At 38.8% G+C, this 278,142-nt stretch overlaps 3 protein-coding genes across 19 annotated transcripts; 2 read left to right on the forward strand and 1 right to left on the reverse strand.

Annotated features, from left to right (window-relative positions):
- Nucleotides 1-5,595: 5,595 nt before the first annotated feature.
- Nucleotides 5,596-187,642, reverse strand: MSH3 (mutS homolog 3; the record flags this gene model as incomplete). Its single annotated transcript, XM_082724737.1, is given in 25 exon segments — nucleotides 5,596-6,242; nucleotides 6,244-6,334; nucleotides 9,152-9,320; nucleotides 15,982-16,111; nucleotides 20,338-20,524; nucleotides 42,822-42,979; nucleotides 58,863-58,974; nucleotides 66,090-66,197; nucleotides 71,067-71,183; nucleotides 73,578-73,642; nucleotides 78,832-79,000; nucleotides 79,757-79,944; nucleotides 93,982-94,114; nucleotides 111,293-111,402; nucleotides 113,999-114,083; nucleotides 129,188-129,302; nucleotides 131,962-132,074; nucleotides 169,641-169,807; nucleotides 171,374-171,519; nucleotides 173,906-174,023; nucleotides 174,409-174,525; nucleotides 176,363-176,578; nucleotides 180,339-180,559; nucleotides 185,381-185,501; nucleotides 187,436-187,642. Coding segments are annotated over 25 exon segments (3,423 nt in total). The 3' UTR covers nucleotides 5,596-6,182.
- On the forward strand, nucleotides 187,466-218,630 carry DHFR (dihydrofolate reductase). 3 transcript variants are annotated; one of them, XR_014310109.1, is made up of 7 exons: nucleotides 187,466-187,969; nucleotides 188,322-188,371; nucleotides 190,806-190,911; nucleotides 198,828-198,954; nucleotides 202,064-202,179; nucleotides 215,733-215,962; nucleotides 216,136-218,630. XR_014310109.1 is itself a non-coding variant. In XM_082724760.1 (7 exons), exons 1-6 carry the CDS (start codon nucleotides 187,884-187,886, stop codon nucleotides 215,809-215,811), a joined length of 564 nt encoding a protein of 187 aa, XP_082580886.1. In that variant the 5' UTR covers nucleotides 187,490-187,883; the 3' UTR covers nucleotides 215,812-215,839; nucleotides 218,539-218,630. The 3 variants fall into 3 exon arrangements, 2 of the variants coding, with proteins under 2 accessions (XP_082580886.1, XP_082580887.1); XM_082724760.1 differs by having other exon boundaries at nucleotides 187,490-187,969; nucleotides 215,733-215,839; nucleotides 218,539-218,630; XM_082724761.1 differs by having other exon boundaries at nucleotides 187,490-187,969; nucleotides 215,733-215,818; nucleotides 218,539-218,630.
- Nucleotides 218,631-255,301: 36,671 nt separating this feature from the next.
- Nucleotides 255,302-270,032, forward strand: ANKRD34B (ankyrin repeat domain 34B). 15 transcript variants are annotated; one of them, XM_082724748.1, is made up of 7 exons: nucleotides 255,303-255,916; nucleotides 256,897-257,038; nucleotides 258,819-258,905; nucleotides 259,963-260,037; nucleotides 261,842-261,930; nucleotides 264,655-264,811; nucleotides 266,790-270,032. In XM_082724748.1, the coding sequence occupies exon 7, from the start codon at nucleotides 266,812-266,814 to the stop codon at nucleotides 268,354-268,356; it is 1,545 nt and encodes a 514-aa protein (XP_082580874.1). In that variant the 5' UTR covers nucleotides 255,303-255,916; nucleotides 256,897-257,038; nucleotides 258,819-258,905; nucleotides 259,963-260,037; nucleotides 261,842-261,930; nucleotides 264,655-264,811; nucleotides 266,790-266,811; the 3' UTR covers nucleotides 268,357-270,032. The 15 variants fall into 15 exon arrangements, 14 of the variants coding, with proteins under 14 accessions (XP_082580874.1, XP_082580877.1, XP_082580870.1 ...); XR_014310095.1 differs by lacking the exons at nucleotides 264,655-264,811; nucleotides 266,790-270,032 and adding an exon at nucleotides 262,877-264,588 and having other exon boundaries at nucleotides 255,302-255,916; XM_082724751.1 differs by lacking the exon at nucleotides 261,842-261,930.
- Nucleotides 270,033-278,142: the final 8,110 nt, after the last annotated feature.

Here is a 278,142-nt window from a genome sequence, read left to right on the forward strand (position 1 = left end):
TAACACAAAAATGCAACTTTAAATGTTTGCTTTTGCCTGAGACTCTGTTAACAAAAACTGCTCTAAAAAATAAAGCCTATTTTAAAAAAGGAATCTAGATATAGACCTTACATCCTTCACAAAAAATAACTTAGGTGGTCATAAACCTAAATGTAAAATGCAAAACAATAAATCTCCCATAAGATAAGAAAAATCTAGATGATCTTGGTATGCCAATGACCTTTTAGATGTAACACCAAAGGCATTAACCATGAGAGAAATAGCTGATAAACTTGACTTCATTAAAATGAAAAACTTTTGCTCTGCAAGACACAATCAAGAGAATGAGAAGACAAGCTACAGACTAGAAGAGAATCTTTTCAAAAGATACATCTGATAAAAGGGCTATTATCCAAAATATGCAAAGAACTCTTAAAATGCAGTAAGAAAATAACCCAATTAAAAAAGGAGCAGAGGGTCTGAACAGACACCCCACCAAAGATATACATGTGGCAAATCGGCATTTGAAAAGGCGTGCAGCATCCTGTCAGCAGGAAAACTGCAAGCTCAACAAAGAGATTCTACTAAATGCCTATTAGAATGGCCCAAATCCAAAACACTGACAACACCAAATGCTGGCAAGGATAAGGAGGAAAAGGAACTCTTGCTGAATGCTGGGAGACATGCAAAATGGCACAACCACTTTTGAAAACAGTTTGGCAGTCTCGACTAAATATACTCTTACCATATGATCTAGCAATTGCACTTCGGTGTTTTCCCAAATGAACTGAAAACTATGTCCACACAAAAACCTGCATGTGGATATTCAGAGCAGCTTTATTCCTAATCGCCAAAATTTGGAGACAGTGACGATGTCTGTCCTTCAGCAGGTGAATGAATAAACTGTGGCACACCCACCCAGATAACGGGATATTATTTGGTGTTAAAAGGAAATGAGCTGTCAAGCTGGGAAAAACATGGAAGAAACGTAAATACATATTACTAAGTGAGAGAAGGCCATCTGTAAAGGCTGTACGATCTCAAGTGTGTAATGCTCTGGGAAAGGTAAAACTAGAGAGAGAGTAAACGGATCAGTGGTTGCTGTGGTTAGAGGAGAGGAAGGGTTAAACAGGAGGACCACAGAGGACTTTCTGGACAATGAAACTGTTCTGGATGATACTGCAATGGTAGTATTCTGCATTCTGTAGCTATAGATTTTCCTATTTTAGACGTTTCATATGAATGGAGTCATTACAGTATATGGTCTCTTGTATCTGGCTTCTTTCATTTAGCATTTTGTTTTCAAGGTTCATTCATGTGGTGGCAGGTAATGGTGCTTCATTCTTTTTTACTATTGCAAACTACTCTGCTTTATGTACTTCATTTTATTTATCAGTTCATGAGCTGATGCACATTTGGGTTGTTCCCATTTTTTGGCTTTTATGAGTAATTCTGCTGTGAATGTTTTATGTGGCAAGACACACGGTTGTTTTTTTTAAAGCTCCCCTAATAATTCTAACGTGCAGTCAGGTTGGTGAGCCACTATTCTCAATGACAACAAATGGCTAAGCTATTTCTCATTGGATTGACAATTATTTGCTCCATCTCTCCTCTGCTTTATCTGTCACATAGGAGAAAGTATGGCACACTAGAGACAGAAAAGAAAACCCAAACTCTTTCAGATTAAAAACTCAAGGAAAAGACCCTTCTTATAATCAAGATACCATTACTCTCGGGAGTCAAGATCCATACAAAATTATGATACATCTTAAAATATTAATAAATAAATAAATAAATAAATAAATCTTTAAAAAATCTATTATGACAGTTCATTCAAGTTTGAACCTGTTGTCATGGTTGGAGTGGTAATGGGCTGGTGAAACAATGCCCACTGAACAAATTCCAGAGTAAAGGATAGATTGAAACCCAGTGTAGTACACAAATTAATGTTGACCTTTACTGAGTTCCAAAATCAATATTAATTACTGCTGGGCTATGTAATTATAAAAGTGCTATTTGGTGCTCTCAACCAAGGATAAGGGGAGAGAGAGAAAGAAACTTGAATTAATGCCATCTGTGTTTTCTAACTTTATAATTAAGGTCAATTCCTCTTTGGACCATTGTAAGTTAGTATATATGATTATTGTTAGATTTATTATGTCCTGAGAACTATTACCATTAGGGAAATATCCTTTCTGGTTTAGTTGGGACAGTCTTGGTCTACACCAGTTTTCCTGGCATCGTTTTTTTGTGTGTGTTTTGATTTTTTTTTTTTTTAAGATCTTATTTATTTATTTGCCAGAGAGAGAGCACAAGCAGGGAGAGAAGTAGGACTCCCCACTGAGCAAGAAGTCTGACACGGGACTTAATCCCAGGACCCTGGGATCATGACCTAAGCCAAAGGCAGTTGCTTAACTATCTGAGCCACCCAGCCATCCCACCTGGAAGAGTTATTTAAAAAGTCTCTTTCACTCACAAATGTCCCATTTTAGATAATACATTATATGATTACCCAGTTATAGATTCTACTTCATAGGCAAACTTTACCCACTTGATAGATTTTAAATATCATCTTAAAAAATTCATTTTTTTCTTAGTCAGACATTGCATGAACTGATTTTTATATCAAAGACCCGCCAGTTGTTTTTTCTGTTTGCAATAAATGCTTTCTATTGTGGCCTTTAGAAAATATGACTCTCTGCTAATTGGCTTGTTACAGCTTTATTCCATAATCTATTTTAGAAAGAGAGAGAGGGTAAGCGGGCAGAGGGGCAGAGGGAGCGAGGGAGGGGAAGCAGACTCTCTGTGTGGAGCCCGAGGCAGAAATTTAACCAAGCGAGCCACCCAGGCACCCTCCCCCAATCTACTTTTGTGACTACATTCCTGAAGATTACTTGTCATCTGCCTTGTTTCAGTGCAATTGTGGTGAAGAATGTGCATCAACACAACTTCATAAGACACACAGCAAGGCTGTCTTCTTGCAGAAATAATTATTGAGCTTGGAAGGCAGAATCCTTTCTTGGGTTGTTTTGTCCTTTGCTCAAATCCTCCCTTCATTGCCTTTGACTATATCCTCTTTTTCTCTTTTTTCTTTTTCTTTCTTTCTTTTTTTTTTTTTTTTGACATTCAGAACAGTTTATTTCTACATCAGAAATAATGCACGCCATTTTTACCTCCTTTTTATTAAACCCTACTTCCCTGAATCTTCCTCACTGGGCTGGGCAGTTGCTTCCCTTCATCAGAACCACCTAAAGAGTTTTTCAAAGACGTATTTCCAGGCACCACTCTCACTGTACTGAACCGGAATCTTTAAGGTTGGGACATGCAAATGTCAGTGAGTGTTCATTTCTGTCCTCATCTCTTCTCCATTTTCTCTCCCCTTGACCTTTCTCACCACTCCCAGCATGTTAGTAATCTTGTCTCCAGAGCCATTTGCTAAAAATCATATTCCTTAGATCTTCACCCCTTTATGAAATTGTGTCTGACTCTGTAGTTCTGGCTTAGGGCCCAGGGAACTTTATTATTTGTAAACTAAACTTTATTTTTTAGAACAGTTTTAGGCTCACAGCAAAGTTGAGCAGAAGGTACAGAGACCCTCTCTAGTCTCTGCCCCACCCCCAAGCACTGCCTCCTCCATGGTCAGCATCCCTCGCCAGAGTCGTGTATTTGTTATAACTGATGACCCTACGCTGGCATTTCATTTTCACTTAAAGCGTCTCGTGTATACATTCGGGTTCATTCTTGGTGCTGTACACTCTGTGGGTTTGGACAGAAATCCCTAGTCCTAGACAGCCATTCTGTCTAGGACTAGGGATTTGGGGGAGGAATGAAGAGAGACTGCTAATGAGTGCACGTTTCTTTTTTAGAGTAATGATAATGTTCTAAAGCTGACTGTAATCATCAGGGAAATGCAAATCAAAACCACAATAAGATAGCACTTCACACTTGCTAGAATGGTTGTTATTGAAAAGCCAAGCAATAGGAGTGTTGGGGAGGACAGAGAGAACGCAAACTCTTGTGCACTACTGGTAGAGGAATATAGATTAGTACAGCCATTATGCAAAACAGTATGGAAGTTCCTCAAAAAGTTAAAAACAGGGGTGCGTGGGAGGCTCAATTGGTTAAGTGGCTGCCTTCAGCTCAGGTCATGATCTCAGGGTCCTGGGATCAAGTTCCACATCAGGCTCCCAGCTCCATGGGGAGTCTGTTTCTCCCTCTGATCTCCCCTCTCATGCTCTCTCACCCTGTCTCTCTCTCAAATAAATAAATTAAATTTAATAAAAATTTTAAAACAGAACTACCATGTGATCCAGCCATTCTACTTCTGGCTATCTATCAAAAGGAAATGAAATTTGTTATCTAGAAGATATTAGAATCGCACCCCTCAGTTTGGTTATCTGCAGTATGTACCCAACCAACTGCACTTTTCCTGCCAATCTTCATGGCCTTTGTGCCCTCTTCCTAACTGGGACTCTGCTCCAACGTTCCCTTCAACATCTCAGCTACCTGGCCAGGCAGGGGCCTTGCTTGGAAATGCAGTTCTGCACTGCCGGTCTTTTCCTAACCAGGCCTGACCTCTTGCACACTGGCTGGCTGATACCCTGCCTCAGGTTAAAGAATCTATCTTGTAATAGCCCACATTGTCACTTGCAGATACTGTGTATTGCCTGCTACTGCCTGGACACACTGCTCCTGGAGCCCATACCTGCTTAAATGTTGACGCTGGCCTGCCCAAGTCAGAAATGGCCCGAATGCGCACTTGGACATGACCTGTGACGGCTGGTCCCTGCAGCTCCCTCAGGCATGGGCTTGACATTCCTGGATGCATCTCCTTTTCCTGCTGGCCTGCATTAAAGTTACAGCACTACCTCCAAAATCTTGTTAGAAAGAATATAAAACATTTATAATCATACAAAGTATTAAAGCACTATTTAAAGGGTATTGTTCTTTTTAAAATTTAGATTGTACTTCCAATAGCAAACTCTTTTGAGACATTCTTGAGGATTTCCCTATGTTAATACTTCTGAAGGGACCGTGCAACCAGTCAAGTGGTATCATACTCTTAACTTCAAAAAGGCTAGGAGTCAAAGGGCTACAGTGTGAGTGATCAAAAGTACAGCAACCAACCACCCTTCAGCTTAGGGAAATTATATGGACTCCTGTGTCCAGGGGCCACTATTAGGACCACTGGAGGAAATAAACTAAAGAAAGAGTTTGAAATACGTCAATCAAATGTGGAGAAGACATTTAATGAACAGGGATAACAGCTGGGTGTGAAATAGGAGGGAGAGCCTTTGCCCAAGATCCCAGATTCACCACCATCACCACACAGCTGTGAGAAGCTGGGGTGTAAGTGCTGTTAAAATCTCAAGGACACAGATGAACGTGTGTCAACCTAAACACGCAGGAAGGGAGCACTGTTAACTATGAACAAAGCTACATACTTCGATATGAGATCATATGTCTTCTATACCGATTAACAGAAAGATCCAAAATAAATGAGCTCAGGACTCATTTGGTAGAAGCAGCAACCTCGGTTCCACGATTAAACCTAAAAAAGTAGCAACTGCCAGATAGAAGAAAAAATCCAAAATCCAACAAGAAAAAAAATCATTATTTATAGCAAGTACTCATTAAATGTTTATTACCTGAATGAATGACAAATAATTTCATCCCATAATTTTTAAATTGCGTTAAAACTGTGAGAGTATTTAACTTTTCAAATTTCATACGATCTTATTCCTTCTGTGCTCTACTTTCTAAAAGCTTGATAATCTTTTCCTATTTCTCATAAAAAATTCTTATGCTCACAGTAAATAAACTGGTGGCATAAAGTTACTTTAGTTCAAGCGAAAAGGTTTATTTCTGCTAGACATCTCACCCAGTTGCAAATTAATCTGAATTGGAACAAATAAAAATATGAATTAAATTTTCCTATCACTCTCTAAAGGTTCATGTTAGGCTTCATTTAGGTGATCGATTTTATGTGAAGTTTACTATTCATGAAGTTTTTAAATTATGTAACAGAAGTCTTAATATTCAAAACTGTTTATACTTTTCTAAGTCAGGATGACAAGAACCTGGAACAGAATTTCTACACAAAAGGCCTGTTTCCCATGGGAATATACCAGAGTTCTGATTTTATGCTCACATCACACAAAGATAGGCTGTTAGTGGAGAGTTGTTTTGTACAGATGGCATTTTTAATTCTCCATGTTTTGTCCAAAAATGTAGTCTTCATTTTCATCAAGAAGAGAAGTCTGGAATTTCTTCCATTTCAAACTCGTTTCTCCATTTTTGCAGGTCTTTTGCATCATTTATCATCCATAACTCTGCAAAATACTTTAGCCTTTTCCTGGAGAGAAAATAAAATATGATTTATTTTATAAATGGAATTATCGGGGTACAATACATTTCACTGACAGCTATAAAAGGTCTAAGACAGGTGTGCCTGGGTGGTGCAGGTGGTCAAGCATTTGACTCTTGGTTTTGACTTGGGTCATGATCCTCGGGGTTGTGAGATCGAGTCCCATGTTGGGCTCCATGCTAGGTACAGAGTCTGCTTGAGACATTCTCTCCCTCTGCTCCTCCTGTTTGCGTGCTCTCTCAAATAAATAAATCTTAAAAAAAAAAAAAAAAGGGTCTGTGACTTAGAGCACCAGACAGAGCTCTGTGGTTAGGAAGTTGTGTCAGCATCAGCTTTCTGATGACACTGTTATAATCAAGGACCGAGGCTGCTGATTGCCACTACTACCTCCAAGGAGGGGAGACCCCAGCTTCTTACCCTTCTAACTCGGACCAGAGGTTAAGAGCGCTCACAGGATGAAAAGTAAAGCTGATTTAATACAGCAAAGCTAGCTAATGAAAGAGAAGAATGCCAGCATAACATAGACCAACCAGTTAAATATTTAGGGTCTGGAGCCAGGGTGAATTCCAGTTATTGCTCCACCACTAACTAGGTATAGGACCCTGACTTCCTGGTCGATTTCCAACCCTTGCTTGGCCTCATTTTCCACAACTACAATATGGGGATCATGCCAGTACCTATACCTCACAAGGCTGTCATAGGGACTGAGGTAGTGCAGGTAAAGCAGTAATACTAGTAACTGGTGCCTGTCTGTCTGGGCTGCTGCAAATGACTGCGTAGACTTGTTTCTGTGCACAGTAAGCATTCGATAAATGCTAACTGTTATCATAAACCCACAGAAATGTACAAGATTCCCCTTGGTTTCTTTGATCTCGCCAATGGAACTGATATGATAAGCACTTTAAGTCAAAAGGTAAAAATAATGAATATAGTGTCTGAATAAATGATCAGTTTCTACCCCAATGCAACCTCTTTTGACAATTCTCTCTTGTCAAGATTATAGATTTCAAAATGTCACACAATAGTTGGAAGAGTTAAAACATTATAACCTGTGAATTTTATTGCTCTTGCTGTTCTACTGGCTATATAGCAGGAGTAAGTATAAACTATCATATTTTACTGCCATCTCATATATATATATGTCCCTTTGTAGTAAAGTTTTATTCTAGTTTCTCTAGGGAAGAAGAAAAATAGTAGTAAGATAACAAAAGAGTATTTAAGTTTGTCTATGGACTACTGCAGAGAAGTAAGGGCTTATCTTGGAACTCTCATAATAAATAACTACTTTCCTAACCTGGTATTGTGGAAAGGTTCCAAAAGAGAATGCCAACAGAGGAAGCCACACATCATGCCAGAGTCCAGCGCTTTGGATTTGGTCAACCATCATTTACCCCTGCACACTACAGAGTGGCAAGGCAGAACCACAAGAGGAAAGAAATGGAGAGGTTGTTTGCAGTACTGTACTTCAGTATACAAGTTGGTAATTGTTTAATTAATATTAGGTATTGCTATTTCAATATGTAAATTTGGTAATGATTTGCAGTACTAAAAATTTTTCCTGTAGTGTGGTCACCAGTCAAGATTTTCTATTTGACCAACAATCTGTTCCCTCGCAGTCATAAAATTATCAACCAGGGCAGTAATATCTTGCCCTAAGCATATCCCACTTTCCAGGTAGTACAGGTGTGGGGCAGGGGATGGATAAGGAAGTTATGTCCTTTTGTCATATAATCTTGTATTTGGGGGGAAAGGCTGTAACTTATTATTTTTTACTATGATTTTTTTTTGGAATATCTTTCTTCCAAAGCATACTTCTGATATAGATCAAGATCAGTTAATATACTGACTACCTACTGGCTGGATATCAAGGGTAAAAGATAGAATGCATTCACATAATACACATAAGCATTCTAAGTGACAAAAAGAAGGCAATTTAAAGATATATTTATTCAACTCAGAGAGAAAGAGGAGAGAGAGAGCCAGAGCGGGGGGGAGGGGCAGTAGGAGAGGGAAAGAGAATCTTTAGGCAGACTCTTCACTGAGTGCAGAGCCCCACACGGGGCTCAATCTCACAACTGTGAGATCATGACCTGAGCTGACACCAAGAGTTGGATGCTTAATTGACTGTGCCACACAGATGTCTGAATAAAGCTGGGTTTTTGTTTTCCGTTTTTTTAAAATATAGACTCCAGACCCAGTGTGGAGCTTAACATGGAGCTTGAACTGACAAACCTGAGATCAAGACCTGAGCTGAGATCAAGAGTCGGATGCCCAGTCAATTGATCTACCCAGGTGCCCTGCAGGTAGTTTAGAAAGAAAAATTTGTCATAAACAATCCACAAAAGAAGGGACATGGGGATACGGACTATAATTACATAGTTATATAATACTATTATTTTCATTCATACCCTGACAGAATTCTTACTTTCTGAATGCGGTATATGGACAAAGGAAGTACTCTAAAGGTTTTAAATGTCATGGTTTCTTTTAGTCATTTGTTGTATAATTGAATGCTTTAAGCAACCAATGTGTTGGCACACAGTAAGGAGTTAACTTAGTTCTTTAGAAAAATGACTTTAAAACCAATTTAGCAACTCAACAGATAAAGATCTGAGTAAAGAAGGCGGACTGAATTCACATGAGCTTTTCAAAGATCTGTTTTCATTTTATTTTAATTAAATGTTTCAGAATATTTGAAGAAATGCTTAAAGGTAAACCTAACATTCATTTATAGGACATTCCTCTTCATTGGACAACTTGGAAGTTTTCATTATAAGTAAAAAAATGCCACACAATCATTCTGACCTCTTCATATTTACTAATCTTTCTAACTCTTTTGACTTGCTAGCTGCTTTCTTTAAAATTTCTCCAGGAACATCTGCTAGTTTAGCCACATTTAGTCCGTAACTTCTTGCTGCAATTCCTCTGGTTATTTGATAAAGAAAAGTGACAAAATCAGGAACTTGCTCTTCACCTACAAAATAAAAAATTAAAAAATAAATAAAGAGGAGATAAAGGAAACCATCCCTGCAAGTTCAAAGCAGAAGATTAAATAAGACATAAATTCTTACAACTTCACTCAATTAAAATTTACAATCTGAAAAAGAAACCCATTGTTCCTAATCACTCTCAGCGCCATTTATCAATTATACATATCTAGGAAAAGGGGAAATACTATTTTGAAGATTCTCTTGCATTTAGGACCTTATAGCTCACCTAAAGGTGGGGTTTTTTTGTTTGTTTGTTTTTTTAAGTAAGATTCTGTTTTTAAGTAATCTCTACACCCAGCATGGGGTTCAAACTTACAACCCCGAGATCAAGAGTCACATGCTCCAATGACTGAGCCAGTCATGTACCAACCCCCCCCCCCGACCTACAAGTTTTTAAAAATGACTTGGTGTAAGGAAAAGATTTGTTTTATGCTTCTTCCCAAAAAATTTCAACTGAACTGCTATTATCAGAAAGGAAATGATTCTGATACACAGTACAATTTTTCCTGTAAAAACAGACCAAGAAAGTGTTATTTCAGTGAATGTACTCATTGAACAGTCTTGTATGCAACACACTCTGTAAAGTAACACATGTAAGAGATATTTCTAAGAATGCTAAAAACAAAACAACAGCAAAAAATGCATAAGGAAATACAACATGGTGCAGTTTAAATAACAAGACTGAGAAATTCTGGTTTACTAAATGAACTGGGTTAACTGAGAGTTATATATATTCAAGTGGACACTGTTCAGTTCCACCCAGCTCCCCCTGAGGACTAAAGGATTTATTGCCTCAGCTCTCAGGAAGGTTGTCAGTCCACAATCCACAGCTATATCCCCTCTTTGGGAGTCACCTCAGCTTAAAAAGAGAACTGCTTCATCTGAGGTCATGTCCTGTCTTGGGCAGCCTGCACCATGACTGGTTGCTATGGGAGTTGGTAGGCAGCTTCTAAGATGGCAACTAAAGATCCCTGCCTCCTGGTGTTCATGCCCTTGTATCATTCTCTGCCGCTGAGTGTGGCAGGGCCCACTGACTTGCTTCTAACAAATAAAATATGGCAAGAATGATGTGTTGTCACTTCTGAGATTAGATTGCAAAACACTGTGGCTTCTGTCCTGGGCATTCATTTTCTTGCTTACTTGTTCTGAGGGAAGCCAGTTGCCATATTGTGGGCTGCCTTATGAAGAAGCCCACATGGAAAGACACTGATGTCTCGGGGCACCTGGGTGGCTCAGTGGGTTAAAGCCTCTGCCTTCAGCTCAGGTCTATGATCCCAGGGTCCTGGGATCAAGCCCCACATCGGGCTCTCTGCTCAGCGGGGAGCCTGCTTCCTCCTCCCTCTCTGCCTGCCTCTCTGCCTACTTGTGATCTCTGTCTGTCAAATAAATAAATAAATAAATAAATAAATCTTTAAAAAAAAAAAAAAACCACTTAAAAAAAAAAGAAGAAACTGATGTCTCTGGCCAATGGCCACACGAGTGAACTTGGAACTTGGAACTCTAAAGCTTGCCAGCACCCATGTAAGAGGTCTGGGAAGTAAATTCCCCCAGTGAAACTGTGAAGTGATGACAGATCTAGACAAAGTTGACTGTAGCCTTGGGAGAAATCGTGAGGTAGATGTGGCCATCTAAGCTGCCCCTAGTTTCCTGATGCAGAGAAATAGTATGATGATCAATGTTTGCTGTTTTCAGCTATGTTTGGGAGTAATCTGCTATGCAACAATAGCTAACTAATAAAGGGTATTAAAGGCCAGGCCCCCTCACCTCAAACTGCATCAACTCTGAAAGACCAATCCCATCTCAGAGCTCTCAGTAGGACTGGCTAAAGCCTTATGACCACAACACAGCCCCATTGGACCAGGCCTGCCCTCAGGTGTTGATCATGAGAGCACTCCCAGCCAACACCTGCCACAAAAATCTCAGACTCTGCTATCATACAAATACATACACAGAAACTAAAAACTTCCAAAGAACTAGGATATAATGAAGCACAATAACAGAAAGACAAAGCTGCATACTGTTTAATCTTTGATAAATCTCAAGCATCTCAGGATTATGCAGCTTTTATTATGAAACTCAACCCAATTACATAGAATTGTAAAAATGCCCAAAATGAACCAGATTTTTAATAATTTCTGAGATCCTGGGGCACTGGGTGGTTCAATCATTAAGCATCTTCCTTCGGCTCAGGTCATGATCCCAGGGTCCTGGGATCGAGCCTGCATCGGGCTCCCTGCTTGGCAGGTAGCCTGCTTCTCCCTCTGCCTCTACCCTCTGCTTGTGTTCCCTCTCTCCCTGTGTCTGTCAAATAAATAAATAAAATCTTTATAAAAAAGAATTTCTGAGATCCCAATAAACATATTATAATTTTATCAAGAGCTTTTTCTCATATATTATGTCATTTCATAAATGTGTATGATAAATGGGTTTACTCTTTTATCAGCTAAAAACTAAAAAGCATAACCGAGAACAAGGATAATGGAATTTTCTTTAACCTCTTCTAAGAATTCAGCAGCAAATAACACCTTTCTAAGGCTGGGTGCTGGAAGTGGGAGGTGGAAAGAATGCTGGCACTCTCAGGAATACAGACTAAAACTCACATTACAAAGCACTAAGAATACCTTTTGCCTCCAAATAAAACTTGAAGAACATAAAGAACAGGTGAGGAAGTGGGTGGAAGGAGACTAGGAAAGAAACGTGGAGAAGCCAGTGCCTGCTACCCTGGGTAATTTTTTGTTACTCACTGATGCTCACATGACCAAAAGTGAAGTGAACAGCAGTAGGCAATCCAAAGGGTAAACTCTTCTCATCCTTAAGACAAAAAAACAGTCTTTATCACATCAACTAGCTTGGTTCTAACTGATGTACCTATGTCCGGCCTCTCCTCTCCTCTATAATCTAACCTCCATGCCGGTTTTCTTAAAAAAAAAAAAAAAAAAAAAAAAAATCATTCATCTGTCTGTCCATTTGTCATCCGTCCAGCCATCCACTCTTCTATCCTTTTCTGGAAGCCCACTAATGCCACACAAAACCCCCTTAGTTAAAATTTGCTTTGCTGATGGCTTTTTTTTTTTTTTTTTTTGCTTTATATATATAACATATAGTATGTATACATATACATAGCTATACAATGCTTTTTATGTAATATAGCTATAATAGTCCTGTATTTTATAGCTATATAATATAAAATACTATGTTGCTCCAAATAATTTAACATACCTCAGCACAAACAGCTGCTCAATTTCTCATCACATCCTAGTCTCCATTGTAGTACTAATTTTGGTAGTTCTCACACCATCAAGGTAAATAATGAGACTACTCTTCCATAATCACATTAGGGTTTGTTTTTGTTTTTTTTTTTTAAGATTTATTTATATATTTGAGAAAGAGAGAGTGTGAGCATGAGCATTAAGGGACTGAGGGAGAGAAAGAATCTCAAGCAGACTCACCACCGAGTGCAAAGCCTGACAGAGGGCTTGATCCCACCACCCATGAAATCGTGACCTGAGCCGAAACCAACAGTTGGACACTAAACTGACTGAGCCACCCAGGCGCCCCCTCACATTACAGAGTTTTAAGAGTTATGTTCTCCATCAGGACTGTCCATCACTCCTCTCAGAGGGGAGAAGGGGAGAGAGCGTGAGTGTGGGTGTGATGCAACTGTGGCAGCAGACAGCCAGCGAGGAGAGAAGAAGGTAAATAAAAGCTCTTGGTGAGGACTTCACTTATAAGCTATAACCGTTTCTAGATGGATATTACTGAAAAATTTATCTGATTCTGCTTAGAGTCAGAGAAAGCAATAATTCATGTTTCTGCTGGTTACAGGGGAACTTAGCAAAATTTGTTTGAAAGCCAAACTTCTGTGGGCAGTTATTAAAGAAATATGTGTGTTGATCAAATAGTGTCTGAAGTCACTTTTGGGACTGATTCATAACATTTTTAGAGGTGAACGAGGTGAGGTAACCTGTCCAAGATTTTATAGACTGGAATAGATTAAAGTACATGTTTCTTACTGCAGGTCTGCTGCTTTATCTACCTCGCCATGAGAAATAACAGCGTATCTTCAAAGCCACCCAAAAGGTCTTTGGGGTGCTTGAGCGATAACCTACACAGGGGCCTCTAATTCAGACAGCAGTGGAGCTAGGTTAGAGGTAATGGATGAAACACAGATGTAGCTAGAAAAACACTGGAGGTAAGCAGGCAATGCAACAATGCTTCAAAATTCTGAGTGAAAATTATTTTCAACCTAAAATTCCAGCCCTAGTGAAATTATAAATGAAGTATGAAGGTGTACTGGAGACTTTTCATTCCTGCAAAATCTCAAAACTTTTCACTCCTTTAGCTGATATTACTAGTAGCCTATCCAAAATCTTTTCCAATGCTAAGAAAACCCTGATTTTATATGGAAATAACTCACTGACCATTTAACTGAGGGGATAATGTCCTCATGCCAAGCTCCAAAAGTTGATCCTGATTAATCTAGACTGATCCAAGCTACCCCTGTCATTGTCGCTTTCTAGCCATTGGTTTAAGGGTGAGCATGTGATTCCACTCTGAAAAGGAGAGGCGACAATGATGAGATGTTAGTGAACATCTGAGGAGAGCTCCCCGGCTCCTAAGAAAGAGTCCCAAGAAATGCTGGTCCCTATTCTTTCTTTGGATATTTGTTGATTCTGGCTTTAAGGTACAAAAGAGCCTCGGCCACGCTGTCTGATGATGAAGCAAGCAAGGCTGGAACACGGAGCCTGGGGAACTGTAAAGAAGAAGAGCTGAAGCCCACTCTTCCTCTGAGGTCCCTGTAATGTGAGATTATTTCTACTCTTACTGTTGGAGCCTCTGTGAATTCCAGGATCCTGTTACCTGCAAGCAAATGCACAGAAGGCGGGATGAGAGAAGTCCTAGTGTGCTGGTGAACGCAGGTGTCAGGACAACAGCTGTGCAGCAGGCCTAGGGAGCAACCATCGCAGAGAAGCAGGACAAAGGGCTCCAGGGGGAATGACTCCGGCGAGGAGAAGTGGAACCAGCAGTTCAATCACATGGAAAAATGTCTGGAGAGGCATTTTATAAAGCTACTGGCAGGTACAGGAAGAGTCAGATATAGACTCAAATAGAAGAATGGAACAAAAACAAGGCAATTACTGCCTTCAAAAACACAAAAAGCAAAAATATTGCATAAGAACAAAAATGCACTTGTCCTCATACCTGGCTCATGATTAAGCAATACTTCCTGGCAATAACAGTGAAAACTCTGAAGAGGAATGAGGCAGAAAGAACCTGGAATGAGTACCCTGGGAGGTCAGAGCAGCAAAGGCTGAGGACTCCCAACCAGCACAATGAGAAGCCGAACAATAATGTGTCCAGATGATGAAGCAGGAGACGGGCAGATAAGCATATGATTTAGAGATTCGGAAAGAGCGATGAAGGAGGTGAAAGTGGCTGCCTTGGGACTGGACGGGGAGGGGGCATGGAGGGAAGGGACAGAGGCAGGGGTTTTCTGCCCCTTAGCGTGTGCCTTTCAGCATCATTTCATGTTTAAAATTAGGTTCATGAATATAAATTTCAATTAATAAAATAAAATGCCAGAACACTTACAGGTTGGTAGTCAGTTCACATAAAGGCTTATCACTGACCCTTCCCTGCTGGTGAACTCTTGTTTATCCCACTGGGTTTTAGCTTATAAGCTCCTCCTGTCACTTTGGATGCAGATTAATAGACATGAAACTGCTTCCATGTGAGAATTTATGATGTGTTTTTCAAGACTGCATGGTGGTGAAAGGCAAGGATTGCCTAACATTACATTTAGCTCAGGTCCAGGGCTTTGTTTTATTTGGGCCAGCTGCCTGATTTCTTTTTCAGGTCCATCTTTATTACTTTTCCAAAATAAAATTTGGACCCTGGAGTGTCTTGGGTAATGGATTTTCCATTGCAGCACACCAACTGTGTAAACCACTGCTGGCCCACAGGCTGGGAGCTTAAAAAAATTACTACTGAACAGGAAAATAAGATTATACTGAAACTGACGATATTACTTAGAGCACTTGAATTTATTTCTGTTGGCTAATGATGTTCTTTTTCATGAAACATCTCATTCCTGTGACAGTGGTCCAGGGTGGGAAGGCTAGGAAAAATAGTGTAGATCCCACATACCTCTTCTAGCAGAGCAGGAAAGAACCTGCAAGCAGATAGCAGATTCTAGGACTCTAGGCTTAGTTCAACCCCTACCCAGGTGGCCCACGTGGGCAAGCCACTTGACCTAACATTCAGTTCCCTTGTCAAGTTAAGATAAAACATATGTTCAGTATAGAATACTGGGGATGAGACATTTTTGAAGATGACTAATATACTTGACTGTTCGGGCAACTTTCCTGGGACCAATCTAAGAGTAAAACCTACACGGCACCTCTGACCCCATCTCCTTCTTATAGAAAAATGAGGTAGACAAAAACCAGAGAAGTGCTCAGAGATGGCAAAGATAAATGTAAATTCTACTTGACCCTAAGCTTGGAGAAAATGAACTTGGACAAATGTCATTTATAATCAACATTCACAGCTTTTATTTTTAATAAGCAGCAAGTTCACGTATTCATGAATCAAACACGAAAACCAACACATTCCTGTTGTACTTACTGCAAGTGTATTTCATACCTGAATCCTCTTTGCTTTCATCCTCAGTGATCAAGAATCCCATGTGATAATTTCCCACCTGTTGCAAGTAACTTTTTTCTAATTCACAAACTGGTGGATAATGGGTGACAAACAGGGTTAAGGATTTCACCTAAAGCAGTAAGACATGACAAACGTTATTTTATTTTTATATTTATTTATTTTTAAAGATTTTATTTATTTGTCAGAGACAGAGAGAGAGAACATTAGTAGGGAGAGCGACAGGCAGAGGGAAAAGTAGACTTCCCGCTGAGCAGGGAGCCCGATTCGGAACTAGATCCCAGGACCCTGCAGTCACGACCTGAGCTGAAGGCAGATGCTTAACCAACTAAGCCATCCAGGTGTCCCTGTTATTTTATTTTTAAATTTTACCTTAAACTTTTCTCCAATTTTGTTTTGAAAAAGTTCAAACCTTTATAAACATTGTAAGAAAAGTACAATGAACATTGCTATACTCTTTCCCTAGACAACAGTTTTTTGGTTCAATGTTATTTTATTTTTAAATTTTACCTTAAACTTTTCTCCAATTTTGTTTTGAAAAAGTTCAAACCTTTATAAACATTGTAAGAAAAGTACAATGAACATTGATATACTCTTTAACTAGACAACAGTTTTTTGGTTCAATTTTATACATATAATATATAAATATATATAAATATTTTATATTTGGTTTGCATTTTGCCATAACACACACACACACACACACACACACACACACACACACACACACACTTTTTTTCCTGAAACATTTGAGAATTGCAGACATGACACTTCATCCCTAAATACCTAAAATTCTATCTTTTAAGAACAAAAGCATTCTCATATTAACGAGATAAAAGTATTAAACTTGAGAAATTTAACACTGATATATTACTATTACCTAACATTAGTCCACAAATTTCCTTAACTGTCCCAGTAATACTCTATAAAGTTTCTCTATATTAAAAAAAAAATCAAGGATCATGCATGTCACACATTTAGTCATGTCTCTTTAGTCTCCATCAATCTAGAAGAGTTCCCAGCCTCCTTTTTACGTCTTTTATGACATTAATGTTCTTGAAATATCTAAGAGTTTCGTATCATGTTTTGTATAATGTCCCTCAATTTGGATTTGATTGATTTTTTTCTCCAAATAAGCTTAAACCTTACTGGCAGATATATTACATATTTATGGAGGTGCCATACTCTTTTCAGTACACCGTATCAAGAGCCACATGATATCAATTTGGCTTACTATTGGGGATGCTAAATTTGCTTATTTGGTTTAAGTGAGTGCCCAGAAGATTTCTCTACTATACCGACACCTTTCACCTTTGTAATTAATGACTTCTGGAGTAAAACTTTGAGATTGTGTGAATATCCTTTTTTCCATAACACACACACACACACACACACACACACACTTTTTGTGGCAAAACTCAAAGTTTTGCCATCTATGGATCATTGTTGCCTGATGATGCAGTGACTAGTAAATGCTGATTTAAAAAAATTCTCTCTGTATTTTTTAGTTGGCATTCTGTAAAGAAGAGCTTTCTTTTCTCCCTACCCTACCTCTGCCATTTTGAAATTTACTTTTGTTTTGTTAGTATTCATATGCATTTATGGATTCCTTAATAAGCATTATTTTAAAGTACACATTATTATGTATTTTTGAAATCCCTTATTTCTTAAATCTTAAAAGAAGCTAACACCAAATCTTGATCTAAAAATTGGCAGAAGAGGCGCCTGGGTGGCTCAGTCAGTTAAACAGCCAACTCTTGATTCTGGCTCAGGTCACGATGTCAGGGTTCTGGGATCAAGTCCCGCAATGAGCTCTGTGCTCATCGGGGAGTCTGCTTGGGAGTCTATCTCTGCCCCCACCCCACCGTTCACACATTCTCTCTCTCTTTCTCAAATAAATAAATAACCTTTTTAAAAAAAAGATAAAAATTGGCAGAAGGGGGTGATTAAATCAAAGAACTTCAGTTTTGATTCATCTGCCATTCACCTCATTAAAAGTGAGAACATGTGCCTTCTCTCTTATAACAATTACAATAAACCTATTAAGGCAAGATTTCTTTGATGAGCTGCTCTTAGAATCTGCCCCCAAAGTATCTGTGGACCAGCTGTCTCCATGATGCCCCTTCCCTGAGGTGACATGTATTTGCTGCCAGAAGACCTAAGGGTTTGGGTCATAACACTGCTCTCCTCAAGGCCATTTTCAGCTCGCAGCCGCCACACAGAGCTTCCCCATCCCTCCTCTCTGCTCTCTCTTCCCCATCCCAGCAATCAAAAGACACCAAGAAAATGCAGATTTTCATCCATAAAAAAGGGTAGAAACTCTGCTCCTGCAGAATCCTCTTCAGTGACTTACCTCTAACATAAATTTTATCTAAAAATAACACTTTCTTCACTAACATTTAAAACATCAAAAAGCTGCTATCGAAGCAATGAAAAGAGAAGTGACAAATTTAATTCTGTCATGATTTGTTCCTGAGGGTTCCTAAAGGGATCTTTAACATATCGCCAAACTGCTTTTGGTAGCCAGGCTCCAACAGGGCCTCCCAATGCTCGTGTTCTTGAGCAGTGAATTCCCACAGTGAATCAAGGTTTGGCCCTTGTGCTCAACAGAATGTGATGGTAGTGACAGTGTGTGGCTTGTGAAGCTAGGTCATAAAACGCATTTTGTCATAAATGCATAAAATACTCAGGCCACTTGGAATGGTTCTTCTGGGAGCTGCCAGAAGCCATATTCAAATGGCCCCATGGAGAGAGGTTCACAGAGAAAGGAAATGAGAGCCCTGGGCAACTGCCAGCACTAATTTGCCAGCAGCAAGCAAGCCACATTGGAAAGGGTCCTCCAGCCCCCGTCAGGCCTTCAGATGACTCCCTGACCACAACCTCAGGAGAGAGCCTGAACCAAAACCACCCAGCTAAGGTGCTCACAAATTCCTTACCTCCAGACCCCTGAGAGATCTAACAGATGATTATTGCTGTTTTAAGCCACTTGGTCTTGGGGTAATTTGTTATGTGTCACAGTAACTGATAAGCACTTGGAGCAATGAAATCAAGCTCAGAGGGGGCTGTCAAATTCAGTCTGTCATGATTCATTCCTGAAGGTTCTTAAATCAATGTTTAGAATGTGTTTGGGAGGCAGTGACAGGACTTTCCTGAACCTGTGATATGCAGTTTCTACGATAATTAAAGAGATGTTCCTGAGTTCTTCTTACAAATAAAGAATTTTTTTAAGAAAAATTAAAAGTATTTATTTTAAAGTTGAAAACATGCCACCGTTAACTATGTAAGCTAACTAAATGTTCAAACAAAAAACAGGCCCACAGAAGTTTAAAGAAAAGGGGAGTTATTTTTGCATCCTGTGCTGTGCAAAGGAATAGGAGTAAAAAAATATGCTTTTACTGGTTATGTAAGGAAGAGAAGGAGAAATGAAAAGGGGGGAAAGACCCATAGGAAAGAGTTTTAAAAGCAGAGAACAAAATACTAAGAGAAAAACCGAAGACCGACAAGGTTCCGGACAGGTGCCAAGAAGGAGAGGCAGAAGAGGAGAGACGAGCATGAAGAGAGAGAGAGCATTAATAAAGCGGGGAGCTTGATGGAGATGACAAGGATGGAGGATTTAACACAAAACTTCACACCAAGAGGCTCAGACCTGCCCTCTGGAAAAAACAGATATGCATTCAAAGAGTGAAAGAAAGGCACAAAGACATGAGATTAAATCTCTTCTACCAAGGCCCTGTAGGATATTGCTCAAAAAAGGATTTCCTAGGTTAAAATGGCTCTATCTCATTTTTGTCCTTTCCTTAAGGACTGGGTTGCAAGTTGGGATTGGGGGGGGGGGTGTCCCTGCTTTTAATTCAGAGTTTGCCAAGGATAATGAAAACAGTTCTGGGGGGAAATACTGCCAGAGAGGCCTTTACTCTGTTTCAGCAAAAGCAAAGAAGACACATCAAAGAATTACAGACAGGATTTAGGGCTAATCCATCTAAGTTCAATGTAGAGTGTTTTAATGGCCAATTGCAGGTATAGAGTCACTTATAATAAAGATAATTTTTTAAAAACAGACTTTAATTATTTATTTGACACAGAAAGAGACAGAGACAGTGATACAGGGAATACAAGCAGAGGAAGTGGGAGAGGGAGAAGCAGGCTTCCTGCTGAGCAGAGAGCCTGACTTGGGGCTCGATCCCAGGACCCTGGGATCATGACCTGAGCTGAAGGCAGTCGCGTAACAACTGAGCCACCCAGGCATCCCTGATCATTTTGAATATTTAGAAGCTGACCAGAAAAACAATTTATATGCTATGCACCATTCACATACAAAAAGCTGTGCAAGATACTCACATCTCTAATAAAATGCTCGAGTGTAGCATAAGCAATGGCGATTCCATCATGGGTGCTCGTCCCTCTTCCCAATTCATCCAAGATAACCAAGGACTGGGATGTTGCTTGTCTTATTATTTCTGCAGTGTCAGTCAGCTCTTCCATAAAGGTACTCTGTCCTTTATATATGTTATCTGCCGCTCCCATCCTACAAATAAGATGAAGACACCTTGATTTTTCCTCTGAATTTTATTATTAGGAAGCCAAGTATTACTTTATGAAAAATAAAGGATCCCTGAGGGTCTATATACTGTGTGCCAATAACAGCTGAAATCGTATTAAAAAAAGAAAACATGTGTTGGATATGAAGGAGTGCCTAACGTCAAAGTGCACCCTGTAGAAACATTGTGGATAGAGCCTGAGGTACAGGACAGAGCTCCCAAAAAGTAGGGAAACCTCTGACCCTACCTTCTGGGCAATCATCCCAAGCCAAAGTTTTGGTATTCCAAGGGAAAATAATGCTTTTCTGTGTTGTTGTGTTTAAAAATCCACGAGTCTAAAAATTACAGAATTAAAGGGTTTTTTCCCTAGTATTTCCTTAACAAGATTCCACAGTGTATTACAAATTACAGTACCACCTTGAAATAAAATTTATTTATATAAGCTAAAACTTTTTATTAGGATGAAAGATGTTTAGTAATCTCAGACACCTACAACAGGTTCCTAAAGTGGACTTCATGGAACACAGTTCTTAGAGATGTCAAGAAATGGGTGCAAAAGATGTAAGGGTTTCTTTCCTGTAAGATTTCCACCATCCTTTAATATTATACTGCACACTTTGGTGAGTGCTGTGAAGTGTCTAAACCTGGTGATTCACAGACCTGTACCCCTGGGGATAAAAATATATGTTTATAAAAAATAAAAAACTAAAAAAAATATTATACTGCACATTGTGTATTTTCTAGAGAAGAATCTACTATACAGCATTTCTCTAACTCATTTCACTGTGGACCCCTAAAACTCCCAGAGCACCTCATGGCAATAATGGTCTACAGAACATATTTGGGGAAATGTCTATTTAGTGTAAAAGGATTCTGGGAGGAAAAAAAAGTGTATGTGGGGGAGAATCATTAAGCAATACTCACTCAAGGTCATGCAGTTAATAGCAAAACTCAAAATTCAGGTTTTCGACCCGCTAACCAGCTTTGTGAGTTCTGGTTAACTATTTTCTTAGCAAAATACCTTCATCAATGTAGTTTTTCTCCAGTAGTTCACATGTGACCTAAAGCAGCATAATGTACCTTTTCTTTCTAGAGAATGTCATGGTGAAATCCAGCCTTAACCATCTCTGGGCTGGAGCCTTGTACTGGGCAGGGAAGATGGAGTACATTGTTTTTCCCACAGATTGGCAGACCCTTAGGAGAACTACTCCAGGAATAAGTGTCATTTAGAAACTGTATGTAACTCCATCTAGGATAACTCTACCATAGATGGGGTTATACGGAAATATATATATAGGGTGCCTGGGTGGCTCAGTTGGTTAAGCAACTGCCTTCAGCTCAGGTCATGATCCCGGAGTCCTGGGATCAAGTCCCGCATTGGCCTCTCAGCTCCATGGGGAGTCTGCTTCTTCCTCTGACCTTCTCCCCTCTCATGCTCTCTCTCAAATAAATAAATAAAATCTTAAAAAAAAAAAAGAAATATACGTATATATTTATATAACATATATGATATATATATATTTATCCATTTTAAAATGGATAAAATTAAAGCACTATATATGGATAAAATTAAAGCACTATAGTGCTTTAATTTTATCCATTTTAAAATCAGTAACAATAAAACAGAACTTTTGAAATGTTGCTAACTTACAAGCATTCTGGTTACTTTCTTAAAGTTCAAACACTGTTATTTATATCAATTTTCAATTTCACAAAAGTTAAACTTTTCTATCTCTGAAACCACTCAACTCTCCATAATTGTAATGTTCAACCCCATTTAACACAGTTGCTTTTTCTCCCTATATGTTGCCAGCTGACAAAAAGAATGAACCTTTGGCTGATAACAAAGTGCTCTGATAAGGCCAACATGGGGGGTGGGGGGGAAGGCCTTTGATTCTCAAGAATTAGAGTAACAAGCAAGCACTAAGATTTTCATACAATATTTTAAGTATTATACTTAAGTGTTTTCTAGAAAGAGTAGGGTAACAGAAGAGTCTGGCTAGAAGTTTCATGAACTGTAGGATGCTCTTGGGAAGTTATTTTTAGGCAGATACATACACACATAAAACATTTAGTATGTGACAAGGGAGAGATTTTTAATGAGGAAGGGAGGAAAGGATGAACGATCAATCTACAAAGAAACATGCCAGCTAGGTGGTTATTTTGAAAACAAAACAAAACAGATGTGCCCCTACTCAAACCATATTACAAAATAAATTTATATAAAAGAAGAAACCATAAACATACCAAGAGGTATAAATGAAATTTAATCTCTGGATAGGTAGATAGGTGGCTTTATAAACTTAGCACCAAAACATGTATACAGCAAAAAACACATAGGAAAAAGTTAAAGGCAAACCACAAACGGACACAAATATTTGTAACATGTATAAAAAAGGGTTAATATTCCTAAAACAAATACTCACATAAAGCAAAACAAAATGGTGAACATTTCAACAGAGGCAGGCAAAGGACAGGAAGAGTCAATTCACACACACAAAAACTCATGAAAATATTCACATATTATGCAAGTTCAAACAGGAATAAAATGCTGTTTTATATACATCAATTAGCAAAGAGTTGAAAAGGAATGATGATATCTACCACTATCGAGAGTATAGAGAAAAGGGTATTCTTATGTGAGACTGAGACTTGTTACAATCTCCCAAAACGCAATTTAGTGATGTCTGTCAGAAGTCTTTCACAACCCATAAATTTCACTCCAGGAATTAACACTATGGAAATTATTGCAGAGGTATGAAAAATGCATGTACAAATATATTCCTTAGTGTTATCCAGTGAAAACCTGGAAAAATCAAATGCCTAAAGAAAAAAAAAGAGAAGTAATAGTAGGATGGAAAACTCTGCAGCCAGTAGAAGTGGCATGTTTGAACTTAGGACATCGGAAAATGGTCACAACATATCTTATGTGAAAACACGAGGTCACCAGAAAGTGTCTAGAGTTAGTGGAGGGATCTGTGAGGGCAAGAGGCCTGTGAGGGAGCACAGGCCGGTGCTAAGAACATCTTTAGCAGTGTTCCATACAGACACAAGGACAGCACCCAAAATTAAAGAAAAATCAAGGAGAATTGAGGAAAACTGACAGGAGGATAGAGAAGGACTGACAACAACCAACAAAACAACTACCACAGAGGAAACGAATAAAAATATAATTCACTAAATAGAGTTAAAACAAACAAAACCTCTATTTGGTGTCCTCAGAGAGATTAAGAACACTGCAGCCTTAAAATAAAACAGGCTACCAAAAAAAGGAACAGCTGGAGAACAAAACATCTTGTAAATTAAAAATATGATGACTGAAAAAATTCACTGTATAGGCGGGATTAAAATTAGATACTGTGGAGGACCACGGTTTTAATCTGAAAGATAAATTCAAAGAATTCTCTGAGACCAGTAAACAGATCAAGAAATGAAAAATATACACAAATAATTTTAACATAAGTCAGTTTCTGAGAGTTTAAATCCCACCCAACAGGAAGTACAGAAGCCAGACACAAGAAAAGTAGTAATATCATAGAAGAAATAAGACACGCATCTTCAAATGGAAAGTTTCCACCAAATGCCAAATAAGATTAATAATAAGACAAGACTTATACCTAGAAACACACCGGTAAAATCTTAGAAATGACAGAAATTTTAAGAAAGATCCTAAACACTTCAGAGAGAGAAAAAAAAAATTCCTAAGGATGAGAATAAGGTGCCACCAAACTTCTTATCTATAATGAATGCCAAACTAGAAGATAAGGGAGCAATTCTTTTACATTTAGAATCTGGGAGTTTATATCCATTTAACCTTGCAAAACAGATATGAAGACAAAATAAAGCTTATCTTAGACTTTCAAGAACTCTGAGTTCTCATGAATAAACTGCTCAAAGAGAGATAGAGACCAAAAAGGGAAAAGAGCATTTGAGAGGAAAACACGAGATATAGGGAATAGGAGAAGTGCAAAAAGCTAGACAGAAATGAGAATTTTAGAGTGGGGTGCTTAGGAGGGGCCCCTCTGACAGTCAAATACCTTAAGGATTACATACTTTTTAAGCTGTCAAGCGAATGTGACTGTAACATATACGCAAATCCGAATAACATAAATGCTCATTATTGGCTCCTTCCATTTGTAAACTAGCCTGTAAAAAAGAACGAGGTAATTGCAGCAGGACAGATGTTGAGAGCTTTTGGAAAGGTATAAGTAAGAACAGTTTTAAAAATGAGAAGACTCATATAATGATAAATGATTTCTTTGTATTTGTAGACAGAAGTTCAACAGCTAGTGTTTAAAGCAAATAAATCTAAAATTAGAGTGAGGACTATTTAATAGACATTGTAAGGTTAACTACCAGCGGAACAAAGGTGGGATCCTTGAGAGCAACTGCTTTGAGTGCAGTGGTCTAGGGTTCAGTGCCAGAGGTGCTGGGAGTTTGAGGGGGGGAGCCTTTTAGTTTTCAGTTGTATGCTCCCTGTACCATTTGAGCTCCCTTCTATTGTGACCAGGCATTGCTCCTGTAATCATTGTTTTTAATAAAAATGTCATTTTTATTAAAAACTGCCTGTGCAGAAAAAAATATAGAAGGTTATCAACGTGGTTAGAGTTATTGTCTCAGGGTGGGAGAATTCCTGGTCATGTGGTGACCCCTTCTCTTCCTCCAAGCCCCTAGCAAAACATCTGGTACAAAGATGGAGAATGATAAAAGATATTAAATAATGCCTTCATTCCCAGTTCCAGGGATTAAGCAGGAAATACTGGCCTAACATGGCTGCTAACAAGATTCTATGCTTTTTAAGTGCTCCTTTCATTACTATCATTGAGGCGCCTTTAGAAATTAGTTCAAAATAAAATATAGAGTCAATAATTATAGATAAATGTATACAGGTAAGTCAGTAATTTAAATTTACATTTAAAGAAGCAAATCACATTTTATACAATAGAGATGTTCAAAAAGGCTGAATTTCAGTCAGCCTAATAAGTGAATTCTTATTTTAGGCCTTAGGCCTTGAAATTGAACTTTCTATACATCTATCATTTGGCATTAAAAAATCAGCTGTCACATTGAAAAAGGAAGTTCTGGCCTAGAAGATGGAGTGAAAACTTTTTAAAAAGTCATGCAATTTATAAATTATGTAATGTAGCCAAATATGGTAGAAAAGGTAACTTGAGGGAAGAGACCGGTGCTCTAGTCCTGGCTTGGCCACTAAGTACCGTATCATCTTAGCCAAGTTAGGTTACCTTCCTGTGTGGTCCTAAGCTTCGTCATCTGTGAAATGGGGAGACTGGAACAGCTAAACTCTATGGGCCCATCCTCTTCCCAAAGTCCCATGATTTTCAAGAATGTGTTCATTTATGCTCATACTAGTACAGCAAAAAGTCCATTAGATTAAATTTTCAAATCCTGAACATCAATATCAACTTATATAACTTGGGCAAATCCTTTAATTGAAACTTAACTTTTCAATTAGTTATTCTTCACAGTGGCTGAAGCCCAAATGTGATAATGCACGTGAGAAAGAATGAGCATTTTACTGTGTTCTGGGCATCCACCTGAGTGTTATACCTGCATTATTTCACTGATTCCTGACACACAGGAGATAGACCTTATCCTCATTTACAGAAGAGAAAACAGGTTTAGTGACCAAAAACCCAGTCATTCATGGAGTCAGGATTTGAACCCAGGTCCATCTGATTCCCGAATGTACACTCCGATCTCCTTACTGTACTTGCTGTCAAAGGCTGGATGTGTGGCAGACACACAATAAAGTGACCCCAATGAACTGCACATTCTGGTATTCACCCCTTGTACGATTCCACCTCCCCTGAGTGTAGGTGGGACCTGTGACTTGCTTTCAATTAATGGAATAGAGCCAAAGTGATGGGATTTTACTCCCTAGATCATATGATGTTATATGAAACTACATCTTGCTAGACCCACACTAGAGAGTTTCTCTAATGCTTTGAAGAAGCATGCTGCCACACTGTGAGAGGGCCATGGGAAAAGGATCTGTGAGTGGTCTCCAGGAGCTGAAAGCAGTCCCTAGCCAAAAGCCAACCAGAGGACTCAGTCCTATCATCTCAAGGTGATGGATTCTGCCAGCAACTTGAATGACCTTGTAAGTGGATCCATCCCCAGTTCAGCCTCCAGATGAGAACTCTGCACAGGACCCACCGAAACTACAGAAACCACAGAAACTCTGAAATAATATGCTGTTTCTTTTAGCTGCTGAGTTTGTGACAGTTTGTTACACAACACAGAAAACTAATTCAGTACCTTTACTCTGTAAGTATAAAAAATGAGAATTTGGTGTTCTCTTTGGATTCTTCTTGGTCTCTTAATCTACAGTATCCAGTCCTTAGTACTCTCCTTTCAATCCCACTGATGTTTCATTAGTTTATATTCATTGATCTGAGTTATTCCGATAACCTTTTCTATCTTCAATTTCTCTAACAGCTATTCTATTTTTCACCTTACCACCAGACTCCTATTTTAAAATCAACTGAGTCATGTTGGAAATAAGTATAATAAGTCAGCCACAAAAGGACAAATACTGACTCCACTTATGTGAGGTCTCTAAAATAAACAAACTTGGGGTGTGGGGGTGGCTCAGTTGGTTAAGCGGCTACCTTCGGTTCAGGTCATGATCCCAGGGTCCTGGGATCAAGTCCCACATTGGGCTCCCTGCTCAGCAGGGAGTCTGCTTTTCCCTGACTCTCCCCCTTCTCGAGCTCTCTCTCTCAAATAAATTTTTAAAAAATCTTAAAAAAAACAAAAATAAAACAAACGAACTCATAGAAACAGAGAAGTAGAATGTGTTTGCCAAGGGCTGGGGTGGGGGTGAGGAAAGAATGGGAGTTGCTAATCCACAGGCATATAGTTCTGATTTTCCAACATGAGTAGGTGCTAGAGATCTGCAGCACAACATTGTTCCTACACTCAACAAAAATGCATCGTACACTTAAAAACCTGCTAAGAGGGCAGATCTCATGTTAACTGGTCTTATCACAATCAAAGAATTTTGGGGGGATCTATGATAAAAGAAAAATAAGAGGGTGTCTCAAACTGGACAACAGCTTTTTCTGCAATGTTAGCGAAAAGTTGATGTTGCATGAATGCATTTAAAAGTTTACATGTACATTTTTCTAATCTTAATACTAATTACTGAGTTTAATCACTGACAACTGCAGCATACAGAGACAGACTGAACCCTATCTAAGTGGTAGCAGGACATAAAGGTTGAGTGAGTAGACAAGTTCCAGAGCACTGTGCTTCAGCTTCCCCATCTGTAAGCAGTGACAACAGTATTGCCTGCTTTTCTACTTCTTACGAAGGTTATGAGAAATAAATAAGTTAATTTCTTAATTTTTTATAAAACAAAACAAACATACAATGGTTTCTTAATGCCTGGAAAATAGAACCCTAAATTCCTAGCATGGTTTATAAGGCCTTCTGAGTCTCTGCCCTTAAACCTCTCTCCATTCTCTTCTCCTTCTACCCAACCCATGAGTCAAGAGCGAACAACGTGAGTGTCCAAACTTAAAGTTAACAAAGGACTGACTGATCATTTGTGGCAAGAGTTGCAAGGGATGAAAGGTTTTAAATTTATGTTCTCCTTTGTACTTCGGTATAAATTATAGTTATCCTTGTCTACTGTTGCTGAGTTTATTCTAAAATTATAACGTACAAATCTAAGGAACATAAGAGAAACTTAAGTTTTTACTGAATATAAAAATTAATGTTTAATATTTTCATGGAAAGCTTATTGAAATAACATGGTACCTGGTAATTAAAAAGTAGCATGCAATCTCAACAGTATTCACCTGCATTTTCCATTCAGTTTAAAGACACTGCATTGAAAAGAATAAGTCCAATTTTCACTTTTCACAATAACCTATTTAATGTAAAAGTGCTTTTCTATGACAAATTTTTAGTGGTAAAGTCAAATTCATACTGATGAAGAATAATTTTTAAAAATGCTATTTACTTTCTGCTTCTCCAAACTATCCTTGCTAACGTCTTCAAGGCCTTCCTGACAAGACGAACAGATCACCCATTCTCCATCCCGACCTTGTTAGATTTTGTCACTGATGGTGACCAGTTGTTCTCTAATGATCTTAGCATCAAAGCCTAGATAGACTCTCAGTCATCTCAGACCCCACGGTGAGCATGGAAGTCCCATGTGGGCTTGATCTAGGGACCATGAGATCATGACTTGAGCCGAAATCAGGAGTCAGACGCTTACCTGACTGAGCCACAACATGCTTCATGGTATTATTGGGTTTCTGCCCATAAGGACAGCAGACCAGATTTGAGGGCATCTTAGATGTACTTTTATTATGCAATGTTCCTAACTACCATTAGGCCACTGATTTTCAGTATCTTTTTTTTTTTTTTTAAAGATTTTATTTATTTATTTATTTGTGAGAGAGAGAGTGAGAGCGAGCACAGGCAGACAGAGTGGAAGGCAGAGTCAGAGGGAGAAGCAGGCTCCCTACGGAGTAAGGAGCCCGATATGGGACTCGATCCCAGGACGCCGGGATCATGACCCGAGCCGAAGGCAGCTGCTCAACCAACTGAGCCACCCAGGCGTCCCTGATTTTCAGTATCTTTTTAGCTGTTAAATCCCTTGCTCAAATGAAATTTCACAGAGAAACTCACTACAGATTAAAGGCATGCTGATTTGGTCCCGACATAGTCCTGTAAGGCCCCTTCTCTCATCCGGAAGGAGCTCTGGGGGGCTCTCAAGACCCTGTACAACAGTTTGAAAGCCATTGCCTCAGCAGGCAACACATTTTCTATTACAATTATATTTTTTCCACAGCACATGATGAGAAAGGAACAGTGGTGCCCGGCAGACACTGAAGACAGACCAGCTTGCTAACCAGTCACTGAGGAGACTAGGGAAGCGTGAGCTTCTGACTGTGGGAAATGTTTACAGATAAAATATTTTCTGCTAACTACCCTTAAGGAATATAGTTTATTTTTCCAATAAATTTCAGCAGTATAGTTAATTTGATGGACACAGAATTTTATAACTAAACACATTTTCCTTTTCGCCTTGGTTACTAAAAACTGAATGACACCTTATAATAACAAACAGCAAATCTCACTTTATTTTTCTTAACTCACTATCTTATGTTTCTCTCCTTACGTTCTCTTTATTCCATGGTCTTTAGATACCATTCTACTTTCCTATTATCTTGCTAACTTGTACATATCCCAGAAAAGCACCAAAAAAAGTTTTTGAAGACATTATAAATTAATATATTTTTTATAACATTTTATTACTTCAACAAGCACTTTACAAGACATAATACTGGACAATGATTCTTAAGTTTTTCAAAATGTTAAAATACGTTAGAAATTTAAGGCCTTCTAGAACACATGTCATTATTATTCTGTCTGTATTTATAGTCAAAAGTAGTAAAAAAATGCATTCTTTAGGTTTCGTCTTAGAGTTAGTTTGCTCTGAGTACACAGGTTACAGTTATGTGATTAAGAAAAAAAAATCAGTCTGATATTTTTAGGAGTGGCGGTTGACTAATCTTTCTAATCCCCTACTCCCTCCTCGCCTATAACCCTTAAATAGGTCAACAAAGCTTAATAAAGCACTAATGGAGAAAAGAAATTGATAGTTTCTAAAACCAGTTTCTAAAATAAAGAACAGCTACATGAAAATTTAAAAAAGAGTTTGTTTTTTTGAGATCTTGGTATTTTGAGGTAACATTCTGGATGTTTTTCAATTGTAGCTAACAGGGTGGGCCTCTGTCCCCTCAAATCACAATTTCCAGGTCTTACACAAGGAAAATGCTAGCATGAGGGAGAAGTGCTGTAATTAACAAAGAAAAAGTTTTTCTTATTGAACGATCAATACTGGAGCTCAAATATAAAAATCACTGAATAGAGGCAATAATTATATTATATTTGGATTTAGGGACATATTTACCAAAAATTGTGGTAAAAAATATATAAATAAAGTTTACTACTTACCATTTTTCAGGTACACAATTCAGTGGTATTAATAAGCACATTCAAATGTTGTGCAACCATCACCACCATCCATTACTAGATTTTTTTCATCATCCCAAAAAAGAAATTCTGTACTCATTATAAAAACAAACTTGCTATTCTCTCCTTCCCGCCAGCCCATGGTAAACTCTATTCTATTTTCTGTCCTTATGAATTTGCCTATTCTAGCTTCCTCATGTAAGTGGAATGCCTTATTTGTCCTTTAAGTGCTCTGTTATAGGAGGAGGACTTTTGTGTTGGCTTATTTTGCCTTCTTCTTGAAATTAAAGATGTTTTCCTATTTACTTTACTTTGCTACAAAGTTAACAGAATTCTGTAGAGTATACATGTCAAAGCTTCTTATTTTTTGAGTATTATATAAATGTACACAAGGAAAATAATCTCCTAAATAAATAAATCTCTAACTTTGGAGACGGATGGTATAAGAAAGAAAAATTTAAAAATTACAGTCCAAGAAAAGAAAAAGCCATAAAAGGATACCAATTACTACAAGATGTGTAGATACTGGATAGTACTTAAAAGGCATTAAAAAAAATATCTGTGTTGCACTTGATTAAAACATAAACATTAACCCAGAAATGGAATGCAGTCACCAATGATTTACCACTACATTGTATGAGGTTCAAAAAGAGCCCAAAAAGGCAAATACCTAAATAACAATTTCCAGGTGGTAGAATTGAAGGTGATTTAAATTTCCTCCTTTTTTTTGAGCTTTTCTATTTTTAAATCTTGCACAGTGAACAAGCATTCCAGTGTAATTAGAAAACATGTTATTTTTAAAAATCACAAATGATACATTTAAGAACACTTTATTGTATCATTACTTTAAGACAAAGGAAAAAGAAAGTAATTACCAGGTTAAAGAAGCAGCTTTCTTCTAGCCATATCGAAAACACTTGATTAGCAGCAATAAAATTATTACAAAAGACAAGAAAAGTTTTTCTTTCATATAATTGTTTCTACTAACAGTTGCAATCACATCACACTACAGTATTTAAAATTAATTTATAAAAGTTGTAACACTGAACTGCATATATATATAACCAAGCAAAAAATACTGTTAGCAATCTTTCAATTTCAATGGAAACGTTGCTGAGAATCAAGACAATAATCCAGAAAAATGCCAAACTTGTGTTCGCTCTCATGAATCCATGTTCCCTGGAAACATCTACAAACATAGGCAGGCCACTTATGAAGGACAGGGGCATTTTCCTATCAAAGGGAACCCAGGATATGCTGACTGGGCAAACTATTCTCTAACATATCTACTAGTCCGCTCTGTGGGAAAGTCCCAAGAATTTCAAAGGATAATAATGAAGAGAGCAAATGTTCTTTTCCAACCTTAACTGCATATGTTAAACCCACAGATAATGAAGGCCATCAAAAGAAAGACAAGATCAATCACTCATCAGGAATAAGATTAATCAGATTAATTAATTACTCAGATTCATTAATAGAGGGGAACCTGACACAACCAGAGGGATGCATCCTTATAATTACACACACATTATGAGCTGAGGCAGACAAAATCACAATCTCTCTGATTTTGTTGTTCTCTTTGCAAAATTTTGGGAGTGGAAATTGAACAATGGCTCCTAAATCTGAATATGTTTCAGGCTCACTTGCAGAGGTTCTTAAATACAGAGTCTAAGAGTCTCCTTCATCACACCAATTACAACACTATATCCAAGGGATCTGTGTTTAAGGGAACTGCCTGGGCTCTGCATTTCAAACCAAACCAACTCCTCAGGTGACTGAAGTATTAAATTCACACAACCACTTCTTATCAAAAGATGAAGTGAGGCATCTCCTGTTTGGCAAACACAGCTGTGGGAACTAAATAAACAACAGAGATATTAATAGGCAACACTTCTGATGCCAACAGAATTCATAACAGCCTACTCATTTTGTAAAGTATCACTTATCATGCGGTTTTTAGTGCTGGTATTTACTACCAACTGGAAAACATACACTGATTCAAGATGTTCTCTTTCTGCCCAAGGAGGATATATACATACATATATAAAATATATGAATATATATTAGAATATATACACATACAAGTATATATATAAATATATATCATATATATTTAATAGACTACAAATACTCCACAGTAGGTGGAGTATATACAACTCAATCAGTATTTGCTGAATTAAACCAGACTGGGCAAACAAATCAGTAATCATCCACACGGTCAAAAGCAAATATTCAAAATAAGTTAAGCATCTGAATGCCTATTATGCTCCAATTCTCTCTTAAAATAAGCACACTGTTGCCATTTTGAGTACACAGTTCCTGAAGTGAGGAGCTGAAACAGACTTTACTTGGGTAACATGGCAAGAAAATTATTAACCAAGGGCCATTTAATGTAAATACCACTTTCTACCAACATTTAATTGACATAAATTATGCTGACAGAAGCCAATTGTTTTGCTTTTTTCAAGCCACATTTAATTCACTGCTTTTCTAAAACTTAATTAGCAAGTCTAAAAAGGTAAATGAGGTTTAAGTTTGCATTTATCAGGTTAATAAACAAGAGACCTTATATTCTGGTGATGCACTCAAACATGTTAATGATCCTTGGAAATATGTGTCTAGAAATATTTCATTGATAAATACATATATCACAATATACTGATATAAATATACTAATTAGAGCACATGTATATGTTTGCCAAAATTCTACTATTAAAAATAATGTTCTTGTTCAGGAATAGGCTTATACAAGGTTACAACATTCAGTAAAAAATATTCCTAAAGCCTCTCTGTTCACAGCTTTTCACACATTCATTTATTCCTCTGACAGCACAGCACACGGCACAAAGTAGGCACTCAACTAGTATTTACAGAATGCATGAATTTAAAGCCGGTGTCATAAATGTCCAGTCAATAAAACAAAAATAACCAACTTAAAGGTAAAAAATTTGGAGCCAAGTGTTATGCATCTATCTCACTCTGCTAGATTTTCAGTACTTCTTCCACTGAGTCCAAACAGGATTTGCAATGATTTGAATAACAATAGACCTATTATGGAAGAATTACAAAGAATATGAAACTAAGATCATAAACCATACAGTAGATCTTCATATTTAAGACAGCACATTTTACACAAGTGTTGAAAATGCTAATTTTGGGTCTCAGCGATTCCAACTTAATAGGTCTCTGATCAGGGATTAGAAAGTTTTAAACATTTGAAACAAGTTTCTCTCTGATTCTGATGCAACTGTTATAAGAACCATATTAGAGAAATAGTCCCATGTATGATAAGGGGAAAACTAAACTAAATCTGTTTCTGCACCTGAGCCTTGAATTTAGCTCTTGCTTTCCTGGCAGCCAAGACAAAAAGGAATTAAAGAAAGTAACCATCAGCTGATGAGAGGAGGCCTGGCAGTTTGTCAGCGAAGGCCAATAAAGTGCTTCAGATCTTTCTGTAAACAGGCAAAGCATGCACACGGAGGGAAAATAATCCCCTAGCATTAACAAAAAATGACTTCTCAGATGGCACTTCATGCACAAGACTGTAAATTAAAAAAAAGAAAATTTACTTACGAGCAATTTGGAAGACTATATAGAAACATCATCAAATGGGTATGTCTAATTTTCTTTTATTTTCTGCATTTATTTCTGAGACAGAGAGAGCATGTATGCACAGGTGAATACATGCCTGCACACCTGTGCCAGTGGGGGAGGGGGACAGAAGGAGAGTGAGAGAGAGAACCCTAAGCAGGCTCATACCCAGTGCGGACGCAGACACCGGATGCAGGGCTCAATCTCACGACTGAGAGATCGTGACCTGAGCCAAAATCACAAGTCAGACTCTCAGCTACCCGAACCACCTAGATACCCCTAATTTAATGTTAAAGCACAAGTACAAACTTTTACATACTGCTGGCAGCCTCCCTGAAGAACAAGAAAGACACACATTCCTTACACTCCACAGTCCCACTTCTAGAAAGCAGCTGGGATTCAGAAAACTCATTCATGTGTACCAGAAGGATTCAAGACAAGTACCAGTACTACCTGCATTTGCAACAAATCTGAATCATGTTAAATATCAATCATGGAAAATGGATAAACTGTGGTAGGTGCAAGTACAATGGAATATCCATAATAACAGAAAAATGAGTAAACTGGAATTACATGTATCCATATGGATGAATTTCATAAATACAATATTGGGGGGAAAGCCACTTGCAGAAGAAAACACAGTGTGATAACATACATATAAAGGGTAAGAGCATACCCAATAACTCTGTATGTTCTCAAAAACATACCTATGTAGTAAAACTAGAGACAAATGCATGGGATGACAACTACAGTCAGAAGGGCAGGTCCTCTAGATGGGGTGGAAAGGAAAAGAATTAGGGAGAATTGTGGGCTCAATAGTATTGGCCATGTTTTATTTCTTTAGCAGAGTGGTAGTTACCTGGGGCATTGTTATATGTCTGAATTATTTTACAATAAATAAATGAAAATATGAAGGCATACTATCATACCACATTCCAGTAAGGATCTAAGATATAAATGAATGTGGTCCAGGAAGACTCCTTTCCAACTGTAAAGGAAGAGAGGGTGAGGACAGAAGAAAAGACAGGGAACAGGATCTTTATACTAAAGTAGTGCATCCCAGATACAGTCCTCTGAGGTTAGAGACCCAGGAATCTCTGCACAGCAGATACCTTGCAGCCATTAAAACATGTGAGATTAATTAGCATGAACTGGTAGGGAAACATGTCCCCTACATATCTGGAAATAAAAGCAAGCTGCATAGCAGTAATGCTTAGTATAATACCTTTTATATAAAAGAAGATTTACATATACTTGCACATTTGTGGAAAGTTATACAGAGAACCATTAATAGTTGTTGACCTGGGCAGAAGACAAAAGTTCCACTCTATACTCTTTATACTGTCAGGCTGTTTTCATAATAAGCATCTACAATTTTTAAATTAACTTTTATAATTAAACAACTGAGCTCTCCAGCAAGGGCTTGGAGAAATGCTTCTCAACCTCAGCTGCACTTCAAAACCATCTGGACGCTTACATAACTCAACTTCTAGACCCCAGTCCAACTTAAAACCTCTAGGGTCCATGTATCACTATTTTCTAAAAGCTCCATTACAAAAAAATCCAATGGGGGTACCTAGGTGCCTCAGTGGGTTAAATGTGACTTGTGATTTCAGCTCAGGTCATGATCTCAGGGTCTCATGACCCATGTCCCATCTGTCTCGGGCTCTGTGCTGGGCTTAGAGCCTGTTTTAAGAGTCTCTCTCCCCCTCTTCCTCTGCCCCTTACCACCCTTGTGTGCACACATGCACTTTCTCTCTCTCTCTCTCAAAAAAAGTCTAAGGTACATTAAGGGTTCAAACTCATTGTTTTAGATGTTACATGTGCAAATGACAACGTGAGTTATGAAAATTAAAGACACCATCTTGTATAATGACCCAGACAAGAAAACCATCAATGTCTACAGGAGGAAAAACCATAGGCTGGGTTAAACACTTTTTTGAAAAGTAAGCTCTGATACACTGAATCACCTGGGAAGGTTTACCCTCAGAACCCCAAATTCCATTCCACTGAGTAGGGAAGAGAAATCTGCCCTGGAAAAAAGTGTTCCCAGACAGTGACCACATAAGCATTTCACTGGATTCCTACAAAACATCTCATTTTGATTGATACTGCCCTTAATTTGAGGTTGTATCTTTGTTACGTATTTATTTCAGATGTTTAAAAATATTAATAAGCAGTAGGAAAGAACACTCACCATAATCCCATATCCCTTATGGTATTTTAGAATACAAGCCTTCTATTTCGATGATTTTCTCTGCATATATTTACATGTATAATTTCTCATACAAAAGTGGAATCATACTGAATGCCAGGCTTTGTAACCAGCTCTTTTTTTTATGTCTTATAACAAGGATATTCTTTCATGTAATATTTCCTCTGGATGGGCCCACCAGGACCAGGTAACTAACTGTAAAATGTATCCCCAAGTAGCTGAAAGAGCAGACACGTGTGAAGGCGTTAATTCGGAATGAAAACTACTCTGCTGAAATCATCAATTCAGTGTTTACAAGGTTTAAAGATTAGTTGGTGCAGTGACCAACGCAGTGACTGGTGATCAGTCCAGCTCCTTGAGGCTGCTCCTGGTTCAGGAGATGAAGGCACACCGTCACGCATGGAAGAGAAGAAGCTCACGTTCCATCCAAGCCCCTTCCAGGCCAGCCACTAGCTAGTCTTACTGTTACAAACCGTTTTCTAACACAATAAAAAGGTTTTTTTGAAGCTGTTTTCTTAAGTAATTTGTTTTTCTAGGCACTGTGAACTATTTTAACTGAATAAGCTTACCTTTGTGGAAACTCCACAACAGTGTTAGTCATTATGTGATAAATATTTTCAGATTCATTGCTGGCTCCATTTTAAGGCCTTGCCCTCATTTTTACTTACACTACTTGGAATCTTCTGCAAACCAACACTTAACTCTTTTCTGGAAGATGACACGATAAATACAAATAAATAGGCAAGCAAATGAAGACACAGACATAATCACTTCTCCAGCACTGCCAAGATCTCACCGCATTGTAATGCCTCAGGCCTCCGTCTCCCTCACCTGTTTCTGGAGGGCAGGTCAAAAGGTTTCATTTGGCTTGGTATCCCTAAATCCTAGCATCAAACCCTAGTACATGGTAATGTTTTAAGAAAAACATGTGTTCAGTACCCTAGAGTTCTGGGCCTTCTCATTGAGAGAATGCCCAATATCCCAAGAGCCTATAGTTTGTGCTCACGAACATAGAAAGTAATGGCTGTCTTATGATGAGGCCTCCATGCTGTGCTGCGTGTTACCAGTTAAGATCAATTCCGAAATCAGATCCTTCTCCTGAATTTCCCAGTGTTACTGACAAGCACCACCATTCACTCCTTTTGGTCACTAGGCTTGATGCCTCCTTGCCTCTAGTTCAACTATCTCTCTTCATCTACTGTAGCTACCAGAGCCTGTCAGTTTTAACCCTGCAAACATCTCTCCTCTGTCCCTCATCCATTCCCATGTCTATTAGTCTAATTAAAATGCTCAGGATCTCTCCAAGAATTAGATCATGACATCATGCCTTTATATAGTCTGTCTTTCACAGGGTGGCCAGATGAATCCTCCTGGAACCTCAACTGTAACTCTGATCACATCGCTTCCCTACTCCTACGTCTTCAAGGGTCCCCACTGCCTGTGGATTTAGCTTCCATGTGCTTGATCTTGAGTTAAAAGTCAATTCATTCAACAGCCCTGTTTTGTGTACGTACAAGTAGAGCAAGGTCCAGGTTCAGGGAAGGAAAAGAAAAATGTACAAAACATGAGACTCATCTTTCGGGAACAGATCACACAATAGCAGAGGCAGACCTGTACAGGAAGAGCTATAAAACTACAAGTGGTAAGAGCTTTTTAAAAAAGGCAAAATACATGGATGATGGAAGTACAGAGATGAGAAAGATTAATTCTGGCTAGGGGAATCAAGGAAGGCTTCATGAAGGAGGTGGAATTTAAACAAAAAAAAAAAATTAAAAGAAGTATTTCTGATGCAGGAAATAGTAAAAACTAAAAAAAAGACAAATGAGAAAGCACATAATAGCTTCCTGGAATTCAGAAGGAAGTGCTGGGTTAACACACTGGTAGGTGAGGGAAAGAAACAGAAAACAAGACTGAAAAGTTTGCAGTCATCTGGGGGTTCCGGACTGACATGCCCAGAGACCTGTATTCACCGTTCGAGGTTTAGCAGAATGACCTGGTCATAGCTGTGCTCTGAGAGGCACCTCACAGAGGTGTGAAAACTGACTGGAGAGGAAGAAAGGAAGACTGGGAGAGCAGGGGACCAGTTTCTGCAATAATATGTAATAAGAAGTGGGGGCTGGGATTAGACCTGAAGCAGGAAAAAATGCACCACTGGCCAGAGTACATCCAGCAATACCCGTAGGGGACAACGCCAACGACTCACACTTATTTTATCTGTTTCTTTCCTGCTGGACTGAGGAGCTTCTGGGTCCAGGTGACACAGTATGCATCTCAAGTTTCAGGGCCATTCCAGTTAGGCTGTGGTGTGTGGCACTGACAGCTTGTGGACCCACCACTACCCAAGCTTGGTGAGACTCGTCCCAGGTACCACCCTTGTCCTTCCATATATTCCTCAGTCAGAACACTGTGTGTCCTCCTCTGTGGCTCGTGTAGCCTCCAACATCAAGTCCATACTGCTCTCCACTTCCAGGTTTTCTCCAACTCTCTACCTCATCACCTCCTAAACCCAGACACTGGGCCCCTTGCCATACTGCCAAATGGCCGGCCAACTTGCCTGTGTCCCCAGTCTCTTCTCCCCATGGGCACTCCCTCCCTTCCTCTCCAGTCCCTCCCCTGCAACCCTCTCGGAAATCACCTATTCATTTCCTTGCTTCCTCTGATACGGCAAGGATTCTCCTGCTTACCATTCTTACTTCTAGACTCTACCTTCTTGTAATAACAACAGCTCCTTTGAGGTTATACCGTTTGACCATGACATCCTCCCTTTGTCCATGTTGTCAGCTATTTAACTTCAAATCCCCCCACCACCACTCATCAAAGTTGTTAACATTTGGTGTATATTCTCCCCTCTGCCCCAAGAAACCTGCCAATGCTTCTGGAAGCTAAACCAACCAACACCACCTAGATCAAGCCTAGATCTCCTCTTAGCCGCTCTCCTCCTCTACTCTATCTCAGCCATCCAGCACCAGGGGCACATGCTGGACTTCAGCAGAGACATGAACTGTTTCGCCTCAAAAGCTGCCCATTCTGGCTCATGCAGCACATCCACCACAACTGCTCTTCCAGCCCCGCAGGACTCCAGCCCACCTACCACTGTGCTTTCCCTTGGGCCCTCTTCTCTGTTGACGTTCTATGGTCCATTATTCCCAATGTACGCTTGCCGACCCTAATCTCTTTTTTTAGATTTAAATATTTTATTTCTTTATCTGCCAGAGAGAGAGAGAGAGAGAGAGAGAGAGAGAGAGAGAGAAAGCACAAGCAGGGGGAGCAGCAGAGGAAGAGGAAGAAGCAGGCTCTTCACAAAGAAGGGACTCGATCCTAGCCCCCTGGGATCATGACCTTAGCCCAAGGCAAATGCTTAACTGATGAAGACACCCAGGCTCCCACACTTGACAACTCTTATATACCCTCTACTTTTTCATTCACTTCTCTGGAAAAACTCCACCCTTGGAGGGGGTTGCAAAAAAGGGTGACACTCTAATTCTATCATTCCTTCTTCGCCTATTAGCTGGGGCGCTTCTATAATGAGAAACTTCCTCTCGTCACCTATGTGGAAAGACAGAATTGTCTTGATTCTCTCTTTATTTTTTTATTTTCATTCTCCAAAGTGATTAATGATTTTTGTTATTATAAATATCATTAACTTATTTTAATATCCTCCAAGGTAACTGAAGCATTTTTAAAATCATAAATTTATGGATATAACATATCCCCTTGGATATTCCACTGAATCATGTTCAAGTCTACCATTCACGAACAAAACAAGCCAAGTCCCTCACTGGATCTCTCACCTCCTCCTCCCAGCCAAGCTGCCTGGCCACACCTGTATAGTCTATTTCTTGACCTCTGGCTCACTCCTTTACCGTCTGCCACCACTCCACCAAAACAGCTCTTGCTGGGGAACCTCGGTGGCACAGGTGGTTGGGCATCGGACAGCTGGTTTTGGCTCATGTCATAATCTCAAGGTCATGAGACTGAGCCCTGCACTGGGCTCCATGCTCAGTGCAAAGTCTGTGTGAGATTCTCTCTCCCTCTGTCCCTGCCACTCATGCTTTTTCTCTCTCTCTCTACAATAAACAAATCTTTTAAACAAACAAACAAAACAGCTCTTGCTAATGACCACCATTTTGTCAAGATCAAAGTTGACTTTTCTGGCTTCATTTCATCTGATTCATCTGACCACTCTGAGCTGCTGGCCACTTCCTTTCTCCTTGGAGGAGTCTTCTCCTGACAACGTAACATCCTGGTTTTTGTCCTCCTGTTGGTTTTTCTAGCTTATCATCTGACTCATCTATGCCATGTTGGCAGTCTTAAGGCTCAGCCTTAAGGGCACTATTTTCTCCGCTATACTCTCTACTGAGAAGATCTCACCTATACCTAAGACTTTACTTATCGCTTATACAAAAATGTCTCATAGCAAATTTGTATCATTACCTTTCATCTCTCCCTCTGGACTCCATACACAACTGCCTAAACGACTGCTCTGTCTCTGCATATTTCTATTTACTACATATAAATGAAGTCGGGATCTATGGAAAAAAGAAAATCTCCCTCTTCCCGTAAATGCCAGAACAGAAACCATGGTTGTATCGTAGTCCCAATCATATACTCATTATGTCATATAGTCATATATGTCATACAGTAGATGCTAAGTTAGTATGCGTTGGATGAATGAATAAATGAAAATGAATAAATACCCCCAAATTCCTGAAATTAGTGTGGCTTGTCCTTTTTCAGTAGGCTTATACTTGCTATCACTGAATGTTACTTTATATAAAGTATTTAATATAAAGGGCACATGGCAGTCCCTATACACTGATAAGAAGTTTTAAAAACACACACATATATAATAAAGTTTAGCTGTTTTTATTATTATCATCACTGAATTCATTTTTTGTAGACAAAAACCATTTTCTGATTACCTCTGAATCCATTCCCAAACACTTGTCTAACTCCATGAGGAAAGCTGGTCAAAAGCAAATTCTTACTTTCGGTTTCCCTTGCAATTACGGCCAAGAGACATAGGTCTGGACAGTGAAATATAAGTGGAAGTTTTCTGAGAGGCTTCTGAAAAGGTACTGATTTTCTGGAAATAAATAAAAGGTGTTGGGGGGAACTGTGGTATTCTTCCTTTTTCCTCATGTGATGTGATGTCTGGAGTCACAGCAACTATCTTGCAACTATGAAAGAAAGGCCAACAAAACTGCAGAACCACTGAAGGAGCAGAAGCAGCAGTCTACCCCAAGTCTTCTCGTTATATGAGAAAAGTAAACTCTTCTTTTCTTTTCTATTACTTGTATCTAAAAACATCTGACATTCTGCTCACTAACAAGATTCTCTTTCAGACAAACCACCTTACTTTTTTAATCTTTTTCTTTGTGAATCTTCTAAAATCTTTTTGCTCTTTGTTAAATTTCTCTGTCCCTCTCCCTAATAGTGTAACTGAAATAAAATACCAAGTATATTTACATACACACAAACACATACTTTTTGTTTTTTTTACAAAATAGAAAATGACAATTTAAAAGTAAAGAAAGATTCCTTAAATTTCTTATACTGAGTTCATCTGCAAATATACAGAGATCAAAATAACATCTGCTTGGTGATATGCCATCAAAAAGAATTTAGGTCTCCTTGCTTTTCTCACTCAGACTAAAAACCAAACTCTAAGATAAAGTATTTTCATGTCTACTCAGGTGCATCAATATCAGCATGTGATATATTCTGATGTAATTCCAAAGTCAAGAATCATATAAATATGCAGCTAGACAAGAAATCAATTTATACACAAAGCTTAACTACACAATATAGACTATATTTAATTTTTCCAAAAAAGGAAATGCAAGAAGTATAATACTTAAGGAACTGATAAAGCTGAATAAATAGATTAAACTATGATTATCCTATTAGTAAGACCAGGATATTTCACCTGTATTCTTAATATGACATGCATTTAGATTTATAAAAGGTAAGACCCAGTTGGCTGTAGAGAATTTTCTTAGAGTAAAAAAAGAGAGAGAGAGAGAGAGAATATGAATTAAATTATCTTGGGCCACTGCCCTTTTCAGTCTGTTTTCAGTCCCCTACCTATAAAACAAGGAAAGTATGGACTGGTGTTCAGACTGTTCTCTGCACAGCCTATCCAGGCAAGTCTGCAAGCCTTCCACTCTGACTCAGGCAAAGCAGATCTGCTTTTATCTGTTTAAATATTCATCTTTTATATAAGATAAGATTTTTGTTAAAGAACTCAGGAACTAAAAATAACTTGAAAATTACTGGACAAAATGCTCTCCTTGGGCTCTTCTGATATTAATATTCATGATAAAATGATTTCTTTAAGCTCCAAAGCCTTAAATATTTTAAGAGCAAATCTATTCATCTAAATATGTACACAGAAAGTTCATGTGACAATGTGGGCTTGCTTTATTTTCAGAAATATATTCAAATAGAACTAATGTTTTTACCTCGTGAAAATGCCATCCACGATTCCAATTGTTGCTTCCTCTGCAGGAACGTAGGAGCCAATCTGAGCCATGATAGTAATCAATGCAACTTGTTTTATGTAGGAGCTCTTTCCACCCATGTTTGGTCCAGTGATTATCATTACTCTCTCTGAATCCCCCTAGAAAATTAAAAAGAAATTTTACTTGTTGTACCCAAAGGGCTTTTATGTAATATCTATAATTTATTCCATAAATGAGAATGCATTGGGCAAAAGATGGCTTTCTGGTATTTAAATACATTACTGATTAAGTATCACAAAGGGAAAGAGGACCTCTTTGTCTTCAACCTGAACCATGCTATTGCAGAAGAATTCTGAGCAATATACAGGATGGTTTCCACATATGAAAAAGGAAACCAGAAGCAACCTAAATGAGGTAACTACTACGGCTTTCTCATTAAACATTCATCAATCTGACTCTTTGTGTGTTTTTAATATTGCTTATATTTAAAATCTGTCAATTTCCATTTATCCATCCTAAAACTGCACACATTATATAGCTAATTGCTCAAGGCCCTAATTTGAGTTGGTAGCACAAGAATTTTTTCAGTTCTAGATGGACGACTACTGAAGAGGTTTATAATGCCAAATTCTAGGTATTAGCTTTATCAGCATTTTTCACTGGCATTTCACCAGAGCATGTAAAGGAGGCAGAAAAGCGGGGACACCTGGGTGGCTCAAAGGGTTCAGCCTCTGCCTTCGGCTCAGGTCTTGATCTCAGGGTCCTGGGATCAAGCCCCACATTGGGGTCTCGGTTCAGCAGGGAGCCTGCTTCCTCCTCTCTCTGCCTGCCTCTCTGCCTCCTTGTGATCTCTCTGTCAAATAAATAAATAAAATCTAAAAGAAAAAGTAGCAGAAAAGCTCAAACACTTACACTAATTTAACTTCTAGAACTTGCCTCTATTAACCAATTACAGTACTTGCCACATATAGACTTGTCCTAAGGGAAATTGTCCAGCAGGAGACCTCTGCAGCAAGTGAGCCCGAGGCATCCATGTGCTGTGCTCTGTGAACCCACCATGCTGGGCAATACCTGCTTGGTCAAGAGTGGCCACTGTGTAACTCACCAAGAGTCTTAGAGATGGCCTCACATAAAAGGGCTTCTGGAACTAATCAAATAATCTCTTGGGAGTTTAAACTGAGTACCACGCACTGATTCAATCTGGAGGAAGACGGAACAAGGCCACAAAGCACTGGAGATCATGAGTAAGAAGTTACGAGGAAACAAAAGGAATGAAGAAAAATTACACAGAGCAGGGAGTAAAGGGATAGTTAGCAATGAAAAGGAAGAAAAAGCAGAGGAGAGGGGTGCCTGGGTGGCTCAGTAGGTTGCGCCTCTGCCTTTGGCTCCGGTCATGATCTCAGGGACCTGGGATCAAGCCCTGCATTGGGCTCTCTGCTCAGCGGGGAGCCTGCTTCCCTCTCTCTCTGCCTCCTTATAAATAAATAAAATCTTAAAAAAAAAAAAAAAAAGCAGAGGAGAGCACAGAGTAGTTGAGAAATTTCATGCCAATAATGAGGGTCTCAAAGTTAAAATATCATGAACTCTTACTATTGAGGGGATAAAAAGAAAACCAGTTCCATCTCTAAAGTTGTCTTATATCCTAATTAACCAGACATTTCTAGACTCACTAAAGCCAAGCTGTACTAGAGATCTTGTTCTCCCTGTGATTCATTTCTCTTATGGTTACAGGTAGCTTTAAAATGAGGGTCACATGTCTCCATTACTTGAAGGAACTTGAATGAATCTATGTTTCTTGGAACAGAAAAAGCTTAGCACACTGAAAGCAAAGAGAGAAACTTTGCATGAGTAGAATGATGAAAATAATGATTAAAATAAAATTAATTATTCTACAGAGATTTAAAAATAATAAGCCTAGGGGCGCCTGGGTGGCTCAGTGGGTTAAGCCGCTGCCTTCGGCTCAGGTCATGATCTCAGGGTCCTGGGATCGAGTCCCACATCGGGCTCTCTGCTCAGCAGGGGGTCTGCTTCCCTTCCTCTCTCTCTGTGATCTCTTCCCTTCCTCTCTCCTACTGTGATCTCTCTCTGTCAAATAAATAAATAAAATCTTTAAAAAAAATAAAATAATAATAAGCCTATTATAAATAGTCAAACTTGGGACTTACCCAAATATTTCAAAAATTTAAATAAAATGAGCTTTTTTAAAATTGGCAAAAATGACACAAGAAATAGCTAATCTGAATAATCCTACATCTATTAAAGAAACTCATCTGTAATTAAAAGCCTTTCCACAAGAAAAACTCCAAACCCAGATAATTTCTCCACTGATTCTTACAAACATGTAAGAAATAGCACTTATCTTATAAAAACTCTTCTACAGAATAGAACAAGGGCAACTCTTACCAAAACACTTCAAAACTCCAACAGAATCTTGATAGCAAAAACCCAACAAGAACATTACAAAAAAAAAAAAAGAATTACAGTCCAATTTCATCCACAAAAATGTATGTAAAACTCCTTAGTATATCAATAAGCAAATCCAAAGCTATACAGACACTTAGAGTTTTTGAGGAGTATAGGGTTGGTTTAATATTCAAAGACCAATCAAAGTAATTTACCACATTAAAAGAATAAAGAAGACAAATCAGATGATGATTTTCAAGGACACAGAGAAAGCATTTGATAAAAGTCAGTATTTACTCATTAAAAAAAAAAGGCATGAAAAGGAAATAAAAGGTACAATATTTGGAAAAATAATACATCTGTCATTAATCCTACAGATCATGATTATGTTTCCAGAAAATTTAAAGAAACCTATAAAAATTATTATAATCAATGATTAAGCAAGATCTTTGGAAGTAAGGTCAGTATTCAAAAGTCAACTTTATTTCTAGACTTTAGCAATAAGTAGTTAAAAACAGAAAATTTACTGATAAAATTGACCACAGTATCAAAAAAACTCAAATACCTAGGAATAAATCTAACGAAATAAGCAAGATAGGGAAACACAAAAGACACAGCAAACTATAAAATATCTCTGAAAGAAATGAAAGAACACCTAAGTAAATGAAAGAATATACTATGTTCATGGACTGAAAAGCTCAATACTGTAATGTGACAATAAATAAATTCCTATGGTTCTGGCATAAAGACCCACAGTGGAATAAAGTAGAAACAGACTGGGGCACCTGGGCAGCTCAGCCAGTTGAGCATCTGATTTTTGACTTCAGCTCAGGTCATGATCTCGGGGTTGTGAGATTGAGCTCTGTGCACAGGGCTCCGCACTCAGCAGGGAGTCTGCTTGTCCCTCTCCCTCTGCTCCTCTCTCTGCTCGCACTCTCTCTCTCTCAATAAATAAAATTTTTAAGAAAAAAACACAAACAGATTGATGTGTATATAGTTACTTGATTTATGACAAAGGACACACTGCAGTACAGTACACAAAGGATGATCTTTTGATGATGGTGTTTGGTCAAAAGGATGTCCTTAAAGAAAAATAAGAAATCCTGACCCCTAACTTACATCATAAACAAAAATCAGTTTCAGGTACATTACAGCTTCAACAGACAACAAACAAACAAACAAACAAACAAACAAGATTATTAGACAATAATATATGATTTTGGGGTAGAGAAAGATTCTTTAAGAGATCACAAATCCTAATTAGCTATAAAGGAAGATTTAAAAATGGAAGTACATTGGGATTTTATTTATTTATTTATTTGATAGAAAGCACAAGCAGGGAGAGCAACAGGCAGAGAGAGAGGGAGAAGCAGGGTCCCCGCCAAGCAGGGAGCCCATTGTGGGACTCCATCCCGGAACTCCAGGATCATGACCTGAGCCAAAGGCAGTTGCTTAACCAACTGAGCACCCAGGTGCTCCCATTTGATTAAACACAAAATGAAAAGGCCTAAAATAAAGTAATACTCCTAGGCAGTAAAAACACCAAAACAATGGAAAAATGGGCAAAGGACATGAACAGGATATTTATAGAAAAAGAAACACTCAAGGCCAAAAACACAGTCTTAATCAGGAAAAGGAAAAGGAAATTGAAGGATTGTTCAAGGGACCTATAAGCTATCTCTAACATTCAAATGAAGAAAACTGAACATTTCTGAAGGAATAATTTTTAAAAGACACTTTCAGAAAATTCATCATATTATCAAAAGGCTTAAGAGTCTACTTATGCGGCATGTTGGAAGTATATGGAGGGCAATTTGGAAAGGCCTAGTAAAGTTAAAGATTCTGTATTACTGGTCTACATGACCCAGCAATTCCTCTTCTAGGAGTCTACCCTAGAAAAATAAGCAAGTACTCAGAAAGATATTTATATTCATTCTAGTACTGTTTGTATTCATAATAGGAAAAAAAAAGGCAATCTAACTGTCTATCATTAGGAAAATGAAAAGATGTACTTTGTACAATTACGAAAACAATCATTTACAAAATAGCATATGACAGGTTCAGTGTGCCATATTTGTGTACACTTTAAAAATACACAAAATTATATATTGTTAAAATATAAATAAATAAAAGAACAAAAATATGCATAAGGATAACAAGTAACATGAGGATAATGGTTACCAGTGAGATAAGGAAGTGAAGGGGGAGGTCTGTAACACTTTATTTACTTTAAATATATCTAAAGTTCATATCACAGAAGGTCATTCTCTATGATATCTGAGTGAAGGATAAATGGGTATCTGCTATACTGTTTTCTACACTTTTTTCACTTGTTTGAAATACCAGGTAGTTGAAAATTATTTAAATGAATTATTTTAAGATTTAATTATTTATTTCATAAATAATTGTCATGAACCATCAAATAACTCTTTACAAATCCCTTAACATATTTAGGAAAAATTTACACAGTTTCAAATGACATTTCTTTATTTGGATTTCCAGCATATTTACATAAAAATAGAACACCAGAAAAAAACTCTACATACTAGAAAGTAAAGAATGTAATACAAGGCAGAATAACCTACACAAGGGTTACAATGTGTCACGAGGGAGCCCTGAATGGTGAAGGTGTTGTTGGTGGAGCCGCCTCAAGTGGAATTACCAAACGCAGCAAGCAATGGGGGTGGGTGATGGAAGTGCAGACACAAAACAAATTTTTTAAAATAAGTAATTAGGAAAGCTACGAGGAAAAAAAGTATACCCTTTATCTTGTAGATACCTTATTTCTTCCAATCACTTGAAAGATAAAAGGATTTATACTTATGGCTCAATTAGGTATCTTCTTCAAATGGGAATCAAAAATGTGAGAGGGTACTAAAATGTTAAGAGAGCTCTGCAGGTCTCCGTTTCCTAAATTCTAATGTGAGGGGGTTGAATTAAATGATTTCTCATCCTCAAATTCTATGACCCTCTGAAAAATAACATGTCCAAATTCAGACATATGACAGTATGTGGCTCTAGGCTAAATCAAAGAGGGGAAGCTGTGGAATTCACTTGGAAAAATGGTACACAGTGACCCAGTCAGACATGTGGTCCCTTCTGTGGAAGTGGTCTTTCCAGGCCTATCCAGCATCTGAAGACTCCAGACAAGAACTCAGAAGATTTTAAGAAGTGAAACGCTTTCAACTCAACTATCTGTAGGTAATAAAGTGTTGCTTTGCTAATAATCACTAATACTTATACCTGCAGTGGGAAATAAATTATATACTGGGCACACTCTAGTAAATACTAATGGGGAAAAAAGAGACTGTGAAGATTCAGGAGGTATTCTGAGATGCATAAATACCTCTTATCTGCATCTCTACTGCCACCATCCTGGTGGGCCACAGCAGCAGGTCCTGACTAGTCTCTCTGCTTCTCTGCCCACAGATCGTTCTCTACATTGCAGTCAGAGTGACTGCCTTAAAAATTAAAACAGAATTTGCCTCCTGCTAAAAGCCCTCAAATAGCTCCCCAGTTTTCTAATACTAAAGCCCCAACTCCTCACCATGACCTAAAGACCATGCCCGCCTGTGTGGCCTAATCTCCTTCCCCACTCCACATGTTACCTCAGCACTAGCCTGACTGGATTTATGTTCTTCTTCCACCTGCTAAGCTCATTCCTGCCTTTGGGCCTTTCCATAGCTTGTTCCTTCCATCAGAGATGTTTTCCCTGAGATTAGATCCTTTCCATCATTCAAGTCCAAACTCAAACATCAGCTCCCAAGAGAGACCTTTTCTGACCACTCAATCTACCTTAAGCCCCTCTAACCTGTCATACACTATGCTGTTAGCCCATTTTTTTCTTTATACCTTTTATCCCTCTCTGTAATTTCCCTAATTTTCTTGTGTACTTAATACCAATGTCACTGCTAGAAAGTTAAGTTCTCGGGGCGCCTGGGTGGCTCAGTGGGTTAAAGCTTCTGCCTTTGGCTCAAGCCATTATCCCAGAGTCCTGGGATTGAGCCCCTATCCACCTCTCTGCTCAGCGGGGACCCTGCTTCCTCCTCTCTCTCTCTGCTTCTGTGCCTACTTGTGATCTCTATCTGTCAAATAAATAAATAAAATCTTTAAAAAGAAAAAAAAAAAAAAGGAAAGGAAGTTCCCATCTTACTTCCCATCCCCACTGACTACAAGGTCTGACAAAAAAATGGCACTTAATAAATACTGGTGAAAGGCACCACGACAGGGATATTCACCACCCTTACAGATGAAAAAATCATCTGCATTCTCTCTAGAATTAGTCAGGAATATGTGACTCCCTTTCCTCTATAGTCCCTAAGATGACATGGTAAGTGAGGAAATGATCAAGAATCTCACGTGTGCATCTACCTCCCAGCACAGGCTTATGTATCAGAGGCACCACACATCAGAAGGTCCCAGATGTGAAAAACCCATTAAATCTATCTGGAAAACCAGCGAGGATAAGTAAGCATTCCAACGGAGTAGCCAGAAGCCAAGAGCTGGCAAAAACCAAGTTTTAACCCATTCTGGAGCCTACTGAATTTCCCAGGGATGCATTCAACTAGACAGTTGAGACGGTGTCCACACCTGTGCAAGGCATGGAGCACAATGCTGCACACAGAGCAAGTTCTCAAGAAGACACAGAGGGGGCACTTGGGTGGCTCAGTTGGGTGGACATCTGGCTTTGGCTCAGGTCATGATCCCAGGGTTCTGGGATGGAGTCCCACACTGGGCTCCCTGGTTAGCAGGAGCCTGCTTCACCTTCTCTCTCTGTGCTCTCACTCCCAAATAAATAAATAAAATCTCAAAAAAAAAAAAAAAAGAAAAGAAAAGAAAAGAAAACACAGATCGATGGATGGGTGAATGACAATAAACCAACACTGAAGTATTGTACCAAGGGGACTATTTCTGGAGTGTACCTATGGTCTGGCCTGAGTAAACCTTTGAGGAAGCTAGAGATCAATCTTTAAAGTTTCTGCCTTAGTACTGCTGATGTCACCGGTGACAGCACTAGTCAATAAAATCTTAGTATTCTGTATCAAGAATCAAACATGGACTCTAAACCAGTAAGTTTTGAGATAAGTAATCAATTTCCACAAAGAACGCTGTCATCTGTGTAAAGAAAAGAGAAGTAGAGATGAAAACTAGAAGGCAATTGTTAAGGTATCATAAGAAAATCACAGTTAGCACGTGCCACGAGTAACTGTGCTAATGACTAGGTAGGCATCATCTCATTCTGTTCTCACAATGGCCTCACAGGGTCATACAAGTACTACTACATTCCCATGTTACAGGCGAGGAAACAGGCCTGGGTAGTCTAAGGACCTTGCCCAGTAATGTGGAGCTACCAAGTAGCTGAACAGGGATAGTAAGCAAAGATCATCCCCGTGACAGATGTCTCACAGGGCCTCCCTTCTCAATGACAGGCAGACACATTCACTGCCAGATACAAGGGCTGCTCTAGCGCAGGGCCAGCAACCCTGGTTCTATTGTTGGGTATACTGTGATGACGGTCAGTCAGAATGCCCCTGAAGTCAGGAGATGCACTGCAAAAATAAAATAAAATGAAAGGAAACAATAAAATTGTCACATGTTAATTTCAAAGACTTGGGCATCAGTTAATTTTCTACAAGAAAGATTTCCTTCCTTGACAGGTACAGATATTGACATCGATCTTCAAAAAAGACTCATGGCAGAACTATTTTTATAATAGTTGCAGACTGCTGAAAAAGTTTGGCAGTTTTAAAGTGTTTTATTCCCTGAACATGTCAATCAGTAACAGGTTACAGTGAGAAACTCCCTAGTGAAAGCCTCCTCCAGATAAGCTCTTAGCCAAATCCTTGCACTTTTAACCCAAGGGGATCTACAAACAGAAAGGGGGATAATGAAGTTGGAGAGGAGCACAGGCTGTATGCTGACATGCTAAGGAAAGGGTCCAGACCCTTGTGATGCCTGGATGCTGTCCAATTTATATTCCACAGAGAGTTAGTTGTTACTCAACCTAAACCCTCATTCTGTGGATGAAGAAACTGAAGAGTACAGTGGTCTATCCAAGATGATAATAAAATAACAGCTAACCAAGGTATGAATTTACACCTCTAATCAACTCCCCCACTACCTTTGTGTACCAACGAGTGATATGGGATGAGTTTTAAAAACAGAACAAAGAAAGTGCTAGGATAAAAAAGAGATTATTTTTGGCCAGAGTAATGGTGAAAGAACAGAGAAGGCAGTAATATCTTTTCGCTCATGAGGGATGAGTAGGAGTTCCATCAATGGAGATGGGTTATAGACAGGAAGATAGAAGAAGGAACATTCTGGGCAGAGGTAGCAATATAGGTCAGAACACTTTAAAAAATAAGCAGTTATCATACAAAATATCCTTTTTTTTTTTTTTTAGAATTTATTTATTTATTTGACAGAAAGAGATCACAAGTAGGCAGAGAGAGAGAGGAGGAAGCAGGCTCCCCGCCGAGCAGAGATCCCGATGCGGGACTCGATCCCAGGACCCTGGGATCACGACCCGAGCTGAAGGCAGTGGCCTAACCCACTGAGCCACCCAGGCGCCCCCAAAATATCCTTCTTTATCTCACTGTGTCAGAAGCAGGAAGAAATGGGCACCTGAAGTAAGAAAGAAGTAACAAAAAACAATGTTAAAATGCCATTGGTGGGGCACCTGGGTGGCTCAGTATGTTAAGCCTCTGCCTTTAGCTCAGGTCATGATCTCAGGGTCCTGGGATCAAGCCCTGCATCGCGCTCTCTGCTCAGCAGGGAGCCTGCTTCCTCCTCTCTCTCTGCCTGTCTCTCTGCCTACTTGTGATCTGTCAAATAAATAAATAAAATCTTTAAAAAAAATGCCACTGGTGTTTCCTCAGTTTTTTAACAATGTGATCCCATTATCATCCTATGTGAAAAATACATTTATAGCAAAATCTATGCAAATAATCCAGGCATAGAATTAAATTAAACCTAATACTCAGACATATTTTTATGGGATGCATTATTGTTAGTCTATTTGGTAATTAAGTACAAAGAGTCAACAGCTTATGAATACAAATACAAGGAGTCTTACTTTTATATAGCCAAACCAAGCATTTCTGGGGTAGCTAGAAGACTCTGTCAGGGAGAAGGGAGGAAATGGGAAGCTGGTGATCCTTGGTCCCCTCTTGTACTCCTTCATCTTTACCAGTTTCAAGCATCATTCATGTAACAAATGTGTGAGCACCTACTATGTGCCACACATGGCCAGACACTGAGGTGCTTAAAGCCCCTTCTTGATCTCAAAAGAAGGAACTGTGACCAGGGTTCCAGTGTCCACCCAGTCCCACTCCACAAGAGCTGGGCTGTGGACTTCCCTTGGGCCACAAAAATCTACCAGGTTCAAGTACTTCCTGGGAAACTTCTTGCTTTGCACATTCAACTCATTTTCTTCCCTTCCACAAATTGAGAAGCTACCAACCACAATTTTCCCACTCTCTCTTCCAATAAGGGGAATTTATATTATTTACATTAAAAACAAAAAACAGGGGTGCCTAGATGGCTTAGTCAGTTAAGCGTCTGACCTTCAGCTCAGGTCATGATCCCAAGCTCTTGGGATTGAGCCCCATATAAATAAATAAATAACATGTACTTATAAATAAATAAATAAATGATAGATAGATAGATAGATAAATAAATAAATAAATCTTTACCGACAAAAAACACAAAGTCAAACTCTAACTTTCGTCACTATCAGAGTCCTGAGATGGTAGCAGATTGCAGTGGTGTTTCCCAAGCAGGATGTCTTGGCACATTATGCCCTGGTCTGCCTCACGGGGTACAGGGATGCTAAGAAGCTGACGTCCTAATCTGTCCTAATCCTCAAGGTGGCAGGTGGGGCTGAGGCAGCCAGAGCCCTAGGCCAACCTCTTTGGCTCCAAGCAACCTTCTCCTTTTTCTTTCATTCCAGTGTATCATCAAACTCCTCCTATCATTTTCTTTTCTTTCTTTCTCTCTCTCTCTTTTTTACAGATTTTATTTATTTGGCAGAAAGAGAGCAAGTGAGCACAAGCAGGGGGAGCAGCAGAAGTGGGGGGAGAAGAGGTTCCCTGGCAGGGAGCCTGATGCAGGACTCAATCTCAGGACCCTGAGACCATGACCCGAGCAGATGCTTACCGACTGAGCTAGCCAGGTGCCCCAAATTCTCATCATTTTGAAGGTGTGCTACAAAGTGAAAACAACTGAAAAGCACTGGCTTGCCCTAGAATACTGTTTTGTTTTGGGAGAGCGCTCAAGATCACTTAACTTGGGTAACCTCTGGCATGTCAATTCTCTCTTTCTGAGCCTTGTTTCTTCATAAGTAAGAAGATATGGTTACACTAAATGACTCCTATTTTCCCTTCTAGTTCTACAATATAATTAGTCAGTAACCTGTGATATTCCCCCATATAACATTCTGGAACATAATATCTTGGTGGGAGGCAAAAGTTTAAAGTGAGATTTGAAGACTGTCCAAGGCTTGTGGCTATTTCTTGTTTATTTACCATATATGATCAGGTGCCTGCCAAGTATGAGAGAGCTGTGACTGACAGTGGGATCACAACTAACCCAGAGAAAGCCCATTCTGTTACTGTGAAGCTCACAGTGCACTGGGAACCACGAACAAAGGCAGTTATAATTTACTGGTTAAGTACTAAAATGGGGAGAAATATGAGTGTTATGGGTAAGTGATGGGGTACCCAAACCCAGCACTGGTTAGGAAAGGCTTGGTGCAGACAGTGACACCCAAGACAAGACTTCGAGAACAGCAGGAGCTAGAGGGTGGGGTGGGGTAGGCTGTGGGTGTGTGTGAGGCAGGAGTGGATGGTATGGAGAAAGATGACATTCTAGGCAGAGGGAATACCATCTGCCAAGTCCCAGAAGCACAGTAACTTGGGAACTATATGGCTGGAATTTTAAGCATGCTTTTAAATGGGAGAGTGTTAGGACAGGTTAGGAAAAGCCCTGTGGCTGCAGAATGCAGAAATGTGCTGGAGAGGGGCAAGATGGAGGTGGGAGATCCCACGCTGCTGAGTCTACAAACACTCAGATTATATAGTGAATCAGGGTAGGAAACAAAGAGAGGATTTAAAAGAGTATTGCTTTCAATTCTGCTTGGGGAAGTCAAACTGAGGTTTCCTAGAAGATGTAAAAGAGCCAGGTCCCACAGGATAGAAAGGAATATATAGTAACATCTGGTTACCAGTATCACAAGTGTGATCTTCAGATTAAACTATATCTCCAAATTCTGAAAATGAGGTAGGGTAAATATGTTTAAAAGTTTCTTAAAACGTTCAGGGTACCTGGGTGGCTCAGTCGGTAAAGCATCTGCCTTCAGTTCCAGTCATGATCTCAAGGTCCTGGGATTGTGGCCCCTTGTCAGGCTCCCTGCTCAGTGAAGAGCCTGCTTCTCCCTCTCCCTCTGCTGCAACCCCTGCTTGTGCTCTCTCTCACTCTTACTCTCTAATAAATATATAGCCTTAAAATTTTAAAAAAGTTTTCGTTTAAACCTACTTTCAGTGAAACTGAAATCAACCTTCAGTGTTAGTGCCTGAGAGGGCCTTTTTATCAGTCTTCTTTACATGTTCATGTAATTTCCCTGACAGATTCAGAATCAAAACTGCAGTACATATATCATGATCATTCTAAAATCTGTTAACTCCAGCTCAGACCCCTCACCTGGTCTTTTCATATCCATCAATCCATGTTCCCATTAGGTTCACTACCCAGTGTCCCCCAAACACCTCAAAGTTCATAGTTCCTCTCTATTTAATCCTTTGCCATATTCTTGCATTCTAGAAAAGCTAATATATAGCAGGTCAAGAAAATGTTAGTCTCTTAGGGACCATTTGGATATCCCTCTACTTTGAAATTCCTGCTCATTTAAAGCCAATTTTTCTACCATGTAATCTGTTAGCTCCTTCAGGGCCTTTTTAAATATTCTATTACTATTAATTTAATTGGGTATGTCTCCCACCAGATTAGGAAGGTATTCTATCTCTTTCTTCTGTGTAATTTGATCTCAAGCACAATACTGACAAAGTGTGTCAAAATCTCAAAGAACAAAATATTCATAAAATAATGCTAATAAAAATACAAAGTAAATGCCAGATTACGAAATGTGAGAAGAAGAGTATTCTTAAAACTGGGAGCAGAAAAGTAGGCAGAAAGTTGGCTTGTTCAGAAGGACTATAATAAGTTCACTTAACACAGAATCCAGAAAAGTACACTTATAATCACATGTACAAAAGACCATTTCTTAAAATTACATGATTATCAAAAGCAACAATGTCATTTGACTTTCAGGAAATTATTTTCAGGCTATATTTTATAATTAACACCTATAAAATATTTTAAATTGAGTTTTACATAGTAAGTTCTTTTTCAACACTATCCCTATATATAAATTTATACCCTGTAAAATAGAATGCACTTCACCATAGCAACAGTTCTATATCAACTCCTACTCAAGTTAGAAAAAGCATATGTAAAAGAAATGAATATTCTGGAATATTCTGAAGTGCCTACTGGGAAAAAAATCACTCCATTTATTTTGTAAAAATTTAAATATAAAAGTTTAATGTTTCCTTAAAACATTCTTATAATTAGGCAAAAGGCTAGTTTAGTTTCTCAAATCTTGCTTTATTAAATAGTGTAATACATTTTTAAAAGAAAGCAAAAGAGGGGAAAAATAATGAAAAAGCAAAGGAAAAAAAAAACCCAATGTCAAGAATAACATACTTGGGATTGAGTTGGTGGGCATGCTAGGGGATGGGAACAGTAACAGGAAATAATGTTCAAGTGATTTATAAGTAAAATATAAACCAAGGTATTAAATGTTGCAACTATATTACTTTCTCAAGAAAAGCTATACCCCACTGGCATTGTGAGAACTGAAAAAGAAATTCTTATGTTCACATAGCCTTCCTTTAAAAGTCAATAAAGCACCAAGAAGTGTTAACTTGGCTTGATAAATTAAGTCAATTACAAATTCCCTAATGAGAATGAACAACTTTATAGACTTTGGGGATCAGGTTATATACTACCAACAAATCTATGTGCTGCATCCAAATGTAATATTAAACTAAACGTAACTGAAAGCATTTCCTTTCACTCACCACAGCTGTAGCCAAATTCATCACATGCACACCTTTGTCGCCCTTGCTCACAGCCCAAGAGGGAGTACTCTGTCATGTTCTCAACTCCCTTGCTGTTTGTTCTGGGCTTCCTTTCTCTGACCTAATTTCTAGCTGCTGCACTACATCCCAATTCTCCCACTGACCCAAAGTCCCAACTCCTTCTATGTTTCTAACATCCTTGCTTACCATTTCTTTTAAACAGGCTTAAACAGAAACCTGGCTATTGTTCATTTGGAGGCTGAGCTTTCTGCCACTTCCTACCACACATATCCCATAGTTCAGAGGTTCCTTCTTACATGTTCTTATGTGTTTCTTTAGAACCTGACCACCCTCTCTGCTTGTCTTCAGTTCAGGTATTGACAAACTTCCAGGTCACCAGTCTCCATCCCTGACACCTAGAACACCGTCAACTTCCCCTCCAAATGCTGATGTTCTCTTAAATGATTTCAACATTTACGTGGGTGACTTTTTCCCAGACTCTGTTCCTTGATTTCTTCTCCAGTTCTGCTACTCATCTTCCATGGTCATACCTAGGACTTGCCGCCTCCAGAAGAGCACTACCTCTGAAATTCTAAAGTTGGACATTCATTCTCTGATACAACGACCTCTCCCCCTTAGCTCCTCCTTACATACTAATTCTCCGATCTCACCACCAGATTATTTCACTTGATGTTGACAAAGATGCTCTTACCTTAACCAAACTCTAGTCCTGAGCCCTCTTCTCCACTAGGCTTCAGTCTCGTCCTATAAAAACTCACACTTTCAACATAAATGATTTTGTTTACTCCTCCCACTAAGAATCCAGTCAACTAGCATCGTTTCTAATAGTTTGTGGCCATGTTCTTAGGATAATCCCAAACTCATTTTAAGTTCCTACCTAAAAAAGTACAAGACTGGCAGGAAAATTTACAACTTGTTCCAGACAAAACCTGACAAAAGGCACAAAGGCCCTTGAACTTCCTCTTAAAGCAATGACTTCAGAAAGCTTACAGTTATAAATCCTTTCTCTGCCCTGTGGAGGTGTAACTCTTCTGCAACCTAGAAGAGGTGAGCCATCTCTGAAATACAAACATTCTAGAAGATAACTCTCCCTTTCCTTTTACTCCCTGTGTGAGGGCATACGCTCCAGATGCCAGTCAGTAAACCCAGAGGGGTTTCACATTAACCAATACCCTTTCCTGCTTTTTATAATTTCGACTCCCTTGAATCTGCAAGATAACCCTCCATTCCCACCCATTCCTCCCCCCTAGTTCCCCATTCTCCCTTCAAAACACCCAGTCACCTCTGCACAAATTGAAGTTGAGTTCAGTTCACACTGGACTCTTTTCTCTACTGCAATTACATTATTGAATAAAATCTATGATTACACCACTTCAATTAGCATATGACTCTATCTTTGACAATGTAACTCTATGTAACACACACACACATACACACACAGACGCACAGGCAGGCGCACATACACACACACACTCCATCCCACAAGTTTGTTATTTTTCAGAGCTTCAAACATTCTGTTGCTGGTATTCTCATCCCCTTAGGGGAAAAAAAAATCAAAACTCCTTAATATGGCGATGAGCAAATTGGCCTCTTCCTTATATCTGAACCCTTCTTTAACACTCTGTGCTCCACATCACTCACCATCTTTCACTTCCCTGAATTCACCCTGCTCTGACTCACTCGCAGCCTCCGCCACACTGGTTCCTGGACTTGGTATACTGCTCTCCACTTCTCTGGCCTACACTGACTCCGTCTTCAATTAGTATTTTATCCCCAAGAAACCCTCCTTGATGCTCTCTCTACACTAAGTTAGGCTGACCTTGCTACATGCTCCCAGGACAACATGGTTTCCTATATCGTGTATTATAATAGCCTGGCTACCCTCTTGCTTGATCACAGCACCTTAAGACAGGGAATAGTTCTGTCTTGCTTACCACTCCCTGTCCTAATACTTGTTTCACTACCTGAAACTAAATAGGAATACAGTAAGTATATGTTAAATGAATAAATCTTTAGGATCATTAATGTTCTGTGAGAGAGAGAACATTAGCCTGTGTGACAAAGTTCTCATCAACAAAATCAGCTGAGGCATCTCCAATTCTTTTGCATAACATTTTAAAATACTGAAAGACAGGACAGACATATAGCATTAAACACTACTAGAAATTTGCAAAAACTCCAGTATGATTCCACCCTATTAGCATATTTGGACATTTATAAATGAAAACTATGTATAGGGGTTACCTAGGATAACTAATTAAGACTAACCCTCTAGTTAATAAATCTTTTCATTTAATCTCTCATTGGAAATGACACCAACTCCATACTTGCTGCTGAATATAAAACTACAGCCCAAGATTACTATATTTAACACCAAAGTTAAATCCTGAGTAAATTACAAAAATACTTATTTTGTATTTAAAAATTTGGATCACTGTTATCACCTTTGACTTGTTTACTGGCATCAGGTGGTACTTACTGATAAATTCGTACTGTTGGGAACATACTGATCCTGTTCTCCCAGCAACATGTCAATCACAGGGTGCCGACCATTTTTAATCACGATTTTCCTCCCCTCCTGCAGAGTTGGTCTGCCAAAAGAAGCATGTTTCAATTTACTAGGCATAAAAACTGCCTTTTAAAAAAATCTTTAAGTTCTAGCATAAGAAATAATGTTAGACTTTAAGTAAACACACACCCAAAATAAGGCTTTGAGTATAAAAGCTAAATTTTAACTATAAAATAAGAATTGGGAGGACAGTTATTATAATAATAGTGTTCAAAGCACAAACTTTAGCAGTCTTACAATAGCTCCACTGCTGAAGTCTACTTTACAAGATCTTGTTTTCTCTACTATTCTCTAAGATCAACAATTTCATTACTAGAAGTTACAGTTCAGATTATTGCCATTTAAATCATTTTTAGTAATAAGTATAATAAAGGAAATCACTGAAAATTATTTCCAGATTTAATTATTACATTAGTAGAAATTATGTTATGTGTTAGACTTGGAGACCTTAAATTTTCATATCCTGTTTAAGTGAAACAACTTTCTACAGTCTTTGGTATCTTTTGCCTTTTTTGATACAAAAAAAAATTTTTTTTTTTACCTTGCTGGTCTTCCTTTCTAAGCTTTTATATTTTTCTGTTTTTATCTATAGCTTTATTTATTTTTCAAAGCCCCTGTGAGCACTGCCCTCCTTTCATTCTCCTCCCTGGAAATCAGTGTGGTGTCTACCCTTCCCAACTTTCTTCTCTGCATTTAGGTTTTTACACACTCATTGCACTGATTTATGACTCTTAAAAACAAAAACAAAAAATACCCCAGCAAAACAGGGTGCCTGGGTGGCTTAGTGGGTTAAGCCTCTGCCTTCAGCTCAGGTCATGATCTCAGGGTCCTGGAATTGAGGCCAGGGTGGGCTCTCCCTCAGCCTATCTCCCCCTATCTCTCTCTGCCTGTCTCTATGCCTACTTGGGATCTCTCTCTGTCAAAAAATAAATAAAATCTTTAAAAAAACAGAAACAGCAAAACAAATCAGGATCACACTGTAATATATTATTCTATAACTACATTTTTTCCCCTTCACATTCAATACATACTTTTAAAAAATACGTTTCACCATTTACCAATGGACTCTTATTTTTTTTAATACTTTCAAGTCATTTTACAAATAATTTGCAGAAGTGGCAACAAAGAGGTAGTAAAAATAAAACAAAGCAAAAAAAACCCCAAGACAAATTTTAGTGAGAACTTAAACAGAGCAAATCTCAAATTTTTATTCCACATTTTCCTGGACTTAGAGGCAATATACTTGGAATGGGCAACATACTCTCCAAGTAATTAACTCAACTGTTGTGCATGCACCTAGACCACAGTCATTCATAGATACTGATTCTAGATTTCCATACATTCCTAAAATGTTCTAGCTTATCATAACTTTCGGTTCTTCTCCTACTTGCATGGACAAAAATGCAATACTTAGATTTTTAAAAATATTTAAAGCTTATCGTTTTGTTGAGGAGAGGACAGCCATCTTTTTTGCTCCACAAATGCAAAACATTTTCAGTTTTATATTTATAAATACCAAATCAGAGTAACCGATCTAATCAATACTTTTATTTTACAACATCTATCTTCTTTCAGGTGTACAGGCACACCTGTACACCTACAAACAGTATCAGGTAAACCTTAGGGCACAGACATCACAAAAGACAAAGGAACCACTACATGTCAGGATTGTTCAGGTTTTCGTCAGCAAATGTTATATGATGTGTGAAGCCTGTGGAGTAACTAACTGGAGAACACATTCCATTTTGTCCTTAGAAATACATTATTCACACACTGACTCTTAAGCTTGGGAAAATTCACCTAGGCCACTGTCACCTGAACACTTACGATCTGAGATTTTGTTTATACAAGAAATTTCATCATCATCGGTAGTATCTAGAGCACTGCTATCTTTCTCTTTTGCATTCATCTTTTGATTAATCTAATAATTGTGAAATGTCTTCTTACTTTTTTCGTCTTTTCTATTATGGGTGAAAAACTTAATTCGGAATTCTCAACTCTGTGCAATGAAAGTTAGAAGCAGCAGTTATAATATGTGAAAGTTAATTATTACATCAATAGAAATTAATTAATTATAACTGTAACAGTTATAATAACAGTTGTAGTTAGATTACAACAGTGCTATTTCTAGTCTTTTACAACTTCCTGAAGAACGATGCAGCACTTTGGGCAATACAATTAGAACAAGGAAGGATGGTGTGGTAGTGATTATTATCTTACCTTTGTATTGTCATTCTCTAGTTTTCTTACATTTAGACTTTTTAGTAGAACTAATTGATAAGGGACGCCTGGATGGCTCAGTTGGTTAAGCAGCTGCCTTCGGCTCAGGTCATGATCCCAGCGTCCTGGAATCGAGTCCCACATCAGGCTCCTTGCTCAAAGGGGAGCCTGCTTCTCCCTCTGCCTCTGCCTGCCACTCTGTCTGCCTGTGCTCGCTCTCTCTCCCTCTCTCTCTCTGACAAATAAATAAAATCTTAAAAAAAAAAAAAAAGAACTAATTGATAAATAATACAAAGTAATTCTTGAATGATGAAAGAGCAAGATGCTCCAGATACAGAAAAGATAAAAATCATTAAAGATCCCAAAGTACATGTCAGATTTATAAAAGGGTCTAATGGACCCATATGGTAAATGCAAAACAGGATTTTATTCTCCTTTAAAGAAAAATGTGAATTTTCTCTTTGTTCTTTAAAAGACCGTTAAGAAATTTAAAAAGTGAAATTAGGTCCAGTGGAACCTGATGGGATGCTATACTTAAGATTCAGGATCATTTCTTGTCAGATCTTCAGTGTTCTTTTGAAGCTGCTGCATAGATAATTCAGTTGTTCTCCACTGTCGAACACTGACACTGTGTCTAGATTTCCACTGTTATAAACAATACTGCAATCAATCTTACATTTATGTCCATTGGCACATGGACAAATGCTTCTCTAAGCCAGAGTAAATTCCTGAAGTGTATCTTCTAAGTCATAGGGTATGCATATTTTTTTATTTTAACATACAGAAATACTGTATCAATTTAACTTCCCACCAGTAGGATATGAAACTTGACTTGTTTTTTCATAACTTCACCTAAAGTAGTTGTTATCAAATTTTCTAATTTCCAACAATGTGTTGAGTGAACAGTGTTCTTGAACTTTGTTAACTAGCACTCATCTATTACTAAGTGCTTTGACTTAGAACTTTCATGTATAAGCACATTTCTGACCTTACTCATAACACTTATAAATATTATTTCCCTAAATACTTAAATGCTTTTCCTTAAATATATCTGGCTAACAAAACCCCAAGTATGTACACTCACATTTCTCAAAGAAAACAACTAAAGTACCTTCTGAGTAAATAATTTAAAATTATACATTGGAAAGAGACTTTTAAAATGATGGGAAAAGGGGTGTTTGGGTGGCTTAATGGGTTAAGCATCTGCCTTCAACTTGGGTCATGGTCTCAGGGTCCTGGGATCAAGCCCGGCATCGGGCTCTCTGTTGGGTCAGGAGCCTGCTTCCCCCGCTCCTCTCTGCCTACTTGTGATCTCTCTCTGTGTCAAATAAATAAATAAATAAAATCTTTAAAAAATAAATGATGGGAAAATAACATTTTTTGGATTTCAAAAAGTTTAATTCTAAAGATAGAATTTTTTATTTAGGTGCATTATAAATTTACTATAAAAAATGAAAGCATCTGCAAGTAATATCAGTTTTAAAATAAAATCTCAGGTGTTCTGCCAAGTGAAATCGATAGATCATTATTCATGACACTGATATGATTTCCCAGGAAGGTTTTCACTTTAGAATAAAATTTTGAGTGATTTGTTCTGCTTTAAAAATCTACACTGACTTACTCTGTTGCTATCAAAATTATATAATGACAAAACACTTCCTGGTGGGATAAGAAGCAAATCATAATCTGGGGAGATGAGAGGATGCACGAGAATCAGATAGTTACAGCAAGAAGGATACGAAAATCATGTTGATGATATGGCATTTAAGAAGAGCTGAGGAAATTTGGATGCTGCCTGGAAAGATTTGAAACCTTAAAGTTGAACAAATTTATTTTGTATTTTTTAAATTGCATCTTTCCCCTTTAAATGCCTCAAGGAAATAGAACATAATTAGTAAAACAATATAACATCCAGAATAAAAAACGGATAGAAAGACTTAGAATAAGAACTTTTTTTAAAAGATTTTTTAATTTATTTATTTGACAGACAGAGATCACAAGTAGGCAGAGAGGCAGACAGAGAGAAGAGGAAGCAGGCTCCCCACTGAGCAGAGAGCCTGATGTGGGGCTCAATCCCAGAACCTTGGGATCATGACCAGAGCTGAAGGCAGAAGCTTTAACCCACTGAGCCACCCAGGCACCCGTAGAATAAGATCTTCTGCTTCAAAGTTAGGCTATAGTGAATAAAAGGTCTGAAGAGCATTTAGGAAGAAAAGATTGCAATTACGAAGCCAAAGTATCAATTTGAACTAAGTGCAATAGCTCAAATGCACTAAAATCTTTAAACGAGCTGGAAATCTAAGGGGGGTTAAAAGATACAAATTTCAGATACTTATTCACTAGCTTAAAATGAATTTTAGTGAAAAGTTTCCTATTTTATGGCTATTTACACTCAATTTTATTTCTGCTGAAAAAAAAAAAGAGAAGTTGATTATATTCCTTGAACTTTATAGAATGATTTTTTTCATTTAAAAATATTCAGGTGGATTTTTCTTAATATATAGTACTCAAGTTGAAAAGTATTTTAGCATGTGAAGTATTTCCTGAAATTGTCTTCCTAAGAGAATACGTCATTTGAAAGGAAAATATATCCTCCTGAAGACAAATGGGAAAATTAGATAAAGTATAGAAAATAGTAACTCTGCAAATACAATGTTCATAATATAATCAAAACGACGAGGAATTCAAAAACATCTAAAAATCGAAGAGGAAGCCCCGAAATGAAAAATCTAGGACCAAACTTGTATTGTAGATACCCAAAATGCTTGTTAAATCTCTGATGAGTCTACAAATTAATCATAGTTTTATAGTATTTTCGCTCCTCAAAGATTTTGCCAAAACTACATCTCAATAAAGAATACCCACAACTGTAAGATTTATGCTGCTTACTAATTCATAACTTTAATTCTTACAAATTTTATATATGAATACTTGAGATTTAAACAAGACTACATGGCTAATTAGTGACAGAGGATGGGCTAGAACCAAACCTTCTGATATCAAAGCTAGATTCTGGTTATTATAATGCACTGCAAATTATGTATTACTTTAAATTACATATTATGTGTAATACATATATATGTTTAGGGTTACAAACAGATATATACACACATACAGATATGGAAACTTGAATCTACTGTAATATAAACCACATACCCATAGAAATGTTTCTTCTGTTCTCACTAGCTGCTCTAGCAGCAGCAGATGGCAAAAGGCCACTTGAAAGAGTTTAAGAAGAGATAAACCAAGCATAAGTATTTTTTAGTAGAAAGAGCTTTGCATGAAAACATACACCAAGCGTACAGATTGTAGCTGATCCTTTGCTTAATTCACAAACAGAATCCGTTAGGAAATGTTAGCTTCACAAACCTTGCGCACCAAGTAAGAAGTCCTACAAAGACCACAGTGCGTAAGGAAGAAATCAAGTCAGAGGAAGACAGACTCTCATTCTTCCAGAACTTGTTTCAACTAGAGTATATTTACAGATCTCATTTTTATGGATGATAAATTGCACAAAATTTTCAAAGCCCTCTGATGTGAAAAGAAACTGAATAATAATGAAGATGCAAAGAGCCTATTTTAAACAAAACTATTGTGCACGGCATGGTAGATCATCCCATACATAAATGGACAGCAAAACAAAATGAAACAGAACAGCAAACCAAGTACATTTTTGTCTAAAACTGGAGTAGCCAATTCCTGCAACCCTTCTCCCATAAATAAATAAATGCTTTACAATAAACAAACTATCTTTTAACATCCACTCTGGGTATTATGCTAGGTATAAAGAACATTTAAATGTTAAGAAAAAACAAAACTGTATTTGGCACAAACTAGAGAGAACATGAAAGAAGTATGAAGAGTAGAACATATCCTCTCAAACATAATGAACTCTGTATGCTAAAGTACTGCTAAGCAGAATCACTTCTATATTTTTTTAGAAAGCCAGTGAGTTAAATATTCCCTTAAATTTCCTTAAGTATATGAAAAAATAGACTCCATGTTTCAGAGTGAATGTCTGTGTCCTCCCCCAAATTCATATGAACCTAATGAGATGGGATCGTGAGTCAGGACTTTATAAGGTGATTAGTTCATAAGGGCAGAGCCCTTGTGAATGGGCTAGTGGTTTTATAAAAGAGCCCACAGAGAGCCAGACCCCAATAGCCAATGCTCTCCAGAACCACAGAGCCACCAGCACAAAATTCCAGGCTGGGAGAGCCACAGGAGGGAGCCCAGGCACAGAGCATAAGCAGCCATGGGACTACCACAAAGAACCACCTCATCAGCAGCAGGGTCAGGCACAGGACCACCAAAGGGGCAAAATGGCCTAGAGCTCTGGAGGCCCAACATTTGACCTGCAAAACTAAGGTAACAAGACTACTGCCCCAATGGCTCTGAAAGGTGGGAATCCCTAACCCAGTGGTCCTGGAAAGCAGAGCAATGAGCCAAAGATGTGGCTCAAGCTTAAGGTTTTAAACTTAAGAGCAATTTAATAGCAACAGAGACACTGTCTTGAAATGGATCACACACTGAGTCTCATCCATCTGATTTAGTTGGCATTTAAAGGAGACTTATAATTATAAAGTGAATCATACTACAAAGTGTTCAAGTCAAAGCTAACAAATGAAAGGATTACACCTTTAAAAAAATGTCACCCAGATAAGCTTAAACTTGAAATACGTAACATTCACCTCTAGATTACTGTGAACATCTGCTTTCATTGTGCTAAATGATAGAGCAAGCAAGAAAGGGATTTGTTAATTTTAAATCAAGCTATATGTGTATGACATCAGCTTTACCAAAGATCCAACATATTTGCATATATTAATATTTAATAATAAAAATACTAAAATTAACGGAATGATGCCATCTGATCTAAAGCACTGAAGAAGAGGGAGGAGTTAAAAAATATATTACCTGCAGTAATCTCCTTGCTTAGCGACCTTGGCCAGGGAGAAAATGCAGTCAACAGTTGCTAAGTGATGTACTGCTTTACACAAGGAGTGATAATGTTCGCTGAAATTCCTACAAAAGCGACAACAAAGAGGTGAACACACCAATTTCTTGGACCTGTATAAGCTGCTCAATATGGGATCACTTTATTAGCTAAGATGAGCATCAACAAAATAACCAAGGATGGTACCTTGGAAATTACTCTGGACGACTTCTCATTTTAATGTAGTAACTTGATTCCTGAGGCTTCTTTTGTTTCATTTGGATGGAAGTACATACCTTTACAACAGCTTCTATATAAAGATGCCTGCTTCTAATACGGTACTGCACATTTCATTTGACCATGGCATATCAACTAGATTCAATGAACACAAATGTCGTGGTCATTTTCACTCAGCTTAAATAACATGAACTACCCAGATGGGTCAGCTTGCCTTTGTGCTTCTCCTTCATAGCATCATCCAAACTAGGATTAACAGTTTCAGTATCTTTCTCACACCGAATGGGAAGGTTCTCGATGTTGGGGTCCACCTTTGTCTGATTTTCCTATCATTTAACTTTGGTATGCAGGAGACGCTGCAATAAGTTTCGTTAAAAGCAAGCAAATAAAGTACTTTTTTTCAGTGATCTTCACTTATCCTATTAATAATGCATACAAAAATTAAATTTTAGTTTTGAAAAAATAATGATTAGTGCCTCAAATCTTTGGCTAATTAAATAGGTTGTGATCTAAAGGCTTAAAAACTTTTATTGAAAGACTTATTTAGAAAAAATACAGGAATGTAGGCAAGTGCTTTCCCTTTTATTTTTTTTACTTAAAATTATTCCATTCTTTTTTCTATATTTTTTTAAAGATTTATTTACTCTGGAGAGCATGACAGCACAAGCAGGAGGGGCAGGTAGAGAGAGAAAGACTCTCAAGCATACTCTCCACTGAGCACAGAGCTGATGCAGGACTTAAGCTCAAGACCCTGAGATCATGACCCGAGCTGAAACCAAGAGTCAGATGTCCAACCAACTGTGCCACCCAGACACCCCAAATTATCCATTATTTCATACCACAGGTATCCCTTTCAAAGAAGATTCCCCCCAAAATAGATTATTAGGTTGAATTCTTCTGTTAAAAATGATTTCTCTGTTGTACTATGGGTTTCAGAAACTTTGAGATTTAATCTGCTTCCTTTTTTTTTTCTATTATTAATTTTTTATTTTTTATAAACATATATTTTTATCCCCAGGGGTACAGGTCTGTGAATCACCAGGTTTACACACTTCACAGCACTCACCCAAGCACATACCCTCCCCAATGTCCATAATCCCACCCCCTTCTCCCAAACCCCCTCCCCCTAGCAACCCTCAGTTTGTTTTGTGAGATTAAGAGTCACTTATGGTTTGTCTCCCTCCCAATCCCATCTTGTTTCATTGATTCTTCTCCTACCCACTTAAGCCTCCATGTTGCATCACCACTTCCTCATATCAGGGAGATCATATGATAGTTGTCTTTCTCTGCTTGACTTATTTCGCTAAGCATGATACGCTCTAGTTCCATCCATGTTGTCGCAAATGGCAAGATTTCATTTCTTTTGATGGCTGCATAGTATTCCATTGTGTATATATACCACATCTTCTTGATCCGTTCATCTGTTGATGGACATCTAGGTTCTTTCCATAGTTTGGCTATTGTGGACATTGCTGCTATAAACATTCAGGTGCACGTGCCCCTTTGGATCACTACGTTTGTATCTTTAGGGTAAATACCCAATAGTGCAATTGCTGGGTCATAGGGCAGTTCTATTTTCAACATTTTGAGGAACCTCCATGCTGTTTTCCAGAGTGGCTGCACCACTCTGTGGTTGCATTCCCACCAACAGTGGAGGAGGGTTCCCCTTTCTCCGCATCCTCGCCAGCATCTGTCATTTCCTGACTTGTTGATTTTAGCCATTCTGACTGGTGTGAGGTGATATCTCATTGTGGTTTTGATTTGTATTTCCCTGATGCCGAGTGATATGGAGCACTTTTTCATGTGTCTGTTGGCCATCTGGATGTCTTCTTTGCAGAAATGTCTGTTCATGTCCTCTGCCCATTTCTTGATTGGATTATTTGTTCTTTAGGTGTTGAGTTTGCTAAGTTCTTTATAGATTCTGGACACTACTGTCCAAAGGACTAATCTGCTTCTTAAATCCAGAAGTTTTAGAATGCTTCCTACCTTGAAGAGGATAACCAGGTTAATTTACTATGTGATCAGTTATTCCTATATTATCACTATATTGATTTTTTAGAATCTGTAATATGATTTTTCTAGTAATACTATAATAAGGTATTCTATGTAAATGACTTTTCCAGATAACAGAAACAACATTTTAAGTACCCAGTCATATTTTTGTGTTAACTTTATGAATTGAGAAATATATTTATAACATATTTTACATTTTTAAATCTGAATAGTTAGAACATAATAAATATAATTTACCTATTTCTCACTGAATTAAGGTTCATTTAAACAAGCAAGAATCCCACGAACAGTGTTAAGAGTCTGTGGAAAATCCCGAACACGAAGAAGACTTGTCCCGGCATCAAACAAGCAATGCTTAATTGCCACCTTAAAAATGAAGACGCCACATTTTGAAGACACCACATGCTACACGAACCTTACTTATACTTCTGAGTGACTGCCCAGTGATCATGCCTTGTCATTCCTGGGCTGACTTCAATTTTAGATCTGACCACTGGTTTATGTGTTGGACTGTGTTGTCTTCTGCCCCTGTTCTAGCCCTTCCTATCCTGGCACTCTGTTTTGCCAGAGAGCAGCCATATTTGATGTCTCTGCTCTTGCCTCTCTGGAATATGAGTATCAAAGTGTCTTTGGCACTAAATACCTGTCATTTTTTCCTTCACTATCACGCACTGCTTCTCAGCTCTTATCTGGCCACCAAGACCCTAATTAATTTGCTATTATCTAGGAGACTTAGGTTGAGGGTTACTGTCTTTCATGATATTCTAGTGTCCGAGACTGAGATGAATAACATAGCTCTCAGTGGGTTTCCATTTCAGTTAAAAAAAATCTGGGTGGCTCAGTGGGTTAAGCCGCTGCCTTCGGCTCAGGTCATGATCTCAGGGTCCTGGGATCGAGTCCCGCATCCGGCTCTCTGCTCAGCAGGGAGCCTGCTTCCTTCTCTCTCTCTCTGCCTGCCTCTCCATCTACTTGTGATTTCTCTCTGTCAAATAAATAAATAAAATCTTTTAAAAAAATAATGAAAAATAAGGCAGAGAGAGAAGGTAATTATTTTGATATAGACAATAATGTTCTTTCTCATATCAATTATATAAATAAGACATGTGAATAAAATGAAACACTATCATAAACCTTTAACATCATTATCAAAACCTAGAAAGTCTTGATTGACTTCTTGATCTTTGTCCATTTGCTACACTTTGCCAAACTTCAAAAAGATTACCTAGAAAGATAATGACTACCAAAGAGATTTCTGTTTAGAGTGATGCCTAAAGGTTCACCAAAGGCAAGCTCTACAGCCTGAATGGTAAAGGGCACAAGCTACCACCAGACACCCTGCATTGAATCTTGGCTCCAACCCAATGTAGGCAACTTACTTCTTTATTCATTTGTTAATTGGGGGTGATCTTGGGAGGAATAAGGGCCTAATATACCTGAAGTGTTTAGATGAGTGGCTCATAGCTAAGGACTCATGAAAGGCAACTGTACACCTCTCTTCCCAACTTCAGTCCAGCAGCAGCTTGAAATCAACCACAGTAGGAGTATTTACACTACAGAAGCCAGCAAACACCACAAACACTACTACTCTTCCAAAGAACTGGCTGTTAATCTTTTCTTTACCAGTACAACATTGACTTAAACCTGTCAATTTGAACACATAACTATTAATAAGTCCAAATATGAAACATTCCTGGAAGCAATGGCAAAGACACTTTAAAAAAAAATCTCATAAAAAAAACAAAAAAGGTGGAGCTCTTGGGTGACTCCGTTAGTTAAATGTCTGCGTTTGGCTCAATTCATGATCTGAAAGTCCTGGGATCGAGCCCCCCGTCAGGCTCCTGCTCAGTGTGAAGTCTGCTTCTCCCTCTGGCCTTTCCTCCAGCTCATGCTCTAATAAATAAATAAAATCTTAAAAAAAAAAAAAAAAAAAAGGTGGGGGACTATTCTAGATTCAATCATTCAAACACAAAAGAAACCTAATAACAAAATGTAACATGTGAAAGTTGAATAGAGCTTTCATTTAAAAATGGGGGGCTAGAATTAACTCAATATTCATTAAATTACTAATTTTTCTTAGATGTGATAATAGTTTTAAGATTATATAGTAGCATGTCCTTAGTTTTAGATGTATGCTTAATTAAGTATTTAGGGGTGAAGTGTTATAATGTCTAAATTGTACTTTAAATTGGTTCAGGGAAAAAGTGTATGAGAGAGCTAAATGTGGCAAATGTTAAAACTTGATAAACCTAGGTGAAGAGTATATAGGTATTTATTTCAAATTTCCCAGATTTAAAATTCTTTAAGATAAAAAGTTACAAAGAAAACATTGAGGATGTAAAAAAATTTTAAAAAAAAGTAAATGGTGATAATAAAAACAGAAGAACTAAATCATTCTTTTCCAACTATGAAAATGTTAAGTCTTTTTATAAGTAAAGGAAGTCCAAGGTGGCATTTCAAAAAGGGACTCTACCAAACATCCTCAGCAGCTAAATATTAGTACAGTAACAATAAAGTGTATTAGATCTCTCATTAAAGACAAAGATGAGCTTACATTTCAGTGGATTAAAAATAAAATCAGAGAACACATGTACTCAACTATTTTATGGCAGGTCACAAGCAGTAATCTCTACTTTTCTTTTTGATGGAAAGATTTTCCGGTCTATTTCTCATAGCAAAAAGTCAGATTATATTTTTCATTGTAAACTCACTCTAGAAAACCAAGCCATTCGGCACTGCAGTCAAGGACTAGCTGCTCCCGGAGCTGATTCAGATGTCTGTAATTTTCTACAATAAAAGGAGAGTGAAAACGGCTCACAGCTTTTGTGCTAGAAGAGGGGAAGAAACATAAATAGGAAATCAAGGTTACTAAGGAATCACTAATGCCATCACTTCAGAAAATTAAAGTAGTTATTTATTATTCTCTGATGAACCTTGAAAGTAAATAGCTGTAAACACAGAACATTCTTTAATTATGGTGCTGAACTCTATTGATTCCAAAGACCTCTGTTGTAAATAAAGTACTTGGAGTTCATAGGACTTTGTTCAGGAGCTCTGAAATGCATTTCAAATTACATCCATATGGCAAAGTCAAAGTTTAGAATTTCCATTTCATAAGCAGAAGGCTTTTTTCTTTAAATTACACTAAATGAAAATGCTTGCTTATTAAAAAAAAGATCAGAAGCAAGTAAGTCTTGACAAAGCTGGATACACAGATGAAAGTCCTACTATTCTTTATGTTTTATACTTTTCTGTAGAATTAATGTATTTCAGTGAAACAGAAAAATATAAAGAATTACAAAGAATAGTGATGCATTTATTCAAGAGGCAATCAAAGAATAGGAATGTTTCATGATCTAGCTGTAGATTCACAGTGGCCCCAGAGGGAAACAAATAGGATGTGCTCCTCTCATGGGCCTGTGCATTGTCTCTGCTCCTTCATCAAGAAAGTAGAGCACAACAGGGGATGCCACCGGTTTCCAGTTAAAAATATCTGGACCAAGGCTCTAACACTAACCACTTACTTGCTACTTGTGTGACCTTAGGCAAATATAAGTGACCTTTTCTAAACATCCCTTTCCTCATCTATAAAATGGGAATAATGATAGTATCTACCTCATAGGTACTGTTGAGAGAAGAAGACAGTGCTTAGCACAGTATCTATGTCCTATGTCCTTAGTCCCCAATGTTAAGAGTTGTTCTGTGGAGGTGGTGACTGCTACTGCTGTTGATGTTACTATTTTGATTGGACTTCTGAGAAGAGATCAGGGTTGAGCGATAGGCAGGTGATGAAAGAGGGTAATTACTGTTCTTTGTTTGTTCCCCAACTCCTGTCACAATTATGTTTAATTTGGCCAGTTATTGTACTAGGAATGAGACTTTCATATTCAAAATCTGACTAATATTCTAGCCTATCCTTGTCAAGTTTATGATAGTCAAATGACAAATAAAAATAATAATGAACCTCCCCCAAACCACCTTATTTATTCACTCAATTTACATCATTGAATGTTCAAAAGATGTTGATACTGATTTATCCTTTCTGTGTTGCTTCTGAAATGTCATCTAGATTTCTATGCAAACATATTCATCATAGCTTTCTCTTCTGACAAAATTCATTTAGTGAAACATTTCAGCTTCTTAGATTAATTAGATGTACAATTTTAAATAATTTCTTTTCATAACATACTTCGATTCATGAGCTGTAGGATAGGACAAAGTAAATAAAGGAAAGAAAAGAAAGCCTGTGAAGGAGAAAACAGCCTCTAAAATCAACAATATTAAAATCTCAGCTACAGCTTCCAGGAACACAGGAGAAAAAAGAAAAAAACAAAAACCAGAAAAACAATGGTAACAGAGCTAAAGAAACCCATGACTGTGCCTTTAGAATCCTTTAATAGTGGCAAATGTATACTCGTTTTTCCTTTTAATTATAATCATTTACACATGTTAAAATTTTCTTCCATCCTTAATAGAGTTCTTTCATATAAATACTAGCTACTATCTGCTTACTTGGGCAAATGTAATATTTTCATCTCAAGTTCATGCAAGCGTATAAGTAACAGTAGCAATAAATACTTCACAACGAATACTACTCACAGGAGTATATACTTTGCTAATACCACTTCTGAAATGAGTCCCCTTTGAGAGATTAATGTCTAATCAAGGAGAAAAGGAGTCTCAATGTGGTTCACTAATTCTGTTTTTGATTAAATTTGTTTTCATCAATTCATGATATAACTCACAAAAAAGAAGCCATAAAGAACTATTATAATTATGTGCCATGGAAAGCATCAAGAATAAACAAATGCAGAGCTCAGTGAGGTAGAAAATGAAATTTTAAATTCCTAAAAGAAATTTCAGGTACAGCACTCATCGGGAAGGAAATTCAAGCAATCGAATTAATCTTATAATTGAAGATTCCCCAATATTTTCTTTCATGTGTTTAAAGTGTACCCTGAGGTATAAGAATAAAATGATAATTTACAAAACAGGAAAACAAATCTATACAAACAAGATACTCTTGGGAAAAAGTATTTTTAATCCAATGATAAGAAGAATTTAAAATAATTATTATTTTGGTGAGAAGCTCCATAAGAAAACCAAAGGGATAGAAATACTTTTTATGTCAAGGAGGTGGTTATCTTCATTCCAGTAGTGTACAGGTATACAAATGTCATTATAATTTACATTTGTAAGAAAAAATGTAATTTGAAACCCACCTTCCAACCTTAACCCAATCAGCTGGTATACAAGATACAGCAGAATTCTTTATTTCAATCATAAACTAAAAGAAATACAAATAAAAGTTAGATATCTAAATGATTAACCATTATTAAAGCTTTCTCAAAACTGTGCTGTAAGTTTAGTAAATACTATTCTAAACATTCAAATAAATCCAGTATTGTTAATACGAAAGTTCATATATGTCCATACAAACAAATACCACTAATTAGGGTTGCAATACTTGGGATAAAGTACAATGTGTACTGAGCAAAAGTTTGTAATAAGCATGTAACTTGGCACTTTAACGTTTATAACATTTTATAACACTGTCATGGCTATTACCAGTGGTGATTTTTCTTTTTTTAACAGCCTCTTTCATTTATTAGTACCACTTAAGAATTCTATTACTCAGTAATAAGACTCAAATTCTACGTACATACAACTTTAAAATATCAATTATGATGTGCTATACCAGTTTCATATGTGGCCTATCCCCTATTCTGAACAAAAGAGGACTTATTGTCATAGTTTTTATCCACAGAACCCAAGGTCCCTAAGAGTATCCTCATGAAAAAGCACTGATTTCTTCAGCTATTAAGGGAAGAAGAGATTTCTTTCCATGAGAGTTTTCTTAAAGTTTTCACTTCTGTGAACCATATCTTTATAGAGCTGTGTTCTGCAAGCAAGCTTTTCTGAAATCAATCAGGAAGCAAGTGAAATCAACTCCGTCTATCATGCCTTTCCTTATGAGCATTAGTTGTATATCACCTCTTCTTCCTGCTCACTCTCCTATATCACTGTAATGAAATTCAGTGTTTTATTTAAATGAATAAAGACACACACACTTATTTTACAGAGGAGGAAACCCAGAAGCTCTGTGGCTACCACTAAATTTGAGATGGCCACAGGAACTTTTTTTTACATATACCAGTTTTCTAACATTTCTGGTATTTATAATATAAATATATATGCATTAATATAATAATATGCATATTATTAAAATATTGGCCTATATTTGAGTTTATTTTTCTATATAGTTTTTACACTAAATGTAAAACAGAAATTACTGGTTAAATTTAAGAATTTTCATCCTTAGAAAAAATTTTGGGACTCATGATGTTTTCTTGTACAGAGAGGGATTAATACAATTTCAAATATGCCCCACCCAGTTAAACAGTGAAGAGTCAAGACTTTAAAAGAGCTCCCTTTGATTACAAAAACTGAGGAAAAACCCACAAGATAAATATCATTGACAAAAAAGATAAAAGCACATTACGAACATGTTAAAAAATTCTGCTTAAACTTTATTTTTAAGTGTCCTACAACAAAGGCATATTGATCTTTTTATCAAATAATTCTGGGAAGAGCTAAGTCTGCAGCAAACAGCAAAATGCAGGGCCACAGTGGCTCATGAATACTTGGCAAGGACACATCTAGATCCACAAAAACGAACACAGAGCTCCACAGGAGTTACTACTATGTAGGGAAGACAGAAATTTGGAAAAGAAGCTAAAACTGCCTCAGTGGGATCACTGGGTGCCAGGTAGGCTGGCTTACTCCATCTGCCCTAACACTGCAGTACAGGGAACTGGATTAAAATCTGTGCCTGAGACACATCACAGATCGCTTCTAGTCACAGCACTTTAGAGCAGGCTGGGGAAAGTTTGGACCATAACGGTTCAATCTGTAAGGATCAAGGGTCTACTTTAAGGACAGCAGCTCCTCAAAGAGGCCATATGCAGAACCAATACTCGATGGAAAAGAGAGTAAGAGTTGGGAAAGTCCCCATGGATCTCCTGCTTGTTATACCCCTGGGGTTACTTCTTCAAGTTGGTGCTGGTCCTGTGTGTCCTTGTCTCAGCTGGGTTTCTCTTCAAAATTTCATCTACTACAGGTCTTTTTTTGTTTTTGTTTTGTTGTTGTTGTTTTTTCTCTTCTATACTGCCTAAGGAACAGGAAATTTTCTCTTTGCTTCTTTTTACAAACATTCTAGAATGAGTAGACAAGGCCTTTTAAAGCTTTTATTGCTACAGAAAAGGAAACTAAATTTGGAAATTAACGTGTATTTCAGAAATCTTAGAGAATTCTCATAGCACCCTTCCCTGCTTTATAGTTCCTGACTTTGTTTCTTAGGTGTTGATGCAAGAAGTACGCCTTGATTTGTTCAAGCAATTTCTCATTTACTGCTGGGATCCAATTCTATCCTGGTTAAAACATGTCAGGTTTGTTACTCAAACTGCAGCCTGTTGTATCACTGGGCTCGCATCATTGCTAAATTTGCTTAATTCACTTCAGAAACTGCTCTCTGTTTTCTCCAATACACACTTACCCCATTCCTACTCTCCCTCTTTTCCTTCTTCTCTCTCAAAAATTTTCCAAATATTTTTTCTTTGGAAGTAAGATTTAATAATGTTTTTCACATCTTAAACACACTAAGCAGAATTTGGATATTTTGCATGCTGTGCATTAATAAAAATTTTTTAAAAGATTTCCCCCCAATATTTCTTCCCTTTTCTTAAGAATACTACTACTTAACCAATACTGCCTCAAATCTAAATACCACTCCATATTTGATTCAAGGTTAAAAAATGAATCTCTCTCTATATACACAAAAGATGAGAAAAACCATCACAGAAGCAGTAAGCTAAGTTACTTCTTTCATTATTTTCTTAAAAATACTTTCAGAGTCAGTGATAGTAACACATCTTATAGTATTCTAATGAATACATAAAACTGGGAACTGGTGAAAAAGGAAAGTTGTCAAAAGTATCACTGGCTTGATAATCTACTTATTTTTACTAATAACAAAATCCATGTACTGCATAGGCCTGCTAAAACAGGTTTTCAAACAAATTATTACAAAGTTATCAAATTTCAGAACAGAAGGGTATAAAATAAGAAGCACATACAAGATAAGGGTATTTTTCCTGCCTTCCTCTCTCACTTCTCAGACGTAATCATATTTAACAGAGTCTGTTCTTGATCCTATAAGTCTCTTTAAATAATTTGTTGATACCATTAGTATAATTTTTAAGAGAAAATTTGACTATAACAATGCTGAATATCTAGAATTCATTTGTTGTTTGAATAGAATCACTAATTCTCAAAAATGTTATATAAGTGATTCTATATTGATATACTATTCAATTTCTATAGGTTTTTTTAAGAACCAGTAAGAATTCATCCCACAGTTAATAACTAAGAAATTTCTTGCCTCAAACTCATCACCTTGACCTAATAAAGGTTAAGTAAAGAATAAGATAATTTATTTCTCTAATTATTTATAATTCAATTTCATCTCCATTCTGTGCCTTTTCTTAAACTTCACTGCCACACTGATTTAAAAAAGGGAAAAAAAATCTAATCTACTATTCCATATGAATTCCTGATCAGTTTTCCCCATTTTTACTGTAAAACTACCAGATGGATCCAGGGCTATCTTCCCAAGACTTGAGCTTTATTTTAGTTTGTTCTAACCTGAGCTCTAAAACATTGGGTTTCATAAAATAAAAGCCAAATGTTGATAATCCTTGTGTTAATATTTGTTAGTAGCGTGAAATAAGGAACTGGTAGAAAAACTAGAGTCAGGCAGGACTGGGCTTCTGACTTATGTAACTTACCCAACTACTCCAACCCTCAGTTTTCTTCACTACAAAATGAGAATAACCCCTTTCTCTGTTATTACAAATGCTAAATAATATATATGCAGTGCTTAGAACCATTCTGATCAAGTGCTTGACAAATATATTAGTAGTTACCATATAAGAAGAACATTTACGTGGGATTAACCTATGATTAAAACTCAACTTTCATGTATTTTAACTCAGTTGGTCTTTGGAACAGTCTCACAACACAGGTGATTCGGCCTTGGTCACACAGCATGTACGTGGGGAAAGTGACATTTAGACACCCAGGTTTCCCTACTATAATACCAGTGATTACCAATTTTCCACTACATATCTTTTATTGTTATTAAGCAGTTTTGAGCATCTCATTTTCAATAAATAGCCTGGAATAGTGGGCTAAGGTCACTTGTTTGTTTTGCAAGATCCAGACTGCATAGTGAAACTAAGTGATGCAATTAACTATTTGGCTGCGGAGGGGAGCAACTAAGTATAAATACTGTCTAATCATTTTCCTGTTATATAGACTTCTATGTGGAATACACTGTGAAACATCTGCCTGAGTCCTAAAGATGTGAGTCCAAAAGACAGACTGACAATCTTATTAAGTTAGTCTTAATACTATGGTCTTAATACTATGGTCTATTAAATGGCACAAGATTGATAACTATTTTAATAAAGATTATATTCTGCTGTAGGGTTTCTTATTTCAAATAATTATACAAATCAGCAATCTTTTGACTAAATATATAAAGTAATGCAAATGTTTTAAGATCTTATTTGAAATTAAGCTCTTCCCCATGACAAAAATAAATCCCGAATAATAAGTTCATCCACCCAATGGAAATTATTCACAAATTGCCCAATTTGCGATTTTAATGAAGTAGAATTTCTCAAATTCCCTCAGTTAGGATCTCTATATTTTATTAAACATAAGATACATAAGTAGCATGCCTTAAGACTCAGAATAAGACCAAAGGATACAACAACCACATTCAAAAAGCATACTTCTTTCTGATTCTCACTCAGATATTAATAATAGCAAACTTTACACTGAAGTATGCATACCAAAAAACACGTTCTGAACAGCACTTATATCATCTGATGGAAGACTCACTAATTGTAGGTCTTCATTATAGTTCGATTTTTTGGTTTGTTTTTTTTCTTGCTATTTGTTCTCTAGCAGCTATACTACCAACTTTGGAAGGAAACCCTGAGTTTCAGTCACTGTGTGATCCAACCTACACAGGTGGTTCACTCCATATCATTTCATTCTCTGCAGGCCAGAGATCAAAGACTAACTTCATTTCTCCTGGATTTAGGTGAAATGAATCCTATAAGTAATTATTTACAAGAGTCATGTTTTCTATAATACAATTTCAACAAATAATACTAAAGCACATAAAACATCAAGTTGCATAATTTTACCAAGAAAGTAAACAAATACATAAAATACTGTTATTAAAATCATTCTTACCCACACAAAGTAGTACATCGTATTTCCAAGGAATAAAAGAGAAAATCTGAAAACAAACTTTCATCCTCTCCTCGGATTTTTGTTTACATTTTAAAATAGCTTTTCTATTTGAGATAAATGGATGCAAGATAAAAGTATGTTTGACATTACCTCTTGTCCTGACACTGTCACATATTGTATAGAAGAATTTTTTAGTATTTTTCGTATTTCTTGCAAATGTATTTGGATCTTGTCGGTAACTTCTTGAATTTCATCTTTCCTCTTTTTTATTAAAGGGAACTCAGTAAGGTCTTTGAATAATTCGGTTTTATTTCCAGTCCTAAAAAATGAAAAAAATGCAGAAACATATACTGAAGCATGCTACCTATACCAGTTATCAATTATTTTTCCCAGCATGAGAAAAGACCAAAGGGTTGGGAATCAGGAATACAAGGCTCTAATCCCAGCTCTGTCACTAAATATTTATGGGTTGGTTTCTTAATTTCTTTGAAGATAGACAAAATTATCCTAACATCATTTTCATTTTGCAAGTTCACGATTCCCATGGTGAAGATGAGAGATAAAATTAAATATCTGTTGTTCACCTATGAAGAAAATAAATATGAATGTCAATACTATCTTTTTTCCCCCTTTAATATAGAGGTCTTTGTGGAATGAACTGTAGAATGACTACCTTGTAAAGGTAACTTTGCTTCTGAGGTTTCTAAATATAAGGCAGACTACCGCTGGACATCTAGGCAATAAGGGTAAGATGCCATCTGACTCCCACTTTTGAATTAATAAACTGCTACTACTTGCTTTGCCTGGGCTTTACCTTTTCATCATCTGGTATTGTATCTGTCCTAGGTATTGTATTGTATTGTATTGGTCCTAGATAATGAACTGCCTACGTTTTGGATGGCGGAGGGTTACTTCCAGCTATCATGGACAGCCTTTAGCATCCCATCATATTTCTAATTTCAAGTGCAACTTCTACCAGTACCATGAGGGAAGCTTATGAATCCACATAACAAATGGCAAATCTCTTAGTTCTTCCTTTGCAGCAGTGACAGTAATCTAAGGGTCTACAACTTACTTGGCAGCTTGTTCATTAAGGATCCTTAAGTAACGCTCCACTGGACTAAGGAGTTCAGGAATTTCTAAAATAGATGTCTGCAGCAAGTCTGACCGAACGTGGGAATTAACAGCAGGTATTAATGCTTGAAATTCTGACTGCAGATGATACAGGGTTTTGACAATCAAGAAGAACTCTTGCGTAGAACACTGAAAAAGTAAGTTTTTTTGCTAAATAACAAGATATTTGAATATGAAGTTTAATTAGCAGTCTTTCAATTAGTGGCATTTCTTTTTTAGGTAATGGTCTTTTTAAAATTAGAATCAGAATTAAAGAAAATTTTAATTTATTCTATAAACTAGTTAGTTGAAATAAAGTATTGTTGATACCTACTAAAGTTAAACCAATAGTTCGAATACTTCATAACATTTTAAAACTCTAAAGAAAATAATTAAGACTGGGGAGAGTAAAGCCAATACTCAATAATTTTTCATTTTAAAATATATTGACCATATAGCAAAAATGCAGTAAGCAATGTCAAAATTATAAAGGACAATTCTGGGAAATAACTATAAGACATTTGAGGAATAAATGGCAAAATTCTTCCCATATAATTAGCTCTTCTTACAAATTGACCTGGAAAAGATAAATAACCCAAGAATAATGGCTAAGTGAACTGAATATGCAGCTCATTAAAAAAAAAATGTCCAATAAGCACAATTAACCTCCCACATAATTAGATCAAGCAAATTAAAATGATAAGATAGCATTTGTCATTTAACAGAATGCCAAAGATTTAAAAACCTGGTAATAGCCAAGTCACACAGGGTATTAAAAAAAACGCTTTTTTATACAATTAGTAGAGGCATAACCTATTTGAAGGTAAAGTGCATATGGCTTTTTGACTAAATAATTCCATCTTAAAAATTAAACAAAAGCTATAGCAAGTAGTAAAAAAGTATGTGTATCTGAATGTTTATAGTAGCACTACTGGTAATAATATTAAAAAGATGAATAGGAAACAAGTATCTTAACAACTGGGCTCTTATTAGGAAAAGCTCATACAATGTGATAGTATTAAACAACTAAAATTTAAGACATCTGTATATGTATATATATATATATATATATATATATAGATGTACAGATCACACAGAACTTCATAATTTCAACACATAATAAATACACATAGCATATGTTTATACTATATACCATATGTGTATTTATACAGTAAAATTTCATTTTTGCTTCTTCATATTAAATGCATTGTTCCACATAAATAAAAATATAAATAAAAAATATCTGGACGGGCACACATGTTAATTTTAGTTACCTCTGGGTGGTGTGTACTCTGGGGAAAAGTAGAGGAAAATGTTTTATTCTTTATTTCATACCTTTATACACAGGTTTGCAATTTTTAAACATGACCACAAATGATTTTTACTTTTGGAACATCTGATAAAGAGAATAAGCTGAACATGTACATCTAATTTCACACTATCTTGAAACTACAGTCCAAGATTGTTTAAAAAGGCATAAAACCTCAAGAATAACTAGAAGACAAGACAATAGTAACAACACCTTGGAAACTATAAAGTAAATGGATGAGGGGTAACTGAATTAGAAGATTCAAAATACTATTTTAAGCTGGCTATGAGGAAAACTAGGACCCAACCTGAGTTACACCAAGAATCCTACAAGACTCAAAAACTAGTGACAAAAATTATCTTTGGAAGTGGAAGCTGGGGGTGGGTGGGTTGGTAGAACAGACTGGTTACAAATGAATTAAGAAGCAATTATCCCTCAATATTCTATCCATGCCACTGAGCAGCCACTATTTTCCTATCCAACAAAAGACTAATTTTATCCTCTGGAGAAGGAAAAACACAGAGTACCCGAGCCATCTTCAGGCACACTGAAAAATGAGAATACCACCAAAAGCAAGGGATTAAAATAAGAGAAAACAGAGACTCCCAGTTGCCTCCATCTAGCTCCCAGAACATTGTTAGCCATCCAGGAGGCTAAAAGAGTCCTTGGGGAATCTCACAGGCCCAAGAGGAAAATTTTGAATATACTAAAGCAGGAATTCACCCCTAAAATGTATCAGCTAGTACACTGTACAATTCACCTCATATTTTGCAAGCCATATTCATCTAGAGACCTTCTTATCAGCATTTCAGCTTTCCACTCTTTAAAAATGATCAGACATCAGATGAAAAATTCTACCATGAAATTTTAAAAAAATCAATCAATAAATACTAGAGGGAATACAGACTATATATGTAGAAGAAAGGGTCTTTAAAAAAAACTCAATATTACTCTTGGTGGGAATGCAAGCTTGTGAAGCCACTCTGGAAAAACAGTATGAAGGTTCCTCAAGAAAGTTGAAAATAGGCCTACCCTATATCTAGCAATTGCACTACTCGGTCTTTACCCCAATGATACAAATGCAGTGAACGGACAGGGCACCTGCACCTCAATGTTTATAGCAGCAATGTTCACAATGGCCAAACTATGCAAGGAGTCCAGATGCCCATCAAAAGGTGAATGGATAAAGAAGATGTGGTATACAGATACAACGGAATACTATTCAGCCATCAAAGAAATGATATCTTGTCACTTGCAAGAATGTGGATCGAACTAGAAGGTATTATGCTAAGTGAAATAAGTCAATCACAGAAAAGACAATTATATAATCTCACTCTTATGTGGAATTTAAGAAATAAAATAGGACTACAAGGGAAGGGAGGGAAAAATTTAAAAAAAAGACAAAAATCAAAGAGGGAGACAAACCATAAGAGATTCTTAATCATAGGAAACTTAGGGTTCCTGGAGGGGAGGGGAGTGGGGTGATGGACTTTACGGAGGGCAAGTGATGTAATGAACACTGGGTATTGTGTAAGACTGATGAATCACTGAACTCTACTTCTGAAACTAAAAAAAATACATTATATGTTAATTAATTGAATTTAAATAAAAACATTAAAAATAAATATATAAACTTAAAAAAAACAATATCCTCAGTTAGAGAATAATGAAACCATGAAACAAGAACAGGATACCCTTTTTTTTTTTTTTTTAAGGAACACTCAGAGAACAGGATTCAATCAATTCGAATGAAAGAACTACAAAAAAGAAAGAACCAACACCTAACTCAGGAAAATTTCCCAGTAACTTGGTCGCTTCTGGGTGGCTCAGTTCAGTTAAACATCTGCCTTCAGCTCAGGTCATAACCCCAGGGTCCTGGGATCAAGCCCTGTGTTGGGGTCCCTGCTCAACTGAAGAGCTATGAAAAGCCTTCTTCCCCTCCCTGCTGATCATGCTCTCTTGCTCTATCTCATATAAAACATGTTAATCGACTATCATTAAACTTCAAGTCAGCAGCAGGGTATTAGTAGTTTTGGGTGAGTCAAAAGTTATACATAGATTTTCTACTGTATAAGGGTCAATGCCCCTAACTCCTGCACTGTTGAAGGGAGTTGAGGACAGCTGTACTTCTCAGGATACTTCTAGAAAATGCACTGTATTAGAATGAAGTAATAAACCAAAAGGAAAACACAGAATTCAGAAAGATTGAGGACAGCTGTACTTTCTCAGGATGCTTCTAGAAAATGCACTGTATTAGAATGAAGTAATAAACCAAAAGGAAAACACAGAATTCAGAAAGATTGAACCAAAGATTCAATTCAAGAGAAATAAATCAAAGAAAATAGCTATACAACTAGTATAGAGGGCAATCAGTTCAGGTTTGACCAAGTAAAATGAAATAGAATATTTGATGAAAATAAGTATTTTGAGTTAATGATAAGTAGACATAATAAATAGTATACAGGGGTGCCTGAGTGGCTCAGTGAATTGAAGCCTCTGCCTTTGGCTCAGGTCATGATCCCAGGGTCCTGGGATCAGGCCCCACGTCAGGCTCTCTGCTCGGCAGGGAGCCTGCTTCCCCCACCCCGCTGCCTGCCTCTCTGCCTACTTGTGATCTCTGTATGTTAAATAAATAAATAAAATCTTAAAAAAAAAAAAGTAGTATACAAAGGGGTACCTAGGTGCTCAGTCATTTAGGGGTACCTAGGTGGCCTCAGATCATGATCTTAGGATCACGGGATTGAATCCCACACCTGGCTCTCTGCTCAGTGGGTATTCTACTTCTCCCTCCATGCTCCCTCTCGCAAATAAATAAGTAAAATCTTTAAGAAAAAATAAAATAAAAAATAAATAGCATATATAAAATGAATTAATGCTAAGGACATATTTAGAAAGAGTTAACTAAAAAGAATGAAGTAAATTATGCAAAAAAAAGTAAGTTAGGTCCGACTGAATAAAAGTTGAATTTGAAGTGTTATCATAAAATATCTCTTCCCCAGAAAGGCCACTGTATGATAGGAAAGATACATATAGGAAGCTGGATTTTTGTATTGTGGAGCCCAGAAGTTTTTTGGCCAACTGTCAATAGTTAACTACTAAATACACACATTCTAATAGAAGTGAAGAAATAAGAGTAAACATTTCAATACGATTTTTGAATAATAATGTCTTATAATGAGAAACCAAAAAGGGTTTGATTTTTCACCCTCAGATACAAAATTTAAGTCAGCAACAGAAGCAAAATGAAAAACAAAGTGCTTTGTAATCAAGTTTTAAGTGCCCAAGGCAGGTTGCTTTCTAGTTTCTTAAACAAAAAAACTGAGTAGAGCTGCCAGAAAGCTAAAGAGAAGGATGAAGTAGTAGCTCCTGGAGTCACTCATTTTCAACCCCATTTCCAACAGCAAGCTTCTCTGGGGAAGAGCTGTAGAACACATTCGTAAGTGTGGAAACGGGTCATCATGGGACTGGAAGAACTCCAGCCTGGGTTCCATACTGAGAAGGTGGCTCTAGGCTTATGCCAGTCTGGCCAAGAAATTATTCTCGCCTACAAAATTCTGGAAACAGTCTCCTCTAACATTTACTAAGTGCTATAATCCTTTAAATGTACTCACCCATCTTAGCACTTATATATCATTTTCTTACAAAATAGTTGGGTTTCTAAGACTAACACTGTTCTCTCTAAGACTTGGATGTGAAGTTTTACTATAAGATACTAATTTTATATATATAAATATGCATGTATGTATCTATGTATACACATGTATTAGTAAAATACTTTTACTAATAAAGAAATGTTTGTTTTGTTTCAGAGTTGGGCTTCTTGGTATCTTCTATTATTATCGACATGAGAATACCTATTTGTGACTATTTCGCGGCACTTTCCACACAGCCATATGGCCTAGGCTTACCACTTCCACAACATCCAAACAGTGTTCTTAACCATTTTATGAATTTTACATAATTGGCACAGTCCATACCCAGGATATCACTCACCATTTGGTGCATACAGCAGAAGCTTATTTAGAGTAAATTAATGATAAAGAACAGACATGTGTTTGACGGTGTGTTCCAAGAGCCAACTAACTAATCTATAAAAATTTGGTTGAAAGCATTTAGACTTCCTCAAGTTGGTCTGTTACCAAGTCATTTCTAATCCTCACTTTTCAAATCAATCTTCAGGCATACTTGTATAAACATTAAAGCAGCAATAAGGAAAAACTTCTGTGTGAGTCATAAGTTCCTTCACTAAAGTACAATTTGAAACTCTAAAACAAAAGGCATTCTTAGTTACTTTTAAAATTGAATTCAATTCTATACCATATAATTTTAATTGTATGTAAAATCGAAAAAAAAAAAGTTTAAAAAAAAGACAAACCCATAGATGCAGAGAATAGATGTGTGGTTGCCAGAGATGGGCCAAGGAGGGCAAGTGGATGAAACGGTTGAAGATGATCAACAGATACAAACTTCCAATTATAAAATAAATAAGTCCCAGAGATTTAATGTATAGCATGGTAACCACGGTTAATAAAACTGCACCATTGTCTGGATACTGCTAACAGAGCAGATCTTAAAAGTTCTCATCATAAGAAAAGGAAGGCTTTATGTAGTGATGAATGTTAATTAGACCTATTGGGATTATTTCTCAGTGTATACATAGATCAAACCATTGATTATGTGGTATATCACAATACAGACATACATACATACAATGCTCTATGTCAATTATATCTCAATTTAAAAAAAGAATTAGATTCTGACTTTCACCAGTTTTTAAACCTTTGTAAATACACAACCTTATGGATTGAAAACACCAAAGCAGGGACGCCTGGGTGGCTCAGTGGGTTAAGCCGCTGCCTTCAGCTCAGGTCATGATTTCAGGGTCCTGGGATCGAGTCCCGCATCGGGCTCTCTGCTCGGCAGGGAGCCTGCTTCCCTCTCTTTCTCTCTCTCTCTCTCTCTGCCTGCCTCCCTGCCTACTTGTGATCTCTGTCAAATAAATAAATAAAATCTTTAAAAAAAAAAAAGAAAAGAAAACACCAAAGCAAATTTTAATGAAAGGAAGTAAAGCCCGATAGAAGTCATAGCGCCATGGAAAGATGCTTCTGTGGACGCCACGAGTACTTTGACTCAGCTCTTTTAGCAATTAATAATTTTCTCAGCTTTGTCCCTATTTTTTTCTTGAGAAAAACAAAAATCTTTAATAACTTTCAGTGAAAACTTTCAAGCAATGAAGACTGCTTGGAAACCTATTCCTTGATGAAGGGTAATAAGCACTGATTGTAAGGTCCTAGACCAATGATACCCTCTAATGAATGGTTTGACATCCATTTTGTAACCTCAGAAGTGTCAACCATAAAACTTTCAACTACATTAGTTCCCCCTTATCTATGGGGGATATGTCCCAAGACCCCTAATGGGTATCTGAAACCACAGATAGTACCTAACCCCACAGGTGCTTTTTCATATACACATACACCTATGACAGAGTTTAACTGATAAACTAGGCACAGTAAGAGGTGCACAATAACTAATAATCAAGGAGAACAATTATAATGATATACTGTAATAAAAGTTATATGAATGTAGTCTCTCTCCCTGTCAAAATACATTATACTGTACTCACCCTTCATATGATGATGTGCGATGATAAAATGCCTAGTGATGAGATGAAGTGAGGCAAATGTTGCTGGCACTGTGACAGAGAATTAGGCTATTACTGACCTTCTGACAGTATATCAGAAGATGACTAGCTGCTTCTAGATTGCTGTTGATGGCGGGTACGTGGGACCACAGGTAACAGGGTGGTATAGTATAAACACAAGTTCTGTTTCCGCCAGCAAAGCAACACCACAAGGGCACCAACTTGCAGTACAGAAGACTTCACTGACCCCATAACCAACTCATGCATTCTTCCCGAGGGATTAGTGTTTCCCAGTTCTGGCTTATTCTTTGTTTTCAAATTTAGCTGAAGCATATGGAGCAGTTACATAAGTCCTCTTGGGCACTGCAAGTATTCTCAGAAGCAGTACTTATCGTTCCAGTAAAACTTTGTGGGAGAAAGGACTAAAAAAGGTAAAGACTAATGAAAAATTGGTCACAACTAAAATGTGGGCACATAAAAATTGTTCTATAATAAAATTATGACATTGGCAAGGATTTACATTTGGGCAGAAAATAAAGATGGCTCATGTCAGGATAACCAGGAAAAAAATACAATGGTAGTCAAAACTACTACATCAAAAATGATCATGTCCAAAGTGTATCCATCCACTAAAAACCCAGTCAAGGACCCTGGTATAAATACCAATTCTGTCCCTGACTAACAAGCTACTATCTCTCTTCTCAGCATCATCATTTTATCCACGGTAATGCAAGCTGTGGTAGCATTACATAGAGAGATAGAGCCTTCCCTTAGTGAGAAGGTGAGAAACACAGTATCTCCTCAATTCCATAAAGTTTTTTTTACAAGGGCCAAAGTGTCTAACGTATGTGAATGACTCCCACACAACAGTAAAACACTATAGAAAGCTTATCAACAATATAAATATACCTAATTGATTTTGGTTAATTCTAAGCATATTTTGAAGATAAATTATTTCTGTAAGTGTGAAAAACCTCTTAGGTTTTTTTCACTTAATTGGCATTAACTTATTTACTTTTAATTAAGCTTTTATTTTAATGCCAATATACTTAACAGAAAGTGTTACATTAGTTTCAGGAATACAATATTGAGTTTAACAATTCCATATATCACCCAGTGCTCATCACGACAAGTATACTCCTGAATCCCAAGCATCTATTTCACCCTTCCCCCTACCCAATTCCCCTCTGGTAACCATCAGTTTGTTCTGTATAGTTAGGAGTCTGTTTCTTGATCTGTGTCTCTCTTATTTTTTCCCTTTGCTTATTTGTTTTGTTTCTTTTTTTTTTTTTAAGATTTTATTTATTTATTTGACAGACAGAGATCACAAGTAGGCAGAGAGAAAAGAGAGAAGAGGAAGCAGGCTCCCTGCTGAGCAGAGAGCCCGATGCGGGGCTCGGTCCCAGGACCCTGGGATCATGACCGGAGCCGAAGGCAGAGGCTTTTAACCCACTGAGCCACCCAGGTACCCCTGTTTTGTTTCTTAAATTCCACCTGAGTGAAATCATGGTATTTGTTTTCCTCACTTATTTCGCTTAGTATTATAATCTTTTGCTTCATCCATGTCATAGCAAATGATAAGATTTCATTATTTTTTATGGCTGAATTCCACTGTGTGTGTGTGTGTGTGTGTGTGTGTACATATGTATGTATATACATACACCACCTTTTCCTTATCCATTCATCAATCGACGGACACCTGGGCTGTTTCCATAATTTGGCTATCATAAATAATGCTGTAACAGACCAGACAAAGGGTCTATGTATCCCTTTGAATTAGCATTCTTGTATTCTTCGGGTACATACCCAGTAGTACAACTGCTGGATCACAGGGTGGTTTTAACTTTCTGAGGGATCCCCAAACTGTTTTTCACAATGGTTGTATCGCTTTGCATTTGCTTCAAAAGTGTAAGAGGGTTCCTTTTTCTCCACATCCTTGCTGACACCTGTTGTTTCTCATATTATTGATTTTATCCATTCTCACAGGTGTGAGGTAATATTTACTGTAGTTTTGATTTGCATGTCCCTGATAAGTGATAATGAGCATCTTTTCATGTGTCTGTTAGCCATCTGGATGTCTTCTTTGGAGAAATGTCTGTTGATGTCTTCTGCCTACTTTTTAATTGCATTATTTGGGTTTTAGGTGTTGAGCTATATAATTCTTTACATATTTTCAATATTAACCCTTTATCGGATATGTCATTTATCTTCTCCTATTCCAATGGTTGCCTTTTAGTTTTGTTGACTGTTTCCTGCACTGTGCAGAAGCTTTTTACTTTGATGTAGTCCCCATCATTTATTTTTGCTTTTATTTCCCTTGCCTCAGGAAACATTATCTAGAAAGACGTTGCTACAGCTGATGTCAAAAAAAGTTATTGCCCGTGTACTCTTCTAGGATTTTTATGTCTTCAGGTCTCATATTTAGGTCTTTAATCCGTTTTGAACTTATTTCTGTGTATGCTGTAAGAAAGTGGTCCAATTTCTTTCTTTTTTTTTTTTTTAAGATTTTTGTTTTTATTTCTAAGAGTGAGTGAGTGCATGTGGTGGGGAGGGGCAGAGGGAGAAGGACAGAATCTTAAGCAGACTCCCCACTGAGTGAAGAGCCTGACAACCATGGCTTGATCTCAGGACCCATGAGTTCATGACCTGAGGTGAAACCAAGACTTAGACACTTATCCAACTGTGCCACCCAGGCACTCCAATATTGTCTTTTTCCCATTGGATATTCTTTCCTGGTTTGTTGAAGGTCAGTGACCATTTAATTGTGGGTTTGTTTCGGTATTTTCTCTTCTGTTCCATTGATCTATGCATCTATTTTTATGCCAGTACCATACTATTTTGATTCTACAGCTTTGTAATAAAACTTAAAATTCAGAATTGTGATGCCTGCAGCTTTACTTTTCTTTTTTTAAAGATTGCTTTAGCTACTTCAGGTTTTCTGAGATTCCACACAGATTTTAGGGTTATTTGTTCTAGTTCTGTGAATAAAAACCTGTTGGTACTTTGATGGGATCCCATTAAATTTGTAGACTGCTCAGGGTAGTAAAGACATTTGAACAAGATTTGTTCTTTCAAATACTGAAGCATAGACTGTCTTTCCATTTCTTGGTGTTGTCTTCAATTACTGTCATCTGTGTTTTTGTTGTTGGAAGTTTTATTTTTTAATTTTAATTTTTATTTGAGTTGACACACATTGTTACATTAGTTTCAGGTGTATAACATAGCAATTTGACAACTCTCTACATCATGCTCACTCACCATAAGGGAAGCAACCATCTGTCACGATGTCATTACAATATTAGTTACTGTATTCCCTATGCAGTACATTTTATTCCCATAACAGGAAGCATGCACCTCTCACTCCCTTTTATCCATTTTGTCCATACCCCCACCTTCTTCCTTCCAGCAACCATCAGTTTGTTCTCTTTTCACATGTCTGATTCTGCTTTTTTTGTTTGTTCATTTGCTTTACTTTTCTCAGACTGACTTATTTCACATAGTATAATACACTTTTTAAAATTTCTTTTTTTTATTTTATTTTTTCACTGTTCCAAGATTCATTGTTTATGCACCACACCCAGAGTTCCATGCAATATGTGCCCTCCTTAATACCCCCCCACCCCACTCTCCTTCAAAACCCTCAGTTTGTTTCTCAGGGTGTACGATCTCTCATGGTTTGTCTCCCCCTCCAATTTCCCCCAATTTGCTTTTCCTTTCCTTCTCCTAATGTCCTCCATGTTATTCCTTATGCTCCACAAGTAAGTGAAACCATATGATAATTGACTCTTTCTGCTTGATTTATTTCACTCAGCATAATCTCCTTCAGTCCCATCCATGTTGATACAAAAGTTGGGTATTCATCCTTTCTGATGGAGGCATAATGTTCCATTGTATATATGGACCATATCTTCTTTATCCATTTGTCCGTTGAAGGGCATCTTGGCTCTTTCCATAGTGTGGTGACTGTGGCCACTGCTGCTATGAACATTGGTGTAGATGGCCCTTCTTTTCACTACATCTGTATCTTTGGGGTAAATACCCAGTAGTGCACTACCCTATGACCCTGCAATTGCATAATACACTTTGGGTCCACTGATGTCTTGCAAATGGCAAGATCTCATACTTTTTTATTTTTATAGCTGAATAATACTGTATATATACACCACACTTTCCTTATTGATTTGCTCCTATTTGTTTGTTGTATTCCATGTCTAAGTGGAATCATATAGTATGTCTTTCTCTGATTCATTCCACTGAGCATTATACCTTCTAGGTCTACTCATGTTGTCAAAAACGCCAAGATCTCTTTCTTTTCATGGCTCAGTAATACTCCATTTTGTAATATTCCAATATATCTCTCATTTTTTTTTTTTAAGCTTTCATTTAAACCCCAGCTTGTAAACATACAATGTACTACCAGCTTTGGGTACACAATTCAGTGACTCAATACCTATACACAATACCCAGTACTCATCACAAGTGTATTCCTTCATCTCTATCACCCATTCCCTCCACCCACCTTCTCTTTCATAAACAACAGTTTGCTCTCTATAATTAAGAGTCTCCCTGATGCACCTGCATGGCTCATTCACTTGAGTGTCTGCCTTCAACCCAGGTCATGAACTCAGGGTTCTGGGATCAAGTCCCACATCAAGCTCTGTGCTCAGCGGAGAGTCTGCCTCTTCCCTCTCCCTTTGCCCCTGGCAAACACTTGTGCTCGCTCTCTCTCAAATAAATAAATATATATATTTTTTAAAAAGTCTTTTGGGGCGCCTGGGTGGCTTAGTGGGTTAAGGCCTCTGCCTTCGGCTCAGGTCATGATTGGGATAGAGCCCCGCCTCAGCCTCTCTGCTCAGCAGGGAGCCTACTTCCTCCTCTCTCTCCGCCTGCCTCTCTGCCTACTTATGATCTCTTTCTGTCACATAAATAAATAAAATCTTTAAAAAAAAAAATCTTTCATGGTTCGCTCACTCTTTTGTTTTCCCCTATGTTCATTTGTTTTGCTTCCTAAATTCTACATGAGTGAAATCATCTGGTATTTGTCTTTTCTGACTTTACTCATTTAGCATAATATTCTCTAAAGCACCATCATCAACATAACAAATGACAAGATTTTGTTCATTTTTATGGCCGGCTAATATTCCACTGTCTCTTTCTCTCACATACACACACACACACACACCTCCATTTTGTGTGTGTGTGTGTGTGTGTGTGTATCACATCTTCTTTACCAATTCATCAGTCGATGGACATTTCATCAGTGTTTCTTAGTTTTCAGAGTATAGGTGTTTCACATCTTTGATTAGGTTTATTTCTTGGTGTCATATTATTTATTTTTGGTGCAATTGTAAATGGGATTGTTTTCTTAATTTCTCTTTCTTCTGCCTCATTATTGATATACACAAATGCAACAGATTTCTGTACACTGATTTTTTATCATGGGACTTGACTCAATTTATCAGTTCTAGAAGTTTTTTGGTAGAGTCTTTTGGGTTTTCCCTATGGAGTATCATGTCATCTGCAAATAGTTAAAGTTTTACTTCTTCCCTACCATTTTGGATGCATTTTATTTCTTTCCCTTGTCTGACTGTTGTCGCTAGGACGTCCAGTACTATGGTGAATAAATGTGATGAGAGTGGACATCCTTGTCTTATTCCTTATTTTATTCTTAGTTTTTCTTCATTAAGGGTGATATTAGCTGAGTCTCTTGCAGGCAGTGTATAGATGGGTCTTGTTTTTTTTTTTTTTTTTTTTATTCATTCTGTCACCCTATGTCTTTTGTTTATTTAGTCCATTTATATTCAAAATAATTACTGACAGATATGTATTTATTGCCATTTTATTACTTGTTTTGTGGTTGTTTCTGAAGACTTTCTCTGATCCTTTCTTGTCTTTCTCTCTTTCATGTTTTATTGATTTTCTTTGGTGATACATTTATTCTTTATAAGTCTTTCTCTTTATTCTTTACTCTACCAGTGATTTTTGATATATGGTTACCATTGGGTTTGTATATAACCTCTTCTGCATGTAGCAGTCTCTATTAAGTTGATGGTTGTTTAAGTTTGAACCCATTCTTTTCTCCTCTTCTCCCCATGTTTTAGGTATATGTTATTATAATTTATATCTTTTTTTGTGTGAATTCCTTGACTGATTTTTTACAGAAATATTCATTTTTACTGCTTTTGGATTTCCTACCTTTATACTTTATCTTTGGTCTCTTCTTTACACTCAACTTTCCCTTTAATATTTCTTACAATGCTGGTTTAGTGGCCATGAACTCCTTTTAGTTTTTGTTCGTCTGGGAAACTATCTCTCCTATTCTGAATGATAGCCTTGCTGGACAAAGTATTCTTGGCTGAGGATTTTTCCCATTATGCCCTTTGAGTATATTGTGCCACTCGTTTCTGATTTGCAAAGTTTCTGTATCTTTGCAGAAAGATCTTTGCAGAAAAAATCTCCTGCTAGCCTCATGGGAAAATCCTCTCTTGTTATTGTTATGACAAATTGCAAAGCTTAAGAGATAAAAATCAAAATAATGCTTTTTACTTAGCTTCCATACCCAAACTCATTTGCATATTGATTACCACCACAGATATATAAGCAGATTTTTCCTTTAGATAACTCAAATAAGAAGTTGTCCTGGGGTCAAAAGAAAGAAGGCATCTCTTTTTTAAAATGGCTAGTTTAGGGGTGCCTCAGTGGCACAGTTGATTAAGTGATGGATTCTTGGTTTCAGCTCAGGTTGTGACCTTAGGATCATGGGATCAAGTCCCACTTCCCACTCTGTGTTTAGCACAGAGTCTGCTTTGGATTCTCTCTCCCCTCCCTCCTCACCTCACACTCCCTGGGGAGGGGGTGCATGTGCAGGCCCGCACTCATTCTCTCTCTCAAATAATTAATCTTTCTTTAAAAAATGGCCAGTCTAAGAAATTTCCTATTTTGATGATGGTCCACATTTTGAGGATGAAATATGAGAATATCCTGCATTATAATAGAAGGACCTCTATGTGTTGCTGTAGTTAACAGAAATGCGCAAATTTTACTTTTTACAATGCAAAAATTGAAATAACTTTAATTTGTGCCATTAAATGTTCTAAGAATTCTCTCAGGTTATTCACAAGATTTCACAAAATAATAACAAGATAAATCTCTGAGATGTTTTCCTTTACCATCTGGTGTCCTCATGTTGAAGAACATTATCAGTTTTACTATATCTGATTTCTATCACACTTACTTTTTTGTGATAAATGCTACAGAGTCCTCTCTCTATATCAGGCAGTTTACGCAGATGATTTTCTATCTGACCAAACACATTGGATTCTGAATGGAGCACTTCAGATACAGCATCTAGTCGAGCATTTATCTCCCTGTGAGAACAGAGTAGTAACAATTATAAGATATGTTAGCAACTCGGAACACAGACATTTCCCACTTTTATGCCCAGCATCTGACAATAGCTACTTAGAAAAACAGTAAGGGACTCCTCCTCCATGCCTCTGGCCCTTCCTAATCCCAATCATTTGAATCAAAGAGCAGGTACCATACAAGGGAAGTCATTAGCTAGGTGCAGCAGAAACTGCCTCTTAGCTTTTCCATTCCCCCTGGGCAAACACACAGATGACATTTTCCAGTTTCCCTCTGCAATTAGGCAAGGTCCTGTACCCAAGTTGTAGACAATAAAATGTAACCAGGAACAATTAAGCCACTTCTGGCTCAGGCTCATAAAATCATCCTGTGTGATCTTTCACATTGCTCTTCCCTCAGCAGATGTTGGGCTCAGAACAATCTTGGAAGCCACATGGAAGACTATCTTAGCCTGGATCTGTTAGTGGAGCAGAAAATCCATCACTCCCATATTTGCTACCAGCTGGACTTTATATTAGCAAGAAATAAATTTTTGTTGTACTTAAGTCACTGAAACAGGATTTATTTGCTACAACTGCTTGTTTGACCTTGGCTAGTAGAATAGGTCCACAATGGGCAACTGAGTTTTCTAGTCTGACTGAAATGACTAATCATATCATTCAAAAACCAATTCATTCAGGGCGCCTGGGTGGCTCAGTGGGTTAAGCTGCTGCCTTGGCTCAGGTCATGATCTCAGGGTCTGGGGATCGGGTCCCGCATCGGGCTCTCTGCTCAGCAGCGAGCCTGCTTCCTCCTCTCTCTCTCTGCCTGCCTCTCTGCCTACTTGTAATCTCTCTGTCAAATAAATAAATAAATAAAAAATCTTAAAAAAAAAAAAAAAAAAAAAACCAATTCATTCAGCCAACCACTTTGACAGAAGATTTGGTGGTGGTGGCTGAACTGACCACCTGTTTGACTGAAATGGGATGAGGCATACCGAGCCTGAGCTAAGACTGGAAGCAGTAACAGAGAGTACAGAAGATAAGACCAGGAGACCAGGGCAGACCAGAGTTGCAGTATGGGCCACCTGGGAGAAAACGGTGAGGCTGTCAACTTAAAATGGAAACCTGATTGACTAAATGTGCCCTAAATGGGATGTGGCCCATCTAGCACCTATAAATGCCAAAGGTAGGTATGATGGCCATAATGTATTAAAGACTGAGATAAGTAAGCATACCTAGTAGGTGATGAGCACTCAGTAAATTTTTTTTAAATGAACAAATGAGCAAGCAAGCAAAAAATCAAAGAATGAACTGACACTTTGGGTCAAAGGGAAACATGACCTAATGAATACATGTTTGTCTAACAAAGTTCTGTTGGTGCCATACCATCAGTGTCCTCAGAATCCTGCCTAGATGACCATTAAATTGAGAGCTTCCTAATTAATTGAGAGCTTTTCTCTTTATTATCCTTCCAACTACTCTGTGAGGTTATGCCTGTTTACAACATGCATACTAACTTGGTTTCATTTCTAACCCATTTTTCTCTGGCTCATACTCTACTATGTAGAACAGGTATCTGGTTCAGCATGACACAGTAGAACACATCCGAGCTCTGTAGACAGACACACTGTTTCCTCCATTCTCGGTGGGGTGGCCTCTTAAATCAATCCATTTCTTTCCATCTCTACTATCGTTACACTAGTTTAAGTAAAAATTGTTTCTCACACAGACTACAAAGAGAGCTTCCTAACTTTTCCTCCATCCACTTCTATTCCAGTCTCCACACTGTAGCCTGAGTGGTTTTCCAACCATACCTCTGCTTTCACCAATCCAACGACTTGCCAATAATCTTACATGCAAATCCAGATTCCTTCATTGACCCAGAAGACAACTTGTTCCTGCTTACCTCTCAAGTCTCAATTCAGGCTGCTGCCACTCTCTTCCTCTCACTGTAACTTTCAGTTAAACTGAACCTGTTGCATGTTTTGGTCACTCCAAGTTCTCTGACATCAGGGCCTCCTCATTTGCTGCTTACTCTGCCTTGAAGACTCTCGTCCTCTTTTCTACTACCTACCAGCTCCACTTTGTTTGGCAAACTCCTACTTACCCTTCTTCTGAAAGGGCTTTTTAGATTCACCAGACCAGATTTAATCCTCGATCATCCTTTTCCACACAACCCTCTACTGTCTTTCCATAGTGGAAATAGTAATTGTATTTAGTTCTCTGTCTTTTCTGCTGGACTGTAAGCTCAATGAGAACAGGAATCATTTCTTTATTCCCACAGTTCTGGCATGACAATATATGTTCAATAAGTAGTTCTTGAATTCAATTCAGCTCAATTCCAAAGACTACATATAAAGTAAATCAAGATGAGGTGAAAAAAATAAAAAATTAAATTTTCTTCGCATAGGATTGTTGTGATAAAATAAATCAATGTTTTACCCTAACGTTTACCCAAAATGCTATACAAATATAAAGTTTTATTTTAATAACTCACTCCTGCATAAATGAAAGATAACACCAATTGGAACAGACTAGGTTGATGCTACAGATGGTATGAGGACAGATAAAATAATACCATCTGTGAATGTATAAGACAGCCTACAAAGATAGCTGCTCTCTCAAAAATTATAAAGGTTGTTGGAGATACGGAAAGATAAAAGCAAAAGAGGTTAATAAAAGCCCAAGTCATATTTATGAAATCTTCCAGAAGATTTTTTAAAAAATAGACATAAAACTATAAATTTCTTAGAAAGAGATGAAAAAGGTTGTGCTAAGTTGGTCTGCAATCTGGAAAGGTACTGGCTTTTTATTTTAGCCTAATGACAGTACAGACAAAAGCATATTTACTATGAATCATTTTGGTTTTAACCCGGCCTTCACTGGTTAGGGAGGTAATTGCTCAGAAGTTAAAAATCTGGGCAGCTGACCTCAGTTCAAATCCAGCCTCTACCATTTACCAGTTATTTAGTCTTGCTCTAGTTTCTCCATCTATAAAATGGGAATAATAATAATGGCCTCTAACTCAGAGCTGTACAAGAATGCAATGAAATAGTGTATGGTAAACAGTACAGTGCCTGGTACACAGTAACTACTTAGTCCAGATTAACTGTTAATGGTGATCTTTATTTGCTTATACAATCTGTTTGGTAGATACCACAAAGAACAGCAGGAGATGGATTAGAAGGCTGCACTGAGAATGACCAAACGCATTACCGCATTACCACTGTTTAAAACAGGCAGGAAGAGATTGAAAGGGTGTGCAGCACTGATTACTACAAACTTCTCACCACTGGGGGAGCTACAATTCTACTTTTATCCCCTATCTGCAGATCAGAATGCAAATTACTAAAATGACTTCTAATCAAGTTTTTTTTTGTTTTTAAGTTTGCATATCTTGGAACTGTTCTTTACTTGGCAGGAGTAACAAGACTTGCCAAATAACTCTAATAAAACAGTACATCAGATTACCAAAATAGAGAAAAAATGTTTTGGTGCAATCAATGAGAGATTTAGTGATCATGACAGTCAACAAAACAAGAAGTAGCATTGTCCAAAAAAAAAGCAGCACTGTCAACTAGAAGATGATAAAAGAATTTGTGTCAAGATGCCCTATAGTATTCTATACTTGATTTTACAGCATGACACATTCCAAACAAATGAAAGAAAGACACTTGAGTCATTTCATTCTATATGACAAAAAACAATGGACTTGAGGTCCTTTGATGACAAAGATTCTTCTTTACCACCAAAAGACCCAAGGACTAAAAGTGGGTGTCACTGGAGTCCTTCACATTTAAAGAACTGGGTGATGACGCCAGTATCTGTTGTGTGTGGCTGTCACTCAGAAACACAGCACGTAATCTATAGCTGTTGCATTGTAGGGACATGTGATGAAGTCTGAACCTCGTGGATGCTATTTGTGGAGATGCCTCTACAATCCTAACATAAGGTTACCTGGTGGGACAGGGGGCAGGAACCGATAAAATACAAACTACTGAGGGGAGGTGGTGTTTTGTTGTGTTTGTTCTGACTTTTCCCTGAAAAGTTTACTCTAAAGACAGGCGATATAAAATGAGTAAATTAAGTTCAGACATTACCATGCTGGCCATGAAATATGGCTCAACTAACTACTTACACAGCTCTCTAACAGAAAGATGAGAGTGCCTGTGACTACTTGGATCTCCCTAGCATCATACACATCATTCACTCATTCATCTGTCTCATATGAGAATACTGTGTCATTCATCTAATGATTAATAACAATTACCAAGTGCTTACAAAAGGACCAACTGTAGAAATAGCATAGGAAAATGAATGGGGAGATGGAGGCTGAAAGTGTGAGAGTGTGACAGCAGGAGCTAGGCAGCCAAGCAGCGAACGGTCATGAGAGGGATGTGGACCACACAGGAGCTGGGACTTTCTCCTGAGAATGGGACCCAATGGGTTACATTTCAAAGGACAGAGGACAGTGGAAGGAAGACTCCAGCGGAGGGATGTTGACAATCTGAACTTGGGTAAAGGACAGAGGGATGAAAAGGCACAGAATCTGAAGAGATATTAAGGAGATCAAGTTAACAAGAGTTGTGACAGATTAGATAAGGCAAGGAAGGAGGAGGAAGAAGGAATAGCTTGAGTAAGGAGATGCGCTATGAGTCATCCACAAATATCATTATTTTATTTATTTACAAAATACATTCTAAGGAGCTATTCTGAATATGTACCTTGTTGCTAATTATACATCACCCAACAAGCTTTTAAGGATTTTTATTACTCCTATTCTAGTGACACATCATTTTAGGAACAGACAACAATTCAACCTTTTTGGACTATTAAACAGAACAAATTTTCTGACAGCTACCCTCCATTACCAGTTTAGAACATCAACTTGAGTCTTTGAAAAGAGCGTAATATGATTTTTGCTTTTGGTAATGGTGAGAACCAGTACTTTCAGATTATCATTCTAATGAGATTAATTCTAATTCTAATTTCAGATTATTATTGTAATAATAATATTATTCTAATGAGGAGAATTTAAAAGCCAAATGAAATAGAAAAACATGTTCTTAAAAGTATCAAAGAACTAACAAAATGGTGAGGAATGAATATACCAAAATCTAAAAGACAACAAAAACCTAGAGGAGAAATTCAGCCGTCAAAGCCACTTCTACACTAAAGAGACCTGCTGAACAATGAGCTAGACTCACAGTAAAGATGAACTTGCAGCATGGGTTAGCCTCATTTGGATAACCTAAAACATACCAAATGCTGAACTTGAATTAAAATGAGTCCAGCATAGTCATGTCACCCAAGAACGTGGCAGAACCAAACTAGCAGAGAAGGCAACTTCATCCTAGCCCTCACATTATTCTTAAAATAAATCTCCAAAGAATATAACCAGTACGCAAAGATAATCAACCATAAAAATCAACTAGATGAGTAAGAATCAACAGAAACAAGAGACAACAGGAACAGACATACAAACTATGATGCTTTGGGCAGGGAAAGGAGGGGTTAAATGAAAAATAAAAAGAAAAAACAACTCAATAAATCCAAAAGAAATCACTGAAAGAAAGCAAACGAAGCAGAGAACAGGTGGGGAAATTAGAAACCAAATCAGTTATGTAATTTTTAGGGAATTACAGGGGTCTTCCTTTGCTCTCTGCTCTCTGTAATTTTTTTTATATCTGACTGTAGTGGCTGGCATACAGTTTCCATGTGATTTAGTGAAGTGTGGATTTCTCATGTGTTCTCAAGCTTTGAATCCACTGTGCTTCCTAAACCTAAGGATTCATATCATTCATGAAATATGAGAAATTCTCCTCCTAATAAAGGACTGTCAAAGAGCAATCTCTTTGAATACTATCTCTCTCCCTATTCTAATTTTCCTCTGGAAATCTGATGAGGATTATGCTAGACCACCTAATTCGTTTTTGTCTTTCAATTTCTTATATTCTTTATTGTACTGTCTCTCTGTGCTATACTCCAGAAATTTCCTCAGATATTACCCTGTATTACAGTTATTGCACCTATTCCTGTGTAACCCACCCAGTATTTCTAAAAGTTCTATGTGGTTCTTTTTAAAAAACAACCTACTCTCCTTTGATGGCATTTTTGTTTTATGCTCATATTTTTCATCTTTTCTGTATTTCTTTTAACTTTAACTTCCTCGAACTTTTTATATCTATCCTCATAATCTCATTATCTGAAGGTCTTGTGATTCTAATTCCGCTGTTTATAATTTCTGCTCATATTCATAGTTCCTTGTTTCCTTGTCTTTTGCAATTGTGGTCTGTGAGCTTATGGTAGAGCTCTCTCTTTGGGATTCCTAGGAGGCATGGACTGAGGGTATATTCCTTCAGGGAGGGTCTGCGTTTGCTTCTGCTAGGAACCCTGAGGCATGGGACCACTTAAAACAACTTTCACAAGTTGGAAATTGTCAGACCACACAGATAGTACAAATTGGAATAGCAAACCTGAGTGAGAGTGAGACTGGGGTTGAGAATTCTTGGCAAATTTCCCCTCCGTAAAGACTATATGCCAAAACAAACGTTATTTCCTTCTTCCCCCTCTTTAGTGACATTATGATCCTTTGAGGGTCTCACATTACTACAGGCTCCCTAACTTAGACACAAAGCCCTTACTCCAGTTCCCCACAAGGCTTTTAAAAACCCAATCTTTTTGATTACTGATGTCTGCAGAGGCCTAGGGGGGCAACAGCAGCAGCAAAATCAACTCCCATTACCAGAGGGTATTATGCTGAGCAAAATAAGTAAAAAATCAGAGAAAGACAATTATCATATGATCTCCCTGATATGAGGAATTTGAGATACAGAGTAGGGGGTTTGGGGGTAGGGAAGGAAAAAGTGAAACAAGATGGGATGGGGAGTGAGACAAACCTTAAGAGACTCTTAATCTCACAAAACAAACTGAGGGTTGCTGGAGGGAAGGGGGTAGGGAAAGGGTGGTTGGGTTATGGACATTGGGGAGGGTATGTGCTATGGTGAGTGCTGTGAAGTGTGTAAGCTTAATGATTCATAGACCTGTACCCCTGAAGCAAATAATACATTATATGTTTAAAAAAAAAAATTCCCATTTCCAGCTTCTTCTTTAATCTGTTCTCTCAGTTTTTCCCTTATCACTATTATTATTTATTAAGATTGGCTATGTCCGAAAATGATGTTTTATGCTTTATACAGCATATCTAGTTATTTCAGATAGGGAAGTATTTTTAATGACATGATAGCCACAGGAAATGAAGTCCGCCCACAGCATTTTGAGGCAATGTATTCTGAAAATTCCCACCGGTAAGGGCGCAAAGAGAGAAAAACAAAACTGAAGAGCTAAGAAGGAAAAGATCTCCAACTCTCCCTTCTCACTCTCTCCTGCATATCTTCTCCTCAGCACAAAGGAAAGCTGCCCTTTCCTGCTGGTCACTCGAACCAGTTTAGACTTCCCTGGAGGCCTGCTTACTACAGAACAAAGCAGAGGCCAGCGGCAGACTCCTGTATCTAAGCCAAGAGACACTGGCTCCTCCATAGGCACTAAGTCAGGGCAGACGCTTGGGTAAGGGATGCTTGGGGTCACTTTTTTCTTGGCAGCATCAGTTTCTGCTCATACATTCATGCGGCGAGAGGCAGGGGCAACACCAACCAATCTTGGTTCTCAGCTATGTACCACCTACCGCTCTTCATTCCTATCTGTGAGCAGGACTGTGTCTCACTGGGCTGAGGAAAACCACAGTCACCAAAGGTGAACACTGTGTTGGCAGGTTCATGGCACATGGCAAACCACAAAGAATAAAGAGGGCCTCCTGATGTAGTTCAGGGCAACAGGTTCTGGAGAGTTTAAAATGGTATTTAGTTCTGTTAATACAAATTAAATGGGACAGGGAAGAAATACATAACATTTTATTACTCTGTTATTTAGGCCAGAGTTATGAATTAGAAATAAATCATTAATACTCCAAACATATGAGTTTACCAAAATAAAAGTCATTTAATTATTCAAGAGAATGAACTATCACTAGAATGTACTTAGTGCTTTAGAAAAATTACACAAAAATGTAATCAATAGTCAGGGATCTATTTCCTAACACCAACAATTTTCAGTTTTGCTAATTTCAATGATTTATGTGATTTAAATACCAAGAATAACCTTAATTCTACTTTAATATGCTTAATACTATTTAAAGTTTTCTAAAAATTAATTTGAATTTAAAAAGTATTCTTCATTTGCTCTAATTGTGCTACTGAGCTATACAGCATGTAACGGGTAAGAATTTTATCTTAGGTACGAAAGCTTTCCCTATCTGCATCTCCTGCTCACTAGATTATACCTGGACCAAATTAGATTAGAAACTCCTTGACAGTAGGAATGCCTTGTCACTGAGATAGTAATACAAAATTTAATGTAACTATCTTAGACTATTAAGGGAAACAAGCAAAGAGTATTGTGTATATTATGCCCCATCCATGTAAAAAGGGATGGAGGACTATATATTCCTATTTATTGTTTATTTTTTAACACTGAAAGTTTTGGGGTGCCTGGGTGGCTGAGTCATTAAGCAGCTGCCTTCGGCTCAGGTCACGATCCCAGCTTCTGGGACTGAGGCCTGCATAGGGCTCTCTGCCCAGTAGGAAGTGTGCTTCTCCCTCTCCCAATCCTCTTGCTTGTGTTCCTCCTCTGGCAGTGTCTCTCTCTGCCAAATAAATAGATAAAATCTTAAAAAGTAAAAATAAAAAAGTAAAACAGAAAGTCTCTGGAAAGATACACAAGAAAATAATAACCATGATTATCTAATAGGAACTAAGCAGATGTGGGTCAGGGATGAGAGACAAACATTTCAATATATATCTTCTTGCTTTTTTTAAAGATTTTTTTATTTCTTTGAGAGGGCGGGAGAGAACACGAGCTGGGGGACGGGCAGAGGGAGAGGGAGAAGCAGATTCCCCACTCAGCAGGGATCCCCGAAGCAAGGCTCAGTCCTAGGATGCTGGGATCACCAGGACACCAGACACTGGGATCACAATTCCAGGACACTGGGATCATGACCTAAGCCAAAGCCAGATGCTTACCAGCTGAGCTACCCAGGCACCTCTCTTTTTCCATTTTTAAGCTCTGGAACTATGTAAAGGTGTTGCCTATTCAGAAATTTAAATAAATTCATCATTTAACTGTGTAAAAAAAAAAAAAAAAGTACAACACAGCTGAAACAACAATACAAAGTTAAAGGAAAAATAGTCCATCTCTGGCAATAGACTGCTAGGTATTCATTACATATGTCTTCTTCCTTGACAAACATTTGTCAACCTCCCCTGAAGTTAAGTGAGACCATCAGAATGAGTTCTAGTCAAGGACATAACATGAGGCTGGGTTTCCTAAGGCCCCAGGACGGAGTCAGGCTTAGAGCATTAAATAAATGAAAAAGGCTGTGATCCAAGCCCAAACACACAAAAGGACAGAGCTCATTTGCTAAAGGATGCGTCATTCTGAGAGGGGACTGACAAAGACACTACCTACTCACCAATGTTCCTTGCAAATTCTCCTCATAGTCCTGACTGCAGCTACAGGAGAAATATATAACACAAGTATGGACTAGACTCAGGAGACCTGACCAGACAGAGGCGGGCACCTGACAGTGGCCCCCAGCCTCCACCCAGTTAACACAGAAAGCCTCCAGCTGGGTCACTGACCCCTGTCTTTATTTTAACTGCTGTTAGCATATCCTAATGTAAGACTAGATAATGATTTATTTTTCTACTTCCCTATTAATAACTAGGTTGCTTCCAGTTTTGTTTTGTTTTTAAAGATTTGTATTTATTTATTTGACAGACAGAGATCACAAGTAGGCAGAGAGGCAGGCAGAGAGAGAGGAGGAAGCAGCTCCCCGCCAAGCAGAAAGCCCGACGTGGGGCTCGATCCCAGGACCCCGAGATCATGACCTGAGCTGAAGGCAGAGTCTTAACCCACTGAGGTGGGTGCCCAGGTGCCCCTGCTTCCAGTTTTTTGATGACAAATTATAATCAATTATAAAGACCACAGCTATTTTCCTGAACTACATAAGTGATGCTAGGAACCAGAGCAACTCTTTCTATATACTGTCTCATTTGGTCCTCACAACAACCCTGTGAACTAGGTATTAGAGCTCCCACTTTACAGGTAAAGAAATAGAGGGTGTAGCAAAATTCATAACTTGTACAAAGTGACACCTGGATGGGGAAGCAGAACCAGAGGTCAATGGGGCACTTGGGTGGCTCAGATGGTTAAGTGGCTGCCTTTGGCTCAGGTCATGACCCTGGGGTCCTGGGATAGAGCCCCACATCGGGCTCCCTGCTCAGTGGAAAGGCTGCTTCTCCCTCTCCCTCTGCCTGCTGCTCTGCCTACTTGTGCTCTCTCTGTGTCAAAACAAAACAAAACAACAAAAACTAGAGGTCAAGTCCTAATAACTCCCTAAGTATGCTTCTAGATGGGCTCTATGTGCTAGCTGGACTATCTTGGATAAATAACCTGGTCTCAATATTCCACACCTACAAAATGAAATAATAACTATCTTTGAGGATAGTTGGAAGAATTAATAGACATATCACAGACTCAAAAAATGCAACATGGACATCGGTTTTCTGTGCTGCCATTTTCTGTCCACTCCCACACACAGCCCACTTACAGAGTAACACATCTTACCTTGAAGCCCTCAGCCCTCTCCCTTCCCACCACGGCTACTTTTCTCTCCTCGACCTTTAGATCTGGACCTCTGCTCCTTTCTACCTAAAGATTTTCCTTACTCTTTCTTTCCCACATACAAATGTCTCTTTCTGATCCCTAAAATGAGCCTAACATTTTGTATAAATACATTCACCTGAACAGATACAGACCAGAGTGCTTTTCAAAAATAAGACCAATGATGATTTTTCAGAGTACTATACTTCAGGCACAAAATTACAGAATGTTTGCAACTTAAAAAATTCAGGGTTCTTTACAACATCACTTCAGATGTTGAATAAATGTGTAACACATTTAAATGATAATCAAAATACTTGTTTCCATCCAAGAGATGAATATATTCAATCTGTTTGCGCCAAAAAGGAAAAAAAGATGAAATTATTGAGCATACCTGTTATGGGTTGAATTGTATGAACAAAAAATACATGGTGAAGTCCTAAACCCCTGTGTCTCAGAATTTGACCTTAGTTGGAATCAGGGTAATTGTAAGATGTAATTAGTTAAGACAAGGTCATACTGGAATATGGGAGGCCCCCAATCCAATATGATTACAACCTTACTGAAAGACTGTCATGTGAATAGATATGCACACAGGAAGAACACCATGTGAATGTGAAAGCAGACAGAAGAGAGAAGCATCTAGCAGCCAAGTGATACCAAAGACTGCCAGCAAACCACCAAAAGCTAGGAGCAAGGCACAGAACAGCTTCTCCCTCTGAGAACTCAGAAAGAGCTGTGAGACAAATGTTTGTTGTTTAAGCTATCCAGTTTGTGATACTTTTTTTACTCCCAGCAAACTAATACACTATCTAATCTGCCCATTATGGAATTTAAATTATATAGGCATGGCCTTAAAGAGTCATAGGAAAATCACAGTGTATTTATAATTTTTCTAATTTTAATTTCTAATTGAATTCAATTTTTAATTTCAAATATTTCTAAGCAAAAACATTCCAGTTCAGATGTGTTCAGAGTTGTGAGAATGCCCCAAGGCATTCTTACCTCAATAAACAATAAATAAACTTCTACACAATACTTAAAACCAGCTATGGCTAAGGTGGCAAGATGGCCCCATCCCATCACTAAACCTGGCTTTAGTTAACTAAGTCATGTGACTTATGCCAAAGAACTTCTATTTACTACTAATTCCACTAAGAGTTGATGAGAATGCAAGACACAGCCAAACAATTTCTGCCACTGTTAAGTGTTAATGTTTTCATTCCTGACCAAGCAACTGTTCCACTAAAACAAGGGGTTTTTCTTAGAAAAATAAACTCTGACAGAGGAGTGCCTTTATTTTCAAAGCCCACTTAGAACCCTAAGATTGTCAAATGGATTCATTTATTCTTAATTTCTTGATCATCTATTATATTCAAAGCACTAGAAGCCCCCAATTCATTCTGTGTGGATTAGTGATGAAAGGATAAGGGGCTGAACAAAATTGAGGTGAGTTAATTTTCTATGAGGAAAAAAGGAGAAAAAGAACAACTTCTCAAAGGAGACAGCTGAGTCAGGTCCTGAATGACTCATTATTTTAATAATCCATTCAATAAATATTTATTGAGGGGTGCCTGGATGGCTCAGTCATTAAGCATCTGCCTTCGGCTCAGGTCATGATCCCGGGGTCCTAGGATCGAGCCCCACATCAGGCTCCCTGGTCAGCAGGAAGCCTGTTTCTCCCTCTCCCACTCCCCCTGCTTGTGTTCCTTCTCTATCAAATAAATAAATAAAATCTTTTAAAAAATAAATATTTATTGAATGCTACAAATGAAATACAATTTAGTGGGAGATAAATATCAAACAAAAACAAACAAAACAAAACAAAAAGATAACTCGTATATGCTAATGAAGAATGATACAAGGAACTTAACTAAGATTAGGCATTCAGAGAAAATCTCTCTGAAGAATGATACTTTAAAGGTGAGACTTTAAAGAGGAGTCAGCACATGAAGACTGAAGAGATAAAGAACACTCTAGGTAGAGAGCTACCAAATGCAAAGACCACAAGATGAGAAAAAGCTCTGGGTTGCTCAGGAACCAAAGAAAGGCCAGAGTGACCAGAAGACAATGAATGCATGAATGCAGGGGAGAGTAAGACAGAAGAGTCATGAGAGAGAATTTTAACTTTACGTGAAGTAGAAGCCTAATGGAGAGTTTAAGGGGAAAGGATGAGAGTCTCTATCTTGAAAAAGAAATGAGTTAGGAGGATACTGCACCTGTCCAAGTGAGGACTAATGTAGTTTAGATCAGGGTGGGGTGATGGTGGTGGAGATGGCAAGACACACACGGACTCTGGATATATCCTAGAGCTAAAGGCAACAGGACTTAGTATTAGATTGGACATGATTGTCAAATAGGAAATGTCCAGGATAACTTCCAGGTTTCTGGTCTAAGCAACTTGTTCGGTGAAGTGCTGGTTCCTGGAATGGGAAGACCAGAAGGAGGAACAGGAAGCTTGAGATGTCTATGATACACCTATTACATAAACACATACAATATGTGTTTATGAACCTAACCTGATAAGCCTGGGGAACAGGAGAGAGTAAAGACTAGAGATGCAAATCTGGGAGTCACTGACATTTAGTACTTACAGTCACGGGAACGGGTATGTTCATAGGGGTAGGGGCAGGAGACAGTGAGAAGAGGAGAGGCAGTGAGGGGAGGTTTAGGGAAGGAGGAAAGCTTGGCTCCTAAGGTTTAGTTCTTTGAAACACCCACATTAAAAGGATACGCAGAGGATGAGCAGATAGCCAAGAAAACTGTGAAGAAGCAGGCAGCACACGAGAATGGAAACAGAGAAGAGTACAAGTTTCCACTTTAGACAAAAGAAACAGACCATACAAAGGTCCAGAAATAAATGACACCTCAGCGTGTTGTGAGAACTGCAAACTGTAGGGAATAAGATAATCAGATAGACATTTTCTTTAAAGTAATCAACTGGTAGTGCAGACAAATAAACAAAAAAACCTTTCATGAAAAAGGCTTTCATCTGCCTTCCTTTCATAAAAAGTGATTTTACGAAAAGGCAAGATCATATAATACTACCTCTTGCCAGAAATCCAGTGTTTTCACTATTGAACCAAATAATCCATCCACTAGAAGGGAAGGGACTGACTTCTCAGATTCTGCCCTGTGGTTAATGATACCCTGCTCTGTATATGCGTACACATATACATGCACATGCGGGGACAGACGGGCACACACACACACACACACACACACATACACATACACATCTTCACTTCCAAGAAGTCACTGTCTCACTTAAGGACATGCTTTGTTTCCAATCTGTTTCATTCAGCATTCAAATGGAGTATTTTCTGAGGCAGAGATGTCCCAATAGATGTGAACATAGAGCTGCTGCAGATAATGTGACCAAGTCATCAGCACAGGATCTACAGAAATCATGACCCCAGGTGGGATCCTAAGTAGCGCAGAAAGTGAGAAGAGGTCCCAGGAGAGAGCCCTGGGGGGAACGTCCATATTTAAGATGCAGGCAGAAGAGGTACCCACAAAGTAAAGCCACAACTTATTTTTGTTTACTATTTTAAAACACAGAGTAGACCACCAACACTTGAATCTTTCTTCCAAGATGAACAAATCTTCCTTGGAAATTAATATTTTGCCTGAAATAATATTTTAGAGACTCATCCCATACTACCCAAAGTTTTCTTTTTCCCATTTCTTCCGGTATTAACAAAGAGAATTTGTATTATAAGGCTTTTAGACAAAACCAAAAAACTATGTATGGTATTTATATATAAAATTGACAAGATCATATCAACTCAAAGCAGCAGAAGGAATTCAGAGGCAAAACCTCAACAAATGAATTCAATGTAATTTAATTTTAAAAGGTCTTAGGACGAATTACTTCCCAATGTGACATTCATTTATAAGAGGAAGACAGAGAACTACAGTGAAAAATCTTCCCTAAACTTGGAGAACTGATAAAAAGCATAGGTCACAACACATGACCTATTTATAAAAAAAACAAACTCTTAAATATAGACAACAAACTGGTAGTTGCCAGAGGGGAGGTGGGTGGGAAGATAGGTAAAATAGTTTGTAAGGGGGATAAAGAGTACCCTTATCTTGATGGGCACTGAGTAATGTATAGAATTGCTGAATCATGACATTGTACATGTGAAACTAATATAACACTATATGTAAATGATACATGGCATATTTTCTTTCACCCTTCCTGGGAAAGTATGATCCCAAATGTTACATGATTCAGCTCCTACAAAGCATACAATATGGTCTACTGAATCTATCTCAAATTAATCCTAGTTAGAGAAAACAAATTTAACAGTAGAAATAAAAATTTTAATTTACATTAAAAAGTCTGCTACTGACTCTGTTTCTGCTGAATATTTTAACCAAGCAAATAAGAATATAAGAGGTGCTATAGTTGCTTAGGTAGACGTCTTTCCACACTTTCTGCAGAGAGCCATCTTGTCTGTTTTTACTCCCCAAGGCATTCTTTCAGTAGTGAACCAAGGAGACACAGTTGACCCTTGAACATTGTGGGTATTAGGGGCGCCGTTCCCCAGACCACATTCAAAAATTTGAGTATAACTTTTAACTCCCCCAAAACTTAATTACTAATACTAACACTAATTATTGCTGATCAGAAGCCTGATAACATAGCCAATGAACATGTATTTTATGTATTATATACATATATAACATATCGTAACAAAGTAAGCTACAGGAAAGGGTTATGCAAACCACAAGGAAAAACATTCACGATACTATTCTGTATCAGAAAAAATGCGCATACAAGTGGACTTGCACAGTTCAGACCTGGGTTGTTCAAAGGTCAAATGTACTTCCATTTCCAGAATGTCTTCTTTACCTAGTCAGTTTCCCCTTTTTGAAGGTCTTTACGGTCAAGATAGAAAAACTGGAGTGACCCGCTAAAATCCTGCAGGTCTGGAAATGATCATCATCACAAGAGTGTCTTAAGCTTCTTACTAGCACCAACAATATGTGCTGTCCTTTGCTGAAGACGACTATTCACGTGGCTCAGTGTAATATGCAGCCAAAAGGGAGGCTCTTGTGTATTTTAAAAGCTACAATGTATACAAGGCCCCCAGTACAGTGCTTGCCATGTAAAAAAGAGCTCTAAAGTGGTAGTTAGGGTTCCTGTCTCATCTTACCCCTGAGGGCAACCCTGTGAGGAGGCAGTTTACCATTTCAAAGATGAGAACATGGCATGGGGAGGCAGGCACACAGGACGGGACACAGGACGCAAAGACTTAGTGGTCTGACTCACTCAGCTGACAGAGCAGACACACAGCAGTTCTAACAGCACACCACGCTCTCTGGTCTAGTTCTTTAGGAAGTGGTTCAGAATGGTTAAGTGCCTGCTTGCCTCTGGAGTCAATGCTGTTTTTAAACCTGGACTCCACCAGCTGTGAAGCATTAAGCAAGTTACTGAAGCTCTGAATCTGTTTACTCATCTCAAGGACCTATCTCAGAAGCCACTTTTGAGTATTAAAGAGTGGTACAAGAGTAAGAATGCAATAAATAATGGCCTTCATTCATTCAGTAAACATTCATAGGGCTTCAATTAAGGGACAGGTCAGAGTCTCCAAATTTATCTGTGTATCAGAAACATCTGGGGAGCACTGAAAAACTCCAATTCCCAGCCCACACTGGAGAGTGATTAATCACACTCGCTAAGGGTTTAGACACAGGCATCAGCGTCTGCGAAGCGCCCTTGGGTCCACATCAGTCCCAAGGACTGCAAAGAGCAGACAAGCCCGGAAAAAGCTGCATTTTAGATTCAGCAAAACTAGGTGCTCCTAGTTTACTCATCTACCTTCCCAAATGTCTCATACCTGACCCCTCCTTCGGATCCCTATTATTCTGGCTTTAGCTCAGGTCCCTCAACCTCTTCATGAACTTACTAACTTGCTCCCCCTCACCACTTTGTTCCATCCCACGTACAAGCTCAGCTCTGATCCTAGCACTCCCATGCTCAGATTCCTTGGATTAACTTTGCCTGGCTACCAATTCAGGCTAGCCTTCAAAGCCCTACACGAAAGAAAGTGGCCCAGCTCTTGAACCCTCTCCTCCCTACTCTCTTATGCTGTGGATGACCCAAATTGACTGATAACTCACTTTCCCTGGACACACCCCATATCTTCCCATCTGCAAGCCGACTCATTCCTGGGGACAAAGGAAACAACCTCACAATACTAGATAGTGTATTGCTAGATACGAAATAAAATCTCCAATTTAAAATTCCTTTTTTCCCCTTTATTTATTTTTAGTAATCTCTACACCCAATGTGGAGCTCGAACTCATGACCCCGAGTCATGAGTCCCCACTCCTCTGAATCAGTCAGCCAGGTGCCATAAAATTCTGTTCTTTTAACTATGGTAACCTTGATTTTAAAGAAACTAACATATTTAATTTCACCACTTTATATAATTTCAGATTAAACACACAAAAAACAATTCCCTTTACCTTAGTTTAAGGAGTGGCTGGGTCACCCATTTCTTTAACTTCCGTCTCCCAAATGAAGTTTTAGTATGGTCTAAGACCCAAAGTAAACTTCCTTTGGTTTTCATGTCAGTCTAAGAAAAACCAGAAGAAAAGTTTTATTAACTGGACATTGCATTTGTACCAAAACTGCTAGTTGCTCACGTGCCTTAATTAGTCCATATATCCCAATTTTAAATGTTACTGACGCCTATCATTAACGTATGACTCATAAAAGGTATTCATTTAATGTTTGATGAACACCATGTGCACATGAACACACATACAAGATATAAAGTATTGATATTTGCATAGAAAAGGGACAGTTTTATGTGTGCTTTGGGTTAACTAAGAATATTCAGAAATCTTTTAAAATATATGTTTGTCCTAAGCATTTTAAAAGTACAGACTTTTCTGCCTTGGGAAATACAGTGAAGATAATTTAATTTCCTTTGGCAATTCAGTATCCTTCCCGGCCTCTGAGTTCTAAGGGCTGATGTTCCCATGAAAACAATGAACAAGTAAAAGGTACCAGAGATGGAACTAAAACTGAACTGCACTATAGGAAATTCACCCTGGAAAGATTTTATTTTAGTCTGCTTTATTAAATCCTCAGTAAAAAATTATCGATCTATGCTCTGCTACTTCCAAGTTGAATGACTAAAAAAACTTTAACTAGAGATGGCAGGTAATTTTAACCACGGTTTCACTGTATGACAAAAAGTCAATTAATAGGTTTAAATCTTATTTGGAACATAAAATTGCTTTCACCTAAGTTTTTTTCTTTATTTTAACTTTTTTGTTTTCCTTCAAGTCATCAAGCAGGTACTTCCAGAATACTCCAATGTACTCAGATGTAAAGGTATATTCAGACATGGTCCCTCCCTTATGGTACTTATATCCAAGTGTGGGAGAAATGACACATAATTAACACAAGATGTCACTTGGCAGAAATTAACTAAGGCAAGACAAAAGCTGCTAGGCCTTAGCAGTTTAAAGCAGAGCATACACAGAAGCCACAGGTCACAGAAGGCTCCCCTGAGGATGTGCTGACTGACGAGGGCAGTCCATATCAACAACAGCACCATTTCTTCAGAGTCAAGAGCCCCACTAGCCTCCGTACAGCAAAGGGTCCGAAGAAGAGGACAGTGGGTGGAAATAATTTTCCAATTAGTTCCTGCATCACTGAAGAACCAGGCTCAGACAAGGGAGGGAGGGGTGGGAGGTAGGAGGCAAACAGTTATTTCATTGCTCTCCCTGATACCCAGTCCCACCCTCATTACCCCTTCCACTGCTCCATGGTAACAGAGGCCAGTTCAATTCAAGTGCAAAGACAAGCCAAAGATGTGAATTCTTAGCTTCTGTTTCTATAATGGCCCAAGTCCTGACAATGAAAGAGCTTTTAAGGGTATGTTTGCCTTAGGAATTTATTTTCAGAGCTGACTCCACAGCAATAGGATTTGAATAGGAAAGAAGTGGCAGAATTAAGCTAGCTAGGAATGCCAGGACCTGTGTCTTCAGGGTCTGACTACTTGCTCTTCTTCATCCAAGAAATGTCCTTTTCATTCTACTACTCTTTTCCTATTGGGCAATGTATACAGAGTTGATGAGAAAGATCTGTGGGGAAAATTCTCAATTTCCTGATAATGTAACAACAAGATCAAAATGTTATGGAATTAAAGTAGAGTTGACTCTAATATACAAGGATAGCCTGGGAGAAGGAGAAACTAAATGAGAGAAAGCAGTTAGTAATATATAAATCTAGGAGTTAGGAAAATAAATTCAGCATTTACTTTAATTTACAACAGTAATAAATATTTCTGAAGAGATTTAAACCATTTAACTCAGATGGTTCAGCTTTTCAACTACTTAGTCAAATGATTTGGAACTGCTTTTTATTTCTATGGCTTTGTGTTATGAACATTATATAAAATCTTCTCTCTAAGTGATAATTTAATAAATGAAAGCAATCAATTTAATGTCTCCATTATCTTCCTAATTCATCAATAAAGGGCAAATAAATAATGATGGAAGTTTGTGAAATGAAATTTATGCATCTTAAAATCTAATTGAGTATCACAGTAACTTGTTTTATACGTTGGATAATAAGACTAAAGACATTTCAGTGAAAAGTTAAAGGTATGTAGAAAAAATATAACAAGGAGTGCCTGGGTGGCTCAGTGGGCAAAAGTGTCTGCCTTCGACCCCTTCCCAGGGTCCTGGGATCAAGCCCTGCATTGGGCTCTCTGCTCAGCAGGGAGCCTGCTTCCTCCTCTCTCTCTCTCTGCCTGCCTCTCTGCCTCCTTGTGATCTCTGTCAAATACATAAATAAAATATTAAAAAGAAAATAACAAAACAGACAAAAAATCTGCTTTATATTAATTTTGAAAGATGATGCCTTTCCAAACAAATATTTGTTACAGAAATTATCAGGATGGGAATGTCACTTCAATAATTAAGAAGGACAGTTCTATAGTTTCCAAAGTAACCCCCAGGAAAGTATTTGATATACTTCATTCTCAAAAAAAAATGGGTTCTGCAGTTATCAATTAATAAACAGATAATGGGCAGAGTCATCAGCTAAAGATAATATTCCTGTTCTCACCTTCACTCTTAAGAACAGACCGCCACCTTATTTCAAATTCTTTTTCAAAACCATTTTGAATCAATTAGGCTTTATGTTTATCTGACCTGATTCTGTAGGATTTCAAGGTTCCTTAATGCTGTTCCATTAATTGTCATAAATTCCACTTCACCCGACAACTGTTTAAAATTCCTGTAAAAGAATGAAATGTGAGCTGTAAGTACATAAAGAAAGTTTTAAAACCAATTTAGCCATGATATAAGTACATAAAGGAATGTTAAAAACTAAAACTAAATATTCCAGTACCATTATGACAAAAATGAGTTATCTGATGGAAAATCAAACCAAAAGGAGCAAAACAAGTATTCATTGGGATACTGTATTCCATTGATGATGGTGCCATTAAACAGACTGATGCTAAAAGATAGTTGTCTCACACCATAAACAAGCACAAGGAAGTAAATGGTACCAGTATCTCTTTTTTGCATTACCAAGAATAGAACCAAACACAGTCTTTTATTATCAGCATAGCATGTGGTGGTATCTTCTGGAAAAGCTATGCAATTAGCTAGAAAAATATGTCAAGATATTTTAAAACATCCTCCTTATTCTTCAGCATGAGATCATCTTGATAAACCCTCTAACAGCTTTTAATCAACATTCTGATATATACAACAAATGGTATTTACTCTATAATTAACAACACATATTATTGGAGCTAATGTTTTAGTGGAGTATACAACTAAAAAAGTAGCAAAAATATTTTCTTAAGCTCAAAGAATTGTCTCTCTGTCCCTAAAACTATCCTAAATGAGATTAAAGTTCAGTAAATTTCAGACTTGAGTATTGAGTTGCAATGATTAATAAGTGTACACACAATTCCAATTCTGTCCTTAGCAATCTTTCTGTTAAGAAGTACATTAATCAATGCATTACTAATACAGTAATCCAATTTCCTTTATGTTTCTATCAACAGTACTTACAGATTTTATAGCTTATTTTTAAAGGCAAGAAAAATAACGGCAAGTCACTAAACTATTTGGAGGAAAAGCATGAATGTTTGCATTATAAACTACTATACTTCTCACACGGCTGTGATAAGATCTAAATATAATCCACGTTCCCAAGCCAGTTATGGAAACAAAACTACATCCAGGAGTCCAGAGTCTAAAATCAGAGCCAGTGCTGACTGAGAGATGCCTTCACTTCTAGATGACTCCCCCAGCTGAAGCTCCAGAACCCTGGAAAAAAAAATACCTTGTTGCATATTAGGAATATTGCCAAGTAAGAACTGTCCTTTAGCAGCATGATTTCTCTGATAGATTTGATGTAGTTTCCATTGATAACTTGTTAATGATTTTTAGAGGGAGGCAACTCCAACACTGACTGACAGCAGGTGTGTGTATCTACCTTTCACTCCTTCTTAGGGAAGTTAACTTAATTTGTTTCGGATTAGAGCAATTTCATGTTCTTCTGCTATCCTCATTAACAGATCGAAGTCCCTTGAAGGCAAGAGTTATTTATGTCATGCATTTTGCAACTCTTGCTGAGCCCAGCAGCACACGCACACTCAACAAATGTCTGCCATCTTCCTACAGGGAAGCCAGTTAGGGCTGGTTGGCTGGTTTCCTTTGAGTCCTAAAACCCAGAGATCTCCATAAAACACCCAGGGACAAGAATAAAATGTAAAATGTTATTTTCAGGAGGGAACAATTAGGCAGTGATTTGCTGTGTAGCTGACAAGTGACCTTTATGGTCAAAGATCCAAAATGGAAGAGTTGAGAGCCTGGACTCGAGCTGATATCCAGCCAGTTCCCAAGCAGTGAGGCAGAAGTCCTCCCCTGTTCCTGACAGTTAGGCTGAATCTACACCCTAGCAATGATTAACAGAGGAGTACGTTCATCAACTATAGACTGTACAGGGATGCTCATTTGGTATGAGAAAAAGACTAATCAAGAACCCATAATCCACAGCCTTTTCTAAAAACATCTCAGCTGTCTTCATCTCCCATGAACAGCAGAGCTGTAACATAAATAAATGGCATTTAAGATCTGTGGACTATCCAGAAATACTGTTCAGTTGGCTTTACCCTCACAAGAACTTAGTAAACCCAACAGTCCATGGGTTTTAGGTCTAGGTTTCTGAAAGCATCCTTGATCCACCAATTAGTTCAGAGTTTTGTCACCTAACTCCAACTAAAAGTGCTTCTACTATGCCTCAAATGAACCTCAGAAGCAAGGTGCTGTCAGAACACTAAAAAAGAAAGATCTGGGATTTCATGGAGCTTACAGAAGACTTAATAGGACTGCTTTTGTGTCTGTTTGCTAAGAAGTGTATGTGTGGCAGAATTTGGTTTGGACTAACACACAACCTAGTAAAGACCACTGGGGGAGCAATCTTAGAGCCCTCACCTATACTTTTACTGGATACAATTCCTGAATATCCACAATACCAAAAAGAACCCAATAAATTGAACAACCAAATGGTCTTAAGTTAGCTAACAAAACTAGACCTTTAAAGGAAAAAGTACAGGTTCCTTTATTAATTAGCAGCATTAGTAAGTTGTGCATGTAATTTTTTGTTTTAGTTTCTTCCCTTACTGAACAAGTCCCCTAGGTCTCAAAGTAGACACAGTGAGAAGCACAGAGTTTATTGAAAACTGACATCTGCATTGATTTTAATAAAAGAGATCAACCACTGGGCAATATCAAATTGGAATGATTCCTACGGAACAATAATTAGCAAGCAACATAAGAACTAAATATGTTTTTTTAAAAAGATATTACTTATTAATTTGACACAGAGAGGAAGCAAGAGAGCACAAGCAGGGGGGAACAGCAGAGGGAGAGGGAGAAGCAGTCTCTACACTGAGCAGGGGGCCAATTCAGCGCTCCATCCCAGAACCCTGAGTTCATGACCTGAGTCAAAGGTAGATGCTTAACTGACGGAGTCACCCAGGTGCCCCAAGAACTAAATATGCTTTTGGGTTTCCCCTATGCTTGGTTGATAATGTATTCTGGAGTTTTGACTCTTCTTCACAAATACACAAGAAATTTCCTTCTGTCAGTGACTAATTTCCATTAAGAATTATGTGTTTTTTGGAACTCAGAGTTGTATCTGCCAGCATCCTTAGGAATTCAACAGTATATGATCAGTGATCTGAAATACTCAAGCAATTCTAAATTATTTATCCTTCTGGAAAAAGCCAAATTTTACATGCTTTGAAATGAACCTCATAAACAATGCCTGGCTAGAATTCATGCTGTGTGAACCTGGATGAAAATCCTACAAGTAACGTGGGAAAATACCTCATTAATATTTCAGACAAGAAAAGTACAAACAATTCTTTTTTGCCCCCCTCAAGTTTTGTAATGGGAGGAAAATGTCATTGCTGAAAACTTGCCAGTAAAATTTAAGATTCTATATCATTTTTTTTAAAAAATGAAAACCAATCTTTCTGATTTAGACACAGGCAGTTAAAGGTACAGATTTTACCCAAAAGACCAACCCTTTACAAAGACACTATTTAAAAACAATTTGAAAATTAAAAAAGACCAAAAAACACACAAAACTACAATGTTACATATGAAATCTATAGTAGAAAATAGTTCTCTATGTACAATTTTCAGAATTCAGACATTCACCATTTGTCGAATCTTTTCAGGGCTAATTTAACTTATGAGTTACAAATTACCTACCACAAAACTTGTTTTATTATAGATTCACTTCTAATTGATTTGTAACACAACAAAATGACCATCTTTACATTCCTAAAAGCTGTCAAGAAGCTTATTAGAGAGGAAAATAATAAGAAAGATATATATTGAGTCTCCAGCGATTCTCCAGGAGGATACACAGGACTCGGGAGTATAGCTGTACTTACAGCTATGATTTATTACAGTGAAAGACTACAAAGCAAAAGCAGAAAAGGAAAAAGATACAGAAGGCAAAGCCTGGGGGACCTCCAATCTTCCAAGAGTCCTCTCCTGGTGGAGTCACACAGGGTGTGCTTAATTTCCCAGGCTGTGAGTTGTGATGACACATGTGGAATGTCCACCAGAGAAGCACATTAGAGACTCAGCATTTAGGGTTTACACTGGAAACTAGTCACATGGGCATCTTCTCCTCTACATGTGCGAAAATTCCAGCTCCAGCAAGTAGTTAGCATAAACCATTTTCTTTGTGAAGTTTGGGGAGAATGAGCCATTCTTATCAGAAAATACTAAAAACTTTCTCAGATGCCAATTAAGTGTCAAGCTTGCAAGTAGTTCTTTCTAAAGATGGCTGTCTCATCAGGTCTGCTATGTTAATCATTATTTTTTTGCACATCTCTCTTTTCAAATTCTAGTTCTCTTCAAGTATATGTGCTATGTTTATTCACTTTAGTATTCCTTCCAGTTTATTCTTCACTCCTAAATTGATCTTATTCTTGAATACACAGTTCATTCTTCAATCCAACCATCTCATTTCAAAGCTTTCCTATTTCTCATTCTCATTTGTTCTTTCACCCCTGGTATCATTTTCTTAATGTCTTTGAGCTCATTTTGAAGTAGTAGGTTATAGTTTTCATTTCATCTGTGAGCATCTTTCCAGCACACATTCATTTTCTGTAAGGACATTATCTGACTCCTTATTGTGTTTTTTCTTATAATAATTTTGTATAAGATTTGAATTTGGTTCTTTTTGTTTTTAATTTTAAGTGAAATTAATTTTCTGGAAGCTTTAGAACACAGGCATTGTTCTGGCTAGCTGCTGTAACCTCACACATCTTCTGTGGTTTATATGTGAGGTTCAGTTATGGTACCTGACTTTTGCTTTCATTCATAAAAGATTAAATGCATGAGAACTGTCCTTTAACCATGAACTATTAGAAAACTAGACAAATTTATTTTTTTAAAAAAATTGGGCAGATATTAGACATCAGATAGCACAGAACTGTAATCCCTGAGAGAAGAAAAACAAGTGAGGTAAATTATGACTGATTCTTTGGAGAGACCAAGGAAACTAGAATTTGTGGAGAAAGCCAGACATGACAAAGCTGCACACAAAAGAGAGCTCCAAAAATCTGTGGAAGGATCCCCTCAAGGCTTTGGTCAGGTAGGTATTGATCCTTAAAGGTGTGGGGAACCTCCACAGGTCAGGGAAAGAACCCAAGAAAACACTAGGTCAATCCATCAGGATTTATCCGAGGGTTTGTACAGGGCTTAAAATAGTTGGCCCTCTGGGGTGCCTGGGTGGCTCAGTGGGTTAAGCCGCTGCCTTCGGCTCGGGTCATAATCTCAGGGTCCTGGCATCGAGTCCCACATCAGGCTCCTCAACAGGGAGCCTGCTTCCTCCTCTCTCTCTGCCTGCCTCTCTGCCTACTTGTGATCTCTCTCTGTCAAATAAATAAATAAAATCTTAAAAAAAAAAATAGTTGGCCCTCTGACCAACTAGAGTGGAAATGTCTCAAAATACATGAGGCACTTGCTTTAGAAGCAGGAGTAAAATAGAGACAAGGATTTCCCAATCTTGATATTAATAACATTTAAATATGTATGTGTATATATGTATATCTACTACATTAAGATATAGTTTGCATACCACACCATTTATTTGGAGTATGCAATTCAATGGTTTTTAGTATATTAACAAGATTGTGCAATCATCCGCATTATGTAATTTCAGGTATTTGCATTACCCACCCCAAAACCTCTCTACCCATTCAAAGTCACTCTCCACTTCCCTCCAGCCAAAACTGCTCTTAGAAACAATTGATTGGCTTTCTCTTTCTCATGGATTTGCCTACTGTGGATATAAGTATACTGTGATATAAGTGGAATCATACAGTTATGTGTGTGGTCTTTCGTGATGTCTTCTTTAACTTACTTAATATTTTCAAGGTTCATTCATGTTATAGCATCAGCCAATATTTCATTCCTTTTTATGGTTGAATTATATTCCATTTTATGCATATTCTGTATTTTATAGATCTATTCATCAATGGATAAACATGTGGATTGTTTCCACTTTTTGGCTACTGTGAATCATACTGCTATTAACAGTCACATACAAATTTTTGTGTGGACATATGTTTTCATCTGTGTTGAGGACATATCCAGGAGTAGAATAGCTGCATTATATGGTAAGTCCAAGTTAAACACTGTGAGGAACTACCACAGTGTTTTCCAAGGTGGTTATAACCATTTTACCTTCCCACATATGAGGGTTCTAATTTGCCCACATTCAGACCAATTTTTAAATTATTATTATCGCTATTCTAATGGATATGAAGTAGTATCTCACTGTGGCTTTGATTTGAATTTATCTGATGCCTAATGACGCTAAGCATTTTTTCATGTGCTTAGTGGTCATTTGTACATGTTCTTTGGAGAAATGCCTATTCAGATTCTTTGCCCATTTTTAATTGGGTTATCTGTCTTTTTTTAATATCTGTTTTAATATATGAAGAACTATAAGAGTGGACATAGGTCTCTATACAAAGTTTTTCTCCCATTCAGTGGGTTCTTTCATTCTCTTGACAGTGGGCTTTGAAAAGCAAGTTTCTTATTGTGAAGTCCAATATTTTCTATTTTTCTTTTGCCACTTATGCTTTTGGCATCACAGCTAAGAGACTATTGCCTAATCCAAGGTCATGAAAATTTTTACACCTATGTTTTCTTCTAAGAGCTTAATAGTTTCAGCTCTTACATATAAGTCTTTGGTCCACTTTGAGTTATTTTTTATTATAGCATGAGGGAAGGTAATACAAAACTCACTCTTTTGCATAGATAACCAGTTACCCTTGAGGTCAGGGAAAGAACCTCAAGAAAACACTAGGTCAAACAATAACCAGGGTTCACACAGGGCCTTTTATTGGGGAAAAACAAAAAACAAAAAACTATTCTTTCCTCCACTGAATGCTTTAACACCCTTGCTGGAAATCAATTGACAATATGTGTATACTTTACTTCTGGACTCTCAATTGTATTTCACTGATCTGTATGTCTGTCTTTATGGCAGTGCCACACTACCTTGGCTACTGTTGCCTTGCAACAAGTTTTCAAACAGAAATGTGAATCTTCTGATTTTGTTATTCTTTTTCAAAGTTATTACAGCTATTTTTTGGCCCTTGAATTTTCATAAAATTTTAGGATCAGTTTGTTGGTTTCTGCAAAAAAAAAAAAAATCTAGCTAGGGTTTTGGTACAATTACACTGAATCTGTACATCAATTTGGGGAATATTGCCATCTAAGTAAAATCAAGTCTGCTGATCCACAAACCTAGGATGCCTTTCCACTTATTCAGGTCTTCTTTTATTTTCTTTCAACAGTGTTCTATGACTTTCAGAATACAGGTTTTGTATTTCTTTTATTAAATTGCATTAAGTATTTTATTCTTTTTGATGCTACTGTAAATGAAATTATTTTCTTATTTTCATTTTTGGATTCTTCATTGCAAGGTTATAGATACACAGTCAATTTTCATTTTGGTATATTTATCTCATGTCTTGCAACCTCATAAACTCATTTTATACGCTTTAATCATTTTTTCCTGGATTCTTTAGGATTTTCTACACATAATTTCATGTTAACTGCAATAGCAAAATTTTACTTCTTCCTTTACAATATGGATGCCTTTCACTTCATTTTCTTGCCTAATTACCCTGACTAGACTTTCTAGGATAATATACAACAGAAGTGGGGAAACGCTGCTTCTTCTTGTTCCTGTTTTTAGAGGAGAAACATTCATTCTTTCCCCCATTAAGTATGATGTTAGCGTCTGAGATTTTCACTGATGGCCATTATTAGAATAAGGACATTCCTTTCTAGCTCTAGTTTGTTGGATGTTTTTATCACGAAAGGGAGCTTTGACTGTCTGTTAAGATGCTCCTGTAGTTTTTAATCTCTCATTCTACAGTATATTACACTAAATACTTAAAATTCATTAAAACAAACCTATGGTCCTAAAATAAATCCCCAAATCATGATTATACATCATGATTTATATTGTTGGACTCCATTTGCTTATATTTTTTGAGGATTCTTATGTCCATATTCACATTAGTCTGTAGTGTCTTCTCTTGTCATGTCTTTTTTTTTTTTTTTTTTAAAGATTTTATTTATTTATTTGACAGAGAGAAATCACAAGTAGGCAGAGAGGCAGGCAGAGAGAGAGAGAGGAGGAAGCAGGCTCCCTGCTGAGCAGAGAGCCCGATGCGGGACTCGATCCCAGGACCCTGAGATCATGACCTGAGCCGAAGGCAGCGGCTTAACCACTGAGCCACCCAGGCGCCCTCTTGTCATGTCTTTATGTGATTTTGGACCACTGAATTTGGGGCTAAATAATTATTTTTTGTAAAGGGATATTCTGTGAATTTTAGGATATTCAGCTGCATCTCTGGTCTCTACCCATTAGAGGTCATTAAAATAATTACAAAATTCACTTTCACTAATAAAAGTACACATCCTACGTTATCATTCTAATAAGTTCTCTAAGAAAAAGCTCTTGCAGTTCATCTTGGGTAGATTTTGTCATTCTTTCCTAAATTTCCAAAACCTATGTGAAGTTCTAACCACACCAATCTTAAAAAGTCCTCTAAAATGACAAAAGTGCTCATTTTCAACACTAACAAAAACACTAATTCCTTTAAAACTTCATAAATTTGGGAATCAGGCTCTTTCATGATGACTAATATCCCTCACATCCTTTATTCTATTATACTATTTTGCTCTGGAACAAACCTACTTAAACTCACAAGACAAACTTGGAACCTCAAAATCTAGGCCTAATAAAACCTCACTTAACCCATTTTTAAGAATACCTAACATACATATTTTCTCAAATAACCTGAAATTCTACCATAAAGGCACAAACACCGTTAAGTAAATGCATATCAAGACTTTTTATGAAATGTACAACAGTTTTTGTGAAAGCATTTGCCATACGACGCAACTCAATTTTTCCCCATTAACAGCTCTTAAAGTAAATCTAACTATACCTTATGCTGCTGAACTTTTAAGGTAATATAACTGAATTCTAAGTATACGAGAACATTCTTACTTTCCAAAGTTACCACTCAGAGCAGCAACATTCTTTTTCCAAAATGTAACTGTGGAATTACTCTTTTGGAATTATCTTCAAAGTCAAATCACATCCCATCCGTATAAAATCATCACTCACATTTTAAGCAAATAACTGTACCAGTCTGATCACCACCTTTATTCATTAATCTTGGCTCCCAAGGACATTTTGACAATTTCCATTCAAGTCCATGCTCACAGAATAAAAGAATTTCTTCCTTCTCTCCTTTTCTTCCATTAATCCTGTATTTACTGACTCCTGCTTGGTATTTGATACATGCTGGGTGATAGAAAATTTTTTAATTCAGTTTTATTTTAGCAGCATTTTTTTTTATTATTTTCAGCATAACAGTATTCATTATTTTTCCACCACACCCAGTGCTCCATGCAATCCGTGCCCTCTCTAATACCCACCACCTGGTTCCCCCAATCTCTCACCCCCCACCCCTTCACACCCCTCAGATTGTTTTCCAGAGTCCATAGTCTCTCATGGTTCACCTCCCCTTCCAATTTCCCTCAACTCCCTTCTCCTCTCTAACTCCCCTTGTCCTCCATGCTATTTGTTATGCTCCACAAATAAGTGAAACCATATGATAATTGACTCTCTCTGCTTGACTTATTTCACTCAGCATAATCTCCTCCAGTCCTGTCCATGTTGCTACAAAAGTTGGGAATTTATCCTTTCTGATGGAGGCATAATACTCCATAGTGTATATGGACCACATCTTCCTTACCCATGTGCGTTGAAGGGCATCTTGGTTCTTTCCACAGTTTGGCGACTGTGCCCATTGTTGCTATAAACATTGGGGTACAGAGGGCCCTTCTTTTCACTACATCTGTATCTTTGGGGTAAATACCCAGTAGTGCAATTGCAGGGTCATAGGGAAGCTCTATTTTTAATTTCTTGAGGAAACTCCACACTGTTCTCCAAAGTGGCTGTACCAACTTGCATTCCCACCAGCAGTGTAAGAGGGTTCCCCTTTCTCCACATCCCCTCCAACACATGTTGTTTCCTGTCTTGCTAATTTTGGCCATTCTAACTGGTGTAAGGTGATATCTCAATGTGGTTTTAATTTGAATCTCCCTGATGGCTAGTGATGATGAACATTTTTTCATGTGTCTGATAGCCATTTGTATGTCTTGATTAGAGAAGTGTCTGTTCATATCTTCTGCCCATTTTTTGATATGATTGCCTGTTCTGTGTGTGTTGAGTTTGAGGAGTTCACTGTAGATCCTGGATATCAACATTTTGTCTGTACTGTCATTTGCAAATATCTTCTCCCATTCCGTGGGTTGCCTCTTTGTTTTTTTGACTGTTTCCTTTGCTGTGCAGAAGCTTTTGATTTTGATGAAGTCCCAAAAGTTTATTTTCGCTTTTGTTTCCTTTGCCTTTGGAGACATATCTTGAAAGAAGTTGCTGTGGCTGATATCGAAGAGATTACTGCCTATGTTCTCCTCTAGGATTCTGATGAATTCCTGTCTCACGTTGAGGTCTTTTGTCCATTTTGAGTTTATCTTTGTGTATGGTGTAAGAGAATGGTCGAGTTTCATTCTTCTACCTATACCTGTCCAGTTTTCCCAGCACCATTTATTGAAGAGACTGTCTTTTTTCCACTGTATATTTTTTCCTGTTTTGTTGAAGATTATTTGCCCATAGAGTTGAGGGTCCATATCTGGGCTCTCTACTCTGTTCCACTGTTCTATGTGTCTGTTTTTATGCCCATACCATGCTGTCTTGGTGATCACAGCTTTGTAGTAAAGCTTGAAATCAGGTAACGTGATGCCCCCAGTTTTATTTTTGTTTTTCAACATTTCCTTAGCGATTCGGGGTCTCTTCTGATTCCATACACATTTTTGAATTATTTGCTCCAGCTCTTTGAAGAATACCAGTGGAATTTTGATCAGAATGGCATTAAAAGTATAGATTGCTCTAGGCAGTATAGACATTTGAACAATGTTTATTCTTCCGATCCAAGAGCATGGAATGGTCTTCCATCTTTTTGTGTCTTCTTCAATTTCTTTCATGAGTGTTCTATAGTTCCTCGAGTACAGATCCTTTACCTCTTTGGTTAGGTTTATTCCCAGGTATCCTATGGTTCTTGGTGCTATAGTAAATGGAATTGATTCTCTAATTTCCCTTTCTGTATTTTCATTATTAGTGTATAGGAAAGCCACTAATTTCTGTACATTGACTTTGTATCCTGCCACATTACTGAATTGCTGTATGAGTTCTAGTAGTTTGGGGGTAGAGTCTTTTGGGTTTTCCATATAAATAATCATGTCATCTGTGAAGAGAGAGAGTTTGACTTCTTCATTGCCAATTTGGATACCTTTTATTTCTCTTTGTTGTCTGATTGCTGTTGCTAGGACTTCTAATACTATGTTGAACAAGAGTGGTGAGAGTGGGCATCCTTGTCGTGTTCCTGATCTCAATGGGAAGGCTGCAAGCTTTTTCCTATTGAGGATGATATTTGCTGTGGGTCTTTCATAGATAGATTTTATGAAGTTCAGGAATGTTCCCTCTATCCCTATATGTTGAAGCATTTTAATCAGGAACCAATGAGAATGAAGACACTTCAGTCCAAAACCTATGGGATACAGCAAAGGCTGTATGTATTTCCTAAGGGGGAAATACATAGCCATCCACGCCTCCCTCAAAAAAATTGAAAAATCCAGAACACATCAGCTGTCTCTACACCTTAAAGAACTGGAGAATCAACAACAAATCAAACCAACTCCACACATAAGAAGGGAAATAATCAAGATTAGAGCTGAGATCAATGAGGTAGAAACCAGAGATACAGGAGAATGTATCAATGAAACTAGAAGCTGGTTTTTTGAAAGAATCAATAAGACTGATAAACCATTGGCCACACTAATCCAAAAGAAAAGAGAGAAAGCCCAAATTCATAAAATTATGAATGAAAAGGGAGAGATCACAACTAATACCAAGGAAGTAGAAACAATCATCAAAAGTTATTATCAACAGTCATATGTCAATAAGCTAAGCAACCTAGATGAAATGGATGCATTCCTGGAAAACTATAAACCCAAAATTGAACCAGGAAGAAATTGACAGTCTGAATAGACTGATATCTAATAATGAGATTGAAGCAATGATCAAAAACCTCCCAAAAAACAAGAGCCCTGGGGAATTCTACCAAATTTTCAAAGAAGAAATAACACCTATTCTCCTGAAGCTGTTTCAAAAAATTGAAGCAGAAGGAAAACTTCCAGACTCTTTCTATGAAGCCAGCATTACCCTGATCCCCAAACCAGGCAAAGACCCTTCCCAAAAAGGAGAATTTCAGACCAATATCACTGATGAATATGGATGCTAAGATTCTCAACAAGATCCTAACAAACAAGATTCAACAGCACATTAAAAAGATTATCCACCATGACCAGATGGGATTCATTCCTGGGCTACAAGGATGGTTCAACATTCGCAAATCAATCAATGTGATAGAACAAATTAATATGAGAAGAGAGAAGAACCACATGGTCCTCTCAATTGATGCAGAAAAAGCATTTGACAAAATCCAGCATCTGTTCCTGGATGATAGAAATTTATACCATTTGAGCACCTTTACTATGGATCTCCATCTTTGTCTTTGGTTCTATGGCAATGAGAACAGGGGATCACCTGACCAGCTGATTAGACACATACTAAGTCATCAATAGATTCAGTTCCCTGACTACTGCCCACCACCACCACCAAATACAAAATGATAAGAGTTCAGCTTCATGTAATTTATCAAGTTAGGTAATGTAAAAGTAAACTAGTTTAATTTCAGTATAAAAAACATGTTTTTCTATTCAGTATTATTTTTACTTTGAATATAAGGATACAATAACTTTTTCAGACCCAAATTCATCTATTTCTATATATATCAGGGCCTGACTTTTTTTTACAAAGTTTTTCTATTCCAAAATTAATACTTCATTCCTTGGTGAACAGAGACAAGTCTTAATGGGCAAGCTATTAGTCACCAATTCCATCTCATTCAGAGGGGCTCCTTATCATGAAGAAGTCAAACAGTAGGTAGTTTGCCATCCTTTCCTATGGGGATCCAACACAGTCAATCATATGGATCAATTTCTGCAAAAAGTATCCTATTATTGGAGCCTGAAGTGCAACTCAATGAAGTATAATACCAGCTGATACTCTTTTTAATAAAACATTTCAGTCATACTAAAATATATATAGACTAATATAGTACCCAGGATAAAAAAATAAAACATCACATCGTATCTTTCCTATATAGGCATGTATACTTAAGCAATGTTCCTAACCACTACTTAACTAGTGACTTTTTTACACGTTTCTAACTTCATATAATGGTGAGTACTGTGTGTTCTTCAGTTATTTGATTTCTGGCTCACTATAATGTAACATAATTTTTAAAATATTGATACATGTAACTCCAGTCCACTTATTTTGATTGCTGTTTAACCTTAGACTGCGTGAATATACCACAGTAAGTCCACTCTCTGGATGACAGACATTTAGACTAATTTTAAACAGGACAAAACTGCTTCCAGATAACTGATATTCTGTTCTATCCTAAATACTAGGCACACTAAAGAAGACATTACAAAAAGATTCCCAAGGGACGTGCCTTTCTTGCACCGCCCCCAACAACTCCATTCCAGTACCACCTCTTTGTACCCCAATTCATATTCAACCATTTTAGTGAGATAGTGCCTACCTGTCCACTCCCCTCTGCAGAACAGGAAGCAGCTTACTTATCAAAAATCAAAATGATAAAGGTTAATTCTTCAGAGCCAAAACCAAGGGGCTGAAGGTGAAATACAGAAAGGCAAAATTTTCCCCCTACCTTTTATTATTCCACTGGTTTTTAAACTAACATCTTCCTAGAACGGCAACTGTGAGTTTTAAATCTCTGAACTCCATAAAGTTAATCACTCTTTTAAAAAGCCATGGTAGGGGGTGCCTGGGTGGCTCAGTGGGTTAAGCCGCTGCCTTCGGCTCAGGTCATGATCTCAGAGTCCTGGGATCGAGTCCCGCATTGGGCTCTCTGCTCAGCAGGGAGCCTGCTTCTCTCTCTCTCTCTCTCTCTCTGCCTGCCTCTCCATCTACTTGTGATTTCTCTCTGTCAAATAAATAAAATCTTTAAAAAAAAAAAAAAAAAGCCATGGTAGTAGCTATCTTCTTCATCCCCAAATTTATGGTCTATGAAATAAGAACTGAAACCAGGAATAAGAAAGGCAGTGAAGTTTTATGACTGCTTTCTAATACCACTTCTTTTTTTTTTTTTTTTTAAGATTTTATTTATTTATGAGAGAGAGCGAGAGCAAGCACAGGCAGACAGAGTGGAAGGCAGAGTCAGAGGGAGAAGCAGGCTCCCCGCGGAGCAAGGAGCCCGATGTGGGACTCAATCCCAGGACGCTGGGATCATGACCTGAGCCGAAGGCAGCTGCCCAACCAACTGAGCCACCCAGGCATCCCTCTAATACCACTTCTTAATCCATTTAATACTACTTGTCAATTAACTCTTCTCTAGTATTTTGTATATTAAATAGCCATATGAATACAAATTGATAGAATTAAGGCTTCTATAAATATTTTTACATTAATATTTTTCACCAATAGCACCACGCAGTTCATTCTTGCTCCCAAAGAGAATATTCTATAGGGTCACATGGGTGGCTCAGTCAGGTTAAGTGGCTGACTCTTGATCTCAGCTCAGGACATAATCTCAGGATCCTGGAATCGAGCCCCATGTCCTACTCATCAGGAATCTGCTTGAGGATTTGCTATTTTCTCTCTCCTTCTCCCTCTGCCCCTTCCCACTGCTTGTGATCTCTCTCTCTAAAATAAATAAATCTTTAAAAAAAAAAAGGATTTTCTATCAATAGTAGGTGAACTTATCAGAGTACAGTACTTACCAAACTCAATTTAAGAAATGGTTTTATAGACTGAATTATGGAGAGAATGAATTACACTCTAAGGCTGGACATACTATATTCAGACTTATGGTTCAATGTTGACACACAGTAGAAACAGAAGATGACTTTTTATCCGCCAATAATCAAAGGAAAAGGTAGTAATGTCAAATTTCTCAGATGTTCTTATTTCTAAATGAATGCATGTGAACTTCAAGCCAAAAGAAAAACAAGAATTTTTTTTTAAAGGAAATGCTTTTAATATAACTCTACCCCTCCCCTTTTATTTATTTATTTATTTTTTTTTTTTGAGAAATCACTTACTTGGGCTTGGAAAGCACCTTTTCCAAGTTAAATTCTTTGAGGTATCTTATTATGGCAGCCAAAGAGCAAATCACAGGTTTCTCCAAATTAATGATGCCAGCAAAAGTTTGAGAAGCTAAAATACAGAATATATAGTGAAGTTATTGCTCACCATTATGAAAAACGAACTTTAAGTTAAATGAAGTTTAGTTTGTGGTTATTGAAATGATAATTTAGACAATACCTCCTAAAATTGCCTTTTGGGATAACATTGAAGATTACAGGTATCTAAGTCATGGGAAAATGGGTATTTTTCTGATGGTGAAATAAACATTTTCTGGAAAGCAAGAGAGCAATTTCTTCAAAATATAAAAGCCTATCCCCTCTTATCCAGAAATACTCTCAAATGCATGTCAGAGATGTGTGTACAAGGAACTGAGCCAAAACATCTCCTGTAATAGTAAAATCCAAAACCTAACTGAACATCAGGAGCGTAAGAGTTCAATAAATTTTGATAAGTCCAGATTACTATGCATCTACTAATAACAATGACTTAGAGCTATCTGTACAGGCACAGAAAAATATCTATAATACACTGCTGAGTGAGGGTGAAAAAAAGTTGTACAATCATTCTTATCTCTCAGCAGGAATATTGCTTACCATCTGCTCTCTCAGCTTCATCCCTGTGCGCTACAGGATATTCTCAACAGAGCAGCTGAAAGAATCCTTTTCAAAATGTACTCAAGACCATTAGACTACTTTGCTTATCAAAATACTCCAACATCCCCAACTCACTGACAGAAGCAGCTCACGTCCTGCCAGGGGTCTTATGGCCCTACAACCTGGCTTCCACCTCCCCTGTATCTCTTAGCTCACCTCCTCAGAGTCTCTGCCTTACTTTGTTCTAGCACCCAGGCTCCTTTCACTTCTTAAGCCTATCAGGCATGTAGATATGTTGTACTTACTGGTGTGTCTGCCTAAAACACTGTTCCTTCAACTGTGTATATGGCTTGACCCCTACACCCTTCAGTCTTTGTTCAAATCTCCGCTCAAGGGCCATTTTCACAGTGAGGGCTTACTTCACCACACTATTCAAAGATTCTCCCTCTTCCCTGCCTTATTTTCTTCCTAATACCACTTTCAAACACACTTAACTTATTTTATTGTATATATCTTCCCCTTAGAATGTGAACTCCAGAAGGGCAGGAATTTTTATCTTTTTTATTCTTTTATTCTTTTTTATTCTTTTATTCTTTATTGTATGTGTGATGCCTCACATAATAGGCAGTCAATAAAAATTAGTTGAAAGAATAAACCCAATTTATATGAAATATATAGAATTTTATATATATATACACACACTTATCCGAATGGATTTGTACCTATAAAAATTCTTAAAGATTTGGGGGGAGGGATTTTTTTTCCTTTATGCACAACTATGTTTGGACCTTTTTTTGCAATAGTCATTTATTACTTTAATAAAAGAAAAAATTACAAAATATCCTCTACAAATCAGTAATACCACATACATTAATTTCTATTGTGGCTTTTTATAAAACCAAGGTGTGAAGAAAGAATTAACAAAACTCTTCCCCCTTTTGAGAAGGGGGGAATCATTGTAACTTTTTAGCTCCATTCCCCAGGAAACCTGATAAAAATGAAGTACCACTGTATTATAACGTAACATTGTACATGGTAAGAATGACCTGAAACCAGTAAACCGCATCTAAACTAAGAAGCACTATAAACACCTGATTCTAGAAATGTTTACCTACTCTGTGTACAGGGAGTCTGAAGTTAGCGTGGCACGAGGCTTCTATGTCTGGGTAGACCCTGAAGAATATCTGCCTTTGCAGCTGAACTGTCACTTGTCAAGGGGCAGGGCTTGGGGATGGGCTCTCAATGGTTCTATGGGGCTGAAAACCCTGTGGAGGACTATTCCTATTAAGAGGAAAAAGGTAAGCTGGTTTCTTATCTCACAGACTTCTAAGTGAATGTGATGTCAAGAGTGGCTTATGGTAGTCTTGTTTCCTATCTCACAGACTTCTAAGTGAGATAGGCAAGCTGGTTTCCTATCTCACAGACTCCTAAGTGAATGTGATGTCAAGAGTGGCTTATGGTAGTCTTGTCCTTACCTGAGCATAAGACAACAATCCCTTGGTGACATTGAAGACTGTATCAGAATGGGTAAGCCTCTCTGACACTCAATTCAGTTTGACACCATGAGATTAAAAGGGATGGCAAGAGAATTGCTAACAAGACATTGGTGTCTGTGGCTCAGCCCAGGGGAGACTGATCCATCTACCATCTAATGGTAAAAGCCTTGCAGCATGGGATAAGAAATAAAAATGAACCTTAACAGAATAAGCTGGACTAGCAGGAAGGAGGGGCAGAGACCAAGTCAACAAATACTGGTTACTTAACATATTACTACTCTGTCATTAATGTTCTGGTATTTAAATTGTGGCAAGCCACCTAACGAAATACTAGCCTTTATCCAGGAAATTTATCCAAATACTCTACAAAATTCCAAGGAAAGTAACAGGCCATTTTTTTAAGAGAAGCAAAAAGGAGGGTTGACCAGTAACTCCTTACACTCCAATGAATATGTCAAAAAAGCTGCAGGGGTGTTTTTGATGAGTGCAAGAAAAGTGAACTCTTGCCTTTACTTGGGCCAGTTACTTATTGGTAACTGCCTCGTTTTCATTAAATTGAAAGTCAAACTTGTACCTTTATCCAAATCTCAACTCAGTTAAATTCGAGGACATGAAGGCTAACACATAGAAAATATTTACCTTGGAGGTCAAGTGCATCTTTTGCATAAAACTCTGTAACCGCCTGGAAAGCATGGCTGTATTCAAAATACACGTTATCCATCCTTTCTACTCGAATTCTATCATCCCGCACACTGAAAGAAAACAATGAAAATTTCAAAGATAATTATTCGAATCTTGAATTCTCTATATTTAGGCCTTGGCCTGACCAAAAAGATAAAGTCATCCTTTATTCTCCCCCAAGTTGAAAAAACAGAGAGAAAAGATCTAAAGTTTCCCTGTCAAAAAGCCCCTTTTCATAAAATGTAATTACAACTTTTACCACTGGTACTTTATACCAAGTAGTACACTGTGATTATCAAGAACTCACTGGAATTACAGCCGATTACTTTGATAAATACAAAAGGGAGAAAACTGGAAAAGCAACATTTTAATGTAATTGCATCATTTGTTTAAATACTCTACCAATAAAATACATCTTTCTCTAAAATGGCATCTTTTTGCTAAGTCCAGTTCTACCACAGTTCCCATTCAAACGCAGTAAATTCCCCGTAGGTCAACTCTCATTCTCTATTTAAAGCAGTTCTGTGGTGTCTTTAAAATGGCATACGTGAGTGTGTGGGTGTGTGTGGGTGTGGGTGCACGTGCGTGTTTGTGGTGAGATTATGTAAAGACATAAACAAACCATATCATCCATGCTGGGTAGTATGTTTTCTCTCTCATTTTCTGTTTCGCTTGGCTCCCCATTCCCGCTGCCCCTCTCTTTCCCTATCACCTAACTCCCAACCCATGTTAACGACCCAGAATTAATCCTTTTTTTATTCATGTTTGTATGTTCGTACATAATGTTTATACATGTTTGTATGTTCGTTCATATATATACATACTCATACTCATCCTTGTTTTATACAAATGGGATGACCTCACACAAATTTTTCTGCATCTTACCTTCTTCATAAGCAGTTAAGTCTTGGAAATTATTCCACACAAAGTGATCTATCTACAACTAATTGTTTTTAATGGCTGAAAAATATTTCATAGTATGTAAAAGCCATAGTTTATTCAACCATTTCTTTATTATTGGATATTCACCTGATGTTAACATCTGTGACATGTTGCCTTAGAACACTTTAATCTAAAAAAAACAGTAAAACACTACATTAAATAAATAATAAAACACTATATACATTCTTCCTCAGTCACATTCATCTCTCTACCACCTGAAAAAGTAAATACTATCTCTAATTTGGTGTATGTAATTACCACATATGTTTTTATACTTCACAATATAGTTTAGCACCTTTATACAACATGTTGTTTTATTTCATGTCTTAAATTTTACGTTAAGTGGTACTCTATTACACTTATCCTTCTATAACTTGCTTTTGCACTGAGTATTATAAGATTTATAAATGAAGACAGATAAACCTCTCTTAATTTTCAAGTACTACTAAGTATTCCATTCCTTCTTATATTTTCTGTGAATTTTTAAGATTTGTTTTTCAAATTAAAGGGGATGGTATGAAGTCAGAAATACAGTTTGATTTTTCATACGATTATCAATTAAAGATTAAAGCACCATTTATAGACCATTCCATCTTTTTCTACTACTTCATAATGCTGCCTCCAATACCTATCATGTTTCTATATATGTGTGAGACTGTTACTGGCTTCTTTATCCTGTTCCACTGACCTTTTCATACAGCTCTCTGTATTCGGACTAGAGTATCTTAACATCCATGGCTTGGCATCAGTATATGTATCCGAGCCCTATACCTTGCTTTTCAAGACTGTCTTAGCTCATCATGGGCCTTTGGATTTCTTTATAAATTTTGGGTTCATCTTGTCAAATTAATGAAAACCCAATACTATGGGGAACCTGGGTGGTTCAGTCGTTAAGCATCTGCCTTTGGCTCAAGTCAGGGTTCTGGGATTGAGCAGTGGGGAATCTGCTTCTCCCTCTCCCACTCTACTTGTGTTCCCTCTCTGTCTCTCTCTCTCTGTCAAATAAATAAAATCTTTTAAAAAGCCACCCTAATATTATCAGGATTTTGACGGGATAAACAATGAATTAATTTAGAGAAAAATATCTTAATAAATCAAGATACCCTATTGTTAAAGATAGTACAATCTTTCTATGTCTTTTCAATAATATTCTTTAATTTTCTCCATGTTGTATATTCTTTGGTTGTGCTCACTCTGAGATATATTACAAATTAATACTACTGTGAAGGGAAACATATTTACTAGAGGGTTATCATGGTGTACAGAACCCATTGATTTTTATATGCAGCAACTGTATGACTAATTTAATTTTTGTGCTGTATTGTCTATGTATGTGTTAATATCACCTGGGGGGAAAAAAAGATATTTTACCTCTCCCTTACAATCTATTTTTCTTTTCTTTTTCTTATCTCATTACACTACTGGCTAAGAATTCAGGCTATACGCAACAAAGGTAATGCTAATAGGCATCCTCTGTCTTCTTACTGACAATAATAGGGAGGCTTCTAAAGTTTCCCTCTTAGGTATGAGGCTTGTTATAGGTTTTGGAATAAATGACTTATTGGCCTAAGGTTTGGTAAGTTTCCCAGTTTGAGGGGAGAAAAGGCTTTAGTCATAAAGGATTATTAAAGCTTAATCTAATGTTCTTTCTACATGTGTTAAAATAATCGCATGGCTTATATCTCAATATCTTAATATATTATTCATATTTTCTTTCTTTCTTTCTTTTTTATTTTTTATTAACATATAATGTATTATTAGCCCCAGGGGTACAGGTCTGTGAATCATCAGGTTTACTAAACACTTCACAGCACTCACCATAACACATACCCTCCCCAGTGTCAATAGCCCAACCACCCTCTCCATAACCCCCCACCCCTGGCAACCCTCGGTTTGTATTATCACGTTTTCTGATGCTGAATAAATCATCCTTGCATTCCTGGGATATATCACATTTGTCATGATATACTGTGTGGCTTAAATAAAGTTATAAGCCTGATTTCATAGTGTTTTGTTTCCCCAGAAAATCTGTGCCAGCATACCTAGCTCCAAAGGCTTTTTCTGTTCTGCTACAAGACTAGGCAAGCATAAGCTGATTCAGGAAGAAATCTAAGAGGGAGGATTTTCTCCCATCTGCAGTGCTGAAGAAGGATTTTTTTCACCTTAATCCACCAGAGACAGAGTATCAGACTAACTACTGTAAATCTCTTATCAATTTTTATCTTTCTGTAGACCCCCTTAACACCTGGATTTTTAGAAGCCTGTAGCAAAGTTATTATTTAGCAACTCAAAAAGCAGTGAATGACCTTACATGAGCTCCACAGCAATTTTGTACAAATTCTTAGAGTGAACGCAAGAGGCAGCTGGTTACTCAATTACTGTTCTAATTAATGTTTTGTTTGATAAGCAGATAAGGATTTAGAAACCCATTAAATTTGATAAAAATGGACTTGTCAGTTATTCTTGAGGCTTTCACCGAAGCATTACAAGAGTGTTAAAACTCCTCGTTCCGCAATCTGTGTATTGAACATCTTCATGCAAACATTTTTTCCACAAACTGGTTGGAGCTATAAAATCTGTGTTTTGCCAGGTTTCTTAATTGAAGAAAGTTATGGTAAATTAAATCACTATTTTTGAAACAAATGTCTATTTGAAACACTGTCTACATAATGAGTAATATCCAACCAGAATTTTGTCAAACTAGATTTTAGTAAAACTTCTCCACTAAGCACAGAACTGTCAATCTCGATTTCCTTGAACAAATGTCATGGAAGACCTGCATCAGAGTCACCGGCAACACACGGGAAGAGCATAGATCCCACACACCAAATGTGTTAAATCTGAATTCACAGAAACTTGGGGAGAAGGGGTATTTTCATTTTCAATGGGGTTTTCAGAATGATTTAAGGAGAAACTAAAAACATAGTCGACAGGAATGATACAACAGTCACTGCAGGACAAGAGAACAAAGAGAAAATGGAAATCTCTAACAGTAGTCTATGTTTCAGCTGTGCTGTTAGAGGTGAACCCCAAAAAATCAAGGAAGTCTACTATGGTCGTGTAAATAACCTGAGTCTAAAAAATTATACTGGGGCACCTGGCTGGCTCAGTCAGTTAAGCGTCTGCCTTCCACTCAGGAAATGATCCCAGGTCCTGGGATTGAGCCTCACATTGGGCACCCTGCTCAGCAGACAGCCTGCTTCTCCCTCTCCCATTCACCTGCTTGTGTTCCCTCTCTCACACTCTCTCTCTCTCTGACAAATAAATAAAAATCTTTAAATAAAAAAAATAAAAATAAAAAATCATAAAAACGCCTTCCCCTTCCCACCTTCTACAGAGACTGTGGCCTGGGCTGAAGCCTCCTGAATGGAGAGGAAGCTGAACAAAGGCTGTGCCCCACCCTGGGCTCAGGGTGGTGACTACTCTTCTCTGCTGGACAGGAGGACAATGGTCAAGAAAGCAGTCTCAGTCATTACAAGGGGAAAGTGAAGCAGGACTGTTTAAAATTAGGACTTCTAATTTTTTAAAAAAAACCTTTTTATATGTAACATGCCTTTCTGTTGCCAAATATATTATTTTGAAAAAATTAAATGATGAGAAAACTCTCAACAAGTATGAAACCCACACTAAAATAAAGGAACTTCAGACCCAATAATATCTTTTAATGTCAACTTGAACACAAAACTGATGACTCTCTGGTGTTGAGTAACAGACCACCTACAAAGATCTTGATCTAACATTCAATTGTGACCAAACAAATGTCAGCTTACCAATTTTATGATCTATGCTAACTTTAGAAACTATAATTTTTATAGACAAAAAGAGCCTTGTAAAAGGCTGACAATCTGCTACAGGAAAACTCACAAAGCCTCTTCTGACAGCATTCTTACTGATAATAAAAATACTGATTGAGTTCTAAACTTCCTGGCTTAGTGATTAATTCTCTCCTCTGAGGATAGAATCCAATAGAGATCCAGAATGAATAAAACGGGCCATGTAATAGAGTTACAATGTCTCTATGTTAAAATTAGTATAATTTTATCACCGTGTATAGTAAGGAACTATAGGAAGACTAAGAGCATTATGTGAAAGTGAAATTATGAAGACAACCATTACCTGACAAATATCAGAATACCTAGCCACAAAAACAGCAAGGGAAAAGGCCACATAAAGATTCTTCACAAGAAATAAAACCAGAGAATAAAATGACATGGACAAACTAACATCATATATATCTGCCCAAACAACAAATGTAAATGGGGTAAATCTACTTACTAAAAGAGAGGTGACTTCAGATTGGATTACAGAGGGGAAAAAAACCCTCTGTGGTACAAACAGGAGTAAAACTTAAAAGAAAATAATACAGAAAGATTAAAAATAAAAGGATAGCTGAAAAAAGAACTTGACTAGACAGATATATTAGTCAAATAAAAGTGAAAGCACTAAATGAGATTCTATTATCAGGCAGACCAAAACTCAGGAGAAAAAGCATTAAAAAAAGACAAAATGAGGAGCTTCGCACTAGTAAAAAGAATGAGATAAAAGAAAGTCTTTTCCCTCCACATTCTTAAAATACTTTTACATTTTTGAACCACTAAAATATACTACCTCTTCAAAAAATAAAATTGTTTATTAGAAAAGAGCAAGAGAAAGAGAAGGAAAGAATGGATTACAAAATTGATGCAGGAAAGCTGGTGCAACCACTCTGGAAAACAGCATGGAGGTTCCTCAAAATGTTAAAAATAGAACTACCCTATGACCCAGCAATTGCACTACTGGGTATTTACCCTAAAGATACAAACATAGTGATCCAAAGGGGCACGTGCACCCGAATGTTTATAGCAGCAATGTCCACAATAGTCAAACTATGGAAAGAACCTAGATGTCCATCAATAGATGAATGGATAAAGAAGATGTGGTATATATACACAATGGAATACTATGCAGCCATCGAAAGAAATGAAATCTTGCCATTGCGACAACGTGGATGGAACTAGAGTGTATCATGCTTAGCGAAATAAGTCAAGCGGAGAAAGACAACTCTCATATGATCTCCCTGATATGAGGAAGTGGTGATGCAACATGGGGGCTTAAGTGGGTAGGAGAAGAATAAATGAAACAAGATGGGATTGGGAGGAAGACAAACCATAAGTGACTCTTAATCTCACAAAACAAACTGAGGGTTGCTGGGGGGAGGGGGGTTGGGAGAAGGAGGGTGGAGTTATGGACATTGGGGAGGGTATGTGCTTCGGTGAGTGCTGTGAAGTGTGTAAACCTCACAGACCTGTACCCCTGGGGATAAAAATATATGTTTATAAAAAATAAATTAAGGCGCGCCTGGGTGGCTCAGTGGATTAAGCCGCTGCCTTCGGCTTAGGTCATGATCTCAGGGTCCTGGGATCGAGTCCCGCATTGGGCTCTCTGCTCAGCAGGGAGCCTGCTTCCCTCTCTCTCTCTCTCTGGCTGCCTCTCTGTCTACTTGTGATTTCTCTCTGTCAAATAAATAAATCTTTAAAAAAAAAAAACAAATTAAAAATTTAAAAAAAAATTTTGATGCAGGAGCTCCCAGGAGACGTTCATCCATTTCCCAGGACTTGAACCTGGGAGTCTGGAAGTTCAGGGACCAAGTGGCTAAAGACATTCTGCCACCTTGTGGAATGTGAGAGGAAAGTGAACACAAGAAGGAGAGAACACAAGGAGGACAAGAGCTCCTAAGTCTAGCCAAGTTTGATTCTAGCCTACTTTCAAGCTTTTCACTTACATGAGATTCACTTATATGAATTTTAAAAATTCAGTAAGAACTCATCACAAAATGAGAGATTTTCAAAATGAAGAAGGAACCTTTCGCTGCCCAGAGAGGGAAATAGACATAACGACACAGACAGAATTTAAGAAAGTTGGCAACCTCTACCCAAGTCCACACAACCAACAGTGAACCAAGGTAAGAAGACCCAAAGTTTGACTTTAGCTGATAAGTCTGCATTAGATAAGGCAGGCAGAGTACAAGTCAGAGATTCTGGAGACCAGGAGGACCCTCCTTCTAGTCTTTCCCACCAAGCAGGGGTGATGAAATCTTAGACAAGTTGCCATGGGGACTGAACAGAAAAAGCAGATTTAGGGCCCCTGCAGAATTAGAGAGAGCAGAGGTAAAGAAACACACCAGGCCCAGCCACAGGGAATAGGCCTGTTGGGGAGTGAGAGGGAGGATTGAGAACTTCCTTATTTCCTGTGCAGGCTCCTTGAGTTCTCAGAACAGAGGCCCAAGGCCCAGGAACTAATCAAGGCCAATATTCAGGGCAGTTGTGCCCTTCAAAAGAAGAAAAGCATAAAGAGGTTTTACCTTAACATAAGAAGTTTGTACTGGGGGCGCCTGGGTGGCTCAGTGGGTTAAGCCGCTGCCTTCGGCTCAGGTCATGATCTCACCGTCCTGGGATCGAGTCCGCATCAGGCTCTCTGCTCAGCAGGGAGCCTGCTTCCTCCTCTCTCTCTCTGCCTGCCTCTCTGCCTACTTGTAATCTCTCTCTGTCAAATAAATAAATAAATAATCTTTTTTTTTTTTTTTTTAAAAAAAGAAGTTTGTACTGGGAAAATTTAGGGTCTTTCTAAAACTTTCTCTAGCTCTTCTTCAACGTTTGGTTTTACTTTTCTTCCTTTACAGTGAATGTGACTTTTTTTTCCTTTAAGATAATGTAACTTTTTTTTTCCTTAAGATAACGCATCAAAATGTCTCTAAACTGTCTTGGCCAACCTGACAGACAAGAGTCCTTCTTCCTGTGACAAGGTGAGGAAAACAAAGAGGATTACGAAATCAAAGGGAAATCAAAAGGAAAGGGAAAATGTGAGGGTGGGGGTGGATGGAGACAGAAGCCTAACGGCCTCGAGAAGCCATTCATTTCTCCCCAGAGTCATGACCTCTCTCTCAGCTCTTCTTCTCTGACCCTGGAAACTTTCTCAAGGTATGAATTCTCTTGAGCAACATTTTATAACCTCTATCCTTTCTTAAACTTTCACCTCATCAAAATCACGGGTCTTTTTACCACCCATCTCCACATAGCAAACCCCAGCCATTTACACACATTCTTATACAGAAGAGGGCCAAGACTCACCTCTTCTAAGATGCTTTCCCAGAAGAACCACCACATGCTAGGAAGGCCTGTGCTTTCTACCAGACACATGGGACTGTGGTGTGTAAAGTAAGAGCTTTAGAAATAAAGCTACTTTGTTTTAAGCACATATGCTTTTTGTTAGAAACTTCACTGCCAGAGATAGAAATACAAACTGTAATATGCATTGTAAAGGATGAAAATTTTATGAAATATTAACCAAAATAATATGTCAACTAGGCTATAAAACATGACTCTTAAGTCCAGAAACAGGGGTGAAGGAAGGGAATGGTTGCTTCCTTTTGTGTTTTTCCTGAGCAGCCATATAACATAGTGGTTGAAAGCATGTGCTTCAGAGCTAGGAAGTCTGGACCAAAGCCCAGTGGTAGAACCCTAGGCTTAACATCTCTCCACCTCAGCTTCCTCATCTATAAAATCTATATTAAAAGAACAGCAGCTCCCTCCCAGGGTTTTTGTGAAGACAAGGTCAGTCAGTAAATATGTCTAGGGGTACCTGGGTGGCTCAGTCGTTAAGTGTCTGGCTTTGACTCGGGCCATGAGCCCACGGTCCTGGGATTGAGCCCTGAATAGGGCTCCCTGCTCTGCGGGGAGCCTGTTTCTCCCTCTCCCACTCCCCCTGCTTGTTTTCCCTCTCTTGCTATCTCTCTCTGTCAAATAAATTAATAAAATCATTAAAAAAAAAAAATAGTGTCTAAAACACTGTTAGCTACTGCCACCATTATTACTACTATTACTGCTACTTAAGAAGGAGAGAAAGGAGTAGTGATGTACTCAAAGGAAAAAAAGGGATAAAAGGGAGAGAGCTTTAGAACAGATGTAATTGGACAGGACAAGCACAAAGTAAAAAACATGACAGCAAGAAGAAATATTCTCAGTAGCTACTGAGAGCACCTTTTTCACTCCAAGGGAACAGAGGTGAAGGGAGGGAAAAGCTCATGTGTGATTTCAGAAACCACTGCACCCTGACCCCATACCATCTCACCCATTTCTGATGCTTGAAAGGGTTTTAAATAGACACAAAGCATTTTTGTTTCACAAGAAGAAACAAGTTACTCAATGGTCACCTAAATGGCAGTCTTCGAAGACAAGAAAACAAAAAGATATAGAAAGTCTTACCTATACTCTGGTTATTTTTTAAACTTACACATAAGAAAAATTAACAACAGAAGTTACTAAGCTCTAAAAGTGATTACTTAAGACTGTACCAATTCTGCAACATTACTGATGGACTTTCCTGGATGTTCCAGAAGTGCTTTAGCTTAATTTTTCTCACACACACACAAACACATGTACACACACACACACACACACATACAGAGTCATCTATTTTATATTCATCTCTAATTGGGCCTATTAGGGTACTGTTGACACAGTGGGTTTCTGGAGCTCCCACCCCACCACTCTTACGTTTCTAAAATGTAAATAACTTCTGAGACCAAAAAACAAAACACCACACTTTTTAAAATGACATCCTAGAAAGTCAGTGTCTAAAACACCTACTATAAGAACACCTACTATAAGAACACCTACTATAAGAACATAAAAGAACATAAAAGTAACATAGGTTACTTTTTGAAGTTAAATTCAAAATAAAGCCTTTGGCAGCAACATAAATCAATGTGGATAGAACAGTCTTTTCAACCACTGATGTGAAAACAACTGGTAACTACATGGAAAAAAAGGAACTCCAATCCCTTTACTCATAACATGCCCCCAAATTAAATCAAAATACTTAACAGAAACAAAAGTAAAATTTAAACTATAAAACTTCTAGCAGAAAACATAAGAGAAAAATCTTCATGACCTTGAAAAAGGCAAAGATTTCTTAGGTCATGAAAAGCACTAACCATAAAAAGAGAAAATGACAAATGTGACTTACATGGGGAAAAAAAAAAACAACTTCTGGGACATCTGTACCCCAATATTTATAGCAGCAATGTCCATAATAGCCAAACAATGAAAAGAGCCCAGATGCCTATCAACAGACGAATGGATAAAGAAGATGTGATATATATATGTGTGTATATATATGTGTGATATATATATGTGTGTATATATATATCACATCTTCTTTATCCATTCATAGTATTCCATTATATGGAATCCATTCATAGTATTCCATTATATATTCCATATATACATATATGTATATAATGGAATACTACTCAGCCATCAAAAAAATGAAGTCTGGGCGCCTGGGTGGCTCAGTGGTTTAAGCCTCTGCCTTCAGCTCAGGTCATGATCTCAGGGTCGTGGGATCGAGCCCCACATCAGGCTCTCTGCTCACCAGGGAGCCTGCTTCCCCTGTCTCTCTGCCTGCCTCTCTGCCTACTTGTGATCTCTGTCTGTCAAATAAATAAATAAAATCTTTAAAAAAAAAATGATCTGTGATCTCTGTCAAATAAATAAATAAAATAAATAAATAAAATCTTTTTAAAAAAATGTAAACTGCCATTTACAAGAGGGTATTATGCGAAGCAAAATAAGTCAATCACATATACTGATATGTCAATATATGCTCTTACTCATATATGAAATTATGAGTAAGGGGAGGGGGATGGGGGAATGGGATAACTGGGTGATGGACACTGGGGAGGGTATGTGTTGTAATGAGCAGTGGGTATTATGTAGGACTGATGAATCATTGACCTCTACCTCTGAAACCAACAATACATTATATATTAATTAATTTAATTTAAATAAAAAGAAATTTTTTAAAAACCTGTTTTTATAAGGTCATCAAGAAAATTAAAAGGCAAGCCACAGACTGGGAGAAAATATTCATAATACATATACCTAAACAAAGGATTTTTATTCAGAATGCAGAAAGAATTCTAATTCTTACAGCTCAGTCAGAAAAGCAACCCAATTTCTTTAAATAGGCAAAAGAAAAAGATATATGAATAGCCATTAAGTCCATGAAAACATCGGTCACCCAAAATAAAAATTTTTTTTAAACCAAAGTGAGACACCACACGAACTATGATGGCTAAAATTTCAAAGATAGCAATACCAAGGGCTGGCAAAGACAGAGCAAATACAACTCTGGTGGGAGTATATAAATAGGGAACTACTTTGAAAATGAGTTTGGCTCTCTCTTACACAGTTAAATACATATTTACCCATACAGTTCAGCAATTCTACTCCCCTAGGTATTTACCCAAAATAAAAACATATGTCCATAAAAAAAGCTAGTACACAAATGTTCTTAGCAGCTTTGCTGAAAATAGCCCAAACCCCAAAGATTCAGCAAGTGAACGGATGAATACATTTTGGTATACTCATAAAAAGCAATGTTACTGAACAATTAAAAAAAAAACCCACTGATATACAGTAACATGGGTGAATTTCATAGGCATTATGCTAAAAGAAGCTGGACATAAAAACACATGATTTCCTTGATGTTAAATTCTGAAAGAGTCTAATCCAATCAGTATTCACTTAGACTCAGGAGGTGGGCAGCAAATAACTGCAAAGAGGCACAGGGAACTTTCTGGGAAGATGGAAATGCTCTGCATCTTAATGGGGGAGGAGGTGTTTATATTGATGCATATATTTGTCAAAGTTGACTTGACCCATACACTTAAAAATGTGTGAATTATATTGTATATAAATTATACTTGATTAAAGTTGAAAAATAAAGCTTTTATAATTTATAACTGAATATACAATTCATAACTGAAATTTTTCTATTAAAAAAACTGAACAATTATACTAACAAATTCCTGTGCAAATGTGTGGTTGTTTTTTTTTTTTTTTTAAAGATTTATTTATTTAAGAGAGAGACAGAGCATGTGAGCCTGGGGAGAGACATAGAAGAGAATCTCAAGCAGATTCCGTGCTGAGTACGAAGACCAAGGTGGGGTTGGAGAGGGAGATCTCGGGACCCTGAGATCACGACCTTAGCTGAAATCAAAAGCTGGACCAACTAAGCCACCCAGATACCCCTCAAATACATATTTCAAATACACCTCTGGAATAAGATTCCAGTACTTACTTAGCAAAAAGCAATTGTGTGGAGAATTCTCTCATTTTGAAAGAAAAATATTTAACTTCAAAACATACATCCAAATTTACATGCTTTGAGATGATCATAAACATTATCCACTATTTTGTATACAATCATCCTAACACTAGATTTTTAGAAAATAATTTATACTTCTTGTGCTTCAAAAAACATTTTTTTGGAGCGCCTGGGTGACTCAGTGGGTTAAGCCTCTGCCTTTGGCTCAGCTTATGATCTCGGGGTCCTGGGATGGAGCCCCACATCAGGCTCTCAGCTTGGCGGGGCGTCTGCTTCCCCGTCTCTCTCTGCCTGCCTCTCTGTCTACTTGTGATCTCTGTCAAATAAATAAAATCTTTAAAAATATATTTTTTTCAATCACAAATATCGCAAAATCATTATATGACATTATATTTGCCTTTGAGAAAAAAAAAAAAAAACCAACAACCACAACAAAAAACCCTACTTTCCTCAGAACTCTATGGTCTTACATAATCCTGAAGATGACTATCACAGCATTAAAACATTCTCAGATCAGTGGAAATTCATTTCATTTTTTCATGCATGAATAAAACCATTTTCTCAGCAACAGACAAAAATCAAGACTATTTCACTGAGATCATATGCCTTTTGAGTTCACGAACAAGCTCAAGCCTGCCTCAGAAACCTAAAATAACTAATCTTCTTAAACTAATGTTTTTTCTCTATAAATACTAACTCTGATATTATGCCCAGAAAAGAGTTGTTTCAAAAAAAAAAAAACAAAAAACAACAAACTATCTGAAAGTTATAATACAATGAATAAAAAATTATAGACAACACACCAGTTAACTGATGTTTCCTTTTTCATTCAAGTCAACAAATCTTCACTGTGTAAATACTACAGGAACAAACAGAGAAACAGAAAAAAGAAGTTCCCTGCCTGGTGTTATGGGTGGAATTGTGTCCCCCTAAAATCCAAATGTGGATGTCCTAACCACACCACCTTAGAATGTGACCTTATTTGGAAATAAGGTCCTTACAGAGATAATCAAGTTAAAGTGAGGTCTGCAGGGTGGACCTTAGTTAGGTAGGCCTAATGTCCTTATGAAAAAGGGACATATAAACATAGAGACACACAGAGAAGAAAAGACAATATAAAGAGACAGAAGAAGAAGTTAACTGTCTATAAGCCAAGGAACGAAACCTGGAAGATCCTTCCCTCACAGCCCTTGGAAGGAACCAATGCTGTTGACACCTTGCTTTAGGACTTCTGGCCTCCAGAACCCTGAAACAATACATTTCTGTTTTTTAAGCCATCCAGTCTTTGTTATGGCAGCCCTAGCAAACTAATTTACTCTAGTAAAAGGCTCAACACCTATTCAGAGAGGCTAATAAACAAATCACAGGAATACCAAACAGATTGAGAGAAATGCTGTGGTGGTATCTGCTAATTTCAAAAGTGTAAATATTCGCACCATGGCTGATTTTTAAATTGCCAGGGCTTTAACAACTGGACAGAAAATTTCCAGAAATAAAACAATTCCTCCTCAAAACTTCTACAAGTCAGCTCTAGCACAGACCAAAAACGCAGGCATCAGGAGCATCAGGATGTCTCAGTTAGTTAAGCGTCTGCCTTTGGTTCAGGTCATGATCCCAGGATCCTGGGTTCGAGCCCAGCATCAGACTCCCTGCTCAGCGAGAGTTTGCCTCTCCCTCTCCTTCTGCCACTTCCCTTGTTTGTGCTCTCTCACTCTCAAATAAATAAATAAATAAAATGCTTTTTAAAAATTCAGGCATCAGGGGCGCCTGGGTGGCTCAGTGGGTTAAAGCCTCTGCCTTCGGCTCAGGTCATGATCTCAGGGTCTTGAGATCGAGCCCCGCATCGGGCTCTCTGCTCGGCGGGGAGCCCGCTTCCCTCTCTCTCTCTGCCTGCCTCTCTGCCTACTTGTGATTGTCTCTGCCAAAGAAATAAATAAAATCTTAAAAAATAATAATAATAATAAAAATTCAGGCATCAGTATTTAATATCCTTAGGCAATTCCAATTACAGCCAAGGTTAGACCCAAAACTAAAACTTGTAGGGCAGCTTCATAAAAGCAGTAAGATGTTAGGATGTAGAAAATTTCAAGACAGATGTAAGAAAAACACATTGCACAACCTAAGAATAGTTTAAGAATAGTGGAAAAATAAATGATGAATGAGTAATAAGAGCTCATATTTACTGAATACTATGTTCTAAGGACTGTTTTAAGCCTGGTATATATATATATTAACTAACTTAACTCTCCCTATAATTTATGAGATACTTATATTATTATACACCTGTTTTTGAAAAAGGAAATCAAGCCACAAAAATGTTAAGATCCACAGCTAAAAAGGAAGCTAGGATTCAAAGGCACTGCCTGGTGCCAGACCCCCCCACTCTGTGCCATCAGCCATTGTACATGATATGCTGAGAATATGCCAATGGTCTGCTGTAGCTAAGGCCCAGAGACAGGGACAAGAGACCAGGTAAGAGAAAGTACGCCATTCTTCTGGCCTCAGGTAAAGGTCACCTTACACAAGTGATGGGTTTGCAAATCAAACACTTATTAAACAGATCAATTTAACCTTCATGCATGACTTTTATTTAAATGCATCAAATCAAATTAAAATTTGAAAATACCTCGAAGTCTGCAAGTAAAAATCTCTCTGTAAAACACAATCACCATCTCCTTATCTGCCTTGTGTCTAATTCCTGATCTTTATATACAAGGATTGCTTGGCAGGCAAAAAGGTACCTGTGATCACTCAGGAGCAATCGGCATGGCCTAGAGCCTCTGATGATAAAAGGAGGAAAATCATAAAGATTCCCTAAGCCATAAAGAGAATTCTAGGGGCGCCTGGGTGGCTCAGTCAGTTAAGCGTCTGCCTTCGGCTCGGGTCATGATCCCAGGGTCCTGGGATTGAGCCCCGTGTGTCAGGCTCCCTGCTCAGCCCAGGGAGTCCCTCTCCCTCTGCCCCTCCTCCCATTCATGCTCTCTAGCTAGCTCTTTCTCCCTCTCTCAAATAAGTAAATAAAATCATAGCAGAGAGAGAGAGAGAATTCTAGCATAGGAGGCTGCTCTCACTAAGCTCCCAAAGCACAGGCAAGCAGAGAAAGCATAGATTTTCCACTTCTGTAGTTAGAATAAAGACACCCGCAAACACTTCACATCACCATAGCCCCAGGGAAGTAATGAGTTCCACTGCTGTCTTACATTGAGCCTGCATTTAACTCTGGAATTATACTTAAAAAAAAAAAAAACCACTCTGTATCTATATGTTCAGAGCATTACAAAAAATCAGTACTCTTACAAAGGTAATATTTTAGTATATAGGATAAAAGACAGGAGTGAATAAAACACATATCCCTGAAGTAAAATCTTTGCATTGTTAGTACAGAAGGAAAGATAAAGTGGAAGGAGATATACAAGCAGAAAGCAAGATAGAAGCTCCTCTCCTTCTAAGAGCATATGCTTCAATGCACACAGGACCAAGGAACTAACCTAAGGAAGCCCTTTCCTCACAGAACGTAATCTCTGCCTCTCGGTAGCAGCAAGTAGGTGGGAAGGAGGCAGAATATGACAATCAACCTGCGGGCCAAGCTGTTCTCACTGTTCTCTGGAAGGCAGAAGAAGTAGGATTTTATTATGTATGGGTGGGCAATCTCTTGTCTTACTCAATTTAATCACCCACAGATAAACTTTGTGACATCTGGGGGCTGATAGTTAAGAGTTATATAAAAAACTGTAAAGTATACTTAACTATAAGGTAATTCATACATAAATGATAGCCTGACTTAGCAACTAGAAACTGCTCAGACTTACAAAGGGCAGTTATCACTTTATCCAGTACTTCCAAACTCCCAGTATTTCAGTCAGAACCACAGCTAGTATTTATATTCCTATTTGCAAGAAAGTTATATCTACTTAACAGTATTAGATATCTGTCATTTACCACTTACTCTAAAAAATGAGGAAGGAGAAACTGAGCATCCAAGAAAGACAGTGGTCTGACTTAACTCCTGCAAATAGCTGCCCATGAACAAAAGGTTAAGAAGAACATTTTATATCATTATCCAGAACCCGCACATAATGACAGTGTATTACTGTTCTTTGCTACTAAAACAAACTACCACAAACTTTGTGGCTTAAGACAACAGACATTTACTTAAGTGAGAATTCTAACACTGGTCTCACTGGGCAGGAGTATTTCCTTTCTGGACGTTCCTGGTGAGAATGTTCCTTGTCTTTTCTAGTTTCTAGAGGCAGGCTATGTTCCTTGGCTCATGGCATCTTTCTCTGTCTCAAAGCCAGGATTATGTATCAAATACCCACATCACCCATCACTCTAACCCCCCCTCTACTTCCCTATTGTACTTTTAAAGGACTCCTGTGAGTAACTGGGCCCATCTGGATAATGAAGGCAATCTCCCCCTCTCAAAGTTACTTGAGTAGCAACCTTAATTTCCCCTTACCATGTAACCTGACATATTCACAGGCTCCAGAAATTGGGATGTGGATATCTTTGGAGGGCCATCATCCTGCTTTCCACAGGTAGACAGATACTTACATACATATATACATATACACATACATGTTACTTGACCACTAATGCCTAATGCCTGCTTCCATGTTTATAAAAACTTGTAGTTTATACAATATATAGTTACTATATAATGGTAGTAACTACTTCAAAGAGCTATTGTGAAGATTACATGAGTTAGTAAGAGTAATGATCAGAGGAGTGCCTGAGTGGCTCAGTGGGTTAAGCCTCTGCCTTCGGCTCAGGTCATAATATCAGGGTCCTGGGATCAAACTCCGCATCAGGCTCTGCTTAGCAGGGAGCCTGCTTCTCTTCCTCTCTCTCTCTCTCTCTCTCTCCTGCCTGCCTCTCTGCCTACTTGTGATTTCTCTGTCAAATGAATAAATAAAATCTTTAAAAAAGAGAGTAATGATCAGAGAATATACCTCATATACAGTAAGAGTTTCACTGACACTATATATATATATATTTTTTTTTAAACAAATTCTTATTTCACCTTTGTTTACACTTTTCTCTCCCTGCAGAATGCTGTTCCCAGCACTGTCTAGTTAAGTGCTACCCATCGTTCTAGGCCCTCTCTTACATAAAGTTTCCCTATACTCTATACAACTGCATTGTCTAATAGAATAAGTATTCATCACATGCGACTGGCTACTGAGCCCCTGAAATGTAGCTAGTCAGAACTGAGATGTGCTGCTAAGTATAAAACACATATTAGATTTTGAAAATTTAGTGTGTAAAAAGGAATGTAAAGAATTAGTGTACAAAAAAGAATGCAAAAAAATTACACATTAAAATGATGCTTGGGGTATGCTGAATTACATAAATGTACTATCAAAATTAAATTCACTTGTCTCTCTATTTTTTCATGTGGCTACCAGAAAATTTAAAATTACATATATGTACTCAATGGTATTGCAGTAACAGTATTACATGGTGAGATGGTAGTTACACTTGGGGTCAGCATAGCATTATGTATAAACTCGTGAAATCACTACGTTGTCCACCTGAAACCAACGTAAGGTCCTGTTTTCAACCTGACTTCCCCCCTCCAAAAAAAAAAACCAAGTGAGTCACATTTGTGGATCGCATCATATATCTACTAAGTATCCTGCTCCATTCTCTCATGTATTCGTAGTTTTCAGTTTGCTTTCCTAACACATGCTGTATTGATCTACTTTGTACTAGAGCCATCTGTGTCTGTGCTGGCTCCTCAAAAAGATTGGTAGCCCTTACCAGGCAAAGGGAATGGATCTTCTAATCTCAATGAGATTCATGATAATTATACAATACACGTTTGTGAAGCCAAATGAAAAGGGAAACACTCAGTTAATGTCTATTTGTATACAATATTTTACTGTTAAATGACTGAAAGTCAGTATAGCACTCTTCAAAGCAACTTATTTTGGGGTTAAAGACAGGATTAGGATGTACAGTAAATGGAAGAAGTTTCATTGAACAATACTGAGCTTCTTACATACAGTGTATTCATCTATCTTCTACCCTACACTATCCTAATTCATTCTTTAAAGTGGTAATTGCAACCCATAAAATTGTTTTCATGATTCATTAATAACTGTGACCACAGTTCGAAATGCACTGCCATGATGGGTCAGGTACTGGCCTTCCTGGCTAGACACAAAGCACCCTAAAGACACCACCCTGATCTCAATGGCCCCACCAGGTAAGGACTAACCCTGTGGATGGTCATGGTCCAACATGGCCTTCAGAGAAGAAAGGCAGATCCACTCACGCATTTCCCTCTCTACCAGCCTTCCTATTAGGGTTAGGGGCAACCTAGCATAACTACGTTGCGTGCTGTGCGGTCACGTCCACTCCCATGAGATGCACAGTCCAGCTCAGCCTGACCAAGAAGAGTTGGTCAGCACTGAAGGTACAAAAATAGAGTTTAAGATAACATTGAGGGTAACAGTCCCCAGGACTTGTCTGAGTTTTCTAAATTGTTGGGGTATATAGGAGCTCCCAAGCAAACCTGGAGAAACATTATCAACCTCAGTATTATGTATATTAAGTCAAATTATATATTAAATCAAATACCTAACAGAAAACAGAAGGAGGGGTGAGAGAGAGAGGGAAGAAAAATGGTAGAGAGAAAAAACATAGCAGGACTTCACAGGCTTTTATTGCTCTAGAGATCAAAACTTCGGCTAGTGGTTAAAAAGAACCCACAAAATTAAAGATGAGAGTAAAAAGAAATTCCTGACATGAAAACAAGAGATAAGAGAATAATCTCAGAGTAATCAAGAAAAGTAATGGAAATTAGTATGAAATCTCTCTGTAGTGGGGCAGTTTGACAGGAAAAAATCACTAAAAAGACTAAGGGATAAGTCTAAGTCCACAAAGGCTTAGACATAAGCCCAGAGAAGCTGTGAACCAAGCTAGCCACAAGGTTTTTTTTTACTTAAAACAGATTATGAAAGGAAACTTTGCTGCAAGGAAAGAGTAAAAGGAATCTCTTTCTGAACTATGAAGAGGGAAAGGGAAGAAAGAAATAATTGATCCTGTGGACAGATGGCTACCTGTATTAGGAGTTCAATTATGGACATATTTGTGTTTTAGGTTGCCATTAGGTTGTACCTTAATGATAGCAGAAGCATCAAACAGGACTGGGGATCCCTTTGCCCCTTACTACCTCAGTGATCTTGTAACTTCAGAATAAAATGCTTTAATTAAAACACTTTATGCAATTAGTGTTTTAGTGTAGCAACCCCAAATGAATAAGTATACTTACCAAAGTCATATAGAAGTAGTAAAACAATCATGCCTATCTCACATAATGCTTTCAAACTTTCTGTTGAAGCAGTCTGGACCCAGCTTGGGGGTTCTCTGTATTAATCAGTTAAGTCATTCCTCCAGGCTCTTCAAATGCTGTTTCTTCCTATTCAACTACTACCAGTAAGCCTATTACATGTATGCTCCCATTATACTTTTCAAGCAAAGACATTCCTGTGGAGTTACACTCAATGAAAATGCACAAAGGCTTAGAATTTCGATAAACCCTATAGCAAACACTTCTGTTTCTAGAATTGCTGTTGTTCTTCTCTTCGATCTGCCGATGGATTTGGAGGTGTTTGCAATCTTTAGATAAGCTATCTAGCTGATCTCCTGCTAGCTGAAGTAGTCTCAGCCTGCTACTTCTCCGCCATCTTGACTCCCACCCCTAGCAAACACTTCTGTATGGTAACGTTGACCTATTCATTTACCATGTTTTAAAATCTGGATTTTCACATATAAGAACATACCCATTTCATATATATTAAGCATACCCATTAAAAGCACTGACTACATGTACTAAAAACTATCAATTGGGGATGTAATATACAGCATGGTGACTATAGTTAATGACAATGTATTATACACTGGAAGTTATTAAGAGAGTAGATCTTAAAAGTCCCCATCATAAAAAAAATTGTATAACTATACATGGTGATGGATGTTAACTGGCCTTATTGTGGTGGTCATTTCACTCTGTAAATAAATATCAAATCCTTATATTGTACATCTGAAACTAATATAATGTTTTGTGTCAATTAAACCTCAATAAAAACAAAATTAACAAGATAATATAAATCTTAAATACAAAAACAATTTTTTCTTATTAAGATCACAAGGAGGGCACCTGGGTGGCTCAGTGGGTTAAAGCCTCTGCCTTCAGCTCAGGTCATGATCCCAGGCTCCTGGGATCAAGCTCCGAATCGGGCTCTCTGCTCAGTACGGAGCCTGCTTCCTCCTCATTCTCTGCCTACTTGTGAACTCTGTCTGTCAAATAAATAAATAAAATCTTAAAAAAAAAAAATCACAAGGAAGAAATCTTATTAAAACTTATTTTGTATTTGTTTTGTTTTGTTTTTTAATTCATTTATTTATTTGACGGAGAGAGAGCACAAGCAGGCAGAGCTGCAGGCAGAAGGAGAGGGAGAAGCAGGCTCTCCACTGAGCAGGGAGCCCGATGCAGGGCTCATTCCCAGGACCTTGGGATCACGACCTGAGCTGAAGGCCGATGCTTAACGACTGAACCACCTAGGCACCCCTGTATTTGGTTTTTAAAAAGAAAAACAAGAAATACTTAAAATACAATGGCATTTCTAGCAGGAAAGGAATTAATATTTTTTTTAAAAAATCAATATAAAACAGATTATTATTATTAAGAAAACATCCTCTTTAAAAGCTTTCCTGGGGGCGCCTGGGTGGCTCAGTGGGTTAAAGCTTCTGCCTTCGGCTTAGGTCATGATCCCAGGGTCCTGGGATCGAGCCCCAATCGAGCAGAGAGCCTGCTTCCCTTCCTCTCTCTCTGCCTGCCTCTCTGCTTAATTGTGATCTCTGTCAAATAAATAAATAAAATCTTCAGAAAAAATAAATAAATAAATGCTTTCCTAAAGACATTTTCTTCTGGTGTATGAGATTTTTTTTTTCTGCTACTTCATCTACTACCATCTACAATTTCTTAATTCTGAATTTTCTAAATAGTGAAGTGAAATTATTAATAATAAATAATGAAATACAGTGACAAAGGAGTCAACTTTATCTCCTACTCTAGAATTAAGGAACGAGGAAGATGAAAAAGAATAGAAAAAAAAGAAAAAAAGGCTTCCTATGAGTACAACACAGAAAAGGTCTCAAGTGAGAAATGAGGTTGGGACCTTGCTATCATTAATATCAATCTTTAAAATATTATATAATTTCTTGTCCAGGAAAATTTAGCCAGGTAGATTCCATTAGTATCTTCTGTAAGGGAATGTCCATGGAAATGTCAAGAAGCCTAAATAAACTAATGTAAAGTGTTATTATTCTTTTTTTAATTTTAAAGACTAAAAATAATAGAAGAAAATGATAGGGAATTGGGGCGCCTGGGTGGCTCAGTGGTTAAGCCGCTGCCTTCAGCTCAGGTCATGATCTCAGGGTCCTGGGATCGAGTCCCGCATCGGGCTCTCTGCTCAGCAGGGAGCCTGCTTCCTCCTCTCTCTCTCTCTGTCTGCCTCTCTGCCTACTTGTGATTTCTCTCTGTCAAATAAATAAATAAAATCTAAAAAAAAAAAAGAAAATGATAGGGAATTAATACATAGTCTTTACAAAAGAAGTAAATGATTTGGCTACATCCATGCCACTTAAATATACATTTATCATCACATACATGTATGATTTCCCAGCTACTGTAACAATCCCTCCATATTTATAAAACTTAAATCGTTTTTCCTAAGAAAAACACATAGGAAATAACCATTTCTTTTTATTCCAAAAGTCACTTGTTTAATCATTCATTGATCATTTATTAAGTATCTACTATGTGCAAGCCACTAAGATAGGTTCTGGGGACACAAAAGATCATTATGATACAGTTTCTGCCACCAGCCATTTGTTCCAGTCTTCTTCACAGGAAATTCTTTATCTATTCCATCCTTGATATTACTTTCTCTCTTTGGTTCTTTTTCACTTTACACAACCTTTCTCCCCACACCCCATATCTGTCCTGTCTCGGGTTGCCATGTCCACCCTGGCTGACCAAACTCTTTTCTGTTCCCTATGAAAACCACACTGTTCCACACTTCCTTCTCCCTGGCTGTCATTTTTCAAGTCTCAATTGTGGCCCATTGTTCTGGGAAGCCTCGCCTAACTCCTGCAAAGCTTGATGTTCTCATGCTACCAGTCATTCTATCAGACCTTAACAATCAGTGCTTTCATTATAGTTATTTGTTTCCATGACTACCACCCTTCTTTAAGAATTGGAAAGGTAAGGATCTGATTCATTTTCAGATCTTCACTATCTAATAATGAACTTAGCATACAGCAAGCACCCAATAGATGGTCTTAAGAATGAATGAATGTATAATAATGTATAACTCAGAGGATGTATCAATAAATTGAGAATCTACTGGAAATATCTATCAATACAGATATTGATAAAATAATACATCTAAGAAAATAATAATCAATTAGAATTAACTGCTAGCTAAATTAGTAACAAAAACTTGAAGGCAGAAAAAAATATCTTAATTTAAAAGGTAAGCTACTGGAATGCCTGGGTGGCTCAGCCTGTCGGACTCTAAATTTTGTCTCAGGTCATGATCTCAAGGTCCTGGGACTGGGCCCTGTGCTGGGCGCCACACTCAGTGGGGGAATCTGCTTCTCTCCCTCTCCCTCTGCCCCTCACACCCCCTCACACCTGCACCTGCATGCTTTAATAAATAAATAAAGCTTTAAAAAAATTAAAAGGGCAGGCTATCATGAAAAATGGAGAGCAATCCATCTTCAGGGAGTTTAAGTGACTTTTCTAGGCCTTAAATTCATCTTCTGTATTTCCCTAAAACTCTGGTTTGAATCTTTATTTCATTCAAGCAATGGTCCCACTTATATTAGATTTAGCTCAAACACACATAATCTAAATGACAAGAAACATATAAATGTGGCATATACTGCCCTTATAACGTGTTCTAGCACATTTCCCTAACTTAAATCATATCCCCTCTACCTTCAAAAATATTATATCTATAAGCATCATCACTACAACCCAAGAGCTTCTGTTAAATCAACCCACATTTTTAATTCAAATATCAAGTTAGGAATCTGTCACCATAAAAATTTATAAAATCATTGGTTTGATTCACTAATTACATATTTTTAATATACCTCTTTCCATTATTTAGTTCTCCTTATTATCTTTAAATAAAGTTTTGAAATTTTCTTAAGGTCTTCTTGTTTTACTTTTGGTGAGCATAGTCCTCAATAATACTGCTTTTGTTGCTATTCCAAGTAGTATCTTCTTTTAAAAATTTTATTATTTTTTGCTGCCATATTATAATACTATCCATTTGCATATATGGATTATATTTAACACTTTTTTTTTAAAGATTTTATTTATTTATTTGACAGACAGAGATCACAAGTAGGCAGAGAGGCAGGCAGAGAGAGAGGCGGAAACAGGCTTCTTGCTGAGTAGAGAGCCCGATGCGGGGCTCGATCCCAGGACCCTGGGATCATGACCTGAGCCGAAGGCAGAGGCTTTAACCCACTGAGCCACCCAGGTGCCCCCTATATTTAACGCTCTTGATGAATCCTTATTACTTCTAATAATTTGTCACTTCTGCATTTTCTATGTAGGCAATATGTAGTCTGAGAGTCAAGTCAGCTTTAGAATTTTCAATCCAGTCTTTAAATGTTAATTACCTTTCATTTGTGCTATTTAAAAATATACTTCTGGGCAATATGTGATCAATTTTAGGTAGTAAGAATGTACATATAAGACAATCTAAGATAACATTTAATTAATATATCATATTGGGAGTTTAATTCCCTTCTTGGAAAATTATAAAACTAGATAAGGTTTTTAATGAGGATCAGAAGTCATACAGACAGACAAAGATTATGCAAAGACAGATAAAATTGAAAAAAAGAATTTCATAAAACACTTAACCTTTACCACATGTGAAGCATTCTGATAAACTCTAATTATTATTTTCATTGTTAGTTGCAACCTTCCAAACTGACTTCATGACCTTTGGTTTGAAAAACGCTAGATCAATTGGATTACCAGCTTTTAAAATGAATGCTGCCACAACTTCAGTTCCTGCATTTCTGTTTATCCTTAACATCACATTAGCAATAAGGAACACTTCAGGTGTTAAAGGTTTAATGAGGAAAAAAAAGGAAAAAGAGGCAGTCTTACAATGAAAGTGGTGGGCAAATCACTTAAGCTACACCGTGGTTCAAAGGGAAAAACAGCGGGAAACATACTGAGTCTTTACACAGCACATCACCGTATAGAAATATTGAACTGCCAAGAACCTGCTTCTCAGTGGGGGACACGTCCTTCTCAAATTGGGAGGAGCAGTTTATTTTCAGACAAAAACATCATCCTTTGTACCACAGTATTGTTCATTTATAGTTTATGATCTTAATACATTTGTTCGATTTTAATATCAAATTTTATTTTGACTTCTTTACTACAGAAAAGGTATAAAGCTAAAGCAAGAAAATGTAAGTTTATATAAAGTCACATTGTAATAAAAATACTTTAAATCAAATTGGGTGGGGAGGTTAGCAATAACATTTTCCCTTAAAACTGGTATTTTGCGGGGTGGAGGAGCTGGGTGGCTCAGTTGTGATCTCAAGGTCATGAGAGTGAGCCGGGCCCGGGCTCTGTGGTGGGAGTGAAGCCTGTTGGAGATTCTCTCTTTCCTCCACCCCTCCCCTGACTGACTGACTGACTAATTAACAAAATAGATAGATAAATAGATAAACAGATAGATAAATAAATAATATGAATTAAAAAGAAGAAAAAAGAATCTTAAAAAATAATAATCAAATAAAACAGGTATTTTGGGGACATCTGGCCAACTTGGTTGGTATAGTGTGGGACTCTTGATACTGAGGTCCTACTTCAAGCCCCATGCTCGATATAAAGATCATTAAAAAAAAAAAAACAGAACTTTAGGGGTGTCTGGGTGGCTCAGTGGGTTAAGCCTCTGACTTCAGCTCAGGTCATGATCCCAGGGTCCTGGGATCAAGCCCCACATCAGACTCTCTGCTCAGTGCGGAGCCTGCTTCCCTCTCTCTCTCTCTCTGCCTGCCTCTCTGCCTACTTGTGGTCTCTGTCTGTCAAATAAATAAAATCTTTAAAAAAACTTAAAAAAAAATAAATAAAATAGGGGTGCCTGGGTGGCTCAGTTGGTTAAATGAATGCCTTCCTCTCAGGTCATGATCCTGAAGTCCCAGGACTCAGTCCACATTGGGCTCCCTGCTCACTGGGGAGTTTGCCTCTCTCTCTGATCCACCCCCTTATCATGCTCGCTCACTTGCTCGCGCTCTCTCTCTCTCTCTCAAATAAATAAATAAAATCTTTAAAGATAAATAAAAAATAAAATAAAATCAGTATTTTTACTTTTATTAAAAAAAAGTACTACCTCTGTAATTTAACAAATTTAAAAGAAGAAAGTTGTAACACAAAATAATAAATGAAAGGAGTCAGAAGGCCAAAGTGGAGAAATATCAAAATAAAGCACAAATTCTTTCTGCCCACACCGAGCATCCTCCATAAAACAGCCGCAGTCTCCCTCCCCTCATTCTTAAACACGCTGCTATACAGCAAACACTCACTAAGCAGTTCTTAAGGGCTAGATTTTGTCCCAGGACACACTTTGGCCATATACACCAAACATTCCAATCAACTCCAGGTTCACAATCCCTTACACCATCCTGTGTTCACACTCCCTTCAATGCCCTCGCCCTACCCAGCCTCCCTTCCCACTACATACAGGGACTGTGTGGTTTGTACCTGCGTGCCAGCCAGTGTTTGATACATGCCGCATTTACTAGGATCTGAGTACCTCCAAATAAGAGTCACATGGAAATGATGCCATAAAAGCCCAAGAAACTGAGCTTATTAAACACTCAGAGAACAAACTGGAAAACTGCAATCACTAAATTCAGACCATCAGGTACTGGCCACTTAACATTTCTTTTGTGTGGAGCCCTTCCTCTTAACCAAGTTAATCAGTAATACCTGTCTACTTTTTTCTCTCCTCCTTTAAAAAAGATTTGATACTTTTTAACTAAGGCTAAATTCAACTAATAACAGAAAAAAGTTGGATCTTAGCCATAAAACAGATACTGTGCTTACATAACAATTCCTCTGATACTTATGTTTGTGTACATTCTCAGGAATAATTTCATTTTGATACTGAAACTACAAAACACTTTCCAATAAAAATTTGAAAATCAGGGGTGCCCGGGTGGCTCAGTCATTAAGCATCTGCCTTCAGCTCAGGTCACGATCCTGGGGTCCCAATATCATGCCCCACATCAGGCTCCTTGCTCGGCCAGGAGCCTGCTACTCCCTCTCTCACTCCCCCTGCTTGAATTCCCTCTCTCACTGTGTCTGTCAAATAAATAAATAAAAATTAAAACAAAAAACTTGAAAATTAAAGTACAAGAACACCAAGGTGGGAATCAATCTCTGACAAAAATTAATTCAATAAAAGAGAAACACAAAATTAAAATACTGCAAATGTATATAAATGACATTCAGATATCAATCTCCATTATAAACAATCACATCAGATAATGATTTTGGTTAAACCTTTGAAGATTTAAGGCCTTCTGTGGACACAAAGACATAATACTGTATTTCTTTTTCTCTCTCTCTTTTTTTAAAGATTTTATTTATTTACTTGTCAGACAGAAAGAGAAAGAGTGAGCGCAAGCAGGGTGAGCAGCAGGCAGAGGGAGAAGCAGGCTCCTCGCTGAGCAGGGAGCCAGATAGAGGACTCGATCCCAAGACCCTGGGATCATGACCTAAGCCAAAGGCAGATGCTTAACTGACTGAGCCACCAAGGTGTCCCTGTATTTCTTTCTAACACTGGAAGTATCCACAGTAAGGGTCATTCTTAACTCCCAACACCAAGATTTGAATGTTTTCTTCAATCTGCAATGTAAACATCTTTCAGTAAATGCTAATATGTTCAAGCCTTTATTTCATAAGTTAAATTTCTTCAATCATTGTAGTGCTGAGGAACATTCTTCTATAAGAAGAATAAATGATAAATGATATCAACTGGTTAGGATTAATTTATAACCAACTATCTTTCTGAATATCACGCAACTTCAGAAAATTTTAGGAGTCAATAAAATTAACACATACTGTTGGCTATATAATTTGCAACAAATAAATTATAACTACGTAGGCCTACTTTGCCCTGGCTCTCTACCTCGCTCTTTCTCCCCTTCCTTTCTGTTTCTTTCTATTTTTCCTCCTCCTACTCCTAAACTCTGATATCCATTAAACTCCCTAGTCTTATTCTTTTTCCCATTATGGGAATCACTTATTTTTTTGAAGTTCAATTCTCTGTCTCAGGTAGTAGACTCGCCTCTTTTCTTCTGCCATTCTTTTGCCCAGAAACCTTAGTTTCCATTAGGATTCCAGATGCCTTTCCTGGGTTTTAAGGTCCTTGACCCTTTCTTCCTCCATTCTCAACATTAAAGTTCACCTCCAATTAGAAAATCTCCCCTCTATCTTCACACCTCCTCTAATATTTCCAGCCTAAGTGCCTCAGGACTCATACTGTTTTTACACACACACACACACACACACACACACACACACACACACACACACACAGCACACCTTCCATCCTCCACTACCAATTCAAAGCCTCCCATCCTGGGAATGTTGCCTACACAGCCCACCTCTTTCACAAAGTCTTCCTTGGCTGTGCTAGGCCCAGGAAGCTCTCACTTCTTTGATCACAAAATAGAGCATCATCTGCTCTGTTCATCTGATCTGCCTCAAATACCAGTTTCTTTGACAATTAGTAAACATTGACTAATATTTGTTTATTATTTTCTATAGTTTTCCTCTCAACCAGTTTTATAAACATAATGTTCTCTAAGCTAAAGCAAGCTTAACTACAGCTAATAGAGTGCTTAAAATCATCCATTTCCTTTTATTTCTTTCTGTATATTCCTAACACAAATGGACAAGGTAACAAAATATAATAAAAATGATTTTCTAAGATTCAGACTGAAACTTTATATACATATTTTACATAAATAAAAATTACATAAATTCACCTAAGAAAAACTGTTTATCATTATTAAAAAGCAATTTTATCTAAGTACCATCTTTGAATACTATGTAGTTATCCATAATTACCATAAGAAACAAAGTCAGTCAGTCTACCCCACTATATAAAAATAAATGTGAAGGTTCCAATAGTCTTTAAATGACAATCCACAGAATAGAAAATCCTTTGGAGACCTCTTGTGGCCAAAAAATACAAAAAGCCTTAATACTTTAAAATGCATATTCCATAATTCCAAGCCATTCTCCTGCCTTTTCTCACACAACTTTATTATTTCTTTTTTGTCTTTTTTTTAGATTATTTATTTATTTATTTGACAGACAGAAGTCACAAGTAGGCAGAAAGGCAGGCAGAGAGAGAGGGGGAAGCAGGCTCCCCGCTGAGCAGAGAGCCCAATGCAGGGCTCGATCCCAGAACCCTGAGATCATGACCTGAGCCAAAGGCAGAGGCTTTAACCCACTGAGCCACCCAGGCGCCCCACAACTTTATTATTTCTTAAATATCAAACAGTAACTGACAAAAACTACTCTTTTTATCTTCAGATTTACAGCTGAAGAAAAGAGGAGTAAGTCTGAGACATGAAAGTCTACTTATCGTTGCTAAGAACAGACAAGAATCCATCAAAAATAAAACAACTTTTCTCCTTGAAATTTCCAGGCTAGAGAAATGCAACTGATTTCTGTGCATTGATTTTATATCCTGACACTTTACTGAATTCCTGTATAAGTTCTAGCAGTTTTGGAGTGGAGTCTTTTGGGTTTTCCACATATAGTATCATATCATCTGCGAAGAGTGATAATTTGACTTCTTTGCCGATTTGGATGCCTTTAATTTCCTTTTGTTGTCTGATTGCTGAGGCTAGGACCTCTAGTACTATGTTGAATAGCAGTGGTGATAATGGACATCCCTGCCGTGTTCCTGAACTTAGCGGAAAAGCTTTCAGTTTTTCTCCATTGAGAATGATATTTGCGGTGGGTTTTTCATAGATGGCTTTGATGATATTGAGGTATGTGCCCTCTATCCCTACACTTCGAAGAGTTTTGATCAGGAAGGGATGCTGTACTTTGTCAAATGCTTTTTCAGCATCTATTAAGAGTATCATATGGTTCTTGTTCTTTCTTTTATTGATGTGTTGTATCACATTGACTGATTTGCGGATGTTGAACCAACCTTGCAGCCCTGGAATAAATCCCACTTGGTCATGGTGAATAATCTTTTTAATGTCTCTACACCAACAGCAAGACAGAAGAAAGAGATATTAAGGAGTCAATCCCATTTACAATTGCATCCAAAACCATAAGATACCTAGGAATAAACCTAACCAAAGAGACACAGAATCTATACTCAGAAAACTATAAAGTACTCATGAAAGAAATTGAGGAAGACACAAAGAAATGGAAAAATGTTCCATGCTCCTGGATTGGAAGAATAAATATTGTGAAAATGTCTATGCTACCTAAAGCAATCTACACATTTAATGCAATTCCTATCAAAGTACCATCCATCTTTTTCAAAGAAATGGAACAAATAATGCTAAAATTTATATGGAACCAGAAAAGACCTCAAATAGCCAAAGGGATATTGAAAAAGAAAGCCAACGTTGGTGGCATCACAATTCCGGACTTCAAGCTCTATTACAAAGCTGTCATCATCAAGACAGCATGGTACTGGCACAAAAACAGACCCATAGATCAATGGAACAGAATAGAGAGCCCAGAAATAGACCCTCAAATCTATGGTCAACTAATCTTCGACAAAGCAGGAAAGAATGTCCAATGGAAAAAAGACAGCCTCTTCAATAAATGGTGCTGGGAAAATTGGACAGCCACATGCAGAAAAATGAAATTGGACCATTTCCTTACACCACACACAAAAATAGACTCAAAATGGATGAAGGACCTCAATGTGAGAAAGGAATCCATAAAAATCCTTGAGGAGAACACGGGCAGCAACCTCTTCGACCTCTGCCGCAGCAACATCTTCCTAGGAACAACGCAAAAGGCAAGGGAAGCAAGGGAAAAAATGAACTATTGGGATTTCATCAAGATCAAAAGCTTTTGCACAGCAAAGGAAACAGTTAACAAAATCAAAAGACAACTGACAGAATGGGAGAAGATATTTGCAAACGACATATCAGATAAAGGACTAGTGTCCAGAATCTATAAAGAACTTAGCAAACTCAACACCCAAAGAACAAATAATCCAATCAAGAAATGGGCAGAGGACATGAACAGACATTTCTGCAAAGAAGACATCCAGATGGCCAACAGACACATGAAAAAGTGCTCCATATCACTCGGCATCAGGGAAATACAAATCAAAACCACAATGAGATATCACCTCACACCAGTCAGAATGGCTAAAATCAACAAGTCAGGAAATGACAGATGCTGGCGAGGATGCGGAGAAAGGGGAACCCTCCTACACTGTTGGTGGGAATGCAAGCTGGTGCAGCCACTCTGGAAAACAGAGTGTTGAAAATAGAACTGCCCTATGGCCCAGCAATTGCACTATTGGGTATTTACCCTAAAGATACAAACGTAGTGATCCAAAGGGGCACGTGCACCCGAATGTTTATAGCAGCAATGTCCACAATAGCCAAACTATGGAAAGAACCTAGATGTCCATCAACAGATGAATGGATCAAGAAGATGTGGTATATATACACAATGGAATACTATGCAGCCATCAAAAGAAATGAAATCTTGCCATTTGCGACAACATGGATGGAACTAGAGCGTATCATGCTTAGCGAAATAAGTCAAGCAGAGAAAGACAACTATCATATGATCTCCCTGATATGAGGAAGTGGTGATGCAACATGGGGGCTTAAGTGGGTAGGAGAAGAATCAATGAAACAAGATGGGATTGGGAGGGAGACAAACCATAAGTGACTCTTAATCTCACAAAACAAACTGAGGGTTGCTGGGGGGAGGGGGTTTGGGAGAAGGGGGTGGGATTATGGACATTGGGGAGGGTATGTGCTTTGGTGAGTGCTGTGAAGTGTGTAAACCTGGTAATTCACAGACCTGTACCCCTGGGGATAAAAATATATGTTTATAAAAAATAAAAAAATTTAAAAAAAAGTAAAAAAAAAAAAAAAAAAATTTCCAGGCTACACGGTTTACTGGTAGTAAATACGGAACAAAATTTGGCAACACTATGTTGTTCATACCTAATTAAAAGCACTTTCTATCCTCATTGTTTTCTTTTTTTTTCTTTATATGCCTGTGATTTGTACCTCAGTTTGATGAAGGCTAAGTTTTATGAATGCTAAAATGCACAAACTAGCATTCATAGGGGAACTTAGGGTAGGAGACCTCACGCAATAAAAGTACAATAAAAAAAAAGTCCACACTTAAATGCTAAAAATTAGATAAAATTTTAAATAGAATTAAATTGAATAAAATACAGATGATGACTGAAGTAGCTTCAGAATGGGGAAACAACTAAGTACAAAAATAAAGAAACTACTGTGAGCATGGACAACTTGTTTGATCCAGACCATCTACTAAACACCCACAGAAATCGTGAATTAAAATACAATAAATAATGTTTCAGGACGCTTGGGTGGCTCAGTTGGTTAGGTGTCTCCCTTTGGCTCAGGTCATGATCCCAGAGGCCTGGGATCAAGCCCTGTGTTGAGCTCCCTGCTCAGCAGGGAGCCTTCTCCCTCTCCCTCTGCCTGCCACTCCCCCTGCTTGTGCTCTTTCTGTCAAATAAATAAGTAAAAATTTTTAAAAATGTCTCTTAAACAGAGTCAAACAACAACAATAAAAAGGGGAAATCCTCAAGGGCCAAAACCAAAAATACTAAGAGAGACATCTATTCCAGACAGCTGTAGGTGGGAGGTAACACCATAAAGTGCCATGCATAGGGAGCAGATAAGAAGAAATTCCGGAAGAGAACAGCCAGAGACGATATTCAAAAAGATAATGGCTTACAGGAACAATAATAAAGTAAGGATCAGAGAGAATTCTTTCCCCCTACAGAGAACTCTACAGTTGAGCAACAAAAGTCACTAAGGGGAAAAGCCAATCTTCTAACCCAAACCTCATGTCACAAGAGCCACAATGTTTGACAGCTTGACTTTTAAATCTCTAGCACTCCACTCTGTCCATAGATAAAGCTTAGCTTTAGACACTCACAGAAATGTAGATTAACTTTTGACTTTGCTTAGTCCAGTATGAAAATTTAAAAAAAAATTATACGTTCTCAATAAACATAGGAAAAAACGACATACTCTCAATGCTAAACTAAGCAAAGAAATATAAATTAAAACAAGACAAAGGCAGCCATCAAATTAGGAAAAATCCACATATGACACCCAAACTATCTTTAGTATGCCACATGGCTCTTGAATCTCATTTGATGAATAAACATTTAGGAATATCTACAGCCAAAGATGTTCGCCAGCAAAAAAAAAAAAAAAAAAAAAAGCCCTTCACTTTTGGCAATGTCTTTGTGGAATATTTTCCTATTTTATTTAATTTATGCCTTTATTATTTTGTTTTTTTAAAAAGTAGAAATAAGAAAGATGGGAGTATTGCTGTTTGAGTTAAGATGGCAGAACAGTAGCAGACCCCTGAACTTGCCTTGTCCCTTGAACACAGCTAGATCAACATAAAATCATTCAGAACAACTAGGAAATTGATCTGAGGATCAAGAAAACAATGTGCACAACTGGAAGGAGAGAACATGGCAGATGCAAGGTTCTGAGACTAAGGGAGGTTCTGAGACCAGGGGAGAGAAAAGCTACAGTGCTGCTAAATGGAGGGAACACTTTTCGCAGAGCGGAACTGGAGAGAGGGAGAGCAGGAGAGAAAGCCATACCCGGATTTCACACAAGATGCCACAGTGTGGGGATCCCCAGGGTCACACTGACAGAGAACGTTCCCCTTCTTAGAGTACATTAGGATGAGGGCATTTAGCTTCTCCAAGGACGAAAGACCCGCCAGGCACCCATGAGCAGCCATTCAATAGCAGGCCACAGAGACGCACGCAGAGGACACAGAACCTGGTCTCAGCTTTCCACCGTGCTTCACTGTAGACTCCAGGCAGCAACAAAGGCACGTAACTGCTTTTCTGGGATAGAACGGTGACAGGCACAATGCCGCAAGGCTCTGCTCCCAGTGGTAGGGGAGTGGGTCAGCGCTTAGCCAGGTCCTTTAAGATTTGGAGTTCTGATCCCAGCCATTGGTTGACCAGAGGTAAAACACAGGAGAATTGTGGGGTTGGGTGTGCGCACAGCAGAGCACAGACAGGTTGGGAGGAGTGATCTAAGGAAAGCCTGGGACACAGGATAGGGGATCATTTGCTTTCCTGGGAGGACCTCATAAAGAGCAGTGGCTGTGGGTTCCCTAGTTCCCTTCCTGGGGGCAAGAAGGAAGGGTGATGCCATCTTCCACTCTCCCTAGCCCCCACAACCAACACTGCAGAACCTGAGAGAAACACAGCGCTGCCAGTGGAAGCTGGAGTGGCTTACACCAAACCCTGCCCCGTTGCTCCAGGCAGGGACTTCTTTACTAGGTAGGTCTGGCCACAAGCCAATGCAGCAGGCCTCTCCCTGAGAAGACCAACACAGGCCCCCTGCATGTAAGCACATCTACTGAACACAGAGTGCTCCAAACAATCAGCTTCAGTTCTAGTGGAAACAGGACCAGGCTTTTATTCTTTTTTTAATTTTTTTTTCCCTTTGGAATGAGGCTTATTGTTTTTGTGTGTTACTTGGTTTGTTTCCTTTTCTTATTTTTTGGATCATGCTTTTTTCTTTCTTTCTTTCCTTATTTCTTTCTTACTTTTTCTTTAGAATCAGGCTTATAGTTTTTTGTTCATCTGTTTGCTTTAATGTTCCATTTCCTTTTCTCTTTTCTTGGATCATGATTTTTTTTTCTTTTTTTTTTTTAAATCAGACTTACCTTCACAAACAAATTAAAGTACATCTAGTTAAAGGTCCAAACACTCCCCACTGCAAGCAAAGAGGAACTCTGTAGAGGACTCATCTGTGGGAAAGAGCTACCAAAACACAACAGCAGAGTGCACACACATACACCAAAAACCCTTCCTGAAGTGCCAGGCCCTAGATTCTTAATGTAGTATTACTCTCAGGAGCAGGAAACACAAAAAACTTCCACAAAACACAAAAGACAGAAGCCCAGACATAATGACAAGACAGAAAAATTCTCCCCAAAAGAAAGATCAAGAAGAAATCATAGCCAGGGATTTTCTTAAAAGAGATAAAAGCATATAGCTCAACAAGAATTTAAAATAACACCTAAAAATTAGTCAGACTGAAATAAAAATGCTAAAACTGAGATGCAAAACTGACTGGAGGTAATCACAACGAGGATAAAAAAAGAAGTGGATAGAACAGGTGATGCAGAAGATAAAATCATGGAAAATAATGAAGCCAAAAAGAGGGAAAGAAAACTATTAGATCGCAAATACAGACTTAGGGAACTCGGCAGTTTCACAAAGCACAGTAATGTCCGTATCATAGGAGTCCTAGAAGAAGGGGGTGGGGGCAGAAGGTTTATTTGAACAAATTACAGCTGAGAATGTCAGTAATCTAGGGAAGGAAACAGGCATTCACGTCCAAGAGGCACAGAGATTTCCCCTCAAAATCAACAAAAACAGGTCAATACCAAGACCTATCATAGTGAAATTTGCAAAATACAAAGATAAAGAGAGAATTCTGTAAGCAGCTAGGGACAAAAGGTCCACAACCTACAAGGACAGACACATAAGGTTAGCAGCAGAGCTGTCCACAGGAACTTGGCAGGCCGGAAGAGAATTGCTGGATATATTCAACATGCTGAATGGAGAAAGTATACAGCCAAGAATACTTTATCCAGCAAGGCTGTCATTCAGAATAAATGGAGAAATAGAGTTTTCCAAAACAAGCAAAAAACAAAGGAGTTCATGAACACTAAATCAGCCCTGCAAGAAATATTTGACCCTTTGAGCAGGAAAAGGATTAAAACCAACAAAGAATAGAAAGGAATAGAGACAATCTAGAGGAACAGCAACTTTACAGGTAACACAATGGTACTAAATCCATATCTGTCAATAATTGCTCTTAGTAGAAATAGAATAAATCCTCCAATCAAAAAAGATACAGGGTATCAGAATGGATTAAAAACAAAAAAAAAAGGCATATCAATATGCTTCTTACAAAAGACTCATTCTAGACCCAGAGAAAAATGGAAGTGTTGATTCAACTGACTGACTTTAGTCTCAGTTATACCTCAGTCAATTGAATATTTATGCAGTTACAAAGAAAACTGAAAAAAAAAAGATACAAAATATTGGACACAGAAGACTAATTTTAGAAGACTTAATTTTTTTAGGTCTTCAAGAGCAGCACCGTTTATCAGTCTACTGCCTCACTTTCAATTATTCAAGTTGTTTTTTTTTTTTTTAAAGATTTTATTTATTTATTTGACGGGGCAGGTGGCAGAGCAGCAGGGAGAGGTAGAGGGAGAAGCAGGCTCCCCACCGAGCAGAGAGCCCAGGAACCTGGGATCATGACCGGAGTCGAAGGCAGACACTTAACCATCTGAGCCACCCAGGCACTTCAGTTATTCAAGTTTTAACTCACTGTCAGAAAAGGACAATAAAATAAGGGGATCTGATGCAGAATTTTTCATCTATCTAATCAGCAGAGATTCTTTAAATGCTCCAATGTTAACAAGGTTCAAGCAACTCTCCTATTTGGTAGGGGTAGAAGCATAAACTGATATTACTAATTCTAGCAAGCAACCAAGAGTTTTAATACTTATATCTTTGACCCAGTAATTCCACTCATAGGAATTTAGCTTAAGGAAATAATCAAAAATGCACACAAGTATTTCTATGCATGGATATTTATCACAGCAATATTTGAAAAACTGAAAAATGAATGCAGCATAACAAAAGGGAAATGGAAAAATTATCCATTTACATGACTGAATGATATGTAGTCACATTGTTTTCAATGACTACTCACTGACATATTAGTAGATGATATGATGCCCTCTAGAATTTGCTTCAAGTAAATCAAAGTGAGGGGGAGTAGGAATATGCAAGAAATGAAATTGGCTGAGTTGAGCAATGTTTAAGCTGATTGATGGATTCATGGGGGGTTCACTGCCATATTCTGTATAATTTTGTATGTCTGAAATTTACCATAATAAAATAAAATAAAATAAAATTTTCCACAAAAAAAGTATGAGGATTTTAAGGTAAAAAAAACAACACAAAACTGATCTTGCAACATGAATCCAAGTTTATAAAGGTGACATACATAGAAATAATACACCAAGACGTTTAAGAGTAATTATTTCTCTGTTATAGGATTTGACTTATTTTTAGCTCTTCCTTTTGTTTTTTTCTGGTAACTCCCAGTTTTTCCCAAATGACCATGGATTAGCAGAATCAAAAAAATACATTATGAAAGCTACCTAGAAAGAAGTTCAATTCAAATGAAAACAGAACACTCCTAACTCGAAAAAAAAAAAAAAAAATACATGGAACTTCACTTAATCAATTAGTTTGATTTTCTGACTGATCTGCCAACCTGACAGTCTTTAGGGGCTCTCCTGCCTCATCTAAAGTCCAAATTCCTCCATCTAGAATCCTCTCCACTGGACCCCCAGTCCACCTTTCCAGTGTCTTTTCTCCCCTGACACTCCTCCAGGTAGCGGTATGAAATGCTCTCAAAAAGGTATTTTCATGTTTGTAACTTAACACACCAAGCTTTGTGAACCCAGTTAGGTATGTACACATATGCCTCTCCTGCTGGATTATAAACTCTGCAAGATGCAGACCACAACCACACCCCCTTCTTCTGTATGCCAGTGCCTAGCGCACTGCCTCATAAGTGCGACCTTAAATCTAATTAGTAACATTCCTACAGAACCACAAATTAAAATTCGCAGCGCAGATAAAGCACTTACAAATTTACTTAACCTTTATAAGAAATGAACTCTAAATTACCTCCAGAAACTGAAGTTCATTACCAAATACTATTACACCCTTTTAAAAGACCTACATTAAGGTGATATTAAGGGTAATATTTTTTTCTTTTTTGACATTTCCAGGACTACTGTTAAAACATTTTTGTGGGGCGCCCTGGGTGGCTCAGTGGGTTAAAGCCTCTGCCTTCGGCTCAGGTGATGATCCCAGGGTTCTGGGATCGAGCCCCACATCGGGCTCTCTGCTCAGCGGGGAGCCTGCTTCCTCCTCTCTCTCTGCCTGCCTCTCTGCCTACTTGTGATCTCCCTCTGTCAAATAAATAAATAAAATCTTAAAAAAAAAAAAACATTTTTGTAAGTAAAAACTTTTTAACAACCTTAATAAATTTAGTAAGCACCAATTCAGGAATTAAATCTGATTTCAGATCAGATTTCAAACTCAGTGTTATTCTCCAGTGCGGTGCCGTCTTACCTGGCAGCTGTAGCTCTGTGCAGGAGCGTCTCTGTCTGCTCTGACAAGTGTGAGGGAAGCAGCAGCTCCACCGGCTGCAGGCACAGTATCCGCGTCTCCAGCTCTGAACGGGAAGCAGAGTCCTGGAAACTGTCAAACACCACCTCACCTGTGGCAGGCTGCACTCCCTGAAAGCAAAACACTATGTCACAGACAAAATATGTTGCCCAATTATAACCCTGACACATTATAAACATGGAAACAGTAAAGAGGATAAACTCTTTAGCAGGTAGTCCATTTCTAAAGCGTTTGAAAACCTGTGTACTTTCCAAGACTCTTACGTAGGAAGTCAGACTCACCAATATATAAGCTATGCTAGATGGGATTTTAGAGACACTCTGAGTTAAGTCTTAGATCCAACAAAACTGACAGAGTGACTCTGACAAGTCCCCAGGCCCTCAGTTTCCTCCTCTTGAGGTGGGAATAAACCAGCCTGCTCTAATCTTCAGATTACTGCAAGGGCCAAATTACAAAAGAATCATGAAAGCTTTACAAAGTATACAGTTCTGTACACTTAGCAGTTATCACAGAGCCTAGATGTCATCAGCCCAAAAGCAGTCACTGAGTTCAAGGATAGGACAACACAGAAGAGGCATTTCTCTCTCACATCCCAATTCATACACAATCATTAACACTGGCAGCAAGCACTAAGGAGGAAGTGTATACTATCTGCTCTGTTCTTTAGACTAAGTTGAGGATAAATATAAAATAGCACATTATACATATTAAAGCTTAAAAACAAATAACCTTACTGTTTGTAAATAGATCCAATTTTCCTGTGGCTAGATAAAAAGTACTTCTCAAGGGTAAGAAAAAAAAAATCATTTAGAGCCACCCAACAGTAATGCTAACTCCCTGAAACAAAGGTTTATTGGCTAAGCAAACGTCAAGTTATCAAAGAGTTATCCAACCAGAATAAGGTATTAAAAAGTACTTTGGAGACATCTGGGTTGTAAGAATTTTTGTTGATATTGCAGCTTACTCTAAAAGTTAGAAAAAACAAAGAGAATGAGTTACTACTTGGGCAAGGAGTCCTACTTTGTCTTCACCTACAACAGAACATGGGAGTAATAGTTCTGAAGGGCACTAAAAAGTTTAAGGTTCTGAGCAGAGTTCAGGTAGGTCTGTAAATGGGCAAATTTATTCACAAATTGCTAGAGGGAAAAAAAAATCAATAAAACTATGATTCACAAATTATATTTCTCTAGAAGAATGACAGTAAGTATTCTTAATGTTAATTAAACATAGAGTTTTGTATTCACCAAGAATCATTTCCCCGTAACTACTGCCTTTCCTCCAAATCGACATTCAACGATCCCATCATTATTTCAATTTTAAAACCCTAGAGGAAATTTATAAAACTCTTTACTACCATGCCATGTGTCGGCTTAGTGTTTTCTTCTGCTCTATCTTATCCACACCCATGCCCATCACTGTGTCCATCCTGAACCCAAACTCCTAGAGCACACAGACAGAAACTACCTGGATGTCTCCAGAGCGCAGAGTGCCAAGTAGCCACATAAGAAAATCTTAACTAGTGATTTAACATATAAAATTATAAGGAAAATGTCTTCCCAATACACTTACTTGAGGGCACATTTCATCAGACAGTCTCACTGTAAGCCATACATGAGTACTCACAGAGACACATATCAAGAACATCTATCATTCGTCCTTACCTACAAAGCACTTACCACAATTCCAATAAAAATGTTCCCCTTTTTTCTGTCCTTAACGTTTTCCTTATTTTCACAGATACACAGAAGAAAGCTAGTAGAAGTATCAGTGATTATCTCATCGACATTTACAGCATCATCCAGCTTGACTAACGGGTTCACATGTAATAATCATTAAAGAAAATTATATGCCACATTCCCATTATCTGCTTTCTCCTTTAAAATAATGGTTCACTTTCCCAGACATTTTTGCTCTGTGCACAATCTTCCATAAAGCCTTCATTCTTCTGATTTACTCTGATCATAGTTACAGGCCTTATCTTCTCTAAGATATGAGGCTTGTAAGGACAGACAACTACTGTCTTCTCACCTCCCAAAAGGCCTACGAGAGTACCCTCATGGAAGCTGAAATAGTAATCTGCTTTTTTACTTGGATAATGCTAAGACTTGAATCCTTAACAATCCCATAATGCTTAATTCCACAAGTCAAAGCATGAATACACTAAAATAGTGTAAATTACTTTCCTCCTTTAAAGTGCCTAAAGCTCTCAGAAAAAGCAAGAGAACTTTTAAAAGACATGACTAAAGAAAACCAAAGAAGAAAAGAGAAACATAATGCGTGTATGCATGAATGTATATGCATGAGTCCGTTAATTAACTTTTCAGGGATAAATGCTGATTTGGGTCATTTTCAGAAGTCAATCTGAAAACAACGAACTGTGACATCAGCAGGTACGAGCTGTAGCAACAGCAAAAGAGAAGCAGGGAGGTGTACCGTCTTAGCGGACTTCAATAAGACTCCAGTTGAGCAAAAGAAGCGATAAAATTACCAGGTTCTTACAGCCTGATCAGCTTAGAACCACACAGAACTGTTAACGGTTTGGGGGTCTACTCAGTAATAGCTCTTTCTATCCACGATATTAATGGAACAAAATAGTCTTTGTAATTTTGGTAGAAGCTAACCAAGTCTCTTAATAGGCAGGTTTGTAAAAAACCATAAAAGAAATACTGCTTTCACACAATAACTTCTAAGACTTTATCTCTATATTTTTATTGAGACCTGATCCCAGCACAAAGGAAACACATTTTAAAATGCATCTTTGTCCCATTTCATATACAGTTATTTGGTTTATTTTTATTTTTTATTTTTTTAGAGGTTTTGAGGGGCAGAAGCAAATGGAAAGAAAGAATCTGAAGCAGGCTCCACAGCCAGCAGTTGGCCTGATACAGGGCTGGATCTCACAACCCTGAGATCATAAGCCTAAATCAAGAGTGAAACACTTAAACGACTAAGCCACACAGGTGCCTCTGGTTTCTAAAAAATAGACAGAATTTTACATTTTGCCATTAGAATCATTTTGCTTCACATAATTCATTTGAATTTATGAATGACCATAAAATTGGGGGGGGGGGGCAATCACTGTGCACACTGAGGATTCTTACAAAGTGAGAAAGCTTCACCTACAATCTATTTTCAAAAATAACAAAATTTGGGGGGCACCTGGGTGGCACAGTCAGTTAAGCATCCAACTCTTGGTTAGTCATGATCCAGCTCACGTCATGATCTCAGGGTCAGGAGACCGAGCCCCACATTGGGCTCCCTGCTTAGCACGTAGTCTGCTTAAGATTCCCTCTCTCCTCTGCCATGCCCCCCAGCACTCCTTCTAAAAAAAAGTAAAAAATAGGGGCGCCTGGGTGGCTCAGTGGGTTAAGCCGCTGCCTTCGGCTCAGGTCATGATCTCAGGGTCCTGGGATCGAGTCCTGCATCGGGCTCTCTGCTCAGCAGGGAGCCTGCTTCCTCCTCTCTCTCTGCCTGCCTCTCTGCCTACTTGTAATCTCTCTCTGTCAAATAAATAAATAAAATCCTTAAAAAAAAAAAAAAGTAAAAAATAAATAAAATAAAACTTTTATGAAGCTAATAATTAGTGAGGATGGCCCATCTATTATCCTTTATAGGGAGTCAACTCTGTGCTAACTCTGTAGTATTCTTTTCACATTCTGAAGTTAATAAGCTGTCTTTTTAGGTCTTACCTCAGGAAGATTCAGAGGAGCCTATAGGCCCTAAGCACCTAACCAGGGAAGGGAAGTCTAGGGAAGGTGCAGCTCAAATTAGCTGCCAACCTGCTATCACCAGGCTCTCTTTTGTTCTTAAAGTATAACTCTCTTTTCACAACTGCATTTGAAAATGCTTGTTCCCAACCCCTACCAACCTTTCCCTGTTCACTAACACACTAATCAAATGGCAAGGTAACCAGAATGCCTCATCTCATCAGAAAGGTACCCATTTCAAGAACAGTTCAATAAAAATGTTATTTAAAACAAAGACTTTGGGGATGGCAGGCGGAGGGATGGCATGGCTAGATGATGGACACTGGGGAGGGTATGTGCTATGGTGAGTGCTGCGAAATGTGTAAACCTGATGAGTCACAGACCTGTACCCCTGAGGCAAATAATACATTATATGTTAATAAATAAAATAAATAAATAAATAAATAAATAAATAAAACAAAGACTCTAACAGTTACGAGAAAAACTACTCAAAAAGGATATCTTCTCCAATGAGTGTAGATTTCGTATAAAGAGCAGTCAGTTTCCGGGAAAACAGTGAACTTCTGTTGTCCCCGACCGCCTTTAATGCTGCAGTTTCCGTCTGCTTCACAACTCCCACCTTCAATAAAAATAAACACTGAATATCAAACCTGATGGAAATTGTTTTAAAGAAACATTTGTAGACTTCAAAAGATTAATTCTGAAACATGTAAAATAAACACATTTGTCCACAATGTCCAGATATAGGGCTTTAGTAATAACCACCACAAAGAGTTTGCAAGTGTGGATAAGTCACTAAGAAAGTCTCTATCACAGAGGTTTTTTAAATTTACCTTAAAATTCTAGTACACTAGAAACTGATGAAGATATACCACCATTAACTGTGACACAATTTCATTTCCCAAATCCCAAATTCCAATTACAACCTACCACCTTACAGAACATGTTTTCATTCTCTGGAAGGGATTCCAATCCCGTTTGTGCAAGCCAAAGCCAAAGCTGACCTTATATCCCTTTGCCACGAGGCGGCGTACATGAACAAACAGTCTGTGAGTAGGTATGCTTGCTGTCATAAAGTTGTGATCTAAATGACAATAAATATTGAGCTCCCGGGCTGCAATCTAAAAAATTTAAAAAGAGAGTTATCAGTAAATTTCTCTTTCAAGAGTCCCTGTGTGGTGTTTGCTCACTTTGCTAAAAAGCCATCAAGGTATACATCTATGATCCGCACACTTCTCTATCTGTGTGGTATACCAATAAAAAGTTTAGAAGACATTTCCCATATAGAAGCCTATGGTTTAATAGATTTTTGGCAGTTCTCAAAGCCTAACCTCAGGGCCAACATCTCTACCTATAGATGACAGGGAAAAACAGGACAGGTCTTCTATGTCCCTAGATCTAGCAAAACCTTAAAGTGCTGAGCTCTCCCTGCACAAGGACTAGTCAATTCACAGAGTGTGAAACTCTAAGAGAAAGAATTTGCAACAAAGCATCCAAACACTGAAAATGAGGACTTTACATAAATTCTGAAGCTACTTGGACAGACAGCATCTTTGAGGAAGTGAGAAGAGAACCACCTGGTCTGGTTAGCTAATGTACGATGCATAATAAAGGATAGGAATGCAGAACCAAGCACCACCACCTGACTCCCCACTACCTTCTAGAAAGCTCAGAGGCTCAGAAATTGACCACTGGAGTCATGGAACTCTCATTCCAACATTGTCACTCCCCTGCCCCACCCAACTCTGAACTGTATTAGTTCCTCCCTGCAAGGCCAGAAGACATTAGCCCTTACTGTGGTAAGGCTGAACTTACCACTTGACCTGGAAAGAAGGGCAGAGAATGACATTTTCTTTCACCCCTTTACTTATACGATGCCAACTATGTATCTGTCCCTGTTCTCAGTTAGACTCTGCTTCAAAGTCTAACTTCATAACAGCAAATGGCCACCTCAACTAAAGACCACGGCTTTCAGGCCCACAACAGGATTTTAAAAACTAGAAGAAAAGTTGGCTAAGTCTTCACTTCCTGTCCATGAGGTAGACGTTGGCTGTGACACCTCATTGCTCTCCGATAATGTCTGATATCTGATACAGATCTGAAGTTGTAGAATCATCACAACCATGCATGACTCCAACACACCATCAATAGCAATGCTTTCCTTAAACTTGCCCACAAAATGCTCAAATTCACTTCTAACCTTAACTTTGGCCTACTTCAAATCCTCAAAATTAAATACAGAATCAACTTGGACTAACAGAGTAAGATGACTGACCTAAAAAGAAACTATAAGACTTCAAACATCTTCTGCAGGTGTCGAGCACTTAATGTGCTCTTCCCCTGAGACATAACCATGTTCCAGGCTATCAAAATTTTTAAGAGTAAATGGGCCAGAAGCACCTGGGTGGCCCAGTGGGTTAAAGCCTTTGCCTTTGGCTCGGGTCATGATCCCAGGGTCCTGGGATCGAGCCCCGCATCGGGCTCTCTGTTTAGCTGGGAGCCTGCTTCTTCCTCTCTCTCTGCCTGCCTCTCTGCCTACTTGTGATCTCTGTCAAATAAATAAACAAAAATCTTTAAAAAAAAAAAAAAAAAGGAGTAAACGGGCCATCTCATCTCAAAATGTTTTCTTGCTTGAGTCTGCATCAGGAAACATTAAATACAGGACTGTGGTTCATTCACTATCTGATTCATCCAATCATTTCATAGTGGATGGAAGTTATTGGACAAGAACATGGAGAAAAGGCACAAAATTTCAAAAAGGGTCCCTTTGGTCCTCCCCTATGGGCCTAGAACCCCGCCAAGTTCACCTGTGTTTATTCTCAGTTTTGACTTTGACAGCATTTTAAAAGGCAACTGATCACTGGCTCTCTTACAAAGTCAGAAAATGAAACAAAAATATCAGAAAATATTTAAGGCTGGACAAGAAAACATGAAAGAGCATTTGAAAAAATAACTTACCTCTGCATCTTCCCCAAAGAATCTATATTTATATCCACATTCCACACACAAAATTGCATCTTTCTGCTGTTGTTTCAGTTCTATGTATTGTAATTCTAAAGGTGTGTAAATGCTTTTTGTCCGTTTGTTAGATGGCTTAGGATCAGAAGTTTTCTGTGAATTGTCATTACCCGTGTGTGATGATCCAAAAGGACTGAGATCAGAAAGTGTCGTACCCTGGCAATGGAAAGATTTTTACAGTTTAGAAAGTATTAACCATGGGGCACCTGGGTGGCTCAGTGGGTTAAGCCGCTGCCTTCGGCTCAGGTCATGATCTCAGGGTCCTGGGATCGAGTCCTGCATCGGGCTCTCTGCTCAGCAGGGAGCCTGCTTCCCTATCTCTCTCTCTCTGGCTGCCTCTCCGTCTACTTGTGATTTCTCTCTGTCAAATTAATAAATAAAATCTTAAAAAAATAAAAAAGAAAGTATTAACCATAATAACAGTTTTCAGAAAGACAGAGAATACAAATTTGGTAAAACCTAACAACTGGTCAATTTAAGTTAAAGTTTACAGAAGTGTGTAGTATATTCAGATAAACTTTTTCACAGGTTTGAAATTTTTTTTCAGAGTAAGAGACTTAAAAAAAAAAAAAAAAAAAGAACCAAACTAAACTACTGCATATTTAAGCAAATTTCAAAAACCTAAACATTTTAAAGTTTTATACACCTCTTTTTAAATTTTATTTCATTAAATCTATCGTAATTAACATTTTTCTTTTCCTTATTCCTAGATGTGTAAGGCACAAAAAGTGAGGAGGGATGAATGTCTCTCTCTCAACAGTCGGTAAAACCACCTTCAATAAGCATACCATCAGCTAAAGAATGTTTCAAATTTCCAAGCACAGGCCAAAAGACAGTACATTCCATAAATCTTGACCACAAGAAAGAAGCACAATTTTTTTTTTTTTTTGGTAAAGAGATATGACAGAGAGCTTTTGGGAAGTATAAAGCACGGTCACGTTTCAACATCAGTATTCCTGCTAGCCTTCCCTTCACGTGTGAAAACCATTAACTAACTCCAGTTTAGAGCTTAGGGCAAATTCCTTGCTTCTTATAAATAAATACAAAAGGTAAAATAAGACAAATTTGTAAGCTAAATCTGACTTCTAGCTGTCACTGTATCACTGCTATCACCTAAAAATTTATCAGCTACGCCTGGAATTAAAAACATGGCCTAAAAGGGGCACCTGGGTGGCTTAGTCAGAGTCCTGGGATAGAGCCCGAGTGGAGCTCCTTGATCCACAGGGAGTCTGCTTCTCCCTCTCTCTTTGCCTTACCCCCACCCATTTGTGCTCTCTGGCTTGCTCTGTCAAACAAAATATAAAATCTTAAAAAAAAAAAAAAAAAAAAAATATATATATATATATATATATATATATAGCATAAAAGACTAGCGTCTGGCTGGCTCAGTCAGAAAACTATGTAACTCTTGGTCTCATGATCATGGGTTTGAACACCACGTTGAGTGTAGAGATTACTAAAAAAATAAATAAATATTCTTTAAAAGACTAATTATCAAGGCACCTGGGTGGCTCTGTTGGTTAAGTGTCTGACTCTTCTTTTCGGCTCAGGTCATGATCTCAGGGTCCTAGGATGAAGCCCTGCCCAGAGCAGTAAGTCCACTTCAGATTCACTCTTCGCCTCTCCCTCTGCCCCTCCTCACTGACTCAAACAAATAAATCTTAAAAAAAAAAAAAAAAAAAAATATATATATATATATATATATATATATGTGTGTGTGTGTGTGTGTGTGTGTGTATATATATATATATATATATATATATATATATATATATATATATATATATATAAAAGACTGGTGATCAGCAGGGGAAGGGAAGAGAAAAAAAGAAATGTCCTATATGGCCAAGTGAGAGGACCTTGTTCCAAGAGAAAGTCCAGCAACATGTACTTTACAGCTACATTTAAAAATGTGGCTTAGCTGAAATAGGAGGCAGAGATGTAAATTATCTGAATAGTGCAGCCCAGCAAATCTCCAAATCTCAGCAGGGAGGTGGGGAAGTATGGGGAGGTGTAGCAACAGAAGAGTAGGTCAATGTATCAGATGAGAGAATGCATTTACTTTTAACTTTGATGGATTCTCTCATTTGTTACCATGCCTTTTACATAAAATCCAGGAATACTACATATTGTAACACCTAATCCATACTTGAAGAAAATACATTTCCTAGGAAAAAAATGTTCTTAACTTAATGCTTTATTCACATATGGAATGAGAATAGGCATGGAGAAAAAACCTTTTATACTAAGAAGTCAATCTGAATACTTGAGTATTAAGCCACTTTTTTTTTTTTTTTTAACCATTTGGGTGGAAATGCTTCCAGAATGTTAAAATAGGAATTTCAAAACCTAACAAGACTTACGGGGTTGTGGACTCCCACACTAATGGTTCTAGCCCCTAAACCCTGGCCATTTAACTTCACTTAGAAGCTTCTACCGCTCATCTGTGTCCTTCCATGCCATCAAACAGCTATGTCCTACAATGACATCCATGTACTACACTTCTAGTTGTCCCTTCTAACTGGTGACTGCTAATGTGCTATGAATCAGAAATACCAACGTGGTCATTTTACGTATAAGTAATGGTAAATAAGCTCTAATGAAGCCCTAGAGTAAATTCTCCAATTAATAAAATGAGCTTTAATAGACAAACATTTTGATATCTATATTTTTATGACCACTACACTCAGGTGAACTGCTTCTTAATATTGAAACAGATTAAAAATAAAACAAAAACATCTTTTTTCCTGATGACCAATGATAAGTCAGTGGATCTCAGCTTGGATGAAGAGGGAGTTCATGAACCCAGATGTAAGGAATATAAACTTCTGAAAATTACGTATAAAATTGTGTTGGTGTGAGTATTTTTGAGTAAAGAAGTCATTGCTTTCAGTCCATAACTTTTTAAGAATCTATAGCTTTTCATTTAAATGACTCAAAGGGAAAAAAAGGAACTATTTCTTTAATTCAATAGCTCTCAACCACCATGGCTACACATTAAAATGAGAGCTTTTAAGCAATATCCTACTCAGTTCTTAGCAAAGACCAGTATGATTCTGAAGAAAGGTTTTTGTTACCAAAATTTTTTTTTAAGTTCTCCAGGTGATTCTCATTTAAAGCTGGACTGCAAACCACTGCTCTGAATTGTGGATGTTAGTGACAGAGCAAAAGTTCAATTCTCTGATTTTGCAATGCTGCAAACATTGATATATCATTTAGCAGTGGAAGTGAAGAGCCATATATATTTGGTTTGCCTTTGAATTTACTTTATATCACCAAGTTTTCAGCTAAAAACCCCAAAACCCATGTATGTTGCCTAAGATTTTCCATCATGATAACTATAAGGAGGATTAGAAAACTTGTGCTTATACTCATTATTAAGAATTCCCCCCAAGCCAGGGTACCTGGGTGGCTCAGTGGGTTAAAGCCTCTGCCTTTAGCTCAGGTCATGATCCCAGGGTCCTGGGATCGAGTCCTGTATCGGGCTCTCTGCTCAGTGGGGAGCCTGCTTCCTCCTCTCTCTCTGCCTGCCTCTCCGCCTACTTGTGATCTCTCTCTCTCTGTGTCAAATAAATAAATAAAATCTTTAAAAAAAAATTAAAAAAAAAAAAAGAATCCTCCCAAGCCAAGGATTCCTAACCCAGGCTGTATATCAGAATCATCTTGAAGGCTTTTTTTTTGTGGGGGGGGGGGGGTTCTATTTTAATACAAACCAATTCTTCCCTCCTTAATACATAGTAAATCAGAATCTCCGAAGACTTAAAAAACAAATAAGCTATAATGCAAAAGCTCCCAAAGCTAATCTGGATGATTAGCCAAGTTTGGGAACCACTGGCTTATATTAACCCACAGAAACTTATGGCACTTTGGAACCTACTGATTTGAGTACCTGGATATTCATCTACAGAACACATACCTTTTGACTAATACAAGATTTGGAGTCTTCACAAGAAACTGCCTTCTTTGCACGTAGATGATTGATATCGTCAAAATCAGTACATTTTGGCAGAACTGCCAATCTCTCCTGAAGAGGTTCTGTCTGGACTCTATTTTGAGGAGGGGCGGAATCGCAGCAGAATTCTTTCAATTTTTCCAGAGACTTTAAAACATTCTTGGTCCTCAGACATTTCTTTGGCTCTTAGATGGCAAATCAGAAAAAAATATAACAATAGTATTTTGTTCTCATTATGTCAATTCATAACCAGGGTATGATGAAGGGGGAGTTCATGAACCCGCATTTTGTGGGAAGGAATGTACGCTTCTGAAAATTACATACAAAATTGTGTTGGTGTGAGTATTTTTCTGAGTAAAGAAGCCACTGCTTCTTTTTAGAGTAGTATTAAAACCTCTTTTTAAAGAGGGAGCTTCTCATTAAAGCAATGAATCTAACTAAAATGTGACAAGGAGATAAACATTTGGATTTAGGGTAAAGATAGCATACTGAAACATACATGTCATTTCACTTGGTCCTGAAACCCCATTACAAACTACAGTAGGGTTTTTTCTTTCTTTCTTTCTTTTTTTTTTTTAAGATATAAGCACATTAAGGACAGAGACTTTTCTCTCTGTGAAGTGACAGATACCAATAAAAAAAATCTGAAAAGAGAAGGAAAAATAGATGAATAATAACCAATTTAGCATACCTGAAAGCTAAATACTAAACCACTAGTGAAGGAAACCAAGAACCAATACCATTTGCTACACAAAATGCTTAAGGCTCAGGAATCAGGGCAGCAATACCATATGCACTAAAGGGAGATTCCAAAATAAGGAAGACTGGTTCAAAGCAAGTTGATCTCTTGACCTCTAGCCTACTCCAAGCTCAAGGGCAGCTGCGCTTCTCCACGTCAGCAGAGAACTAGAAGTTACTCTGGAAGAGGTAGAATAGGCACAGCTGAGATGGGACAACTGTGCCTGAGCCAGAGGAATAAGGGGAAATAGGGGCTTACTGTAGGCTAAGAAACCCAGCCTTTTCCTCATGAGCTCTAGAACACAGGCAGCCAGAGCTCCCCACTCCAGCCAAGAGCTGGGAAGACTCCAGACCAGGGAAATTGATCAACTTAATGGGAAAGACTTAGAGATACTGACCCCAGAGTTCTCCAAGGAAGGCTGATCATCACCATCACCCTGCCCTAACATGCCTACTATCCCACCTCCACAGCTTTACTCATGCTATGCTTTCTCCCTGAAGGCCCTTAACCCCAATTTTCACGTCAAAATCTTATCATCCATATCATCCCTCACAAAATTACTTTTCCATGAAACTCCTGCTAACTCCCTTAGCTTAAAATCATCTTTTGTCTGTGTTCCTATAATAAGATCACATTTCTCCATAGTACTTATCCCAGGCTGCCAACTGGCAGTTCTTCTTAAGCAAGCAATCCATAAAAGAAAGAAAACTATCATTTACTGTCTACTATCTACTATATGCCAGAATACATTATTTTTCCCTTTAGGGTAATACTATTAGGTAGCCACTTCTAAATATAATGAAAAAGGGACTGCATTTATAACCTCTTACCCTTCCTATTAAAGCAAAAAAACCAAAACAAACAAACAAACCAAAAAAAAAAAAAACCAACTCTGAGAGCAAGAATTGTGTTTGGTCTACTCCTATGAGTTTAAAACTTCTCATATTTATATTTAGCTTTATATGCTTATTTATATTTAAACCTCTTTTCACACATAAATTGTATCTTGTCTCCTAATAATCTTGTAGCTGGAATAATGTATATTTGAATCTCTTTCAAATTACTCTCCACTTTTCAAAATAAATACTTGAATCACTCTTCAGAAGTATACTGTAAGTGTGTATATTATACAAGGACTTCCCTCCTATGGATATTAAAAAACCTTCCTGGGATGGGGGTGGTTTTCCAGTCTTGGGGTTGTACTCATTAAAAGTCTGAATTTATTTATACTGCATTATGATTGTACTCACTTCAGTAGCACATATACTATAAGCATTAAGATAGTGAATATTTGTATTTATCAAAATACTTCTGAGATAGAATTCCATATTATGTTTATCTGTAATTCAAATAAGAATATTAATAACATAAAAAGTCAACTCTGCATTCTGACCCATGTAGATTTTATTTATTAAGGAGGGCCAAGTATATATACCCTGTCTCATCTGCTCTTCCTACAACGTGACGCTGATACTCCTGCGTTGAGAGGTGGAATCGAAGGTCACTTCCCTTGAATAAAGGCAGGCCTTCCTAACTAACTCAACCAACAGAGTAAGGCATGTTAACTTCTGAAGCTAGATCTTAAAAGTCAATACAACTTCTGTCTGACTCTCAGGGTGCTCATCCTTGGAGACTCAAGCTATAAGGAAACTCAAACTAGCTCACAAAGAAAGACCAGTGGTGTGCTTAATGAAGCCAGTTGATATTGGCTTACCAGAGGTAACTGTTAAACCTTCAAGAATTTTCTGAGGCAAGAGTCAAACACAGCCATGATTACAAATTACAAATTAGATTACAAATTAGATTATGTCAACTTACAATTAAATAAACAAAGGTATTAAAAACAAAGGTAATAAATAATCAAACCTCATCATTTTTTAAAACTGTTACTACATTTTACTATTACCTATGTTCTTTTTTTTAATTACCTATGTCCTAAAGGTTATTAATATCCATTTTTTAAATATGGTAGAAATACTATATAATATGTTACTGCTACTATGTATTCCTTCCCAACTCTAGAAAAATCAAACTTTAGGAACAGAACTATTCTAAGCCTTCTCTTCCAAAACTTAAAAACAATCCTTAAAAAGATCAAACTGATGCACAAAGAATTTAACTGCATGCCAGAATAAACTCCAACATTCTTTAAAGAAATCCCAAACCCAACACACGATAACACAGAATTCAAAATATCTGTGATCCAAACAATTACTTACTAAACATGAAAAAAAGCAGGAAATAATAATTAAGAGATACAGACCCAGAAATGACAGAGATGACAGAATTAACAGATATGAACATGAAAACATATTATAAATACATTCCACATAATCAAAAAGGTAAAGAAAAACATGAACATAAAGAGAAGTAAAATGAAAGATTTGGATTTTGGAGTTCTGTTTGGTTTTGGTAACAGCTTTTCACTATTTTTCACAGAGAGAAAAAGGTGATTTCTTTTAAAAGAACAAAACAGAACTTCTAAAGGTTAAATATACCTATCTGAGATTAATATTTTACTGAATGAGATGGATGGCAAATTAGACACCACAAAAGAAAAGATTATGGAATTTGAAAACATAGTAGAACTGTTCCAAAATGAAGCACAAGGAGACCTAAAACTGGAAAACAAATAAAAGAGCTGGACTCACAGATGCTCCTTTCCCTTTTTTTGAGCACCATTTTTAACAAGTCACAAAAAGTCTTGTTTCAAAACATTCTAAGTCAATTGCCTTGTTGACAACAGAAAAGATTTATCATTCTCTTTAAGTATACATCTCCATTTCTATAGTTATTTAATACTAACACTTTCATGTTGACCCTAAATTTCACCTTTTGGGGAAGGAAAGATATCTTACATTCTTGATTCACTGAACTGAGACTTTTCTTTTTACTTTCTTTTTATCTCATTCTCTGCCTAATTTTCTGGGGATAATGAAAAAAGAAGGATTTTCGGGACGCCTGGGTGGCTCAGTTGGTTAAGCAGCTGCCTTCGGCTCAGGTCATGATCCCAGCGTCCTGGGATCGAGTCCCACATCGGGCTCCTTGCTTGGCAGGGAGCCTGCTTCTCCCTCTGCCTCTGCCTGCCACTCTGTCTGCCTGTGCTTGCTCTCGCTTCTCTCTATGACAAATAAATAAAATAAAAAAATCTTTAAAAAAAAAAAAAAAAAAAAAAAAGAAGGATTTTCTGTTAGACTTTATAACAAATCCTCTGAGGCCAACAACTAAAGAAATAGTGCTCAATCATCTATAAATCCAACACCACCCCTAGAAGTCAACTATCTCAGAAATGGTGGTTTTATCCAAAGACTTTTAGCATACAGAACAAGCACTTCCATGCTAAAAAAAGGACAGGGTAGATTTACATAACCTGACATTGGAAACTGTTCAAAATGTTCTGTTAAGTGGAAAATGATAGCTGCAAATTAATACACATAGTATAATACAATTTACAAAATACAGTTGAACTTAAACAACATTGTTTAAACTACATAGGTTCACTTACTTGGGGATTTTTTTTTTCAATAAATACAGTACACTACTATAAATGTATTTTCTCTTCCTTATGATTTTCTTAACATTTTCTTTCCTTTAGCTTACTTCATTGTAAAAATATGGTATGCAATATATATTACATATAAAATATGTTTTAATCGACTGCTTATGTTATCAGTAGGATTTCCTATCAATGGTAGGCTATTAGTAGTTAAGTTCTGGGGAAGTCAAAAAGTTCTACATGGATTTTCAACTATGCAGGGCATCAGTGCCCCTCACCCCCATGTTGTTCAAGGGCCAAATGTATTATTACTAAGTAATTTGTGGGTCTTTGTGTATACATGTAGATGTGTATAAATAGCGAAACTTGGAAAAATATTCAGTAGCCCCCTAAAATTACCATAAGGTCTCACTAAAAGAGAAAGATGATTGGGTCTTTCATTGTCTACCCTTTACATATTTGTATTATTTGAAATTTTTATAACAAGAATGCTTTACTTTTATAATCAGGACAAAAATTAGCTAAGAGAAATAAAAGAGAAAATGGGGAGAACTATAGGCAAATTGCAGAACTCCAGCTCTACCACCACACCCCCAAAGCCCTACTCAAACCACCACTTATGGAAGGGCCACTCTACTCAACCACAATGGAGACCTTTGTCCATAAAGGAAAAAAATGGCACAACTCTCCAATAACATCCTCTGCTCTCTGGAGAATACAGTATCTGTGCCACAACTAGTGAGAACGAACAATCATGACCATAGGACTCACCAGCATTCCCAAACTTTATTGAATCACTTCCTCCTTCCTTTTCTTGGACTTTCTTTGCTTTCTTTTGAACAGGCCCATCACTCTCCAGTGGTCTCTTTTTACTGCTGCCAACTTCTGCAACCTATATTAGAAAATGATGTGTTATCTCTAATCTCAAAACTTGATGTATGTGAAATAATTTAAGCTTCACTTCTGAATAACAAGGTTCTCGCCATCCCACTACTTATGAAATCACATACCTTCAGACTTGGAAAGACCTATATATATAGATACTCTCCATACTGTTATGAAAGACAATGTGGAGACCAGAAGTCATGAGTCTCAGCACTTCAAGCCCTCCTAGAATTAATTAGAACCAGGGTTTATACCTTTCTTTACTCAATCAGCCTTCACCTATCTCAGATTATAAAACCTGAGTCACCCTACTTACCAATGTTAAATAAAATACCTTTTAAAAAAATATATCCATTTAGGAAAGGTGAAATTAGATACATAACAAAAGAACACTACCATTTTTGAAACGTCAGTGTTAATTGTAATTTAACTGTTTCATGTTCAAACTTGGCTTATGTTCACCACCAAAGATACCACAAGGCTATAAACTATGTACTGGCAGGAATCCTGTCAAAAATTAAGTCCTTCACAAAATACCCTCTACATAGTAGGTGTAAAATAAAATCTTGGTATAGTCATGAAATGTAAACTATCACCAAAAATCAAAAAATCCAGGGGCACCTGGATGGTTCAGTCGGTTAAGCGTGTGCCTTCAGCCCAGGTCATGATCCTCCCGCTCCACCCACAAGTCTTGGGATGGAGTCCCAAAATGGGCTCCCCGCTGGGTGAGGGAGTCTGCTTCTCCCTCTACCCCTCCCCCTGCTTGTGTGTTCTCTCCCCAAGTGCTCTCTGTCAAATAAATACAATCTTTAAACAAAAATCAAAAACAGGAGAGAACTCACTCTGTGAAAGAAATGTAAATGAAGACTTTGTAGCTAGGCTGTCATCCGTATTAGAACTTGGAGGGTGGCTAAAAGTCAGTCTGCAATCCCTTTCCACATCCTCAGCTGTTGTTATTGTTTGTTTTTTAAAATTTTATTTATTTATTTGTCAGCGAGAGAGGGCACAAGCAGGGGGAGCAGCAGACAGAGGGAGAAGCAGGCTCCAGCTCAGCAAGGAGCCCAATGCAGTACTGGATCCCAGGAGCCTGGGATCATGACCTGAGCTAAAAACAGATGCTTTACCGACTGAGCCACGCAGACGTCCCAACACATCCTCAACAAGTGTTGGGATCAGGAAGTTGCTGCATCAGGAAGCCTCGGTGAGGGCTCAACCTTGGACTTTCCCTGCTGGCAGTTTGGAAAAAACAAAACCAACTATTTTACTCAGGTGAACGGTGGTAAGCAACAGGAAGGATTCAATCACAACCATTCACATCTGCACCCCTTTAAACCTAATCCAGCCAAATTGTGTATCAAACTTTACAATCAGCCAAAAGAAGTGTAGTCGCTGAGGAACTGTACAATATGACTGCTTTTACCCTATTCGCTTGAAATATTGAGCACTGCTGTTGCATGCTTAAAAACTAGAGACTTAGCGTCCATTTATTCCAGTTACTTAGCCAAGTATACACAAATAAGGTAAATAAAGCTCCTCTTTTACCTTCAATCCAGATTTTTTTTTTTAAGGCTGGGGAGGTAAAATGGAGGTTAAAAGATGTATTCTTTGCCCACAAGCCCCTACCCTCATCAGAATGGAAGTCCGGAGACCTGAGCTCCTGTTTCGAGTCTGCCATTAAGTACCCGCGCGACCTTGGCCTCAAGTCTATTACTCCTAGTGGAAACTACAACGTGAACTGCGCGGAGAATGGAGGCCAGCCTGGCTTTTCCCGCCTTCTCCTTTCAGAGCCCTGCCCCTCTCTCTTCCGGCCGTCTCATCTCGCCGATTCTCGCGCACTATCCCCACCTCCTCCCGCTCCACCCACAAGTACGGTTCCCGCCCCCGCCCACCTTGCCCCGCCCCATCTCCTGCTGGCCCCGCCCTGTCCTAGACCAAACCCACCACGTGTGGCGGCAAGTGAGGCGGGAAAGTGGACGCTAGGGGCGCTGCGGAGTCAGAGTCAGGGTCGGCCTTGTCGGCTGCACCCGTGGGGGACGAGGAGGACTTCAGGCTTCCCGTAGACTGGAAGAATCTGCTCAAAACCGCTTGCCCTGCAGGGGCTGGGCCGGTGGTAGCGGCACGGCCAAAGGCAGGTTTCCGGCCCGACATCGCACGATACAGAGCAACACCGCCCAGGCAGGGCCGAGCCAGGAGCGCGAGCCCGCGGCCGCAGGTCCCCGGCGTCTGCGGGCGCGAGCACGTCACGACCCTGCGGAGCGCCGGGGCGGGGGGCGGAGTCTCGGCTGCACAAATGGGACTGAGGAGGCGGGGTGGCCGCAATTTCGCGCCAAGCGCGGCCGGTTGCCTCCCGTGGTGGCGAGCTAGCTAGGAGGTGTTTACAGCTGCTGTCATGGTTCGTACGCTAAACTGCATCGCCGCTGTTTCCCAGAACATGGGCATCGGCAAGAACGGGGACCTGCCCTGGCCCCCGCTCAGGTACTTGCCGGGCCGGGGCGGTCGATTGGGTTTGGAAGAGCTAGCGCGGGGTCGCGCAGACACTTGCGGCGGGAGGGAGGGGGACGGACTTGGCACCCGAGAGGACGCGAGCTGGACCTGGTCTTCCTTCCGCCATCTGGAGCCGGGAGGCCAAGTTATTGATTTCCGTCTGCCCCTGCTGCCCGGCGAGGACATGTTCCCCCGCGGCTCCCTGCATCAGAACAAAGTCCCTGTCCTAGAGATCCCTCCACTCCACTCGCTCCCCTCCCTGCCAGCGCAGCGCCTGTGGGTCGCGTTAGAGCTGGAGCCCGCGGGATAATATTCTGAGTAACGCTGTTTGTCTAACTTGTAGGAACGAATTCAAGTTTTTCCAAAGAATGACCACAACCTCCTCAGTAGAAGGTAATGTGGGATTTTTAGGAGATTGAGGTTTGGGAAACATCTTGCTGAGTAAGCTTACCAGTGCAGATTTTTACTTAAATGAAAAGTTATCCGTGTTAATCTGGGACTTTTTACCTTACCACTCATTTGTATGCAGTTCCCAAGGTTTGTCATACCACCACCCACCCCCACCCCCAAGAAAAAAGTTCATTCAAATTTTATATGGGCAGGCGTACAGTTGAGGTACTGGGCAGAATTAGCATCTAGCTGCAGGTTTCAGTGAAGATTAGAGAGCATGGAAAAGAAATCAGAGGAGACCTTTGCCATAGTCCCCTGCAGGATATGATAGGGTCTGAAGGAGGGCAGTGAAGAGGAGAGAAGTCCAAAAAACAGTTCCATGACACTCAGTATGGAGATAAGGAAGGTGAAGGGGATGCAGGAGGGATCCAGAATGAACTTTTAGATGCTAAATTTAATGACAGTTGAATAATCCTGGGTGAAGTGGAGAATAAAGGAGTGGACAACAGTGTGCAGTTGTTAATAGTGCTAATTTTGAGTTTGGGGATTGCAGATACAGGCAAGTAGATGAGTTGAGCTGCTGGAGAGAAGAGGATAACCAAGGAAAAGAATATGGTGGTGGGATACTCGTTTAAAACCTAAGAGACATGTATTTGGTCACAGGAGAAGGAATAGCAGAATAAAAGGGAAATGGTAAGTGAGCCAGAAGCACATGCAGCATAACTTTAACAGGACAGATACAGGTTCGTGGATCTGGGACTTAGGTCCGTGGTAGAGACAAGATAGCAAGAGTTTGAAGCTTAAGGAATTGATATGAACCACTCTCTAGAATCCGAAGTATGATCTAGTGATAGAAAGAGCATCCAATGTCTGGCTTGTTTGCTAGTGTTCAGTAAATACAGTACTTGTTGGATGAGTGGATGGAAGGGTATTGAAGGTATGTTGGCTTTTTTCCTTTTTTCTTTTCCTTTCTTCTTTTTCCCCCCAACGTCTTTGTATGCTCTTCACTTATGTCCACCTTAATTGTTAGGCCAGGTCTGTACCATTTCTCTCACCAGAATTCCTCACCTAATGGCTCTGTTATTTTTGATACTTGGTATCTCTTTACTAGCACCTAGAGCTCTGTCTTTGAAAATGCAGTGCAAATCACATAAGGGGCACCGTGAATAATTGGGGGTTTAATTCTTGGAGGAAAAAACTTTCCAAATACAGAAAAACACTTAGTCTTACTACTTGTATTTATAACTGTTAGTATTTTTAAATAAAATCATGCTAATGATAATTCTTTGAAACAGACACATGTACTTCTTTTGCTATCCTGTCAGAATATATCAAGAATTATAGAAATGTGTATATTCCTTTATCCAGATATCTGACTCCCAGGATTTTTTCCTAAGTAATTAAACCAAAAATGGAAGCTATGTGTATAAAGTTTCCATAAAGCATTATACTTGAAAGAAGCACAATTGAAAGTGTTACAGCTTTTTTTTTTTTTTTTAAAGATTTTATTTATTCATTTGAGAGAGAGACAGCATGAGTGAGGAGAAGGTCAGAGGAAGAAGCAGACTTCCCATGGAGCTGGGAGCCCGATGCGGGACTCGATCCCGGGACTCCGGGATCATGACCTGAGCCGAAGGCAGTCGTCCAACCAACTGAGCCACCCAGGCATCCCAAAAGTGTTATAGCTTTTTAATTGAGTGGAATATTAAGCACTTATCTTTAAAAGTATGATTGTTAGGGGTGCGTGCGTGGCTCAGTGGGTTAAGCCACTGCCTTCAACTCAAGTCATGATCTCAGGGTCCTGGGATCAAGCCCCACATCTGGCTCTCTGCTTAGTGGGAGAGCCTGAGTCCCCCTCTCTCTCTGCCTGCCTCTCTGCCTACTTGTGATCTCTCTCTCTATCTGTCAAATAAATAAGTAAATCTTTAATAAAATAAAATAAAATAAAAGTATGACTATTAATATGCCTACAAAGTATACAAATATGAATAATACTGTCATATCAAACAGTTAAACAAGTCTTCAATCCCCACAGTAACCCTAGAAGTAGGAACTACTGTTATCTCCATTTTATAAATAAGGAAAGTAAGACACAGAAGATTAACATGACTTGTTCAGTAGATGACTGAATACACTGAACTTGGGCACTTTGCCCCAGAATCTTGGCTCTTCACTATTATACATGATTGCAGTTGAGTAAATATTGGATATGAATTGGATAATACCAGAGGGGGAAAAGGTTACTATATTTAGGAAATGGGTGATAAATGTAAATTTTGGTAAGCCTGTTTTAAATTTTTATTTTCAGTACAAATCCACTAGATGTCACTATGACAATCATATCTGTGTGTGTGTGTGTGTATGTGTGTGTGTGTGTGTGTGTATGAATATATGGAACTATATACTCCCCAAATATTCTTTTTATGTGATTTTCTAGGTAAACAGAACTTGGTGATTATGGGTAGAAAGACATGGTTCTCTATTCCTGAGAAGAATCGACCTTTAAAGGATAGAATTAATTTAGTTCTCAGCAGAGACCTCAAGTAAGTGCTATAATAAATTCACCACAAAAAAATCATGTTTCATTTCTTAGGGTGGAGGTCAGTGTATGACAGTGTAAATACAGTTTATTGATCAAGCTGCCTAATATCATAAAGGTAATTTACAGAAAATGAATAAGCAGTTACATGACAGTAACTCACTCTGCTATTTAAGGGATTGATTTCACCACTGTAAAAAGTCACATTAAATCTCAAATGTGGTAACAGATTTGCCAGTTTCCTTAAACTGTTACTCTGTAGGCTCAAGTATCATTTATATAAAATAAATAGTAACTTTTTTCCTAGTTTCACATATGTTTTGGGATTTGCCAGGATTAAGTGTTTTATCCCTGTTCTGGACTCTGCCCTCAATATAATAAGATAGAAATTTTAGGATGGGCTAAAAATCAGTCATAATCTTATGTCCTATTCCTAGTTTACCACAACGCCCAAATAACATTTTATACTTGTATTCCTTACCCAGTGTCTACAGGTAAAAAATTTGAAAGTACTGAAGTCAACCTAAGGATCCTAGAGAGAAAGGACTGTCTCCATTTGGCCTGTGCTAGGAATTTTCCTGTCCTCCAGTCTAACACTGGAGTACATAGTTACTCCAGTGATGATGTGTTAATCCAGTGATGATTGCATTGATGCTTGGAAATGTCCGGAGGATTTCATTCCAAGGAATTAGTTTATACATTTTTGGGTGCCAGCTAGACAAGTCCAAAATTGTGGGGCCGGCCATAGGGAAGGGCATGCTGGAGCTTTACAGCAAGGGCTGAAGTTGCTGACTGTAGATGGAATTTCTTCCTCAAGGAAGCCTCAGATTTGCTCTGAAGGCTTAAAACCGATTTAATTCTGCCCATCCATACTGAAGTTATCGAATTATCAACTTTAATCACTTCCATAATATGCCTTCAAGCAACACCTAGATTAGTGTCTGAATAATCAAGGACTATAGCCCAACCAAGTGAACCCCTCAAAGACCATCACATCATGGGAAGGAAAAGACATTATACACCATTGGCTAAGGGGGATCAGGCTTATATAGATTTTCTACCAAGTCCTTTCTAGGATAGCATAGGTAAAAACGTGAAAGAAGATCTACCAGAATATTTGCACTGGTTACCTCTGGATCATGAGGAATATGTTGATGTGCATCTTGCCATCTGCTGCAGTCTTCGTACTGTTCTCTTCCTTTTGGTTGCTAGGATATTCTGGTTATCTCATCGCTTGGTAGAATTCAAATTCACAGACTGTATTGCCATTCCCAGAAACTCTTTAGTAGCATATTCTTGAATACTAGTCAAGTTTATTTATGGCTAGCTTGAGCTAAAACAAACATAAAGAAATCTCAGTGGGGAACATACTCAGTTGAGCCAGCAAATCTCCTCAAATGATGAGTCTAATTTCTTCTTTATGACCCCCACCTGTGGTGTACGTAATTGGGTTTGGTTGTTTTCTTATGTGTTTATATATAACATTTGTTGCTATATTTTGCTTGTTTTTTTTAGAGGCAGAAAATTTCAAAAGTCTTTATTATCAAGGAAAAAAGGTTATCAGTTATGAACACGTCTTACAGTTTATTTTTTGCCCTTTCTTCTAGTTCCCTACTTGAAGGTCAGTTATACACATAACCTGAGCACCTGCTGTGTGCCAGACAGTGCTAGATTTATTCTTGTAATCACTAGCTCATGCGGTCTTTTGGAAATACTCAATTTTTCATCACCACCCTCTAATGTAAGATGAAACTGAGTCCTCAAGGTAATCCCAGAATTTGGGGCCAAATACTAATTATTTTGGATAACTAGTTCCCTAAAGTATAGGGAGAGAGTGCTTTTCCAAAGCTATCTAGACAATCAAGTTGTGGCTTTAAAAGAAATATTATGTAGCCACATTTGGGACCCAGATTGACATTTTCTCAAAATGTTAAACATAGAGTTAAGAGTTATTGTATGACCCAGCAGTTCTACTTCTTGGTTTACAAAATGAAGAAAAAATAAAAACATATGACCACACAAGGTCAAATGTTCATAGCAGCATCATACATAATTGCCAAAATAGAAACATCCCAGATGTCCATCAGCTAATGAATGGATAAACAAAGTAGCTTATATCCATAGAATGGAATATTATTCCACAATAAAAGAAGAACCAATGTATGCTACAACATGGATAATGTTTGAAAACAGTATGCTGAGTGAAAAAAGCCAGAAGAAAAAGGCCACATAATTCCATCTATGTGAAATTCCTAGAATCAGATTCATAGACAAACTAGATTACTGGTTTTCTTGGAGAGGGTGGGCATGGGGAATGAATGCTAACAGATACAGGCTTTCTTTTTGTGGGGATAGAAATGTTCTAAAAGTAGGTAGTGGTGGAGCACCTGGGCGGCTCAGTGGGTTAAGCCTCTGCCTTTGGCTGGTATCATGATCTCAGGGTCCTGGAATCGGGCCCCACATTGGGCTCCCTGCTCAGTGAGGAGTCTGCTTCCCCCTCTCTCTCTGCCTGCTTCTCTGCCTACTTGTGATTTCTGTCTCTGTCAAATAAGTAAATGAAATCATTAAAAATAAATAAATAAAAGTAGGTAGTGGTGATGGTTTTACAACTCTGTGACTACACCAAAAATTTGCCAAGTTCTACACAAAAGGGTAGATTGTATGGTATATGATTTATATCTCAATAAAGTATTTTTTTAAGGCTTTGGAACCAAAAATTTATGTAAATTTTACCATAATGCTGTAACTTTGACAGCATCTTCGATAAATCCAAAATTCCTTCCATGATATAAGATGTTGTAAATTGTTTCCAGCCCATAAAAGTTACCTGACATTCCATAGTAGTATAATTTTTATGGTCTCACTATTATCATCCACAGTGATTAAAGCTTTCTGTCTTTTCTCACCACCACTCACACATTTAGTATAGCAAAGACTTAATCTGTCTTCTAATGTCTGCTCTGGTACCTACTAATTTTGTGGCTTCAAGTTTTATTAACTTTAAGCCTTGCCGAAACCCAGTTTCCTTATCTACTAAATGGGATTAATAATGAGAACTTCTTAGGGTGATTTTGAGGGTTAATTGAAATTTTGTATATTAAATTTCTGGCACACAGAGAGTACCCTATCAATATCAGCTCCTACTCTCAACCTTTGCTATTTGAGCAAAATTACCTTATTTTATATCTTACAGAAAATATTAATATTAATGGAAACACAGTGAACAGGCTTGTGTTCTTACTTTTACCCCAACATCTAACTTTGTTCTTCTTTCCCTCAGTTTTAAGGTTCATAATCAGAACCCTCCCCTTCCCCCCACCACTTTATTCTAGACTTCCATTTTCTCATGTCGTCAAGCCCTTGCTGTGTTGTCCCACCCTTTATTATTATTATTTTTAAAGATTTTATTTATTTATTTGACAGAACGGGATCACAGGAAGGCAGAGAGAGAGGGGGGAAATCAGGCTCCCTGCCAACCAGAGAGCCTGATTCGGGGCTCGATCCCAGGACCCTGAGATCATGACCTGAGCCGAAGGCAGAGGTTTAACCCACTGAGCCACCCACCACCCTTTATCATATTAAACCTCACCACAGATTACTTCTACTTTGAACTTTCTTGGAGCTTTTTGTTAAATAACTTTAGTGACTTCAGTCACTATCATCTATCGCTTTTGTGTTTTGAACATGTTTTTCTCTCTGAGATGCTCTGCTAAGGGATCTTTCTCCAAGGAGTATTCTCCCTCATCGCTGCACCCAGAAGATACATCCCCTCTGCTCCTCTGGCATCCTCCATGCGTCCCCATTGCGTGTCCTTCAATTTCTCTGCCTGCCAGTGGTACAGGGAGTGCTGTTCTTTTTCTTTTTGTCTCTATTCCCAGCATTTAGCATATCCCTTAGCAAAGCAGGGATTCAGAAATTTTCATAGAATAAATGACCAATAGGTGATTTATAAATCTAGGACCATCCTGTTTTCTAACCTGCCTTTTTTCCCCCCATTTGATATATGGAAAGATTAATTTCTGTAAATATTTGTAGTGGCTGCATAGTATTCAATTAAGAGGATAGAACCTACTTGAACCAATTTTCAATAGTCGGACATCCCATTTCAAAGACTGAGTTTGAAAGGCTTTAAATTGAACTTTTTTTTTAAAATTTTTGGTTATGATGTGATTCTAGCCTAGGGTTTTTTGTTTTGCAATAAGCTTTCCCAACAGTCTCTAGGGAAATTGAGGCAGAATTTCATCTGCCACATCATCCTCTTTCACATCAGGCACAGTGGAAAAGATAATGTTTATATGGTACCCTGCGGTAATCAAATGAGGCTGCTCGAGGCCAGAGGACACTGGTCTTAGGGATTGCCTAAATTAGACCACACTATCCTGAGGTCTGAGGGTTCTAGAATAGGACACCTTTGTAGTGTGTGACCATCAGCTGAGAATCTTGTCTGTGTGGGAAGTTGCAGCTCAAGACTCCAGCATCAGGCTGCTGGAGTTCAAATCCCAGGTCCACCATTTCCTAGCTCTCTAACCACTGGTTTCTTAATGTCTCAGCCTCAGTATCCTCTATAAACAGGAATAAAAGTACTTACAAAGGACTGCTGTTCACATTAAGTGGTATGATGCATGTAAAGCACTGCCTCATCCCACTATATGGGAGAACAAGGGGGCACTGCATAAATGTTAGATATTTTCTTTCTACTATAACTATCCATCAGGTAAAAAGCAGCCTCTTTTGAATAGGGCCTTTAAAGAGAAGGATGGAGAGGCACCTGGGTGACCCAGTTGGTTAAGTATCTGCCTTCGACTCAGGTCATGATCCCAGATTCCTGGGATCAAGCCCAGCATTGGGCTCCCTGCTCATCAGGGAAACCTGCTTGTCCCTATCCCTTTGTCCCTCCCTCTGCTCGTTCTTTCTCTCTCTATCTATCAAATAAATAAATAGAATCTTAAAAAAAAAAAAAAACAGGATGGAAATATCATTAGAGTGCCTATAATGTACATTACCTTTCTTTTAATCTTCATCCCAGCCCTCTGAGAGAATTCACTCTTAAGTTTGTAACAAGATATCAAGCATATTCTCTTGTTCCTTGACTGCATACAACCACATACCAATTATCTCTTGTCAGGGAATACAGTCTCTGTTAGCTTAGGATAAATATAGGAAGGAAATTTAGCAATGAAATAAGTCACAATATTGAGTGCTTGCTATATTCTGTTTACTTTGGTAGTTTCTAGGATTTGTGCTTTCACAGAATGAATACAGTGGGCTAATGAACTCAAACATTAGCTCAACTTCTTGCTAATTTTTTTCTACCTGTCTTGGATCAAGGGTTTTCTGTGAAACTTATTCCTAAACTGCTAAGTAGCAACATTTTGCAGAATCATTTCCTCTATGTCTCTATGATAACTAAAATCTGAAACAAATCCTTTGTTTTCCTTTTCCAGACTCACTAGGAAAGGGCAAAGAAGTAGTCTTCACGTGAAGCCCTTGCACCGCTTCAAGCCATTGTTCCACAATCTATACAAAATGTGTACCCCGTTAATTTAAAGTCCACACCAACTATTTATACCACCTTCTAAATTATTTTGCTATAACCCATCAACTTCTAGGATGCCCCTTCCAGTTCTTCTCATATGTCAGTTCCTAAGTCAGCATTTTCCATTCTACCCCGACTCCTATCATCATTCCTGATTTTATTATTTTTTTTAAAGATTTTATTTATTTATTTGAGAGAGAGACAGTGAGAGAGAGCATGAGCGAGGAGAAGGTCAGAGGGAGAAGCAGACTCCCCATGCAGCTGGGAGCCCGATGCGGAACTCGATCCTGGGACTCCGGGATCATGACCTGAGCCGAAGGCAGTCATCCAACCAACTGAGCCACCCAGGCGTCCCATCATTCCTGATTTTAGCATCCTCAAATATTAACACCACCTTAACTCTATTTCAGGCATTCTAGACTTTAACTAGACTATCTTCTCTCCAAGTTCAAATCTGTTTCTTACTAGTTCTTCCCCTAGCCTCATCCAACCTAGTTGCTGCAGCTGCCCTGACATCTTAGAGAATCTCTTGGCTCATTTAACCTCACACAGGCCTCCATATCTTTTCCAGCTTTTAGTCAAAATATACTCTTTGTGCTCTTAACTCCTTTAGAGATGACAAAGAGTGAAATAAGTAAAATGTCTGTCAAGAAGGTGAGGGAGGAGGCAGCCAAAAGAATGAATGTCTCCATTAGATCTTGATTAATCATTGTTATAACTACAAGTTCAAAGGCAGTTATATAATTTTTTAAAGCATCAGTCTGAGAACTTGACATTGAATTGTAATTTCTGTTCTCTAATTACAATGGAAGCCAAATTCTACATGTTTCAACATTTTTAAAGGGAATTACAGCCCTCCCCCAACTCCAACAACCAACCCCCCCAAAAAAGTTGTGGAGATAGGGAGAGATTAACCTGAAGATCTAACCCTGAAATTAATTAACTTTTCCTCCTTTGGACTTTTTTAAATTTTTAAAATTGGGGTTGGGCTATGGAGGGACAAAGGGAGAGAGACAATCCCAAGCAGGCTCCATGCCCAGCACAGAGCCCAACACAGGGCTTGATCCCACAACCCTGAGATCATGACCTGAGCTGAAATCAAGAGTCAGACATCCAGATGCTTAGCCAGCTAAGCCACCCAGGTGCCTTCTTTTGGATTTTTAATTACAGAACACAGCATGATAATTTATTAATACTTCATCCATCTCTACATGTTTGAAACATGAAAGATATTTTAAACTCATTCCCCATTCATCACATATTAAGAGTATGAAAATTATTCCAGGGCCTCCTGGGTGCCTTAGTCAGTTGAGCTTCTGACCCTCGATTTTGGCTCTGGTCATCATCTCAGGTGGTGAGATCAAGCCCCACATCAGGCTCTGAGCGGAGCTTTGAGCCTGCCTAAGATTCTCCCTCTCCCTCTGCCCTAACCACCCCCGCCCCCCGCCACACTCACGAGCATACTCTCCCTCAAAAAAAACAAGCAAACAGAAAAAACATTCCATACTACAGTCATTCAAACATACTAATCTCTAACATTTTATTATAAATCTTTCAAATGTACAGAAAAAACCTTACAGTAAATACCTGTATATTCACCACATACATTCTACCATTAATGTTCTTCTATGCTTGTTTTACCATTCATTCATACATTAATTGGTCTTTTTTTTTCATGCATTTCAGAGTAATTTGTAGACATTAGTATGTTTTCCCTTAAATACTTCAGCATACATATGAGTAACTAGAGTTCAGTATTGCATTAGCTTTATTCTTTTGAGATAAATATATAGTGAAAATATAAATAAATATATACAGTGAAATATACAAGTCTTAAATGTGTTTTGCTAAATTTTGACAAATGTATGCACCTTTATAATCCCATATCAAAAATAGAGAACATTAACATAACCCTTCAAAAGTTCCCTTATGCCTCTTCCCAGTCCATCTTAACCCCATCCCTCTGGAGACAACTATTCTTATACTATTTTTCCACCATAAATATCACAAGACACCAGAAGTGTTTCTGTTTCTTGATTCATTGTGAACCATACATACACAAATGTGGTTTCTTTAAAGGATTCATATTTATGATGATTTGGGTTTTATAATTAATTGCTTAATATGATTAGGTTTTTTTTTTTTTTAAGATTTTATTTATTTATTTGACAGAGAGAAAGATCACAAGTAGGCGGAGAGGCAGGCAGAGAGAGAGAGAGAGAAGCAGGCTCCCGCTGAGCAAAGAGCCCGATGTGGGGCTCGATCCCAGGACCCTGAGATCATGACCTGAGCCGAAGGCAGCGGCTTAATCCACTGAGCCACCCAGGTGCCCCAATATGATTAGGTTTTATAGAAATTATTTCTAATTCTTTTTTTAACCGCAGGGAACCTCCACAGGGAGCCCATTTTCTTGCCAAAAGTTTGGATGATGCCTTAAAACTTATTGAGCAACCAGAATTAGCAAATAAAGTGGACATGGTTTGGATAGTGGGAGGCAGTTCTGTTTATAAGGTAGGTAAAATTATAAAGAAATGTTCTACCCCACTTTCTTTCAGCTCCCCTGCCATCTGAACTTTAAAAAAATTAAGCCATGAGCAAAGGAAACATTATTCCCACTGTTAGCTAGACATATTGTCAATTTGAATTATTCATTTTAGATACTATCATGAAAACTAAATAAAAATATAAAAGTGAGTTTTTAAGCCTGTTGGAGTTTATTTTCAATTCAAAATAGTTGATGTTTCTAATTTAAAAACATTCCAAATCCTTCCCTTAGAATCATACTTGCATCGCACTGTTTTCTGCTCTCTGGATGTGCCTTGATATACGGAATTATTCCCCTTTTTTCCAAGGATATATATGTTCTCACTGATCAAGGGATGGGGCTCTCAGTTGCTGTATACTGACTGGATGTATATGAATTTGTGAAAAGCAGAAAACTTTCCCTTAACAATTTTTATATAATATGAGGACATGGGAAAAATACTATATGATTTCATAATACAAGGAAAAACAGGTAAAAGAGAAAATAGTCTGCACTTTTTTTTTGTACACTCATGCCATGAATTCATAGGGAATGGGTTCCAGCATCTCAGCCTCCTTCCCTGGGCACAGCAGGCTGGTGCTTCACTTGAACCCAAGTACCTTTCTCTATGCTTCCTTCTTTTCCTGACCATTTTCTTTCACACACTTCAGGAAGTTATCTCAGCTCTTGAGGGCTAAATATGATGAATATGCACATTAATTCTCTTGGCAAGAATCTTGTCCTTCAGTTGTTTTCAACAGTGCCAACGGAATGCTGTACCCTTGTAGACTCTTCTAGCTTTGCTGTAGACTCTTCTAGCTTTGCCATGTCAGCATTCGTGGAGTGTTCCTGTTTGAACAGTGCCCTTTCCCTTGATGTCCACAATATCACCTTTCTTGTAGATGCCCATGTATGTGGTCACAGGAACAACTCCATGTTTTCTAAAAGGCCAAGAGAACATATGGCAGATACCTCTCCTCTTTCCCTTGATTCTAGTCATTTTGGTAAATTACTGGAAGACGGAGACTCTGACCCAAAGCTTTTTTTTTTTTTTTTGTAAGATTTTATTTTTAAGTAATCCCTGTACCCAATGTGGGGTTCAAACCCACAACTGCAAGATCAAGAGTCACACACTCCACAGACAGAGCCAACCAGGTATCCCAAAATATTCCTTATTCTTGATACCAAATGACTTTCAGCTTTCAAAATTTTTGAGAATATTAAATAGAATTTTTTGACTCTTAAAACACTAATGAGAGATTAATATTTTGTGGGAAGGAAAAAAAACTAGCCCTACACTTTGGTGGCTTGTGGTAACATATATACCCAAAGATTTTTTTTTTTTTCTTAAAGATTTTATTTATTTGTTAGAGAACACAAGCACAGGCAGACAGAGTGGCGGGCTAGAGGCAGAGGGAAAAGCAGGCTCCCTGCCAAGCAAGGAGCCTGATGTGGGACTCAATCCCAGGATGCTGGGATCATGACTGAGCCAAAGGCAGCCGCTTAACCAACTGAGCCACCCAGGCATCCCCAGAGATGCCAGGATCCCAGACCTGTTTCTACAACCTTTGGTTTGCTTTATTTGTATTATGAGGAACTGGACATTTTCCTTTGATCTTGCAACCGAGGATGAATTTCTAAGAAAAACAAGTCGTTTTTTTATTTTGTTCAATATGCCTTTTGAATAAATTAATACCATATTGACTTCAAAATACATTCTTTATAAATATTCAGAATTAAATATAATTATATAACTTGGTATATCTATATCTATATAAGTCGTAAGGAAGTAGAACCTCTAGCTGATAATTTTGCTTTTTCCACCTGCCTCACATCACAATAGTTTGTAGAACATTTAGGCTTATCTTCCCTGGGGCCAGCCTGTTTTTGTAAACAAAGTTTCACTGTAACACAGCGATGCCCATTGGTTTAGTATTATCTATGGCTGCTCTTGCCCACAAAGATAAGAAAGAAACCATACAGTCCACAAAGCCTAAAATATTTAGCATCTGACCCTTTATAGAAAACCTTTACCATATAGCATTTACTTGGATACAGACCTTAAAATCCTTCTGTAGTTGGTCCCATTCAGCTTCTCTAATTTGATACAGTAAGAATTGGTAGAATTTTTTGACTGGGGCAAGGGAATTTATGATTTAATATGTGCTGTAATAAAAAGCCAAAAATAAAAAGTAATATTGGTTATATGCCCTTATTTGGAATTTCAAGGCTAACACACTTGAATTACCCGGTTTTTTTTTCCCTTCTACAAGCTATTTGAAAATCAAGGGTTATTGCTTTCTTGGAGATGCAGTTAGGACTCTTGACTTTTTATTAGAGTTTTAAGATACTTGTTTGAGGGCAGTTTTGTTTTGTTTTGTTTTTAAGTTTTATTTATTTATTTAATAGAGGAAGACACAGTGAGAGAAGGAACAGAAGCAGGGGGAGTGGGAGAGGGAGATTCAGGCTTCCCACTGAGCAGGGAGCCGGTTTTTTCTGTAGAAACTATCAACAGTACCATAGGCAGTAGTTAGAAAAGCCATTAACAATATAAGGCCAAATACAGTCATTAGCAACAAGGGGCTAAGAAAGTAAATTACCTACAGCATTATTACTATCTCCTAAGAAATGGAAGCATTATTAAGTTCTGTGTAAATGTACTAAGTATGCCCTTGGGGTTTTCAGTAATCAAAGGCTCTTGAAATTATACTATTTTGTCCATATATATGCAAATTTTTCTATGGAGAATAACTAAATAATTTATAGTTCTTAATTCTTAAACAACTACCAAAGAAAAAAGATAATACTGAATGCTTAAATGAAAATAAAAAAGAGTTCATGTCAGCAAACTAGAGGCCAGAATATATTTAAACTCACTAAGTTTAAATAACTAAGACGTACTTTTCAGGACCCCAAAATAAAGAATGGGATATTTAAATAGCATGCTTTGGAGGTAACAGTTATGTAGCATGTCTCTAATACCTAGTACAAAATTGACTGCGTAATTAAAACAAACAGAAATCTTAGAGTTTCTATTTCTTTTGACAGATAAATTAGGAAATTAATGCCTTTTTCTTTTTTTTTTCCCCCCCAAAGGAAGCCATGAACAAACCAGGCCATCTTAGACTATTTGTGACAAGGATTATGCAGGAATTTGAAAGTGACACATTTTTTCCAGAAATTGATTTGGAGAAATATAAACTTCTGCCAGAGTAAGTAAAATGTTATTAATTTGTCTAAAGCACTTTTGGAGGGGCGCCTGGGTGGTTCAGTGGGTTAAAGCCTCTGCCTTCGGCTCAGGTCATGATCCCAGGGTCCTGGGATCGAGCCCCACATTGGGGCGCTCTGCTCAGCAGGGAGCCTCCTTCCCCCTCCCCCTCTCTCTCTGCCTGCCTCTCTGCCTACTTGTGATCTCTATCTGTCAAATAAATAAAAACCTTTAAATAAATAAATAAATAAAGCACTTTTGGATTTCCTGCTTAAGAATTATAGAAAGAGTAATACTCTTCAGATTGAATTTGGAGTAGTTATGTTTTCTGTAGACAAATACATTGGGAATTTTTGGAAGTCTGCTTTAACAAATTTGGGAATGTTTAAGTTCTAATCATCTTGCTGAAATCTAGAGAGTAGTCATTAGTTCATTCCACGAAATCTGTGCTGAGCATCAGATGCTCTCTTAGGCACTGGAGAAACAGTGCTTACAAGACAGATGCTATTTCTGCTCTCTAAGATTAGATTCTTTGTAGTAGAGGAAGAGGATAGCAAATGAGAAACATAAGAAAGTTGCTATATGAATTGAAATACAGTGATGTGGTAAATACTGTATTGTCTGAATTGAAATACAGTGATGTGGTAAATACTGTATGTGTCTGTATTGTCTGAGAAGTCCTCTCTGAAGAGTGGTATCTACGCTGAGATCTAAAATGGCAAGAAGCCAGCCATACAAAGAGCAGAAAAGAGCATTCCAGAAACCAGAAATAGTGTAGACACCAGAGGGCAGGAACAATTATGGTGTGCTCCCTAACCCTGCAAGCCACCGTGAGCATTGTAAGCAAGCAGGAGGCCAGAAGGGGTCAGACCAGATGCAGGTTTAGAGGGTTTGAATAGAGAGCGAGTGATACTGTTCCAGCTGTTTGTGGAGAACTGACAGGAGGGAGCAAGAATCTGGGAGACCAGTTGGCTATGAGAGTTGAAGCAAAAGAGTAAAGGATTTGGATAGCAGTGGTGGAAATCAACAGAAGGGGTTACACTTGTTTTACTATGGAGTTGTGATTTTAACATGAAACTGCCTGATTTTGAAGACTCCTAGCATTTTAGTTTAAAGCACTTTCATACTTCAGTATATAAAAGAAAATTTAAAAAGCACTTTTCAGCTCTTGGCTATGGAGAGTAAAAGATTAATTGTATCCATACTTGCAGACTAGGTTTTAACACATTCTTTCAAATAGTCTCAGTTGAATCCAGTCATTATTTAAGTTTGAGTTTGTTTTAGGAAATACCTCCTCCTAAAAGAACATTCATAGTCAAGTCTGAATACGTGGATGGCCAGGCTTTAAAGTAACCATCCATAGAGTAATAGGTAATAGTCATGAATCTAATGAAATGTGTGACTGATTTCCTTGGGCTTTTAACTAGCTGTAAAAGAAAACTGAAAATTTTAAGAGCTTTATAAGTATTCTAAACAGCTGAAGTACAGCCTTTTGCTTGGTCTCCAAAGGTGACCACATAGAAAAATCACACTTAGTGATTTTGTATATATTTATGAAATCAGCTATATTTTTTTGTCACATCTTATATGTTTCTCTTATACTGCTTAGGTTGCTGATTCTCATATTACATGAATATTGATCTCTTCTGTCCCTCATTCCATCTTTGCTAACAAAAAGAAAAAATTACTATGTGAATTTACCTTTCCAAATCCTGTTGCTCTCCATCAGACCTCTTTTCAGAACCGACTCTGGGATCCTTGATAACTTAAAATATTTTACTACCATTCTGGCTCTCAGCCCTTAGAAATGAAGAATTTAACATCTTTACTGAGTGATGATTCACACATCACACCATTCACCCATTGAAAGTATATGTTCAGTGGTTTGAATATATTCAGATTTGTGCAACCGTTACTACAGGGATTCCCTTAAAGAATTTTGCTATCTAAGCAGTATTTATTTTTCTAAACCATGAATGTGTGACGTCTTTCTCCTTATTTAGATACTATTATAAATGGAGCTTTTTCATCATTTTATTTTCAAACTGTTCATTGGTAATAAAACCGATAGAATCAATTGTAATAGATATAAAATTGATTTTTGTTTATTGATCTTGTATCCTACAACCTTGCTGAACTCATTTATTCTAATGTTAGTGAATTCCTTAGGATTTTCTGTATGCAGGATATACATTTACAAATAGAGGTAGTTTTATTCTTCCTAATCTGCATTTTTAAAATTTCTTTTTCCTACCACTTGCTCTGGCTAGATCCTCCTGTGCAGTTATGAACAGAAATGGCAAGAGTAAGACATCCTTGTCTTGTTCCTCCTCTTAAGGGAAGGTATTCAGTCTTACCATTAAGTATATTACCTGTGGACTTGTCATACATGCCATTTATCTCATTGAGGAAGATTTGTTTTATTTCTACCTCATTGAATATTTTTATCATGAGGAAGTGTTGGATTTGTCAAATGCTTTTTCTGAGTCTATTGAGATAATCATGTGGTCTTTGTCTTTACAAGGTTATTAATACGGTGTATTACATTGATTTTCATATTAAACTATTCCTACATTTCCAGGATAAATCCATTTTTTAGTAATACACAGTCCTTTCTATATGTTCCTGAATTCACTTTGCTAATATTTTGTTAAGGATTTTTGCATTTATATTCATAATGGAATATTGGTCTATAATTTTCTTTTTCTGTAATGTCTTCACCTGGTTTTGATGTCAGAAGAATTACCAGCCTCACAGAACATGTTAGGAAACGGTTTCATTCCTCTTGTATTTTTTTGGAAGAGTTTGTGAAGGATTGGTATTGGTTCTTCTTTAAATGTTTTAGAAAGGGGCGCCTGGGTGGTTCAGGTCATGATCCCATGGGATCCAGCCAGTGTTGAGCTCTCTGCTCAGCAGGGAGCCTCTTTCCCCTCCCTCTCTGCCTGCCTCTGCCTATTTGTGATCTCTCTCTCTCTGTCAAATAAATAGATAAAATCTCTAAAAAATAAAAGAAATGTTTTAGGAAGCATTTTTAAGATGGGGGGGGGGGGAACAGAAGAAGAAGGAGAGAGAGAATCCCAAGTGAAGTCCATGCTACCATTGAGCCTGGCATGGGGCTCCATCTTATGACTCCGAGATCATGACCTGAGCCAAAATCAAGAGTTGGATGCCACTCAGACACCCCTAGAAAATTTTAATTGTGGGTAGATTCAGATAGGAAATTGCTAGCCAAAGCCAAAATCCAAGGAAATTGCTCTAAAATGGACATTCTAAACAAGGCTATGAAAGAGAATGAAAAGTCTTTTTTCATTGCATCATTTGATGGTTATCTTACCTTCAAGCCTGAACCAACATAATAATAGCCTCTTAATGGTGAAGTGGAAGGAATCCCCTAAGGGTAAATCTGGAGTAGGTCAATCTTTGATGAAGTAGAGAAAAAGGAAAACAAAGGGACTATACCTTGTTCCTGGAAGTTTGTAATGTTGCTCAATTCTTGAGCTGCTTTCTCTCCAAATCTCTATATACTGAGGAACTTAGAATTGCTCCCTACTGTCCAGAAATGAACTCTGATCATTCTCCCCTTCTTCTTTCCCCACAGCTACACTTCGTTTAGACCCATTATCCCTATTAGTGGGCCTCTTGTGGTTCCGTAAGTTTCAGTTCAAACACAGTTATCTTTTATTAACACCATACTTCCTGATAATAAAAGCACTAGTAAAAGGAAATAAAGATGAGAAGACTGTTGTAAAGTGCAAAGAGAATAAAATTAGAAGTTAGGTGAAACCACAAGCGGTAGAAACCTCAAAGCAGAAATTAGTCTTAACAAAGTAAGGTTTGACTTTGTGTCTGCCTTTTTCCCCCATGGGTCATTGTCTGTGCAATTCATTTTTTCCTTTTCCTTTTTTTTTTTTTTTTTAATGACAGCACCATGCCAGCCTGTCCTCTAAGGCTCTGCCCTCATTCTTCTTGTCTGGAAGAAATCTTTCTGCCTCAATTTCACACAAGGCTTCAACCAAACCAGCAGGCCCAAATATTTTCTATCAGCAGTTTTCTGCTTAATGAACCCCAAACAGGTTTTCCTTTTAGTTAACAAACTTCTGTATAAACCTTTCAGTCAAAGAGGATAAAGACCAGACGAGGTCTTTGAAATAGTAGTTGGCTCCAGAGCTGGTACAGATGTCCCTTATCAATGGACAACTCGAGAAGGGTTTTTGGCTGACGTTTCCTCTTCTGTTTCCACGACGTCCTAACAAGTCAACAGGATCCTTATTCATGTTATTTGTCTGTCTTTCTCCTGAGCCTGTGCTTGCTGTAGAGCTTTCATTTTATTTTAGTTGTGAGTTGTTTCTTATGGATAACTGCTTTAGGAACTCTGTTTACCTCTTAGACTTTACATTAAATCATCTCTGTAATAGTCTCATGATACTTTGTCATTTCAGATCTTAATATCTTTTCATATTCATTGGATTCCTTACTGCTTGAAGATTCTAGAGCTGGATTTCTTTCTGGGTGGTTCATATAGGAGGTATTTCCAAATCCTGTTAGGCTTAAACTCAGAGTTCATATGTGGCTCCTAGGCCATTGGGAAATATGATGGTGGGGTAATTATGGTCATTATTAAAATAGGCTGTATATGTGAATATTGTAGAAAGTAAAATTAAAGGTATATAGAAGTGAATTTCAGTTTCACAGAGCAGATTAACATTAAAACTGCAGCTAGTGACCATAGCCAGCCAATAGCATGGTATTTCTGTTACTATTATTCATGGTTTTATTTTTTTTTAACATTTTATTTATTTATTTGACAGAGATCACAAATAGGCAGAGAGGCAGGCAGAGAGAGGGGAGAAGCAAGCTCCCCGCTGGTGGAGAGCTGGATGTGGGGCTCAATGCCAGGACCCTGAGATCATGACCTGAGCTGAAAGCAGAGGCTTAACCCACTGAGCTACACAGGCGCCCCTTATTCATGATTTTAGAAATAATTTTGATGCTTTGCTTTTATTTTATTAACTGAGAATCTTCATACTCTTGAGAATTTTACACACAGACAAAAATGTAAATGTTGCTTTTGCTGACTCATTCCAAAGAAACTAAAGTCATGGTTAAACATTGGCCTCATAAAATCATTTCTTTAAAAATTAAGGAAAAATGCTTATTGCCATTACAACAGTGGAACAAGGCGCCTGGGTGGCTCAGTGGGTTAAGCTTCTGCCTTCGGCTCAGGTCATGATCCCAGAGTCCTGGGATCAAGCCCCACATTGAGCTCTCTGCTCAGCAGGGAGCCTGCTTCCACCTCTATCTCTCTCTGCCTGCCTCTCTGCCTACTTGTGATCTCTGTCTGTCAAATAAACCAATAAAATCTTTAAAAAGATGAAAATTAAAAAAAAATAAAACAGTGAAACAGAAACAGCTTAGAAAATGGTTAGTAATAGAAACATAGCTTCTCCCTCGGAAATATAAGTTTTTCAAGAAAAAACAGCTTTTTCATCTCCTTATACATCATTATGCTGTTACTTTATGTCTCTAATTATATTTTTTTATCACATGGCATCACCTCTCTTTAGTCAACAAAAAGTCAATACCTGTTATTACTCAGCATTGTACTGGATATCAAAACAGATTTAATTTTTTTCCTGTATTATTCTTGCTACATTGAGTTTAGAAAATATAGAGATGAAACCAAATGAAAATATTAAAAGGTAACATTTGTAGAGGACTTAATGTAAAATCATGAACTCAAAAAAAAAAAAGAAAAAATCATGAACTCAGTGCTAAATTATTCCTAAAGACGAAGACTGTGTTCATAACTAAGTATCACACAGTAGAACCAAAGTGAGACACGAATCTGAGTAAAACAGTGTTCCTCCTCACCACCTGGAGCATATGGGGGCGGGGGTGTAGCCCACAAATACTGATGAAGTACAAGATTTGGGTTGGAGATGGAGTGGTCAGTACAGCCTTCAAATGGAGAACCAGGGTTTTGGTTTTCTTTGCCCGTGGTGGTTATTTTTCAGTGTGGGGAAAAAAATTTATTGTGGTGAGAATAAACATGAAACCCACTCTCAAGAAAATTTTAATTATACAATACAGTGTTGTTAACTGTAGGCACACTGTTGCACAGCGCATCTCTAGAACTTAATCATCTTGCACAACAAGCTTTCTTCCCTTTGAACAGCAGTTCTGTCTTCCCTTCCCCCCAGCCTTGTCAACCACCATTCTACTCTCTGTTCTTATTAGTTTCACCATTGTAGATACTGCAGTATTTGTCCTTCTGTGACTAGCTTATTTCATGTAGCCCAGTGTCCTCCAGGCTCATCATGTTGCTGCATATGGCAGGATTTCCTTCTTTTTTGAGGAAGAATAATATTCTATTGTATGTATACAGCACATTTTCTTTATTCATCTGTTGATGGGCATTTAAGTAGCTATTGTTAATTAGGCTGCCGGGAACATGGGAGGGTGTATATCTCTTTGAGATCATGATTTGTTATCAAAAAAGCCCCCAAGAGATAACAAGTGTTGGTGAGGAGGTAGAAAAATTGAAACTCGGTTATACATGTTGGTGGGAATGTAAAATGGTGGAGCCACTGTGGAAAACAGTACAGAAGTTCCTCAAAAATTAAAAAAGAGAACTGCCTAAGATCCAGCAGTTCCACTTCTTGGTGTTCACCCAAAGGAGGGCCTGGGTTTTGAATTGGAAAGAGGAGGGAACACAGAGCTTACTGAGAGTTAGAAAATACCACATAAAGAGTGATGCCAGGAAAAGAATTGCAGTAAGCCATACAGTGGGAAACTGAGCATTGAGCGGCAGGGAGGACACAGAACTTCAGTTCTGCTCTAAGCAGCTGATGGTTGTATTTTGTTTTTCCTTTGCTCAGATGAGAAATTTGATACTAGGTGTGAGATTTGCAAAATGTTATTAAGCAATTTCATACTGGCTGATTGGTAGTGGAAAGAAAAGAGAAACTGCTGACAGTGGTTAGTTTTTGGACAAAAGAATTAGGGGTCAGAAGAAAGGAGAAATTGCCCTTTTTGTTTTCTAACTTTCTATATAGTTTGAAAGTTTTTCTTTCCATTCCTATATGTAGTGTACTTGCATAATACCCAGTTTCACAGTGGCTTACCATTGTGAATGATGAAGTCGCAGAACCTAAGTCAGGTTCGGTGGGGTGAGGAGGTTCGGAGCCGACGACTAAAGAAAGAATTCTTAAGACGTCATTGGTGCAAAATGGTGGTTTATTAAAGCACGGGGACAGGGCCCGTGGGCAGGCAGAGGTGCGGCTGCCGCCCCGGGTTGTGAGGGGTGGTTGGTTATGTACCCTGCTGTTGGGGGAAGGTGAGGGGAAGGGAGGGTTCAGTGGAGTTTTCATATGTTAAAGAGGGCCTACAAGGTGCCAGGATGTTCCGGGCCTGCCGGAGGCCTTGCCCTTGCTGCTGGATCAATGTTGTCTTTAGACCAGTCATTAACATTAAGATAGTTGGGAGACTTTTTGGTGGGGTGTCACAATCCTGCTATCAATCGTCTTTGTTAGTGAGATTTAGAACATTTGTAAGCCAAGGGAGACTCCTGTCTAGCAGGATTGTGAGTTCTGCAAGTTAACTATTTGCTTATTGTTCATGGCAGTCAGGGCTGCCTGAGGGATGTTACACATATGGAGGGGAGCGGATGAAGGGGGGGTGCAAGGCGCCAGCTTTTGCTTTGTCCTCAGCCAGCCTCCTGCTCCCTCATCATTCCCCCCTGAACAATTTTGATCCTTAAATCTTTAAGGTGGTTGAAGGTGGAAGGTCTCATCTTCTGTAACTTCTTCCTGCTGAATAGGGGCGTAGAGCTGTCCCTACCTACTGGGGTCAATATTGATCAGTGGAGGAATGTATAGGGGAGTTACGAAAGGCAGAGGCAGCCGAATCCAGCGCGGACAGTGAAGAGGTGTCCTCGCACGCGACAAGGATGTCTGTCGTGGTGTAGTCATTGTAGCAATGGAGTCTTGGCACCAAGTAGAGAAATATGGAACAAAGCAACATATTAAGGTTAATAAGGCGATAAGAATGAGAAGCCCAAAAAGGAGATTTGGCCATAGCCCTCCTCCAAGCCAGGAACTTAACCAATCACTAAAAGAGAGAGACCTTGTAGAGCCTTAATCTGGGCATTCATATCTTTTATTAGTCCTGTGATATTTTTGTGATAGTCTGGAATGTACACACAACATTCTGTCTTGATAATTGCACATGTGCCACCCTGGGCTGCTGTCAGGACATCTAAGGCCATCCTTAGTATAGCGATAAGGAGGGTTTTGGAACTTAGGCCCATATTTGATTGGGGAGTTATGGCTTGATAGCAATCCCCTTTCCTTCTAAATTGCTCCATGGGCATGTAGTACCAGGAAAGCACATTTGGAGTCAGTATAAATGTTAATTCTTAGGCTTTGGCAATTGCAAAGTGCTAGTGAGCACTATGGCACACCTAGCTTATCTTATTTTTTTCTATGAAAACTACTGTCATCAGAAAACCAACTGTCATTTGCATTTTTAACAGGGGCATCTTAAATCTGGACAAATAGAGTAAGCAAGATCAATAACCTCTGAACATTTTTGCTCTATAGAGAAAGGAGTACAGGTCAGGTTCAGGCATACAGATAACTAGGTTTAAAGTTTGACAAATTTTATGTATTATTTCTGGCATATCTGTAAGTATAGTCCAATAGTTAATTAGTTGGCCTACATCATCCATTGGTGGCCTTTGGCTTCTAAGACAAATCTGGACCTGATGTGACATCATTACAGTCAAGGACTATCCCATAGTGAGCTTTGAGGCTCTTTTTATGAGGAAGGCTGTTCTAAGTCTCGCTAAAGCATCTGTTTGCAATTGCACCTCAACAGAGGTGCCTTCTAAGATAAATATGACTAAGGGATAAAACCAATCCTGATTACAGAGGATCACTGGCAAGTGAGAAAACTTGTCAAGAGATAAGGGGAGTCCGCCATGCATCATCCAATCCACTCATAAATAAAGTAGGGTCATCCATTATCTCCACAAGTCCATAGTTAATCCTATGGAGTGTGGTATGGTGGCTTTAATAAGATTGACTAAAGAAGCTATTGTGCAACTTTTCTGAAGTTTACCTCAAATTGTTTAGCATAGGTAAACAAGCATTTAAAGACAATCAAATCTAGAATTTAACATCCCAAAGGTGTGTTACTAAAACAATTTTTCTCTCTAAAATAACCCTCATTTACAGAGATAGCCAAATCAGGACAAATTCACTTGTGAAACAAGTCCAGTTTTAACAAACTTGGCCTATTATTTACATAAGCTCAGCAAGAACAGTGAGTGTGATCAATAGATCTTTTAGAATCTGCTTTGCTGGGACTTTGTATAAGGAATCTCTAGGTTGAACTTTTAGTAGCCTCTCCGGGCCAGAAGCCAAGCCCTGTACTTGCCATCAGGCTTGCCTGCAATACCTTTGGGTGAATTCCTCTTCCTGAGACTGCACCTACCAAGGAGTGACATTCCTTACTCACCTGGTGAGGCTGCTGGGAACTCTGTAAGCAAGGTATCAGGCCAACAGTCCCAAGGGGCTTTATGGCTCCAGGTTTCATAAAGTTAACCTTAGTTCCTTAAAGCTGTCTGGTCATATCTGAGTCTTTTCAAATATGACATCCCAGTCAAAGCCTTGGTAAAATAACCAGTTTCCAATTTTTTCCTGTTACAAGGAGAACAGATTCTTATTGAACTTATGCAAATGACTGATTGCCATGAAGAAAGAATACTTACTGAGACCTTTTGGTTTCAGAGGGTTCAGATAGAGAGAAAAGGTGAATGCCTTGAGCATCTTTACAAATGAGCACTTTTACATCTCTGTAAAGTTACAGATAACTTAAGAAGTATCCCTAGTCTGGAAGAGCAAACATTAGAGAGAACCAGCAATGTTTAAAGTAAGACAAAACATTAAGAGACACAACACTATAATCTTTTAGTTCATTTAGTCCCATGTTACTAATTCTGGTGAATGTGGCTTTAGTCAGTTTTGGAAATTCTTACCCATTTCAGTTTTAGGATTTTCAAGTATATCAAATATCTATATTTGTCCTGAAAGTCCTTTACAGGAATCCCCTTGAAGATAATTTTACAAGAGAATTAAAACAATTATAAATGACAAAAACTCAGAATGGATATGGTTAGAGCTAAAGAGACACAGGAGTTTACAATTTAGCTGCAAGGAAATCAGGTTATTTCTGTGATACATAACATTTCCATAATTACAGTATCAAGTGATGATCTCTCAAAACGTTAAACTTTAGGAAGTGCGTAGAATCTCTAAAATAGTTACAGCATTTTCCCAAATGTAACCCAAGGTTTATCATTGGTTCAGTAGTACTTCATGAGCAACTTCACATACCAAGGAAAAGCCTGAGTTAAAGAGATTTACCATTTAAATCTTGTCAACATTTGCTAAAATCTTAAAAGTGTTGAAGCACATGCCTAAATATAATTAGAGATGTTAAACACCTGATAAAACAAAGCATAGAAACTGGTTTTTCTGGGCAGGCAAAGAGAAAACCATTTACATTTTCTTAACAGCAGATCAATTGATCTAAGAAAACATTGTCCTTTTGAACAGAGACAATTTCAGTCTTGTACCAATGTACCTTTAAAACCCATTCATTTCAATCTTAATCCATTCTTGACTATAGCTAAAATTCCTTTTCTGAAGATTTCCCTTCACAAACCTTCTACACTTTCCTTTGCATTCAGGTTTTGTCCCAAGTCAATTCCTTCCAAACAACCATCTCATTTAGGACAAAATTACCTTCCTTTACCTTCAACAAAATGTATTCCCATTCCTTAAGTCTTTCTTACATATCTCCTACTTTCCTACATACAGAGTTTCCCTTTATTTCCATCAGTCTTAGTTACACTAAGCAGAACTTTGTATTCTTAGAAACACCTTTAGTTATTAACCAATTGTGAACTGCTACAACAATTCTTTAGATGACAAATTTATGAAACCGTGCAAATTTATGAAAAGTGCAAAACACGTTTACCAACAGATTTAAATACTCTTTCGTTTCTTTGCAGTTAAGTCAAAAGCACAAACCTACATCCAGTAATTAACGACTTAGCATTGTATCCTGTTTGGTTAAGATATAGATGTCCACAATTCAATTCCATTTGTCATCCAAGCAAACTTTCAGGTTACCAAAGACTTTGAAAGTTACTTCAGCAATTACCCATTAGAACTTTGAGATAGACCTTTAACCACCAGTTTAGTCATTTCTTTGCTAACAAATTTTAATAACATAAGCTTATTTAACCTTCAGTAAACTTCCAAGTTTCACATTACTGCTGATAACTTAAAAGACACGTCTTTCTTAATTAAACCAACAAACTTAACTTAGTTCCAATAGCGATTTATGTTCCACCTGGGCCCACTCCACTTTGAATGTTTACCTGAGACATGCGTGGGAAGATCTGGAGTGGGGGTGTTAGGTCCAGGGGGGCTCTTCTCGCTCCTTGACAGTGAAGAGAGAAGGAGCCGTGGTGCATAATCTAGAAGCTAGTCATGCAGGCTGCACACACGTTGGTACAGAAACACGTAAGGGGGAAACAGAAGAAACAAAGTGCTGCCAGGAGGCAGAGAAAAGATTCCCGGTTTCGGAGCTCATAAGCCCCAACAGAGGAGCAGATGCCATGCTTTCCCACCAGCAAGGGGGAAGGGGTTAGGCAGTCCAAGTCAGGCCAGAGAACACAGGGAAACTTCCCCGAAACAAAGAGAGTTTCGGCAGCTGCTTGGGAATATTCCTTATAGTCTCTGTCTCGAGTTAGACCAACCCCAGTTGGCTCCAGTTATAGCCATTAACACGGGAAGTGAGTGAGGGAGAAGCCCCCATATCTATTAAGAGAAACAGAGAAATAAAGCCAGAGTCCCCTTTGCTAGGGATGGCCCAGCAACCTGGGTTTACTAGAAGGCGGCTTATTTACGTAATTACCATCCAATATGTCAGGAGAAAGTTTACTAGCTGACTCATTTGGGCAAACACATTCCACAGAAGCCCCTTAGTCCTTAGTCTGGGGTCCTGGTGTAGAGCAATGAAGGCCTAGGTATGAGCAGTAAAGGTATCCTAGGTCCATTTGCCCTGTTTCCTGCAGAGGAGATCTAACTGATAGATCCCACTGAGGCCATGCAGTGTTACAGGAGCTCAGTCCTTTCCTAAGTTTTGCAATCCAAATTATTTCCAGTGGGATAAAAGGCACCCCAAGGTAGAGTCCTTGGGAACTGAAGAAGCCTACTGAGGCCATGCTTCCAGAAAAGTAATGAAGGTCCATTACCAAATCCCCCCTGACTCCTGGGTAGCGTCCCACGCAGGATATGTCAGAGGTTCCTGTGTATCAAAAGCGACCGGAGGCGTCCCTCAACAAAAATCGCTATTGATCACCGTTTTGCCTTCCCTGGGAAGGCATTCCTGCCGTTAAAGGCCCTGGAAGGGGTGCCGGCGTCCCTCCGCTTCCCCATCGCATCCTAGGCTGCTGATGGGTGCCTGGTGAATGGACTAAAACGCTTGTGCCATGCTATCCTATGTCCTGAAGACTGCATACTGTTTTGCCATATTAACCCATGGAAGTACTAGAAAAGTTTGGCAAGGGGAAATTACCCAATTTCATAGCTTTAGGCGGTTTGCAGAGGACACTGACGAGAAACAGTAAAGATTGAAATCCATCATGGTCTATGCGACATTCCAACACATGTGGTCCTTACAGCCAACTTCCCTAGGAAACGGTCCCCGGTTGCGTTTCAATTCAATCGGGTACTGGTTTCGGCCGGCTCCCAGTGGAGGTCTCGCGGCCAGAAGTGGCTAGACCAGACATGTGGAGGGGATCACATTAGATCAATCAGGAGGAAACCTCACACGGGAGTCTTAAGATTGGCAGCCGTCCTGGTGACTTAGGTGGCTGTCCCGTGCCCAAGAGAGACAACTTTCTATAAGAACAGGAATAAAGAGAGGCCATCAAGTTTCTGGGTCTTATTGCCATTCCGGCCAGGGTACTAGCTTACAGCCAAAAAGCAGGCGCTCTCCTCCCCATAGAGTAGCCACGGGCTAGAGGATTACAGCCTGAGCAATTGACATGCAAGTGTTCCAATAAGACCATACTCCTTGAAAAAGCCCTGGAATGAGAGTACAGGAAAAGGAGAGAAAGTACTCAGCCAGCCTCCTGCTCCCTCATCAGTGAAGAAAAAAAGGAAAGGAAAACTTTTATTTACCTTATGCACTATTTATGCCTCTTGGCCGAGAGTCGGGGAATCTTTTTATTTTTATTTTTAATTTTTTTTAAGATTTATTTATTTGACAGAGAGAGATCACAAGTAGGCAGAGAGGCAGGTGGAGAGAGAGGCAGAAGCAGGCTTCCCACCAAGCAGGGAGCCCATTGTGGGGCCTGATCCCAGGACCCTGAGATCATGACCTGAGCCAAAGACAGAGGCTTAACCCACTGAGCCACCCAGGCACCCCACAAGGAAGCTTTTTAATTGACACATTATTATGCATGTTTTTCTTTTACAGATACCCAGGAGTTCTTTCTGATGTCCAGGAGGAAAAAGGCATTAAGTACAAATTTGAAGTATATGAGAAGAACGATTGATGTGAAGGTGTTTTCTGGTTTATTTCAAGTTAGTTGTTCCCCCTCCTCTCCAAACTATTATAGATTTTAATATTAGAAAAAAAGACTTTTGTTGACTTTAGGTCAGTGGATAATTACCTCTAAGCAATGAAATTTTATTAATCTTACTTAGGCTAGGGGGGTGGGATTATGGACATTGGGGAGGGTATGTGCTTTGGTGAGTGCTGTGAAGTGTGTAAACCTGGTGATTCACAGACCTGTACCCCTGGGGATAAAAATATATGTCTATAAAAAATAAAAAATTAATAAAAAAAAAAAAGAAGAAGAAAAAAAAATCTTACTTAGGCTATAGTTAAGACTAATCTTAACTAGACCATATCAGATACCATTTGTGAAACATTTCTGGCTATAACTGTATGTTGCCCATCAACAGCACCTTCCTAGGGTAGCATATCTACCAAGAACCTAAGTGAGACAATCCCCTGATAGCATACATTGAAACCAGGACTTAGAAAGATAGGACTAGACAGATTGTCCAAAGGTCAGAAATGGATTATAAATAGAAGAGCTAGAACTCAGATATTAAAAGAAAATTAGATCAAAATAGGAACTTTGAATTCTCTATGCATATGACACTTCTGAAAAAAAGTTCTTTTCATTCAGAGAATCTGTAAGGTGAGAACTCTAGTATATTCCATAGGCATAGTAAAGAGGCAGGTAGGATACTACCTTTCTAAAGGTTAAAAGAGAAGGTCTGAGACCTCTTAAAAACTCTGCAATCTTCAGTGAGATTCCCTGGCATGTTACAATGTTAGAAGAAGCTGGCCTATATAAAAAGAGATTTAGTAACAAGTACATGGCTAGAACTAGAAATTTAAAAGGTAATGAATTGAAAATGGATAAAGCTAGAAACCAAAATTACAAAGATGGAAACTAAATTAAACTTCACTGAATTAAAAAATGAAAATTAAAACACATTTTACCTGTCATGTTAGCAAAGATGTGGATTGTTATGTATCCAAAGAAATAGCATTTTATGCCTTGTAAATTAATCCAACCTTTTAGAGTTTAAGTAGCAATATCAATTAAAATTCAAAATATTCTGCGTTTGGGCCCAGAGCTTCCACTTCTAGAAGTTAATCCTGAATAAAGAGATGGACCCAAGAATATTTGTTGCACCACTTTTTTAAAACTTGGAAATAGCCCAAATGACAAGAAAGAAGTAACTAACCAGTATGGCTACAAAATTTAATATTGTCTGTAGCAGTTAAAAGCAATGAGGTACTAACAGGAAAATGCCAAAGACTACTAAATAAAAGAAGCACATTGTGTATAGTACCTAAAATTTTTAATAAGTGTATGTAGTATGCATTGGAAAATATGTGCTGTAAACTGTCGAGAGTATCAGAGTTGGGTGTGTTATTTGACGCATTAGGTCTGCCTATTGTGATTAGATTTTTTTTTTGGAAGCACTATGTGTTTGTTTTCATGCACAGTCACTTAATAATTGAGCCATTTATTTTCAAGGGTCACACAACATTCCAAAGACTGATTGCTAGGGAACCACAGGCTGTCTCTGGTTTGTTCATCTTTCAAGACAAAAAATCAAGTCTTACTTTTTCCAGGTTGATTTATGAAACAGCACTGTAAAGTGATGATAATTTGAGACCAAAATGTAAATGGTATCACATACACATGTGTTTTAAATATTTAGGTTAGCCCATTTTGTTGCTGTGAGGTTGAAATTATGTAACATAACCCACGTCCTAACAGACAGTGTTTCTCGAAATGTCATCCCCATTATACCTGTATGAGGAATGGGTCCCAGAATTTGCAGTACAGGGGCACCTGAGTGGCTCAGTCAGTTGAGCATCGGACTCCTGATTTCGGCACAGGTCATGATCTCAGGATCCTGAGATCAAGCCCCAGGTCTGGCTCCACTCAACATAGAGCCTGCTTAAAATTCTTTCGCTCTCCTTCTGCCCCTCCCACTCCACTAAAAAAAAAAAGAAGAAGAAGAAGAAGAAGAATCTGTAGCGCAAACCAGCACCCCATATGATTCTGAAAACTACCCAACAATGTAAATCAGCAGGTTATAGAGTGCTTCTGCCCTCTGAGGAAGAAAAAACCTGAACTGTTATTTCCTATACTAAGGCATCTAAGTAAAGCAAAATAGAAAAATGAGTGAATTGTAAGTCAACATGTATGGGATGGGAGAAAGTAAAATTGTAAAGATTAGACCTGTGCGTTGCTGATCTATTTTAAGAAGTAAAGATTTTCACTTAATTAAATATGTAATAAAAATACATATGAAAGTAATGTTAGCGACTCAAAAAGGTACATAGTAAACAAATGCAAGAACAGATGTCCTTTAACAAGATGCTTTTTTTATAGGTAGTAAACTAAAAACTGTACAGGAAATGACCTAATTAGGCACCATGACTTTGTGAGGGAAAAGTTGGCCAGCCAGCCACTGAAAAACATTCAGAAAAATGATTTCTGAAAGACTGAAACTTGTGATCAAGGATTTTCCAGTTGGGACAAAAAAGAAATATATAATTAAATGAGTCTGAGGATGGAATTAGAGATTCTAATGAAAAAGTATTGCTCACAAAAGGGATAGAGCCTCTGGCTAAACACAGAGGAAAAAAGACCTACAGTCTGTGTGATTGTGCTATTTCTGTGGCAAAGTGAGATTGTACTGCTGGCCATTTCTAATTATTTGCTCCTGACATTTCTGTTCCCCAGGAGACCTCAGATGGACCAAGAAGTTTTTCTGTCCATACACTGACATTTCCGTTGAATCTCTTTATTCTTGGAATAAAAAAAAGAACAAATCAGTTTGTGTGGTATTTCAAATAACTTTGCAGTCAGTAATCAAACTAGATGTGAAATTTACTATTGGATAACACATTTTAGGTGGTCTGTACTTCTTTGTCGCCAGGGCAATAGGACACACAAACCGTGAGGGAATAGAGGGTTAGTCTGCAAGAAGGAGAAGATTTAGTGATGCTGAAACTCAGGAAAAAGTGCAAAGAAGATTTCTACAGGACCTAAACAGCCAAAATCATTTGGGAAGGCATCCTGCATGAGACTGCCTTTTTCCAGCCCCTGGTCATAGCGCCCTACAAATGGCCAACATTTTGTCTGCAGGGTGGTTTTTGATTGCTAGTCCTCTTTGATAGGTGAATTATCAAATCCTAAACTCAGAAGTTTCCCCATAGCGTTTTATGACGAACTCTTTCAAGCACACAGAGAAGTTGAGAGAAATAAATAGACATTAAGCACCCATTTATCCATCACCTAGAGTCTATCATTATTAACACTCCTATCTCTGCTTTTCCACATACTTAGCCGGCCGGCCAGCAGCTTGCACATTGTCAGTGACCGTACAATCTTTGTTTACATGGGGGGTTATAAAATTTATACGTGGAAATGCAGATCTGAAGTGTAGCATTGTACAGATTTTAATAAACCCATGTGCCTATGTGACCTAAACCTCTGTCCGTCACCCCAGGAAACTCCTATATACCCCTTGACAGTCAGTCCCCTGCCCCCAAAAGCAAGTGTGTTACTCTGGGTTTTTTTCTTCATTGTAGATTACTTCTGCCTGTTTCTGAACTTCCTATGAATGGAAGCTTAGGGTGTGTGCTTGGGTCTGGCTCATTTCTCTCAGCATCATTTAATTGAGAGTCCCCCAAGTCACATGCGTCACAGGTTTGTTCTTTTTCATAACTGACAGGCCTTCCATTGTAGAGCCGCATTACCATTTGTTTTTCCATTCTCTTGATGAATATGTGGGCTCTTAAAGGGATTTGAGCTTCGTATTGAAGGATCTAGGGAGGTGGTGGGTACTGAGAGTCAGTGGGGAGGCAGATACATGCTCCAGGCAGAGGAAAAGTCGTGAAGAAACTTCATCTCTGGATTCCAAAACCCAGGACAGGGTCTTAACAAAGAAGAAAAAGTGTCATCAGGTCCATCAAGTGCTAAACACCTGCTTCTTGTTTGAGGCACCTCTCAATCTCTTGTCTTCTCTTTTCTTCCGTGTGTGTGTTTTTAAAGAGTGATTTATTGGAGAGAGCACTAGCAGGAGTGTCAGAAGGTGAAGAGAGAATCCCCAGCAAACTCTGAGCTGAGCGTGGAGCCAGACTGGATGCTCCATCTTATGACCCTCAGATCACGACCTGAGGTGAAACCAAAACCAGACTTTTAACCACCTGAGCCACACTCACTCCTGTTCTCTCCTTCTCATAACCACATCCAGTTTAGGTCTTTATTTTCTCTCACTTGGATTGCTGGGGTACCATAAATTGGTGGTTTTTTCATCTCTGACCTCCCTCCCAAATAAACTATCATAAGCATGGCCACCAAGACAATCTCTCTGAACTACGCTGCTGACTATGCCGTTCTCTCCTCCTCATGCTGACCCAGCTAAGACCAAACTCCACCTTGGCCTTTAGGACCCTCTACAGATGGCATTGATCCACCTTTTCAGACTTGTTATCTAAAATTTCTACTCCCTACATGTCATACACAAGCCATGGGAATAAAAGATACAGAGTAGGGAACATAGTCAATGACATTGTAATAGGTTTGTATGGTGACAGGGTAGCTACACTTGTGAGCACAGCATAATGTACACACTTGAATCACTATGTTGTACACATCGTGTACACACATTGTGTGTCAAGCATACTTCAAAAAATATACTATATATGTTTAATGATATATATTTTTATGTAATTTTATATATTATATATTTTAATACATTTTAAAATTATACTATGTATATTAATATTGTTAAATATATTTTTATAGCATATAAAATATACTAATGTAACATTGGGTGCAACTCTGCTTCAAGACTAGATCTTTCACAAAGGAAAAAAAAAGAAAAGAAACAGGAAAAAACAAAAACAAAAATTGGAGGAAGTGGAAGTCAAGTTTTAGTCTGTTATCTGTCTCTTTTGCCTTACACATGTGGCAGAGCCTAGCTAGCTGTTCACCAAACCTGTTTCCTCTTCCTTGATGATCCACAAACTAGACCACAGTTTCCAAGTTCCTAGCATCAGTGTGTAGTTATGTGACAAAGTGTGGGTCAGTGAAATGTGGTAAAAAGTGGTGTGTGCCCTTCCCAGCTTGCCCTCACCTCCAGACCTCCCCACTTGTGATCCTCCATGTTCTTTCTTTTTGGACAAGAACCTTGGAAATCCCTAGTTGAAGAGAGAAGCCCCAAGGTAGGAAGAGCCTGGATCTGGCTCACCCAGATTGAACGGTTCTGAATTTCCAGCTCAAAAACTTTTAGCTATTACTCAAGTGCATACATGTCATTGTATTGGTCAGGATTTTCCATAGAAAGAAAAACAATAAGAAATACATATTAAGAGATTAATTTTAAGGAATTGACTCATGCGGTTGTGCGGGCTGGCAAATCTGAAATCCATACAGCAGACCAGTAGGTTGGAAATTCAGCCAGGAGCTAATGTTGGAAACTTGAGACAATTTCCTTTCTGGAAAACTATTCTTGCTCTGGATTAGATTGGGCCAGTTGTCAAGGGTAATAGCCTTTACTTTAGGTCAACTGACTGGAAGTGTTAGCTGTATATACAAAATACCTATATCTTGTGATTAAATCACCAAGTAGTACAGTAGTACAGCGTAATTAAGTAAACCCAGAAAATGAACTATCACAGTAATGAAACTAATCAAAAAAATAACTATGCTATATGCCTCCTTGGAGTTACTTCCTTTTTGCATCAGAACATTTTTTGAAAAAAGGCAACAGTCTCTTAAGCACTAAATATCACATTTGTGGGTCTATCAGAATGCTTTTTCTTTTTTCTTTTTAAGATTTTATTTATTTAAAGAGAGAGAGAAAGATCACAAGTAGGCAGAGGCAGGCAGAGAGAGAGTGGAAGCAAGCTCCCAGCTGAGCAGAGAACCCCATGTGGGGCTCGATCCCAGGACCCTGAGACTGACCTGAGCCAAAGGCAGAGGCCCAATCCAGTGAGCCACCCAGGTACCCCAGAGAATGCTTTTTCTTAAAGAGTGTGTAGTTCAGTCTGAGCTGAATGTCAACCCCTGTAGAAGTTCTTTATTTATAATTGAATCTTAATTATCTCCTTCATAGTTCAGTGATTTTTCAAGATTAGATTAAAAATGAAAGTTGAAGTCTAACTTTTAAGATCGTCTCCCCTATGCTCCTGAAAATCCAGCTCCAATAGGACATCTCACTCTTGCTTTTTATCAGTGCCTCCAGATATCTGCAGTCTCAAAAAGCATTTCTTTGGCAAATCTAATCTGAAAGTCTTCAAAGTGCTGGCCTTCAGCTCTGCAAACTTTTGACAATAATGTACATTAAATGAGATTTGTCAGAATCTGTTTCTTTTCACAGCCCGAGGCTTGTGAGTGATTTCTGGGAAATCACTTATAAAATATACTCTTCTAAGCTTATAAGATAAAACTCTTTTCAGTCGGTTTCAAAAGGTGACCCCAGCTAGGTAACCGTCAAGGAGAGGCGTCTCTGCAGAGAAATGAAGAGGTGAGCCAGCCCCTCTGGGCCCACTGTTCTCTTCGCCCGGCGCCATGAACCTGCCCATTGAGCGCTTGAAAAGCAGTACCTGCCAGAACATTGGAGAGCCTGCTGCCCCCGCAAGCAGGTGTGTAGGTGCGACAAGGGTAGCCTCAACATTCTGTATGTTACCTTTTCAATACAATTTCTAAAGCTGGGGAAGAGGGCAGGAAAACATCCAGGCTTCATCACCAGTCAGCCCTCAGATCTGTCCTTGAGTCATTCTGCTAAGTGGTACTGGGTAATTGTCTCACTGGAGACCTGCAAAACAGTTCGTGGGAAAGAACGATTTGCACCTGGAATACATTCATTAGCTTGTGTGTCAAAAGACCACACATGGATAGAAACCAAGGTCTTGGCATTCTTCACACACAGCCTTGAGACTTGAAGGGCAGGAGCCCACATGCTCAAGTGGCCTCCTGTCCTCCTCTCAGGGCCCCACCTGCCCAGCAAGCCTGGTGGCAGGTGGAGGAGGTGGGAGGGGGCGGCCTGAACTCCTGGAGATTTGTGTTAGAAAAGAGCCGATAAAGCAGAGGCCTCGTACAAATAAGTACCCTGTTAAAGGCCTATTTTCAGTTTCTTGGGACTCTCCTACTGGTCTAGCTTAAATTGAGAGGGGATTTGGTTTGCCTCACTGGCTGTTTCCTCCCACTCATATTCACAATTACAGCTTTTCTCATTGTCATTAAAATACATTTAATATGTACCATTTTTGCATGGCCCTCTGCTAAAATATGCACAAAGACAATGTCCCTAAGCCCTGGAATAATAGGAAAGAGCACTGAGCTCAAAGAGAAGGCCTGGGTTTCAATCCAGGGTCCACCTAGGACCATTCATTAAAAACCTTAGGTGCAAGAAACAAACCCTCACTGGAATTACCTTGGGTGATTGTAAAGACACACTGAAACAAGAATGTGAAGGCCATTGGGAACGAGTGGGGCGGGGGGGCTCCACTGGCTGTCAGTAATGGTTTCTTTCCTGCTGTGTCTGATTTGCACCGTGTACCCCTTGTAACTCCAGCCCGCCATCTCTAAAGTCTTCTCGTGGGGATCCCACTACTCACTCATCTTCAGTTTCTTTTCTCATTTTTTTAAAATATTTTCTTTTTAAGTAATCTCTATACCTAACGTGGGGCTCAAGCTCACAACCCTGAGATCAAGAGTTGCATGCTCCTCTGACTAAGGTAGCCAGGCGCCCCTCTTCTCTGTTTCTTTTTTTTTTTTTTTAAGATTTTATTTATTTATTTGACAGAGATCACAAGTAAGCAGAGAGGCAGGCACAGAGAGAGAGGAGGAAGCAGGCTCCCACTGAGCAGAGAACCTGATGTGGGGCTCGATCCCAGGACCCTGAGATCATGACCTGAGTGGAAGGCAGAGGCTTTAACCCACTGAACCACCCAGGCACCCCCTCTTCTCTGTTTCTTAATTCAAATTCTCAACCAGTAATACGATGGTCCCACCTCATCTTTTTTTTTTTTTTTTAAGATTATTTATTTATTTATTTATTTATTTGAAAGAGATAGAAAGCACACAAGCAGGAGGCGTGGCAGACAGAGAGAGGGAGAAGGAGAAGCAGACCTCCCAGTGAGCAGGGAGTCCAATGCGGGGCTCGATCCCAGGACCCTGGGATTGTGACCTGAGCCGAAGGCAGACACCTAACGACTGAGTCACCCAGGCGCCCCCCACCTCATCTTTTAAAGTCAAGCCTTAAAATAACCCCGTAGGGACCAGCCCCTTGCGGAACAAAGGCCCTCCCCAGGTCAACCAAGTGCATTGAGCAGCCTACTTCTCTTCCTCTCTGAAAGGGGTGGCAGGTCAGGCACTCTGAGGCTTGCTTTGTCCAACACTTGCACAGGTTACTTAACCTCCCCAAGACCCCGGTTCTTCCACTACATTATGATGGTAGTACCCGTGCGAGCCCACAGTTACCATTCATGCATCCATTATTTATTGAGCTACCATGTACTTTCCAGGTACTGTACTCAGCAATGGGGATATAGGCGTGAGCAAAACTGTTGCATCAGCCCATATGGAGTTTACAGTCCAGGATCAAGCAAGATCCTATCTATGAAAACACAGCCACCCCCCCCGAAGTCCCACTGCAGACCCATTTTAAGATCCCTTCCTTCGTTCATTAAAACATTCTTGAGCGTCTTCGTAAGTCACACCAGCACTTGCCATCCAAAGATAAGACACGGTTTCTGATCTCAAGGAGCTCATGGTTCATCTGAGAAACAAACATGGAAGTAAACGGTGATGATGCAAAAGCACAAATTAGCATGTAGAGCAGGACAAGTGGGAAAGGAGACCTCAGCTTGGCTGAGGAGACTTCTCAGAGGAGGTGATAGCTGAGGTGAGATTTAAAGGATGGAAAGGAGTTTGTCAGGTGTTCAACCATGGGAGAGGGTGTAGGGTGAGGAAGGACTATGGATGTTCCAAGCAAAGAAAATAACATGCAAAGCAAAGAAGTTGTAAAGATTATGGAGAGTTCCAAAAAGTAGGAACATTCTAGAATTGCTAGAACATTAAGAAGTATGGCAAGAGGCCAGATTATCCCATAGAATCTTGGATGCCTTTCTATGTAGTTTAATTTTGCCTCGTGCCCTATGGGGAGTCATGAAAGAATTGGAGTAATGAATTAATCTTAGTAATTAATCTGAATCAGCTCAGATTTACTTTTTATAATGAGCATGATAGAAGACAGAGGAAGTCTGGACTAGAAAGGGGCGACCAGAGGCAGTGAGGCAGTAGACACAGATACGATGGTCTCAAGGAGGGAGGACAAGGACCTGAACTTAAGAGGCAAGAGTGGGTAGGAGAGTAGGTGAGCATCTCCAGAGAATTTTAAAAGGTAACTGGCAGAAGTTGGTGATTGTTTTGTCAAGCGATCAAGCAATAATCTTGGAAGATGGAAGAGAAAGGATGAGAAGATCACTCCCACGTTTCAAGCCTGAGACACTAGAGGGAGGGGTGCCGAAACCTAGAGAGAGAGAGGGGCTTCAGAAAGGAAGCCAACAGGGAGACATTAATTTGGGCAGGTGGAGTTTGAAGTGCCTCTAGACTGTGAAGAATGGTGAGTGGCCCTGCAGCTCCACTCCACACTGAAGGCTGGATGGACGTCTAGACATGGACACATCAAAATGTGGAAGCCTCTGAGATGATGGGCCCAGAGAAGGTGAAGTGTGAGAGTGAGAGGACCCATATGGGGACCATGGGCAGACACTTGTGTGCAGAGTGAGGACAGTAAAGGAAAACTCATTGTAATCCAAAGAAACCCCACCCTCCCTAAGAGAAGCTGCTCACTCCTGTCCTGCCACTTAGGAGTATAAAGGCAAAGACAGAATAAATCATTATTCCCTGACAAGGTTCAGTGGTAGCTTCCCTTAACTAAGAATCTGATCTGGCCCAGAGCAAGGATAAGTTGTAGTTTCAAAGTCTGTGGCACAGGGAAGGCACGCTAGGGGTGAGTATTCTCTGAAAGTCTCGGTAATGGGCTCCATGAGGCTAGCCCAATCCCCAACTCCTACTGCTCTGCCTAGTAAAATACTTGGCTATCCCCATTGTGGACACAAGCAACTGCACTGGGAAACATTTGTTCTGGAGAAGGATTAAGAGGGAGGAAAATACATACAGGCTAGCTGAAAGACGTCAATGAAGCAGAGACTGAAGACAAAAATGAGAAAGGTAAGCAATGGAGATGGAGAACACCCCTGAGGGCTCCACAGCAGAGAGGAAGGCGTGGGTCTTGAGAGGAGGTGCAAGAGGGAAGGAATCGGGAGGGTGGCCCACCTCACAGAGGAGGTGAAAGGAAAGGAAAGGAAGTCACAGGCGGAAACAAAGATGTTCACAGCTGAAGTAAATCCCTGTGAATATGGAGAGAAAGAGCAAGGCCTTCTGAGGACAGGGAACCCATGTTTACTCAACCTGGGTTCCCGAACAGGCAGCAATGTAGCATGGAGCAGGCCAGGGACCACAGAAACATGAAGAAAAACCCAACCATATTTACCATATTCACCGTGAAGTGTGTACAGTATCTGTCAAGGTTATATTTGGGGATGAAATATTTGGGGATGAAAGTGGACATCTCATGTATTCCAGCTTTTCAGTAGAAAAAGACCCAGAGAGAGTAATTTCTTTTTTTTTTTTTTTTAAGATTTTGTTTCTTTATTTGATAGACCGGGATCACAAGTAGGCAGAGAGGCAGGCAGAGAGAGAGGGGGAAGCAGGCTCCCCGCTAAGCAGAGAGCCCAATGCAGGGCTCGACCACAGGACCTGGGATCATGCCCTGAGCCGAAGGCAGAGGCTTTAACCCACTGAGCCACCCAGGCGCTCTGAGTGTCATTTCTCTTTTAATGAATTCAGAATGATTCATAGTGAGTACTCAGAGAAAATACAGGGATTGAAGTTTGGGCAAGCAAGTACGTTTTTAAAAAAAGTTTCCATCTCCACAATATATAAAAAGTACTGAGGAATAGAAAAGAAAATAGCTGATAGAAAAATGGACAAAAACCAACGTCATGGAAAAAGATGCAAATGGCCCTGCTTACATCATGAGAAGTAAGAGCTATGTCAGAAATGCACTGTAAAATGAATCGGATTTGGAACAAGCCTCCAGACATAAATTCCAATTTATTAGAAATATAGAGGATAAAGGAACAAGTCAAGTGGTAGCATCATAAAAGCAGAATGTTGGACAATTTTTAGGAAAACCAGACAGGACCCTAAAAACGATCAATGACATAAACTAGAAATGACCCAAATCCCCATCAACAGCAGCATGGATAAATGTTGGTACAGTCATACGTGGAATGTTATACAGCAAGAATAAATGAACTTCAACTACATATAACAGAGGAGACAAATTTCACAAATATGTTTAGTAAAATAAATAAACAACAGAATTAATACTCTAAAGTTTATCTTACATAAAATTCATAAACAGGCAAAACTAATCTGTGGTGTTGGAAATCATGATCATGGTTACACTTACGGGGACAGTGATGGGAAAAGAGCAGGGGCTGTTCAATTTGGGCAAATTTAGAGTTATAAACTTTGGGTTTGTTTATATTTATTTTCTTTTACAACTTTTTTATTGTGGGGTAAACACATATGGTGACATTCAAAAGGTGCAATAATCTTTCTTTTTTAAGATTTTATTTATTTAGGGGCACCTGGGTGGCTCGGTGGGTTAAGCCTCTGCCTTCAGCTCAGGTCATGGTCTCAGGGTCCTGGGATCAAACCCTGCATCAGGCTCTCTGCTCAAGCGGGGAGCCTGCTCCCCCCTCCCCCTCTGCCTGCCTTTCTACCCGCTTGTGATCTCTCTCTCTCTGTGTCAAGTAAATACTTATTTCACAGAGAGAGCCACAGTGAGAGAGGGAACTCAAGCAGGGGGAGTGGGAGAGAGACAAACAGGCGTCCCACTGAGCTGGGAGCCTGATGTGGGGCTCGATCAGGTCCCTGGGATCATGACCTGAGCCCAAGGCAGACACTTAATGACTGAGCCACCCAGGCACCCCATAAAGTACAATAATCTTAATGTAAACCATTAGATGGATTTTTAGACTTATATGCAACCTCTCACCACCACCCACATCAAGATATAAAACATTTTCAGTATCTCAGAAAGTTCCATCATAACCTTCTTAGTCTGTATCACACACACACACACACACACACACACACACACTATTCCAAGTCCTATTTCATTTGATTAATTATTTCCTATGAACTCCATCGGACTTCCGTGTCTGACTGGTGTCTTTTTTTTGCTCAGCATAATGGCTGTCATGTTCATCTTTATTCTTGCATCTCTCAGTAGTGGTTTTTTAATTACATAGTAGTCCATTATATGAATATAGCACATTATATTTTGTATTCTCCTGTCAGTGGATATTTGGGGTGTTCCCAGTTTGGCATTATGAAGGTTTCCTCTGTGTCCCTTTGGTGCAAATGGACTCTCTAGAGTCACTGGGCAGGCATACGCTTAGCTTTAGTACAGGGCGCCAAACACTCTTCCAAAGTGGTTGTACCAGCTTTAGTCTCACCAGCAAATATATGCCAAATCCAACATTTCCATAATCTCATCAGCTCTTAAATTTGTCATCATTTTCATTTTAGCCATTTTGATGAGTGTGTAATGGTATTTCATTGTGAGCTTAATTTGCATTTCTATTATAACCAATGATGTTGAACTCCTTCCCGTATGTTTATCAGTCATTTAGGAATAGTTGTTTATAAAATGATTGTTAATGCTTTTGCCCATTTTTTCAAGCTTCAGTTGTTTTTATTTTTTTTTCTTTGTTTATTTTTGGTGATTTGTATTTCCATGTGTTCTGGATATCTTAGAACTTAGACAAATAGTCTTTGACTTTCTTTTTCTTTCCTAATTGAAATGAATGAATTGAATGGACAGACATGCTTTATTTTAATGAAGTTCAATTATCAGGGTTTTTTCTTCCATTATGATTAATGCTTTCTGTTTACTGTTTTAGAAATGTTTGCCTCTATATGTTCAGGAGGACCCTTTCCCCTGTTCTCCTTTAGAGGTTGTATTATTGCACTTCCCAGCTCCAGGTCTGTGATCCACCTGAAATTAATTTTTGCATATGATGTGAGATGGGATCAAGTTTCCTTTTTTTTTTTTCTACATAAATACTCCTTTGCTCCAAGGCTGTCTATGAAATGGTTATACTTTCCCCCATGGATTGCAGTCATGCATTTGCCATATATCAAGTGATGACATATGCTTGCATATATTTCCAGACTCTGTTTTACTCTATTGAACTATTTGTCTTTCCTTAAGCTAATTCCAAAGCATCTTGATTATTCTAGCTTTATTGTCAGTCTTGAAATTTTACAGTGTAAATCCTCCAAATTTGTTCTTATTCAGCATTGCCGCACCTGATGGTTTGCAGTTCCACATGAATTTTAGAATCAACTTGCCAATTTCCACAAAAATACCTGCTGGAACTTTGATTGGCATTATTATGAATCGAAAGACCAATTTTTGAAAAATTAACATCTTTTCATTTATTTAAATCATCTCTATTTTCTCTCATCATTTTATAGTTTTTAGTGTAGAGAGGAGAGGCTTACACATGTTCTGTTGGGTTTGTTTCTGGGAACTTGCAACTTTGTCCTGGTATTATAATTGATATTTTTTACATTTCATTTTCATTTTTTGTTGCTAATATGTAGAAATGATTTCTGTACAATGACCTTATATCAAGAGATCTTGCTGAATTTTTTATGGTAATGGCTTACAGATACTTTGGGGTTGTCTTTATAGATACACAATCATGTCATCTGCAAAGACAGTTTTCTTTCTTCTTTTACAATTTTAGACCCATTCTTTCTTATAATGCTGACTACCATTTCCAATGATTTTTGTGCTTTTCTGTATGTATAATAGAATCCAAGTTTATTTTTTAATTTGGTGGTGTAACTAAGGTAGACTAAAAAATTAAAAGACATGATCAAATGTAATGAATGAAATATGACTGAATCTTGGTTTTCAAAAATTTACAAAAGTTGCAGCCACTCTGGAAAACAGCATGGAGGTTCCTCAAAAAATTGAAAATAGAGCTACCCTACGACCCGGCAATTGCACTATTGGGTTTTTACCCTAAAGACACAAATGTAGTGATCCAAAGGGGCATGTGCACCCCACTGTTTATGGCAGCAATGTCCACAATAGCCAAACTATGGAAAGAACCTAGATGTACAGGTTCTGTGATCCACCTGTGATCCAACAGATGAATGAATAAAGAAGATGTGGTATATATATATATATATATATATATATATATATATATATATATTATGCAGCCATCAAAAGAAATGAAATCTTGCCTTTTGTAATCATGTGGATGGAACTAGATGGTATTATGCTGAGCGAAATAAGTCAATCAGAGAAAGACAATTATCATATAATCACCCTGATATGAGGACTCTGAGAGGCAGAGTGGGGGTGTTGGGGGTACAGAAGGAAAAAATGAAACAAGATGGGACTGGGAGGAAGACAAACCATAAGAGACTCTTAATCTCGCAAAACAAACTGAAGGTTGCTGGGGCAAGGGGGGGTATGGAGAGAGTGGTTGGTTTATGGACATTGGGGAGGGTATGTGAAAGGGTGAGTGCTATGAAGTGTGTAAGCCTGACGATTCACAGATCTGTAACCCTGGGGCAAATAATACATTATATGTTAATAAAAATAATTAATAAAAAAATTTACAAAAGATGTGTTTGGGGATTTCTGAACCTGATCTGAATATTAAATGATTGAATGGAATTATTGTTAATTTTCTTGAAAGGAATTTTTAATTTTCTTGAAAATAGTATCATAGTTATATAGAAATGCACTATTATTAAGAGACTAATGAGTATTTACAGGGTAATATTAATCATGACAAGTATTTTTTAAAAGTTCAGCCGAAGGGTCACCTGGGTGGCCCAGTTGGTTAAAGCTTCTACCTTCGGCTCAGGTCATGATCCCAGGGTCCTGAGACCGAGCCCCACATCAGGCTCCCTGCTCAGCTGGGAGCCTGCTTCCCCCTCTCTCCGCCTACCTCTTCCCCAGCCTGAGATCTCTGTCTTCAAATACATAAATAAACTCTTTAAAAAGAAAAAAACTCTTAAAAAAAAAAGTTCAGCAGAAATGTGTGTGTGTGTGTGTGTGTGTCTAGACAGAGAGAAGGCAAATGTGGCAAAATGTGAACAATTCTTAAGTCTAAATAAAGAATTGTGGTGCACAGGCTTAAAGTAGGTCCCATCATCTCGTGGTGTTCATGCTCTTACGTGACTTCTCCTTGAGTGTGAGCAGGACCTGTGACTTGCTTCTAGACAATAAAATATGGTGAACGTGACAGGATATGAATGTTTATGCATATGATTATGTAATTAAATTACTTGAGATGGTGGCTTCTGACCTACACCTTGTTACCTCTGAGGAAGTAATTGGCCATGTCAGGGAATCCCAATGACAAAGAACGGTAGTGCCCTCTGGGAGCTGTGGATGGCTTCCAGCTGACAGCCAACAAGAGATCAGAGCCCTCTGGGTGCCTGGGGGGCTCAGTGGGTTAAGTGTCTCCCTTTGGCTCAGATAAGGATCAGCAGAGAGTCTACTTCTCTCATTCCCTTTGTTGGTCCCCCTGCTCAGGCACTCTCTCTGTCAAATAAGTAAATAGAATCTTAAAAAAAAGAAAAAAGAAAAAAGAAAGATAAACCCTCAAGAAACTGAAGTCTGCCCACAGCCTGAGTGAACTTAGAAAGAGATCCCTTCCCAGTCAAGTCTCAGATGAGACGCAAGCCATGGTGGACACCTTGTGCAGCCTGGTGGGACACTAAGAACAGGACCCAATGAAGCCATGCCTGGGATCCTGACTCACAGAAATCATGAGATAACAAATATGTGTTGCTTTAGGCTGCAAAGTACGTAATAATACTTTCAGGCAGCAATAGATAACTAATGCAATTAATAATTTTATGTGTCAACTGAGCCCCAAGATCTCCAGGTCTATTTGGTCAAATATTAGTCTGGATGTTTCTGTGAGGGTGTTTTTGGATGAGATTAGCATTTAAACAGACAGTTTACCTTCCTCAAGTGAGTGGGCCTCATCCAATCAGTTCAAGACCTGATAGAATGAAAGGTTGACCTTGCCTTTGAAGTGGAATATCACTTTTTGTTGCTACTTTCATACTGGAACTGAAATACTGGTTCTTCCTGGATCTCAAGTGTGCTGTTCTTTGAATAAAGGCTACACCATCAGCTCTCCTGGTTTTCAGGCATTAGAGATACGTAAGGATATACAGATGTCACTGCAACATTCTTTTCAACTTTTCTCCTTGTTTGAAAATATTCAAAATAAAAATTGGCAAAAATGTTCTAAAGTCAGGAAATGTCAGGAGACAGTTTAAAGAAGGCTGCCACAAAGATTCACTAGACTTCCTCCCTCCCTTATTCTCAGCCTCCCTCCTTTCCCTTTTTCCTCAGTGAATCTACTTTGTTTAATATGAGATTTTGCAATGCACAATAGACACTGTAGTTAAACATAAATAATAAATCTACCCCCTTTCTGTGCAGATTTATGCTTTATAAACATCACACTGAGTAAGTCTGGCCTTAACCTTTGTTCTGCAAATGTTTCAGAATTTTTTCTACTGCCACATTACAAGATAAATGTCAATCTAAATGAAGGCTTTTCTATAAAACTCAGCAGCTTCACAGATGGCTTCTAATTTATAGTCCTAAAAGACTACATTTTTGGTTGAAAATAATTTTAAAAGCTCTTCAAAGTAATTTCAAAAGCCGAAACATAACGTTACTCCTGATGCTGTGAGGTCCATTAAATAAACTCAGCACTATCCTCTAGGAGTTATCAACCAAACTGAAAAAATTACATAAAAGGAAGGCCTTAACTAATATTGATATAATCACCTTTTTCAGAAACTTTAATAAATACATGTGGCCAACTGGCTACTTTGCCCTAGGTTTCCCTGACGTGACTTGAAGAATATAGTCTTTACACAAAGGGAATAAGGTTAGCCAGAGGCAAATGATGCAAATAGGCTTCAAATTCATTTTCTAAAAAAACATACGTTAAAAAAACCTGTTAGCACCGAGATTATATTTTTACGGAGGTCTGTGACAGTGGGGATCACTCTAGCTGCACACTAGGATCACCTGGGGAGCTTAAAAAATGCCTGAGTTCTCATCCTCCTCATCCCAGAGAGCCCAGTTTTGGTCTGGTGTATGGCCTGGCTATCAGGATTTTTCACTTCCTTCCTTCCTTGTTAAACTCGTGCAATATTTACTGAATAGTGAACCGTTGCCAACACTACTGAAATCTGCAGCTCGCTCACCCAGATGCCTCTCTCGGCCACTCCCTGAAAAGGAACCCTCAAACCTGATCACCCCAAATGCCGGAGAGTAATCACAGGGCTAGGGGATACGGGGATATGGGGAAATGTGGGGAGAGGAAGGAGCAAGGCAGGCAGGGTGCAGAGCTAAACTTCGGTGTGCGCGCGCGCACGCACACACGCACTCACGCGGGCAGGGACGAGAGGCATCAATCTTTCTGTTCCTACAAGGTGACTGCAAGGACGAGAGGCATCAATCTTTCTGTTCCTACAAGGTGACTGCAAGGACATCAGGGAAAGCCCAGGCATCCACAAGACATTTCAGTCCTTCCTGTCCTGAAGCACCTGCCACAGAGGCTGGGCCAAGGTCGCTGGATTTGGCATATTAGCTATATTAGCCCTTTCAGGGCATATTAGCCCTGAGCCAAGGTGGCCTTGATGGCCACCACCAGCCTCAGAAACTAGCTTTCCATGTCCACATAGCTCTTGGCCTGGGGAGCCCCCTTGCTGCAGATGTCCAGGCATCTGGGGAACTCATCCTCTAACTTCTTCTTGAAATTAAGGTACCAACCCTTGTAGTCTCAGGTGCCACCATAAATGACCACAACAGTGAGGGCCCTGGCTAGGGACAACAACGAAGACAGGCGAGGGCCAGTGAGCTCCGCTGCCCAGGGCTGCCAAACAAAAGCAGGATCTGTGGGTTTCATTAGTAGTTCTGGTGGACTTGTGTTCTAGGTTTAAGAATTATTATTATTATTATTATTATTATTATCCTGTAGTAGCTCCATAGTGAGTGCGTAAACGAATAAGTTGTCATTCAGTGAGTGAATAAGTGAGTTATTTACATACTCCTAGGTTACACTCAGAAACCAGTTTGAATCAACTGTGCTCCATGATGGTTCTCTAGGATCTAGGCTGTTTGTGCTCCACCAGAATGCACAAACCTGGAGGAAAAAAGAGACATCTAAGATGGAGAAAGGATTCAAAAGGCTGTCAAGCAAGGAATAGCTATAGCAACAGGAGATGCTTAGTCTGAAAAGACAGACCTGGGAGCATGAGTACTGCCTTCACTTAACTCAAAGGCCTGCCGAAGGTCAGAGATCACAGAAGAAGCTGAAGGAAGCTAGACTTCAGCGTGATGTAAGATTTGTGAAAAAGTAGTGATGTCTGGGTATTAGCTGGGTGCCTTGAAATTGAGAGTAAGGGGTCACTGCCAGAATTCCAAAACTGGCTTTTTGAGCTCTGGGCCAGTGTGTTGCAGAGGAAACCTCAATGCCAGGCACTTCAGTGCACATATTTACTAATTTTTGGCCATCCAATATCCCTTGGCTCTTTTCCTAGTAACAGCCTCTTCGGCTTCTTTGAAGGCTGGCTTTTCTCTCACTTTCAGTTCTGATAGAGCTCTCTGTCTGGCGGTAGAGGAAGAACACTGATCCACCCCCAACCAACTGTGAAATCTGCATCTCCCTACACAGTACCTGGTCCAAAAATGAGCAAATAACCCAAGTGGAGCCCATCAGAGGCCATGAAATCCAACTCTGGGAATTTTGCTTACATTGTTAAAGACTCTTCCAGTAGATTTAAAATCGTGACAATGTGATGTGGAAAAAAGGAACTCGGAGGAAATGAAAAGAGGAGAATTTTAAAACGATCTTATCAATAGCCTTAGAGTAAACAAGATAATGTATCTGTGAAATAAAAGACCGATGCTACAGAGAAAAAATATTCAGGTGCCGGAAAAGAGTTCTTGGAAATTAAAAAATGTGGTGTTAGTTCTCATTAAGGAAAAGAAAAGAAAAAAAATTGATGATCAGCGTATCCTGGTTATGCTTCAGCTTCCCTAGCTGCATATGCCATTCAACAGACTGCCTGATAAGCCACCTTTTATTAGACTACTGAGCTGCCTGGTTCTGCAGGCAACTGTGTATACGAAGTCTTTTCTTCTGATATTTTCAATAAATCTCAGTTGTTAAAAGTTAATGAATAAAAATTTTAAATATAATAGTAGTCTTTTTTTTTTTTTTTAATATAATAGTAGTCTTGAAATAAAACTCTTAAAAAGTTGATAGATGGGCGCCTGGGTGGCTCAGTGGGTTAGGCCGCTGCATTCGGCTCAGGTCATGATCTCAGGGTCCTGGGATCGAGTCCCGCATCGGGCTCTCTGCTCAGCAGGGAGCCTGCTTCCCTCTCTCTCTCTCTCTCTGCCTGCCTCTCCATCTACTTGTGATTTCTCTCTGTCAAATAAATAAATAAAATTTAAAAAAAAAAAAACTTAAAAAAAAAAAAGTTGATAGATAAATCTGACAAAATCTTGACAAAAGTAGAAAAGACAAAGATATGTAATAGGAGAGAAATTATATACATGATTAATTTAGGAGGGTTAATATGCTAAAAATATAAGATAAAAAAACCAGAATAGAAAAAATGGAAACAAATAAACTATTAGAGAAATAATACAAGAAAAACTCCCGAGGACAGGAGTATTCATAGTAAAAATTCACTGAAGCAGAGTGAAAATAAATGCCGAAGACCCACACTAAGGCCTACCACCATCCTAAAAGTAAATTCTTTTTATCATAAGACTTGGAAGAAAATAAAAATAAAAACGTAAGAGTCACGAAGGGTCTTCCCAGACTCTGAAATGCAAATCCATGCAATGCTTTGCTTTCATGGTGCATATTTCTCTTAAACAAAGCTTTGAAAAAAATCATTAAAACATTTTAATAGCTTGGTATTTTAAGAAATTTTATAGTGACCTCCTTCATAAACATGGCTATCAAGATCCTTCGATCTAGAAGAGGCTAGAAGACATAGGTGACTCAAGAAAGGGAATCAGGAAAACCACCTTCCCTTAGAACTCTGTCTAGTGGGACGCCTGGGTGGCTCAGTTGGTTGGACGACTGCCTTCGGCTCAGGTCATGGTCCCAGAGTACCGGGATTGGGTCCTGCATTGGGCTCCCAGCTCCACGGGGAGTCTGCTTCTCTCTCTGACCTTCTCCTCGCTCATGTTCTCTCTCACTGTCTCTCTGTCAAATAAATAAATAAAATCTTTAAAAAAAAAAAAAAAAAGAACTCTGTCTAGTGGATAATGAAGGCCTATAATCCCAGAATACTATATGTGATGAACAGGTTTCTCAAGATAACTTCTTGAAGCTCCAAAATTGCCTCAATAAAGGATTCAAACCAAAAATTTTTGAGTGTTACAATTGTGTAAAAAACGTATCTGTAATATGGCCAATCATAAAAATTTGCAAAAATAAAACAAGCTTTAATAGTATGTTTCTATGGGTGATATATTTATTCATTCCCCAATTTTTAAAATATTATTATATTAGTTTTATGATGAAAATATTAAGCTCCCTTTCTTTTTTCCTTTAAAATAATTGGCCCCCAGTACAAAATGATAACTTCAATTCATTTTGTTTATTCTCATGACATGTTCCAAGATAATTTTGTGAACACCTAAGTGTTCCATTTAGTATTAGGAGAAGTAAAATGTTAAAAGATGTTTAAGCTCTGCAAAGTTGAATAGAATAGCATTTGAATGACAGGATATAATTACAGATAACTAAGGATGTGGTACAAAATGTACCCAATCCCACCTCTTCATACTTAGCTAAGAACAGAACACTTTAGTAAGATATGAGATTAATAAAATATCAAAAGAAATAATAATTCTGGAAGAACCAAATCTTCCTAGTTAGAGCTACCAGAGCTGGAAGAATTATTACTAAAATTTAATACAATCTGTATCAATCATAATGGTCTAGAATATGTACCACTTGTGTGTCATTTAATTGAAATCTGCCTTTTATTTTCCTTGTTTCCAAGAATAGGTGTCCAAATACTCCATCTAAGCTTATAAGAGCCTTATGAACAAATACCACATCCTATATATCTCTCTGTCTTAGCTCAAGATCCCCCTAACGCAGAGCCTAGACAAGGTCTGGAAACACATAGTTTGTTTGGGATGTGATCCTAGGAAGCAGAAACGAGGGAATATAACAGAAAAGGATGAAAATTCTTTAAAGGGTACATTCTCAGGGCACCTGGGTGGCTCAGTCAGTGAAACATTTGCCTTGAGTTCAGGTCATGATCGCAGGGTCCTGGGATCAAGTCCCACATTGTGCTCCTTGCTAAGTGGGGATCCTGCTTCTCCCTCTCCCTCTGCTGCTCCCCCTGTTTGTGCTCTCTCTCTGTCAAATAAATAAAATCTTTTAAAAAAATAATAAATTGTGCATTCTCAATGTCACTTTTAGGTCATTAGGGCTGGACTAAAATTTGAGTGGCCCAAGGGGATATGACGTGAGCTCCGAAAACATCTGCTATACTCAGATAACTAGAATCTTGCCCTACTCTCAAGACTCAGTAAAAGCTTTCTGAGTCATTTAATCAATTCCAGTGCTCCCAAGGCTTCCTATTCAAACCAGTGATCACCTGGGAAGTTCTACATTGCCTTTTATAACCACATTCTAGAACCTTATGTCATTTTGTCAGGTCCATGTGTCTTCTTAAGGCAAGTAATAGATGCCTTTTCATGTCAGCCTAACCTAACAGGATATTTATTATTAGATTATGGGAATATCTTGGAAATCCCAACATAAGTGCCAAGCTGAGTTTGAATTTGGAAATCTGAAGGCAGCCCTCTTCTCTGCATGCTGGGTTTTTTTTTTTTTTTTTTTTCTCCTACAGAGTTTAAAATGAGCCACCATGCTGAGTGGACTGTCAGTCAAGCATCCACTGCTCATTGCCTGCACTGAGGTGACCCTGTTAGCCATGGAGAGATGGGAGATAGGACCCTGGATGTTAGAGATTAGCATTTTGCCAAGAAGGCACGTAAAGAGAAGTCTGCATATAAAGTGAGGATCAAATGACTGCTACTTACAAGTATTATAGGAGCGCACGAAAGGGGTATGCTGAGATAGTCAGCAAAGGCCCCACGGAGGAGGTGAGCTGCATTGGCAAGGAGCTACAAGATTTAGAAAAGTGCAGTGGAGAAGAGGAGGCAGGAAAGGACAAAATGTGCAAGCAAGAGCTCGGAGGAATGAATGTGCCCAGTCTGCTTCTAAGAAATGACCTGCCCAGGGGCAACTCCATCCACGCTGATAAATGTATTACCGAATGCTGGTCAAGATGGCAAACTGGAACCTATTAGAATCCTAGGAACGTCTTCCCGGTCTTCTCACATTAGAATTCAGTCACTGTCTTACCTTGCATAAGATCTTGAAAACGGCACAGAATACCTGGGTGAACTCTCTTACCTAGTCACAAACATAATCAATTTTTTTAATTAATTTATTTATTTGGAGAGAGAGAGTGCAGATGGGAAGGGCAGAGAGAAAAGGAGAGGGCTTTTTTTTTTTTTAAAAGATTTATTTATTTATTTGAGAGAGAGAGCGGAGAAGCAGAAGGGGCAGGGAGAGGGATGACGGTCTTAAGCAGACTCTGAGCTAAGCACAGAGCCCTTGGTGGGGCTTGATCTCACAACCCTGAGATTATAACCTGAGCCAAAACCAAAGCTGAAACCAGCTAACTGACTGCACTACTCAGACGCCCCACCATAATCAGCCTTAACTGGGATCAAGGAACACTAAGAATTCATCCACAAGAAAGGGGTTCTGACCAAAAAGAAAAGGAGCTTTCTTTTCCAGGGAGTCTTGACACACAGATAGCTTTCCACAGAATTTGAAGATATGGACTGTATGACATTTGTATGAGGCTTCATAATTAATTTTAACACTGCATGCTTGTGCTTTAAAATTATTTCCCTTGAGAGGCACCTGGGTGACGCAGTTGGTCGAGCGACTGACTCTTGGTTTTGGCTCAGGTCATGATCTCAGGATCGGGGGATCTAAGATCAAGCCTCACATCAGGCTTTGCGCTCAGCATGGAGTCTGCTAGAGATTCTCTCTCCCTTTCCCTCTACCGCTCCCACTCGTCCTCTCTCTCAAATAAATAAATAAATCTTTAAAAAAATAAAATAAAATTCTTTCCTTTGAGTTGAAAGCAAAACCGAAAGTGATAGTAATTCTTAGTTAATGTTCTCATTCTTAACCTCCTCATTCTTTAAGAAATGGAACACCCCTGACTTAAATTCATCAGCCATCAAAGAACCCTATTGTACCATGATTAGTTATCATCACCTAAACATTATGTAATGTAGAATATAACAATTACTTGTTTTCATCACACTACTATTTTACATTGTAAAAATGCTCACCAAATATTTTCAAAGTTTAAAAAAAATTTTTTTTAATGTAGTGTATTAACCAGGTGTTCACTCCTTAGTTTTCTTTCTTCCTTCTGCATATTTGTTAAGTAGGAGCTGTCTATGACTTCAGCCTTGTAAGAACAACTCTTGCCTCAGCTCTCCATCCTGGCAAAGCTTGTGTTGGACTTCTCCCACTAAGGTTGTCCCAGTCTTGCCCAGATTCTCTAGTCTTCTCTGTTCTTGGAGACCCCTGTTCCCAACAGAGTCACCAGCTTGGGTTGCAGATCCTTTGCTCATCCAGCAATGTGACTTTAAAAAAGAGGAAGTAGAGGGACGCCTGGGTGGCTCAGTTGGTTAAGCAGCTGCCTTCGGCTCAGGTCATGATCCCAGCGTCCTGGGATCGAGTCCCACATCGGGCTCCTTGCTCCGCAGGGAGCCTGCTTCTCCCTCTGACTCTGCCTTCCACTCTGTGTGCCTATGCTTGCTCTCGCTCGCTCTCTCTCTGACAAATAAATAATAAATAAAATCTTTAAAAAAAAAAAAAAAAAAAAAGAGGAAGTAGATCTATATTGGGCGTGTATCAAATGGTAAACAAAAAGCAACTTTAAGTGGCAATAGCATACAGAAGAGATGAGTTATCCTGAAATACAACAGTGCTTTGGAAACATCTAATCTGTCAATAATGTGACATGAAAGCATGCTGTATGGTAGTGATGCTCAAGAAAGCGGCTTATGTATTACCTTTTTTTTTTTTATAAAACCCACTTTTTAAAAAAGATTCTATTCATCCATTTACTTGAGAAAGACAGAGAGAGAACAAGAGTGGGGGGAAGGTTAGAGGGAGAGGGAGAAACAGGTTCCCCACTGAGCAGAGAGCTGGAGGTGAAACTCAATCCCAGGACCCTGGGATCATGACCTGAGCCAAAGGCAGATGCTCAACTGACTGAGCCACCCAGGGACCCCAAAGCAGATTTATTTTAAAATGTTGATTGTCAAGCCTAAAGGAGTCAAATTCCATCCTTCTAAATAATTAATTAGTTAATTTGGGGGGGGGGGAGTGTCCATATAACAAATATCTGCCCAACAAAGTAAAGCAAATATCTCAAACTGAAGGGATAATTCTACCTATCAACTAGATAGTGTCACCAACCAGTGAGAAGTCCATCTGCAATGAGATTCTACTAGGCATGTCAATATCAAACCAGAAAAAGAGGGTATCAAAGTTGGATTCATGAGAGTTTCAGAAAGCAACCGTTTCCTACAGGGTTAAAAAAAAAAAAGTGTTAAAACAATTAAGCTAATTGTCCACACATCTCAGGGATGAGAAAAATTCAGGCTTGGCTCTAGCGTTGAGACTAACCTGTTCTTAGCCAACCCTGCATTCCAGCAACATCTCGACCCCCAGCCAGCCTTTCTGTGTGGTAACACTCTGACCCCAAGCTCTGATTCTGTGACTGCCCTGGCCTTGGAACCAAACAGACACTCTCTGATCCCAGTTCTGCAAACGAGATACCTGTCTTTGCCACTCCCTTCTTCACCCTGCCTGTCTTTCCTGCCAAATAAAACAATTCTCTAGGAGTGGGTGTCTGATTACAATCCCTGTTCTTCCATAATTGCCTATGCAATTTGGGGTAAATCATTTAGCCAGCTTGAACCTCAATTTTCTTATTTGTAAAATAAAGGGTTTGGATGAGATGGTTTCAAAGGGCCCTTTGAATCCTAAAACACCACCGCCTTTCTGTCAGGCTCTCGGAGACTGTGGCCTGTCTCTGATTGGTCCTTTGTCCTTTCAAAGAATGAGTAGCAATTAAGTGCACTGAACAAACATGTTACAACTCAACATTCTTTGTAAAATATATGCTTTCCTGTCAGTTGGACCCTTAATGTAACTGTAGTTTTAAAATTAATTCTTCCTGGTCTAGAAATGGACCAGGTATAGAATAATATCACATATCCTATTTTCACATAGCGTATAAAACAGCCAGTTTGGAATAATAAAACCAACATTGGCTAACTTACACAAAAAAGAAATTTATTGGAAAGACATTGGGTATGTCAATTTCAGGGAAACTGGAGAATTAGTCTTGGAAACAGGAACTCATGGCACAGTCAAGTTTCCACCAGAGGTTCAGTGCATGTAGGGTGCTGGTTCTGGTATCACCAGCCCCCAACATTTGTCACACCACCCACAGATGTCTTAATTCCATCCAGCCACTTGAATGCTCTTTGACTGTCTCTGGCCTCATTACCACTTCCTGAAGGGCCAAAGTCTTGGGAAAAAGCCTCTGTTTGGATGAGCCTTGGTCAAGTATCCATACATGGGACCAATGAGTCCAAACCTGGATTATCTGCTCCTCTCCAGCTTCCAGAGTAGGAAGCCTGATCCTGACCTCTATTCATCTTGCACTCATGAAAATAGAAAGAGTGTTTAGATGCTGGACAACCAAAAATGACAAATGTTCACTACACAGTTTTCTCACAAAGTCAACACATCCTGGAAGCATCTGTAAGAGGTTAATTATATTCTGGAAAGGTTTATAGCTGATCGATTATTCCAGCATTATTTCATCTCTTCATCGATTTATATGAATCAGTGGTTGGTCCAGTTAATGAAAACATATTCATCAGGATACTGACCAATTTATTGGGCTGGCGTTTCATATTTACTTGACTCCTCTGGAAGACAAAGTGAGTATCTGAAATGAATAATGAGCCACTGGAAGAAAAAAGCACATCTTCATTCAGAGCACAAGCTGTCACTGATTTTTAGAGTAGAAAGTAATATCTGGTATTTAGTCCTAGTAAAGTTCTTCAAAGAGATGATGTTAATTTCCCTAAGACTTTGCATTGTCCTTGTTTTTGAGATCAGCTGGGATGTCTGAATTACCTGGAATTTAGGTGACAGATGTTCGAAGAGACACCAGAGGTAAGTCCTGTCAGCCTCATCCCAAAACAAATCCCTTAAGCCTCAGAAACAATTTTTCCACCCTGAAACAAAAGTGGCATGCAGACTCCCACCAGATTGCTGGCCATTAAGTAGGACCCCTTCCCTGGCCAACGTGGAAGCGAAATTTAGAAGAGAGAAGAAAAGAGAATTTAGTCAAGGAGCTCAGAGATTGAGACAATCTTCTAGAATAAATGTTAAGATCAGAGAGGAACTTGTCTGACAAACTGCAGAGGCATCCTCACATAAGAGGCCTTCTAGTTTTGTTATGTTTTTAAGATATTCAGGGGCTGACCAAAGAAAGCCTCCCTTAAAGAGAACCAAGCAGCCAGCAACCCAGAGTCTTCTATCCTGGAATGCAAAGCTCCTCCCTGTACTGGGTCATATAGTGGTTTAGACTCCTAGTCCCACAGGAGAAGTGTGTCCTTCCAATTGCTTAAGGAAGTGTCTACAGTGGTACACAGAATGGGGGCACCTGGCTGGCTCCATCAGTGGAGCGTGCAACTCTTGATCTCAGGATTGTGAGTTTGAGCCCCATGTTGGGTGTAGAGATTACATAAAAATAAAAACTTTTTAAAAAAGGAATGTATTCATTATGATACAAGTTTGGATGCATATAACAAAGGCGTGAATAACAGTAGCTTAAATAAGATGGAAGCTTGTCTCTTTCCATGTAAAAGACTCTTCACTAATATGATACCTACTCATCCTCTGGGTCTCACTGGAAATGTCACCTCCTCTGAGAAGCCTTCCCTGATGTTACCTAGACAAGCTAAAGTATTCTTACCTTCTGTGCTCTGAGTCCCTTCTCTATCAAAACAATGATCATATTTTGTGTTATTGATTGTTTAATTTTCTCCACATTAGCATTAGCAACACAAGGGTAAGGACTATGTTAATCCTGCTCATCAGCATATCTCCAGAGAGCCACCCCCCACCTGCACAGCACAGGTACTTATTTGAGGTACTGAATGGTACCTCTGCTGAATGTTCTTGAGGGTGGTAGGAACCGAATACTTCTGGCTTATCATACATAGGGTTCTTGCTCAGAAAATTCAAAAATAGTAAATGGTATTTTTTATTTAGTTATGAGACAGAGTGTGTGCACACAGGTGTGGGGGGTGGGAGGGAAGGGACAAACACTCCGTGTTAAGCAAGGAGCCCAACCCAGGGCTTGATGCGGGGTTCCAACCCACAACCCTGAGATCATGACCTGAGTCAAAACCAAGAGTCGATGCTTAACCGACTGAGACATCCAGGCACCCAAGTAAACAGTATTTTTTAAATGGGGAAATAATAGCCATTTATGCTCCTTGCACAGCTCTGGATTTGAGAAAGAGCAAAAACAAATATTTCCATTTTTTTATTGTTTTATGTTAGTCACCACATAATACATCATTACTTTTTAATGTAGTGTTCCAAGATTCATTGTTTATGTATAACTGAAGACCTTAGTCTATAGAGCAGGGTTGGCAAACTTCCTGTAAAGTGACAGTGAATTATTTCACATTTGGCGGGCCATATGATCGCCACGACTCCACTCTGCCGTAAAACTAGGAAGGCGGCAACAACCAAGATGTAAACTAATGGTGTGGCTGGGTTCCAATACAACTTGATTCATGAATGCTGAAATGTAAATTTCACCTCATTTTCAAATGTCATGAAATATTCTTTTAATTGTTTCCAGCCATTTAAAAACATGAGGCATTCTTAGTTCATGAGCCTTGCAATAAAGGCAGCAGCTAGGTTTGGCCCGCAGGCTGTGGTGTGCCAGCCCTGTCAGAGAGCACATTTTTGGTGGAGAAGAATCTGGCCTTGGTTCATTTCTTGTGCCTCTCAGTGCAATTCATGTTCCTAAGCACCTACTATGTGCTGGTGCCAGGCCAGAGGCTGCAGGGCAGCAAAGATGGTTAAGACTAGCTCTGTGCCACTAAGTTTACGTGACAGGCATCCAAATCCACCAGCTGTGGTTGCAGCATCTGGCTGATGGAAGGAGGTTACTTCATGACAAGGTGGCACCTGAGGGGTAGGTCATGGGCTATGTCCCCCCAGGAACCAGCAGCACTCAGTCTCGGTACAGGTCTGGATGAGTCCCGGAGCGAATGCTGGGCAGTAAGGCTAGGAACGCCTGTATCAACTGTCTGAGGGACCCTCAGGGACCAGCACAGAGCTCCGTCTGGTGGGCAACTGAGAACTAAAGGGGGTGATTAAACTGAGGGAATTGAACTGGTAACAACAATGCATTGGTTCTTTCAACGTTCTTACTTTCAAACTATTAAAAAGTGGTTTCTGAAGCTATTTGATTCCTTTTTTCTGTTACTAATTTACCAAATATTTCAACTGACAAACTCTCCTGGGAGAAATACATGGAGTTCAAGGGCACCTGGGAGGGGGAAATGCCATCTGTGTTTTCCCAGGGGCAGAGCTTATAAAAGGAGCCATTATATGGTAAAAGAAAATAGAAAGCCAAGAATAAAATAGTAATTTCAAATATTCATTAGATTTTAAGGAAACTGAACTATCAATCACACAATGCCCTTCTTAGCTGCACATTAAATAGGAATCTCCTGGGTGGCTCAGTTGGTTAAGCAATTCCTTTTGGCTCAGGTCATGATCCTGGAGTCTCAGGATCCCACTCCCTGCTCAGCAGGGAGTCTGCTTCTCCCTCTAACCCTCCCCCTTCTCATGTTCTCTCTCTCTCTCAAGTAAATGAATAAAACATTTTATTTATTTATTTATTTTTATTTTTTTTTAAGATTTTATTTATTTATCAGAGAGAGAGAGAGGGAGAGAGAGTGAGCACAGGCAGACAGAATGGCAGGCAGAGGCAGAGGGAGAAGCAGGCTCCCTGCTGAGCAAGGAGCCCGATGTGGGACTAGATCCCAGGATGCTGGGATCATGACCCGAGCCGAAGGCAGCTGCCTAACCAACTGAGCCACCCAGGCATCCCAGAATAAAATATTTTAAAAAGGAAACAAAAAAAGACACTCCTATTTTGCCCCTAAGGAGAAAATCACTCAATATTACACTGCCTTTTCCCTTTTGTCTCTGAAATGGGAGCTTTGTTGGAAATCATCAATAGGAAAACAATAAATCATTCTTTCATAGCACCATAAAATACAGGCAGCAGGAAATATCAACCCAAGTTAGGAAAACGAAAACTGAATTCTCCTTCAGTTGGCATAAAATGTCACCTTGCTCATCCAACCAAAAATTCAGGACAAGTCTCTTGGAGCGCCTCCTATTAAAAGATACCATCTTGGCACCTAGGATGCTCAGGAAATGGAAGTGACATCAATCTGCATGCAGGAACCACCTCCTGCATGCACAGTCTAATTGGGGGTTGAGGAGTCTGACTGCTGGCATGCAGATGAGTACTCCTGGGCAGAGACAGGCTGAGTGCCGCAGCTCTGCCTTCCCCTCAGGGATTCACCTGGCTGCTCCATTCTGCCAGCTTTATCCATCCCCTTTCTCCTCTCCCCAGTTCATAGAATTCGTAGATAAGGCAGTCAAGTGCTGGTTGAGCGCCAATCACGGACAAACTTCTGTGGTGCAAGACTAACCTTTCTCCTTAATTGAATAATTTCCATTTTAAGGTTTTTTAATTGATGTAGAGTTGAAATTTTTTATTTTAAATTTTTGAGTAAGTATTACATTTATAGGGTTCAAATTTCAGCAATTCTAGGTACGGAGTAAACACAAAAGGACACTTCCTCCCACAACCCCTCCTCCACCTCAGTTTCCTCTCCCTACAGGTAGCCTATGTTATTATTATCATTTCCTAAATAGCTTCAGTATTTTAAATGATGATAGTCATTGTATTAGTTGAGGTAAAAGGCTGGAATGAATAAGTCCCAAAGGCAGTGGCTCAAACAAAAAAGAAGTTTCTTTCTTTCTCATATAAGCGTCCAGGGTAGGTGGTCCAAGCCTATGTGTGGCTAAGTATTGCACATTCAGAGATCCAGGCTTCCTGGCAGGTTTGCCATCTTCACAGAGGAGCTCCAGCACCGCCACTGGGTCAGAGAAGGAGTAGAAGGCAAAAGCCGGGGATTTTCCCTTCCATGCACTGCCCTGCCCTTCATTCACTGTTGGCAGAAGCTTGGTCACTTGGCCACAATGGCTGCAAGGGAGGCTGGGAAAGGCAGCTTTATGCCAGGGGCTGCTCTGCTACTGCTCTTGTAGTTGTGCTTTGTTCCTTTAAGGAGATTAGCCCCTGGCCCACTCTCTACAGATCACCTTACAATGCTTTCCCAGACTGCTGCCCAGCACCTCTGCCAAATGAGGGCAGCAGCCCTTCCCTTAATCCCTGAAGAAAAGCTAATACCAGGTTGTAATGTTCAAATGGCAGAAGAGAAGTACCATGCAGAACAGCCATGGTCAATGGTAGGCCCTACTGACTGCCCACTCTCCCCTTGATCAATCAATCACCAACACTTTTATAGAGTTTTGTGTGATTTATGGAAATTGACTCATTTAATCTTCACAGTAATTCTCCAAGACAGGCACAGTCATGGTCCAATTTCCAGTTTACAGATGAGAAAACCAGGAAGCAGAGAGGTTAAGTCATTTGTTCAGGGTCACAGAAACTTCTGTTAGTCTGCCCGTTTTACCAACAGAACCTGGATTTTATTATAATTTCAGTGAACTCTGTAAAAAAAGATCTTGCTTCCCTGACAAGCAGCGGTAGCCATATGATCCAGTTTGGGGTTAGGCACCAAAGAAAACTATTGTTTTGCTAAAAACAAACAAATAACAACAATAACAACAACAAAAACAAAACAGGAGAGATACAGATGGTGTACATTTTGCCCTTTGACCCTTATCCTACTTCAGCTTTGGAGTGTGGACAAGATGCCTGGAAGTCAAGCAGCCATTCTGTGACCATGAGATGAAAAGTGAGGATGGCTGAACAGGAAGTTGGAAAGAATCAGCTGCACCAGCCATGGATTTCTTTGATCTGTGAATGAATATATATGTATGTGCGTATATATATATATAGAGAGAGAGAGAGAGAGAGAAAGAGAGAGACCCCCATTTGAATTGGGCCCAAAGCCATCTTTTTTTTTTTTTTAAAGATTTTTATTTATTTATTTGACAGACAGAGATCACAAGTAGGCAGAGAGGCAGGCAGAGAGAGAGAGAGAGAGAGGGAAGCAGGCTCCCTGTGGAGCAGAGAGCCCGATGCGGGGCTCGATCCCAGGACCCTGAGATCATGACCTGAGCCGAAGGCAGCGGCTTAACCCACTGAGCCACCCAGGCGCCCCCCAAAGCCATCTTCACTGACACTTAAAACTAGATCCTGTTCCTGACTGCCCCAAAGTCCACAGGTCAATTACTTCTTTTTAGGGGTACCCTGACTGGCCTCTCCTTTAGGCCTCTCCATCAGGCCCTGTATCTTCTTCTCAGAATCCAACACTCATTTTCTCTATATTTCAGGCCCCAGCACCAGTCTACCCTCAACAAGGACAATCTTTCTCATCATAATGCACAGTCCTTCTTTGTGGTCTTGAAATTCAGAATTCCAGCAGAGGATTTGGATCTACCCACTTAAACTGGGTAGCCCTGTTTCACTGCCATCCCTGCAGTTGTATTTGCTAAGCTATTTACAAAGTTCAAGGAAAGACTCACAGGTATCTCCTAAATTTTAGAAAATTCTAGCCTTTTCATAATATTACAGAAGCCAGTATGCAGAGGGAATGAAAAACAACTGGCCTCTCAACTCTGAAGGACAATCCAAAAGAGCCATTTACATGTTCCTCTGCTAGGATATGGAGCAAATACAGAGGATCAGCTCCTATCACGAGGGAAAAGATTGCCTGGCCTAAGGATTGCTGTTGAGGGACAAAGGGTTGCACACAAAACAGATTCTATTGTTCTCCAGTATATCATGAAACTATTCTCTCCCTCTCTCTCTCTTTTAAGATTTTATTTATTTTTTTGAGATAGGGAGTGAGAGAGAGAGAGCATGAGTAGGGGAGGGTGTGTCAGAAGAAGAAGGAGAAGCAGGCTCCCCACTGAGCCGGGAGCCCAATGTGGGGTTCAATCCCAGGACTCTGGTTCAGGACCTGAGTGGAAGGCAGATACTTAACCGACCAAACCATCCAGGCATCCTAAATTTTTTTACCAGGCACCCTAGTTTTTTTTTTTTTTTTTAAGATTTTATTTATTTATTTGACAGAGAGAGATCACGAGTAGGCAGAGAGGCAGGCAGAGAGAGAGAGGAGGATGCAGGCTCTCCCTGCCAAGCAGAGAGTCCGATGTGGGACTCCATCCCAGGACCCTGAGATCATTACCTGAGCCGAAGGCAGAGGCTTAACCCACTGAGCTACCCAGGCACCCCCAAAACTAGTATTTAAGGCAACTTTCCTCCTATAAGGAAACATACAGTGTGGGAGACTTCTGTGGACAGCTCGGGGTTTTGAGACTGAGCACATCGAAATCTAAGGTTTATAGATTTTAAGCACAGACTATTAAATAGAGATGTTAGAGGCACCTGGGTGGCTTAGTAGTTAAGCATCTGCCTTCAGCTTAGGTCATGCATGATCCCAGGGTCCTGGGATGGAGCCCTACATCGGGCTCCCTGCTCAGCAGGAGCTTCTCCCTCTCCCACTTCCCCCTGCTTGTGTTCTCTCTCTCTCTCTCTTGTGTTCTCTCTCTCGCTCGCTGTGTCTCTCTCTGTCAAATAAATAAATAAAATCTAAAAAAAAAAAAAAAAAATGAAGGTGTTAGCCCTCACGATCTTTCAAGCACATCAGAAGTATTTTTTTTTTTTCCTTCCCAGAACAGGAAAGCAATCTTCTTTCTGATTCCAAAGATGAATCAGAAAAATACTGGCAAGCTTGGAAATAGCAAGCAATCCATCCCTACACTAAGCTGTTATGGTTTAGAAAATATTGGGGAAAAGCTCAGCCAGGGGGCTTCCCTTTATGCTAGGACAGTATGGAGAAAGAGGGAGACATGAAAAAATGCCTGGAAAGAAAGCAGGGGGGAAGAAAATGATGAATATAGGGAATAAAACAGGCTGTTTCTCTCAATGTGACAAGGAGCTTACTGTTTAATGTTTTCCTATAGCTTTTCCTGTCCTACAGAGAAGCATCCCTAAAAGATAATATTCATTGTATTTGGATCTTTTCTCACATGAAAAAGTCCTTGAAAAATGTATCTGCATCTCTAGCACTGAAACTAAATATTTTCCTGAATGGATGAGAATATCAGGGCCATTGACAGGGGAAGCAAGGAGATAGCCCCGCCCACTGCCCCCCAAGGACCAGGGCAGAGCCTCCCTTGCCCACCAAGCCAGGCCCAGTGGGTTCCAGAAGCTGGAGGGTCTGGAGCTCTCCCAAACCCACTCAGTGGGGTCACCCATTGTCCCCAGTCTGCCAAAACTGTTCTGGGGCACACCACTTAAAGCTCTCTTCAAAAACCATCTCTGAAACTTCTGAATTGTTTTTTTTTTTTTAAGATTTTATTTTATTTTATTTATTTGACAGATAGAGATCGCCAGTAGGCAGAGACGCAGGCAAAGAGAGAGAGAAGAGAAAGCAGGATCCCCGCTGAGCAGAGAGCCTGACTCAGGGCTTGATCCCAGGACCCTGAGATCATGACATGAGCCGAAGGCAGGGGCTTAACTCACTGAGCCATCCAGGCGCCCCTAAATTAGTTCATTTTAAAAGTTTATTTTGTTGAGTGAATTTTACCTCAAACATTGTTTTTTCTTGAGGCGCCTGGGTGGCATAGTTGTTAAGCATCTGCCTTCAGCTCAGGTCCTGGGATCGAGCCCCAGGTCAGGCTCCCTGCTCAGGGGATCCCTGCTTGTGTTCCCTCTCTCACTGTGTCTCTCTCTGTCAAATAAATAAATAAAATTTCTTAAAAATTGTTTTTTCTTTAAAGAAAGATATTAGATGGGATTTGTGGAAAAAGAGGCAGAAAAAGCAGTCAAGAAGAGTTGCCTGTTTAAATGCTGTTCCCTCTGCACTTCTCCCCTCATGGGTCACTCCTTCCCCCAAACCTTAGTTTAGTATTAATGAAGTATTAAACTAGTATTTAATTTTAAATAGTATCAAAGCCTTAGTATTAGTATTAGGCCTTAGTATTACAGCATCCCTAACCACTGCTTCCCATGACAATCATGTCACTAGTCCAGCGTCTCCAGTAGTTACATCTGTCGTTTCTAGTCAGTCAGATGTGGATAGCATCTTTTCACCGTCACTCCCTATTTTGTAACATGAGGCTATCACAGACCCCGCTCTCCTTTCACTCCCTTTCCTTCTCTGAACCCCCCAGCTCTGCCTTCTTTTTTTTTTTTTTTTAAGATTTTATTTACTTATTTGTAAGAGACAGAGGGAGAGAGAGCAAGCGAGCACAGGCAGACAAAGAGGCAAGCAGAGGCAGAGGGAGAAGCAGGCTCCCTGCCAAGCAAGGAGCCCGATGTGGGACTCGATCCCAGGACCCTGGGATCATGACCCGAGCCGAAGGCAGCTGCTTAACCAACTGAGCCACCCAGGCGTCCCCCAGCTCTGCCTTCTATACTTTACATCACTGAGATTCATAAAACGTTAGTCTCTTCAACAATCATAACTACATCTTCTGTGTTGTGTCTTCAAAGTTAAAATATCAAGTGCTTACACCACTCCGATTATCTACATGTTGTTCACCGCACTCTTTAATCACTGCTTTCCAAGAAAATTTCCCAGAACTGAAATACATGAGTTTCCAGATGTGAAGGGCTTACTTAGTGCCGAAAAGATTAGAGAAAGACAAACCCAGCCTTGGGCGCCTGGGCAGCTCGGTCAGTTAACGCTCTGAATGCCACTCAGGTCATGATCTCGGGGTTGAGCCCAGATTCTGGCTCAGCGAGGAGTCCGCTTGAGATTCTCCCCCTCTCCCTCTGCCGAGCTCCCTTTGCACTCACATGATCTCTCTCAGATAAATAAATAAATCTTTTAAATAAATAAACAAACCCAGATGAACACAAATAATAGTGAAATTTTGGAGCACTGTAGAAAAAGAGTAAATCTTACATGTTTCCAAAAAGAGGAGTGAGAGGAGGGGTAGGAGTGTCCCAAATAAAAGATCAGGAATCAGAATGGCTTCAGATTTTCTCTCAGTTACTCTGGGATCTAGAGAATAAAGAAGGAATGCCTTCAGATTTCTGAAGGATGATTATTTTCGTCTTAGAATTTTATACTCACATAAGCAATCAAACAGTGTTAGGGTAGAATAAAGACATTTTCAGGTAAGCAAGGACTCCAAATTTAGCTTCCACATACCCTTTTTAGGAAGTTACTGGAGAGAGAGATTATCCATAAATAGAGGAAGTGAATTAAGAGAGAGGAAGAAACAGGACCTATAAAATGGGGTCCATCCAGGAGAATCACAGAACAAGGTCCCAGGGTGACAGTAGAGCAGTCTTCGCAGGAAGCCATCAACCCAAATTTGAGATGGGTGAGGTAAAAGGAGATTCCAATGATTTGACACTGTCCTTGGGGACTCGGAACAACTTAAGTAAGTGGTAAAGGCAGAGAAACCTAAGGGGCTGGGGTAGAGGGAAGTTGAAAAGGCCAGGTTAGGGAGAAGCTGTTTAAGACAGGAGAGCATTTATTAATGATGATTATGACTATGAGGATGATAATCAAGGGATTTTAAATTCAAAATGACTGGGCGCCTGGGTGGCTCAGTGGGTTAAGCCTCTGCCTTCGGCTCAGGTCATGATCTCAGGGTCCTGGGATCGAGGCCCGCATCGGGCTTTCTGCTCAGCGGGGAGCCTGCTTCCTCCTCTCTCTCTGCCTGCCTCTCTGCCTGCTTGTGATCTCTTTCTGTCAAATAAATAAATAAAATCTTTAAAAAAAATAAATAAATTCAAAATGACTAATCACACATCTCCTCTCTGTCTTGAGATCTGAATTTATAAATGACTTGTGTGAACCACAATTTTGAAGGGAAATGGAGGGGTTCCATCAATAGATCAATGTTCAGCTTATTTCTGGAAGGCAGAAAATTGGTGGAAGGATTTCTGATCAAGATGCTTATCAAACACATGCACCTACCTTTACTTATTCCTAAAACCCCACCAAAACATATTCTTGTTGGCATAAAACCAGGTAATCCCACTATATCACCCACAAAGTAGGATGTGTCCAATTTGGTTTGTGCCTGTAGGGTCAGCTCTGCCTCTCAGCTCCCATGACTACAGGTGTCAGTGGGTCTCATACACTAGCTAGATGGGACAGCACTAAGGAAAGCAGAGCTACAAGGATTGCTGTGCTCTAGCCCCATTCCTAAGGCTCCTTGAGCAAATCAGAAAGCTGCTTGGAGCCCTGGTGCTCTTGTTGGTAAAACAGGGATAACATCTGTCCTAGCTCCTTCAAGGGTGTGGTTGCTGAACCAAAATGAGGCCAGAAGGAAAGAGAAACTACATGTCCTTGGGGCACCTGTGTGGCTCAGTTGGTCAAACATCTGCCTTCTGCTCAGGTCATGATGTCTGCGTCCTGGGATTGAGCCCTGTGTCAGGCTTCCTGCTCAGCAGGGAGTCTGTTTCTCGCTCGCTTTTCCTCTGCCCCTCCCTACCATTTGTTCTCTCTCTCCCAAATAACTAAATGAAATTTTAAAAAATATTTTATTTATTTGCCAGAGAGAGTGAGCACAGGCAGACAGAGTGGCAGGCAGAGGCAGAGGGAGAAGCAGGCTCCCCACTGAGCAGGGAGCCTGATGTGGGTCTCCATCCCAGGAAGCTGGGATCACGACCCGAGCCGAAGGCAGCCGCTTAACCAACTGAGCCACCCAGGTGTCCCTAAATGAAATCTTTTTAAAAAGATAGAAACTATATGTCCCCATCCTTAAGTCTAGAGTGTTAAAGCCCTCCATCATCCTTTAACATTTAAGTTACAATGAAGGCATGGGCATGCCTGCCTAGATTGGCAGCCTCTGCCATCCCATTGCATTCTCACCTTACTCCATAATTCCACCATCAACCCTGAAAAGGATCAGTCCCAGTGACATGGATGGGGTGGGTCACTGTCTCCTGACCATAGGACCTTACCCACAGGGCATAATGTGATCTGTTCACCATTGTTTTCTTGCTGTTACCAATCCTTCCCTAACATTTCACTTGGCAGGGTGCCCAAGACAAAATCGACCTGGGCTCTCATTCTCTTTATGAAAGCCCTGGGCCCCAGACCTTTTGGTGGGGTCAGGATCATATTGGTCAGAGGTAATTTTCCAGCATCAGGCACCCTTTCCTGCCTACCAGTCCTGGCACAGCCCTTAGGGCAAGAGAGGCAATCCTCCAGGTGAATTGAAGCTCAGGGCTTCATTATCCTTTTCTCTTTCCTTTTTTTTTTTTTTTTTTTTTTTTTTCAGTCCAGCTTCTCTCTACCCATTCAACATAGCAGGTTTCAATACCCTGCTGATAGGTGTAGTAGAGTGAATAATGGCCCCCAAAGAGTTTCACATCCTTGTCTCTGGAATCTATGAATATGTTACCTTATATAACAAAGGAACTTTGCATATGTGATTAAATTAAGGATCTTCAGATGGGAGATTATTGTGGATTATCTGAGTGAGCCCAATATACACAATATACCAAAGGTCTTTATAAAAGTGAGGCAAAGAGGATCAAAGGGAGAGAAGGAAGCAGAGGGAGAAAAGGACATGTGACAAGAGCAGCAGAGTTGAGAGAGAGAGAGAGGAGCAAGAGATTGAGATTGGAAGTTAGAGAAGGGGCCACAAGCAAAAAAAGGTAGTCAGCCTCTAAAAACTGGAAAAGGCAAATAGTTAGGACATCTGACCTCCAAAACTTTAAAACAATAAATTTGTGTTGTTTTAAGTCACTTAGTTTATGGTAATTTGTTACAAGTAGCAAAAGAAAATTAATAGAGTGAAAATTAGGTCATCTACTTTGAAAAACCATTTCACAATATCTGCGGAAGTTGAACACGTATGTATTTACGTATGTCTGTTTCCAATGTATACCCAACAAAAAATGTGTATATACTTTCACCAAAGACATCTACTATAATATTCCTAGCAGCATTATTTATAATGTCTCAAACCTGAGAATTACCCAAATGTCTATCAGTAGTATAATGAATAAATTTAGATAAATTCATACAGCATAATTCTTTACAGAAAGAAAAGAACAAACTATAACCATAGACAGTTTGCATCTCTTTAACATAATGTCAAGTGAAAGAAGTCAGACAACAGAGTAAATTCCATATAATTTGATTGTTATAAAGTGCAAATATAAGCAAAAAGTCTATGTTGGGTGAAGCTACTACCCTGCCCTCTCCAAAGGGAGGATATGAGGAAGTCTTCTGGGAAGCTGCTAATGTTCTGTGCCTTGATCTTAAGGATGCTTCATTTTGCACAATACCGTTGAGCCTGTGAAAAGTGCACCTTTTAACATGTACTATACATTAATAAAAACTTTTTTTTTAATGAAGGAAAGGAAGCCCCCTTGGGACCCTCCAATCTTCCCTCAAAAATGGACGGGGTTACACGGTAACCCATATCCAGGATTCCAACTCTCCAGTGGCCAACTCCAAGTTAAAATGTCCTGTGAACTTGCTTTACCTATTTTTACTAAAGGGCCCATTTCAGCGGGTTATTTTCCTAAATGAAAGAAGCCTGCCCACAGATAAGTTTACTTACCCCTTTGAGAACTCAAAACTACTAACTAGTTTTGATTGACATTAACCGAACAACAACAAAAATTGGTCATAGCCTTTTCTCCACCCTGATGATCCCTGGTAAATGAAGAGTTAAGATCACTACAGCACAGTTTAACACATAAAATACACATTTTGTTAAAGTGTTACATTAATGTTTTAATAACAGTGTAATAAAGTTATAAACTCATATAAACAAGAACGATTGCTCCCTCCAACAGCTCAACCTGAAGCGAGACTCAGGTTCTATCTAAAGCGGGTAGAAGGACGAGAAGGGGGAAGAAGGAGCCGTGGGAGTCACATACAGGGCCAGCCTGGTCGAATATGACCTGGAGGGAGAGACGCAGGTGTGGTCAGGGGAAACCAGAAGCCGGGATGTAGGGGTGGCGGTCTCCCTGCAGTGGAGAAGACCCTGCCGCCCCTGCCCTGGGCAAAGCCGGCCCCGCCAAAGCGCCGCGGCTGCGGTGAGGTGAATGTGTGCGTGTGGTGGGGCTACTTTTGGGGACAAAGGGCGGAGCTTCAGAGACAGACTTTAGCCCCGGGGTCCCAACAGACTTTGGCCCCGCCGCCCCCACCTGCCGCGCAGCTGGGAACCAGCGCGTCACTCCCAGCGGAAACGCCGCACAGCCCGGGCGTCTGGCGAGGTGCGCGCCTCCCGGCCCCCGCTCCGACGCTTCGCGGCTCCCGGCCCGCCGCCCCGCTCTCTCAGCCGAGCAGGGGCGTGGACAGGGCAGCACCTACCGGGATCCGTGAGTCCAACCGCCGAGGAGACCCCGAAGACAAGCCAGCCCTGACGGCAGCCCCGAGACTGGCGCGGAAGGTCTGAGGCTACCCGTGGGTGCGAGGCGCCGACGCCGACTTGACAGCGTGTCCCAGGTTCGTGTGCGACGGCGTCTCTGCGGGCTGCACTTGGAGAAACTTTGGTTCGGCGTGTTGGCTGCCGGGAGGAGGAGATGGAGGGCGCTGCCTGGGGCCCCGCGGCCTCCGTGCGCCCCGGCGGGTACGCTCAGGCCCTGGGAGCCCGCACCTCCCGCGCACCCTGACACTGCAGTGCCTTGAGCGGGGACGGAGACCAGGCGTCAACCGAAGGCTGCTGGTGGGCAGGGGCCTGTCCAGACTCCACCCGAGTCTGCTCTCCCCTCTCCCGCAATCCCTGCCTGCTTTTGGCTCGGGCTTTGCAGCGGCTCAGGCTTGCACCCCGCCGGGGATACGGGTTTCGCCTCCTACTCGGCCTTGCAGCGCGGGAGAGTGGATAGGGGCAGCCCCGCGGCTGCGGGATGTCAGGGAGCATCCGGGCAAGGGCTCGCGGGCGCGGGTTAGCGCCGCAGCGGGAACGGCGCGCGCGAGGCCGCAGGAGCGCGCGGGTCTGGGGGCCCGACTTGCGCGCGTCTCCGCAGGTGCCTCCGGCCGCTGGGAGGCGGGAGGTACTGGCTGGGCGCGGGAGGCGGGCGGGGGGCTGCCGAGCCGTTTGCAATCACTGGCTCGACAAATGGGAGTCACACGGGGGCGGGCAGCCCGGTCCCGGCGTCTCTCGGGCGCGCACCGCCTTGGCACGAGGACCCCGAATCCCCTTACGGGAGGTCTGAGGTCCAGAGGTGCCCCTGCCCAGGGATGGGGGCAATGGCTGCTCCCCTCGGACGCGCCATTTCCCAAGGGAGGGCCGAGTTCTCCGGCCTGGCGGTGCGGGCACCGCTCGGCTGCGGCTCTGGGCAGAACCCCTTCACGTGGATGGCGATCGCCTCAGCTCGCCGGCTGCCTGTCTTGTCTCAGAGACGAGGCGACAGAACGCACACCCCGCCCCCATCGGTGCCCCGGCGCTGTCGCCCCAGTCACCTTCCTTTGCCCTTCTCCGACAGCACCACGGACTCGCTCGCTCTCGCTCTCAGGACAAACTGAGGAAACAACCTTGGTTCCCGGAACCGGCGGGGACTGTGGAGACGCTACCAGAATCCTCAACAGCTTGGAAATCCGATCACCTTGGCTCCCGGAGACTTGGAGGTATAGGTTTGCGTGTCTGCGTGTGTGCTGGGAGGGGTGTCTGCTGAGAGAGGTGGGGACCTAGCCCAGAGGCCTAGGGGACGTACAAGTAACTAAGAGACACCAGCCCTTTTTGGCTTTGTCTGAGCAAACCGAGCAAACCTTACTAGCTACTCACTCCTTCCCTTGGGCAGTTTCGAAATATTTCTTACAAGCTGGTGCCAGAGAAGAACACTTTTCTTGGCAAGTCTTTACGTTTCCTGGGACAATCTCCCGTGCGTCTTTTGTTCTGGCTTTGCCCCTTTGCTTGCATGGCAAGAAGACACATGCTCTGCTTGTGGCAGGCCGACTTGCTTCATTCTAAGTGCCACTAGCCCCCACATCCCGGCCTTGGGCTGCCCACTGTACCTCTGGATTTTTTTTCAGACCTGTCTGGGAAGGGTGGGACTGCAAACCTCCAGGGCCTGGCCCGTCCTAAGTCAAGGCTGTACTCTTCTCTAGCCCTGTGGGCTCCTTCATCCCTCTCTAGGCCGTGGCAATCATCTCTGCCCTTTGCATCCTCGTTCCAGCCTGAAGTGGGGTTTGACAGCAAATAGGAAGTGAGACTAGAATGAAGAAGGAAGAGTTTGTCACAGATTTTCTCCAAGTCTGCCTAGGAAGCGTCCCCTATTGACTATGTGGGACTGGAGCCTGAAACCTCATTTGTAATAAGCTCTCCATGTGATTACGCCCGCAGAGATAAGAAGCCCATTGGTGTAGGCACTTTGGCCTCCCAGTTGTCAGACCCCATCAGCCCAGGATTCATATTTAGTGATGCATGTTTAGAAATGGACGTTTATTTAATTCCTAAAGGGCAATTATATCAGGATCTTCTAAAATTTTCACAATCATCTTCTGTTGATAACTATACCCATTTTAGGATGAAGGGATCAGATTCCCAAGGGTTGGTAACTTGGGAATAAACAGAGCCACAATCTCTGATACATGCAACTTGCTGCTCTTTCTGAGCTTCCATCCCCTTGTGGGCAGCACAAAGACAGGACGACCCCGGGCAAGAGTTAGACCCTGAATATCCAGCTTGAAACCCATTTGTTACTGTCCACCACCACCCTCACCCCCCGCTTGCCGCCCTCTCCCACCATGGCCCTTTATGGGAGGGAACACCAATCCTATTCGGACGTAGGGTAAGGATGTGAAAGGAAAATAACATTTCTCTCTGCATGCAAGGAAAATGGGATGGCTTGGAGAGAAAGAGCCACAGGGAAGGCCAAGCTTTTCATCTCTAAAAAGGCTTCTAAAATACCTCAGCCCGTGTGGCACTACCATTGTTGATACCACTCAAATCAGGTACTCAGAACAAAACCCTATTCTGTGGGAAGCTGGTATCCAAGAAGCAAGGAAACAGAAGAGAAACCTGAAGGAAAGGACACAGGAAGATCTAATTAAGTCCTGGTGAGCAGGCGAATAAGAGGAATGACTGGGAGTTCTCCCACCCTTCCTTCCTTGGCCTCCTCAGCTGCATGGACTGGTGTGGGGTGGGGGAGGGCTGGACCAGGTAAGCGCTGCTGCCCTTTCAACCCCAGCATCCTTGCAGGGCAAGCCTTGGCCTGTATACACAGGACTGCGGTGCATGGGATCCACTCCAGACACTTTTACTCATAATCGCTGAAATGTAATTAACCAAACAAACACTGTAGGGATGTCTCAACAAGGAATTAAAAAACTAGACTCCGAAGGGGAGAGATGTGTGGAACAAATTATTGGTATTTATGTAACTCTGAATAGCTTTGATTTCCTTCAGCAGGAACTGACAGCTGGCTGACAAAAAAACTCACCCAGGGAGAGAAAAGGCATAAGTGAAGTATGAAATTTTGAATAACGTTTTCAGGTAACTTTCTATTTCCATTTAGAGTGGGTGTCTAGAGGGGCGAATGTAGTTATTTGAATTGCTTCATTTATCAACAGAGATTTTTAATAGGGCTCATAATTTTAAGACCCAGTGCTTTTTTACTTCCTTTTTTTCCTGGCCTTCTAGTCTCCTGCTAGCAGAGCAGAGGTCTGGGAATTCAGCCTGTAAACTCTCACTTTATCTCCTATTTTTAGCCTTTCTGATCGATGTGCTCAGAGAATAAATCTTGTTTTCTTGCCAAGAAGAGTGGTTATCTACTTGGGGTGGAGAAAAGTAACTGGGAGTCCAGTAGATTTGTCCAGAGATGTCAAACCATCCTCACTGTCAGCCCTGTACCTCATTACCACTTTCTGTGTCACATGGGGCCTCTCAGCACTGAACTTCCCAGGGCCTGTGGGTCACCTGGCTCCTAGTCATGGGGCCACCTCTGTTATGCCTCTGTTATGCTAAGGCAGTTTACCACACCACCATCCCCACTCTGTTTCCAAAGTTTGCCTGGTATCTGTTATCTGATGATACATCTCTTCCCAAGTTTTCGTTCTTCACAGTATATATATATATATATTTAATTTTTAAGTAACCAAACTGTAATTTCTGTGAAGTCTTGGAAGTAGAGAGAGGCACAAAAAGAGTATAGTAAATATGCCATGATGAATCATAAATGATGTTAAAGACATTCTAATTTTAAAATAAAAAGGAATTTGTCCAGCTGTTTAATAATTAATCTTATAATATGTGGAAATTATTGTATTTGGAAGTTATAAGGAAAATACATTTAAGGTTATCTTTTTTCCATATTCACTAAATAGATTCCATTTATGTTTACAAAACATTATTTACAGATCTTTAAAAAATTTTTAATATTTTATGTTATTTAAGTAGCCTGTGAAATGACATGATAAAAATAAAAGAAGGCTAAATTCTGAGATAGAATTTTTAAAAAGAATACACTGAGTAGTGAGGCACAATAGGAAAGTCTTTTTCTAGACATCTGATTTCATCACCTCCTACCACCCCCTCCCTGCCTTGAATAAAGGTTTGATCCTTGTCATGTTACAGAAGAGGGACCCAAGACTGAGAGGCTAAGAGATCTGATGGTGGTGTACAGCTCGTAAGTAGGGGAGTCAAGATGGAAATGTGGGTCTGAGTCCAGAACTTTCTCCAGTTGACCTGTTATCTATTTGGAAGGTGTAGCTGAGTGTGGGGATTATTTATATGCTATATTATAACAAAGGGTCTGACTGAATGTTAATACAGTGTCAGCAGTGGGTGCTCCGTGAGGATGTTTCACAGAATGAGACAGGAAGCAAGAACATTCCTGAACCAGGATAATTGTAGGCTAGAGATGTAATCTTCATCACAGGTAGGGCTTAGCTTTATGAAGAGTAGAAAAATTGAGCTTCAGTTTCAGCATTTTTGATGTGCAAGTGGATGACCGTGATAAAAGAATTGGAAGAGAGAAAAGGCTTAAAGACAAGGGGATTGTCCCAATAAGGAACTGAATATGAGACACTAGGAACACAAGCGTGTATTCATGTGGACAATTCATGTGTATCTGACAGCTTTTTGCTCCATGAACTTTAAACAGTTTTAGAATTGTTCTATTAAATGTGAACAGTTTAAAAAGTGAGCAACCCAAGGGGCTTTAGAAGCCTTTAAAATGAACAAAGAGTAAGGCTCTGTTGTTGCTGCTTTTATTCTAGATAGTTTTTTTTTTTAAGATTTTATTTATTTATTTGACAGAGAGAGATCGCAAGTAGACAGAGAGGCAGGCAGAGAGAGAGAGAGAGAAGCAGGCTCCCTGCCGAGCAGAGAGCCCGATGCGGGCCTAGATCTCAGGAGCCTGAGATCATGACCTGAGCCAAAGGCAGCGGCTTAATCCACTGAGCCACCCAGGCACCCTATTCTAGACAGTTCTAAAGGGGGTATGCCTACATCCACGAGACAGATTCACTAGTTGCCAGTAGCTAGTTGGTGCCATTGCCCAGCTTCTTCAGAGAGCCCTGGGACCCACAACACCCGCCTTTTCTGCAGGACCACAGTGGGCCACTGCACCCCTCAAGCAGCCTAGTCAGCAGTACATTACCAATTCCTCTTCTTTTCCCAGAACCTTCTGACACTAACCTTGGTGAGACAAAGTTATGACAGAAAGTTGTCAGGTTTAGTGTTGTGCAGAAAACATTTACACGAGGTTGAGTGAAAAGATTTGAAAGTCTTTCCAAAAGATTCTTATGACTTCTTTTTTAAACAGGGGCTCCTGGGTGGCTCAGTGGTTAAGCCTCTGCCTTTGGCTCAGGTCATGATCTCAGGGTCCTCAGATCAAGGTCTGCATCGGGCTCTCTGCTCAGCAGGAAGCCTGCTTCCCCCTCTCTCTCTGCCTGCCTCTCTGCCTACTTGTGATCTCTCTCTCTGTCAAATAAATAAAATATTTTTTTAAAAAAAGACTTTTTAAAAAACAAACAAGACGGGCCCTGACACTAGAAACTATATGAGAATACAGTACTGAAATCTATGGGGTGCCTGGGTGGCTCAGTTGGTTAAGTGTCTGCCTTCAGCTCAGGGTCCTGGGATTGAGCCCCATGTAGGGCGGGGAGCATGCTTCTCCCTCTCTCTTTGCGGCTCCCCCTCTTTGTGCTCCCTCTCTCTCTCTCCCTGTCATATACATAAATAAAATCTAAAAAAATTAAAAAAGAAATCTGCTATCTGGCAAACTTGTTCTTATTTGAATATGTTTCTCAAATGCCACTTTTGGTCAAAGGTGTTTTTATGTGACTGATACTGTATCTCTTCTCCAACTGTGGTTACCAAATGGTTTCTATATTTGACATTATGTTCCAGCTAATTTCTCTACATCTCTTTGCTTTATTAAACACATTAGTATATGAAAAATGCTAAAAGAAGGGGTTTTTTGCTAGCTCTTTTCAGATGCTTTGCAGTCAGAATAGACCACTGGTGGGATCCAAGCTGTCAAGCAATCCTATATTCCTAAGGTCTCAAATTGCAGGTATGCCTGGCTTTGGAACAGCTTTCATAGATTATTGCACAGGGGAATGAAAAACGTAGCATTCACTTTCATTGTACTTATGTATGTATATATGGAATATTTCTTTGCTTAACATCATGAGTGATACTAGAGTAGAATGAGTAAGTATATTCTTTTGAATACCGCCTTTCAGGAGCTCCCTAGTTGAAACTCCTTGAAAGTGTAGGCATAAATACTATTGATAACACAGAACTGAATGATGTCATAAACATATCACTCTTTCAAGTTTTAATTATGGAATGGGGCACCTGGGGAGCTCAGTCTGCCTTTAGCTCAGGTTATGAACCCTGGGGCCTGGGATCAAGCTCAGCAAGCTTGTCTTGGCAGAACTTCTAGTAGTTGAATGTTGAATTTCCTAGCGTAGACCTCTAATTTTCCTTTTTTCCCCTCTATTCTTTTTGTTTAACTGTTAGAGATTTTTATCAATATTGTCATCATACCTATTTAGTTTTGCAGTTTGTATGGTGTTTTTGTCTCCCCCCCCCAAAGATTTTATTTATTTATTTATTTGACAGAGAGGGAGAGAGCACAAGTAGGCAGAGAGGCAGGTAGAGAGAGAGGGGGAAGCAGGCTCCCCACAGAGCAGAGAGTCCGATGCGGGGCTCAATCCCACGACCCTGAGATCATGACCTGAGCCCAAGGCAGTTGCTCAACCAACTGAGCCACCCAGGTGTGCCTGTTTTTGCCTTTTGAGAATGCTTTTTAATAGTCTCTGAATACTCTTTTTCCTAGAACTTTGTTTTTGTTTCATGGTTACAACAGCTTATATCTAAAGATAAAGAGCTTTTGAAGTTTTTATCTTCCTAGTATCTGTCTCCTCCAAGTTGCTTTTTCTCTATGTGTTCTGGTCTCTAATGGAAGAGGCTTTTCTCTTTTGTTTTGTGTTTTATTTTGATTATCTGTTCAGGATTAAAGGGCTTGGATTAAAAAGCTGATGAGAAGACTGGAGCACATGGGTGAGGCTTGTAATCCTTAAACCTTGCTGTAGGATGATCTGAGCGGCATGTTAGGGAATCCCTGTGGTTAGTACTCTTCGTATTTTCTTTTCAGTGGGTCAAATTCTCAACAGAAGAGTATAGCAATATTCTGCTGCATAATAAGGGTACAGGCTGCCAGCTTAGAGTGGAATTGGGGAGAAGGCTCTGAGTCTCTTCATTCAGTGATCAGTGAGCTTTCAGTCACTTAGTCCCTGTTTTCTAGTCCTCAAATATGTCAGGTACCTTCCCGTCCAGAGACCCTCCAATTTCATCATTTCTGAAGAATAAAGGTCTCTCCAGAATAAAGAACAACTCAAGTGGGAGGATTAATATCCTATCTCTTACTGGCTTAGAGTAGAAGAATCACCTGAGGTAGTCAAATTTCAATGCATGTATAAATCACCCAAGGATCTAATTAAAATGTAGGCTCTGATTCAATAGATCCAAGATGCAACCTGAGATGAAGCCTCAGGTAATGGTGGTGAAGCTGCTGGTCCAAGGTAGGATCACACTTTGGCTGGTGAGGACCAAGGGATGTAACTGCTTCTCCTAACAGCTTTTCACCTAGTCCTCATTATTTTTTAAAAAATATTTTATTTATTTATTTGACAGAGAGAGATCACAAGTAGTCAGAGAGGCAGGCAGAGAAAGAGGGGGAAGCAGGCTCCCCGCTGAGCAGAGAGTCTGATGCAGGCCTTGATCCGAGGACCCTGAGATCATGACCTGAGCCGAAGGCAGAGGCTTAACTCACTGAGCCACCCAGGCGCCCCTAGTACTCATTATTTTAGCTATACTCTCTACCACCAACGCCACCCGCCCAGTTCTAGAACTTCTGCCGTTACTGCCTCTTGCGAGGATTCTAGAGTGTATGTGGGCTGAGTTCTCAACTTTATCATGAATGAACTGAGGCACAGCCTTCTCAGGTTGGCTAATTTGCTTAATACTGGCCCATCTGCTTTCTGGCTTTCAAAATATTGCCGTTGTCTCCTTTTCCTGCTATCCTTATGAATTTATGTCTTTTAAAAAATTCTTGAGGCACCTGGCTGGCTCAGTCAGTGGAATGTACAACTCTTGATCTCAGGGTTATGACTTGGAACCCCATGTTGGGTGAAGAGATTACTTAAAAATAAAAGCTTGGGGCACCTGGCTGGCTCCGTTGGTTAAGCATTTGCTTTCGGCTGAGGTCATGATCCCAGTGTTAGGATCGAACCCTGCATCCAGGTCCCTGTTCAGTGGGGGGTCTGCTTCTCCCTCTCCCTCTGCCCCTCCTCCTTGCTTGTGTTCTCTCTCAAATAAATAAATAAAATCTTTAAACAAATAAAAATACAATCTTAAAAAAATTTTAAATAAAAAATAAAATTAAATCTTCAGTTTCAAAGGATTGTTTAGGAAGAGGCAAAATTAAATGTGTGTGCTCTGCCATATTTACCCTAACTATAACCATCTGCTAAAATATTTTTCTAAAGTTTGGTTATATCAGCATAAATAGAGCCTGATTTATGATAAATAACTGCTATTTTGAGCCTTTAGGTTTTTGCACAAAGAACATTCTCTACTTCTCTCTTCCTACTTTATCTGCTTACCAAACTCTCATGCAATCTTTAAGACCCAGCTCAAATGGCTGCCCTCTGTGAAGCCCCTCAGTCTCCAAACCACCAAAGCCTGTACAGTCTTTTTTTAAAAAATATTTTATTTATTTATTTGACAGGGAGACAGACACAGCAAGAGAGGGAACACAAGCAAGGGGAGCAGGAGCGGGGGAAGCAGGCTTCCCATGGAGCAGGGAGCCCGACGTGGGGCTCCATCCCAGGACCGGGGATCATGACCTGAGCTGAAGGCAGATGCTTAATGACTGAGCCACCCAGGTGCCCCAAGCCTGTATATTTTCATGACTTTAACTCATAACCAGCTGCTTATTTAGTATCTCTTCCAAACGACTAAGCAAGCTCTGCAGGATAGGGCATGTGCCTTGTAGCCAGTGCCCAGGACATAACAGGAGCTTGCAGCTATTTAACACTTAGATTCTAAGTTCTGTATGCATGTCTTTTTTCCCCTCTTCATTTTCTTTCTGTTCCCTTCATCTCTTTTTCTGTCCATTAAGAGGTCACTATATTTATTATCTATTCCATTATCCAATAAAAAAATTCATGTCCCATACTGTTAATTTAAAAGTAAATACATGGAATAAATATTACTTTTCAATTTCTAAAACCTACCTCATTAAATAAAATAGATTTAAATATTATATGAACTCCATTTGATTTTTCTACCCAGCTCTAAGTATTATTCAGAGACAAACATTTTCTCAGCTCTAGATAAAAGACATAATTTTTTTTAATAGCTCTACACCCAACATGGGGCTTGAAATTATGTCCCCGAGATCAAAAGTTTTATGATGTTCTTCCACCTGAGCCAGCCAGGCACCCCCAAAGACATAATTCTTATCAACTAATGGAATTATCTGTTGAAGGAGTTTGAATCTAAATTATTTAAATAAATTAAACATAATTTTTAGTTTTAGTGATAGAAAAATGTTTATAAACACTACATGTCCTTATTCATATTTTTAGCCTAGAAAACTCCTTTTTCAGAGCAAAGGTACTCTGTCAAGGGGCATCTGGGTGGCTCAGTGGGTTAAGCCTCTGTCTTCAGCTCAGGTCATGATCTCAGGGTCCTGGGATCGAGCTCCACATTGGACTCTCTGCTCAGCAGGGATCCTGCTTCCCCCTCTCTCTCTCTGCCTGCCTCTCTGCCTACTTGTGATCTCTCTCTGTGTGTCAAATAAATAAAATTAAAAAAAAAAAAAAGGTACTCTGTCAAAATTTAACCGAACAGTATGTGACCAACCCCATCCATAATCTAGTATATGATTTAAATAATGAAATCAAGCAAAATGCATAATCATATGTTCACCATTCCCATCTCAGTGTGAGTTCCAGACACTGTGTCAGATATTTTAATGTCTTGTAGTTCAGATGATTTTTTCATCCTTTAAAAAACAAAAAAATGTTCCTCGAGGGACACCTGGGTGGCTCAATCGGTGTTCAGTGGGGTCTGCTTCTCCCTCTGCCTCTCTCCTCTGCTTGTGCTCTCTCTCTCTCTCAAATGAATAAATAAAATCATTTTAAAAAAATTTCCTTGGGGCACCTGGGTGGCTCAGTGGGTTAAGCCTCTGCCTTCAGCTCAGGTCATGATCCCAGGGTCCTGGGATCGAGTCTGGCATCGGGCTTTCTGCTTGGCGGGGAGCCTGCTTCCTCCTCTCTCTCTGCCTGCCTCTCTGCCTGCTTGTGATTTCTGTCTGTCAAATAAAATAAATAAGTAAATAAAATTTTAAAATCTTTAAAAAGAAAAAAAGCTCCTCAAATTGAAAATCTAGATAATAGTTGCATTATCTAACGTAAGAGCACATGTAAGTAATTTGACCCTAAGAAATATTTAGATTTATCTGCCATAAATATCTGTATTTTCATTGATTCAGTTGCAATTACACAGAATTTTGGAATTTTTCCTTAAATCTACATTTTAGTGTTATTTTAATAATATTTTTCACAAGTGGAAAGTAAATGGATTGCTGTTTAATTAATGTGGAATTTAGGGAAGTACTAGGCTGGTATTATATCATAAATATTCAATGTGGATTTTGAAAGTAAATTTTAGTATGTGATTCCCTATAGGCTGTTACTGTTCTAAAATTTCTTTAATTCTGCAATTCACTATTGTGTTCTGTATTATTAACAATCTCATTTATGTCCTGTTACTCTATATATACATATTTCAGAAGTTATGAATAATAACATGAATGAAGACTGGGATCTTTTGTTCTTCATATTCTTTGATAACCAGGTATTGATTCTGACTTTTGAAGATGGATGAAGGTGTAGAAATTTCAAGTGATGGAAATTCCCTCATCAAAGCAGTCCATCAGAGCCGGCTTCGCCTCACAAGACTCTTGCTAGAAGGTGGTGCCTACATTAACGAGAGCAATGACCGTGGAGAAACACCTTTAATGATCGCTTGTAAGACTAAACATGTTGATCACCAGAGTGTCAGTAAAGCCAAAATGGTTAAATACCTATTAGAAAACAATGCTGACCCCAACATACAGGACAAATCTGGGAAAACTGCTTTGATGCACGCTTGCTTAGAAAAAGCTGGTCCTGAAGTTGTTTCCCTGCTTCTAAACAATGGGGCTGATCTCAGCCTGCAAGACCATTCTAGTTATTCAGCCCTTGTTTATGCTATAAATTCAGAGGATAGAGAAACCCTGAAAGTTCTACTTAGCGCTTGCAAGGCAAAAGGGAAAGAGGTCATTATCATAACGACAGCGAAATCCCCCTCTGGTAGGCACACTACCAAACAGTACTTAAATATGCCCCCTGTAGATATAGATGGGGGTCATTCCCCAGCCTCCTGTGCCACTCCTTCAGAAATAGACATAAAAACAGCCTCATTGCCACTTACACATTCTTCTGAAACTGAAACGACCTTTTTTGGCCTTAAAGGTCTGGAGCTCTCAGGAAGTAGTGATGATACACAGGACCCAGGCTCCCCTGTGAGGAAGCCTGCTGTGGCCTCTAATGGGCCCAAGCTACCCCAACCTCCAACCTGGATCAAGAGTCCTCCCTTACTAATGCACCAAAACAGGGTGGCCTCTTTGCAGGAGGAGCTCCAGGATATTACTCCAGAGGAAGAATTATCCTACAAAACCAATGGGGTGGCACTTTCCAAGCGCTTCATCACTAGGCACCAAAGTATTGATGTAAAAGACACAGCACATTTATTAAGAGCCTTTGATCAGGCCAGCTCAAGAAAGATGTCATACGATGAAATAAATCATCAGGCATTTTTTTCAGAAGGAAACCAGCAATGCACTGAAATCCCTGCTGACCCAGATCCAGACTCTAACCAGACAATCTTTGCTTCTACCTTAAGAAGTATAGTTCAAAAAAGAAACTCAGGGGCAAATCACTACAGCTCTGATTCCCAGCTCTCCGCTGGTCTTACCCCTACAACTTTAGAAGATGGCAAAGCACTTATAGGAAAGAAAAAGGTCTTCTCGCCATCTCCTTCCTTGCTGTCAGGGCCTAGAGAATTGCTGGAGAATATCTCACCAGGTCCCTTGAGCAGGAGAAATCATACACTTTTAGAAAGGCGTGGGTCAGGAGCTTTCTCTTTAGATCACAATATTACTCAAGCCAGACCAGGATTTCTGCCACCCTTAAATGTGAATCCTCACCCTCCCATTTCAGATATCAATGCCAATAATAAGATTTCCAGCCTCCTTTCTTGTGGTCAAAAAGTGCTTATGCCAACAGTTCCTATGTTCCCTAAAGAATTCAAAAGCAAAAAAATGTTGTTAAGGAGACAATCATTGCAAACAGAACAAATTAAGCAATTAGTAAATTTTTAAGAGATGCCTAGAAAGCACATTTTGTTCAGTTGTCTACATCAGAGAAATATAGAACCACAGAAGAAGTCTCAAATTTTCATCCTTTTAAATCTTGTAATTGGTTAGTCCATCATTGTTAGGGTCATCAAAATATACTGCGTATTGTCCTAGGCACTGTGGACATACAAATAATATGTAGTTTCTACTAAGGAAATTTAAACAAAATTAAAGCTGTATTTCTCAAAATTTCTAATATATAACAACCTTCATGTGGCCCAAGTTTCTAATTTAAACAAAAATCAGTAAAAAAAAGAAGGTCAAATATGTTGGAGATGATTTCATATTTTTCAAATATTTTATTAGGAAACATTGCATTCAAATCAATAAACATTTTTAACATTACAAGTCAATAAATGATTGTAATTTTCCGAGATGCCAAAAGCATTAAAAAAAAATGAAAGTGTTCTATGATCAATAAGCCTGTACGGTATAAGGAAAGGTATAAGGTATAAGGAAAGAATGAACTAATTCTTAAAAATGTTGATTGCAAGTGTATGAAATCTAATTAAAATTTTAAAAGGCTAACCATTATAGTATACTGGGCAGCTAATATTCATGTTGTCAGCTTTATCAATGTCAAATAACAGATCGGAGTTTTATAAGCTAGTAATAATCTATGCTAAGTGTTAGTGTGTTGTTTTTTGCTTGGTTTTATTTTGTCTTTAATGTTATCCCATAAATTCTTTCTTCATATCCTTTAATTCCTGCTATTATTTTTTAAGTCTATCCATAGGTTCCCAATAACAAGAAAAAGCAGAAGTTTAACAGCATTCCTCTTTACTTATATCAAATTATTCTTGTCTTTCTACAGACAACCAAAAAAACAAAAATCTGGGGGATTATCACAAATAGAAACTATGTGCTTGCTTCATTTTAGAAAAGAAAAACTGATTATTAGATTCTCTTAGGTTAGGTAAAATTAGAAAAGCCAGTAGAAACTTAATTACAAAATACACTATTCGGTCAAGATTAAACAATATCTTTTAATTTCTAACATGTAATTATTAGACATTTATATAATAAGGATAATTTCCTTAGTGTGACATTCCAATCATCTAGTATTTAGGACCTGTGAATAACTTCTAACAAAATAAATGAATACCATGTTACTATCATAAAATATTACAAAATGACTATATTATCTAAACGACTTCAAAATGTGGTGTCTATATAAAGAATCCTTATTTCAATCTAACAGTTTTACAACAAAGAGTACATCAAATTATACAAAACAGGAGTGAATTAATTTGATGACTGACATATACAACTTTATTTCTTTGCCTTCTATTAGTAGAGGAGATCCTAACAATTGGCATGATGCTTTTCTTGGTAATTTGATATAAGCAAATTGTAATGTACATGGTAATTATTTAATTTTTTTGTGGTTTTCATTTGAGTAAAATAATTGGAGGTTTTCCATTTAATGTTTTAAAGAACATTACTGTAAATTACATTAGAAATATTTTTTGATTCAGAACTTAGAATTGTACCTGATGTTTATAAGTAGCTAAACCCTTTTTGCAAGTTTTAATATTGAGAAAAGTGCTTGGCTTTAAGTTGCAAGGATACAGTTTGGAAGAATATGTAAATAGATTAGTTCAGAAACAAAATGTTATCAATAAAAATTTTAAATGTTATTTTGATTATCATTTTTATTTATCTCAAATACTAACAAATATTTCAAAATAATCTCAGGAGAAATTGTGCCACATGTTACTTTAATAGGAAACTGAGAATAATGTTTGTTGCTATTCTAATCCCAATATGCAAAAAATATTTAATAAGACTAAACCTTTGTTGGCTGTATGTGGAAGAGCTTTTAGTCTTCTCTCAATCCTGAAAACATTTTAGGGGCTAAGGTTCCTTGAGTTAGGTTGTAAAACCATCCTATGGGACTTTTCACTCTATTAAGTGAAATATATCACTGGGATTCCAATGGTAGGTAAGTCACAGATGTTTGTAACAGGAGTCAGATATATAGATATGTGTTATATTTTAACACAACATAAAAGTATGATTTAACTTTAATTTAAAGATGTGATGAACCTTCATTCATTAGTTTTACAGGTACAATTCCTAGTTACTTGTGGCTAGGATTTCCACAGAGTACAGCTAATACTGATTCACTGTGTCCTCCTAGGGAGGACATAGGGCAGTCCTAGTTACAGAGACAATTGCTGATAGTGTCCCATCCAAGCAGTGCCAGGGAAGGTGATGAACACCTGCCTGGCATATTTTTTGGTAGAGATGTATCCATCAGTTATCCAGTACCTGGACCTTTTAAAATCTCAAATGATTAACTACACTTATTCTGATTAAATACTATGTAGCCTTCTAATAACTTGATTTCCATATAGCTTGTTTAAAGGAAGGAATGAACTGTCAGGGTGATGACAACTGTATTAATCATGGATTTTTGTTGTTGGTGGTGGTTTTGTTTTCTGGGTTTTTTTTTTTTTTAAGATTTTATTTATTTATTTGACAGACAGAGATCACAAGTAGGCAGAGAGGCAGGCAGAGAGAGAGAGGAAGAGAAGCAGGCCTCCTGCTGAGCAGAGAGCCTGATGCAGGGCTGGATCCCAGGGATCCCTTGGACCATGACCTGAGCCGGAAGCAGAGGCTTTAACCACTGAGCCACCCAGGTGCCCCTGTTTTCTGTTTTGTTGTTGTTGTTGTTGGGTTGTTTTGTTTTGTTTTGGTATGTGCTGATGCTTTGATATTTGGGGGCCTTGCTAACACTAGAGGGACCGCCCCTCCCAGGGTTAGCTAATTCCTAGGGATAGAAAACAACTTGCCCCAGAATGCATCCTTCATGTGCAATCCAGCCAACTCAGAGTCTATAGTCCAACCAACCAACTCCTTTATCAGGTTCTCACAGGCCTTCTCAGGGCCACTACCCCCCATCCTAGTCACTGCAGGGTCAGGTACCAAACAACCAGTGACAGCTCCCACACCCCAGAAACCACTGAAACTATTCAAACTAGCCAATCCTAAACCTGATTGCCTTGCCTCACCCATTCCTTCCTACAGAAACTATAATAAAGGGTCTTGGCCCAGTTTTCCCTCACACTCTGTCTCCAGGCAGACCCTGGTGCTTCCCCACACTGGCCCTGTGTGAAGTGGTATCCCTGCCTCCTCTTGACAACTGTGAGTAACAAATGGTATTTTCAATGTAACTGTCTCCTATAGGCCTCAACATATGTGAATAATAAAACAACCTACATTTTCAAACAAGAAGGCACAGTCTTCTTGGAAGTCATAATCCTTAATAAAATAATGTTTCAGTTTATATAGCCTTGTTTAATGCCAATATTCCTTAGATCTAAGTCACATTTTTAAGTGATTTCCAAGTTGCCAAGAGGGTCAGAACATGGACCATGATAAATCCACTAGATTTAGTGGAGCTTTCCATTGGTCTTTCCAAGGTGACATCCTAACTTCTTGTGTACGTTCTTTGAATGTCTATAATTCTTTTTTTAAAAGTGTATGTATGTATGTAAGTAATTTCTACACCCAGTATGGAGCTTGAACACACTACCCCTGACTAAGCCTGCCAGGCCCCCCTGAATGTCTACAAGGTTTTTTTTTGTTGTTGTTGTTGTTTTTAAGATTTTATTTATTTATTTATTTGACAGAGAGAGAGAGAGAGAGACAATGAGAGAGGGGATACAAGCACCGGAAGTGGGAGAGGAGAAGCAGGCTTCCTGCCAAGTGGGGAGCCCGATGTGGGGCTTGATCCCAGGATCCTGGGATCATTATCTGAGCCGAAGGCAGACACTTAACTACTGAGCCACCCAGGCACTCCAAATGTCTACAAGTCTTAAAGCAAAGGTCAGGAAAGGAAAATCTGGCAGGAGTAGCTAACACAACAAATAGCAACCAAAACAATTTATAAGACTTTCAATTAGCTGGAATACTGGGTCAAAGTGTAATGATCATGAGTAAGCTACATTTAGGTTTTGAAAATCAGTTACTGGGGCGCCTCGGTGGCTCAGCGGGTTAAAGCCTCTGCCTTCGGCTCAGGTCATGATCCCAGGGTTCTGGGATCGAGCCCCACTTCGGCCTCTCTGCTTAGTGGGGACCTTGCTTCCCTTCCTCTCTCTCTGGATGCCTCTCTGCCTACTTGTGATCTCTGTCAAATAAATAAATAAAATCTTAAAAAAAAGAAAGAAAGAAAGAAAGAAAATCAGTTACTGGGTGCCTGGGTGTCTTAGTTGGTTAAGCAACTGCCTTCAAGTCAGGTCATGTTCTCTGGGTACTGGGACTGAACCCCACATCCAGCTCCCTGCTCAGCAAGGACCCTGCTTAGCTGACTGAGCCATCCGGTGCCCCGGGAGACAGTTTTTCATCAGTATAACATCATTGTCATTGAGGCATTTTAGAAAAGTGCCTGGCATTACTGGGTATAATGTATATATGTATAGAATATACCCTCTGAAATTTATTGCTTCTTATCATTACCATAAATGTGTGGATAAGGAATTTGGGAAAACAGAAAACTGAAAAGATTATTTGATAAATTGGTAAAACAATGGTTATATTCTTTCCCCTACAAATTTCCAAAGGACCCCTTTTTAAAAGATTTTTTATTTATATATTTGAGAGGAGAGAGAGTCGAAGTAGGGGGAGCAGCAGGCAGAGGGAGAGGGAGAAGCAGGTTCCCCTCGGAGCAGGAAGCCTGATGCAGGGCTCCATCCCAGGACCCTGGGATCATGACCTGAGCTGAAGGCAGACACTTAACTTACTGAGCCACTCAGATATCCCTTATACATCCCTTTTAACTCAAAAAGATTTTAAAATGTATCTTTGTACTGTTTGAATTTTTAAAAACCATCCATATGTATTTTGTTCAATTTAAAAACCAATAAAACTACTTTTCAAGAATTAAGTATAGACATAAATGTATTTAAATTTCAAATACATTAAATATATGTAAATGACACATTTTATAGTTAAAGAAACAATGGCTTTATTTTATTATTATTTTTTAATGCCTTGATTTTAGGATGATTAAAGCAGAAGTGGTATTAGCTTTTTATCCATCTGTTCTGAATACTTAAAACATCTGGAGATCTTGGTTTTCAAACCTTACAGCCTCAGGACCTTTACATTCTTAAAAACTGAGGTGCCTAAGGGCTTAAAAAAAAAATCCAGGTTACATATCTCAATGTTTTCTACATTAAAAATTAAACCTGGAAAGAGGTGCTTGGGTGTCTCAGTAGGTTAAGTGTCCAACTCTTGGTTTTAGCTCAGGTCATGATCTCAGGGTCCCAAGATCGAACCCCATATATGGGCTCTGTGCTCAGTGTGGAGTCTGCCTGAGATTCTCTCCCTCTGCCTCCCCCTAGTGTGTTCTCTCTCTCAAATAAATACATGTTCAAAAAAAATTCAAACCCAGAGGGGCGCCTGGGTGGTTTAGTCATTAAGCATCTGCCTTTGGCTCAGGTCATGATCCCAGGGTCCGGGGATCAAGCTCCACATCTGGGTCCCTACTCTGTAGGAAGCCTGCTCCTTCCCCTTCCACTCCTCTTGCTTGTGTTCCCTCTCTCTCTGTGTCTCTGTCAAATAAATTTTTAAAAAAAATCTTTGAAAAAAAATTTAAACCTGGAAAACTTCACAAACCTAATACATATTAGCATAAATATTTTATGAAAAGTAACTATATCATCCAAAATATATTTAGTGAAAAAAGTGGTGTTGGTTTATGTTTCTGCAAATCTCTTTAATGTTTGGCTTAATAGGAAACAGCTGGATTCTCCTGTTTCTGCATTGTCTGTTGTAATATGTTGTTTTAATTGAAGCATATAAAGAAAATATGGTTTCACACTGGGCACCTGGGTGGCTCAGTGGTTAAGCCGCTGCCTTCGGCTCAGGTCATGATCTCAGGGTCCTGGGAACGAGTCCCAAATCGGGCTCTCTGCTCAGCGGGGAGCATGCTTTGCTTCCTCCTCTCTCTCTCTCTCTGCCTGCCTCTCTGCCTACTTGTGATTTCTCTCTGTTAAATAAATAAATAAAATCTTTAAAAAATATATGGTTTCACACAGATACATAAATGGAAAAGGAAGAAATAACTTAATAGGCTTTTCAGATAATTATGGATAGTCTTTTTGATACCATACTCAAACTTGAGTAAGTGGTAATTTCTTCAAAGGTTAGCTGTAATGTGGAATCTGAAACAATATCAATGAATTTCCATATTCTATTACACTAAATTTCACTGTTTTGTCCTGTAATTGGAAGGATTCCTTACTCATGCACTGTTTTGTAATATCATGTATTAGTTATTTGGAAAATAAAGACTCTGAGTTATGTAGCTCTTCCAAATGTTGGCACATTTTATTAATATTAGCATTGATAGCAGATAAAAGTCCTTAAGCAATGGGAATCAATCACAATGATTGATTCAAATTTATTCAAATTCTAATTTTTCATTATAAAAGTTTAGGTTCTGTCATTGGCAACAGATACTGTCAGTTGTTTTCCTTGAAAAGGCAAACTCATTTGTTCATTTTTGAGAAAATATTTGCCAAATACCCAAGATGAAATAACTAGTCTGTCAATTCTTTCAAGTAAGTATTTTTTCCATGAAAAAAAAAATGACTAGTTCTGCTTGCATCAAGTGCTTTTCTTTAGGACTACCACTGAATTTCAGTATACAGCGGAACTGTTTTTTATTTACCTTCCAATTCATCACCTTGACTATTAGAGTCAAGATGTTAATCTTGTTTTAAGATTCAAAAAAAATTTTTTTTTAGGATTTTATTTATTTATTTGAAAGAGAGAGAGTGAATGAGAGCATGAACAGGGGAAGGGGCAGAGAGAGAGGGACAAGCAGACTCCCCACAGGGAGCCTGACATAGGACTTGTTCCCAGGACTACAGGATCATGAACTGAGCCAAAGGCAGCTGCTTAACCACCTGAGCCACCCAGATACCCCCTTAAGAGTTTATTTTTAAGTAATCTCTACACTCAATGTGGGGCTCAAATTTACAACCCCTAAGACCAAGAGTCACATGCTCTACCAACTGAGCCAGACAGGTGTCCCAAGATCTTTTTGAAATTAATTTTTTTATTATTATTATATTCAATTAGCCAGCCAGCCATTTTTAGCTTTTTTTTTTTTTTTAAGATTTTATTTATTCATTTGACAGACCAAGATCACAATTAGGCAGAAAGGCAGGCAGAGTGGGGGTGGGGGAATTAGGCTCCTTGCTAAGCAGAGAGCCTGATGCAGGGCTCGACCCCTGAACTCTGGGATTGTGACCTGAGCTGAAGGTAGAGGCTTTAACCCACTGAGCGACCCAGGCGCCCCCAGCCATCAATAATTTTTGATGTAGTGTTCAATCATTCACTAGTTGTGCATAACACCCAGTGCTCATCACCACATGTACTCTCCTTAATATCCAGCAACTGGTTTCCCCTCCACCCTGCAACCCATTCCCTTCTGAAACCCTCAATTTGGTTCCCAGAGTCCAGAGTCTCTCATGGTTTGTCTCCCTGTCTGATTTCTTCCCATTCACTTTTCCCTCTCTAGCCTATGGTTCTCTGTGCTATTCCTTATATCCCATATATGAATGAAACCATATGATAATTGTCTTTCTCTGCTTGATTTATTTCACTTAGCATAATCCCCTCCAGCTCCATCTATGTCGATGCAAATAGTGGGTATTCATCCTTTCTGATGGCTGAGTAATATTCCACTGTATATATGAGCCACATCTTTATCTGTTCATCTGTCGAAGGGCATCTCAGCTCCTTCAACAGTTTGGCTATAGGTGGTCATTGCTGCTATAAACATTGGGGTGCATATGCCCTTTCTTTTCACTACATCTGTATCTTTGGGGTAAATCCCTCATAGTGCAATTACTGGGTCATAGGGTATTTCTATTTTTAATGTCTAGAGGAACCTCCATACTGATTTCCAGAGTGTCTGTACCAGCTTGCATTCCCACTAACAGTGTAAGAGGGTGCCCCAAGATCTTAACTCAGGGATGTTAATCTTGACTCAGCATCAAAAATTAATAATTTTTGCTGAATCAGTGATGATACTTCTAAGTCTTTTTTTTTTTCCTTTTTAATGTGAGTGGTGGCAGTGAAGAATATGATTATCAGTTGATGCCATGAACTTGATTTATACTAAGGTATTAACAATATAACCTACCATTGTTTTTCTAATATCAGTGTAAATTTCTACATGAAACAGGCAAATGCTATTATTTGTGAATAGTAACAATTTCACAAATGGTTCTGACCTCATGAATCTCCTAAAGGCATCTCAGGGGGACTGAGGGGTTTGTCAGCCATATGGTAAGAACAGCTGGTCACAATAATTACTGAGGTTTTGTGTCTACCATCTATCCACCCATCCATCAATCCATCCATCCATCCATCCATCCATCCATCCCTCCCATTTGTTAAGGGGCTATTCTGACCAGACATCATATTAAAATGAATAGTTTCTTCCTCTAGAACAACACAGATGAGAACAAAACACAAGCCTGTAGAATAATTATACCCTAGCAGAGGAGGTGCCTCAGGAGAAAGCCCACAGGGCTGCCTGGGGAAGTTAGAAAAGACTCCTCAAAGTAACCCTGGTTTAGGCGCTGAGCTCAACAGACTCTGTGAAAAGGTCATGCCTTTCTACTTTAATCCAGAGTTTTTGTTTAGCTCTTGAATTCACAAAGTAGCAACAGATTTTCACAGTCAATATTTCAGTTAAATTTTCTGAACTCATATTACATTCTTTCATCCCAAGGAAAAGATAAAGAAGAAAGAGGTAATGACCAGCGTTCATGAACATTTTGTAGTAGCAAGCAAACCCAGAAGTGCTCAGCCACCAGATTTAGTCAGACTGGTCCCTTTACTGGGCAGAAACACAGAAACAAGAACCTCCCTAGAGGGTAGGAGGCCAAGTGAGCCCCTTTCAAGTCCTGACTGTTTTCTCTCTTCACTGGTGGTGGGACTACAAAAATAGCTTTCTTATTTAAAATTATGGAATAATTAAAATACATAGTAAAGGGGCTCCTGGGTGGCTCAGTGGGTTAAAGCCTCTGCCTTCAGCTCGGGTCATGATCTCAGGGTCCTGGGATCAAGCCCCGCATTGGGCTCTCTGCTCTCTGCTCTCTGCTCGGCGGGGAGCCTGCTTTCTCCTTCCTCCCTCTCTCTCTCTCTCTCTCTCTCTGCCTGCCTCTCTGCCTGCTTGTGATCTCTGTCTGTCAAATAAAAAAATAAAATCCTTAAAAAAATACATAGTAAAGTAACAATTACTTGGGGGAGAGGGTCTTTAAGAAACTGGCCGAATTAAATAAAGAAGAGCATCCTTCCTAAAGTTAGAGTAAGAGGTAAGTGAGTTAAGGGGCAGGCAGATGGGATTTTGAGTTTTCTTTCCAAGTTGGTATAAAGGAGGAATATCAACAAATCACTGAGAAATATAGCTTCACTTGGCCTCTTTCTATTCTGTTTGGGTTAGTAACAGCACCTGACCCTTTGTTACCCAAGTGAAAAACACATATGGTAGACTCCTGCCTCTCTCCCATACTCTCCATTCTACTGGTTTAAAAAGTCTTAAAAATTCTTCCTTCATAACCTCTTTCCTCTGCCTCTTGAGCATTTCCATTCCCTTTTGCTATCACCTTACCTCAGGGTTTCATCTTTCACTTCTAGAATTCCAAATCTTCTTCTCATGCATTATAAACACATTTCTAACTCATACTGATAATAAGGCTCCCCTACTTAAAATGGTGCAAT

This window comes from Mustela nivalis (assembly GCF_964662115.1).
Source record: "Mustela nivalis genome assembly, chromosome: 3".
Taxonomy (NCBI): domain Eukaryota; kingdom Metazoa; phylum Chordata; class Mammalia; order Carnivora; family Mustelidae; genus Mustela; species Mustela nivalis.

Excerpts from the sequence above, each read along its gene's own strand:
- DHFR (XM_082724760.1), top strand. The coding sequence starts at position 187,884 with ATGGTTCGTACGCTAAACTGCATCGCCGCTGTTTCCCAGAACATGGGC. Across the intron at positions 190,912-198,827 it reads GTTCTCAGCAGAGACCTCAA|GGAACCTCCACAGGGAGCCC; the intron begins GTAAGTGCTATA and ends TTTTAACCGCAG. Across the intron at positions 198,955-202,063 it reads GAGGCAGTTCTGTTTATAAG|GAAGCCATGAACAAACCAGG; the intron begins GTAGGTAAAATT and ends TCCCCCCCAAAG.
- ANKRD34B (XM_082724748.1), top strand. The coding sequence starts at position 266,812 with ATGGATGAAGGTGTAGAAATTTCAAGTGATGGAAATTCCCTCATCAAA.